At 39.0% G+C, this 288358-nt stretch overlaps 4 protein-coding genes across 4 annotated transcripts; all 4 read left to right on the forward strand.

Annotated features, from left to right (window-relative positions):
• Nucleotides 1–47461: 47461 nt before the first annotated feature.
• Nucleotides 47462–96038, forward strand: LOC310643882 (zinc metalloproteinase-disintegrin-like NaMP; the record flags this gene model as incomplete). The annotated part of the gene is made up of 25 exons (XM_083368544.1): nucleotides 47462–47513; nucleotides 53658–53770; nucleotides 55039–55115; nucleotides 56957–57035; nucleotides 61604–61680; nucleotides 63125–63320; nucleotides 64335–64397; nucleotides 68383–68454; nucleotides 69415–69584; nucleotides 70822–70906; nucleotides 71598–71728; nucleotides 73576–73753; nucleotides 76056–76145; nucleotides 77285–77480; nucleotides 78818–78920; nucleotides 82365–82521; nucleotides 83512–83592; nucleotides 85899–85977; nucleotides 87711–87816; nucleotides 88122–88218; nucleotides 88845–88904; nucleotides 89683–89730; nucleotides 92790–92858; nucleotides 94437–94514; nucleotides 95551–96038. The coding sequence occupies 25 exons, from the start codon at nucleotides 47462–47464 to the stop codon at nucleotides 95569–95571; spliced, it is 2478 nt and encodes an 825-aa protein (XP_083224670.1). The 3' UTR covers nucleotides 95572–96038.
• Nucleotides 96039–118874: 22836 nt separating this feature from the next.
• Nucleotides 118875–196893, forward strand: LOC310643883 (zinc metalloproteinase-disintegrin-like protein H3; the record flags this gene model as incomplete). Its single annotated transcript, XM_083368545.1, is given in 18 exon segments — nucleotides 118875–118963; nucleotides 118965–119029; nucleotides 169467–169573; nucleotides 171022–171092; nucleotides 174937–175015; nucleotides 178136–178212; nucleotides 180258–180453; nucleotides 182101–182163; nucleotides 182820–182891; nucleotides 183864–184033; nucleotides 185450–185534; nucleotides 186652–186782; nucleotides 188783–188960; nucleotides 189975–190064; nucleotides 191124–191319; nucleotides 193681–193783; nucleotides 195868–196000; nucleotides 196565–196893. Coding segments are annotated over 18 exon segments (1950 nt in total). The 3' UTR covers nucleotides 196610–196893.
• LOC310643889 (zinc metalloproteinase-disintegrin-like NaMP) lies at nucleotides 119144–154505 on the forward strand. Its single transcript, XM_083368554.1, has 16 exons — nucleotides 119144–119773; nucleotides 120515–120591; nucleotides 123007–123085; nucleotides 124893–124969; nucleotides 126932–127130; nucleotides 128516–128578; nucleotides 130809–130880; nucleotides 131835–132004; nucleotides 133897–133981; nucleotides 135653–135783; nucleotides 136994–137171; nucleotides 138489–138578; nucleotides 139430–139625; nucleotides 140977–141079; nucleotides 143405–143534; nucleotides 154387–154505. Exons 2-16 carry the CDS (start codon nucleotides 120533–120535, stop codon nucleotides 154456–154458), a joined length of 1704 nt encoding a protein of 567 aa, XP_083224680.1. The 5' UTR covers nucleotides 119144–119773; nucleotides 120515–120532; the 3' UTR covers nucleotides 154459–154505.
• Nucleotides 196894–210575: 13682 nt separating the features above from the next.
• Nucleotides 210576–244842, forward strand: LOC310643884 (zinc metalloproteinase-disintegrin-like HF3; the record flags this gene model as incomplete). The annotated part of the gene is given in 18 exon segments (XM_083368546.1): nucleotides 210576–210664; nucleotides 210666–210730; nucleotides 212756–212862; nucleotides 214103–214173; nucleotides 215985–216063; nucleotides 216979–217055; nucleotides 219880–220075; nucleotides 222216–222278; nucleotides 222961–223032; nucleotides 223574–223743; nucleotides 225510–225594; nucleotides 227699–227829; nucleotides 229468–229645; nucleotides 230671–230760; nucleotides 231821–232013; nucleotides 235640–235742; nucleotides 243433–243550; nucleotides 244386–244842. Coding segments are annotated over 18 exon segments (1932 nt in total). The 3' UTR covers nucleotides 244431–244842.
• Nucleotides 244843–288358: the final 43516 nt, after the last annotated feature.

Raw genomic sequence — 288358 nt, forward strand, 5'->3', positions numbered from 1 at the left:
AGCTTGCTCATGCAAATCCCTTCTCAATGCATCTTCCGATTTAGGAGAACCAATTGTCATTGTCCGGGAAAGAGGAGGGGAGAAAAAAAAGCTTTTCTAAAAGCTGAATTAGTCAGTCCATAGATAACTTCCTCTTCACTGCTGACGGAAAGGAAACATGCTGGGTTTTAATATAATAACAGTGGTATGGATGGTGACTGCCAGAACCAACTTTTCTGCACTTGAGTAGGACAAAAAAGAAAAAAAAAAGAAAGAAGACTCTAATCAGCAAAAAACTCATTTCCACTTGTTCAGGCCAATGACTAAGGCTGACACAACACTGTTGATACAGTAAAAATCAGAGAAAATAGTCTGACTGGGAATGTAAAACAAATTACGTGTGAATACACATTACAATGAATCTCTGATATTCTCCCCAACAGATTCCACTTCAGTACAGATATAGGAGCATCTTCATTCCAAAAACTGAATGAAAAACATTTCTTGATATAATATTTAGGTGAAGGGGAGAGGACAGGAGAGGAGAGGAGAGGAGAAATTTCATCAAGCAATTTTGAAAAGCCTATATTGGGTAAATCTAAAGAACAAGGAACAACATCAAAATTTTTGCTAGACCTTTACGTTGAAAACTATAGACTTCATCTGGAGTTATAGCAAAAAAAGAGTAGCTTTTTTTTAAAAAAGCAACAAAATCCAGGCGACTAAAATAGTGCTCTTGTAACACAGACATTAAAACACAGAGTATTATTCCATGCAATACATCCTTAATAAAGTCAATCAAAGTTATTCTCTAATTAGCAAAGGCACAGACCCTCCCCATTTGCTCGACTCAATCAATGAAACCAACCTACACATTTTATTATCATTTGGGAAGGATCACCTAGTCCACTGTGGCTTATCAGAGAAAGACGGAGTCTTGACTGACCCCAGTGGCATCAGAAGCAGAGTTAAAAGATGAAAGTAATCCACAGTTAAAGGAAACAAGAAAAACCAAAAACAAAACCCTGAAGACTGGAAGTGAAGAATGTAACCAAAATGAACTGGTGTTCAGTATCTGGAGCAAATGACTAAAAGGGTAAGGAGAGGATCTGTTTAGCATCTTTGCTAAGAGTTTGCTTGGACTGGGGAAGGAGCAGCATATAACGGATATATAAAGCAGTGAGAAAAGGCTGGGCCTACTTTTAGGCAGGGTGAACGGGGCATCTTAATGCTAGGGGTTATGAAGTAGAGTAGGAGAAATGTATCAAGTGGGCTACTTTGCACCTGCCTAACTATAATAGTTAGGGATGCGGTGGCTCAGTGGGTTAGGATGCTGAGCTTGTCGATCAGAAGGTCGGCAGTTTGGCGGGTCGAATCCCGAGTGCCGCATAACAGAGTGAGCGCCTGTTACTCGTCCCAGCTTCTGCCAACCTAGCAGTTCGAAAGCACGTAAAAATGCAAGTAGAAAAATAGGGACCACTACAGTGGGAAGGTAACAGCGTTCCATGTGCCTTTGGCGTCTAGTCATGCCGGCCACATGACCATGGAGACGTCCTCGGACAAGCGCTGGCTCTTTGGCTTTGAAACGGAAGTGAGCACCGGCCCCTAGAGTTGGAAACGACTAGCACGCATGTGCGGGGGAACCTTTACCTTTACCTTTCACTATAATAGTTATGTCTTGCATTATGAAATATCCTACATCTTTAATTATTTTTTGGGAGCTGCTTGGAATCACCATGAGTTGTGCGGCCATCTAAATTTTCTTAATAAATAAATAGGAGCCCTAGTGGCTCAAATGTTTTAGAAGGCAGTATTGCAGGCAAACTCTGCCCTCAGCCTGGAGTTTGATCTTGACCAATTCAAGGTTGATTCTGCTTTCCATCCTTCCGAGGTTGGTAAAACGAGGACCAGGATTGTTGAGGGCAATATGCTGACATTGTCAACTGCCCAGAGAGTGCTATTAAAGCACTATGGGACGGTATATAAGTCTAAGTGCTATTGCCATTGCTAAGTGCTATTGCTAAATACATCTCACCCTTCCTTCATGGAAGTTTTCATGTTTAACTGACAATTTGGGGCCACAACACTTGTCAGTGCTCTTAGGGCAAGACATGAAGTTGTACATTATTGAAAGTGTGTATGAACTGGATATATTTTTTCCTGTTGGTGACGTTTCTAAGAAAAGGCAGGTCCTCCGTGGTGAATTGTCATCCCTATGCCTGAGGTCTGCTTTTAATTAATGAGGACTTTTGGGCTGCATAGAGAAGTTTTGCCATGGAGCCCATTCAAAGCTTTCAAAGTAAGCCATAAAATTTAGTGGCATTTATAATGTTTTAATCTCCGTGCGCATAGCAGGGGGGCCCAAACTAAAGGGAAAATGTTGCTCTTTGCACAATGCAAGAATGTGGAGGGGAGATGGGGACAGAGAAGGAATGGGATTCATTTTCTCTTCAGCACAGTAGAGAGGTTATCCTGAAGCAGGTTTGATCTCTTTTCATATTCTGGGTGGACTGGAGCCCTTAAGGAGGGTGAAAATAAATATATAAATCTTACCTCAGTCAAAAACTGGTGAACTGAAGTGGAAATCTCTCTGTGGGCTGAATTATACAGTTACTGGGTTGAGACATAATGTTAAACCATCTTGTGAATTGTTTTGATTTGTGTGTGTGTGTGTGTGATGTGCAAAGCGGGCGGGGATGGTGGTAAAACATCTTTTTCAGAAAGATCAGCCTTTTCACCAAGCCTCTAAGCAAGGCAGAGATATTCGAGACCAAAGCAGCTTTAAAAGAAGAGGGACCACAGATTAAGATTGAGTCAAAGAAGAAAACATCGCTTTGCTCGCACTCTAAATCAGAAGTGTGCAACCTTGGCAACTTAAGACTCATGGACCTCAACTCCAGCCAGCATGAGTATAAGTCCACATGTCTTAAAATTCCCCAGGTTGGACACTTCTGCTTGTTCAACCATGCTGAAATTAAAACATAAGTGGCTTAGAGAGGCTTCTCCATAGTGTAGCCAGTTTATTAAAGACATTAATGCATTTAACCTAAGTGGCTTCTGTTACTACAATAGTAGATTGTGCGTGTGTGTGTGTGTGTGTGCGTGCACACATGTGCATGCACACATGCCTGTGTATGTGTATTTGTGTGAGCAGTGGGAACAAACTTGCTGGAAGAGGAGATGGCAAATATTAGTGTTAGGAAACAAATTATTTTTGATTCATTGAGAAGAAAGTCCTTGAACCTTTCCAGTAGATACCTGTCAGCCACAATCATTTTTACAGCTTCTAATGCTGGGAGATGAGAAATAGTGAGATGAAGTAATCCTTAACCTACTCCTTACCTCTTACTTCCATGGCCTGCCTGAACAACACACAAAGATGTAATGTGGTTTGTCTGGTTATAACTTAACCATGGTGATTCGTAAAACCATGGTTTATGGTTGAGAGCAAGGATGGGCAAGGAGGAGCCTCAGAGCTCCATGGGGACCAAGTTTCCTTTTTGGGGTGTAGGAAGCACCTTTGACTAGGATGGGTGAAAATAGACATTGCTTTCATCCATCTTTGGATAGGAAACAGACGAAACCTCTAGCAGAAGCCCCAGTAGATTATTAAACATAGTTTTTAAAAGGTATGGGCTATTTATGGGTTGGGTCTTCAGTTGCTCTGATCAAACTCAGGTAGAGTTTGCCTATTCTCCATGTCCAGGCCAAGAGGCTATGTTGAGATTCCTTTTGTCAGTTAGGTCAAGAGGAGGGAGGGGAGTACCCAGAAATAGACCTGGACTTCAGAGTGAACTCTGTTAATATTTCAGTGGGCAGTGAAAACTATTCTTTTCTCATGAATCCTCAGGAAGCATCTGTTTGGGGGTGGTAGAGCAGCATGATGCCTTAACTACGATATTTGAAATGTTTCTGTAGATATAATGCCATCAGGAGTCCATAGAGTACATCACAAATAAACAAAATATCAGCCTAAAGAGCACTTTGTAGAGCTCTGCCAACATTCAATGGAAACCCTTGTCCACCAAACATTGCCTGGCTTAATATAGTGTGGACAATTTATTAATTCTCTGTAAGAAATTAAGACAGCTGCTCTTGGACAGAAGTGCTCAGTACCAACTGCAACACCAGAGTGGGTCTCTGTGTCATTTTGTTTAAAAGGGGAATGAATGTCTCTGCTGGGATTCCCTCCTCACTGTAATTTGAGTGTTCATTTATGATTGGAATTTGAGCTGTGGTGCTGGAGAAGGCTCCTGAGTGTCCCTTGGATAGCAGAGGTGACCAACAAGCAAGTACTGGAGGACATAACACCAAACATGTCATTGGAACAAAAAAATAAATCACAAAACTGAGTCTCACTTATTTTGGCCATGTCATCTGGGGGAATTCACTGGAGAAATCAATTATGTATGGAATAGTTAGCAGTAAAAGGAATCCAGGGCAACAAAGAACATGATGGCTGGACACCATCAAAGCTGACACCAGCCAGAGCATAGAAAAATTCAAAAAGTAGTGCAAGTTCGGAAGATGTGGACAGATGTGGTCCTTAGAATTGCCAAGAGTCAGATATGACTGAATGGAAAACATATCATCATCATCATCACCACCACCATCGTCGTCGTCGTCATCATCATCATCATCATCATCATAATCAATGATTGGATTCATCCCCTGGTATTACCTAGATGTTTGACTTTTAATCTCCATCAGCCCCAGCTGCATTGCTGAGGGCAAAGGATCATGGAAGCATTGGACCAGAATATCTCTAGAAGACAACTGATTACCTACCATTCATCTAAATTGTATCACTTATGGATAATATTAACATAGGATAAAAATAGAACAGGAAGAGCTTCTAAGCCAAGTGCACTTATGTACCTTTGCTAGGTTAAGCTCTTTATGGAAAAATGTAAAAAATGCAAAAGAGTTTAAGAAATTCTTCAAAATACAGCCAAAGTATTTTGGCTATTTTGGAAATAACAAGAACATTTTTATTTTTCCCCATGCATTTGTTTTCCAAGTCTATTCAGGTACCTTTAGGATGCCTACCATAAGGACAATATTTTTGTAAACCACTGCATTTAAATTGTGCCTTAAGAACTCAATAACCCCCAATTTATCAACCACATCAAGTCCTTTATCTGCTTCACTGCTTAATAAAGCTAATAAGTGGCTTTCTCACTATTGGTAGTTTCTATTTTTAGATTCCTAGAGTTATTTTTAGCTTCATTAAAATACCACTGGGTTGTCAAATAGGAAATAAACTTTAGGCCTGACAATCACAAATGCTCCTATTGGGTTATGAATTAACTCTTTGTTTTCATTTTTTTAAAAAAATAAACATGTTTTTGAACCTGCAATCCTGCATGTATTTATCCAGGAATTAGTTCAGTTTAACTTGATGAAGGACTTATTTCTAAATGGACATTTGTAAGATTGTGCCATGAATATCTTGTAATATATTTAATTTCTTTTAACTTTTGTATTGTTGTTTTTATTGTTGTTAGCTGCCCTGAGTCCTTCGGGAGATAGGGCGGCATATAAGTCCCAAAAATAAAATAAATAAATAAAATAAATATATAAATATGCCACAGAGGGGAATTATAATGGGGTGCTTATCTTATATGATTAAATTGACCAACCATAAAGCTTCATCATATCACCTTGTCTGAGGTTATGAAAAACCTGTTGAGCATGGTTATTACCCAAAGAAATTCTTTTTTTCCCCTATTTTCTTTCTACTAACCACTCAATAAAAGTCTCAGGGATGAACAAGTTGAAAATCAAATTTATCACTTCCTCCTCTCTCAGGGCCAAAGGAACAAGAACAATCTTTATAAGCTCTCTCAGATGGTTCATAATGTTCCATTTGGAGTCCAAGCTGTGTGGCTGCACGTCCCTTTACAAGATCCATTGATAAATTATTGAGAGTATATCGTAAAAGTGTCAAACAGGATAGGTTTATGAGACTAAGGAGCATAGGGTTAAAAGAAGTTATGTACAAAAATAAATGTTTGGAGTAAATAGGCTGTCCACTTATATGAGTTGCTATGTTCAGGATGTTTTAAGCCCCTGAGGAGTGAATGGTATTTCTAAAGCTGACACTACACCCAATTTAACTGTTTCAGCAATATCAGGGTGAAACATAATTGTTTAAAAAAATCTTCCCATTTAGCGTCCTTTTCGCCGCAGCATCTCTTGAAAAATGTTTGCTAATTCATTTACATTGTCACTAAATACAAAAAAAAAGTTGAGACTCTAGAAAGAGTGCAGAGAAGAGCAACACAGATGATTAGGGGTCTGGAGGTTAAAGCATACGATGTGTGATTGAGGGGACATACTGTTATAAGTGATATATTTAGTACCTGAAATTCTGCTATTTTGGGTAGACACAAGAAATCTGTAACAAATATTAATTTGAGGAACCTCAGTTTAAGTTCATCCAGTATCGCTATCTCACACTGTATAAGCAATGGCAAGAGAATTTAGGAATTAGGATTTCTCTTTGAATATTTATTCTATTGTGGGTGGGGGAAACCCCCCCCCAAAGATGGTTACTCATTTCACCTAAAACTTCTATCACCTTCCAGAAAGTAACCATGTCAATTTCTTTCAACAAAATAAGGTCTTGTGGCACCATAAAAAAAAAAGATTATTGCATAAACTTCCATGAATCACCTCATCAGCTGTATTGTAAAAGTTATAAACCAAAATTTCCTTTATGAGTAAAGCTCAGATAAGTCCATCTAAATAGCGAGAGTCATGGGACAGTATTGAAGTAAGAAAACGACAATCAATGAACCAATGAATGAACAAACAAACGAACAAATCATCCAACCAGATAGCCAGCCAGCCAGCCAGCCAACCAATCATTTTGCTCAACTTAAAGTATAAATGTAACGGTAAAGGAGGTTGTTTCCTTGCCTTCTTAGCCAACCCTCCCTTGCTAAACTCCTTTCATTTGTATGTTGGTCCATTTTTGACATTTGAAAAGGACAACATATTCCAGAGTCAAAGAAAATAAAGTGGAAAACTTTCTGAAAATTCCAAGGAGCCAGGCCAGTTATTGCTTTCCACTGTGGGCATATAGAGAGACCATGGAAACCTCTTATAGATGGCAAGATGCCCATAATGAACAATATAATTCTTGTTGTCAAGAAAGATATTTGACTTACTCTTTCTTGCTACTGTCTTTTATGGGATTTATTTGAAGAGTTCTACCATGTTCCATTTCCTTTCTCTAGACTAAACATCACCTAGTTGTTCAGTTTTCCTTCCAGGATGACTTTCCATACTCTAATTGTCTATAGGAGATGATCAGGAGTGGAGTGGCGTGGAGTGAATCACGTCATCCCGTTTAGAGTTGCTACGCTGCCACAAGAGACCTAAGTCCGCCGCCTGTGAATTCCATTGACTCTTACTTAGCTCCAATTTGCCTTGACTGTTAGTAGATCAGATTCCTGTATGCAGTATAGAGAGCATGTAATGAATTCATAATACATCTGAACTCTATCCTGACTCTTGCGTTCTTGTGCCTGACATTGTCTCTCCTGCACTTCTCAGATCTATTCCAGTTTGCCATCCATCTCTTCTTCTTTCTCTTCTTCCCAAATACTAAGATTGCTATATATATATATTAAAAGCCCTATGAGAGCCTATCCCATATTTCTGACTTTCATGCACGAATAGTTCTATGAAGTCTGTGCAAACCAGTTTTGAGGACAATTTTTCCATTTGTTAAATAGATTATGCTTCTATTTTCCAAAGGCATATATGTCATTTATTCGTCCACTAAAGAGACTACAGTTCTAATGACCTCAATCCCTCATATATTCACAGGCATTTGTTCTTTCTGCTACCTAAGCCATAACTTTCAGCTCAGCCATCTACACATGCTTTCAATCTGAACTTTTCAACATTTTCCAAAGCTCCCAACACTTAACCGCAAAAATGTTACATTTATTTTTCCTTTATTCCCGGCTTAATCCGCCCAATCTGATTTTATATCTTAGAATTCCTCACTCATTTCTACATTGTGCCTCCCTCTCACAAAATACTTCACTAGGCCAGTAATAATCCTAGAAAAATGAATTGGGCTAATTCCAGTGGAATTAGCAACAACCTTGGCTGTTCTTTAATGAAATAACTGGGAAGGAGTAAAAACAATTCGCAAAATCTACATGCCTTTTTTCTTCCACAGTCTGCTCTCATTTCAAAACAACAAACCTTATTAAAGGATTTCATGCTGCATTTCTAATTGTAGCTATTGCGTAAGGAGGAGGAGGAGGAGGAGGAGGAGGAGGAGGAGGAGGAGGAGGAGGAGGAGGAGGAGGAATGCACAAGAGGACCAGTTTAATGTAGTGGTTAAGGCACTAGGCTAGAAAATGGGAGACCATGACTTCTAGTCCCATTTTAGCCGTGCAAACCAACTGGCTGATTTTGGGTCATTTAGCTTAACTCACCTTACAAGGTTGTTATTATGGGGAAAATAGGAGGAAGAGGATGTGTTGGATATGTTTGCTGCCTTGAGTTATTTGTAAAAATAATAAATCAGGATATAAACAAATAAATAAAATTATGGGCTCCAAGTATATCACAAGCCCAATAATTCTACAGAATAGTCCAGTATTTTATGAAAGGAGGTTAGGATGATAGGAATGGTTTAGTAAAATGGTCCAGCTATTGTGTAGCATAGATAGGGCCTTCAGTGAAGTCTTCGATGACTGTAAAGTGATGCTACAACTTGTCTGAGATGAATTTGTTGCATGGCAGAGAGATATCGTCAATGCTATACATTATATTTCAAATATGAAAAGGAAGCAGAAACCCTAAAGATGCTGAGGATCTTGCTATTTTTTTTCTCACTGGCTGTTTTAGTCTAGATTTTTGGAATGCTAACATACGCAGGTTCGAGCTATTGTTCATTCCTATATACCCGATCTAGAATATATTTTTCAAAAAGGAAAGTTGCAGTTTTTTCCACCCCCCTATTCAGTAATTTTCTGAAGAAAGCAAAGATGGGGAGATATTTTACCATCTCACAACTCTGTTCACTGTGTGGACCAGGGGTGTCAAACTCAATTTCATTGAGGGCCGCATCAGCATTGCGGTTGCCCTCAGGGAGGCGGGTGGGTGTGGCCTATGTGGGCGTGGCCTACTGGGTGGGCGTGGCTAGAGTGCGTATGGCCTACTGGGTGGGCGTGGCCAGCTCTACATCATTCGCATCAAGGGGGCCTATGGGGGCCTGGGCAGGATTGGGACAGATCTGAGAGTCTCTGGGCCAGGGCCAAGGCAGTGGGGGCCGTTCCCTCACTGTTTCCAGGATGGCTTCGTGGGCCGCATGAAACCACTTCGCGGGCCGGATCCGGCCCCCGGGCCTTGTGTTTGACATGTCTGGTCTGGACGGTTCAGTTTTCTCAGTTTCATAATCCCTTCTAATCTCCCACCTGATTTTCCTAGCCTATGATACTTTGCTTTGGCTCTCAAGTAAAACTGATTGCCCTGCAATTTTTAAGTGCCTCAAATTTTGGAGTACATGGAATCAGCAAAGGCCCAGAATGCTTGTCATAAATGCAATCAGGGTAAAGGAGAAGAGAGTTTTGAGTTAAAAATAGTTCAAGAGGATGGGTACTTAGGATGTGTTCTTTAAGAGAGGCAAGCATCACTGATTCCTTGATGGGATGTTCATCCTTACTGTAACGTAACCGAATAACAGAGTTGGAAGGGACCTTTTAGTCCAGACCTTTGCTCAAGGAGGAGACCCTGTACAATTCAGGACCAACGGCGTCCGATCTCTTCTTAAAAACACCCCCAGCTTCTGTAGGCAAGCCGTTCCACTGGTGAATTGTTCTCACAGTCAGGAATTTTCTCCTTAGTTCTAGATTGCTTCTCTCCTTGATTGGTTTCCATCTGTTGCTTCTCTTCTTGCATTCAGATGCTTTGGAGAATAGGTCATCCCCCTCTTCTTTGTACAGGTGAATGACATTGCAGCTGCTATCCTGTCCCACAGGTCCCCAAACGTGGGGAACCTGTGACTCTTCATATATTGCATTTATTTATTTATTTAATGTATTTATTTATCCCCTTCAGTGATGTCTATGTTGACCTCTGGTGTCTGTCTGGACTTTTCCCTGCGGTGATGTTGGCAACAGTTTTGGAAGTGGCTTGCCACTGCTTCCTTTACTAACCAAACTGGTACATTGTGAAATTACACTTCTCACATTCCTGAATAGCACGGCCAGTGGTGAAGGATCCTGGGATTACAGTTCAGAATCAGAAATAGTCTCTCTCTCTCTCTCTCTCTCTCTCTCTCTCTCTCTCTCTCTCTCTCTCTCTCTCTCTCTCTCTCTCTCTCTCTTCCATAGAAATGCAAGAATGATTTAAGAATGAACATGAGCAGAGTTTGATAAAGCAAGCTGCTTGATGTCTTTCTCCACAATAGCCTTTTAAAAAACTTTGTATCCCAACACACAGCACCCAAACCACACCACACTGCACAGCCAACTAATACACAAAAACTAGCCCTACCACACACAAAAGGGATGTCAGAAATGACAGCCAGAATTCTCCAACCCCTAGGAATAGCAATAGCCCCAAACCCACAGCCCCACTCCACCAGGAATTTCCAAAACCAAAGACAAGATACAGAAGGATGAGAGAAGCAATGTAATCTACAAAATCAACTGTAATCATTGCAACCAATTTTATGTGGAAGAAACATCACATCAATTAGAAACTAGGATCCATCACCATCGGCTGGCAATCAAATGCCATGGTCCCAAATCCTTAATCTCTACCCACACTGACACAACACAGCACCAGTTCTATTGTAGCAATACAAAAATCAGAGGCCATGCTACCACCCGCGTGTGTGACATGAGTTCATTGAAGCCTGGCACTCCACAAGCAATTCCATCCACAGACACACTGACCTACAACCAGCCTACGAAACCCTCAGAATCCAAATCAACCATACAGCCAACCAGAGAGAGCGCCAACCTTCAACCAACCCACACAAGCCCCTCCCCTCACCAGCAGGTCACCTCCCAATGACCCTGACCTCAGGTAACCTCCCCATCACAAGACTCACTGATGACTCACATCTGACCCATCACAGGACCCATTACAGACCCTCGCTTGACACACCTACACCTGAAGTCCTTACAAACAGAGGAACACTGACATTCCCTAAACTCTGCTGAAGATGTTACCTGGCGAAACCTTTTGAAACCAACCCACAAGCTTGGAGAACGAACCTTCACCCTCATTGAAATTAAACATTTTAGTGGCTTCTTTATCCAGTTTCCACATCAGTTGACTTACATCGGCATATCTTAAGCCATCGTTTTTGAAGCTGGCTTGACTTCTCTAACTACTGTCAAAATTAAGTGCCACAGGAGTCTGTTAAAGTCAATTCAAACCAGAAGTGTTCTTCTTGAGCCTACAGGATTGCATGGGACCCCAAAGACTCTTCAGAAATTGCCACTAAATTATAACTTAAGCCAACCTTAGTTTTTGTTCTATCACCACCTACTTCCTTGTCCTGGTGGTTGATATTTGAAGCCCTTGATATATTGCTTAAAGGCTCAATGAGGCACTTGACCGTGGAGAACTATGCATCTCTGATTGAAGCAGGGAAATGTGGAGGAGGAAGTTTGAAGGACATTATCAGCTCAGGCAGGGTGAAGTTCACTCTCATAACATAAAAGCAGCCTTTGCTATATTGATGTATTCCAGATGTGCAGGGACAACAACACCATCCACTATTCCCCATCAGTATGGACTGGAAATGCTGGAAAATGTAATCTGAGCCTATATGGATGGCACCATGTTTGGGATTGAAGAAGTCCAAATGAAAATTGAGACCCAATGCAGGCCAGATATGGCGACCGGTTACCAATTAAGTAATTCACGCTCCTTTATTTAACTAGGATTCGTCTGCACCCATCTTGTTGCAGGCTTTTAAAATACTTTCCTGGTGGCAATGCAGCATTCCTCATTTCATATGGAGCGATGTGTCGACATTTCTATTTTGCATTAAAAAAAAAAAGAATAGCAACATATGTTGCTGTCATCTTTTACAAATACTGCCGCCTCCTGCCTTTTCCAGTCTTCCAATTGTACAAACAACTTTCTGACACATGGTAGATAAATCCTAACAGGATAAAGGAGAGATACCACCAGCTGTTGAGTCATCTGGATTTGGGATAGTCACCATCATCCATATCCTCCTCCGGCGTATCAGGAATGAGCAGATGGATGTTTAATTGGTGGCAGTTCCTTTTAGACCGTTTCAATTCATACATTTTAGCTCAAAAGGAAACAACTAACATCGAACTGAACTGCTACACTGAACTGAGAAGAAGGGGCCGATAAACAGCATTGAGTTCTCACTTTTTTGATTTTGTTTTCTAGATCTAATCACCCCCTCCCATTGCAGAGGGGCTCAGGGGGATTAATGGCATTGGAAATGGTTTCAGCTCTGGCAGTTCAAGCCCCAGCTCTGTGGGACAGGGTGAGCTCCAGTCATTCGCCTCATGTTCTATGTGAGTAGATCGATAGGTACCACTTTGGTGGGGAGACAAGCTGGTGTTCTGTGCAGGCAGTCAGATTCCTGCTGGTTCTGAACCTTCCCGGTTGCAGTTCTTGTTTGTGAGGCAGCTCCAGGAAGGGAGAGGGGCTTGGGTGATGCTGCAGGAATTGCTGCTTGTCTTCTTCTCTGGTGCAAAGTCAGCTCGCCCTCCTGTGACGCACTTTGGGAAGCCTCCAAGCGTGTCCTATAACAGAGCTGGTACCTTGGCAAGTCAAAGTACTGTTCTGCAATAGCCTTGTGGTCTCCTGGCTCCTGTAACAACAACAACAATAATAAATAACCCCCATAGCCTTCGCTTCTTGATGTCTCACAGGAAATTCAGCACCATTTTCTCTTTTTTTTGGAATTGTCTAAAAAAAGGAAAAAAAATGTTAAATGTGGGCCCTCTTCAAGAAAAACTGCTTTTGTGGTATAGTCAAACTATAAAGTCATGGAACATTGGCCCCAAAGATTGTTAGGTGAAGTTCAGTAAACTCTAGCACTGTAGGTCTGTCCTTGGATATTTTTGTCCTTCCTTGAGACCTTTTTTTTTAAATAGTTGCAGAGTGCATTATTGCCAAAATTTGTTCCTAGGGCAAGCAGACGCAATTTTAAACCATTAGCAGAGCTCCCTTTGGAGGTTGCCCCCAAGGGAGATGGGTGGTTAAGAAAATAGGAAATTAGAAATAAATCAATCAATAAATAAATCTTGAAAAAAAGAAGGAAGCAATGAAATACTGTATCTGGAGCGTTATCATACGAGAGGCATTTAACTTATTAACCTGAATTATTTTCAAATGGCAGTGAAATAAAGTTCAGTTTCCATTTTTGTCCTGGCCTTATCCTTGCCTTCGTGCTGAGTTAATGGCTTAGCACACACCCCTGAAAGACCAAATATGGCCTTTGACTAGAGGGAAAAGATTTATCCTTCTTGGTCTTAAATTTTCAACTCAGCTACTGCTTAAGTGAACATATTTAACATATGAGAAGAACATGACAGAAAAGAACTAAACATATACACATGCAAGAGTCACTCATGTCGATTGCACACCTTAAGCTACACATGCTCCCCCGGTGGTGCTAAATGGGTGACAATGAACACATGCAGCTGTGGTGTCCTCTTGGGCCTCAAGATCATGACAAACAGAAGTGTATGCAATCAAATAGCCCATAAGAGAAATGGGAGCATTTTATGCCATTTTTTTATGGAGTTGTGGGAGGCAGAAGAGTTATCCATGGCAAGGACCTACTCTCACTCCTGAAGGCAAAGTGCTATGAGGTCTTCCATAGCCAGATGGTTTTATCATTGTTTTCCTCTGCATGTAAAAATAAGCATGGCAAGGAAAGGGCAAGACACATGCTCGTAAGAGGGACATTCAGTGAGGATGGTCTCCAGCACAAGTCTGAAAGCTCAGAAGAATAAATCTCTGACCCAGATTGGATCCTGCAAGAATAGGGATGTCAACCATTGATTGGTCAGAGAAAGAACTATTTGGCTCAGTGAGAACCTAGCAATGAGGACAATTACTATGAAATGCAAACATGATGTGGACAACTAAGAGAGTAAAGATCTAGATCACGGGTCTTCAAACTTGGTTGTGGACTTCAACTCCCAGAATTCTTCAGCCAGTTGAAGTCCACAAGTCATAAAAGGACCAAGTTTGAAGACCCCTGATCTAGATGTAAAATAATTGACAGCATACAATCACTGCTGTAATTAAGCCCATCCACCTCACTACTGGTTCTCCTCTTCTTTCCTTTTACCTTTCCCAGCGTTATAGATTTCTCCAGAGAACTAGGTCTTCTATTTTCCAAAGCATCAGAAGTCAAGCCAAGAATCAACGGATGGAAACTAACCAAGGAGAGAAGCAACCTAGAAATTTCCTAATGATGAGAACAATTAACCAGTGGAATGCCTTGCCTTCAGAAGTTGTGGGTGCCCAATCACTTGAGGCTTTTAAGAAGAGACTGGACAGCCACTTGTCCAAAATTGTATAGGGTCTCCTGCTTGAGTCTACTTGGACTAGAAGACCTCCAAAGTCCTTCCAACTTTGTTATTCTATGTTCTGTGTTCAGTTGGAAGAGCCTTGGTGGAGCAGTGGGCTAATGCCTCCTTAAGTAACACCAGCTGCCTGCAATTAGTGCAGGTTCGCATCCCACCAGGCTCAAGGTTGACTCAGCCTTCCATCCTTCCGAGGTAGGTAAAATGAGGACCCAGATTGTTGGGGGCAATTAAGCTGACTTTGTAATAATGCCGCTTGGGGTGTGTGTGAAAGCCCCAATAAGCAGGCATATACATAGAATGAAGGCTACTGCTAAGCTTGTAAGCCGCCCTGAGTCTTCAGAGAAGGGCAGGATATAAATAGAATTAAAATAAAATAAAATAAAATAAAATAAAATAAAATAAAAAAATGACTAGACACCAAAGGCGCATGGAACAGTGTTACCTTCCCACTGTAGTGGTTCCTATTTTTCTACTTGCATTTTTACGTGCTTTCGAACTGCTAGGTTGGCAGAAGCTGGGACGAGTAACAGGCGCTCACTCTGTCACGCGGCACTCGGGATTCGACCCGCCAAACTGCCGACCTTCTGATCGACAAGCTTTTCACTGTGTTCCTTGACTTTCCTTACTGCCAAAGTACATTAGAGTGGAGGCTTTTTTATTTTCTTTGTAACAGCTTCCTGATGATCAGATGAAGAGGTAGGTGTCCTCAGTTTTACGGGGAAAGGGTTGCAACGGATTGCTTGCATTACAGCCTCCTGACTTTTTACCAGTCTAGGATAAATATCTTCGATGTGGCTTATTAACGAGACTAGCTAGTTGACTGGGCCCTTAGCATGTTTATTGTGGAGCTAAGGAACATGTAGGATGGTGGGTTTAAAAAAGCAGCCTTCCCTCAGTTTTGCACGTGGACAAATGAGGCTTAATCTTTTGACTAAGATTTAAATTCTTGACTGGAAAAAGGTGTACAAGGGAAGGAAAGGAGGGCAAGTAGAAAAGTGCCGATGACCTTTAAAATTGGGAAAAATCGTAAGCAGGGAAACGGAACAGCATATGAACTCCCAACAGAGGGGAAAGGAATTTATATAGATTTAAAAGAAAGAAAACGTGGGGACATTTTCACTTGGAATGCCTTTTGCATGCTATTCTCTCCCTTTGTTCTTCAGAGCTGTTATGAATTATATATTGTAAATATGCTTCTTGTTCTTACGTGTGATGTGTGTGTGTGTGTGTGTGTGTGTGTGTGTTCTTTGTTTTCCTATGGCTGATCAAATAATTGTGTGAAATAGGGGTTTGTTTTGTTGTTTTTAAATGCCAGTCCTCCATTTGTATTCATAAATGCTATTAATGAGTGTGATGGGAAGAATGCTTTCCACTCACGTGGCATCTTCCATTTCAAACACATTTTATGGAGAAAAGTTGGTCTCACCCGAGAAAGTGAGAAATGTTGCTAGAAGGGCAGAGATATTTTCAGAGTTGTGATTTTACCTTCAATGTATTTGTGTGTGTGTATGTGTGTTGTAATAGTATTAGTGGTAGTAGTAGTAATAATAGTAGTGTACTAGTAGTAAGACTTCCCATCACTGGGAAATCAACTGTTTTGTGTGTGTGTGTGTGTGTGTGCTTATTTAATTTATCCATTTGCGAAAAGACAAAGCTATCTGCTAATTTGAAAATGATTCAATGTGCATTTAATGGCATAGATTCATGATGTATTATTACTTTTTAAAATTCTTTTTGATATAGATTTAGACATTTGTTTGATATTTTGATTAATACGTAACTTATACAGTTTTGGCTTTTTCTGCTTTTGTTTTGTTTTGGTTAACATGGTGCTTACATTGTTTTGCAGTTTTTCATATTTTGGGTGGGTTCTCCCCCCCATTTCTTTCTATAAAACTTGTTAAGATAAAGAAACAGACTTTTTAAAAGCCAGCTGTGTGTACTTCTTGTGGAGACAGTCTTCTTGAATTCTGGGGAATGGGTACCGGTGTAATTTTAAAATACTGCACTAAACTTGCGATGACTTCCACTGATAAATCCAGAGGAAGGGGAGACTCTTCAGTTACTTTTCAAGGCTCACATTCCTTTTACAGATAACAGTAACAATGCCATTCAAAAGTCCCATGGAAATAATTCTAATGTCAGGTTTTCTTTGAGATTTAACAGAAGCTATGGAGATTGCACTCCATGGGAGATAGGATTGTACAATCAAACTAGGCTCTCACTTACAGTTCTTGGCTGCCTCATACCAAGAACAAGTGCACAAATAGCGCAATTCGTTGATAGGCATTTCATGGCAATCTCTCTTTGCTCTTGGAAATAGATCTTGAGAAGAAACCCTCTCTCCATAAAGTGAATTAAAAAATAATAAGGGAAAGAAAAAAAAAACCCTGCACATATATAAACCGGCTTGCATCCAAAAGTACACTGAACGGGAAGGTTTTAGCAACTTAAAGAAGATTCTAAATGTCTTCTGAATGTGGTGATTATTTGACACTGGGGTTGGTGGTATTTAGGGGTGCCAGGGGGAGAGATCAAAAGCAATCAAGGTGCCATGTGCAATATGTGTAAAAAGGAGTAAGGCTTCAATTGTGCAGCTGCAACTATCATTTTGCCTTTTTTCTGTTAAGGGATGACATGCCTGGTGGGCAACAGTTATGGATCCTGCTTTCTATAGATGTATCCAGTGGTGGGATTCAGCCAATTCGCACCACTTCGGCAGAACCGGTAGCTAATTTTTTGTTGCCCAGGCCCAGAATGGACTTCCAGAAGCGGCATGCCCACAGAGAATTGGTTGTTCCCATATTTGAATCCCACCACTGGATGCATCTCTCAAAAAGTTGCTATGAATTATGGGTAGTCCTCGACTTATGACCACAACTGAGGCCAACATTCCTGTTGCTAAGTGAAACATTTATTAAATGAGCTTTGCTCCCTTTTACGACCTTTCTTGTCCCATTCGTTAACTGAATCACTGCACTTGTTAAATTAGTAACACGGTTGTTCAATGAATCTGGCTTCCCCATTGACTTTGCTTGTCAGAAGGTCACCAAAGTGGATCATGTGATCCCGGGACGCTGCAACGGTCAGAAATGTGAGTTGGTTACCCAGCGTCTGAATTTGGATCATGTGACCAGTGGGAGGCTGCAAAGGTCATAAGGGTGAAGAATGGTCACGTCAGTTTTTTCAATGCTGTTGTAACTTCGAATGGTGACTAAATGAACTGTTGTAAGTCAAGGACTGCCTGTACTTTTGTAATGTCAGCAAGCATAAGGAAAGTTGCCTTTGAAGCAGGATGGAACAAACGATTGGTGTTATTGGCGTACTTGTATGATATTCATTCAGCCGTCTCCTAGCTCTGATTCCCCAGCTTCCCAAATTCCTAGCCAGCATCCTAGCTTGGAAAGAATAGAATACAGTTGCAAGAAAAAGTATGTGAACCCTTTGGGATTATGTGGTTTTTTGCATGAATTGGCCATAAAATGCGCTCTAAACGTCACGTAAGTCACAACAATAGAAAAACACAGTCTGCTTAAAATAATACTACACAAACATTAGCTGTTGTCATGTTTTAATTGACGATAAGATGGAAACATTCACAGTGCAGGGTGGAAAAAGTATGTGAACCTTTGGACTTAGTAACTGGTTGACCCTCCTTTGGCAGCAATAACCTCAACCAAACGTTTCCTGTAGTTGCAGATCAGACCTGCACAACGATCTGGAGTAATTTTGGACCACTCCTCTGCACAAAACTGTTTCAGTGTAGCAATATTCTTGGGATGTCTGGTATGAATCGCTCTCTTAAGGTCATGCCACAGCATTTCAATCGGGTTGAGGTCAGGACTCTGACTGGGCCACTCCAGAAGGCATATTCTGTTCTGTTGAAGCCACTGTTTTGTTGAATTACTTGTATGCTTTGTGTCATTGTCCTGTTGCATCACCCATCCTCTGCAGAGCTTCAGTTGGTGGACAGATGGTCGTACATTTTCCTGCAAAATGTCCTGATAAACTCTGGAATTCATTTTCCCATCAATGACAACAATCCGTCCAGGCCCTGTGGCAGCAAAGCAGCCCCAAACCATGATGCTCCCTCCGCCATGTTTTACAGTGGGGATGAGGTTTTGATGTTGGTGTGCTGTGCCTTTTTTTCTCCACACATAGTGTTGTGTGTTTTTCCCAAACAACTCAATTTTGGTTTCAACTGTCCACAGTATATTTTGCCAGTAGTGCTGTGGAACATCCAGGTGCTCTTTTGCAAACTTTAAACATGGACAGATAAAACCAAAATTGAGTTATTTGGGAAAAACACACAACACTATGTGTGGAGTAAAAAAGGCACAGCACACCAACATCAAAACCTCATCCCCACTGTAAAACATGGCGGAGGGAGCATCATGGTTTGGGGCTGCTTTGCTGCCTCAGGGCCTGGACGGATTGTTATCATTGATGGGAAAATGAATTCCAGAGTTTATCAGGACATTTTGCAGGAAAATGTACGACCATCTGTCCGCCAACTGAAGCTCCGCAGAGGATGGGTGATGCAACAGGACAATGACCCAAGGCATACAAGTAATTCAACAAAACAGTGGCTTCAACAGAACAGAATATGCCTTCTGGAGTGGCCCAGTCAGAGTCCTGACCTCAACCCGATTGAAATGCTGTGGCATGACCTTAAGAGAGCGATTCACACCAGACATCCCAAGAATATTGCTACACTGAAACAGTTTTGTGCAGAGGAGTGGTCCAAAATTACTCCAGATCGTTGTGCAGGTCTGATCTGCAACTACAGGAAACATTTGGTTGAGGTTATTGCTGCCAAAGAAGGGTCAACCAGTTATTAAGTCCAAAGGGTCACATACTTTTTCCACCCTTCACTGTGAATGTTTCCATCTTGTCTTCAATTAAAACATGACAACAGCTAATGTTTGTGTAGTATTATTTTAAGCAGACTGTGTTTTTCTATTGTTGTGACTTACGTGACGTTTAGAGTGCATTTTATGGCCAATTCATGCAAAAAACCACATAATCCCAAAGGGTTCACATACTTTTTCTTGCAACTGTAGAATAGAATAGAATAGAATAGAATAGAATAGAATAGAATAGAATAGAATAGAATAGAATAGAATAGAATAGAATAGAATAGAATAGTTGGAAAGGACCTTGGGGGTCTACTAGTCCAACCCCCTGCTCAGGTATAATGGTATAAGCCTAACCCATTTCGGACAAATGGTTGTACAATCTCTTCTTAAAAACTTCCAGCGTTGGAGCATTCACAACTTCTGGAGGCAATTTGGGAACTTAATCCCAACAAATCTTGCAGACTCCAGGTTGCTGGAAATGGCACTCAGTGCTTTGATGTATTTGAACCAACCATATGCCTGCATATTTTTACATCACAATGTAAAAAATTACATTACGAGGGTGGATTGCTCTTTCTATTTTATTTTATTTTTCCCAGGGAAGCACTGGGGAAAATACTGCACTCTCTGATGCAGTAGCACAAGTGCCACACCTAGCCGTGATTTACCTGCAGATGAGAATTCTGCATCTGGGGAATTTAACGAATTAGCCCCCCCTCCCTTATACAATTTCTTCATATAGAATCAATGTGACTTCTAAGAAGGGACCTGAATAATGCATACAGTGCCCTCCTGTGGTGAATATTTTTTTTTCTTTTCCACAAATAATAATTCTTTCCTAGAATACTCTGCTTTGTATCTTTGTCCAAAGTGCTTTGTGGATCTGATCTAAGCTTCCTGTGGATATTCAGAGTGATATATCTTAAGAGAACCCCTCCAAATGAAGAACAGGTTGACAATCTGGTCCTGTGTGGATACCAAAAAGCCTTAGAAGTTACAGGATGTTTGTAGATTGGTGGGGAGAGGCTATTGTATGAGACAGGAAGATAAAAGAAGCACTTAGAAGGTTTCAAGAGTGTCCCACAACCACCTTGCCACTATCTGGCCAAATTTGAAGTGCAGGACTGTACCTTTTCTGTGATCAGTAAGGTCAATCTAGATATTCTGTTGTAATGATGTCTAGACAGATGTCACAAATCAAACATTATTTCAATATAGGGAGAATTGGGCAATACATAAATAAATAAATAAATAAATAAATAAATAAATAAATAAATAAATAAATAAATAAATAAATAAATGGATATTGAACACATTGTCTTTTTTTTTGCTGCTGTTGTTATAAAAAAAAATTGGCAGCCCAAGTACTGTGTGACGGGGTGAGTTTCTGTCCTCTTCCCGGCTCCTGCCAACCTAGCAGTTCAAAAGCAGGCAAATGTGAGTAGATAAATAGGTACTACTTCAGTGGGAAGGCAACAGCATTCCGTGATGTCATGCTGGCCACATAATCATAGAAATGTCTTCAGACAGTGCTGGTTCGACGGCCTTGGAACAGAGATAACCAGTGCCCCCTATAGACTGCAACAACTAGCTGAGTAAAATCCGCAGGGACTCCCTTGCCTTTCTTGATTAAACCCAGATACATCCAGGAGAGAAATCAAAATCATAGCCAAGCAGTATAAAGAACATAACAAGCAAAGCTCAAGGAAGTATTAATAAAATCAGAATATGTGCGAATATACTCACTCTCTCTGAATTCTTTATTATTATTACTTCAATAGCAGTGTCTGTAAACTAACAATGGTCCTCCATGAAAAGACATCCGTTGTTGGTCCTTGCACTATCTGGAGACAATGGAAGCTTTAAGGAAGCACCAGGACACTCTATCCATCCATCCATCCATCCATCCATCCATCCATCCATCCATAGAGGTGGTGAAGTCAAACAGATGAATAGAAAGTCAGAGGAAAATGAAGTCCTGGAGGAACAAGTCGAAAACCATGGGATCTTCCAGTGATTTGGGTGAGGAAGAATGGAAGTGACAATATGACTCTTCCATGGAACCGGGAAGGTAAAATATCATAGCAAAGTTTTAAAGTTTGTTGTTGTTGTTGTTAGTTGCAAAGTCGTGTCCGACCCATCGCGACCCCATGGACAACGTTCCTCCAGGCCTTCCTGTCCTCTACCAACTTAAAGTTTACAGAGGTAAAAAACAAACCAACCATAAATTATTGTAATGAGTAGACTTCCTAGCGTAGGGCTCAGTTAAGTTTAAAAGTATTTTGTTCTCAACAAGTGTCAAAATAATTCTGAGGTAGGTGGCTGGCTGGCTGGCTGGCTGATTTATTTACTTACTTACTTACTTACTTATTTATTTATTTATTTATTTATTTATTTATTTATTTATTTATTTATTTATTTATTTATTTATTTATTTATTTATTTATTTATTTATTTATATCGCTTTCTTTCCCTCTCCATGAATCTCCCCTCTCTAGTTTTATTTTACATGGATAACAGAAGAGAAGGACAATAAGTAGTGATACTAGAGAAAAAAAAGGGGGGGACAGATAAGAAGTGAAATAAACCAGAAAACCGTTGAAAGATAGAGAGAAACATGGAAAAAAAGTTGATACCCATTAAAACAAATGGATGACGGTATTCAGCTCTTAAATAACAAGGTATTATTTTTTAAGAAGCCAACCTATTCTCCAAAGAACCTGAGGGCCGGACAAGAAGCAACAGATGGAAATTAATCAAGGAGAGAAGCAGCCTTGAACTAAGGAGGAATTTCCTGACAGTGAGAACAATTAATCAGTGGAGCAAATTGCCTTCGGAAGTTGTAGGTGCTCCAACACGGGAGGCTCTTAAGAAGAGACTGGAAGAGCCATTTGTCCAGAATGGTTTAGGTTTCCTGCTTGAGCAAGGGGGTTGGACTAGAAGACCTCTAAGATCTCTTCCAATTCCGCTATTCTGTATTCTGCATTCTCGCTGTGCTCAATTTCTCTCTCCACGATAGCTTTGTGTAAAAAGAACCAAACCTTGTAATTTGAAACCTAGCAACTGAAAGCAAGCTCTCTCCATATCCGAGAAATGATTCGTTTTCCTCATGCAATTCAATTAGTCACCACTGGGTGGCAGGAAAACATAACAGAAATACAGAGGCAGGTTTCTTTTGGTTTTGGTTTCGTTTTGTTCATGCTGGGTGATCTTATTGTACAAGATGCTTTGGAAGTAATACAGTAAGTACACCTTTGGAAGTCAAGACGTCAGAGATCGATTGTGACCTGAGTTTTTGACTGTTTAGGAGAGATTTAAATGCAAAATGGGTGCGCATGAGCCTGCTGCAGTATTCTTGTCACATGTGATCACGAGTATCCAAAACTTTTCATGTGCATGGAATTGAAGGACATAATTTTATAGGGTGGTTTTTTTTTTGAGGAGCAAAAGATTTAAGAAGCAAAGATAAATCCTGATGTTTTGTAGAGGATTAAGTTTCCTTTCAATTCTTCATGCTTCGTAAACTATCTCTCTTATCTCTTTCCCTAGTTTTAGCATATGCTTGCTCCCAAGTTTGATGCACAATACTCAGGGAAGTCAGGACGGTGTTAATAGTTCTACATTATGTTAGTTTTACAGACACACAGTCTGAGGTCACCTTGGTGGCTTCATCTGAGTGACCTTAAGCTAGGTCACCTCTTAAACAAAAGGGGTTTTCCAGTTCTACTTCTCTAGTCTACATTAATCACTACAGTGGACTGACATTTCCCATCTGTGCAGCTGACGGCAAGGCACCTCGGCTAGGAATCTGTGGAGGTTTTCTTCTAACTAGTCCCAATGGGGAAGGATTTGCAGAAAGACAGAGTACAGAGATGAGGATGAAACGAATAGGTGCAGAACAAAAGCAAATCTTTAGGGAGATTCCTAAGTGTACGCAGTGCATCTAGGAAGGAAAGGAAGAAAGATGGGAAGGGGTGGCAATTACTGTGTAGTATGAGTTGGCAAATTGTTCTTTGGGAATTAGATGACAGAGAGAGGGAAGTGGCGGGGGAGGGGGGGAGGAAGAGAGATCAACAGATAGATAGATGGACAGACAGACAGACAGATAGATGACAGAGTTTTTTTTTTCTTTTTGTAAACTGCCCAGTCGCCAAGGAGTCAGGCCACACTGAAATAAAAAATAAACCTCAGTCCAAGCATATCCCCAGTGCAAGGTGTATTGGTAACGTGTGTCACATTACCAAACTGAGCCAAATGAGTATTTGTTGCACATTTGTGGCTGAAACTTAACTGGTCTCAAGGCAACTCAACTCAGCCGAATAGCTCACACTTTTGCCAACTTCTCACCAACTGCAAATAAGAACTGAACCAAAATATTTCATGGTTTGCCTCCTTCGCACCAAACCTTGTTACTCATTGTTCATTTTTCTTGACATGCCTACAACATCACAAGATGGTTTTGGCATTTGTTTTGGTATCTTTCCCCCACTATCACAGTATGTGTATTAGTATTATTATTTTCATTCTGTTTAATAAAAAGCAAAGGCAACGTTGGGTGTGAATGCTTTAAACAGAATACAAATCCCAGCTTGGTCTAATCCAGAATGGAAAATGCTATAGTCTTGCCGTCGCCAACTCTAGCAGTGTTTCTGTTTCTGTGGTTGAATTTTGGCATCTCAATAGCCTCCTCCTCTTCTTCTCCTCTCCTCTTCCCCTCCTCTCCTCAATTCCTTCCCTTTCCTTTCCTTCCTTTCCTTTCCTTTCTCCTCCCTTCCCTTCCCTTTCCCTTTCCCTTTCCCTTCCCTTTCTCTTCCTTTCCTTCCTTCCCCTTCCTTTCCTTTCCTTTCCTTTCCTTTCTTTCCTTTCCTTTCCTTTCCTTTCCCTTTCCTTTCCTTTCCTTTCTTTCCTTTCCTTTCCTTTCCTTTCCTTTCCTTTCCTTTCCTTTCCTTTCCTTTCCTTTCCTTTCCTTTCCTTTCCTTTCCTTTCCTTTCTTTCCTTTCCTTTCCTTTCCTTTCCTTTCCTTTCCTTTCCTTCTTTCTCTATTTCCTTTCCTTTCCTTTCCTTTCCTTTCCTTTCCTTTCCTTTCCTTTCCTTTCCTTTCCTTTCCTTTCCTTTCCTTTCTCCCTTCCCTTCCCTTCCCTTTCCCTTTCCCTTTTCCCTTCCCTTTCTCTTTCCTTTCCTTTCCTTTCCTTTCTTCTTCCTTTCCTTTCCTTTCCTTTCCTTTCCTTTCCTTTCCTTTCCTTTCTCCCTTCCCTTCCCTTCCCTTTCCCTTTTCCCTTTCCCTTTCCCTTCCCTTTCTCTTTCCTTTCCTTCCCTTCCCCTTCCTTTCCTTTCCTTTCCTTTCCTTTCCTTTCCTTTCCTTTCCTTTCCTTTCCTTTCCTTTCTTTCCTTTCCTTTCCTTTCCTTTCCTTTCCTTTCCTTTCCTTTCCTTTCCTTTCCTTTCCTTTCCTTTCCTTTCCTTTCCTTTCCTTTCCTTTCTTTCCTTTCCTTTCCTTTCCTTCTTTCTCTATTTCCTTTCCTTTCCTTTCCTTTCCTTTCCTTTCCTTTCCTTTCGCTTTCCTTTCCTTTCTCCCTTCCCTTCCCTTTCCCTTTCCCTTTCCCTTTCCCTTTCCCCTTCCCTTTCTCTTTCCTTTCCTTCCCTTCCCCTTCCTTTCCTTTCCTTTCCTTTCCTTTCCTTTCCTTTCCTTTCCTTTCTTCCTTCCTTTCCTTTCCTTTCCTTTCCTTTCCTTTCCTTTCCTTTCCTTTCCTTTCCTTTCCTTTCCTTCTTTCTCTATTTCCTTTCCTTTCCTTTCCTTTCCTTTCCTTTCCTTTCCTTTCCTTTCCTTTCCTTTCCTTTCCTTTCCCTTTCCTTTCCTTTCCTTTCCTTTCCTTTCCTTTCCTTTCCTTTCCTTTCCTTTCCTTTCCTTTCCTTTCCTTTCCTTTCCTTTCCAACTGTCTTAGCTGAATTGGCTGAGATTCATAACTCTGGTTTCTCTCAGAATGAAGAAAGAGGTGGCAAAAGAAAGGGGAAGATTAATTAAGCACAGTATAGGCGTACAACTTTGCGTAAAATGCTACTTACCATTATTTCTAAGTCATAATAATCTGACTGTTCCTCCCTCCTCCCCTCCAGAAAAAAACCTGAAAAACAGGATAATAAAAGAAAATGCAGCTATTTCCACCTGGGAAGCAGATTTACCACCGAGTCGATCACATTTATTTAACTTAGCCTGTAAGGCATTTATTTCAGGCACGAACCTGTTTAAGAATGTCCTGTGTTTGTAACCATTTTGTTTATTATGCAAAGTTGTTTTATAGGTTATTCACAGGTGTTGCCCATCCTAGCATTCAAATATCTGTGCCTACACTGCTGTTACGCTTGCGATGTTTATTTACGGATCCCCCTTTTTAATTTTTAACTGGCCTTTGAAATCAGAGGCAGAGGTATCCCAGTTCTCATTTTCTTCTCTCTCCCTCTGAGATGACTGGCAGAGGTTGCTGAAATCTAGTGGGAAGAGGCCAAAGTTTGGCAGTGCTTTTTATTTTACTTATTTTTTTTTTTAAAAAAATAAGGAAGCGGGAAGCCAAATCCTCTTCTAACTTTTATGCGCTGATTAGATTCAATTTTCCACAATCTTCTGGGAATGAAATGTTTGGTGATGTCATTTCTGATGGCTCCCTGCTAGCCCAGCAATTGCTTTGAAAGTGGAAAACAAAAACATTTAATGTTAGGTGTCTCTCTTTTATGTATGTCATTCACGGGAAACATACTGGAACAAGAGACGGACTGTTCTCAAGTCTTTGGAATGAATCAATGAGGAAGGTAGAACTTCAGAGAGCTTCTTCCTTCTTCCTGAACTTCTCTCTCTTTTGTCAGTTGGTTCTCCTCTTCTGTAGGTGTTTTGGAAATATCTTTTCCCATCAAGAAAACAATTGGGACAATTGCCCCAGATTTCTCATCCTATGGGAATGGGGACTAGCCTCCTAACCTCAGAAACACGGTGTGAACATGCTCAGATTACCTTTTTCATAGGGCAGGCCCTCGTAATATTGCCTTCATCTTACTCCCAGCTCATAGCTTAAAGTTGCCCTCTGCTCATCTGGGTTTCTCCTCTTCTCCTGATACAATTTTTACTGTAGGTACAATTGACTATACTTGATCAAAAATCTGGTTTCCAATGTGATTAAGGGTAGGATCTGCCCAGCTTCTGTTGGGCTCTTCAGGTTGCTGAGTTAATGAACGTCTCCTCCAGATGTTAGGAGTTGTTATGCTCCTCTCCATGCCACTATATAAGCCGATGAGGACTTTCTGAAGGGCTTGTGGTAACTGACCTGAGCTCCATATGAATGTGGATTTAATTAGGTTTTGAGAGGGTTCTAGATTAGGGTTTCTCAACCTTAGCAACTAAGATGTGTGAACTTCAGCTTCCAAAATGAACCAAACTATGATGAATATTAGTTTGAGACTCCACCTTTATTTTGTTTGTTCAATGTTCTTTACCCTGATTTTCCAGGATGTAACTGATTTCTGAGACCTACTTTTGCCTTAGCCAATGCACGCAAAAGTACTGGTAGAGTTAGCAAACCTGGGCAGCTTAATTTTTAAAAAAATAATAATGAATGAATGAACTGATAAGATTAGATTATGTTTAACAAGGAGTGAAACAAGCCTTATTGTTAGCTGTCACATGTATTATTGCAAAATAGTGGAAATGTAAAATGGATCTCTCAGTGGTATTTAAAGATGTGGGAAATAGGTTTGGTTGAAAAATAGATGCAATGTCAATGCAAAATTCTACAATAAAGAATAAGCCTACTCAACTCTGCCACCTTTAATGGCTACCTTAGAAATGTTTTTCATAATAGATTACCTTCCTTTGTGCAAATGTTATTTCTGGACAAAATATTGAATACCGGATGATTAAAATGTTTGCATTACCCTTTAGTTCAAAGAGGGAGAGGGAGGAGTGAGGGAGTGGGGGAGAGAGAGGGAAGGAGAGGGAGGGAGAGGGAGAGAGGGAGAAAGAGAGGGAAGGAGACAGAAGGAGTGAGTGAGGGAGGGAGGGAGAGAGGGAAAGAGAGGGAGGGAGAGGAAAGGAGTGGGAGAGAGGGAGTGAGAGAGAGAGAGGGAGAGAGAGGGAAGGAGAGGGAGTGAGAAGGAGAGGGACGGAGAGAGGGAAAGAGAGGGATAGAGATATGAAGTTTGGTTTAGTAGTTACAATGCTGAATTAGGAGTGGGAAAACCTATTGCTTTGGGCCAACCATTTCATTTCAGCTTTAGACTGAGAAATAAAAAAATGCCTTACTACCTTCTTGGATCAGAATGGTGGGTTAAGATCTATAACCTTAAATACATATACAAATTCATATACATTCTTAAGTTTTCCTTTTTTATTTTCCCCACCAATGCTTTTCTCTCTCTTTATATTGGTTTAATTTCCTTTTCAAAACTGTATTCTTGTAGTTTGCTTGATTGGATTTTACATCATTAAGTATTGGTTTACATTGATTTAGTAGAATTCTTTCAAAATGTAATTTTCTTTTTAATTTTTCCCAAGTAAAATTAGTGCACAAGATCAGTCAACCTCAGAGTAGATGTACTGCATATCAGTAAGCGTACGGGACTAGGTGCATGAGACTATTGCTGGCTTTACCAGCTGAGAATGATGGGAGTTGTAGATGGAAGCTTATACAAGCTACAACCAGAAAGAGTTGGCATCATATTGTATATGAAAAAAGGTGGGTTAGAGTATCAGAGGAAGACTGGGAAAATCCCATTTAAATCTGCAATTTGTCCTGAAGTATCTGGATGACATCAGATCAACCCTCAGGGTATCTTCCAGGGCTGTTTGGAAAAGAGAAAGAAATGATTTCAGTTCTTTGGTGATGAACTTGTACATGCAGATGTTTGTTCAGTGGCACACCTTTGTGATACTATGTTGTAATCAAGATTTTATAAATTAAAACATTGGCTCAGGGTTTGGTTACAATCAGGAAAACAAGCAACGTTTGCATTTGATGGTGTATATTTTATCTAATGAGGTTGGATCAAACATGGAATCTGGTAGGTACCTCTGAAAATAAGACCCAATCAGGAATTAACCCCTAGCATGATTTTTCAGAATGCTCGTAATATAAGCCCCATCCCCAAAACAAGCCCCAGTTAAGATCGTCAGCGAGATGGACCATGTTTCGCCAAAAATAAGACCTAACTGAAAATAAGCCCTAATATGTGTTTTGGAGCAAAAATTAATATAAGACCCAGTCTTATTTTTGGGGAAACATGGTATCTAAGCCAAACCATAATCTTTAGCTATAGGAGGACATTTATCCTTCTTCAATTCAGCACCCATTCAGTTCACTTCAATTCACATTTTAATTCACACGTTCAATTCACCTTCATCCTGCTTCAAATCACTTCAGTGATATCTGAGGGAGATGCAAGAGCATCGGATTTGGGCTAGTGGCTCAGTGGGTTAGGATGCTGAGCTTGTTGATCAGAAGGTCGGCAGTTTGGCGGGTCGAATCCCGAGTGCCATGTAACAGAGTGAGCACCTGTTACTCATCCCAGCTTCTGCCAAGCTAGCAGTTCGAAAGCACATAAAAATGCAAGTAGAAAAATAGAATCGGAAACGACTCTACTTTTTACGGTGGGAAGGTGACAGCGTTCTGTGCGCCTTTGGCGTCTAGTCATGCCGGCCACATGACCATGGAGACGTCCTCGGACAAGCGCTGGCTCTTCAGCTTTGAAACGGAGATGAGCACCGGCCCCTAGAGTTGGAAACAGCTAGCACGTATGTGTGGGGGAACCTTTACCTTTACCTTTTTGCTCATATGGTGAAAGGTTATTGAAACTAGAATAATAGAATATCAGAGTGGGAAGGGACCTTGGAGGTCTTCTAGTTCAAGCTCCTGCTCAAGCAGGAGACCCTATACCATTCCAGACAAATGACTGTCCAGTCTCATCTTTAAAAACTCCAGTGATGGAGCAGCTACAACTTCTGAGATCAGTTCTCTCCTTGATCAATTTCCATCTATTGCTTCTTGTCCTGCCTTCAGATGCTTTGGAAAATATGTTGACTCCCTCTTCTTTGTGCAAACACCTGAGATATTGGAAGGCTGCTATCATGTCACCCCTCGTCTTTATTTTCATTAAACTAGACATAACCAATTCCTGAAACTGTTCTTCATATGGCCTCCAGCCTCCTGATCATGTTGGTTGCTCTTTTCTGGACTGTTTCCAGAGCCTCTACATCTTTTTCATAATATGGTGACCAAACCTGGATGCAGTATTTATACACACAGAAACACACAAACCTCAAATTTGAATAAATGTCCTGTTTCCATTTACAGAGGCTTTGTAGTTATTTACTCGCTAACCCTATTGATAGTAAACCACAACAGACCCTCCAAATATTTTTTTTTTGTAAGTTGAACCAAATATAATGTTGCTTTGAAATAAGGTGTATTATTTCTCAACAAGATATGCTGTTGAATGAAGAATTGTGAGTATGCCTGGTGGGCTTGATCAGTTTTGTGAAATGGGTTTCTGCTCTATTGTGATGTGATTTTTCCCCCCTTGTATAATTGTCCATGCCACTACTTTTTCCTCTGTTCTGCTTTTGATCCATTCTTTGGTACTGACCTGATAAGACCTGTCTTTAGTTGTACCTTCTAACCATGCTCTAATAAACAAAGCTTCAGTGCTGTGAGCTTTACCTACAATAGCTTTTCCTAAAATAGAAGTCATAAGAAATGTTCTAGCACCACAAACGTTGCCTCAGAAGAAAAAAAAAAGAAAGAGGAAAGAGAAGACAAGACAAGGTGATCACTCTTGGGTCTTGAGGATGGAAATTGGAGAACCTGAAATAGGTGATTTTTCTCACAATAGCCTGCTTTGTTATTTCAGAACATCTTGTTCTTTTGATGTTATTGCTTTGTTCCTTCAAGAACATGGAGAGCCCTTTTCAACAGCTCCTGTTCAGAGCAAATTGCACACCCCAGAACCAAGCAATCATTGTCACGGAAATAGTTACTTACAATTTTGTAACCTGATGAACTTGAAAGAATGTTCTGTTGTCTCCGTCATGCTTTCTAAAAGTGTGAGGCCAAATTTGACAAATGAATGGCAGTCTTTAAGGTTATATTCTAATGCTGTTTATCAGCAGTCATTTCATGTCCAGATTCTTATGTCAACTTACAGGGAGTCCTCGACTTAACAACCATTTGTTTAGTGACCGTTCAAAGTTACAACAGCATGGACAAAAGTGACTTAGGACTGGTTTACACACTTGCAGCATCCCATGGTCACATGATCAAAATTTGGGCGCTTGGTAATTTGCATGTATTTATGATATTGTGGTCACCATTTCATCATTTGTACCTTTCCCAGCCAACTTCCGACAAGAAAACTCAATGGCGGAAACCAGATTCAAATTACATTAGCAGTAAATTGAATCACAACATTCAGAATATTACAGATTTCAGCATATAAATGTGCTCTGTAATCGCATTGAAAAACTTTAGAACAGGGCTTTTCAACCTTTTCACCCATTGTACCACTTTTAGGATATGGCAACATCTGAGTACCACCAGTCGCCTAGCAAGGTGTCAAAAATTTGATGACAAAAAAAAAGAAAAAAAGAAAAAAAGTGATGAACTACAGGTAGTCCTCAACTTACAAAAGTTCGCTTAGTGACTGTTCAAAGTTACAATGGCACTGAAAAAAGTGCCCCCCCAAGCCACAGCTGAGCAAGACACCTGCCCGCCCCCCCAGCGGTGCTCTTCCTCCTGTCCAAGGTTTTCATTGCTGTGAGCATTTCTGTTGAGGATTGTCAGTGGGCGTGGTATGTGTGTGTGTTTGTTTTTATTCCCCTCCCTCTGCTGGGTGGTTGCAGCAGAGTTTGGTCACTTCACATGACCCTGGGACAGTGTGACCATCATAAATATGAATCAGTTGCCCAGCATCTAAATGTAAATCACAAGATCCTGGGTTTTCTGCAACATTCCAGCTGATCAGCGCTTCTTCTGGGCTCAGCAGACATGCCAGAATCAGCACCGAGCTCTAGCTGGAGCCTGGCTCTTCCACTGAGCCCTGACAGCCCCAAAGATGCGCCAATCAGCTAGAAAGTGGCGCTGATCCTGGTGCTTCCGCTAAGCCCTGACAGCTGTGCAGCTCCAGCTATCTCTCAGGCTTGTGTGGTGCTGCCACCTGTTCAGCTCATTCCCCTCCCCTGCTACCACTTTTCTTGGATGGTTGTGTACCACTGGCCAGGTGCCAATGTACCACGGGTGGTACCCGTACCACTGGTTGAAAAGTCGTGCTCTAGAATAGGGGTCTTCAGACTTAGCCCTTTTATGACTTGTGAACTTTAACTCCCAGAATTTCTCACCTTAGCAACTTTAAGATATGTGGACTTCTGTGGGAACGGCCAGAATTTGGCCTCCCAAGAATTTGGTCTCTCAGCCTTCAGCTTTTCCAAACCCCCTTAAGGGCCTCCACGTGAGTTACAGTGAATGAGCAAACTCTCCTGACTCACAGGCAGGCTGGCATGTGGGAGGTTTGGGAAACACTATGATAGAGCTTTCACATATATCTTTTAGTATTTTGTTTTTGTATGATCTCATAGGCACCTGAGAAGTTCTTACTATGTATCCAATTGTCTATGTACCCTATGTTGTTTGAGATTGATGGAGCTTTTTGTAATGTTGGAGGTGAATAAAAGTTCAGCGGGCAGTGCTCAGGAGGTTTTTTGGTGAGACGAGGCTGCCTGGCTGGTTCAGAGCATCTCTATCGACCCGGGTCTAAATTCTTTTCCCTTCTGACTTCAACTCCCAGAATCCCCCAGGCAGCATTCTGAGTTGAGTTGCTGAAAATGTGAAACACTCCATAGAGGATACGTGGTAGAGTTCACATTTAGGGAACAGTTAAGATTACAATTGTTTAAAAACATTAATCCTTGAAAGATCAAAACAATATATTCCTTTATGTGCTCTCCGTGCACTGAATGTACTCTAATATGTTTATGTAATGAATGTTTTTCTGGGATTATAGTATTTGCAGATCAGCTTTAATTCTCCTGCCTTTCTATTCATAATGATATTTAGAAGATCAGTTAGGAGAAGCATTGTACAAATAATGGGCAAGATTGGATAAACTAGTAATTGGTGACAGAGTTAGAATTTCATGGCACCATCCATATTCTCTATTTCCCTGTGCCTCTCTTTTATCTATTTCTCCTTTGTTTCTAATAGCCTTATTTAATTCTTCCTATTTGGGGAGAAAACAATTCTATTAATTAATTGTTCTCACTATCAGAAAACTTCTCCTTACTTCTAGCTTGGATCTCTCTTTAATAAATTAATCTCCTCTTCTCTGTGGTAGCCCCTCAAGGACTAGAATAGAGTTATCATGTCCATCTAATCCTTCTCTTTGATCGACTAGACATACATACTGTAGTTCCCCTAACCTTTCCCTCCCCCCCCAAAAAGAGTTGTACCAATTCATAGAAGTCATGGAGATCAAACCTGTTTCTTTTTCGAAACCCATTTCTTTTGAAATGAACCCTTTGGTGTCGCAATGGCTCAGTGAGCTTGTCGATCAGAAGGTCGGCAGTTTGGTGGGTCAAATCCCACTCTGAGCACCTGTTTCTCATCCCAGCTTCTGCCAACCTAGCAGTTCGAAAGCACGTAAAAATGCAAGTAGAAAAATAGGGACCACTACGGTGGGAAGGTGTTCCGTGCACCTTTGGCGTCTAGTCATGCTGGCCACATGACCACGGAGACATCCTCGGACAAGCGCTGGCTCTTTGGCTTTGAAACGGAGATGAGCACCGGCCCCTAGAGTCAGAAACGACTAGCACGCATGTGCGGGGGAACCTTTACCTTTACTTTTTTTACACGGTACTCAGGAACATTCATTTCTGAACATGGTGATTGTTTACCTCCCACTCTTCCCTCTCATTTTAAAAGTCTCTAGACAATCCTCATTTACAGCAGTGGATCAAAAGACAACATCAGAAGGAGAGAACACCTCTTAGCTCTTTTGCCCTATCAATGGCAAAGTATAGAAAATACTTTGCACAGTACATTTCATTCGTGTCAAGTACCTGCAATAATAACCATTCCCTCTGAGGTTTAGATTTTCTCATGACAGGGATTAGGCAATCATACACCCTGATAACTACTGTAAAGGAAACTCTTTTAAGAAAATGAAATGAAAACCTTTACTGATATTTTATTGATGTCCTCTACACAAGGTATAGATTTTTTTCACTCTGGCATTTGATGACATCTTAAACTCTTATGTACTCCAGCTGTTCTGTTCAAAAATAATAATTCTAAACTTCACAAGATCACCAAAGCTCATCGCAAAATTTGAGTATTCATAATTATGCTTTCACTAGATACTAGTGACCTTCAGATTTAAGCATTTATTTTTTATAAAGTATATATACTTTGATTGGAACTGTGAGTTCATGGGCATTATTCTGACTCTTGGAACCTGCAAGCATCCTGTTGCCAACAATTGTCAGAAGAACACACTCAAGCAAAGTTCCATCCAGATGTGTTGGATGGTTGGTATTTATGAAAGCTGCAGCTCTAGAAGTGTTGTAATCTAACACATCAGAATTAGGTAGGGGAAAGTCAGTTTAGCTCCTATCACAGAGTAAATACTTCCATCTAGATTGTCAAGGGGATGATCAGTTGAAAACTAGTCAAGTTTTTGTTGCCAAATATTGATTGCTTTTTGCCTTAGGTGGAGCTAGGAAAAACAACAACAGGAAAGAACAGAATAAAAACTAATTTTAAAGGTAAAGGTAAAGGTTCCCCTGCACATGCGTGCTAGTCGTTTCCGACTCTAGGGGCCAGTGCTCATCTCTGTTTCAAAGCCGAAGAGCCAACGCTTATGTCTCTGTGGTCATGTGGCCGGCATGACTAGACGCCAAAGGCGCACAGAATGCTGTTACCTTCCCACTGTAGTGGTCCCTATTTTTCTACTTGCATTTTTACGTGCTTTTGAACTGCTAGGTTGGCAGAAGAAAAACTAATTTAATTCTGCCCAAATTCAGTCAATTAATTAAATGCAATTCATAGAGTTATCGACACTTTTATTAATTTATAAAATGCAGTTTGGTAGTAGCTCTTGGAAATACAGGTCAAACTGAAGGTCATTAGTGGCTACATCTGGCCCTGGGAGAAAGATGGTTGTGCAACTGAGCCAACAATTCAGGAGAATTAGCTTTGTGAAATGGCTTCTCTGCCAAGCTCATTTAAAAAAAAAAAGATTGCTTCCTTGACATTCTTACAATAGTTTCTGTTGAGTTCAACAGAACTTACTTCTGAGTGAAAATATGCCCAGAATCAACATATTAGGAATGGAAGCTATCATGACCAACATCCTATTTCCTTCAGGAATATGTTTTAACCCTTGTCGTATCCCCCAAAGTCATGGAAACCTCTTCTGCAATTGGCTGTGCTTTGCCAGGCTTACGTACGTACAGCTGGATTTCTTTTGACAATTGGTTTCATGCCTTGGTGAGCTCATTTTACAAGACAGACTCAGCAGTTTTATCTTAGCCATTGAAGTTTGAAAGTCTTCCCAGCCAAAGAAGATGAGTAGGAGAACAGCATATAAATAAAGGAGAGGCTTCATAAAATGTCTATATCAGCATAGAATTGAATAGAATAGAGCTGGAAGGGACCTTGGAGGTCTTCTAATCCAGCCCCCTGCTCAAGCAGCAGAGCCTATAGTACAGACATGTCAAACACAAGGCCCGGGGCCCGGATTCAGCCCGCGAAGTGGTTTCATGTGGCCCGCGAAACCATCCTAGAAACAGTGAGGGGACGGCCCCCACTGCCTTGGTCCTGGCCCAGAGACTCTCCTTCTGCCAGAGACCCTCAGATCTGTCCCACTCCTGCCCGGGCCCCCATAGGCACCCTTGATGCGAACGATGTAGAGCTGGCCATGCCCACCCAGTAGGCCATACACACTCTAGCCACGCCCACCCAGGCCACGCCCACCCGGCCCCCTGAGGGCAACCGCAATGCTGATGCAGCCCTCAGTGAAATTGAGTTTGACACCCCTGCTATAGTACTATCTCAGACAATTAACTGTCCAGTCTCTTCTTAAAAACCTCCAGTGATGGAGCGGCCACGATTTCTGAAGGCGAAGCTGTTCCATTGGTTAATTGTCCTCACTGTCAGGAAGTTTCTCCTTAATTCCAGGTCTCTCTCTCTCTCTCTTTTTTTTTTAAATAAGATTTTATTAATTTTTCCCTTACATACAATAATTTTTCAACCAATGTGCTGTTTGAGTTTAAATACGCTAATACATATTTAATTCCTAATCCTTTATTCTTTCCTCTAACCATTGATAAAGTAAGTCCCAAGTTTTATAGTATTCTGTTTCTTCTTTTTCTTTCAAGTCAATCTGTCTATCTCTGTGCATTCCAGTGTTTTTTTAATTATTTCTTAATCTGGTGGTATTCCTTCATTTTTTCAATATTGCGCAAGTATTATTCTTGCCACTGTTGCGACATGTAAAATCAAATATAGGCTTTGTCTGTTAATCTTTTCTGGCATTATACCTAATAGAAAAAGTTCAGGCTTAAAATTTACATATTCTCCCAACATCTTTTCTAACCAAGTATGTATCTTTTTCCAATAATTCTTTGCTTTATCACATGCCCACCAAACATAATACGTGCCTGAGTTATGTTTACATTTCCAACATCTATCTGACATATTTTTAAACATTTTTGCTAATCTTGCTGGTGGCAAGTGCCATCTATAAAACATTTTATGTAAATTTTCTTTAAAAGTAGTTGACATTGTCAATTTATAATTTCTTTCCCATAAGTTTTGCCATTTTTCTAATTCTATATTATATCCAAAAATTTTCGCCCATCTTATCATTGTTTCTTTAACTTGTTCACTTTCCATTTCCAAAATTAATAAAAAGTATACATTTTCTTAGTTTCTCATCTGAAGTTAATAAAGTCTTATCAAATGCCATTTGTTCTTTATAAAATCCATACAGTTTAATGTCTTTTTCATATCTAGTTTGTGTTTGTAAATGGGCCCACCATGACAAGTTGATACCCTGATTTTCCAGTTCTTGTTTAGATTTTAAATTCCCTTCAGAATTTAGAATATCTCTATATGTCCAGATTTTTCAAAGTCCACCAAATTTGGGTGTACAAATGCTTCCATAGTTGACAACCACCCTGGAATTTTCAAACATATTTCACTTTTTATTTTCCCCCCACACTATTAACAATGCATTTCTTATGTAGTGATTTTGGAAATACTTATGAATTTTATTTTTACCATACCACCCAGGTCTCTCTTTCTCTCTGGTGCTTTGGAGAATAATTTGACACCCTCTTCTTTGTGGCTCAGTGGGTTAGGACGCTGAGCTTGTCGATCAGAAGGTCGGCAGTTTGGCAGGTCGAATCCCGAGTGCCGCGTAACAGAGTGAGCGCCTGTTACTCGTCCCAGCTTCTGCCAACCTAGCAGTTTGAAAGCACGTAAAAATGCAAGTAGAAAAATAGGGACCACTACGGTGGGAAGGTAACAGCATTCCGTGCGCCTTTGGCGTCTAGTCATGCCGGCCACAAGACCACGGAGACGTCCTCGGACAAACGCTGGCTCCTTGGCTATGAAATGGAGATGAGCACCGGCCCCTAGAGTCGGAAACGACTAGCACGCATGTGCGGGGGAACCTTTACCTTTACCTTACCTCTTTGTGGCAGCCTCTCAAATACTGGAATGCTTGTTCACCTTTTTTTTGTAATTTCCATTTGAATCCTCTTGGTACTCAAAAGAAACCACCAGAAGGTCTGCAAAATGAGAATTTTTATAAGATGTTTTGACTGACATCTTATTATCACCAGCCCTTTCAAACTGCAGAGAACATATATCAAATAACTCCAGAACCTACCTATATAAGCTATATTATCAAAAACATTTATGGAGGCCCCACATTTTCTTCACCTTAAAGCTTACCACGTTGTTAAGAATGAGGTTGATACTTTCAAGGCAATCTGACTCAGGAGGAGGGGAAATTGGTTTTCCTTCACTCCTTTCCGCTCCAAATGGTAAAATACATTCCACTTGTATCCATGCGTCACTTTTGAAGATGAAAAGAAGTAAAATGCAAGGAAGAGATATGTGCTTTTAAAAAACATTTTGCAACTAAACTTTGCAGGTGGTAGCTTCAACTGAACAAGTGAGTTACTCTTATTGACTAATCTGGTGTTGCTTCAAGAGGAAATATTAGTCAGTCTGAAGAGAAGAAAGGAGAGAGAGAGAGAGAGAGAGAGAGAGAGAGAGAGAGAGAGAGAGAGAGAGAGAGAGAGAATGAGAATGAGAATTGGTACTGAAATGTTTGAAAAAAATAACCAAGCTCAGAAAGTACCAAGGACCTCATGGTATTGATAAGCATTAACTGCTTAAAAACAGCAGTGATATCAGCAGTGTTTTACAACAACAAAGTCTGCATTTTCAAGAGTAGCCTTAATAATAATTGGTTACCAAAAGATTTAAGCATAATAATTCTTTCACAGTTGTTCTGCTTGGTCTCTTACCATGATTTGATTCAAAGAATCAGACTAAAAGAGATTAATGCCAAGGAAAAGGTAAGAAGGAACCATTTCTCCCCCTGAATCTGTTTCTTTATTTCTTTTCATGTCTCTGCTTGTTTTTGTTGTTGTATTTTCTAAAGGATCATACTATGTCTTATGCAATATTAGAATTAGATGCAGTTAAGGATGCAGAGTTTTCACCTGCACATATAAAAAAAAGATAAGGCTTTGTGACCATCACCTTGACACTCTTGTTCTAACTCTCCCTGCAGATGCCCACCGGAGCTTGTCAATGGTGGTTAGCATTGGGGCAGAGTTTCCTTAGTAAAAGGAATAGCAAATGGAGTAACAAAAACCTAGTTTGGTTGAGAAACCAGGAGACTGTATGAGAGTCAACTGGGTGACTTTGGGCCAGCTATTCTCAGCCCAAATGAACTCATAGAGCTGTTGTTGGGGAAAATAGGAGGAGGTAAGAGTATTATGTTCACCACCTTGACATATTTATAAAAATAATAAAGGCAGCGGGGAAAAAATCTAAACAAAAACCAGAAATCAAGCACAAAGCATTTGGCTGCATACCATAAAGGTCTATAATTCTATTATGGGAACTGCACATTGTCAACAATGCTGATATTCAGGGGTCTCCATTTAAGACTAGTCATGGCTCTAGAGACTTTAATCTGGCCCCTTTGATGCCTAGTTTCCAAGACAATTAAGACTTTAATCATAGTGCCACTACTCTATAAGTGTATTTGCAATGGTTGCCGCCAGTTATGGAATGTTGTGGTTTGGGATGGAGCCACTTCTTCTCAAGTATAGTAAAACCTCATCATCCTGTCCAGGTGGGAACTCACAAAAGCCTTTGGCTTTTTTTTTACTGATGGCTTGTAAGTGACAAATGAAGGCTTGTTTTCCATTCTTGTTCATTGGGGGTGTGACTCAGGAGGGCTTGCAGTCAGCAGCTGGCAATGTGTGTGCCCACACAAAACTTTACAATTTTCCTTGACCTCAAGTGAAGTTTCTATGCGCTGGTGAGTGGGAAGAAAGGGATATTAGCTTTCTGGAGAAAATACTTCTCTGATCTTCCTTACTCAGCTTTTTTTTAAGGCTAAGTTGCAAAAAGGAAGAATTGTTCAAGCATGTTTTGAAACATTTGCAAATCTGCTGAGGTCTATCCTAGACTTTCCAATAGATTTTAAAAAAAATATTTTACTTTGGTATCCTTTTTTGGGGGTCAATAAGCTATAGGTTAGGGCACGGGTGTCAAACTTGCCACATCATGTGATCTGTCACGACGTATTGTGACTTTGTTTAGCACTACCGGAGCTGCAACCAGCCCATGGGCCGGCAGTTTGATACCTCTGGGTCAGGGTGTTAGTTTGGGCTCAGGATACCTATGTTTAAATCTCTAGTTACCATGCACCTCACTGTGTGACTTTGGACTTTTCTGAGCCCAGGCTAACTCACATGATTGGCGTTGTGTGGATACAATGAGAAGTGATGTCATGTATACCCTCTTGAACACCATGGAGAAAAGGTGGGAGATTAATGTACAAAAATGCTAGAGATTCCTGATTATAGCTCTTATGCAACAATTTTCTTAGATTATATTGATGGGTTTTCTGTTTATGTTTCTTCTCCTTGAACAAGACAATATCATTTGACATAGATCCTAATAAACCTTAGCTTATAACAACAGATAATAGACCAGCAAATAAAGCACAAGAGTACAGTTAAGATAAAAGGAAAAAAAAATATTTTCTAAAATATCTAAAAAGGATTAGAATTAAGACTACATTGTTCTATGCTGACTATAGAACAGTACTTGATGGTGAAGGAAATAAAATCAGATTGATTCAGTAATAACAATTTGAGATAAATCAGAATGACCAGGATATTTGGTAAAGGATGAGAATAATAATTGTGAACACTTGCACAGAGAGAGCAATGAAGAATAATGGGTTCTATTGATTCAATTATTACTCCACTGCAAAGACACAGTCTTTGTTGAAAGAAGAAGAAGAGGAGGAGGAATAGGAATAGGAATAGGAAGAAGAAGAAGAAGGAGGAGGAGGAGGAGGAGGAGGAGGAGGAGGAGGAGGAGGAGGAGGAGGCTGTTGGGAGGGCCTTGAATCTAGCTAAGGATAAGCTCCTTCTGAATTTTGGGATTGTTATCTCAGTGGGATATCTGGCTAGTTCAGGGGTCAGCAACCTGAAACAGTGAAAGAGCCACTCGGAACCGGTTCCCTCACAAAAGGATAAACTGGGAGCCACAAAAAATGCACGTACATGCGCACATGCGCAGAACAGGGTTTGACTGAAGAGTGGAGCCAAGGCGAGATATGCACCTACCCTGCATATTTGAATTGATTGGTTGAACTTTTTTAGTCCCACTTTTTTTTTGGACTGCACATAGCAGAAGACTGGGAGCTGCAGGAGATGGCTGAAAGAGCCGCATGCGGCTCCGGAGCCGCGGGTTGCAGACCTGTGGGCTAGTTGGAGAAAATATAGACTAGTTCAAGGAGGTGCTTCTGAATAAAACTGCTTCTACCTTTATTTGCTTCCAGCTCTAAAACAATGGCACATTGTTTGAGATCAGCCAGTGCACATTCTCAGCCCTTCAAGGTGATGGCCAGCCATGCAAAGCCATAAAGTTGCAATTTAGCATGTGTTGCCTGGCTCCAGGAACACTGAAAGTTTTCAAGTGTAATTAAAGGGGCCAAGCCAACTGGAGAAATCAAAGTCTGGATTGTAAAGAGTCATATTTTCACTAGCCTAACCTCCAGCTAATTAAGTTAAAACAGGACCTTCAAATAGTTGACACAGTGATTTCATTAACCATCAGCATCAATGGTGTCACAAAAAGCTTTTCTGCAACAGACAATAGTCACCTGAAATAAATAATAGTTATACTGGAAGACTTGAGCGGGGAATCTTCAGTGTGGTTCCCTTCAAGTCACATTGAAGATGGCTCGAGGCAACCTACATCCAAAGGTCTTTATATAGATTGTAACTATGTTGGAGACCAAAGTAACATTCAGATTTGCCAGTTCCATTTATCTTTAGGCACCGTTGTGCAGAATTTAGCAGCAGGGTTAGCTCCACAACTAAGATCTTTGATGCACCCAATATGTTCTTCTTTGCAATACATAAAAAACTTTTAAGTTCAGTGACCACTAAGGCATGGGGCAATGAACAGCTGAGGATTCTGCCAGTAGCAGTTCACAACATGAGCTAATTTCCACTGTTTTGCATTACCAAATTTTTTTAGTTCCCAAAAAAAGACAGTAGCTGAGGCAACCAGGAGAATGTTAGCAAGCTTTCCTATTAAGGAAGAAAGACAGAAAACTTAATCAGAAATATACATATTGAAAATGTGGTAAAGATAGAAGAGAGGAAGGAAGTTGAACATAGTGTTTAGCATCACTCAGTCGTAACAAGTTGTCTGATTGGGCACTTGACAACATGCGTGGTTGTGAAATGAGGACATATTTCCAAATACTGAGCAAAGCCAAGGGAACAGGAGAGGGGAAATTGAAATCCTTTTTGAAGTTGCACTAAGCAGCTTGGTTTCTCTTTTTCCTTTTCAGCGTCATCTTAGCCAAAACTAATTTATTATGTTTGTTGCACAGTCAGCCAGATATTTAGGCTGGATTTGGCAGTTTCATCCATCTATGGAGTCCTTCCCAAGGACCTGGAATAGGCAGATGTTGATGTTTGATGGTGTTAGAGATGTCATTTCAGGATATGAGCTGTTTCACGTAAAGCTGCTTTTTACTGTTGAATTGACCATGTCAACAGCTTCCAGAGTACTTGGTCAGTTGGGATACAGAATGGGAAATCATTAATCCAATGTACTCCAGGAATGCCTTGATGCACCAAAGGTTCATCATACTTTTATTTTTTGTACATTGATGACTCTGTGGCTAATCAATCAATCAATCAATCAATCAGAATAGAGCCGAAAGGGACATTGGAGGTCTTCTAGTCCAACCCCCTGCTCAAGCAGGAGACTCTAACCATTTAAGACAAGTGGCTGTCAGTCAAAACTCCAGTGATGGAGCACCCACAAAGTCTGAAGGTAAACCTTTCCAACCGTCCCAAGGTTAATTGTCCCAACCGTCAGAAAATTTCTCCTTAGTTCTAGGTTGGTTCTCTCCTTAGTTTCCATCTGTTGCTTCTTATCCTGCCTTCAGTTGCTTTGGAGAATAGGTTGACCCCCTCTTCTTTGTGGCAGCCCCTCAAATACTGGAACATTGCTAACATGTCACCCCTCGTCCTTCTTTTCTCTAGACTAGCGATATCTAACTACTACAACTGTTCTTCATATGTTTTTGACTGCAGGCCTTTCATTATCATGGTTGCTCTTCTCTGTACTTTTTTCCAAAGTCTCAACATCTTTTTCATAAATGTGGTGACCAAAACTGGATGCAGTTTTGCATCTGTGTGTATGTGCAATCTGGGTGCAGATTACATAAGGAGGAAGTGTCTAAACAGAACGTAAAAGTTTGCAGCAAGAAAATATGTTTGAGACATTTGGACAAATTCAGAAGGTCTAAGGCTGAAAGGTAGGAGACCGTTGGTTTCTAGTCTAGAGAAAGTCATGAAGCACCTTTTACCTACTTTTTAAACCAGTCAAGAGATTAATGAAGTATTTGTGAACTTAAAAGTGCAAAAGGAAATAAAACCTAGAACTTCTGCTCTGAAGTATTGAAACTATGATATTTTAGCATTATGAAGAACAGACGACTAAGGCATCATTCTTGCCTACAGCGAAGATCCTAATCTCGTGAAACCATTTCAGATACTCTTCTGTCAAGCCAAGTCTTTTTCTAAACAAGAATCTGGAGATCTGTGATAGCTGAAAAACTAAAAAATCTGATCATCTAACTAACCTGTCGCAATCCCCTTGCTGCTTTCGTAGAAATTTACTTGGCTTTAAGTAAACTCTTGCAGCATTCTAAGAACAGGTAGAAATAGCATTTCCCAGAGATAGTAAATATTTTGGCTACGTCTATGGGCTTTTCATCAATGAAATAGTTGCTGCCTTTGAAATTTGATTTAAGTGATGCGGCAGCTCAATAATTTATGAAAATTTCCATTAACCTGACAACTATGATAAAAAAGCTTTTTAAAAAAAACTGATAAAGAAAAGAGATCAAACAATAAGACAGGACATCAAAAAGACAAGAATGATCTCTATGTGTTCAGATTTTCCTGCTTATGTAGTAGGGATATATAATAGAGAATCAGGAATATTTATTGAGAAGTGAGATATTGGGGAAAAACAATTATCATCACTTGTAACAATACAAGTGTCTTTATTCATTATTCTTTGCATTCTTTTCTCATATAATTTGTTTTCCATATCAACGACAATTTCTGTGGTCCTTCCCTGAAGTGGTTCTAATTTCTTCACTTTCTCCTTGAAAGGTAGAGACTAGGGCTGGACACTATGTCACACGTGAGGTCTGAATAATACAAGACTAAATTTAAACTTCTTGGAATTGGGAAATTATGTCTCCAGTAATATACCCCAAAGCATAGTGAGTCTTCTGTACTATACTGAGATCAACCTCACTGCAATCAGCAAGGGCTTGAGCTGTCCCTAACCAAGAACAAACCAGATCCACTGGTCCTTCATTTTCTCTGCCCCGGTTTGCACTTGGATCACTGAAAGGCAGAGAGAAAATTCAAAATAGAACAACAAAAAATACAGGCTGAAGACAAGTGAGTGCAAGTATATTCCACATCATGCAAAGATACAAGGAAGGAATACAACTTCATTTTTGGCATTTGCCTCCTTCCAATTGTTGGGTTATTCCAGTGAAAGTGTAAAAATTAGTGAAAGCGGACTCTAAAAGGGGATCTGGTCATACCTCTTCCAGCTAATACATTTCATTAAAGGGTAACCTATCATGAACTTCATCAAATGCACAGCGTAGCTAGACTGATGCAGCATTTAAATTGGGGGGTGGGTGGTTATGCAAATGCAAGTTACATGTAAAACAGGTTACCAATACCTTAGCACTTAATGGATTAAGACTCCATTGTGGCTATTGAAACCTTCTGTTACTGATAAAGCACTTTTAACATGGAATTTACATCTGTAAATTTGCATCTGTCTTATGTATTTCATGATAACATGTCCTGTAAGCTGACAATCAATGTTTCCTCCTGCAGCCCACAGTTAATAATATATGCTTTCTGCAGAAGGTGAGACTAAAACTCAGTCTCCCAGTTTCTAGGCTGGCACCTTAAATCAGTACAGAAAACTAGCTCTCTGACTCTTAAAGCAGTGATACTTTTTTGCCATGCTCAAGGGAAAGTCCAAATAATATTGGGCTGCTTTAATGAATACTGAAGACATATTGCACCTCGCAAGTTCCAGAATAATGTTTGAAGTATACATAGCCCTCTTGCTGTAAATAAAGATTGCAGGGTTGTTTTTTTTCCATTTCCATTTGTTTTTAATTAAAAGTGTCTATATAAAATGGTAAATGTCAAGGGATCTATGGACACCTGCTGCACACGTACACCACATTGCTTAATCCACAAACTAGAGAATGACCATGAGTATTTAAGGAGATGACTAGTCTGAGCAATAAAAATACCAGTTTTGTCTACAAACTCCTCAACTTGTTACACTCAATAGCAGAGGATTCGGGTCTGACCGCTATTGGAAATTGCATCATTTGGAGAATATTATATGACCCTATTGGTTAATTCTTTTTTGCATTGACAATTGGGGAGGCTACAATTATGCAGATTGAGTAGAGGTGTCAGTGAATAAATTGTATTGGGAATATTCATGGTTTCTGGTATCATCAGTGCCCGACCTTCGCTCCTTCCGACGCGATCTGAAGACCTACTTGTTCGAACAAGCCGGCCTGGCCTGATGGGTGATGGGTTTGGATTTTAATATTGTTTTAGTGCATTTTAACCTATTGTTGTTAGTTCTGGGCACCTTGTTTAATCTTTTTTTATATTTGTATCCTTGTATTTTTATATGTTTGCCCTGTTCACCGCCCTGAGTCCTTCGGGAGAAGGGCGGTATACAAATAAAATTATTATTATTATTATTATTATTATTATTATTATTATTATTATTATTATTATTATTATTATTATTATTATTATCTTTACATTTTAAACAGTATTGGAGTTCTTGGGACAGTTTGTTAATTAAGAACTGAAAATATAGGGAAATAAAACAAGGACAGTGAAACAGTTCTAATGAATAAAAATAGAATCATAACCCCCCCCCCCAATAAAAGGTTCTGCAGGAGAGAAAAAATAATGATGATTTTACCAAATGAGGCAGCATATGGAAGAAGCGAACAGATGGGGAATCCTAGTGTCTTGCATTCCCCTGAATCTGCAAGAAGAGAAGGAGAAAAATAATAACTTGGATTGAGCTAAAGAAAGAATTGGAAACAAATTTAGATAAGGGAGGGAGTTGAAAGCATGTGTTAGGTATAAGTGTCAAAAGATTATTTTTCATGTGTTGTGCTGAACAACTAAAAATAATTTACAGAGAGTGGGCTTATGAAGCAGTTATTCTCAGTCAATAAACTGTCATATAGTCATTGACCAAATCATAAAAAAAGAAAAAAAGAGAAATATTCTAGCTGTAGCAAATAAAAATTGAATAAAACTGAATATTATAATTAATAAACAGTGCTGTCAAAATACAGTATATTTTACAAGCAATGAAGCAAAATGTAGCCACATTCAGAGAAAAAAACACAGAGATCAGACAATAATAATTTAGACAGAATTAATCTGACTTGCCTGGAAATGAATAATAATTATTAGTTTGGACAAATATGTGATGATCTAGAGGTTTCCTTGTCTACCAACATAATAATAATCTTTCCTTCAGAAGTAAAATAAAGAACTACAGAAAGACAAATTAATGGAGGTGAGTGAGGTTGTTCAGTTGAGTAGCAGCTATGAGGAATGACCTCAATCATGGAATATTGCATTTTTTAATCTCTTCATTCTTTGATCATTCTAAAACAGAACCATGTTCTCACTTCAAGAAAGCTCCATGGATAAGCCATTTCTAAGAAGGCAATGGATGGAAACGTTTTTCCTCCTCTTTTTTTTTTTGCTATTATGAATAAATAATTTAAAGTTTCTAGATCAAGGCCAGCATCAAACTGAGATAAGAAAAGCATTAAAGGCAGGTGTACACTTGCAGAGGCATGCATATATTGTGACACTGGAGAAAGGTTAAAATCAGCATTAAGATGTGGCCTGAGGCTACTTTTACAGCTCTTCTCCTAGACAGGATTGCAATTTTAAGTAGTTTGGTGCCATTGCAAGAGAGGATCGTTAATGATGGCGAGGCCAGAAATTCCGAAAGAAAACAAGATGGCCACCAAAGAGGTTTTCAAAGGCTCACATACCTTCTTGTTTCTAAATGAAGAGAAGATTCTTTTCCCTTTGTCCTCTTGGAATGAAGCTGCTGTTTCTACTGTAGCTTCTCTTTTCCCCCAAAATTGCCAAACAAACTAATCAAAAGTACATCTTTTTCCCCCCACTTCATTCACCAAAGAGTTCTACTTTTCCTTTAACAGGAGGGTGGATAGTGCCTTTCCCCCCCACACTCGTCTTTATTGTGCCTTTATAGATTTCTATCCCAGGTAGAGACAAAAGGAGAGATTATAAGGGGAAAAGTGGGTCCTCTTAAGGCAATTGAAATGATTCAAAACCCTTTGAGTGCATATTACTGCAGCTGACATTTGGACAACCAACATATAAATCTCTCTCTCTTTTTTTTGTTTCAGAAAATGGAGAGGCTCGTGGAGGTATTACACTAAGAGAATAACAAAAGGTCTTGGGTTTTCTACAAACCGAAAGATCTATTATGGCATAAAGTAGTGAAGGCAGGGGTCCCTTTGGCTGATACACTGAGATGGATTCAGTCTTTCTCACAATAGCATCATTTTTCAGAGGCGACGTGTCAGCTCACTATGCTGATTAGCAACTACCGGTATCACTAAATCCTAGCCACATTGGAAGGATGCTCGATTGTTCAAAAAGTGCCTCTTACTCACAAAATACTACAAAACCCAGCTCACTGCTGTTTTCTCCTTGGCATTTAAAACCCCTTGCACATGAGGACCCAAATCTAGTTGTATTAGTATGCCAGACAGGGAGAGCTCTGCTGTGACCACTTAATCCTCGCCTTCGGGGATCTGCCTTTGAGGGATGTCCTGAAAGAAACCTTCCAGCTATCACTGTTGGAGTGACATGCGCTAAGCCAGCTGGAAACCTGCCATCTAGTAGTACTGTTGCAAGTCTGAAGTTGTGCAACACCTTTAGCAAACACTTCCTCATGTAAAGGCATGAGTAAAGCTGAAGCACTCATTACTTGCTTCTCACAGTCAACAGGAGAACAGGTCAGGCTGGCAACCCCTTGCTTGAAAGTGGAAAGAGATTCCTTGTCCTCCAGCCAAATCCAGGATCCAGAATGATCCAAGCTCTGTTGGTTACTATCTGTTTAGCAATCTTTCCGTATCAAGGTAAGATTTTTTTCCCCCATCAGTTTCATTTTTCAGATTCTTACTGCTAAAAAGACCCGACAGGTTTCTATGGTTTTTCTTTTGATGATTAACAAGCGCTTGCTCTAAACTAACCAAAAGAATGCTCTCAAAGGTCTCGTTTGTGCTAAAATTACATAGAGGGTGGTTTTTTTTTGTATTTGCTTAAATGTTGTTAAACAGGAAACGGATCCTAAGAAAGAAAAATCCTAAGATCCTAAGAAAGAATGCACGTTCAAGTTAGAGGGAAAGTTTTCCAATCATATGAGTAAAAACAGATTAGAAGACTGAAGAGGACGGAGAGTTTGTTGGAAGAAAATTTCAGGAAGCAAAACGTTAAAGGACAAATACATAATTTTCTTCCAATAGACATCCTGTAATTAAGCTTGCAATAATGTTCAGCCAAAGAAAAGCTAAAGTTATTGTTGTCATCTTCAGAGAATGTTCAAACTGTGCTCAAACGAATGTGGCACTACTTACTTTTCTCCGTACAAGATCTTCAGATTTCTGCCAGGTGGCAGCACAGAAATGCAGATTTTATTTTCCAGTTAGCGCAGGTGAATTTTCTTTAAAATCCATGTTAACTATGACCTTAAACACTTTCCCTTTCATATGAGACTTCTGAGAAAATTTATTTAGTATGGTATGGAAAGCTGTATTCATGAAACATGCTTAATTAGTTTGGTGGAAGTCCTGTCAAGGGTATTACTAATGGGATATACTCAATTATAACCTTGGTTATATAGTTTTGGGGTTTAGTATAGAGTATCTCTAGTTGGTAAATTTAAATAGGGCTCAGTGTAGCATGCTGGTTTAAGGTTGTGGCATGAACTACTTTCAAGGCAGGATTCAGAGTGGAGTACAGTATGAAGATCTACTTTGGTCACACTTGTTTTTGATCTGTGGTAAGCCTTGGATGTGGGTAGTGCATTCATCCTGATTCCCTTGATCTCTCAGCAGCCTTTGATACTATCAACCATGGTATCAAAGGCTGCCGAGGGGGTTAGAAGTGGGAGGCACCACTTTAGGAACATAGAGTCTTTCCATCTTTGGTTCCGCATGGAATAGTGCACTTCATTCAGAATTGATGAACGATCTGGATGTTATTTTGGATTTATAGCTCCTACTCAAAGAGCAGGTGACAGCTGTAGCCAGAGGGGCCTTTGCACAATTGCATTTTTTATACTAGTTTTGTCCATTCCTGAGCTGGAAGGCCCTGCTTGTGTTTACTCACGTCTTAGTCACTTCCTGATTGGACTACTGCAAAACGTACTTCATGGGGCATATGTAGTCCTTGAAGACTATCTAAGCTTCAAAAACGGTACCTCTAGTCCACTCTATGCTTCTTCCATTTGTGCGCCTTTCCTATGCAAGATAGTGTTAGTCAGGAAGGAGAAAACATAGTGTCTTTCTTGTAAGTAGAGGCAGAGACCGGTTGTTTTTAGATATCTGAAGGGATTGGGGAACTGGATCAGAATTCACTGTATAATATGCATACTTGGGCCTGATCAACCAGAATCAGCACTGTGGCATGGAAGGAGATGCCTTTAACTTTCTCCCACCTCTTTCTCCAACCCTGCTATTTGCAGTAAAGCATGTGTGCTTAACTGGAGTTTGGGATACTACCTTACCTGTTCATCTTCCAAACTCAATTCCTCACATGCTACCTCTCTCCCCCGCATCTCATAATAATAATAATAATAATAATAATAATAATAATAATAATAATAATAATAATAATAATAATGATAATGATGATGATGATGATGATGATGATGATGATGATGATGATGATGATGATGTTGGAAGGGATCTTGGAGGTCATGTAGTCCAACCCCCTGCTCAGGCAGGAAACCCTATACCATTTCAGACAAGTGGCTTTTCAATCTCTTCTTAAAAACTTCCAGTATCGGAGCATTCACCACTTCTGGAGACAGGTTGCTCCACTGGTGAATTGTTCTAACTGTAAAGAAGTTTCTCCTTAGTTCTAGGTTGCTTCTCTTCTTGACTAGTTTCCATCTGTTGCTTCTTGTCCTGCTTTCAGGTGCTTTGGAGAATAGCTTGACTCCCTCTTCTTTGTGGCAGCCCCTGAGATACTGGAACACTGCTATCATGTCACCCCTCCCCCTTCTCTTTGTTAAACTACACACAGGGAAGGAGACGATTCCACACAGGGAAGGAGACACTGTGTTATTTCAGGCCAAATCATTCTTTGTGTGAACCCCATTTGAAGTTAGCTCACAGGTTCCCCACATCAGTCCATTTTCTTATGAAAAGTTAAACATGACTTCATGCTTTCAAAAGCATTCCAGAATTGAGAATTTTGTTTCTACCACTCCCTCTAATGAGGTAACTGAATGTTTGCTTGCCAGTGGGAAGAATAAAAGAGATTAGTGTGCCAAACCTTAAAATATGATTAGAAGTTCTAATCTTTAACCTTAAATTTAAAGTTTAACTTAAATGCAATCCAGTTTTTGGATTGGTCATATCCACTTTTTGGAGTACACACCAGGCATGGTACCTAAAGATCAAATATGGCCCTTGGTGGGGGGAGGGGAATGTACACCTCTATTGTGGGGATTGTTATACACTCTTGACCACCATCTTCACCATGTTTTGATTATGTTCCACTTGTTTGTGTTCTTCTGAAAGGGTCATACCAGAGACAATGGCATCCTTTGAGTTATTTCCACCATTCATAGCTTACTATGTAGGATCCATACTATGGGTATAGTTTATCCTGTTCCTTTGCTGTTAAGCATTCCTATGTAATGACCTGTAATGTGGACCTATTTACTCCCTAATTACTTTACTATTATTCAAGCTCAAGTGTAAGTTGTCTGCACAGTTTTTTTTAAACTCTCTGAATTACTCACCACTACTAATGTTTCATAGCTTCAGGCTGGCATTAGGGCTTAGCTACCTAAGCCTTAGGTGTTATAAATATACAGGTGGTTTTCAAAGAAGCAAGCAGCTGAGGGACCTTTTACCTGTAAGGCATGTTCCCTCATGACCTGTGCGAAAAGAACAGCCCTTGTGAAACTGTCCTTATTGAAGGGATGATTCCAGATTAACATAGTTCTTCAGACATATGTGTATTAATTTCAGGGGGCTTTTGGGAGGGATCAGATCTAACAAAATACCAACCATCCTCTTTTTCTGCATCCTGCTGTGTGAGGAGGAAGGCAAGATGGAAGAAGAACATCAGAGAAGGAAAATGACTTAATGGCCCTTCTTGCTTTTTGCTTTGTCCCTGTCCAATACTGGTACATTTATATTTTTTTCTATTTTATTTTATTTTGATTCCATTTATATCCCGCCCTTCTCCGAAGACTCAGGGCGGCTTACAAGCTTAGCAGTAGCCTTCATTCTATGTATATGCCTGCTTATTAGGGCTTTCATACACCCCCCAAGTGGCATTATTACAAAGTCAGCTTATTGCCCCCAACAATCTGGGTCCTCATTTTACCTACCTCGGAAGGATGGAAGGCTGAGTCAACCTTGAGCCTGGTGGGACTCGAACCTGCACTAATGGCAGGCAGCTGGTATTACTTAAGGAGGCATTAGCCCACTGCTCCACCAAGGCTCTTTTTTTTGTAACGTGTGGGAACAACTGCTTTAAACTTAATGTAAACCACTTTAAACTTGACTGTAAAAAAAATTGTAACAGAATTGTTGAAGTCTGGAATATCTTACCTGATTCAGTTGTTTCAATTACTAACTGTCACAGTTTTAATTCCAAATTAACTTCTGTGGACTTCATTCCATATTAAAGAGGTTTCTAAGGGAGCATGCCTAACTGCACGAATATGCCTATTGTCCCTGTCACACTTTTGTTCTTTCATGTTGTTCATTGGAATTTATAATTTTTGTTTTATAAATATATAAAATAAAATAAATTGTGTTTGTGGGAGAAAAGCCTCCAACATAACATCTCCCTGTCCACAAAATGCTTTTTTGGCAAATTATCTACAACAGGTTATGACATGACACTCTGAGTTATTGCAGATAATCAGTATAATACAGTAGATAAAGGTTAGTCAAGGGTTTGGGAAGGCCATATATGTACGTATAGAATTATTCTGAATCAGAAACCAGGAACTGGAGCATTTTGTTTCTCTGCTCAGATACTCATTTCCTTTAGGATTAGGGAAATATCCCTAGTTGTAGAGACATATTCTAATCTTTGTTGGCATCCCACTCATCTTCTGATGAACATTACAAAAGGGACTTTCGGAATGGATTTGTCAGCTCATCTCAGAGTCTAAGCCAGAAAAGAGGGCTGTAGAAATGTTGAACTACTAGACTCCAAAGCACAAATGCACATAAGAATTCTGTTTCAGGTGTAGGTGATTCATAATTCCCTCTCGAACCGATTCATCCTTGGCTTTATGTTCTTGATTAATACGCTTACACTCATTCACAGCCCAACCCTCACCCATACCTTTGAGACTCTGACTATTTAGTTTTCAAGCTGAAGGCAGGCAGTTTTCTAGTTTCTGGTGGAAGAGCAGTTCCTACAGTGGCCTCAGGCCCTGGGAACATCTACATTTTACTTACAACAGGGACAATGATGAATGGAATGAAAGAAAGCTGGTTAGGTATTTTTTTCTTTAGTAGTACAGTCTTTAATTGCTGTCCAAAAGCACCGTGAGAGAATGCATTTATTCAAAATACATAGCAATGAAAATAATATTAGCCCTCTGAGGTACTCCAGGCAACAAACAGAGCCATGAATATTAGTTCTCTGTAAAGTTACATTAACAGCGTCTTGCAAGACTGACATTATTTCTTCCCTCTTAGCTTTTACTCTCCGGATAACCAGGGATGATCCCCTTCTGAAATGCTTCCCACGTTCTCCTTCCTTCTGTCGGCTAAGATACTTTTCACATGCCTGTTGATCAGTCTGTGGCTCTTCCTGCTGCCTCCTAAGTCATTCCCACTTATCATTACAAATAATGATACTCAACTGATTCAGATGGTTGCTCAAACACAATTAAGACTCAGGAGCCCTGATTTTTTTTTTTTAAAAAAGCAAGGAAAAATGGGGTTGCTCTGACCAGGAGGCAAACTTCCAAAATTAGAACAATAATTGATGGAGAACAATATGGTAAAGAAGAAAGGGATGTGGAATTGCAGCTTTTTCTATGCTTTAAGCAGGAGAGAATAGTAACCTTTTTTGCCAGTAGGGCAAGCAATTGTCCCTCTTCCATGTTTCTGGGAGCATCAGGTGCAAACGGGCAGGTACATAAAAGTATGAGGAAGATGTAAACTTCTGGCTGGGGCTACCTTTGGTATCTGAGAAGATACATTGCCAAGGCCAAATGCTTAGATTTCAGTCACTCTCTGTTAAATAGCAGGTTCTTTGGCACAGGAATGAAGACACAAAGCTGAATACAAGGTAACTCATAGTTTATTCCATGCGGAAACTGCACTGGGGAAATGGCTGCAACTAGCCGCAATATATAGTCTAGCCCCTAGGTGGCAGCCAATAGGTTTGAATCAACCATGGCCACCTGGAGACAGGCAATTGCAGCACAGGAGACTTGTAGTCTGGGTTGCTGGAGAGCCGTTAGCTGCTCCAGCAACCCATGTGGTATTCCTGAAGAGCCCACTACATAACACTCTCTACCTTAAGAAATTTTCCCCCTCTCCCTCTCCCTCTCCAATTTTGCATTGAAGCAGACAATGAAGACTGCCTCACTTCTGTAGGTGTTTGGATATTAAGTCCCCCCCCCCCACGGGGTGGCTATTCATATTTTACTTTCTTGCCTGGCTTTCACTTGCAGTTACAATTACAATTATTGTTGCCCTTTTTTATAATGTGTCTGGGGTTAATTAGATGTTTACAACACGATAGAAAGACTAGATGCAAAAGTAAATAAATCAATTACTTTGCTAGTCTCCCAGTTGCAATCTCGACTGTAGGAGAAACAATCCTGAGTTGAATCAGCTTCTGGTAATTACGTGGTGATGGTCATGTAGTTGCTTGGCTACAGGATGGAAGTGGTTTTCCCACTACTTTCATTCTTCATCCGTAACTGAATAGAAAATTCAGTGTTGTAGATGTGAAAAAAGGTAGAATAACACACCAAAGTGAAATTTGTTTTTTTTTTCTTTGTGAAGGTTGCTCTACAAAGGAGTCCTGGAAGCCTAAGGATTATGTAGTAGTCTATCCACAAAAAGTCCATGCGTTGCACAAAAGAGACGCAGGTGAAGCTCAGAAGCCTGACCAAAAGGTAAGAAAAAGTTTTGCTCTTCATCAACTTATTTACTGATGAATCTGACCTTGAGTTTGCTCAAGATTCATGTGAACCAGAGTTAAAACTGTATTGCTTTCAAAGTTTTGCAATTAGTTTCTTAAGGCAAAGGTCTCAACTATTTCTATTGTTCATTTGTAAAGTTTAGGTTGTTCTGCTTTATAAAGGAGGGTGGTTATACAGTCACATATTTTTTTATAGACACTTGCAAGTAAAGGATAATTTCCTCTTTTTTAGACAGATATACCATAAATCTCATAAGACTGTAAGCTTCCAAAGGTCTGTTTCACTTTGTTTAAAAATCTGTCAAAAGTTGCAGAAATCAGAGAAAAGTCCTTGCACGCTTATATCAAGATTTATATTTGACGTGGTTTGAATGAAACTTACACAGCCCTAATATTTCATGGGAGTGAAAAATCCTATTGTGCAGGAACATTAACTCTGCATAACTACTTGTATCCTTTTTGCTGCCATCTAATGCTTATTTGGATTTTTGCATTGCAATCTACACAACTGCTTGGATTATTATTTATTTATTATTAAACAAATTCATATGGCCGCCCAATTCAACACAATTGGGGAGATTCCAGGCAACTTACAACATTCAAAGTTCACAGTATTAATAGGTTATTATAGCTAATACAGGTACTGTTAATGCTTTGAGGGATCTCTTCTTCCTTTTTATGGTCTTGGATCATCTTTCATAAAAGCTGATTGGTAGCTGTGACAACGGTGAACCAAGAAATATGAAAATAGCAATAGCAGTAACAATAGCACTTAGACTTATATACAGCCTCATAGTGCTTTGCAAAATGCCATCCTTTCTGGCTTCCCAGAATGCATCAATTTGAAATATAAAAATTGTATTTGTAGGTGAAAATGGTACAGTGAGCAGAGGTCAGGTTTAAGACTGAAGACCAGATTCAAGTCAACACTCAGCCATGGAAAGATTTATGGAATGATTTTTGAGTAGTCACTCTGTCCCAACCCAATCTTATTCACCAAGATGTTGAATTGGAGAAGAAAGTCTTGAACTTCTGGAAAAAGCTTAAGAAGATCTTATAGTGGCTTTCAAGTACAAAATGAAACAATCCAAATCTAATAAATGAATTGGCTGGAACTTTCCATTTGAAAGTTGTTGAGGTGTTGAGTTGTTAAGAATGCACACATTTTATTTGCCTATTTTTTTTTTTAAAAAAGCATACTCAGCTGTTACTTCTCTAAACACTGAACCCTTTGCATTTCAGACTAAGTATGACGATACCATGCAGTATGAATTTAAAGTGAATGGAGAACCAGTGGTCCTTCACCTAGAAAAAAATAAGTAAGTTAACTCAGAAGTTCTCTTATCTTTATTAAGACAATGTGAAAAATATATATTCTTGGATCCAGTCCAGGAGAAATTAAAATTGTATTGCTTTGTTTGGGAAATTAAAACTAAATTAAATGAGTTAATTTAGTTAAATTAAGTATTATTGTAAAGAAGAAGGGGATATGGTTAGTAAACATGCTAATTATGTCTTACCCAGGAATTGAAAATTTATTTTTTCCTGCTTTCTATGGTACAGTGCTGGACTATAACAATTCTAGGTAAAGTTGAACCATTCATGGCTCATAAACGTCTGTCCCTTGAATTACCTAAGTTAGTTATAAAATATTGCAGAGATTTAAAAAAATGATTGCTTCCACATTTATGCTGTTCCACAGACACCCTATCAATCTATATAACTTTTCCTAAGAGTTCCACATAGCTGCTCAACTTACATTAGAGGTTACATGTTGAAGCATGAAAGGCATGAAGTGTCATGTCTTATTAAGATGGCTTGAAACGGGGACATGACCTAAAACCCCCAGATTTCAACACACCTTTTTGTTGTTGTTAAGAATGCCATTTCGTTCTTCTCAGTGGTTCTCCATTTGAACTGTAAATCAAGATATTAATAAAGATAATAAATGGATTTGCCACCTGGCTTATATCTGTATAATAACTAACCAGCGGAACAGGTTTTGGATCTTTCACTGACTCGTCTAGCCAGGCCTTAGCATTTTTATTAGCAGCTTTGTTTCAATAGGGGGGATAAACATGGTCTGAAAGTATTTCTACCATGTAAATAAACTACTTCTACTGCTAAAAGAAGGCGTGCTGTTTTCATTGCCTTAAATCCAGTAAATGTCACATCAAAGTTGAAATCAGTATAGCAGCCACTGCACTGTAATACATGGGAACAGTTTAGAATCTCTGCAGTCCTGATGTAATTTAATATTAACATTAAGACCCAGATTCATCTTGAATGCTTTGGGAATGATTTCCTGCTTTTGATTTTAGAATACATTTTTCTATTCATCATATTATAAGTGCCCTCTAAATGTACACGAATCTTATTATTAAGGATGAACTGTAAAGAAACTGCCCTATGTGGGTGTCACTTTATCTTATACTGTTGAGACATTTCATGTTAAATTAGATGATATCTGTTTTAGAAATGGTTGTGCTACCCTTTCCCATTGTCTAAATATGAAGGATGTGTAGAAAGTCAAGGGTAGCATCTGGATGATCTTGTTTGGGCTTGAAGAAAACCAGGGCTAAAGATGGGAGACCAGTAAGAAATGCCCAGTGTATGTCTATATTAGAAAAATGGAAGGCAATGCCAAGAAAAGTACATGAATGTCTCTGCATAGCCAGCAGGAGGAAAAAGTAACTCCACTGTGTTGATTTAGAAGTTCAAGAGAGATGCTTCTGAATGAAGGTTCCAAGTATTCCTTCCCTTGAGGTGGCTTCATGAAGCAATATGAACTCCTTTAATCTTGAATAAAAAGAGATAAATTGCTCTCCTTTGCACACCTAGCAGCTTCATCTGGTTGTTGCATTGGCCAGAAGAGTCAAAGAAGAGGCAATACAAAATGTCTTCTCTTGATCAATCATGCCCCTCTGAGCCTTGATGAAGAGAATTGCACAGCTTCTTTGGTGCAAATCTCTTTGCTAAGGTGAATCCAGGATGCTCTGCAATCCTCTTAAATAACCATCCTCATTAGATTGAAATACCTGCTCCTTCCCTTTGATACCAAACAATAACCTTAAAATGCCATTACAGGATAGTTGTAGACTTATTATGCAATTATTTCTGTTCCCAAGGCTAAATAATGTCTTCTTTGTATTGTTTCCAGGGGACTTTTTTCAAAAGATTACAGCGAGACTCATTATTCTCCTGATGGCAAAGAAATTACAACAAGCCCTCAGGTTGAGGTAATATCCAGAGGATCTTACTTTTATAAAATTAACTGAGAATATTTGTGCACAACATTCCAAATACCAGATCAGGCTATTCAAACAAGAAGGGCTGTATATGCTTGAATTGTTTTATATTGAGCATGTTGTGTATAAGGATGTGTGGCATGTTAATACCCAGCCTGTTTTACTTATTGAATTAATAGGGCAATATTTCAATCAACCAGTTCTTTCCTATTGATTAAAAGCAGCAAACAACCAAAATAAGTTTTTTTAAAAAAGATATTAGGTTTATATGATCTACTTTGCTTTTTAAACCCGATTACACTGATAAATGCAAAACCATTTGTTTGGAACACCAAAAGTAAGAGGAATTCACTTTGCTTCTACAGAATACAGAAATGCATTCTATGTTCCTCACACCTTCTACAATATCACAGCACCAACATGCTTTCTTAGGTCCATGGCCATCTCCCTCCAAATTGATCAAAAAGTGCATCCTCTGCCTCCAAAAATTGCCTACTCCTGGATTAGCATCTTCAAAATTCATACAAACTATTCCTACTTAACGTATAATAGAAATCTGCTGATTTTGGTGCCTACATGGGTTCCCCTTCCAGAAGATGCTAGGAACCAAATTCAACGCTAGCTGGAGTCTTCCAGGTTATATAGGAATCTTTAGTGTAGTGTTAGTATTGTGTATTTATATCTCTGATGTGTTTCTCAAAGCTTTCGTTGTGTGGGCTCAAGGAAATAACTGTGCAATTGATATCATAAGTAAAGAGTGGCATAGTGATAAGAATACAGTACTGCAGGCTACTTCTGCTGACTGATAGTAGCCAGCAGTTCGGCAATTCGATTCTCACTGGCTCAGGATTGACTCAACCTTCCATCTTTCTAAGGTTGATAAAATGAGGACCCAGATTGTTGGGAGTGATATGTTGACTCTGTCAACTGCTTAGAGAGGGCTGCAAAGCACTGTGAAGCCATATATAAATTCTAAGTGCTGATGCTGTTGCTAAATGTGGAATTTTTTTCCCTACATTATGATAAGATTTCAGAACATAGGACAATGAGCAAGTGTGAAAGTTTATTCAGCAAATCCTGTGGTGCAGCACTAGAGTTGATCTCCAAGAAGACAAAAATGGAGGAGAAAAGGGCTTGGAACCCAAAGAGCACATTTTATATTCCTTTGTTGATTGTCTGCCCATAAGTTCTTCGCTTTTTTCATCAATGGGGTTCCTCCTGCAGTGATATTCTGTACTTCCAAATAGCCAAGGGTTATTATTTGTAAAATACATTTGTTTAAAATTCAATGTCTTTTGGCATTTGTGTACTGCATGTGATTATTTGTCTCTGTTATAGACGTTCACTTCCTTAAATTCAGAACAGTTCAAAGCCAGTTCTATTTGAGGACCAGCATTGGCAGTTCATAATCTCACTTGCAATCAGCACAGGTTTTGGTACACCTTAATTTCAATCTCTGTGGGAGGACTTTGATCTATTTTGGGGACTGGGTGGCTTTGTGCTTGCTGAGAGATCTTAGCTTTGGAATTTTATCACAGGGACACAGGTGTTGCTGTCTGTACTTCAAGACAAACCTTACCGATGACCCCCCCCCACACACACACACCTCAATTTTACTAATCAATTAAAGAGATGTGTTGCTACAACTCCCAGAATTTTCCAGATGGTATTCCCTCAAGCATTCTTTGAGATTTTCTACAGAAAAAAGTCATTAGGTCATAATACAAATTATGTCTATGTTAACTAAAACAATATGAGGAAGTTATTGCTTTGCAGACAATTCCAGATTTCCTTTGGTCTGTGAAAACCCGTAATTTAATTAAAAAGATAACAGAACTGTGCCATGTTCCTCTTTCTTTTTTGTTTCTGTCTGAAGGAGTTTTTCCCACACTCCTCTTCGACACGCTCAAAGAATTTTCTATTTTTATCCCTTTTTCCTGATAATATCTATTTCACACAAGGCACTTCTATTATAGAATTCTAGAGACCTTTTGAAGGATATGGCAAAAATCAGTTAAATGTCACAAGACTGGTGATTATGCAGCAAGATGTGAATTTAAAATGCTAGAAACATAAGCTAAAGACCTTCATTTAAGTTAAAAAAAGGAAACACATATTTTGGGTCCTAAACAGTGGTGGGATTCAGCCACTGGCAGAACTGGTAGCTATTTTTTTGTTGCCCAGGCCCAGAACGGACTTCTGGAAGCAGCATCCACACAGAAAACCGGTTGTTCACATATTTGAATCCCACCACTGGTCCTTATATATATATATATATATATAAAAGCAAGAGTCCCTCCTTATAGCTGACTTTAGGCATTGGTGCTCATCTCTTTTTTTTTCTTTAAACCACTGAGCCAGTGCTGTCCGAAGACATTTCTACAGTTATATGGCCAACAAGACATCACACCACAGTGCAAAATATGCAGTGAAACACGCAATGCTATTATCTTCCCACGAAAGTGGTACCTATTTATCTACTCACATTTGCTAGAGAGAGGCTACAGAGACCCTACTGGTGGAGGGTTTCTCCAGTTCTAACTGATCCCACATTGCTGGTAATGGCCTGATATTGTCCTCATTCAGAAAAAACTCTTCCCTTTTCTTCACGTGGTAGAGTCTGGTGAGTAACTGCTTTCTCTCTTGCAAAATAATGCAAGAGACAGTGGTTTTGTAAAGGAAGCCTCTTCTTAGAGTTAGTTATCAATTTCCAAATGATGTTCCAGATCTGGGTAGTGTGAAGGTGTATCTTGCTTTGGTTTTTGGTGTTGGAGAGACCCTGGAAATAATGCTGTTTCTCAGGGTATTTATGCCTATGGTACATACATAACACATTCCTAGGTAAAGACTGAATGTGCTTGTCTTGCTCTTTGGAATAGAATGACTTATGGGCAACTTTTTTTTGTAGCATCATCTAGCAAAGTGAAAAGAAAAATATTTTAACACCCTCCTCCCTTTCCACCTTGTCAACCAAGGCCTGATAAAAGAAGATAAGCATAGAATTTTGAATTAGACAACAGGGCGATGCAGCAAAATCCAAGTAGTGACTCTTTTTTTATTCTTTCTGTCAATTAAGCAATAATTTTTCAGTGTCTGCTTTTTATTTTTAGCCACTGTCCAAAACGCTAAGTCAGCCAGTGATTTTTCCAGCATGTACTGTACACCAACTAAGAAAAAAAAAATCAGAACTGCTGTTGAGTCAAATCATGAGAAAGATCATCTGGGAGAACTTCTTTGGCTCAGGAGAAATTATTGAATAGGATAAATGAGATCTTAATGACCAATTTAGATGATTTGAAAATTGCCACATTGGTGGATCAATTGTATACAAATTGTACACTAAGGACCACCAATCTAAAATTTTATTTCCCTTTAGTTGTTTTTCATGCATTTGTCTCTCTCACTCTCATTTGGATGCCCAAGTATTTTACATAGCCACTTATAGCCTCCTCATTAGTAAACTTAAAAGCTATCTTTAAATAACATTTTTAACATGTTTTTAATGGGAACATTTTTGAGATTTTTTTGATGGCCTCAGTACAGAAAAAAACATTTCCCCATCTAGGAATGATGGCGTCAGAGTGCATGAAATCTGGAGGATCACACATTCCCCAGTTCTGCAATAGTAATAGTACAGAATGAGAAACATTCTGATGATGAGTTTAAAAAGTAGATGTAATTTATTTATTCATTCAATTTCTATACCTGCTCATTTCAATCAATGACTTTGGGCAACTTTCAAAAATCAAGATAGCAGCCATAATGGTGCCATCAAAGCTCTGCATGTTTTTTGTCTGTATTGCAATGGTGTCAGCAAGTTTTCTTTATTGACAATACCTATGGATATCCTTGGATTCATGTTATGTTCTCCCATATAAATTCTGTTGAAAAGTTCAATAATTCAGGAGCACACATGTGCATTGTGACTTATTTTTAGAGAGACTTGTGTTTCTACTGTGCTCACTCTGAAACAATCAATCACTTTGATTACCACAATGGATGAACAGCTGCAAATGTTGATGAAGTTAGCAGAGATGGCTAAATTGACTGCTTTGATTAAAGAAAAAAATAAACACACAATTACTTTTGTTTCTACTTGGAAATCGCTTCTGGACTTTGTGCTTGAGGTGGAAAAAAGTAAAACTTTGATTTTGGGTTTTACCAATTAGTTAGGTTTGTTGATATAGAAATAGTTAGTTTATACTATTAAGTAAAAGTGAAAAGTTGAGGTCTGATGCTATTATTTTATTTTACTGCATCAAAGGGAATCAGAAATCAATGCCTTTTCTTTCTCCCCCTCCTTTCCCTAAACTTTTTCCTTCCCTTCCCCTTCCCCTACTTTTCTACTCTTTTCTTTTGTATTTTTGTATTTTATATTATAAACTAATCAAAAAAGAAACAATCAATAGTAGACAGGTTTTGTATTCCCCAAATCAAAATATTCTGGAATATTTTCTGTCTTACTCATTACTTCATTTATATGGTAGAATACATTGGAACCATATTCCTGTGTAACAAATCACAGTCTAATCCAGTCTAGTCTTCTTGCTTCCATTCAGGATCACTGCTATTATAATGGTCACATCCAGAATGATACCGACTCAGTTGCAAGCATCAGTGCGTGCCATGGTTTGAAGTAAGACACTGTTTTATCATTCGTTTATTTTATTAAGAATAAGCATATTATTACTGTTCTTGAAACTGTTATAGTTAAAAAGTAGAACTGTTCTTGAAGCTGTCATAGTTAAAAAGTAGAGCATAAGTTTCTTATGCAAATTACTTGGGTTCACTTCTAAACTTCTGCAGAATTAAGAAAGATTTTGGTTGGATACCTAGAAGTTAGCCAGCAGAGACAGTAGGGAGCTAAATCAGTTCTGTCTAAAGGAGCTTCAAGGGCCATGTTCCCTTTGTATATAGGAGGCGATGTTACAGGAAAAGAAGATAAGTAGGTTTCAGATTGTGCACTTTGCTAGGAAGCGTACAGGAAGAGGCAAGCAGACTTTCAGTTCTACCAGAAACAACTTCTTGAGCCATTCTGCACACTTTTTCTAACCAGCTGGATATCTTAGCCGTATAAAGATTCCAAATTTAGAAGGGCCAGATTATCATTAGCCAGATTCAATGTCCTCCTGACAGCCGTTACTGAAGGAAGGCACCAAAAGTTCCCCTTTGAACAGAGACTGTGTACATGTGGTGGAGGAATAATTGAAGTGATATAATAAGTTGTTCTGTATTGCAGGTGTTGTCCAGGCATTTACTAAGTATCCTGATGGTTCTGATTTTTATCTTAAGCTGTTATTATCAGATCAATCTAATTTCATTACCTTGACCACAGCCAAGTCCTTTCCTACAGTTTGTATAGCACACCATAGTGTTTCCTCTCAGATATTTTAGAACAATTATATTTTTTCCCCTTTCCCCCCCCTAATTAATTGTGACTTTCATGTTTTATGTGTTGGTCTATGAGCAACAAAAGATTGATTTGATGGAATGAGTTGACAGTAGGGAAATATATAAGATATACAATACTTCACCCCTACGAAATAAAGTTTTACACAAAAACGGAATCTTTCCAACGTGTTTAGTCTTAGATTTTCGTAGCTAAAAACTTTTGTTACTTTTTAAAAAATAATCTAGGGATTATACTATATTGGAATCCATGACAAACTAACTCAGCACAAGTATCATATATATAATTCATCATTGTACTGAGAATATGCAGTACAGCTTAGCTGTGTTTTTGAGAAGTAGAGAGAAAGTGATATGTAAGCTGAGGAAAGACAATAAAAGGCTCAGTTTAAGGGATTCATAAAGATAGGTGAAGTTGACTTTGTTAGTTAAACCTGGTTATTCACTATGGAATCCTTTTTGATCTCTGAGCTTAATTGTTTTGTCGCAGATGTTTCATTAGCCAGCTAGGTGACATCTAATGCACTGATGGATGTTACTGGTTGAGTAATGAAATGTTTGCAGGAAAACAATCAAGTTGAGGGAGCACCAAGGACCCCCACACTTCAACCCTGAGGCCCAAATATTCTCATCTATTGGCCTACCACCTCTAATCTACGATTGTTTTACAGAGGATATTTCAAGAATCAGGGTGAGAAGTACCTCATTGAACCCTTGAAGCTTTCCGACAGCGAAGCCCATGCACTCTTCAAATATGAAAGTCTGGAAAAAGCGGACCAGACCCCAAAAATCTGTGGGGTAACCAACACTACTTGGGAATCAGAGGAGCCCATGAAAAAGACTTCTCGGACAAGCATGAGTGCTGAAGTAAGTCTCATACTTATATATACCTCATGTATATAACATGGTTTGAGAACAGGGATTCATTTACTTGTTTCTAAAATGTAAAGTAAGAGAGAAGTTCTCTGGGATGGCTAACAGGATTCAGATGAGAGGATCCCCTATTTCTAAAATTCTATTCCAGCCACACTGTGGAAGGAAATATGGAAACTCGCTGAACAGAAAATACATATTTCAGGTTTATGCCATTTTCTATGGTCACGCAAACTCAATTTGGAGATGTGGCTCAAAAATAGATTTAACTGAATCTCCAAATCATCTGAACTTTCTGAATCAGTTTAGAAAGTTTAATTAAATTATCAATTTGAAGCTTCTTTATGCATGCATAGGGGACTTGGGATGGGGGAGAAACTGGTTTGAAATAACAGAATAACAGAGTTCGAAGGGACCTTAGTGGTCATCTAGTCTAACCCCCTGCTCAGGCAGGAAACCCTATACCATTTCAGACAAATGGTTGTCCAACCTCTTCTTAATAACCTCCAGTGTTGGAGCATTTGTAACTTCTGGAGGCAGGTTGTTCCATTGATTAATTGTTCTAACTGTCAGTTCTAGATTGCTTTCCATCCATTGCTTCTTGTCCTGCCTTCAGATCCTTTGGAGAATAATTTAATAAATTAATAAACATTAAATCCAAGTGGTCTGCAGAGCCTAACAAGACCACTACATAATCTGGATTCAATTCTCCAATTTAATTTGAATCGTCAAGTTGGATTGAAGCAATGACAGAATCAAAACTGACAAAGTGAATCTGCTCACCCATTGCATAATGTACTTCTTCCTGATAAATATCTCAGCACATTCTAAAGTGCTAAAGTTTTAACAAGCTCTCTCCCTATAAATGTTTTCTTTGAAGAGGCAATATTTCTGAAAGTTCATGTACTTTGTCCAGGGAATATAACAAGATTATCTGATGACCCAACATTTCTGTTGATTGCAGGAAGCAACATGTCTAAACAATATTTTGCTTAATGTTTTGTTTAGAAAAAGGAATACTTGAAGACCAAAAAACATGTGGAGCTTTTCATAGCTGCAGACAACAGAATGGTAAGTATCCTGGATATCACGTTTTTTTTTCTGCATTGAGCACAAATTTTTGTTTTTGTCTTTTTTAATGTGGGCATTTTTGAAGGCATTACCAAACACAACATTCTAACTATGTTTTTATCCTAAAATGTGCGTTAAAGTATATATATATACTTTAAGAGGAACAGACAGCACTACTTAACCTAAAAAATGACACCAGCATAATCATTCTGCCAGCAGACAAAGGCAACGCCACGGTGGTAATGAACTCATCTGACTACCATACCAAATTATCCAACCTACTCCGAGACTCCACATACAAACTCCTCAAGACAGATCCCACCACCTACCTGGAAAAAACCACAAAATCAAAAAGAAAAGCCACCCCCATCAGTGAAGAGATCCAGAAAACAATCATTCCCAGAGAAAAATCATCCAGATGTCCTAAGCTCTATGGTCTGCCCAAGATACACAAAGAAGGAACCCCACTCAGACCCATAGTCAGCTCCATAGGCTCACCTCTACAAAATCTAGCCAAATTTCTTGCCAAACAACTACAGCCTTATGCAAATTCCATCACCTCACACGTACAAAACTCATTCCAATTCATAGAGATCATAAGTAAACTAAACTTACAGCCCTGGGACCTACTTGTGAGCTTCGATGTTGTATCCCTCTTCACCCAAGTGCCTATCAAAGAAGCCTTGACAGCTATCCTAAATAAATACAACCCCCCAAAACACATCCTAGATCTGACCAACCACTGCCTATCTAACACATACTTCATCTACAATGGACAAAGATACAAACAAATGGAAGGAGCACCCATGGGATCACCCCTCTCACCTGTCATCGCAAACCTCTACATGGAACACTTTGAAACCCTCGCTCTAGAAAAATCCAACCACAAACCCAAACTCTGGCTCAGATACATAGATGACACCTTCGTAATCTGGCCACACGGCAAAGAAAAACTGGATGACTTCCTCATACACCTCAATAGCCTACACCCCAAAATACAATTCACCATGGAAACAGAAGCTAACAATCAACTTCCCTTCCTTGATGTCTTAGTCTACAAGAAATCCAACGGCTCCCTAGGACACACTATCTACCATAAAAAAACACACACAAACCGCTATCTGAACGCACTCTCACACCACCACCCAGCACAGATCAACTCCGTAGCCAAGACACTCATCTCCAGAACAAAACACCTAGCTGACGAACAACACCTAAAAACCGAACTACACACTCTCACTAATGTACTAACAGCCAATGGATTCCAAAGAAACACGATTACCAACTTAATCCGAAGAGAGACACCCACAAAAACCCAAGACAGAGAACAAGAAAATGGCAAAGCCCTCCTCCCATACTTAAAAGGGACCACAGACAGAATCAGCAAGGTCCTCCAAAAACACAACATCAAAACAGCATTCTACACAGACAGAAAAATATCCACCATCCTAAGAAACCCCAAGGACATAATTGGGTTAGAAAACCAAGGAGTATACGAAATCCCATGCACCACCTGCCCCACCACATACATCGGACAAACCAACAGAAGAATAAGTGCACGCATTGAAGAGCACAAAAACTCACTCAGAAAAGGAGAACAAACTTCATCCCTGGTCCAACACTTTGAAGCCACGGGACATGAAATTGATTTTAAAAAAACCAAAACTATCGCCAAAATTGAACATTTCAACAACAGAATAATCAGAGAAGCCATTGAGATAGAAAAACGCCCCCACAGCATGAATAAACGAGATGATACCTCTCGTCTACCAGCCATTTGGAAACCCGCCTTGATTGACAGACGAAGCCCAACCACCAAGAATGATACCAGACCCAAACTCATGATAACATCACATGACATCACCACCACACAACCATTCAAAAAGCAAATCCGAACCCACAACGATAAAGACACACAACCACAAAACAGAAACCTAACTACAGCTGCAACAGCTGCAACATCAGCTACTTTAAACCCCTCCAAACCACACAATAAACAAACTGACACCCACTATAAAAACATGGCACCACCACAAACACGAAGCCGAACAAAAGCAGCACAACTCACCAGCTCAGGTCTGGAGCTGGCAGCTGAGACCAGCCCATCCACTCAGAACACACCCCCACCCAATCAGAACACACCCACCATTCAAAACACACTCCCACCCAATCAGAACACACTTGGTCCCCTACCCAATCAGAGCACACCTCCACAGAACACACCCCCTCTGGCAGTTTAAAAAAGAGGAACAAACAGCCACATGCTTCTCCCAGAAGAAGGAAGCAGAAGCCTGATGATGACGGATGGGATTCCGTCGAAACGTTGCGCCTACACCTTTAATTCTACGCGGGGAAAAACCCGAAAAACCAAGGATCCATATATATATATATATATATATATATGTGTGTGTGTGTGTGTGTGTGTGTGTGTGTGTGTGTGTGTGTGTGTGTGTGATTGGACCCAGCTCCTATTTACAAAGTTAAGGCACATTTGAAATATAATTATTCTCTGATTTGTACTAAGCTGTTCCTGGACCTTATCTAAATTTTAATGATAGTTTATCTAGAAATGCCAAGAACAGGAAGCTGAAGTTAGTTAACATGGAGAACATAAATAAAGTTTTTAAGTAGAGAAAAGAGACAAAGAGAATCATATCTCTCTTCTACCTGGGCAATCTAGTTTTCCAAAATCCAGAGCAAAATTCATGAGGAGAATTTTAAATTGGTGGGTAGCCTATCTGGATGTATTGCTTTCTCCTATTCTCTCATTTATTTCAAAACTTTTACATTCAAGTTGGTTTTTAATTGTACTGAAATAGTAATTGATGCTTTTGCATCCATTCCTCCCAGAATATTTTTTTCATTTATACTTTTGCTTGATATAATTTTTGAAAATAAGTTTCCCTAACAGAAAATATTTTACTTAATTTATTTTTTTTAACAAATATTTTATTAATTTTCTATTTTTACAATCAAGTAATAGACAATGTGTTGACTGGGTCAGTTACTAATTCAGTGGTACATATAAGCTTCCTCAATCCAACATTACACCATCCAATACATCCTATCTTCTTCCGGTAAAAGACATGTTCACATACTAAGGAAATACAATTCTTATTGTTTTTAATAATTATACAGTTGAATATAATATTTCACTTTATTTTTATGGGCATACTGTATGCATTTGAAATTGATTTCCTTGTTATATGTGTCTGTGCATGTATGAATTTCAATTTATAACCAAATTTTAGTAAATAAATTGATTCAAGAAGTCAAAATTATACACTGTTAATGTTCCTACTATCACTCAAATTAAGTCTACCACCAGTAGCTCGAATAAAAACTAACCTCTGGCTAATAGACAAGTAAGATCCACATTTGACTTAGCCAACCTCATTTGTAGCAATGCAGCATTTGCAGTAAAATAACTCTTGGTGGTATTTGAAGTCTCTGAATATATGCACATTCCCCCCCCCCCCCCCAGTAAAATAAAACTATGTTTATGAACTCAGTAAATTCTCAGATACCAGTCTGAGTTTCCCCTTTTAATACTATTGCAAAAGGGAACATCTTATGCAAATTCTTTTCAGGGAAATTGATCTAGGGCTGGTAGTATTTAAATTCAGTTTGTAGTGAGGAATGCGTGTCTCTCACTTCTCTGAACAAGGAAATGTAGTGTCCACTTTAGGGAAGGTTTTCAAATTTTCTCCAACCAAGAGGAAAGGCCAATAGTGATGCTGAGAAATGAATACTCTTAATATATTAATGTAGATTCAAAGGTAGGGCTATAAAAATCAGCACAAAAGAATTCATTGGAGTGCTTAGATATAGAATTGTTATTTTTGTCTGAATCAACAATTGCAATGTGTGTGTGTGTGTTTTAAAAAGTCTCTCTCTTTCCCTGACATATTCTTTCTCTGACTTTCCTTCAATCCCTCCATTCTAAAATTATGGTCTCTTCTTAACCTTTTTGTCTTTTCTGTAGTTCAGGAAGTACAGCCGCAACATCACTGCTGTAAAGATGAAAATATTTGATATAGTCAATTACATAAATATGGTAAGAGGACTTGGCAAAAGTTAATTCGCTTTTTAGATTTAAACCTCTCCCTCCCCCAACCCAGATTTTCACTGTGTTTATACAACAAAATTAGTCAGGTAACAAGACCTAGGAAATGGACTTCTACAAGAATGCTAGCTTTTGTGGCTTCAAGTGCAGCAAAGCTGGATCATTTGGTAAGCTTGTGATCCAGCATGCAAGCACATCTAAGAAAATGGGCTGGTTCAGTAACTAGGTGAATAAGCATGTTATATGAATACAGGCACTGTGTTGGGAGGATACAAGTCTAAAACTGTTGCAAGAATTCAATCAGTGCCACATCTCTGTAGCTGGATTCTTTCAGGGCTGTGGTTAATCTTTTGAACTTGGAGATTAGAAAGAAATGGACCGAGTAAGCCTATTCCAAACTCGACTGATTATAAACATGATTCCTGAGAAGAAGGCAGGAAAGAGGAACCCAGTTTGATTTGGATTGTGGCACTTAGGAGGAGATCCCACTCATATCGTACTGCTTCTGTCCTATTAGCCTGGTTGACTTTCTTCCCTGTTGATGATGGCTTAGAATCAGATAACAGGAACATCAGTGGGTGAAATCTCCCTTTAGTTCTCCTCCTCTTCTGTTCTTGATGAAAGAGAATAACCATCTGGTTCTTTTTTAGCATTTCTTTTTCCTGCTTAATAAATTATTCTTATTCCCCGTGTAGAATCCTTGGTGCTGGCTGAGCTTGGTGGTTTCCTTGCAGACATTTTGTTACCTGCATAAACATCTGCAAGCAAACCACCAAGTTCAGAGAGCACAAAGGACCCCACAATTCAAGTCCTTATTATAGAGATTTTCTTCTATTGATCCCAAAATCTATTCCATTTCACCTGCCCGTAGAGACCAATGTCAGTTGCCTTTTAGTCTTGAAATGTTTCTCAAGGTTTGAGTTTCTGATTGATGCCGTGTCCACCACACAGGTTTACAAACCTTTGAATGTTTACATAGCATTGATTGGCTTAGAAATTTGGTCTGATGAAGATAAGATTGAGGTCAACCCATCAGCAGGTGTCACTTTGAACCAGTTTTCAACATGGAGAGAATCAATTTTGCTGAAGCGCAAAAGGAATGATAATGCTCAGTTGCTCACGTATGTCTCATCATGGGGAAAGGGAATGGGGGTGGTCGGGAGTGGAGGATTTGGGGAAGGTTAGTACTTGCACAGAACCTCCAGTCTATGCTGCATTCTTTAAACCATGCATGAACTATGTTTCTGGATCAAAGCCAACCATTTTTTTTGTAGATGAGAGCTGGTTTTGAGAAGTCCTTGAATGATTGCAGGTCAAAGTTTGGTTTCATTTCACCTGGATTTAAAATTGAAACTCCTATTCTATTATGGTTTGGCTATACTTAACACATGCATTTTTAATCTGATTAAATGATGATTTGATTCCTAGTCTGCACCAAATAAATGAACACTGGCATTATACAACAGATAAACAAGGATCAAGTAAAATAATAAAATAACTAATCTTGAGTAACACGTGTTTAGCAGGTTGTATAAATCTGTCATCTAGATCAGCGTTTCCCAACCTTAGGAACTTGAAGATGCGTGGACTTCAACTCCCAGAATTCCCCAGCCAGCTATGCTGGCTGGGGAATTCTGGGAGTTGAAGTCCACGCATCTTCAAGTTCCTAAGGTTGGGAAACGCTGATCTAGATCTTAAGGCGATCTGGTTATAGAGGCAGTGTGAGTTCAGCCTATATATTGTCATACAATTTTATAAGTGAAAAATTGCCAAATTTATCGGATTATATCTTTTATATGTTGGACCAGCAACAATTGTGTTGTGAGCAATCCTACAGGATATGTGCATAACGAATGGGTCTTATAAAATATATTAGAGGCTAGATGGAAGGCATATGAAAGTAAAAAGGGAGAGTATAAAAAATAGAAAAATTCCATTTTATTTTCCCCACAGATGTTGATTTGATTTGTTCCTCAGCTCACCTAGTCTTTAATAACACCATGGCTAAACTGATAGGAGAAATCAAATTATTAAAGAAATCTGAAATTTGGGGTTTTTACAGTACATGGGCTGGATTCACACAACATGCTAAACTGTCTCCCCATCTTAATGAAGGCTAACACCAGCCAAGCTTAGTATGTAGTGGAAATGCATCCTGAATACGTTTAACAGGCCTGCTTAGTTAAATGGCTTGTGTGAGTAGAGTCTAAAATGAATTCTAACACCCTGAAAACTGGAAGGAACTGAGGATGGGATTGGGGGTTTGCAAAAAGCCTAAGGGGTTACGTATGCCCCAAGGCTACAGAGAGCGCTCCTGTCTTCTACAAATCTTTACCCCCCCCTTCTTCTTTCTTATAGGGGTATTAACTTCAGTGGAGCAACCGTAGGACTGGCTTTTGTTGGTACCATGTGCAGTTCTTCGTTTTCTTCAGGAGTTGTTCAGGTTAGTAGAAAAGCTACCTGTTACTTGTTTGTGGTCAGTGAAAACACTTAACGCGGGAATAGCTTTATTACCAATAAAGACTATACTTACATTTGATCCACATCGTTTTCCTCCATCTTTACTTATGAATTTGACATCTCCAAACTGTAATTGCCAGGCTCAAGTTCGTAAATTGGGGACTACCTGATGTAATCCTTTAGCTTAAGGTTTCAGATAAACAATATACTTTCTTAGTACTTTTCCATGTTAAAAACCAATTTAAAAAAAATCTGTTGCCTATAAGTAGCCCAGTCTGGAGAAAGGTTCTTACTGCCTCCACTCTCTTTGAAGCTAGCTTTCTATTTACATCTCATTTTTTAACATGGACAAATAACTAATTCTTTTAATTAATTAAAAATAATAAATAATAAAAGGCAGCTTTGTGCTCCAGTGAGATAACGATGGAGGAAAGTTTCATCTCTAAGCTACTAAAAGGAAAACTTTTGGTACACCTTGCTGCTTTAAAGAAAGAAGCTACTTTTTGCAGGAAATCCTATCTCAGCTCTGCAAATTCTTATTTCCTTTTTCTAACTCTTTGATTTTTCATTAGAAAGTGCTGGAGCAAAGGTTTCAGCTCAGTGCTAGTAATAATTGAATTCACTTTTGGTTGCTTGGCGGATTAACAATAGACAAAGTGTTCTCTTGTTTTCAGGATCATAGCAATAACCCCATTGCTATTGGGGCAACAATGGCCCACGAGATGGGTCATAATTTTGGCATGAATCATGACAAAGATTTCTGTATTTGCAAGGATGAATCATGCATTATGATTGCCCAGCAAAGGTAAGGGCTCAGGAAAACTTTTAATGTCTTTCAAATCAAGCTATTTTCAAACAGTTGCAATTAACAATAGTGTAAAGAAATAGCATAGGAAGCATAGCCCAAGAAACCAAATATTAATATCTACGATGGATAAAAGAGGAAACCAAGCTAGACTTTAAAGACTTTCCTAAAGTGGGAAGCAGAATGGGGAAAAAGTTATTCTGAACCAGGCAGCAGCAGGAAGAAAAAGATAAATTAGCATCCTTGGGGTTTTTATACCTTGCCCCTTCATCAAGGTAGAAGATAGGTTACATCTCTGTCATATATTGCAGCCTGCTGAAATCAGCAGGTAATAACCAACTTGCAACAATTTGTTTAGCAACCATTTGAAGTTACAATGGCACTGAAAAAAGTGACTCACGACTGCACCAGCAACCATTGCAGCCTCCTCTCAGTGACCTGATCAAAATTTGGGGGCATGGCAACCAGCCTGCATTTATGATGGTTGCAGCATCCTGGGTTCCTGTGATTACCATTTCCTGACCTTCCCAGCTGTCTTCTGATAAGTCAGCGGAGGAATCCTGATTTCTTAATGACAGTGTGGTTCACTTAAAAACTGCCTTGTTTACCAGTGGAAATTCTGATCCCAATTGTGGTCGTACATTGAGGAAAACCTGTATTTTATTCCTAGTCCTTGTTTAGGCTCTACTTCACCAAGAAGGAAAAGAAAAAGGGAAAGGAAAAGGGGGAATGGAATGGAACAGAGTGGAGTGGAGTGGAGTGGAGAGGAGAGGAGAGGAGAGGAGAGAAGAGTTTTCAGGAATGGTCTATATTGCAAAACATCCAATTACCTTTTGTGTAAGATTTCTGTTGTCTCAGTGAACATGCCACCTATTGTCAAATTTCTGGTTTCTTCTGTCAAAGCCCTAGGACTTTGTGGCCTCATATTTGATGCAATGGCAATGAGTTCAGGAAGTATTGGCAATGCTATGTAACCTTTCCTGTCCTTACGGAAGGATTTCTGTGCGTCATGATTACTTTTTAATACTTCAAAACCACTTTCTGGTATTTTGTGCGGAAGGACTTGTTTAGAGAACAACTTTGCTCAATAAGCTCCACCTAATGGGTCTGGTGCAACTTTGACCTTGAGAGAAGGCCATGCGGCCTCTTTAATGGATACCAGCAGATGATCTTTGTGTTCTTGCTTTCACCCTCTTCCTTGAGGGCCCATGATTATATTCCTAATGATTTGCAATATTCCTAATGATTTGTAATAGGAAGGTGCTTGGGAGGACTTCCATCTTTGCATCCCTTTCAGTATGCACTTTCAGAACCTAGTGGCAAGTTGCTGATGTTATGACCTTTTCAACAAAAGAAGTCCAATAAGTATATTAATGCTCCCTTTGCCTTAAAAGATTCACATGTTATAAAAAGTACAAGCCTTTTTTCTCCGAAAAGAAAAAGAGGGTGAAGATCCCACTGTTTTCCCTTCAGTTATATTAATGCTCCCTCTTCTTTATCACATCAGCAACATCACTGTATTATTTCCAGGGTCCCCCAGAGAGGCTGACTAAAAACGAAAATGAAAGGCAGCCCACTCAAACACAAGAGGTTGCTTAAGCAACTAACAACACATGGAGTTCTTATTGCAAATTCATTTTGTTAAAAAAAAAACCCAGTGGAATTAAAACTAAGGGGGCATAATCTGGGAGTAAGATCAAGGGGTACAAAGAGTTGTTAGCTTTAAAGAAAAATCACTCCATTTGTTCATTAGCCATTTTTTTCTATCTTACATGTTTTTGCAATGAATTCTGTTCCTGGTCCAAATATGGATGATGTCATGATCTTATATTGGTTCACTTTTACAGCTACAAACCTCCCCGGGAGTTCAGTTCTTGTAGTTTCCAGGATTATGAGAAGTATATCATGAGTGAAACCCCACAATGCATTATCAACAGACCCTTGAAAAAAGATATACTTACACCTCCAGTTTGTGGGAATGACTTTGTGGAGGAGGGAGAAGAATGTGACTGTGGCTCTCCAAAGGTATGCTTTTTTAATTATTAACAATGATGTTTCCACGAAGTTTCTCAAAAATAGGAAGCCTTGCAAAATCATCTGTTTTTCTAGCTAGTATGAGCCATCCAACAGGTTAGTTTGTGAATGACATAGGTTTCTGTCCTTTATGAACATGCATGCATGCATGCAGTGGTTTCTTGGATTTGGGAAATCACTTGTAGAGGAATGGAGAACTGATATCCTGCTTACATTTTAGCAAGACAACACATTTTTAAAAATGGATGATTTATCACTCCAAGAAAATCCTTCACTATTGAAAACCCCTACTTTGTTGACATGGACACATTACTTTATTAACATGGCCACATTATTTGTCTCCACTATTTTCTTGAGCTGCTTCCTCCCAGAATGTGATCTTCAATCTCTGCTTTCAACATGTAGTCCTAACTGGGGTATCTCAATGTTCTGTTTAGGCCAGGTACTCTTCAACATCTTTATAAATGATCTAGATGAGGAGATAGAAGAGAAACTCATTAGATTTGCAAATGACAAGGAATAGCCAACAGTTTAGAAGATAGGCTCAAGAACTAGAAGGATCTAGACAGACCTGGATCCTACCCAACAAAATGTAGTTCAGTGGCACAAAAAGTAAGGTTTACACTTGGGCAAGGTACCTGTCTCAACAGCAATAACTTTGAGAAGGATCTAGGAGTCCTAATGGACAACCACCTAAGTATTAGCCAGCACTGTGCTGCAGGTGCCAAAAAAACCAATGCAGTCCTATGCTGCATTAACAGAGGAATAGTATCAAGATCATGTGAGGTATTAGTACCACTATATACTGGCATGGTAACACCATACTTGGAATACTGCATCCAGTTCTGATCAGCACAATGCAAAAAATGTGCTGAGACTCTAGAAAGTGTGCAGAAAAGAGCAACAAAGATGATAAGAGGTCAAGAGGCTAAAACATATGATGAACAGTTGTAGGAGCTGGATATGTCTAGTCTAAGGAAGAGAAGGACTAGGGTGACATGATAGTGTTCCTACAATATTTAAGAGGCTGTCACAAAGAAAAGGGGAACAACTATTCTCCAAAGCACTTGAGGGCAAGACAAGAAGTAATGGATGGAAACTTATCAAATAGAGATCCAACCTAGAATTTCCTGACCATGTGAACAATTAATCAGTGCAGTGATTTGTGTTTAGAAGTTGTGGGTGCTCCATCACTGGAGGTTCTTTAGAAAAGATTAGACAGCCATTTGTCTGGAATGGCACAGGGTCTCCTCCTTAGGCAGTGGGTTGGACTAAAACAGACATGTCAAACACAAGGCCCGGGGGCTGGATCCAGCCCGCGAAGTGGTTTCATGTGGCCCGCAAAGCCATCCTGGAAACAGTGAGGGAACGGCCCCCACTGCCTTGGCCCTGGCCCAGAGACCCTCCTCCTGCCAGAGACCCCCAGATCGGTCCCACTCCTGCCCAGGCCCCCATAGGCACCCTTGATGCCAATGATGTAGAGCTGGCCACGCCCACCCAGTAGGCCATATGCACTCTAGCCATGCCCACCCAGTAGGCCACGCCCACACTGGCCACACCCACCCGGCCCTCTGAGGGCAACTGCAATGCTGATGCGGCCCTCAATAAAATTAAGTTTGACACCCCTGGACTAAAAGATCTAGTAATTTTACACACCAACAATAATTTAGTAAAATGTTCTCCTTAGATTGTTAAATGGAATCAATAGTAATTGTGTAATGGTCTGTGACAATGTCCTTGAGAGACCCAAGGAGGGCGAACAGACTAGGTAGTCATTAGATAAGAAGTAGCTTAGCCTGTAGAAGCAATGGGGCATGGCAAACATCTCAAGAGGGACACCTCCCACCTATTTTCTTGGACTATAAAGATGAGAGGGGAGAAATGTACTTTTCAGGCTTGAAAGATTCAATTATTGTAACCTTACAATGCAGGTAGTGTTAATATTCATGGTTGCTGCTTCTTCTCGAAGTAGCTGAGTAGAAAATCACGAGTAGAAAATTCCTCAGATTAAGCAAGAGGCTGCAGGCTATGTGACCTTCACAATTAGGAGATGAGGATGTTTTTTATTTGTTTTATTCTTTTCACACCAGAAATATCAGATAATGTTTCTTTTAGATATGCCTTCATCTGTTTGTAATAACAAACGCTCAGATGGTCACATTCATGTGGTAGCATGAATCCATAAGAGGGAGCAGAATATCAGTTTATTTGGTAGTTCTCCTCTTCAAAAGAGACCAGTTAAAAGAGACCAGCAGAAAAGCTCAGAATGTCGTTTGATATGTTTGGTTTTCAGGAATGTAAAAATGAGTGCTGCGATGCTACAACCTGTAAACTGAAACCTGGGGCAAAGTGTGGACATGGGGAATGTTGCGAGGAATGCCAGGTAAGTCTTGTTTATTTTTTAACACCAGGAGAGATTTTACCCTGCTCCTTCCTAGTCACATGAAAATGTGATATTTCCTGCTGCTTATTGTGATCAAAAACCTTTTAACCCTATTCCCATCCCTTCTTCCAGTTTATTGAATCCTTATGAACATACCCATAGGGAGGACAATTTAACAACATTTCAGCCTTGTCTCAGTCTAAAGTATACCTGCTGTTTCATTTGGATTCACTTCTGTGAAAATAATATATATATATTTCTTTGACTGAGTTTGCATGGAAACCCAATTTAAAAGAGTTTAACTCCAAAAAGGGGTTGAAACACAGTACTGCAGCGTTGTGGGGGGAGCCCAAAGGAGCATGCAGGCATGGTGTTGATTGGTGGTATGAAATTTTTCCCTTATTCCTTTATCAACTAACTGAACAGGGTTTAATTATTTTTGCCTCCTTAAATATTTTTATAATTTTTAAAGGTTTTTAATTTTAAAATTTGAACTCTAGCATTTTAATTTGTATGTAGTATTTGATATTTTAATTTTTAGGGTCTTTCTTTGACAGAGATGGGCAGTTTGCTAAATAAATAAATAAATAAATAAATAAATAAATAAATAAATAAATACATACATACATACATACATACATACATACATACATACATACAATGTTTGATGCCTGGTTCCTGGTTTTTTTTTTTAATTCTAACTGACCATCTGATAATGCTATGACATTACTAAGGACCATTTTTGGCACTTATTTTTTTTTCTCTGAGACTTTTGGGGTGCAGAAAACCTCTAGAAATCAAATTACTTTCTTTCCCACCAGTAAGTTCTCCGACTACTCCCCAAAACTCTAAATTCAGTTATTTTAGTAGCACAAGTTCTTTGTTCCTTCTGTACAGTTGACTCTGTAATGAACATTTTCAACAGAGGGATCCAAAACATCTTGATATTTCCATACTTCCATCACAAGCCAAGACTCACAGCAACAGAAAGCGGGCACATTTTTTTTCCCCATCACATGCCTCGCTTGGTAATCCTTATGTCGTGGAGGCTGTGAAATGTGTTGTGAATCATGGTTTGGCTCTTTGATCTCTGCTCTTAAAGAGTGATAGCTGGGAATATTTTTCATTCTCACCCACAGCTTAAGAAAGCAGGAGCAGTGTGTCGGGTAGCAAAACATGACTGTGACTTGCCCGAACTGTGCACTGGCCAGTCTGCTCAGTGTCCTTTGGATCGCTTCCGTGTGAATGGACACCCATGCCAAAATAACCAAGGTTACTGCTACATGGGGAAGTGTCCCACCTTGGCAAACCAATGTATTGATCTCTGGGGGCCAGGTAAGTCAACCTTAGGGTTTCACAATTGTGGTATTATAAAAGACTAAGACAGTCATTGCATTAATCAAAGGTATTTTTTCTTTTTTATCCATAGTAAATCATCATTTCATTTCTGTTCTATTTGTGCTTTGTGCAAATGGAATAATTTTTCAAGATGAAATTCTTTCTTTGGTGGCTTTAGAGCCCAGCCCTCCAGATCTTTTGGTTTAAAGCTCCAAACATCCTTGGAGAACCTGGCCAATGGTTAAAGATGATAGCAATTGTAGACCAGAAATCTGAAAAAGACTGCCTTTGGGAAGGATGCATTTCCAAATTGCACAAAGATCTCTCTCTGTCTGTGTCTGTCTCTGTCTCTGTCTGTGTCTGTCTCTGTCTCTGCCTGTCTCTCTCTCTCTGTGCATGCACACCATAGATAGATTATTTTCTATATTATAGCAACAGCTGAAAACTATTCTCCAATATTCCTTGTGTGAAATCAACTGGTATTATGAAACAAGCCAATACTACCGGAGAATCACAAACAATAACATCAAGAACCTGTCATATGTTTAGAGTTTTATCCATCTAGTTTTGTTCTTCTATAAGTTAATTAGGGTCACTGACTGACCCATCTCTTTTCACTGTTCTCAATCAGAGATAATGGAGATTGAAAATGGGATTGTCTGCTAAGAATATTCGAACCCTGAGATTAAAATTTTCTTTACATATGGCATAATACTTAAATAAACAGGGGTTGAGGGATGTGATTCTTGTCACTCGCTCATAGAACAAAGTTGGAAGGGACCTTGGAGGTTTTGTAGTCTCTTTTTGTGATTCTGGGCAAGTGGTTGTCCAATCTCTTCTTGAAATCCTCTAGTGATTGAGCGCCCACAAACCTTTGGAGGCAAGCTGTTCCATGATTAATTCTTCTCACGTCTCACTGTCCTTAATTCTGGGTTGCTTCTCTCTTTGTCTTGCCCTCTATGACAGCCCCTCAAATATTGAAAGATTGCTATCATGTCACCCCTAATTCTTCATAGTTCCCGTAGCCATTTATTGTACAATTTAGCCTCCAGACCCGTGATCATCTTTGTTGCTCTTCTCTGCACTCTTTCTAGGGTTTCAGCAACTTTCTTCTATCACGTTGACCAAAACTGGTTGTAGTATTGTATGAGATAGTGAATACTTCATGCATAATGAGGATTAGATAAGGGATGGCTTACAAAATATTGGGTCATAAATAAGCGAACATTAACTAAATTATTTGGAACTCCTCTGAGATGTCTTAAGCCATTCTTTATCCTGCTGGCATGTTACACACTCAGGTGTTTGTGTTTCTTCCTCACTCCCTCTTATAGGTGGAAAAGTGGCTGCAGATTCCTGTTTTACAATCAACGAGAAAGGGGTTTATTACGGCCACTGCAGAAAAGCAAGTGGCACATATATTCCATGTAAACCAAAGTAAGCAGTCTAAATTATTTCCTGCTGTGATGGTGATATCCTGTAAAGGTAATATAAGAAATATTTTCAGGTCCACATCTGTGGGAACCTGATTCTATCATTTCACTGAAACAACAGAAATATGAGTCAATTTCTGAATGGCTTATTTTTCCTGTGTTTTCCATCTTGGGTTACAAGATGGAGCAAAAGTGGGGTATAAAAGGAGACCACGAGAAAGTGCCCTTTGAAAGATTGTGTGACAAAGGGCAGGAAGTCCTCAACTTGCAATCAATCACAGTTGTAACACTGAAAGTGACTTACAACCGGTCCTAGCATCCCTATAGTCATGTGATCAAAACTCAGGTAACCAACATGTATTTATGAGGCTTGCAGTGTGCTGAGGTCACATGATCACCATTTTCCGTCTTCCCAGCCAGCTTCCAATAAGCAAAGTCAATGGGGAAAGTTGGGTTTGCATGACAACTCTGTGATTCACTTATCAACCATGGCAGAAAGGTTATAAAATTGAGTTTAACTCACTTAACAACTGCTTTGTTTAGCAATGGAAATTCTGGTCTCAGCTGTTGTCATAAGTCATGGACTACTGCACAATCAACCTTTCTCTCTGGGCTGACACCACCCAGAGAGACAACAGTAGTTTGTTTCAATCTTATTGAATAAGTCCTGGTTGGCTGAGTTTAGGAATTGCATTTAGTTATAAACCATTTTTTATTTATTTATTTATTTATTTATTTATTTATTTATTTATTTATTTATTTATTTATTTATTTATTTATTTATTATATTTTTATACCGCCCTTCTCCCGAAGGACTCAGGGCGGTATACAGGGCAATAAATATAAAAAACAGAATACAAAAGTTAAAAAACAATTAAATATAATGCCCAAATTTAAAATTTAAAACAATAATTAAAAACATATTAAAACCCCAACCCTAACCCATCAGACCAGGTCAGATTGCTCAAATAAATACATTTTTAGATCGTGCCGGAAGGAGCGAAGGTCGGGGGCCATCCGGAGCTCAACCGGCAAGCGGTTCCACAGGTCTGGCGCACCCACAGAGAATGCCCTCCCCCTGGGGGCCACCAATCGGCATTCTTTGATCGGAGGCACCCTGAGGAGGCCCTCTGTGGGAGCGCACTGGACGGAGGGAAGTTGACGGCGTCCGCAGGTGTTTAGTTTAGTTTAGTTTTATTTAATTTGTATACCGCCCTTCTCCTTGGTAGGGACTCAGGGCGGTTCACAGGGCATATATAAAAAAGACAATACAAAAATTAAAAAAGATTAAACCCATGCCCAGTTAAAAACAGTAATACAAATCTAAAACGACAAATTAAAACCCATAATCCCCCGTCAGGCCAGACCAGCCATTTCAAATAGGTGGGTCTTCAGGCCTCGACAGAAAGTTCGGAGGTCTGATGCCATCCGGAGCTCCACCGGTAGTTGGTTCCATAATGCCGGAGCGCCCACAGAGAAGGCCCTCCCCCTGGGGGCCACCAGTCGGCATTCCTTGACTGGCGGCACCCTGAGGAGGCCCTCTCTGTGGGAACGCACAGGGCGGAGGGGAGTTGATGCCGGCAGCAGGTGGTCCCTGAGGTATCCCGGACCCATGCCATGTAAGGACTTAAAGATCGTAACCAGAACCTTGAACCTCACCCGAAAGACAACTGGTAACCAATGCAGCTCGCGGAGCAAAGGTGTAACATGGGAGTACCGGGAAACTCTCAAGACAACTCTCGCGGCCGCATTCTGTACCAGTTGGAGCCTCCGAGTGGTCTTCAAGGGAAGCCCCATGTAGAGAGCATTACAGTAGTCAAGGCGAGAGGTCACAAGCGCATGAGTGACCGTACACAGGGCATCCCGGTTCAGATAGGGTCGCAACTGGCGCACCAGGCGAACCTGGGCGAAAGCCCCCCTAGTCACGGCCACTATATGATCTTCCAGGGTGAGCCGTGAATCTAGGAGGACACCCAGGTTGCGAGCCCTATCCACGGGGGGTAAGAGCTCACCCCCCATAGAAAGAGGTGGAACATTTTGAATGTCCCGGGATGCCGGAATGTACAGCCACTCAGTCTTGTCAGGGTTGAGTTGAAGTCTGTTCCTCCCCATCCAGACCCGAACCGCCTCCAGGCAACGGGACATCACAGCGAGGGCATCACTGGGGTGGTTTGGGGTTGAAATAAAAAGTTGGGTATCATCGGCATATTGATGATACCCAACTCCAAAACCACGAATGATCTCACCCAGCGGTTTCATATAGATGTTGAACAGGAGGGGCGAGAGGACCGACCCCTGAGGAACTCCACAAGCGAGAGTCCTAGGGGTCGACCTCTGCCCCCCTGTTGCCGTAGGTAATCCGGACCCATGCCATGTAGGGCTTTGTAAGTCATTACCAACACCTTAAATTTAGAAACCACAATGGCTAGATCTGCACCACAAGTTGAATCCAAATCAAACAATAAGCCACAGTTTCTTTTAGTGACATGTGTAAACCGGATCCTGCCTTTTAGACAGTTTACACTCTGTACCCTTTTTTCCCCCTACTAAAACAAGGGCAGTACTTATTTAAATCTTTTATTTATTTTTCTTATTTTTGAAATGGAATAATGGCCATTTTTCAGGGCAATCTCTCTCTCTAATATTTAACGCTGCTTCCCCAACCTTTAGATTTCAACTCACATGAGAGAATTATGGGAATGTTAGGCTAGAGGTTGGAAAAAATTAATCCTTCTGAATCTGCTTTAGAAGTTTTCCAGGTAGATAACAGATACTGTACATGCCCTGTCCGAAGAAAAGAATTCTGCCTCAAACTATTTTCACCCTCAAAAATAAGGAAACCACATGAACTAGTTAGAAATACAGAAACTGTTTTTCTATTCCCCTCCCCCCCAAAAAACCTTTAAAACACTTCTTGAGATTTTTTTTAAGGTAAAGGTAAAGGTTCCCCTGCACATGCGTGCTGGTCGTTTCCAACTCTAGGGGCCGGTGCTCATCTCCGTTTAAAAGCCGAAGAGCCAGCGCTTGTCCGAGGATGTCTCCGTGGTCATGTGGCCGGCATGACTAGATGCCAGAGACGCACAGAACGCTGTTACCTTCCCACCATAGTGGTCCCTATTTTTCTACTTGCATTTTTACGTGCTTTCGAACTGCTAGGTTGGCAGAAGCTGGGACGAGTAACTCACTCTGTTATGTGGCACTCGGGATTCGACCCGCCAAACTGCCGACCTTCTGATCGACAAGCTCAGCGTCCTAACCCACTGAGCCACCGTGTTCACTTTTTTTTTAGTTATCTCTTAAATCCAACCAAGTTCATTTTGAGGCTGAGGAAACTTCAGGTCATCCAGGTGTAATTTAAAATAAGGTTAATTCAAGAATGATTGATCTTTGCAAATGAGCAAAGGATCCATTCTTGTTAATTAGAAGGAAGTGACTGTTTCTTTTTCAGGGATCTAAAATGTGGCAAGTTATACTGCATAGGTGGTTCAAAAATGCCCTCAGCCGGAAGCCTGGTGACATTTGAATCATGCAAAGGCAGCTTTCCGAGAGGAGATGCAAAAGATGTTGGAATGGTTGATCATGGAACAAAATGTGGAGAAGGAATGGTTAGTAAAAGATTGCTTCTCATCTGTGGGCTGTAAGGGGTAATCAGTAAAAATAATTTCGCAATGGATCTTGCTGAAAGATGGTTTAGATTTTCTATACTACAGTGAATCTATGTAAAAGGAAAAAAAATCCATCTAGCCTTGTTTTTGTTTTATTATTTTGTTTTTCCTTCAAACAACAACCACAACAAATCATCAATAGCAATAGCACTTAGACTTATATATCGCCCCACAGTGCTTCAAGCATTCTCTGGGCAGTTTAGAATGTCAGCACATAGCACCCAACAATCTGGCTCCTCATCTTACTGACCATGGAAGGATGGAAGATTGAGTCAACCTTGAGGCCCATCAGGATTGAACTCCAGGCTGTGGGCAGAGTTAGCCCATAGTACTGCATTCTAATCCCCGTGCCAGCAGGGTTCCTCAGCCTGGCTTTGTCAGAGTGTTATGCTTCTCCCTTGCAGCACTTTCTGGACAGACTGTCAAAGAGACAGTCCTTTCTCTTCACTTGTAGATATTTCCACAGGGAAGATGGAACAGAGATGAGAAAAATCAGGACAGAGCTGGTTGTGACCTAAAGCAAGGGTCCCCAACCCCCAGCCTGTGGACCAGTACTGGGCTGCAGCATGCTAGCAACCGGTCTGCACAAACAAGCAAAGCCCCATCCACAGGATGCAGGCAACATACAAAACCATGCACTCTCCGATCCATGGAAAAACCTCTCTCCATGTAACCGGTCCCTGGTGCCCAAAAGGTTGGGGACCTCTGACCTAAAGGACATCAGTTCAATGAAGCCACTTAGAAGTGCCGAAGCAATCCCAAAGCTTATCTTAAAGGATCAGGAATCACTTCCCCCTGTATTTTTTACACAATATAGAACTTGGAATAAGTTTACTGAATATCCTGGTTTTGTTCTAGAGATTGACAGAGTTTAGTTGTGTAGGAAACTGCTGTCTTACTCTGTGGATAATCTCATTTTTTGACTTTCAGGTCTGCAACAACGGGCAGTGTATTGAGATAGAAGCAGCTTACAGATCGACCAACTGTTCACTCAAATGCACAGGACACTCTGTAAGTATTTTGTATTATGTACTCTGGCTGAAGTATTCTCCCTGCTCTTTAGTAGGCTTTAAGACTGTTCTGCTTAGGGATTGGCCTATAGAAAGCTTACAGGTAATGCTCGACTTAGAACAGTTCATTGAGTAACTGTTCAAAGCTACACTGGGATTTTTAAAGAGTGACTTATGACCGTTTACCACACTTACGACTGTGGTAGCATCCCTGTGGTCACGCGATCAGACTTCAGACGCTTGGCAACTGACTCATGTTTATGACCATTGCTGTGTCCCAGGGGTCACATGATCCCCTTCTGAGACCACCTGACAAAGTCAACGAGGAAGCCAGATTCACTTAACCATGTTACTAACTTAACAATTTCAGTGATTCACTTAACAACCATGGCAAGAAAGAAAAGTTGTAATAGAGGGCAAAACTCATTTAACAAGCATTTCACTTAACAACAGAAATATTGGGCTGAATTGTGATCATAAGTTGAGGTCTACCTGTACTCTTATCCAGCACATATATTTGGCGATTTCACTTTTTCTTTCACAGTATTCTCTGCTCCTCTTTGTTCTTCTGGTTTTCTCCAGTGTGGTTTCTTTGTTTCACTGGTTCCTTTAATCACACCCTACTGTCCATCAGTCTGGGTTTTCTATCTAGAACAATGCAGATGTTGCTCCCTGAAAATAAGCCATGCTATTTTTTATATATTGGCATACATTTGAAGCATCTGCAAATAATTCACTAGAGTGTATTTGTAAATGTTCTTATGATGATGTTGACATCTGTGTCTAAATATTTTTGTTATACTAAAAAGAAAATGAGTATTATTATGATTGTTATAGATTAGGTAAAACTTTTAACTGTATGTGTATATGCATAATTTACATAATTTCCTTTTTACTCTTTTCTTTTTTCTGTGGTATTGTTCTCTTTTTCCTTTGTTCTGTTTTTATTAAACAAATAAAGACCACCCATTTACCCCCCCAAAAGTGCTTTCCAGAATCCTTGATGCTAAAAAAATATTGCAGTTTTTTTCTGTAAATTTTAATAGAACTTAGAAAGAGATGATCCTCTGTCATAAGTTGGAATAGTCAAATACCAATAAATCAAATGAGAATGTCCCCTCTCTTATGGCCTTTGAGGTATCACAAAGATCTGGCACTTTCAGAAGGTTTTTGAGGACTAAAGGTAGAGCCAACCAACACCAAAATTATTTGTTTATTGTATTGAATTATATTGTTCTACCTCATCATTTTTGAATTAACATAATTGGGAACATTTATGTTAATTCAACTTCCCAGCATCAACTTCCCATCATCCTGTGCACTCCCACAGGGAGGGCCTTCTCAGGCTACTGCCGGTTAAGAAATGCCAGCAGGTTATTCCCAGGGGAAGGGCGTTCTCTGTGGGCACGCCGGCCCTATGGAGCCAACTTCCCAATGAACTCAGGACTGCCCCTGACCTTCGCTCATTTCGCCGGGACTTGAAAACCTGGTTCTTCGAGCTGTCTGGCCCAGACTGAGGGGTTTTAATTTAATTTAATTCAATTGGGTTTTAGTTTAACTTCAGGGACTGTGATTTAATTAATAGTTTTAACTGATTTTAATTTTGTATGTTATGTATTTTAATTTTCCCTGTAAACCACCCTGAGTCCTACGGGAATAGGGCGGTATATAAATTTAAATAATAAATAAATAAATTGGGCTATTTTAATTTTGGTACACTTTGATAGAGTCTGATTGGAATGGGGGAGTAAGCAAACTATAGATGGATGGATGGGTGGATGGATGGAAGGAAGGAAGGAAGGAAGGAAGGAAGGAAGGAAGGAAGGAAGGAAGGAAGGCTAGTAAACAGAGGTCTATTTGCTCTAAGTTAATATTTTCCTGATGGCTTTGAGCATCACAGGAAATCTCAAAGCTTGATTTCGTTCTTTTCATCCTGCTGTCCTGTAGAAGTTCTTTGTCCAAAGTTCTCCTAATTTCAAAAAAGAAACACTTTGTCCACACTGGGCTGTTGTTAGACTTAGTCTAATAACTCAGTTGACCCCCAAATTCAAGAATAGTGACTTGGCTGTTTAGATGGCCTTTGAGACTAAACAGTCCCAACAGCTTTGGTAGAAACCCTTAATTTCTTTTTCTGTGTGGGATGTTTTAAATGGATTTCCATTCTTTTGTCTGCCTAATTTGGATGAGTTTTATGTTTCAATACTTTCCAGTTTCTTCGGACTTCATAAAAATGCAAGGGAAATGTTGACTGCTTGTTTTTCCTTGTATTTGTTTCGAAGATTAATACTGCTCTCTTGGCTATCCTAGGTGTGTGACCATGAACTTCAGTGCCAGTGCAAAGAAGGATCAGCACCACCTCACTGTGATGACCCAACAGGAAATAATTGTGAGTTAATACAGGGGGGTACTTGTCTTTACCCCCCCCTCCCAAGAACCTAATTAGATAGGTTCCGGGGACCTAAAAAGATTTTTGTGTGTGGATTGTCCTAATAACATTTGGTACTCCACCTGCAAATGCTAATTCTAGACAATTTGGAAATCTTTCTTTTTCTCAGTAGATTTCATAGAAAATGTACCACAGTATGATGTCTTCGTAAGAAAGCAGGAAATGATGGATGGTACTCTGTTTAGCTGCTCAGAAGTAGGGTATGGTTTTAAAAAAGGGAAATTGGTTGCTGCAAGAGTGTAATTGAAGCTTGGCCCACTTTCACATCGATTCAAATGGGTGGAGCTTCAATTTTACCATCATAACCACCAATATATATTTTTGACCATGACCATGACATCAAAACAAAACAAACAAATAAATAAATCCCTCTAATGTAGCCTTCTTCAACCTTTCTGGCTCTGTGGACCAGCAGCAGCAGCCGCCAATGGGGGTGGGGAGAGGGGATGGTTTTGTGCACGAGCCCACTGCTTGTGCAAATGGAGCTTTGTGTGCTTGCCTACTACATGAGTGGCCTGGTTCCCAACAAGCCAAGGCCTGGTACCAGCCCACAGAATGGTGGTTGGGGACCCCTGCTCTAATGGATATCCCTCTTCTCCCATCTCCTGAATATTTTTTATTGTGGATAAAATATATATGGAGAGAATCCATCTGATCATAAAATTTTAAGTTTCTATTTATTATTTTTTATGAAGATTAGTGATATGTCATTATGAACTTTCCATAAATGATAAATTCCTTTGTGAGTTATTCCATTTTATTATAAAAATAATTGTAATGGTCATTTCTGTACCAAAACCAATTCCCTATTATTCCTTTTTCTGATTTTCATAATTACCTAAGTAATTTTCATTAATTCCATATTGTAAGTTATAAAGGATCATCTTTAAATGACGTAGCCTCAGTTCATACAGTAGAAACCATCCACATTAATTTAGGACTAACTAATTGCATGGGAAAGGGGATTTATTTTAATTTTAGATAGGTTAAATAATCCAGATTTGAATTAGCATTTGATATCTCAGTTTTTGTATTATTATCTAGCACTGGGTATCGTTAACTATCAGCAAACTATACTTTAATTGGAAATTTTATTTTTAATCTCACTGTGCACATGAAATTAAGAGAGAAAGGGAAAAATAAGTTTAAGTCTATTTACAATTTATTTAACTATGGATAGCAAGATTATGATTAATTTAAAGCTACCTAATAGTGAAAGTCCAAGTATACTGTATATTTAACAGATGATAGTTTGCTTTCTTAATTATCCTGATACATCCATTTACATGACTATCTTGGAAGTAAGTTGGACCTTCCTTGAACCAGTTATTAACCAATATGGGAACTGTAGTCCCAACATATCTAAAGGTAATGGAGTAGGGTTAGACTGTGTTAGTCTTAAAGGATGATCACTAGTTAAAGTAATTCATGAAATGACATTTATATTCCTTGTCTTCCTAGGTTAAATTTCATGTCCAGAGTTGATTCTGAGCTGGGTGGCACCTAAATTGAATAAATAAATACTTTCTAGCCAATTCTCAACAGGGGCTCTTATTGCATGGTTAAGAAATGCCAGAGCTTGGAGCAATATAATTTTCAATTGATTCTCTCTATGTTTGTTTCATCAACATAACTTTAAATCTCTTCATAGCCTTTTCTCTTTATCTCTTTAGATATCATCATCACTGTTGTGGTTGTGGTAATAATTTTAGTAGTCACGGCCATCATCCTTGCAGTTCTCTTCGGCTGCTACATTTTAAAGAAGAAACAAAATGACAGGTGAAGATTTTCTCAGCCAGGTTTCTTTTAAGTGGGGGTGGGGTGGGAATTACTAGGCGAGCTGAGTGCCAGAAAACAGTAGTGGTGGGTTCTCCTGACTTAATTGAGAGGATGAACGTATACTGACTTGGAAAAAGCTGTAGAAAGTGGATATTCGGTTCAGGAAATTTTGCACTGAAGTTACTGAAAGAACTGGATTATACTATATATATACAAAACAAGTTCTAGGATATTGATGTTGACTTTGGTGTTGGGTATAGTTCAGAATCCTATCCTGATTATAATAGTCTATTTTTTTATGGCAGCATTCACAAAAGTGCCACTGCAGCCACAAATCCATCTTTCTCTGGTCCAGATCAGAAGAGGAAACAACATCTTAGTCCAGTGTCCAATGATTCAGAGGTGAGAGGTCAAATGGGCTGCCTGAGCAGAATAAAACCCTGAAATACAAACCATTTTATAAAATGTTTTATCCATGGGCTTCATAACAGGGCATAAGAACAATGGTTCCCCAGTGGCAGTTTAAGGAATTGGGGTGGGTTTAGAGGCTCTTCACCCCATGCTCAATGCCTACAGCAAGAAATGAGAGGTTGAAACTGTGCTAAACTGGTCAAAGGCCAAAACAGTGTAGTGAAAAGAATATGGGAGCTTTTCATAAACACAGAGACAAACTATTTGCATTTTTTTTATTTCTTATAGACAGGGGAAATGTTGTCATTGTTGCTGTGATTGTAAGATAAGGTCAATCAACCAATTATAGTTTAAGATGCAACACAACTCTTTGTTGTTTTCAAAAACAAGAATAACACAATTGCTATAAATACTGAACTATCATTTGCAAAATAAACTCAATAAAATGTGTTTGCAAAGAAAGCAAGCCACAAAATAATTAAGGTTAACCTTAAGAGAATTCTGTACGTGTGTGGAAGTGCACCTAGTAGGCTTCTAACTCATATGTCTAAGTGTTTGAAGATCTTGGCTTTAAAAATGTTTTAGGTATACTCAAACAGTTTGTTTCTTCCTTTCAGATAAATTCTAGATTTCTCCTCCCAATTTCATCCCAAGCAAATACACCAGAGGTCCATGTTGTAAGTAGAATTTAATGGAATAATTCTTGCATATGAGTCTAAAGCAGTCTTTATTTAACGCACGAAATAAATACATTTCACAAAGCAAATAAAATATGGTGTGTATTGTGCACTGGTGTGAATAAATGTATACATTATCCTGAGTCAAATAAGTTTTATTTTGTTTCATATTAGCATGATCTGTGGATCACATTATTGTGGCTTATCAATCATGGTTTATGGTTTAATGCAAACTAAGCATCGTGGCTCATACAATATATTATGATTAGAACAAATCATAGCTTTTTGTGATATGTGAATATAGTTACTTGACAAATGGGAAGGATTTTAAATATGGAAAAAATTCTTTGTAATTTATTAATGTTAATTTGATTGCAATACCCATTGGACTCAACATACTTCTTTATGAGCAAATATAGAGAGAATGTAATTGTACTTTAGAAAAATAGATATGCATGTAAGAAAAAGTTTTTCAAACTTGGCAACTTTAAGATATGTGGATAGTTCCAAGAATTCAAGCCAAGATGATCTAGAATGTTGCAAATGAAAAAAACAAATTATCTACAGACTTTTAAACTTGATTGTTGAAAAATCCACACTATTATTCTGAAACAGAGTAAGTGATGGTTTAAATTATTATTTGCTTTCTACACTCTAAATCCCTGTATGGAGTAGGGATAATCTGATTCTGTAAGAAGGGAGTTCTACAAAATTAGGGAGTTCACACAGGCTTTTAGAAATTCAATTGATTCACCTGAAACTATTTCATTATTGACAGAAAGTCCCAGATGAACCAATAAGGCACACATATGAAAATTCCAGAATGGTAAGTTTCTGAATGGATGTTCGTTTGATCTAACAACTTCAGAATACTGGTAGTCATTGCCTCTGATTCTACTTCCCTGACAATTCCGTCCCCCCTTTTTTTGGAGTGTCATGCCTCATTCTGTATAGCCTATAGAAAAGTGAAAATCATACTGCTAAGCTTGTAAGCCGCCCTGAGTCTTCGGAGAAGGGCGGGATATAAATGGAATTTAAATAAATAAATAAATAAATAAATAAATAAATAAATAAATAAATAAGGGATGAGCATTTTTGAAGACAAGAAATCAACTATTCTTCATCTACAAACACTAACATGGAGTATTCTGGATGGGGAAGAACAGGCTCCAGCTCAACCCGGCCAAGACCGAGTGGCTCTACATGTCGGCATCTCATGTTGTCCAAGATTTACCATCTTTGGTTATGGGGGGAGAGGTGTTGCCTCCCATTGATAGGGCACGCAACTTAGGCGTCCTCCTGGATGCACGAATCGACTTAGATCATCATATAGGAGCCGTGGCCAGGGGGGGCATTTGCCCAGGTTCGCCTGGTGCGCCAGTTGCGCCCCTATCTGGACCGAGATGCCTTACGTACAGTCACTCATGCACTCGTTACCTCCCGTATAGATTACTGTAACGCTCTCTACATGGGGCTGCCCTTGAAGACCACCAGGAGGCTTCAGCTGGTGCAGAATGCGGCCGCGCGGGTTGTGATGGGAGCATCCCGATACTCCCATATTACACCCCTCCTGTGTGAGCTGCATTGGTTACCAGTTGTCCTCCAGGTGAGGTTCAAGGTGCTGGTTCTTACCTATAAAGCCCTACATGGCTTAGGTCCGGGATACTTACAGGACCGTCTGCTGCCAGGAATGACTTCCCTCTGCCCTGTGCGCTCACACAGAGAGGGTCTCCTCAGGGTGCCGTCGGCTAGACAGTGTCGGCTGGCGACCCCCAGGGGGAGGGCCTTCTCTGTTGGGGCACCTGCCCTTTGGAATCAGCTCCCCCGAGAACTTCGGATGGCCCCAGATCTCCGGTCCTTTCATCGCGACCTAAAGACATACCTTTTCCAACTGGCTGACCTGGACTGAGGATGGGTTTTTTTAATATTGTTTTAATTTTATTGGGTTTAGTAATTAATTATGGGGCTTTGTAATTTAGTTCTTTTTTAATATTTGTATTACTGTTTTTTTAAATAGCTGTTTTATTGTTGTGAGCCGCCCTGAGTCCTTCAGGAGATAGGGCGGCATATAAGTCCTATAAATAAATAAATTAATTAATAAATAAATTCTGCTTAAATTTCCCAAACATGACTTTAGGAAGCAAATCTAGACAAAGTAAAGAAACAGCATTGGATATGTGAAACTGTCCATTAATATAATATTAATGGACTATAGTGCACAGTGCATTTCCAGCAGAAGTCTTTTCATAAACTGGTAACAAATGAATTGGAGATGCAAGTTATTGTCAATTATCCAATAACGTTCTAATTCTGTTCTTAATTAGGCAGATTTTAAGAAAATAACCAACGACAAGTCAATCATAATAAGTGAAGTACCGTATATCAATACCCAAAGGGATATATGTAGCCAGAGGGCATTTAGGTGATTTCATGGCAGATAATGCATCCCTTGAGCAGTTTTTGTTACAATGCTGCTAGTGATAAATAGAATAGGACAATCCAGTGGCTAAAATACTTTAAGGCACTCCTAGGTTGTATTAATAAAAACATTGGCGCTACATAAAAGACAATGGAATTCAAGAGGGGTTGGACTTAGACTGCCTATGGGAATGTAAGGACTCCAGGCTGGTTTCTCTCTTGACTCCACCTCCAGGCTGTGACTCTCCTTTTCCTACAGCTGCCTCCTTGACACGGCCTCAAGTGTCAAGCCCCTCCCTCCTATCCTTCAAGATCACTCCTTATGACCTCTGCAGAGCTATAGAATCCTACTAGATAAAGTTTCCTGAGAACCAGCCAGATTCTTATATACATTCACTTCTTCTAGTTGAGGAAAGGATTTTTTTTTATGGCAAAGGACACTGAACTCCCATTGGTGCCTCTATATGGAAGGCATGCTAACATCCTCATACCTTGCCCTTGTGACTCCAACATAGGGGTATCTTGTAAGAGAGCTACCAGGATGATAGGCCTGGAATCTCTGTCCTTTGGAAAGAGGAAGGGACTGGGAAAGTGGAGATGTTTGGTTTGTGACAGAATGTAAAGAATTCAGTGCCAGACATCGACAAAGATTTACAAATATCTAAAGCGCTCTCATGTACTAGAGAGAATAGTCCTGTCCTCTGTTGAAAATAATTTGAACATGCCCTGGAGAATTGAAATGCCAAGGAAGAAAAGTGAGGCTGAATATTAGAGAAGAATCTGATTAGAACAGTGGCAACTCCCCATTATGGATATTTTTCAACTAGGGTTGGATAGCCATAGGCCAGTCTGTCATCCCTCATAGGCAAAATAGGCAGGAAAGAAAGACTAACTTATTCTAATTTATTGTAAGGCTACATTAGCAAAATCTTACCATTCTAAAAGTACAAACTTCCCACCATCACTTTAACTACCTTATCAGTTAAGGCGAGTCCTTCCTAAGTGTCTTCCTTCTTCCTCTAAGATACTGGGGGTGGGGCTACTTCCTCTCTTGTCTGTTTGCTTCTTAGGCAGCATCTCTTCCTCTTATCTCCCAAAGTCATCCTCATGTACCACAACACACTCCATATACTGTATATTCTATTCTATATTCACATTTCATAGAGTCTACGATCTTGTGATATTGAACATATTTGTTGAGGATTTATATCTGAATTTTCTGTTAGAGCTTTCTTCTAGGAAGCATGGAAATTGTTTGGTTTGTGAAAATGCTGAGGCTTTTGAGTTCACACAACTTCACATTTGATGGAGAAAGGGAATAAAGGTTAATTAATTTTTGTTGCAGACAGATGACTCAAATTGTAAGCCTGACAGGAAATGCGATCTCCAATAGATCACTTCTTAAAATGCATCTGGACTACTGTGTGTAAAGGCAACTAAAAAAAACTTCATTTTTTTTCATTTCAGCCCATTGTGAAACCAAATATTCCTCCACCTCCTGTTCCAACAGCAAAATCCACCATAACTCCAGCTATGGTATGTCGGCTTCCTAATCATCACTCTTTCAACATATTTTGCTCCTTTATAGCAGGATGGAAGGGTGAAGCTTTGTGATAATAATTCCTTCTAGCCAGTGTGAAATTTTCACTTTTCCAGACTGCCGGATGGAAAATAAGGCAAAGAATTGTACTAGGAGGAAAAAAAATCAACTGGTGTTTTTTTTTAATGGTCCCAACCCTCCAGGGATTCTGCCTATCCATATAGTAGCTTAAACTGCTAGTTGAATACAGGCATTAATTCAGTCCTTTCTTCCTAATGCCGAGAAAGGACATAAAGCCTTTGGAATGTTGCATATCAGGTCTAGGTCTGATGCTTTTGTAAAGGGAGGTTGAATTGCCATTTGTATATTGAGTTGCATTATGGTCTTATTCTTGAATATCCATCTACTTAGGATAGTAACTGTAGGAAAAGAAGAGGCAGAGCTGGGGTGGGGGAGTTAAATGAATTTAATGTCAGGCACAAAGAAACAGGGTCACTCATAAAGTTAGAGCATAGAAGTTTTATTCAAAACTATAAACAAGAATCTAGTCAACTAATGGTCAACATTAAATTGGCACTAGATAAGGGTCAACAGAATTCAAGGGGGGGATCTTGTGACAATGCAGGGACTCTAAACTGATAAAGCATTTAACTTCACTCTCCAATTCTGCCTGTTCTTCTGTACAGTGACAGTGATAGTATTCCCATGCAAACTTTGTTCAAACTCCAATTTTAATGGGAAAAGGTTTGAACACGTTTCTTTATTAAAATATTTCCTTCCTCTGTATATGAACTTAAGGGGTCAAAATAAATTCACTTTCAAGATTTTTATCCTTAAAAGTTCCTTTTTCAAAGAAACAACTTCCCATAAAAAAACCGAAGTCCTCCAATCTTAGTGCAAAAATTGTAACCCTTCATCATGAATTGCCTTTCAAGCTGTGAATTCCACTCTTTATAATCAGCTAAGTTATTTAAACACATATCTCTGAAGATCTTGGGTTACAAAGTTTCTTGCAGATAAATTATTCAAGAGTGGTGCCAGAACATGGGCATTAGGCAGAAGCTGGCTCATTTCTTGAAATGTTATATATCACAATAACATCTGTACTCCTTGATGCTGTTCTTTTTTTACAACCAAACCAAGTTTTAGATCAGGATTGTACCAAGGGTTAACTAGAGATTAAAAATGGCCTTCCATAATCAATGTTGCAGCTGCCAAATTCTATTCAGAATGTCCCAGAGCAAAATGCCCTCTTTCATTTGGTACTTAAGGTCTCACCCATTAAAGTTCCAAATCCAACCCCACAAAATGATCCTTTACCAGTTCAATTTTCAAATATGACCCTCAACTTTTCATACAGATCCTGGTGTGGGCAAGTGTAAAGTCAGTGACCAAGAGAAATTCAATGGAAGCATTTCTTTGTAACTTATTTGTTTACTGGTTAGAGCTATAAACTACTGGATCAACCAAGGATTCTTGGCTGTTTGCAAATGGCAGTTTAGCAATAATATACTCAACATATAGTAAATGACTGGTTAATATTTAACAGGAATAATCTGACATTTCTCTTATAGATAAAAAGAATAAATCCAGCTCCTCCTTCTCACCTGAAGTCTAAGCCAGCTCCTCCTCCTCCTCCACCTCCACCCCAGGTAAGAGGCAGGTACTCTGTGAAAATACAAAAATGATAAAGATGTTAAAACTTAAAGAGTTATGACTTTTTAATTGGTAGAGGTAGGAAGATTGAGAGGCTGTACTTTGTTCTCATGTGACAAGATTACATTTGGGCAGAAAAGTGCCTTTATTGGAAATGGCAACATATGATCTTCGATTCACGGATCATTAACAAGAATAGTACAAAGGGTATTGTGACATCTAAGCTAACATTTCCAAGGCCAAATCATTTAGTTCAGAGAAACTGTCTTGCTGGGATGAAGAAGTTATCTGTGGACAAGTGGAACTAAATCTACTAGTTCTTTGTTTGGCGGTTAATTCCTAAAATAAAGCATTCTGGAGACTTGGATGGATGGGTGCATATTGGCTCTGTTGGATATAACTTCTCCCACTGATTCCCCCCCCAAAAAAAAGCATGGTCATCAACTTGATTAATCTGAAGCTATCACTATCAATAAACATACAGTACATTTTTTCAGAAAAAAATCAAAACAACAAAAGAAAAGCTATTGTTATTTTGGATGTGGAAAATTTATCTTCCTTACCTGTTTATTGTGGTGCAGTAGCTAAGTGGTTAAGATGCTGGGCTTGTTGGCTGGAAAGTTGGCCACCCAGTTTCAAGACCCAAGTGCCACATGATGGGGTGAGCTCTCATCCTTGCCTACCTCCCGCCAATCTAGCAATTTGAAAGCATGTAAATGCGAGTAGAAAAATAGGTACCACTTCGGTGGGAAGGTAACATCATTCCATGTACCTCAGCATACAGTCATGCTGGCCACATGACCGCAGAAGTGACTTTGGATTACACTGGCTCAATGGCCTTGAAACAGAGACGAGCACTGCCCCCTATAGTTGAACTAGTGGCGTAAAATTTGCAGGACTCCTACCTGTTTATTGCTTCCTTCCCTATTCCACTTTGGTTTGCTTTCCACTTTTAGGATTGATGGCTTGAATCAATTTATAATGCTTTGCTTTCAATCAATTATTTCAACATCTGTTTGCTTTTTTTTGCAGGCACTGAAACCCACTAAGTAATCTCAGGGTATGAAACAAAACAAGAATCAGAAATAATACTGATTCTCTGATTTCAAAGAAAACCTTTTCCATTTTCTTGGTTCCCATATCTGCAAAGGAAAACTGAATGGCGAGTTCTTTCCACAAGTCTAATGCTTACTCTGCAGAGTGGAATGTTGTGTTAACTTTGGGGACAGCATCACCTGCAGTAAGGATTATATCTTTGGATATCAAATGGGGAGATCCTACTAGAGTTGGGAATGATTTTTGTGAATTGTGAACTGAGCCAAAAGATGCATAGAAGCAAATGATGCATCCATTGGATTTAAACCCCCGTCATTGCCAACTGTGGACAAAATCAAAACTAAAGAAAGGGGTTTTTTGATGCTTCATGCAAGTGGAAACAGAAACTGCCCTGCCTAGTGAATTAATCACTATATTCTCTTGGAGTACAAAATGACTGATTCTTGCACGATGCCACCAGATTATTTGACACGAGCAAAGGCTGATCTCTTTGAACTTTCTCTCTACCTGTGCGAACAAGAAGCAAAGATGAGACTTAGGAAGTCTAGTGCCTATTGTTTATTGCTCAAGGACTTTTCAAGGTACAATTTTATTAGCTCTGCCAACTTTTTTCACTAGACTCTGCTCATATTCCCTAAGGCCACATTTGACCTTTGGCTTGATTTCAAAAGCCATTGGCAAGTGAGCCTTACAGGCTTCTAGTAGAGATATTTAACCCTTTTGGGTGTTATTTGAGAGAAAAGGAATAGATTTTTTTTTAAAAAAAATATACAGGAGAGATAAAGAAGTGGAGGTCCTGGTGCCTTTTGCCTCTGGTCAGCCTTTACCAATTTACCTAGGACATGTGCAGAAGAGCCATCAAGATAGTGGCTCTGATCATGCAATTGAAGCCCACCCACCCCCTTTTTTACATAACTGCATTAAAAGAGGCAGGGCATTTATAGCATGGCTGCAGCTTTCATCTGGACTTTTTGACACCCCTTCCCATGGATACCCCTGAGTATAATTCTAAAGGACCAGCTGTAATCTGCCATAGGCTTTCATGCTGTCAAAAGCTTCTTCCACTGATTCTTGCAGATCAACCTTCTCATAAGAGCCTTGGTGGAGCAGTGGGCTGATGCCTCCTTAAGTAACACCAGCTGCCTGCTATTAGTGCAGGTTCGAGTCCCACCAGGCTCAAGGTTGACTCAGCCTTCCATCCTTCCGAGGTAGGTAAAATGAGGACCCAGATTGTTGGGAGCAATAAGCTGACTTTGTAAAATGCCGCTGGGGGGGGGGGGAATGAAAGCCCTAATAAGCAGGCATATACATAGAATGAAGGCTATTGCTAAGCACATTGATTTGTGCTTAAATTGTAAGCCGCCCTGAGTCTTCGGAGAAGGGCGGGATATAAATGGGATTAAAATAAAAAAAATAAAAAAAATAAAGGGAAAGATTAATGAACCATCTGCAGAAAAAAAAAACCAAGCTCAGAGAACACCAATAATTAAACATTGAGCTGCATATATTCTTGATTATTTAAAATCTGAAGAGCTGATAACTCTAAATAATAGGAATTCATTATTAGCATTGAATAGGCTAAGATCCCTTGGAGCTAATTTTAAGTACTTCCTTTTTGTTACATTACAATACAAAAACATTTAAATGTTTAGACCTTTCAAGGATAACATTTTCATTAAGCAGCCAAATTGTTCCTGGGTTAAAATGATAAGAAAGGTTGGGAGGCAGGATTTCATAAAGCAATAACAATGTTGTTTTTTTAATGTGCTACTGTTTGAAAAGGTCAGTTGTGAGACTAAGGAAGATATTGGGATAAGTGCAATAGGAGCCAATAGATTTAAAGGTATTTGGGAAAAAAAAGGTCAAGGAACAGAACCAGAAGTACATAATTTTCTTGATTTTTTTTTTTTTGTATTTTTAGTTGTTTTAAATAAGACCACTTCTGAAATCCTCCATTTCTAAATTTCTTTCTGAGTTTGTAAGCTTTTGAATGATCGATCCTGTGTGTAATTTTCCATTGTATTTTTATGTGGAAGAGGAAGTGGCACTGTTTGCTCAGTTTTCACTCCATTCACGTTTCTTCCCTCTCCCTTCTTCATTTTGCACATGAAAAAAACACTGTAAAAAAACAACCAAACTTGATACACTTTTCCACATCCACATGATTTTATATGATTTTTTTTTAAAAAAAGAATTGTCTTAAAAGATTTCAACTTTTCACATGTTCTCATACATGAATGCCAACACTTTGCATGCTCTGATCTGAAATTCTGAATTATTTCATTGTCAGACACTGACATCTTGTGGAGTTTGGCACACTTGGCTGCTTTAATAGAATTAAACATATTGCTTTTTAATTTTAGGTTTCTATGTGTGCCTAAATACATGCAGGAAACCTCAAGTCCAATTTGGGTGTCAAGTATAAATAGAGGATATTCATTTCTGTTAGGAGTGAGGGAGCATATATACTGTCCAGGTGACAGTTATCACCAACCCGTGTAACACCTCTTCTCCGTGAGCTGCATTGGCTTCCGGTTGCCCTCCGGGTGAGATTCAAGGTGCTGGTAATGACCTATAAAGCCCTAAATGGCTTGGGTCCGGACTCTCTAAGGGAACACCTGCTGCCGGCATCATCTTCCCATCGTCCTGTGCGCCCCCACAGGGAGGGCCTTCTCAGGGTACCGCCGGTTAATGAATGCCGGCGGGTTATTTCCTGGGGAAGGGCGTTCTCTGTGGGTGCGCCTGCCCTATGGAACCAACTACCCACAGAACTTAGGACTGCCCCCGACCTTCGCTCATTTCGCCGGGACCTGAAAACTTGGCTCTTCGATCTGTTTGGTCCAGACTGTGGGGTTGTTAATTTAACTGGGTTTTAGATTTACTCTTGGGGCTTGAATTTAATTTAATTGTTTTATTTGTTTTTAATTTTTTGTATTCATGGTTTTAACTGCCCTGTAAACCGCCCTGAGTCCTATGGGAATAGGGCGGTATACAAATCCAATAAAATAAATAAATAAATAAATAAATAAATAAATAAATAAATAAATAAATAAATAAATAAATAAATCCTCCCTCAAGTATGATTGCTAGATTAGAAGAGGAAGGGGTATTTGCATTGGCTTGAATTTAAATACAGGGTAGTCCTCAATTTACAATGGCAACTGGGACCAAACTTTTCATCACTGAGTGATGTGGTTGTAAAGCAAGGGTGTACAAGAAGCGCTGGTTGGGAAGGGAATTCCAAGGACCTGTCATAACCACCATTCAGAATCACTGTAATTTCAAATAGCTGAGCAAATGGTTGTAAATCGAGGACTACTGCAGACTTATCCAGTCTATTGGGATTAGAAGATTAGTATACATTGTACATGCTTGTCATCTTCAGAACTGAGAATCTTTAGTGGGGAAAAGCAGGGTGTTGGCGAAAAAGAATGCTTGCAGGTAAAAAAGTAGGATTCTAATTCTCTTCTCGGCCTCTGTGATTTTTCTACAGTTTCTCCTCCAGGCAGTTAGAAGCAAATGACAAAGTGCTAGTCTGGTCAAAATCTCAAGTTAAATGCAGATCAACTTAATTTTTCATTGAAATCTGCCTTGCAATTTCCTAACTGTTTGACCACTGTAAATAAAGATGTTCTTCTGTTTTCTTTTCAGAATGCTTGTGGGGTTTTCCCAAACTTTCCTGGTTTTTTTTTAAAAAAATGTTTAGCTTATTTTATTGTTGTCATGGGCATTGGGGATTTCTCTTAAACCTTTCTCTTACATATCTTCCCATCCCAATCTGGAAAACTCAAGGAGTTCTTTCCTTGAGGTCTCTGCTAGAAATTAATGGAAACATAGAAAGCCAAGGAGGCTGTGAAGTTCTGGATCTGTCCTTGTACAATGAGATACAGGACATATTTCCTCATCCCTTTGGCAGTTGTAACTAAATCACTGTAAGACCACATTCTACCTCTCTCAGCAAAATTTTGCAGAATATATTCTCATTTGCCATCTTAAAGGACTGGTAGAATGAAATTTGGGGAAATGTTTATCCATGGCATTAGATAAAATATTGACATGCCTAGTCTTTTGCTCGATAGAATTCAGTGGAGCCGGTGCTGGGTGAGGTCTTGTGCCTGAGATAAATAAATTTTCCATTGATTGTATGTTCCCTTTCCCTCCTCCCAATGCCAACCTGTGCAATTATTTTTGTTTCCTTTGCACAAATACTTCTACATCTAGTTAAATTGTGATTTAAAATATTATGTTATTATCTGTAAAATATGTATTTGGAATAATATCTCTATTTAAAATGTTCTTATATAAAAATTTGCTTATAAAAATAAATATGACCGTGTCTTTCTTGTTAAGATGCAGATATTTGTGATCCGTTCCCTTTGGTGGATTTATGACCCTCCGTTACTAACAAGAACCAGGCCATCCTGGAACCAGATTTTCCAAGGCTCATCTTAGTTACGGTTACAAGAATCTCCACAGTCTCTTAGTTACAGGGTAGCTCAGGGTTCCCAAAGTGTCTTCATTGTTATGGTTCCCTTTGTTTCCTCTCCACAACACCCTGCCTCTGTTGCAGTGCTACATTTCCTTCATACAGGAGCAATACACTTATTAGTTTTCTGGTAAAAGGTGATCAAAAGTGGTCAACTCCTGGACACAACTCTACAGCTTTCATGGGAGGAGTCTGGAAGTGCTATTTTCCTGGACTCCTTCTTCTGAAATGGTTCTTGCAATAACCTCCTTTCATCAGGAAAACCCTTTGAGTGCTTCTCAATTACCCAAGGTTGTGGAAAAATATAGATACCCTTTGAAGATAAAAAAAAGGCAGGCTAATAAGAAAAAAATTGGAGGAATTTAATTTTAGCAGCAAAACTAAGAGCTCCATTTGGCTTGGGCATTTAATCAATTGGTGCCTTCACGATGGATGGTGTAGTCGTAACACACAAATATCTGCAGGAAAATGGGAATATCTCTTCTGTGACACCTTTAACAGGGATTCCGATGTAAGTTCAGATGTGATTCCCTCTCATAATGATTTCCTGGATTGGGAGGTTAGGGCACTACCTTTATTCTGCGCAGAACAAAAGCTATCAAAATACTATCACAAAACCAAAGTTTTAATGTTTGCCTAATGTAGTGTGGGGAGGCCAGGAGCCCTGGAGCTTTGGCTGAAGTGGGGAAAGCTCGGAGGGGGTGGGGTGGATTCTGTCAGGTTTTGGCGGGAAGACTTTTCAGGAGAGAGCTGAGGGAAGAAAAGGCAGGAAACAGGAGACACAGGGATTCTGTCAGGTTTTTTTTGTTTTTTACTTTTATTGTTTTATCAAATACAAAGAAAAACAAAAAAATAGGAAATTAAGGGAAGAAAAAAGAGAGGGGGAAAGAAAATGTGTGGTACAAGGAAAGATAAAAAAAGCTGTTGATTTCTGACTCTTTAGCACAGTAAAACAAAAAACAAAAAAGAAAACAATAGAATAGAGAGGGCCAGAGATCTCTTCAAGAAAATTGAAGGGAACGTTTCATGCAAAAATGGGCATGATAAAGGACCAAAATGGCAGGGACCTAACAGAGGCAGAAGAGATTAAGAAGAGGTGGCAAAAATACACAGAAGAACTATACAAGAATGAGCTTAACATCCCTGATAATCACAATGAGGTGGTCACTGACCTCGAGCCAGACATCCTAGAATGTGAAGTTTATTTATTTATTTATTTATGAAGTGAAGTGGGCCTTAGGAAAGCTGAGCAACAACAAAGCTAGTGGAGGTGACAGTATTCCAGCTGAGCTATTCAAAATCTTAAAAAGACGATGCAGTAAAAGTGCTACACTCAATTTGCCAGCAAATTTGGAAAACTCAACAGTGGCCACAGGACTGGAAAAGATCAGTTTACATTCCAATTCCAAAGAAAGGCAGTGCCAAAGAATGTTCAAACTATCGTACCATTACACTCATTTCACATGCTAGTAAAGTTATGCTTAAAATCCTACAAGCTAGACTCCAGCAGTATTGTGGATCGAGAACTACCAGAAGTACAGGCAGGATTTCAAAGAGGCAGAGAAACTAGAGATCAAATTGCCAACATACGCTGGAGAAAGCTAGGGAGTTCCAGAAAAACATCTACTTCTGCTTCATTGACTATGCTAAAGCATTTGATTGTGTGGATCACAACAAACTGTGGCAAGTTCTTAAAGAGATGGGAGTACCAGACCATCTTATTTGTCTCTTGAGAAACCTATATGCGGGTCAAGAAGCAACAGTGAGAACTGGACACGGAACCACTGATTGGTTCAAAATTGGGAAAGGACTCCGGCAAGGCTGTATACTGTCACCCTGCCTATTTAACTTATATGCAGAGCACATCATGAGAAAGGCAGGGCTAGATGAATCAAAAGTTGGAATTAAGATTACCGGGAGAAATATCAACAACCTAAGCTATGCAGATGATACCACTCTAATGGTAGAAAGTGAAGAGGAACTAAAGAGCCTCTTGTTGTGGGTGAAGGAGAGTGCAAAAGCTGGGTTGAAACTTAACATTAAGAAAACCAAGATCATGGCATCTGGCCCTCTCAATTCCTGGCAAATAGATGGGGAAGAAATGGAGGTAGTGACAGATTTTATTTTCCTGGGCTCCAAGATTACCGCAGATGGGGACTGCAGCCAAGAAATTAAAAGACACTTGCTCCTGGGGAGGAAAGCCATGGCAAGTCTAGACTGCACACTAAAAAGCAGAGACATCATCCTGCCAACAAAAGTGCATATAGTCAAGGCTATGGTCTTCCCAGTTGTAATGTATGGCAGTGAAAGTTGGACCATAAAAAGGCTGAGCACCAAAGAATTGAGGCCTTTGAACTATGGTGCTGGAGAAGACTCCTATGAGTCCCTTGGACTGCAAGGTGATCAAACCAGTCAGTCCTAGAGGAGATCAACCCTGACTGCTCTTTAGAAGGCCAGATCCTGAAGCTAAAACTCAAATACTTTGGCCACCTAATGAGAAGGAAGGACTCACTGGAGAAGAGCCTAATGCTGGGAAAGATTGAGGGCAATAGAAGAAGGGGACGACAGAGAATGAGGTGGCAGGATGGAGTCACTGAAGTAGTAGGCGTGAGCTTAAATGGACTCCAGAAGATGGTAGAGGACAGGAAGGCCCGGAGGAACGTTGTCCATGGGGTCGCAATGGGTCAGACACTACTTTGCAACTAACAACAACAACAACAAACAACAACAACAACATCATTACAGCTTCAACTGTTTATTTTTACACATTAGTATATACAGTGACTAGCCATTTCTATAACAACGAATGTATCTAATCAGCTTAAACGAAGTCAATGTTTCATTTTTCTTTTTATAGACAAGGTTAGAAATTGAGGAGTTAGACTTTTTAGTTAAAACAGCCCTGGAGTTTCAGCTGAGGGAGGAAGAGGTGGAAAAAGTGGAGGTGAGCTGACCAAGGTGAGTGGGCAAGACAGTGATTAGAGGGGCACCAGACACCCCAGTGGACAGTTGAGGTGACCTGAGTTGAGCTATCACTGGGATATCTTGACTCCAGAAGCTGTGGGTGCTCCATCTCTGGAGGTTTTCAAGAAAAGACTGGACATTTATTTGTCCAGTTATAAAGTCTCCTGCCTTGGCAGAGGATTGGACTAAAAGATCTCCAAGGTCCTTTCCAGTCCTATGATTCTATTAAAATCCTAAATTGCTAACTCCAAATTCCCTAATTTCAGATTCCTACATTTTCAATTTTTAAATAAGCTATTTGTTTAAGTAAGATTTCTACTGTACCTAAAAACTCAGAGGGCATTAAAAGACATCAGTTAAAGATTTAGATTTTTAAAAAGTGAACTGTATAGATATATATTTTTAAAAAAGATGTTTATATGTGGAACAATGGTGACATCTACTGTTCATGAGTTTCAACTGCATCCTTAAACACAATAACGCACTATTTGCTTTCCATATGTCAGTAACAACGTTTGAAAGTTATTCCCTCATATTTGGCAAGACGATTTTGTGAACAATAGAGCTAAATGAAGCCTGACAGATATGTGGATTTTGGCAATGTAAAGACAGTAAACATTGGATTTCTGGTGCCAGCTTCTTTTACAGACTTTGTACTGATGACATGCTGGATAAAGAAGCATGAGATAGCAGATACCAAGAGGAAGAGAGAGGAAGCCTTGGTGGAGAAGTGGGCTAATGCCTCCTTAAGTAACACCAGCTGCCTGCAATTAGTGCAGGTTCAAGTCCCACCAGGCTCAAGGTTGACTCAGCCTTCCATCCTTCCGAGGTAGGTAAAATGAGGACCCAGATTGTTGGGGGCCATAAGCTGACTTTGTAATAATGCCGCTTGGGCCCCCCCGAAAGCCCTAATAAGCAGGCATATACATAGAATGAAGGCTATTGCTAAGCACATTGATTTGTGCTTCTTAGGTTGTAAGCCGCCCTGAGTCTTCAGAGAAGGGCGCGATATAAATGGGATTAAAATTAAAAAAATCATGGGGTGGAGTCGCTGATTTAAATTTTCCAAATTACAGTGAATCTACGTAGAAGAAAAGTAGGCATCTAGTTTTCTTTTCAGTTTGTTATTTTGTTACAACAAATGTGTTCGATGTCCAAGGCTCTTTCTTTCTTCTAAGAACAAAATGCCTGGCCTTCTCAGAGCATTGTGCTTCTCCCTTGCAGCACTTTCTGGACAGACTGTGAAGAGAAATTCCTTTCTCTTATCTCCATAGGGAAGGTGGAAGAGAAATGAGATCAGGGCAAAGATAGTTCTGACCTAAAGTTCATTGACCTAAAGTTCAAAGAAGCTATTCAGAAGTGCTGAAACAATCCCAAGGCATATCCAAAACAATCAGAAATTACTTCTCCCTGTATTTTTATACAATATAAAACCTGAAAAAAGTTTATTGAATGTCTTGGTTTTTTTACAGGGAACAACAGAGTTTAGTTGTGTAGTAAAATGCTGTCTTACTCTATTGATAATCTTAAACTTTGACTTTCAGGTATGTAACTACGGGCAGTGTGTTAACATAGAGACACCCTACTGATAATCCATTGGTTTCTTTGAAATTTGATTTTGGAAATCCTCCTTCCAGAAGTCTCGGTCTCCCTCAAGCCAAAGGAGACCCATCCCTCTTCATCCTAATCATCAATCATTCTTAGCTTCCAGATGACATCTAAAATCTGCAATATTTCTTCTTGATATTTAATCTGACTCTCTTTTGCTGTAATTAAACCTTTTTTCTGGCCACAAATCTCCATGAGCATGTCCAACACCAAAGGCATATTTAATTCCATTTAATTCCATTTATATCCCACCCTTCTCTGAAGACTCAGGGCGGCTTACAAGCTTAGCAGTAGCCTTCATTCTATGCATATGCCTGCTTATTAGGGCTTTCACACACCCCCAAGAGGCATTATTACAAAGTCAGCTTAATTGCCCCCAATAATCTGGGTCCTCATTTTACCTACCTCAGAAGGATGGAAGGCTGAGTCAACCTTGAGCCTGGTGGGATGCGAACCTGCACTAATTGCAGGCAGCTGGTGTTACTTAAGGAGGCATTAGCCCACTGCTCCACCAAGGCTCTGTTTACTGTGAATTGCCATTTTATCTTTTTCCAATTGCAAAGCATGTTTTAATTAAACAAGCTCTGCGTTTTGAGCCAGTGTATTCAAAGGCAAGGCTTCCTGTTCCACAATTTTGTGCTGATTCCAAGATATAACTGTTTTAATCAATAAACAATTCCAATACTGCATTTTATAAAGGTTGATCTTTCAAATTTGGTCTTCTGAAATAAACCACGTCAAGAATTTGCATACAGGTGGTAAATCATCAGTTGAATTATCTGCTGGCATTATAAAGAGGCTGGATTTAGCTTATTCAATCACCTAAAAAATTCAAAAGGCTGATAGCATTTTGTTGACATTCTGTCTCAGAAGGAGCCACATAAGTCATCCACATATGGCAACATAGTGCTATTTGTTTTTGGTGGGGGGGGCACCTTACTAGATCAGAACCTAGAGCTCCACCAAATATGGTTGAACTATTTTCTAATCCTTGGGATAACACAGTAAAATACAGCTGAGTTTTCTGTATATGTTCATTGTCAAACCACTGAAAAGCAAACAAACTCTGGCTATCTGCTTGAAGGGGGATACTTAAGAAGGCTTCCTTTAAGTCTAATACAATAAACTAAGCAAAACCAAGGTGAAATCAAAGAAATCAAAGTATAAGGATTTGGCCTATAGAGTGAATTGTCACTGTGAGTTAATTAATAATTTTTAAGTCTGGAACAAGATGAAAAGACTCACCAAGTTTCTTTTTTCATTCTATGTTTTTTATTTTATTCAAAGGAAATTAAAATACAAAACTCTCTCCCCCCAAAAAAAAATAATAATCCAGAAAAGGACAAGAAACAAAAGAAAACACAAAACAATGAAGACATTTAAAAAGTGTATCAAAAAGAAAAAAAGAAAAAACCCAACACATATTATTACCCCTAATTATGATTATGACATTACTACACTATTGGTTCCCATCCCTTGTGAAACAGCCTCCCTTCCCAAATATTTATTTGCAAATATTGACCTGTCTTCTATGTACTATGTAATATTAATGACAAAATAGAGAAGAAGAAGAAGAAGAAGAAGAAGAAGAAGAAGAAGAAGAAGAAGAAGAAGAAGAAGAAGAAGAAGAAGAAGAAGAAGAGGAGGAGGAGGAGGAGGAGGAGGAGGAGGAGGAGGAGGAGGAGGAGGAGGAGGAGGAGGAGGAGGAGGAGGCAACATTAAAGTTTCAACTTTAATCTCCGTTAACAAACTGTTAACAAACTGCTATTATAATCTGTGGAAAGTTTGCCACGGCTTCTTATCTATCCCAAATAGATTTCTTAAGACCATCTATTTTCAATTGTTATCTAATTAAATATAATAGATTCAGTCTTCACTGTAGGTCTGTCTTCCCAACAAAGTTCAAACAGAAGTGATTTCCAGTTAGGTGTAATAAATCCATTCTCTAATCTTCCTCAGTCTTTGCATGAAAACAGAATTTGTCACTTTCCCATTCAGTCAAACTCCTAATATTATAAGGACAGGTGTACTTAAATATCAAAGAGACACGTGGGCTCAGCTCGGTTAGTTCTCCTGCTGTGAGGATATCTCTTTGGTCTGCAACTTTCAGATCGGAGACTTTTTGTGTATTTTCATTCAAAACTACATACCTCTGGCATATTTTCCACAGCTATTATCATCTTATCAATCTTTTTTTTTAAAAAAAAAGCTTTCATAAAGCAATGCCTAAAAATAAAGACACAAAGGAAACAGACAAAATAAAGACAAAAAGAAAAACACCAAAATTTATCCTTGAGCCAATGAGGATTCCAGTCAAATTGATGGAGAAAACTACAAGTCCCTCCCTTCTTCCCTCCCTCCCTCCCTCCCTCTCCCTCCCTCCCTCCCTCCCTCCCTCCCTCCCTCCCTCCCTCCTTCCTTCCTTCCTTCCTTCCTTCCTTCCTTCCTTCCTTCCTTCCTTCCTTCCTTCCTTCCTTCCTTCCTTCCTTCCTTTCTTTCTTTCTTTCTTTCTTTCTTTCTTTCTTTCTTTCTTTCTTTCTTTCTTTCTTTCTTTCTTTCTTGTGGAAGGGACCTTGGAGGTCTTCTAGCCCCTTCCCCTTCCCCTACACCATTTCAGACAAGTGGCTGTCCAAACTCTTCTTAAAAACTTCCAATGATAGAACACCCACAGTTTCTCAGACAAGCTGTTCCACTGGTTAATTATTGTCACTGTTAGGAAATTTCTCCTTAATTCCAGGTTGCTTCTGTACTTGATTAGTTTCTATCCATTGTTTCTTGTCCTGCCCACTGGTGCTTTGGAAAATAAATTGACACTCTCCTCTTTTGGGCAGCACCTTAAATACTGGAATACTGCTATCATGTTACTCATAGTCCTTCTTTTCTTTCAACTAGCCGAATGCAAATCCTGCAACAGTTCTTCAGTCACGGATTGTATCAGCTTTTCTGGCTTTCTCAAATTATTAAATTAAATACTAAATTCCCAAATTAACCATTAGCTTTCCCAAGTCAAAATCTCATTCTATTACTCCATGGATTCATGGATTCATAATCCATGGACTATATCATATTCAATATCAGACAAGATTCCAAGGTGATCTGGTAGAACTTTGTTCTTGATTTATTGATGTCACATTGTTGATGGCACATTTTTTTCTCCTTGGGATGCTTTGTAAAAGCTTGCATATACTGACAGAAATTGTTACCTTGCAACATATTTATCCATATCAGCCCACAACTGTGCATTCTTAGTATGCAAAGGACATACATTGCTTGCTGCTTGACAGTTTCTCCCAGGCTGCTTTATATAATGTCTCTCTTGCATCCCAGGGACTGCTTTTGCAATCAAAGGCAAGAATGTGAGGAACAGTGATAGGACCATTTATATGCTTAAACAAAACTGGCATATCAATACATTATAACTGACACTAAAGCCAGAAAACAATTCCATAGATATGTATGAACTCAGTGATCTAAGGTCACAAAGGGAGGATACCATAGGTTGGGACAAGGATTGATCCACTTATAATGGCTAGTGGAGAAAAAAGTCATCTATATTTTGAAAGAATTTCTCTATGTCTCTCCTGCTCTGAGAACCAGATTCCTTTGATCCTACACTGGTCCAGGTACAATGGGAGCCTGTTGCACCCTGCAATGAGGCATTGATCCAGAGAAAACCCTCAATGTTCCTTAGAGTTAAAATAGATCAATCTGAACTCTAGCCTTTGATTGTTCTTCAATCTGCAGTGTATGTCATTTCTTTAGTTTCCTGGATCTCTTTAAAACAAGGTTTTTCTCAATGGGTCAGAGGGTTATTGCAAATATAGCATGTTGAATTATATAATTTATTAGATAGGAACAGGAGTGGACAACTCGTATCCCAAGGCTATATATGGTCCCTGGACCTCCCTTTTATACAGTTTCTGGAACACCACATATTGTGCTGCTGAAAATTCAGCAGCACATTTTCTTACCATCTTAATGGGGAACCACGTGATCCCTGGAGTATAATTCTTTAAAAAGGCTAAAAAAACTCTCTCTTCTGCTGTAAATCATATATCTGAATCTATATTTGAACTGAAAAAGCCATTACCCCTATGTTCACATAGTTTACTAATTGTCAGGCTCATGAAACCAGGAGACAGGATGGTTTATTCCACACAATCTATTTATAAGAATTTGATCTACTAACGGTCAATACAGATTGGCACCAGGTAAGAGCAAATGGACTTCAAGGGGAGGCTGTACTCAGGTTTCTCTGCAGCTAAGCCTTTCTCAACTCTTCTTTTAATACTGGAATTACTTCAATGGAGGACATAATAAAAATAAAGAAATCATAAATTCTTATGTGTTTCTTAGCATTACAGCATGCTTCTCCAAATAGCCAGATATCAGGGATGCTTTAGTCTGGATTTATATAAAAGGTAAAGGTTCCCCTGCCACATGCGTGCTAGTCGTTTCCAACTCTAGGGGGCGGTGCTCATCTCCGTTTCAAAGCCGAAGAGCCAGTGCTTGTCCAAGGACGTCTCCGTGGTCATGTGGCCGGCATGACTGGACGCCAAAGGCGCACGGAACGCTGTTACCTTCCCACCGTAGTGGTCCCTATTTTTCTACTTGCATTTTTATGTGCTTTCGAACTGCTAGGTTGGCAGAAGCTGGGACGAGTAACAGGCGCTCACTCTGTTATGCGGCACTCGGGATTCGACCCGCCAAACTGCCAACCTTCTGATCGGCAAGCTCAGTGTCTTAACCCACTGAGCCACTGTGTCCCTTTTTGGATTTATATAGTGAACTCCAATTACTTAAATTTGCATTTTGCTTTCCTGAGCATTTTTACTGATGACTTCCACTTGTGAGACTGCCTTTTTCCAATTGCTTCTTACAAAGTGGTCCCATGCATTAAGCAATGCCACCTATTCATATTAAAGCCACTCTATTAGTTGCTACAAGATGCAGTTGAAAGTGTCAGAGCATTTTAAACCCCCTTTTATAGTAAAGCCGGCGAGCCTACAGCCAATCCCCGGCTGCGGATTCTCCCGCCATTTACGTTCCCAGCCAATTGCATTCGCCGCGTGTGGAGTTGTCAAATCTCAGCTGTCAGTGATAGCCGCGTGTGGAGCTGTCAGCTGTCAAAGAGAACTGTCAGACTTGCATTTGCCAACAGCAACTGTCAAATGTGCTTTTAACTAACATATATTACAATCTCCATCTATGCAAAAGTCATATTAGCATAGACTTTAGTTTCTTTCTTCTCATCTCTCCACCAAACTTGAGAAGTAGCAATGATAAGTCTTCCTCCAGCTTCCCAATTATCCCTTGAATATCATGGGTTTCTTATTGCCATTGCCACTCAGAAACTGGTGATGTATTCTCAGTTATGCCATTAATCAGCTGGATAGCAAAAATCAAATTACCTGATTGCTTTCCATTCATGGTAGAAAAAATGTCACGACTGGTTTCCTATTGATTAGCTGATCCTACAAGTCTTAGTTTGGTAAATTGCTGTCCCTAAACCACTCAAATTTTGCAGGAAATATATATATATATATGAATTACACCCATAAGCAGGTTGGCAGCCAGTGAAGCTCATGTTACAGAGGTGTTACATGTTCCACCAAGGGGTCTCAAAAAGAGTTGGTGTCACTGCCTGTGAACCAACTGTAGCTTCCAAATAGTCTTCAAGGTGTTACATGTGCCACCCAAAGACTCTCCAAAACTATTGATGCCACTACATTCTGGACCAAGTGTAGCTTCCAAAAGTCTTCTACTTGCTAATTCGAAAGATAAGAAGGATGCCCATGAATTTACAATTCAAAGCAAAGATCATACTTTTTTTAAAAAAAATCTGAAATCTGAAGATCTATCTGAAGAACACTAACTTTTGAAATAAAAATTATTGAAATAAAAACACTAGTATCTTGAAATGAGTTTGGTGATGCTGTAAAGTTTAGGATTATTGTTTTGTTTTTTTTGAACAGAAGCTGTGACATTAGATAAGACTGTAAGATGACATCCAATGCCACAGTTGAAAATCTCTCACCTTGTGTAGAGGTCAGCAATGCAATATCAATAAGGGTTTTAGTGTCCTCATTTTGTCAAATAGTTTCCTTTGCAGTAATGTTAGGGTATATGTTTTTTTTATTATTATTTCCTAATCCCTGCCATGAGAAAGTCTAAATGTCAGAGTGTATATTTATTGTTAAAATTTCTTGACACGGATGTGATTTATGTGCTAGATTTTTTTTTACTTGTTTTTCAAGGATTAGGACCATCTGCTTCACTGGAACTCTTAATTCTTTCAAAGCTACTGATGAGATCAAGAGATCATTATGACAAACAGAATGGAGATTTGATGTGTGATGCCATAATAAGGAAGGTCAGTGAAATGCCATCACAAGGCATGTGAAAGTTTGGTACATGCAAAATGGAGAGTGTCAGGTAAAGCAACATGGAGAAGGCCATTCACAAGGCTGAAGAGCTAAAAGCTGCTCTCTTCTTCCTACACTGTCATTTGAGCCAGTGCTGTAAATGAAGGTTGTCTTCTCTCTTAAAATAAATGGGCAGCATGGGAGGTAGACAACCTCAAAGTTCAGAAATGGATGTTTCTGAGACAGTAACACAAAAAATTGCCAAACACCAATGCATTTTATTTCAAAGGAAATAGATTTTGAAGAAATAGGTCTGAAAACAGTATTTTCACATTTCTTGAGTATCACTCTTTGCATACCTCTTAGGAACAAAAGGATATACACAATTAAGAACATATACCGGATTGGACCTCTGGCCCATATAATACAGCATTCTTATTATAATCAACCAACTGCACAAGAAACCCTTTGGTCTCCTGGCAGACAGCTTTCAGACGTAGTCCTTCTGCTAACAGCCTTGGAAATCCATGACATCCATGAATTAGTCCAACTCTTTTCTGGGGAAAAAAGGGGGGTTGGAAGCTCTGTGTGTCTATCCTATTGAAGAGAAGGGTTAAGGGAGACATGATAATTGTCTTCCAGTATCACAGAGCAGAAGGGAGATCCAATCTAGAAATAGGACAGTAAAGGTAAAGGTAAAGGTTCCCCCGCACATGCGTGCTAGTCATTTCTGACTCTAGGGGTCGGTGCTCATCTCCGTTTCAAAGCCGAAGAGCCAGCGCTTGTCCGAGGATGTCTCCATGGTCATGTGGCCGGCATGACTAGATGCCAAAGGGGCACGGAACGCTGTTACCTTCCCACCGTAGTGGTCCCTATTTTTCTACTTGCATTTTTATGTGCTTTCGAACTGCTAGGTTGGCAGAAGCTGGGACGCTTAACAGGCGCTCACTCTGTTACGCGGCACTCGGGATTCGACCCGCCAAACTGCCGACCTTCTGATCGACAAGCTCAGCGTCCTAACCCACTGAGCCACCGCGTCCCTTAGAAATAGGACAGTAAGAACAATTAATTAATAGAATAGAATTGTCTGTGCTGCATCTCTGGAGACTTTCAAAAATAGATTGGACAGTCATTTGACAGTCTCCTGCTTTGAGCAGGAGGTTGGACTAGCTGACTTCCAAGGTCCCTTCAGCCTTATGATTCTATGTTCTATGAAGCCAGTCAAGCTAGTAGTCAGTGCCACCTCTCATAGTGGCAAATTCAAAAATGAATTATATATTCTGTAAAAAAAAACACCTGTTTTTTCTGTTTTAATTCTTCCAGGTTGGAATTTTATTGGGCAACTCTTCTTCTGTGAATGAATGAATGAACCTTTATTGTCAAAGTACAACCATGTATACATTGAGATTGGCTGAGCCTCCCTTCGTGCCCCCTCCCCCAACTCACAGTGACAACAAACCCTCCATCTTATTACACCATGTGAGCTAATTGCACAACACACCGGCCTCGCAAGTCAATCATACATAAAGTTTATAAAATTATTTCCGATGGTAGGAGATATACCAGGGTGTGAATCGTCCCTGAGAATTTTCCTCACTCTTCCAAGGCACCAAGCCCTGGCGATGTCATCCAGTGGTGTCAGGGGACAGCCCACAATGTCTTGTGCTGTGCTCACCACCCTCTGCAATACTTTCCTATCTGTGGCTGTCAGACCAGATTACCAAACCACAATACAGTACGAGAGGACGCTCTCTATAGTAGACCAGTAAAAGAGGGTCATTAGCCATTGTTCTACCCTGTTCTTCTGCAAGACCCTGAGGAAGTGGAGTCTCTGTTGGGCCTTTCTGGCCACCTGAGTTGTGTTAGCTTTCCAGGTAAGATCTTCACAGAGGTAGACTCCCAGAAATTTAAAGGACGAAACTCTCTCTACACAGTCCTCCCCGATGTAAAGTGGGGCAGGTTCCTCCTTTTTTCTCCAGAAGTCTAACACCATCTCTTTCGTCTTGCCGATGTTTAGGTGCAAGTTGCTGTTGAAACACCATATGGATAGTTTTTGTACCTCCCCCCATATTCAGTCTCATCCCCTCCTGTAATAAGACCCACTACGTTGGTATCATCTGCAAACTTAATTATCGCAGTAGATGGGTCGGATAATACACACTCATAAACGTACAATGAGTACAGGTAGGGGCTAAGCATGCAGCCCTGTGGAGAGCCAGTGCAAAGCTTCAGGGGGGTGGATAAAACAGACCCGACCTTCACTGTTTGTAACCAGTCCCTGAAAAAGTCTTGAATCCAATCGCAGATGGAGGGGGAAATTTTCAAGTCAGTCAGCTTCTCAATGAGAGTGCTCAGCAAAATGGTGTTGAAAGCCGAGCTGTAATCAACAAAAAGCATCCTGACATAGCTTCCAGGTTTCTCAAGATGGCTTGCTACAGAGTGTAGAGCAGTAGCTATGGCATCGTCTGTCGATCTGTTCCCCCTGTAGGCAAATTGATGTTTATCAAAGTCCAGTGGGAGGCATGTCCTAGGATGTTGGAGAACCAATCTTTCGAAGCATTTCATGACTACAGACATTAATGCAACAGGTCTGTAGTCGTTCAGGCACTCAACTGCAGTTTTCTTTGGGACTGGGACAGTGGTAGCTGCTTTCAAGCACGATGGTACACATGCCGTTTGCAAGGAGATGTTAAAGATCCTTGTCAGGACCCCTGCTAATTGGTCGGCACAGTTCTTAACCACTATCCCCAGCACCCCCATCTGGGCCTGCAGCTTTTCTGGGATTCACAGCCTTCAATACAGTTCTCACTTGGTCTTCAGATAGGGTGAGTTGCTGAGAATCAGAAGGCCGGCCAGCAGAGGCTACGGGATCTGGTCTTTTTACCTCATAGCGAGCAAAGAAGATATCCAGCTCCTCTGCCAATGAGGCATCAGTATTAACCGTGTTCCTCGTACTGCCCTTATAGTTGGTTAAGTGCTGCAGTCCCTGCCACACTTGCTTCGGATTGTTGTCTGCTAGGTGGTTCTCCACCTTGTGTTTATATTGTTGTTTCGCCATCCTAATGCCTCTTCTGAGATTTGCCCTGGCCTCTCTGTATGTGTCCCCTGCCTTAAAAGAAGAATCCCAGGCTCTCAGGAGTGTTCGTACCTCTGCAGGGTTTGCAATTCCCGTAAACTCTAATGCACTTTTCTGTTGTCACACTATCAGTGCATGTTTTAATATAAGAGAGTATGGCATCCATGTATACATTCAGGTCTTGACCTTCGAATACACTCCAGTCAGTGGTTTCAAAGCAGTCCTGCAATTGACTGAGAGCACCCACTGGCCAGGTTCTGACCCTTTTCATGACTGCCTGAGTTCTTTTCCTGAGAGGGACATACTTTGGGCACAACAGGAGTGAAAGATGGTCGGATGTACCCAGGTGGGGGAGAGGGAATGCTTCTAAATAACCTCTCCAAATTCCTCACCCTGTTTATGGGCAAAAATCCTTAATGAGATGCCTCAATAGGTAAGGGAAATTCTCAGGTTTTTTTTATGAATTAGACTTAGAATTAGACCTCCAAGGTCTCTTTCAACAGTATAATTCTATATTCTATTATTGATCTGAGTTATTTGCTCCTGACAATAGGTCTATAATTATATAATGGGAATGGAACACTGTGGACAATGCTGATATTCAGAGGTCTCCAGGGACAGGTCATGGTTCCAAAGACTTTAATCTGGCCCCTCTTTCTTTGATGCCTATTTCCAAGAAAATTAAGACTTTAATCATAGTGCAACAATGCTATAAGTGTATTAAATATGACTGCTGCCAGTTATGGAATATTTACATGAATATTTAAATGGCAAGGAGCCACTTCTTCTCAAGTACAGTAAAGTATCATCCTCTTGTCCAGGTGGGAACTCACAGAAGCTTTTACCTTTTTACTGACAGCTTGTAAGTGACAATTGAAGCCTTGTTTTCCCTTCTTGTCTGTTGGTGCTGTGACTCAGGAGGGCTTTTGGTCAGCAACCTGCAAAGTCGGTACCCACATAAACACTGAGTCCAAGATACCCATGTTTAAGTCTCCAGTAACCTTGCACCTCACTGGCTGACTTTGGACAATTACTTTTCTCAGCCTAGCCTAACTCACAAAATTGGGACTGTGCATAGAAAATGAGAGGTGATCCATATATACAGTACCACCTTAAGGTCCCTGGAGAAAAGGTGGTAGATAAATATAATAATAGAGATTCTCAATTTCAGCAATTTTCTTAATTATATTGATGATTTGTCTATGTTTCTTGTCTTTGACCAAGACAATATCATTTGATTTAGTTCCTAATAATTACTAGCCTAAGACAAAGGACCAGGAAATAAAAGATAAAAGTCACAAGTAAGTAAGGACAAAAAGGAAAAGTATCCTGCTCAAAAATAAATAAAGGGAACACTTAAACAACACAATGTACTGTATTTAATAGTAGGATGTCTTATCTTGTCTTCCCTTTATTTTTTTGAGCAGTATATAATTAAATAAAATATTAAATTCTATGGTGTACTGTACAAACTTCAGTATATAGAATAGTAGTTGGCTGTGGTCAAGGAAATAAAATCAGACTGATCTGATAATAACATCTTGAGCTAAAACAAATCAGAATGACCAGGATATTTAATAAATAATAGAAATACAGTGGATATAAAAAGTCTAAACATGCCTATTAAAATGCCAGATTTTTCAGATGTAAAAAAAAATCAATCCAAGGTAAATCATTTCAGATTTTTCCCCACTTTTAATATCACATATAAACTGTACAATTTACTATTTGAAAAACAATTTAATTTTGTACATTTTAACTCCTATACCATGTGGTGATATATATATTATTTATGCATTGTTTTTCATTTCCTCTGATGAAAACTAGAATTTGTTCTTTTCTCTTTAAAAATGGTAATAACAGAATTTCTGCTGTTTGGGAGACTAAAAATATGCAGATTAAATAGAGGTGTCAGTGAGTGAGTTGCATCAGGAACATTGTTTCTTACACTTTAAACTACCCTTCTCTGGACAGTTTGCAAGTTAAAAAGTGAAAATATAGGAAAATAAAACAAGGGCAGTAAAACAGAAAAGGGTATGTAGCACAAATCTTCAGGTATCTGAAATCGGAAAATGGAATTAAGCCTGCATTGGGTAATGAGTCTTCCTTTTTTCCCCTTTCTATATCTTTTCTCTCTCCCCCAAACTTTACTCTTTATTTTAGAAGATTGCAAAATATGAACAGAGCACCAGAACACACAATACTTTCACACAGCCCTTGCACACCAAATGCAAGATAGATTTCTCCTTTGAAAGTATTTCTAAGATAAATTTCCTTTCACACATTTGAATAAAAAACAGATAGAAAAAAAGTCTCAGCAATTTCTTTGACTAACACTAATGAATTCCCCTCACAGAAGTTACATACATAAGTTTTCTTTTCATAGTGGAATAGAAGAAAAAATAGATAATGATGATTTTAGCAAATGAGGCAGCATACGGAGGAAGAGAACAGATGGGGAATCCTAACGTTTAGCATTTCCCAGAATCTGGAAGAGGAGATGGGGAAAAAATTATTAGGACTTAGTTAAAGAAAGAATTGGAAATAAACTTAGAAATAGGAATGTGTCAGATATAAGTGTCAGTAATATATTTTCCACATATTGTGGTGAACACCTAAAAAAAATTACACAGAGAATTGTCTTACGGAGTAATTATCTTATAATTATTATTAGTCAGTCGATAAACTTTCTTACAGTAACTGAGCAATACATAAAAAATAAAAATATTCTAGATATGGCAAATAAAATGTTAATTAGATTAAATATTATAATCATTAAATGGATGCAATCAAAGAACATATTTTATAAGCAGTACAGTAAAATGGGGCCACATTCATATAAAAGAAAATACATTGGTCAGACAATAATAATTTAGAAAGAAATAATCTGAGTCTCCTGGAAATGAACAACAATTATTACAAGGGACATCTATGTGATGATCTAGATGTTGCCTTGTCTACTGACTTCTGAATGATGATCTGTTCTTCAGAAGTAATTATCTTATAATTATTATTAGTCAGTCGATAAGCTTTCTTACAGTAACTGAGCAATACATAAAAAATAAAAATATTCCAGATATGGCAAATAAAATGTTAATTAGATTAAATATTATAATCATTAAATGGATGCAATCAAAGAACATATTTTATAAGCAGTACAGTAAAATGGGGCCACATTCATATAAAAGAAAATACATTGGTCAGACAATAATAATTTAGAAAGAAATAATCTGAGTCTCCTGGAAATGAACAACAATTATTACAAGGGACATCTATGTGATGATCTAGATGTTGCCTTGTCTACTGACTTCTGAATGATGATCTGTTCTTCAGAAGTAATATATATATATATATATATATATATATATATATATATATATATATATATATATATATATATATATATATATATATAGAGAGAGAGAGAGAGAGAGAGAGAGAGAGAGAGAGAGAGAGAGAGAGAGAGAAATTAATGGAGGTGAGTGAGGTTGTTCAGCTGAGTAGCAGCTATGAGGAATGACCTCAATCATGGAATATTGCATTTTTTTAATCTCCTCATTCTTTGATCATTCTAAAACAAAGCCAAGTTCTCATATCAACAAAGGTCACTGGATAAGTCATTATTAAGAAGGCAATGAGTGGGAAAGCTTTTCCTCATTTTTCCTATTATGATAGAAGAATTAAGAGATTCTAGATCAGACTTGCATCAAATTAAGATTTTTTTTAAAAAAACCAAAACCTTAAAAGCAGGCATATATTTGCAGAGGCATGCATGTATAGTAATACTGGTTTATCATTTATCCTCCCCCCCAAACAGAAAGGTTAAATTCAGCGCAAGATGTGGCTTGAAGCTTCTTTTTTATCTCTTCTCCTAACAGTTTTTGCAATTTTAATTAGGCAGGACTGCTGGTGATGGTAAGGGCAGTTTTGAAAGAAAACAAATTGGCCACCAGAGATGGTTTCAAAGGCTTACATACCTTCTTGTTTCTAAATGAAGAGAACGTTTTTCCCCCTTTGTCTGTGCTCCATCTTATAGTTCCCATTCAAAAGCCCTTAGATTAAAGAATGTATTCTTGGATGCCTTCTAATTCAACATCCTGTCCAAGCAGGAGACCTTATATCATTTTGGAGGGAATGGCTATCCAATCTCTTCTTAAAAACCTCCAATGCTGTAGCAGCTACAGACACTGATGGCAAGCCATTCTGATGATTATTCTCACTTTGAATGCATGTAATGGCAGCTGAAATTTGCACCACCGACACATAAATCTTATGTTACAGAAAATGGAGGGGCTTGTGGAAGTGTTTTACAAAGGTTCCCAGGGTCTCTTAAAAACTGACTGATCTATTATGGTATAAAGGTTTTATATTCCTGTAATGAAATCAGAGTTCCTTTGACATGGATTTGGTCCTTCCCACAATAACATCATTTTTCAATACATTTTTCATTCAGCTTCTTGATTAGCAACCAGCACTAAATGCTAGCAATATTGAAAGGATGCTAGATTGTTCAAAAAGTGCCTCTTACTGACTTATTACAAAAAGTATGTCTCCTTGGCATTTAAAATCTCATGCACAAGAGCACCTAAATTTAATTGTACTAACACGCAGGCCAGGGAGAGATCTGCTGTGACCAATTAATCTCCTCCTTTGGGCTTTTGCTTTGGGGGATGCCTTCAAAGAACCCTTCCAGATATCACAGTTGATATTAAGCCAGCTGGAAACCTGCCCTCCAGTAATATTGTTACAACTTAGAATTGTGCAAATCCTTTAGCAAATACCTTCTCATATAAGGGCATGAATGAAGCTGAAGGACACATTCCTTGCCTCTCATAGTCAACAGGTGAAGAGCTCAGGTTGGCTTGAAAGCAGAAAGAGATTGCCTGTCAAATCCAGCCTCCAAAATGATAGAAGTTCTTTTAATATCTATATGCTTAGCAGTTTTTCCATATCAAGGTAAGATGTTCTCTTTGGCTTCCTTGTTCAAATCTTACTGCTAAAAGACTATTGCACCCGACAGATTGCTATATTTTATTGTTGCACTTTTTTTACAATGAGGGATTAATTAGATGTTCACAACATGATAGAAAGTCTGGATTAAAACGTAAATAAATAAATCTCTTTGTCAGTCTCCCAATTGTAATATTTATTGAAGGACAAGGAATCCTGAATTGAATCAGCTTCTGATAATTATGTGGTGATAGTCATGTAGTTAGCTTGGTTTGCATAACAAGCTATGTCTGCCTAAGTTTGATTTATTGAATTATGTGAATCAGACTACAGTATTGTGATTTAAAGTTTCTCTTGTTATCCTTATCACTCAGTGCACAAACATGCACTGGTTGAGATTTATTTATTTATTTTTTTGATTATTCAAGCTTCAAAATCTTTCTTTTGCACCTGCCAAAACTGTATTTCTGTGATGTGTTCCACTAGAAAAAGATTCCATTCTTCATCACTGAATAACAAATTGTTTTGTAGATGTGAAAATGGTAGAATAACAGAAAAGTGACCCTTTCTTTCTTTCTTTCTTTCTTTCTTTCTTTCTTTCTTTCTTTCTTTCTTTCTTTCTTTCTTTCTTTCTTTCATGAAGGGAGCTGTACAATCCTGAAATCCAGGAAGGGTAAAGATTATGAAATAGTGTATCCACAAAAAGTCCCTGCATTGTCCAAAGGAGGAGTTCAGTGGCATGAGCAAAAGGTAAGATTTTTTTTCTTCATTTCATCAACTTATATATTGATGAATCTGAAAGTAAGAAAGTAAGAATTAAACTGCTACTTTCAAAATTTTGCTAAGAACAAGTTTACATGAACTTCCCACTGTTTTTATTGTCCAGCCCTTAGAGACCTTAAAACTTTAAATATCTGCATAGATAGGTTAATATAGAGAGCTGCAAATAAATATGTCATAAGATAAGTCTCATAAAACTGTACAATTCCAAAAGTCAATTTCACAATTTATATGGCTGTCCAGTTCACACATAATTGAGGAGACTTGGAACATTAATATTTCCTAATGTTAATAGGTTACTATAACTAATAAAGTCTTGGGAAATGCCCAGTCATAAAGGGAGGAGGTATCAATTAGGGAAATAGTCTTGCATCTTTGTAGAGTTGCAAAAGATCCAGGACTTACACATCCCATGGAATCTAATCTGTCTGTTCCAAGAGAAGGCAAGCACTCTATGGAGATTCCTGTAATCTAAGCAGAATACAATAAAGTAGTTTTAACTGCACACATATGAATCTGGTCACTTGCACCTGACATAAAGTTATTATTTAATTTAAGAAGATTTTACAGTGCCTTTCAAGCACCAGATAAAATACTCCACATCTGATAAAGGAATTGGCTATGGCTTTTCATTCGAAACAGGTCTGGACTTGTTAAGAGGGAACACATTTTAAAAAAACAACAATAAACACTAAACTCTTTGTATTTCAGACCAAGTATGAAGATACCATGAAATATGAATTTAAAGTAAATGGAGAGCCAGTGGTCCTTCACCTAGAAAAAAACAAGTATGTTAGCTCAGAAGTTCTCTTAACTTTACTAGGACAGTGTGGAAAATGTATATTCTTGGGCATAATTCTACAAAAATAATAATTGTATTGCTTTGTTTGGGAAATTTAAATTACTTTATGGGTGATGTAGATATAGTCAGTGAACATGTTAATTATGTCATAGTTGAGAACTGAGATTTTTTTAATTCCTGCTTTCAATGCCACTCTGTTTGACCCTGACAATTCTAAATAAAGTTGAACAACGAAAGGCCCATAAATTTTTATCCTTTGATTTACAAGGTTACGTATGAAATATTACAAATATTTAAAGATGGTTGCTTATACATTCATGCTGCTCCACAAACACCCCATCAATCTGTATACTGTTTCCCAAGAGCTCGATATTGCTGCTCAATTTATATCAGAGTTTACATGTTGAAGCATGAAAGGCATGAAACATCATGCACTCATAAGGCCGGAAAGGGGTAACCTAAACCTAAACAAACTTGACCTAAACAGGCCCAGATTTCAACACATCTTGTTTTTTTTGTTAAGAATGTTATGTCAGTCTTCTCAATGGTGCACCATTTGGACTGTAAATTAAGATTTTGATAAAAGCAATAATAAATAGATTTGCCACCTGGCTTATATCTGCATAATAACTAACCATTGGAACAAGCTTTTGGTCCTTCACTGATTCATCTAGCCAGGGTCTTAGCATTTTTATTAACCACTGTTTCAATATGAGAAATAGAAATGGACTGAGATTATTTTTTAGCAGAACAGAATAACGGAGTTGGAAGGGACCTTGAAAATCTTCTAGTCCAACCCTCTGGTTAAGCAGGAGATCCAGTGGTGGGATTCAGCCAGTTTGGACCAGTTCAGCAGAACAAATAGCTAATTTTTGGTTGCCCAGGCCCAGAATGGACTTCCGGAAGTGGCATCCACACAGAGAACCGGTTGTTCACATATTTGAATCCCACCATTGAGGAGACCCTATACCATTCTGGTAAATTGGCTGTTCAATCTCCTCTTAAAAACCTCCAGTGATGGAGCAACCTCAGCTTCTAGAAGCAAGCCATTCCACTGATTGTTCTCTTTTAGTTCTAGTTGGATTTCTCACATGTAAATAAACTACTAATACCCCTAAGAGAAAGTGTGTCATTTTCATTGCCCTAAAACCAGTTAATGTCACTTCATGGTTGAAAATAATGTGGCAGCCACTGTATTTTATGCAATTGAACAATAACTTTAAGAACCTGATACATAGTGGGAATGACTTCCTGGCTTCCTGGTATTTTTGTATTGACCATGCTATATTTATTTTATTTATTTATTTTATTTTATTTTAATCCCATTTATATCCCGCCCTTCTCCGAAGACTCAGGGCGGCTTACAAGCTTAGCAGTAGCCTTCATTCTATGTATATGCCTGCTTATTAGGGCTTTCACACACACCCCCAAGCGGCATTATTACAAAGTCAGCTTAATTGCCCCCAACAATCTGGGTCCTCATTTTACCTACCTGGGAAGGATGGAAGGCTGAGTCAACCTTGAGCCTGGTGGGATGCGAACCTGCACTGATTGCAGGCAGCTGGTGTTACTTAAGGAGGCATTAGCCCACTGCTCCACCAAGGCTCTAATGTGCCCTCTAAATATATATTGCCTTTAATATTAAGTAAAAGATACAAAGAAACTGCCCTATGTGTGTTTGTGTGTATGTGCTACTTTATCTTATATTATTGTTAAATTAGATGATGTGTACCTTAAAAATTCTAGTGCTCCACTTTTCTAGCTTTTAAATATAAAGGCTTTGTAGAACTTCAAGGATAGCATCTGGATGACCATGTTTGGACTTGGAAGAAAAGCAGGACTAGAAGTGGGAGACTAGCAAGGAATACCAGGGCTATGCCTAGTCTGGAAACAAAGGAGGCAATGCCAAGAGAACAGCATGAATGTAACACCAGGAGTAGAAAGAGACCCAGTATTATTGTTTTGGAACTTCAGGATAGTTGCTTCTAAATGAAGGTTCAAGACATCTTTTCCCTTGAGGTTGCTTCACAAAACAAAAGGATAACTACATTGCTCTCCTTTGTAGACTTAGCAGCTTCATCCGATTGTTGCATATATCAGAAGAATCAAACAAAAGACAATACAAAATGTCTTTTTCCTAGTAAATCTTGCCACTTTTGAGCCTTGATGAAGAGAACTGCATAGCTTCCTTGGTGAAAATCTCTTTGCTAATGTGAATCCAGGATGTTCTGTCTTCCTCTTAAAAGGCCATCCTCATGAGATTGAAATACCTGTTCCTTTCCTTTGATATGAAGCAAAATCCTTAAAATGCCATTAAACAATAGTTGTAGACTTATTATGCAATCATCTCTGTTCCAATTTAATTCCTGGCTAAATAATGTCTTCTTTGCATTCTTTCCAGAGGACTTTTTTCAAAAGATTACAGCGAGACTCATTATTCCCCTGATGGCAAAGAAATTACAACAAGCCCTCAGGTTGAGGTAATATCCAGAGCACCTTACTTTTATAAAATTAACTGAGAATATTTGTGCACCACATTCCAAATATGCATATACCAGACCAGGCTATTCAAACAAGAAGGACTTTATATGCATTGTCTTATATTGAGCATGTACTGTATAAGGATGTATGGGATTGTTAAAACTTATCTGTTCCACTTATTGAATTAATAGGGCAATATTTCAATTGACTAGTTATTTCCTACTGAGTAAAAGCAAACATTTGGGGGAGTGATTCCCACAAATAGGTTTATTATTAGAACATCAGGTTTATAGGATCTACTTTGCTTTTTAAACCAGATTACTGTGATACCTGCAAAATCATTTGTTTGGAACACCAAAAATGAGAAGAATTCACTTTGCTCCTACAGAATACAGAAATCCATTCTATGTTCTCCGTAGTTAAATGGATCAGAACCTGTTACAATGCCACAGAACTAACATGCTTCCTTAGGCCCTTGGCCCCCTCCCCACAAAGTGATGTAAAAGTGCATCCTCTGTCTCCAAAAATTGCCTACTCCTGGATTAGCATCTTCAAAGGTCATACAAGCTACTCCTACTTAATGTGTAACAGAAATCTGCTGATTTTGGTGTCTACATGGGTCCTGCTTCAAGAAGATCTAGGGACCAAATTCAATACCAGTTGGAGTCTTACAGGTTATATAGGCATCTTATATCTGTGATATGTTTCTCAAAGCTTTCATTGTGTGGGCTCAAGGAAATAATGATTGTTAAAGGTAAAGGTAAAGTTTCCCCCGCACATGCATGCTAGTCGTTTCCGACTCTAGGGGCCGGTGCTCATTTCCGTTTCAAAGCCAAAGAGCCAGCGCTTGTCCAAGGACGTCTCCGTGGTCATGTGGCTGGGATGACTAGATGCCAAAGGCGCACGGAACACTGTTTTACCTTCCCACCGGAGTGGCCCCTATTTTTCTACTTGCATTTTTACGTGCTTTCGAACTGCTAGGTTGGCAGAAGCTGGGATGAGTAACAGGCGCTCACTCTGCTACGCAGCACTCGGGATTCGACCCGCCAGACTGCCGACCTTCTGATCAACAAGCTCAGTGTCATAACCCACTGAGCCACCGCATTTGTTAATGATTAGTAAATGTGGATTTTTTTCCTATTTTATAATAAGATTTCAGAACATAGGACAGTCAGCAAGTCTAAGACTTTATTCAGCAAATTCTGTGTTGCAGTACTAGAGTTGACCTCCAAGAAGACCAGGTTGTTAGAGAAAAAAACTTCTCAAGATTGTTTTTTTTTTTCCAAAAAGGCAACTGGACTGTTTCTTCCTTGAGGAAGAAGAACAAAATGTTTCATTTCTCATCCAAGAAACTTCATCAGTTGTGATGATAAATGCAATGTTTTGTTCTTTGGGAGAAAAGCAATCCAGTTGACTTTTGGAAAAAAAAAACACAGCACTTTTGAGACAGCTATGACCTGGGTGACTGAGAATCTCCACAGACAAGAAAAGAGCTTGTAACTTCAACAGAACATTTTATTTTTTTAATGTCGATTGTCTTCCCAAAATTTCTCAGCTTTGTGCCATCAATTGGGCTCCCCCCACAGTGCGACTTACTTTTATAGAGACTTGTGTTTATCCTATGTTCATTTTCAACAATCAATACTAAGCAGAGTTTCTGTCCCCCTCAATCAAAACATTCTGGAGTAGTTGCTGTCTTACTCATTATTTCACTGATGCGGTGGAATACATTGGATCTATACTTCTGCTCAACAAAACACACCACAAATAATATTTAACCAGTGTTGCCTTCTTGCCTCCGTACAGGATCACTGCTATTATCACGGACAGATCCAGAGTGATAGTGACTCAGTTGCAATCGTCAGTGCATGTGATGGCCTGAAGTAAGAGTGCCTTATCATTTCTTTATTTTATTAAAAGTGAAAATATTATCACTGCTTTTTTAGTTGTTGTAGTTAAAGTATAGACAATAATTTTCTTTCATTCAAATTACTTGGGTTTGATCCAAGACATCTGCAGATTTTATTTGAAATCAAGAAAAACTGCCTCTTAAGAGACTGCTGCTTAAGTTTAGGGAGCTAAACTGCTGCTTAGGTTTAGGGAGCTAAACCAGGTCTCTCTCTAGAGGAGCTTCAAAGCCCATGTCCCCTTTGTATATAGGAGGTGATGTTACAGGAAAAGAAGATAAGCAGGTTTCAGATTGTGCACCTTGCTAGGAAGTGTACAGGAAGAGACAGGCAGATTTTCAGTTCCACCAGAAACAACTTCTTGAGCCATTCTGCTCACTTTTTCTTACCAACTAGATTTCTTAGCCATATAAAGATTCCAAATTTAGAAGGACCAGATTATCATTAGTCAGATTCAATGTCCTCCTGACAGCCGTTACTAAAAGAAGACACCAAAAGATCCCCTTTGAACAGAGACTGTATCCATGTGGTAGAGAAATAATTGAAATGATGGAAGGTAACATAACTTAAATGCTGAAGTATAACAACAGAATAACAGGGCGACAGAATAACAGGATTGGAAGGAACTTGAGGTCTTCTGGTCCAATTTCCTTCTCAAGTAAGAGACCCTGTACTATTCTGGACAAATGTCTGTCCAATCTCATTTTAAAAGCCTCCCGTGATGGAGCACCCACAATTTCCTAAGGCAAACCATTCCACTGGTTAATTGCTCTCACTTTCATGAAAAAAAAATTCTTAGTTCTAGGTTTAACCTCTTTTTGATGTTTCCATTCATTACTTGTCTTGCCCTCAGATGCTTTGGGGTATATGTTGTCCCCCTCTTTTTTTTTACAGCCCCTTAAATATTGGAAAACCTATCATGTCAGTCTTAGTCCTTCTCTTCATTAGTACCCAGTTCATGCAATCATCTATCATATGTTTCAGCCTCCAAGTCCCTGTAATTCTGAACTGTTATTCACTCCATTGCCTTCTCTATGCAGTTGCTTGTCAAGAATTAATGTTTCCAATCTTTATTAAATATCCTGGTGATTCTGATTCTTGTTATTATCAGATCAATCTGATATTATTTCCTTGATTACAGCCAAATACTGTTCTATAGTTTGTACAGTACATCACAGCATATCCTCTAATACTTTTTAAAATATTTTAGAACAATTATATTTTTCCTTTTTTATCCTAATTGTGTGACTTTTGTGTATTATCTGTTGGTCTATGACCAAATAAAGACTGATTGATTAACTGTATAAGAGGATTCTGTCTGTCTGTCTGTCTATCACTATCTATCTGTCTATCTATCTATCTATCTATATCTATCTATCTATCTATCTATCTATCTATCTATCTATCTATCTATCTATCTATCTATCTATCTATCTATCTATCTATCTGCCATAAAGTATTTCACTCTTATAACAATAAAGTTTTATTGTCTTTCAAACAAGTTTAGCCTTACACTTCCATAGTTAGAAACTTTCTCCGTTTTTCAAGCCCTTGGAAATATAGAGCATTGGATTCCATGCCAAACTAGCTTCATATAAATATTGTACAGATATTCCATGTTTGTCCTGAGAATGTGTAACCTCTTGTATATCTTATTGTATCTTTGGGAAGCATGAGAAAGTGATATGAGCGCTGAGGAAAGAAAATTAAAATTTCAGTGAGTTTTAAGGAGGGATTCAAAACTGTTGACTTGATTAGTTAAAAATTGGTTATCCATCGAGGGGTCTTCGGTGCTCTCTGAAAATAGTTGTTTTCTTGCAGACATTTCATTACCCAACCAGCTAACATCATCAGTACAGTTCAGACCAAATATTCTCTTCTATTAATTATCCATCTCTGATTACCCTTTTCAAAAAGTGCCTATAATTGTTTTTACAGTGGGTATTTCAAGCATCAAGGTGAGATGTACCTTATTGAACCCTTGAAGCTTTCTGGCAGTGAAGCACACGCAGTCTTTAAATATGAAAGTCTGGAAAAAGAGGATGAGACCCCCAAAATCTGTGGAGTAACCCACTCTACTTGGAAAGCAGATGAGCCCATCAAAAAGACCACTAAGAGATTTGTTACTCCTGAAGAAGTAAGACTCATATTAAACCCTCAAGTACATAACATGGTTTGAGAATAGGGTTACATTTATTTGTTTCTAAATGGTAAAGTAAAAGAGAAATTCTCTTGGATTGCTTAGAAAAAAATCATAGAAGATGAACCCCCCATTTCTAAAATTCTATTTCAGCATACTGTACAAGAAAATGTGGAAGCTCACTGAACAGAAAATACATATTCCAGCTTTATATAGTTTTCAATGGTCACACAAACTGAGATTTGATTCAAATTGGTTTCAATTAAATCACCAAATCATCTCAACTTTCTGAATTAGTCTAGAAAATTTAATCAAATGATCAACACCTCTTTTATGCATGCATAGGGGACTTGAGATAGAGGGAGAAACTGGTTTAAAATATTAAATCAAAGTGTTTTGAGATGTCTAATAAACATAATCATGACTCAATTTCCCATTTTGATTTGAATCACTAAGTTGGACTGAAGCAAGGTTTGAATCAAAACTTATCAACTGAATCTGGTCACATATGACCCTCATACTCCCAATGTTTCCCTCCATTACTGGAGGCAGAAAAATTCAAAGATAAAACATTACATCCAAAAGCACAGTTCCTTCTTTCCTTTTGATGACAGAGGTTGAAACTGGCTGAAACATATATAGAAGTTCAAAACCTCACCTTCTTTTGTTAAAATATGGTAGACTTAAACAGGAGTTCTTATTACAATGGAATAACAAAATGCAGATGTAGACACCAAACCCTGCTGCTCGCTCACTAGCTTAATTTTTGTATTCAGTGCTTCTGGCCATTGGACATTCTTTATCCGCAGCAAGCTGTGGTTATATGTAGTGTTTTTAAGTGGTACGTTATTCTATTGTCACTATTTGAATGTTCTAGTCTCAATGTGAGGTCATAGTCATTTCATTCAAACTGGATCTTGTGCAGCAGAGTTAAGAAAATGGCTGTCAAAAAATAAGGAGAGAAATTGCACTCTGGAATTGGCAATCTTGGGCCCAACATTGGAGCCCTCTGATCTCTTGTGTAGTATGAATCAGTGCTTTTTTTGTAAAAGAAAAAGGTGCCGGAACTCACACATGTCATACAACCCGCCTTGCCTACCCTACAAGGTTCCATCCAAAAAAGGTGCCGGAACTCCGTTCTGAGCATTCTATGAGAAAAAAAGCCCTGGTATGAATACATGTTGACATGTACTCTAGGCATTAAAGTTTTAACAAGCTCTCTCTCTATAAATATCTTCTTCAAAAACCAATATTTCTGAAACTTCAAGGACATTGACCAGGGAGTATAACAAGCAGTTTTCTAATTATCTGATGACTCAGTATGCCTGTTGGCCACAGGGAGCAACATGTCTAAACAGTCTTTTGTTTACTGTTCTGTTTAGGAAAAAGAACTCTTGGCAATCCCAAAATACATTGAGCTTTATGTGGTTGTGGACAATTTAATGGTAGGTATCTTGGATATCATTCCATTTTCTTTCTGCATTGAGCACAACATTTTGTTTCTGTCTTTTTTTTTAATGTGGACATTTTTGAAGACATTACCAAACGTAACATTCTAGCTGGATTGTATCTTAACATGTACATTAAAATATACTGTGATAATTTTTAGGATATTGAACTCAACCAATACTTACAATGTGAAGAGACATTTGAAATTTAACTATAATCTAATTTGCACATTTAAATGGACTCCAGAAGATGGTAGAGGACAGGAAGGCCTGGAGGAATGTTGTCCATAGGGTCGCGATGGGTCGGACACGACTTCGCAGCTAACAACAACAACAACAATTTGCACATTAGTTCTTCCTGGACTCTATCTAAATTTTAATTATACTTTATGAAGAAATGCCAAGATCAGAAAGTTGAATATGGAGAACATAAATGAAATTTTGAAATCGACAAAAGAGTAAAAGAGAACCATCACTCATTTCTTGTACTTGGTCAATGTAGCATTCTAAAACCCAGAGCAAAATTCATGAGGAATTTATCAGTGGATGGGGAAACCCGGATACTTTGCTTTCTCTTATTTTCTCATTTACCGTATTTCAAAATAAAATTTCAAAATACTTTTTAATTGTGTTGAAATAATATTATAACTGTTAATGTTCATATGATGACTCAGATTAAATATATTTCTCCACTACCACTAGTACAAATAGAAACCAATCTTTGGCTAATAGAGAAGTAATATCCACATTTGACTTAGCCAATCTTATTTGCAGCAATGCAGCATTTACAGTAAAGTAACTCTTTTGACGTCTCTGAATATGTGCACATTTTTCTCTGCAAAATAAAACTGTGTTCATGAGCTCAAAAGGAGCCCATGAACTCTCAAACATCAGTACCATTTAGTACTATTGCAAAATGGAACATTTTATGCAAACTCTTTTCAGGGAAATTGATTTCAGGCTGATGTCATTTGAATTCAGGTTCTTCCTCCAAAGCAGCGTGACCATTCTGTTTTTGTTATTTATTACAAAAATGTAAACTCCTTTTTGTGCTATAAGACATCTTTCTCTGTGAAAGTATAAACTGAAATTTTGTGAATTCAGTGATTTTCTATGAAAGCACACAGAGTGTGCAAATGTGCCAATACTCCTTTATGTGTTACAAATTCAGCTTAACGGTGCTCCTTCTTCTGAATACTGCTTAGTTAGGGCTATGATTTCAAAACATTTCTTTCTTTGCACTGAGTGGAGAAAGTTGGCTGAAAAGATAACTTACAAAAACATTGTTTTCTTGGGAAATATTATATGGGAATGACTTTGGGAAACAGGGAGATTCACAGACTAAGCAATGGTCAGATAAGAGGTAGCTGAGCACCTAGAAGGGAGTAGCATGGAAAACATATCAGAAGGGACCCTCCATAGTTTCTAGGACTGTAAAGGGGGGGGAGTGAAGGGGAGAGATTTCAGGATTTTCAGGGTTTAGTTAATATAAAGGTTTCCCTCTACAGCTGTCTGACTCTAGGGCAAGGGGCTCATCTCCATTTCTTGGCTGGGGGAGCCAGTGTTGTCTGAAGACCTTTTCCATGGTCATGTGGCCAGAATGTGGCCAAAGGCACACATAACACTGTTATCTTCCCACCAAAGTGGTACCTATTAATCTACTCACATTTGCATGCTTAAGAACTGCTAGGTGAGGAGGGGGTGGGGCAAGAAGGGGAGCTCAACCCATTGCGCAACACTTGGGTCTCCAACTTGGGCTGTCAGCTCTCTAGCTAACAACCTCCTGTCTTTGTTGAACTGTAGTCCCCTCCCTATTAAAGTAAACTTACTATAACCATCCAGAACTGGTGTTGCTGGGTGTGCTTCTTGTCTGGACTATTTTAAAGGTTGACACCCAGGATTCACATTGAATTTATTTTATCCCAGGTTTTGTGGGTTTCTTTGAAACATTCCTGAACTATTTTTTATCCAAGTTGACAACACATGAAGAATAAGATGTGTAGTGAAGAATGCTTATCTTACACTTCTCTAAACATGGAACTATGGCATTCAATTTAGGAAAGCATTTCAGTAGGCTGACCAAAATTTTCTCCAACCAGGAGGAGAGCTGTCTGACTCAGCAGATTCCCTGATTTTTTAAGTCTCTTCCTCTCCCTGACCTGCTCTTTTTCTCTCTCTTTCAATCCCTCCTAATTTTTTTAATTATTTTTTTTTGTCTTTTCTGTAGTTCAGGAAGTACAGCGGCAACACCACTGGAATAAGGGAAAGAATATTTGATATAATTAACTATGTAAATAAGGTAGGAGGATATGGCAAAACCTATTTCACTTTTTGAATTTAAACATCTCCCTAGCTCAACTCAGATTTTCTCTGTGTTTACACAACAAACTTAATCAGGTAAAGAGACTTAGGAGATGAATTTCTGTAAGAATTCAACTTTTCTGGATTTGACTACAGCAAAGCTGGGTCATTTGGCCACCTTGTGATTCAGCATATAAGGCCATCCCCCCAAAAAATGGGTTAGTTGAATAACTAGGTTAATAAGCCTCTTATGAAAATATAGCCACTATGTTGGGAGGATGCAAGGCCAAATCTGTTGCAAGTGTTCAACCAGTGCTACATCTCTGTAGCTGGATTCTTTCAGGGCTTTGGTTAATCTTCTGAACTTGAAAGTTAGAAAGAGGTGGACAGAGTAAGCCTATTCCAAACAAACTGACTAAAAATATGATGCCTGAGCATAAGGGAGGAGAGAGGAACCAGAATGAGTTGGACTGTGGCACTTGGGAGGAGATCCACTCATATTGTACTGCTTCTGTCCTATTAGCCTTGTTGACCATCTTCTGTTGATGATCAGTTAGAATCAGGGAGACAACAGGAACATTAGTAGATGAAGTCACCCTTTAGTCATCCTATTTTCTTGATTAAATAGAATAATCATCTGGTTCTTACTTATCATTTTATTTATTTCTTCTGCTTAATAAATGATTAGTATTTCTCAAAATGGGGAGTTTTTGGTGCTGCCTGAGCTTGGTTGTTTCCTTGCAGATATTTTATTACTTGACTAAAAATCTGCAAGCAAACCACCATCTCAGAGAGCACCAAGAACTCCACAGTTCAACCCTGGGCTACAGAGGTTCTCTTCTATTGATTCCTAAATCTATTCCAGGCCAATGTCATTTGCCTATTAGTCTTGAAATGAGTCTCAGGTTTATTTGTGTTTGAGTTTCTGACTGATTCCATATCCACTCCACAGTTTTACAAAGCTTTCAATATTCACATAACACTGATTGGCTCAGAAATTTGGTCTGATAAAAATAAGATTGCGATCAATGGATCATCGGAACCCGTCGTGAGGTCCTTTGCAGCATGGAGAGAGTCAGTTCTGCTGAAGCGCAAAAGGAATGATAATGCTCAGTTACTCACGTATGTCTCATTGTGGGGAAAGAAAGTGGGGTCAGCTGGGAGTGGAGGATCATGGGAATGTTACTGTTTGCTCAGAGCATCCACTCTGTCTTGCATGTTATAAACCATGTGTGAACTCTGTTTGTGGTTCAAAGGAAACCATTTTTTCCTTAGATTACAGCTACTTTTGAGAAGTCGTTGAATGAATGCAGGAAAAAACTCAGCTTCATTTCATTTCACCTGGTTTTGAAATTGAAATGCAAATGATTATCTTGCCATAAATTTCCTAATTTTCCTCTTCTATCAATTAAACATTCTCTTTTGGCAACAACTTTAGTGTAGGTCTTGATGTCAAAACTTTAGAAGACAAAGGGAGTTGCCAGAGGCTTCTGATTGGGGGTTTCTGCTTTGGCAGTTGCAGTAATGACTTTTTGACAAATTTGGATTGATGTTCTAAGAAGGTAGAGCACAGCAGGCTCTGACAGCTTCCCATGTTTAATATTTACCAGTAACAAACTGATTTTCAGGTTTTCCTGTTTATGGAAGCATCATTTTCTCCAAAAGGTCTCAGAATTAAACTTTAAGTTTAATAATGAAGACTGCCAAGTCAATTGATATTCCAAAAGAATTATGCACGTAATTTATGTGAAATTTTCAAATAAATTAGTAGAACTATCCACTTATTTACTTATAAGTTGCAAAACAGGTAAAACAGATATCAAACATACAGTATTTTCTTTTACCCCATATCTCATGGTATCTTCTCATTAGTTTGTTCCTGTGCTTTGGCTGCACTCACCAAGAATAAAGTAAAATAATAAAATATCTATTCTTGAATAATACCTATGCTTAGCAGGCTGTGTGAATTCATCTCTTAGAACTTGATGTTTATAGGAGCAGAGTGAGCTCAGCCTATACTTTATAAAATTTATGAGTGGGAAATTGGCAGTTTTATTGGCTTATATCTATAGAATAGAATAGAATAGAATAGAATAGAATAGAATAGAATAGAATAGAATAGAATAGAATAGAATAGAATAGAATAGAATAGAAGTTGGAAGGGACCATGGAGGTCTTATAGTCCAGCCCCCTGCTCATGCAGGAGAACTTATACCATTTCAGACAAGTGACTGTCCAGTCTCTTCTTACAAATCTCCAGTGATGAAATGCCCACGATTTCTGAAGGCAACCTGTTCCACTGGTTAATTGTCCTCAGTGTTAGGAAGTTTTTCCTTAATTCCAGGTTGCTTCTCTCTTTGATCAGTTTCCAAACATTGTTTCTTGTCCTGCCTCCTGGTGGTTTGAACAATAATTTGACCCCCTTTTATTTGGGACAGCCCCTCAAATACTGGAATATTGGACAAATAACAATTGTGAGCAATCCTATAGGGTCTGTGTATAACAAATGCATGAAATATGTTAGGGCTAGATGGAGGGCAGATCAAAGGGAAAGAGAGAGCATAAAGGATACAAAAAATCCATTTTATTTTTCCCACAGCTATTGATTTGGCTTGTCACTCAACCAGCTTTTCCAGTTTCAACTAGTCTCTAATAACACCAGAGTTAAATTAATAGAGGACATCTAATTATTAAAGAAACCTGAATTTGGGGTTGTAAATTAATTTAACAGACTGGCACGCAACATGCTAATCCCTCTCCCCAGCCTAAGTCTAATACCAGCCAAACTTAGTATGTGGTGAAAATGCATCCTGAAAATGCATGCTTACAGATCAGGTTAATTAAATGGCTTATGTGGATAGAGTCTAAATTGAACGATGACATTCTGAATACTGGCAAGAACTGAGGTCGGGCAAGGGGTTGCAAGAAGCCATGGAGATTCTTGTATGTCTCAAGTTTTCAGATTTTGCTTCCATCTTCTATAAATTGTATCCCCCTCATTTGTTTTCTTACAGGGGTATTCACTTCAATGGTGGAACCTTGGGAGTAGCCTTCATAAGTGGAATGTGTAATTCTCTTCTATCTGCAGGTGTGATTCAGGTTGGTAGAAAGGAGAAGTGTTACCTGTTTGTAGTCAGTGAAAACTTATATACAGTCATCACTTTATTACAAATAAAGACTCTTCTAATTTTTAATCCACATCATTTTCATCCATATCTATTTATGAATTCATTTATTTATGAATTTATGAATCCAGGTCTTTCCTCAATTGATGGCATTTTGGCACAATGCATTCTGGACATGTCATAGAACAAGATAGTTTTAATGCTTTGACGTACGTATGTAGCAGAAGATGAAAATACAATTCTTTGTATTGTAAACCTAATGACAAACATGAATCATCCTTCTTTCATTCCAAGAAATTTAGGATCTAGATTTATATGGCTGAAATAATATACAGTGAGAAAATGAGAGAATACTAAATCTGCTTTTAAGAAAACTTCCAATATTTGAAGAACCTATAAGAAAACCACATTAGTTAAGAAGATGCTAATGATTTGCTTAGAAACTTGGCTTTGTTCACTTAGAATAGAGTGGAGCCACATAGAATTTATAAAGTTTTGTTCCTTAACAAGCAGAGTTAGGATCCTGACAGTATGGGGTAACCCTAAGCTTGTTTGCTTAAGAATGTCATTTTTATTCAGAAGGACCAACTCACTTGTAAATCTGTTCAGCATTTCATCCTTCAATACTCTGAAAATGCTAGCTTGTAGCAAAGCCACTGAGTAGTTTTTGGACCGAAGTTGCCTGTAAGTTTTAGTAACTAAAGAAATGCAGACAGACAGATGGATGCAGAGGTTTTGATTATCTTCTGTGCTGTAGATTCAGGGCTTTAAAGTTTTTTTCTGAATGCAAGTATTTGTGTATGTTCAGGAGACATGGTGCTCACACATGCATTCAGAAGAACTTGAAGAATGTTGAGATGGTACAACTAGTCCTCAAGTTACATTTGGTCACTTAGCAACTGTTCAAAGTTACTATGGACCCCCCCTGGTTTTGAAGTTCTGACATAATATGACTACATTTTGAGCCCTTGGCAATCAGCCTAAATTTAAGGCCATTTCCAATGCCCTGGGATCCTGTGACTGTAATTTAGGAGTTTTGCCAGAAATGGGTATTTACTTCTGGTTTCAGAGAAAAACCAGCCCAAAGAAAACAAACAACAACAGTGTTCTCTTAATGACCATTTGCTTTAAGACCACTGTGTTTGCTTAATGACCACTATAAAAAAGTGATAAATGACATGACTCACTATACATCCATCTAAAGCTATCACCTTAATTGCCAGGCTCAGTTATGGTCATACATTGAGGACTACCTATATAATCCTTAGCAATTTTCTTAGCTATTCTCTGTGTTAAAACCAATAAATAATAAGAAATCCTGTTGCCTATGAAAAAAGTAGTACAGTCTGGAGAAAGGATCTTACCCCTTCCACTTCTTTTGAGGATAATCTTCTATTTACATTTCATTATTTAACCCAGAAAAATACTAATAGGAAGACACTTTATTATCAAAGTATTCGAAGGAGTCAATTGTGGAGGAAATTTCCATCTCTAAGGTTAGAAACCATCAAACTTTGAAGAAACCATTGCTTTCTGCAAGAAATCCAATCTCAGCCCTGTAAATTATTAATCTCTTTTTCTAACTGGGTTCACTTCTGGTTTCTTGGTGGACTAACTGTAGACAAAATGTTCTCTTTTCCCCCAGGATAACAGCATCTATGCAATTATCACTGCAGCTATAATGACCCATGAGATGGGTCATAATCTTGGCATGGATCATGACCAAGATTCCTGTACTTGCAGGGATGGCCCATGCATTATGAAGGCTGCAATAAAGTAAGGATTCAGAAAAGCTTTTAATGCCTTTCAAATCAAATTACATTTAAATGATTGCAATTAAACACTAAATTAAGTATGCTGAGAGCTTAAAATATGAAACTGTCAGAGTTACAAAACAGTAGGGTTTGGTCAAATGTGTGTCAATTTTCAGTATGTCATTAAAATGTGTTGTATATAAAAAGATAGAACTGCTCTCAACAATTGACTAGCCATCATTTAGTAGCTTCCTCCAAAACAGAATAGTTTAAAGAAATGGCATAGGAAGCATAACCCAAGAAACCAAATATTAATAACTGTGATGTTGTTATTAAAGAGGAAGCCAAGTTAGATGTTAAAGACTGTCCTAAAGTGGGAGCCAGAATAGGAAAAAATAAGATGTTCTGTCTCTCTCATATATTGCAGTCTGCTGAAATCAACAGGTAGCAATATTTATTTTTATTTTTATTCCATTTATATCCCGCCCTTCTCCAAAGACTCAGGGCAGCTTACAAGCTTAGCAGTAGCCTTCATTCTATGTATATGCCTGCTTATTAGGGCTTTCACACACACACCCCAAGCAGCATTATTACAAAGTCAGCTTAATTGCCCCCAACAGCTGGTCCTCAACTTACAATCATTTGTTTAGCAACCATTCAAAGTTACAGTGGGATAGAAAGACATTATTGATCCTCTCATTTACAACTGATGCAGCATCCACTCATTTAAGACTCAGAATTCAGGCACTTGGCAACCAATATGTATTTATGATGGTTGCAGCATCTTAGGTTTATGTGGTCACCATTTGTTGGAAGAAGGAGAAAGAGGAAGGGAAGGAAATACTGTAGTTTATTGCCAAAGTATTTATGTTCATGATATTAGATATGATATTAGAGCAGAATTCCAATAAGTATATTAACTCTCCCTTTGTCTGAAAGCATTTATTTGTTATAAAAAGTTCAACCTCTCCAAAAAGAAGAAAAAGAAACAATTCCACTGTTTTCCCTTTAATTGAATTATTGCCACCTCTTCTTCATCCCATCAGCAACATCATTGTATAATTTCAAGTCTCCTTTTCCACAGAGAGGCTGACTAAAATGAAAACGAAAGGCAGCCCATTAGACATGGAGTTTTCATTGCAATTCATTTTGTTAAATGAGCATAGATCAATGACATCTGTTCTGGTCCAAATTAGATGATGTCACAATCTTATATTGGTTCATCTTTACAGCCTTCTACCGCCCCAGGAGTTCAGCTCTTGCAGTTTATGGTATTATAAGAATTTTATCATGACTGAAGCTTCACAATGCATTTTCAATGAACCCTTAACAACAGATAATCTTACAAATGCAGTTTGTGGGAATGGCTTTGTGGAACAGGGAGAAGAATGTGACTGTGGCTCTCCAGAGGTAAGGGTTTTATTTTTTTTAAAAAAAATCAAGGCTGATTTCAGGAACTATGTCAAAAATGAGAATCCTTGCAAAATCATCTAGCTTTCTTAATGGTTTGAGCCATCCAAGAGGTTGGTTTGGGAATGGCATAGGTATGTGACCTTTATGTACATACATGTATGCATGGTGTTCTTGGATTTGGGAAATCAGTTGTACACAAATGGAGAACTGATATCTCATTTTGGGAAAATGGGTGTTTTACCATTCCAATAATATCTTTCCCTACTGAAAACCCCTACTTTGTTGACATGGCCACATTAAGAATGAAGTCAAATATGTGTGTCCTAGGATAATGTTGCAGGATCCAATCTGGGTCAATCTCCAGGACCAGAGGTTTAGTTTTCTGACCTTTCAGACTTGTGCTGGAGCCCATCATCAGGGAATTTCTTTATGAACAGAATGTGTGTGAGAGAAGTTGTGTGAGAGAAGTTCCTTGAGGATGGGCTCCAGCACAAGTCTGAAAGCTTGAAAAACTAAATCTCCGGTCCTGGTGACTGACCCAGATTGGATCCTGCAGCATGGACACATTACCTATCCCACTATTTTCTTGAGCTGCTTTAACTCATAACTTAAAGATCTTCAACCTCTGTTCTGCTCCCTAATAGTAATTTTTCATACAAACACTAATTTATTGAAGTATTCTCCTTAGATTTTTAAATGGAGTCAATACACATGTAATTGTTTCTGCTAATGTGCTTGAGAGATAAAGGAAAGAGAAACAGGCTACTTAATGCTCACATAAATAGTAGCTTAGCCTACAGAAGCAATGGGGTATGACAAACATATCAAGAGGAAAACCTCTCACCCATCTTTCCATAACGATGAAGGGAGAAATGTATTTTCAGCCAAGAAAGATTCTGTTATCATAACCTTACAATAAAGGTAGTTTAATATTCATGATTGGTGCTTCTTCTCTGGCCTACCTCAAAGGCTGGAAACCTGAGTAGAAAATTGCTCAGAATAAGCAAAAAATTTGGAATGCAGGTTATGTGAACTTCACAGTTTGGAGGGGAGGATATTTTTATTTGTTCATTTTATTCTTTTCACAAAGGAAATATCAGATGTTTTGTGTAGATACGGCATCATCTATTTGAAAAAAGAAACAAACAAACATTCAGGCTGCTATTAGTCATATTCATGTTCTAATGAACCCATAAGAGGGGACACATGGCAGAAATATCCTCGTCCTTGGCAGTTTCCCTCTTCAAAATAGACCAATTAAAAAAGAGCAGGCAGAAAAACCTATGACATAATTTGATACATTGTGGTTTTCAGATATGTAAAAACGAGTGCTGCGAAGCTGCAACTTGTAAACTGAAACCTGGGGCTGAGTGCGCAGATGGGGGTTGTTGTGACAAATGCCAGGTAAGACTTGTTTACTTTGAACACTAGGAGGGATTTTATCCTGCTCCTTACTACAGTAGTAATATGAAAATGTAGTATCTTTTGGTTGTTTAATGTGATCAAAAACATTTTAACCCTGTTCTCATTCCTTCCTCCAGTTTACCTGACCCTTATGAACACGGGGAGGACAGTTTAACAAAATTTCAGCATTGTCTCAGACTAAAATGCATTTTTTTTTTTGGCATGTTAAGTCATGTCTATGAAAATAATACATATCCTTCTTAGACTTAGTTTGCATCGAAAACCAATATAATAAGGATGGGCAATGTCTGGGATTGGTGACGCTAACTCAGCTTCCTGATTTCTGGAAGGTTATAATAAATAAATAAATAATAAACTTTTTGAGCAGAGAGGCTGAAAACCTTTGGTTATTTCCATACTTCCATCATAAGCCAAAATTCACAGGAACAGAAAACAGTCATGGGTTTTCAGCACGTGAGAGAACATGCTATGAATGCTTCTTCCCATGTAAGGAAATAAAAATATACCACGCAAAAGTTCAGCAAATAACATTTCACTGCTCTTTCATAAGGACCAAATTGATTTTCATTGATATTCATGGTCAGCCAACATGTAGAACTTGTGGTTTAGGAATTGAGCTTCTCATGGCAATCATTTTCTCATAGCAAATAAGAGAAGCTGGCATGACACACAATGTCTTAATTTGTGGAATCCATTTGTAACATTGAAGAGATACCTTGCTTGGTAATCCTCATGACAGATGAAGAAAAGGCTTTGAAATGTGTTGTGAATCATAGTTTGACTCTTTGATCTCTGCTGCTAAAGAGTGATAGCTTTATTCTCACCCTTAGTTTAAGACAGCAGGAGAACTATGCCGGGCAGCAAAGGATGACTGTGACTTGCCTGAACTCTGCACTGGCCTATCTGCTGAGTGTCCCATGAATTACTTCCATAACGATGGACATCCATGCCAAAACAACTTGGGTTACTGCTTCAGGGGGACATGTCCCACTTTGACCAACCAATGTATTGCTCTCTTTGGGCCAGGTAAGGCAATCTTAGGGTTTCAGAATAGTGCTGTTATAAAAGACAGTTGTTGCAATTGATCAAAGGTATTTTTTCCCTTGGTATCCATAGCAAATCATCATTTTATTTCTGTTATATTTGTGTGTGGGTCATGATGGCATAATTTTTTCAAGATGAAGTTCTTTCTTTGGAAGCTTCATAGCTCAGTCCTCCAGATCAGTTCATCTTTTGTTTTAAAGCTCCAGGCATCCATAGAGAACATGGCCAATGGTCAAAGATGATGGCAGTTGTAGACCAGAAATCTGGAAAGTTGGACTTTGGGAGAAGGTGATTTTGTGGGTTGTGGATACATTTCCAAAGTGGACAAAGATCTGAGAAAATACATGTGTGAACTGTATGTGTGTATGCCATTTATAGGCTATGTTGTATATTACAGCAACAGTTCAAAATTATTGTCCAATTTTTTTTGTCTTAAATCAATGGATATTGTGAAGTAAGCCAATACTACTGGAAAAGTACAAAGAATAACATGAAGAACCTGTCACGAGCTTAGAGTTTTCTCCATTTAGCTTTGTTCTTCTAAGAATTAATTAGGGTCAGTGACTGACTCATCGCCTTCCACCTTTCTCAAGCAGAGATAATGGAGGTTGAATATGGGACTGTTTGCTAAAAGTATTCAAACCCTAAGATTGAATTTTTCTTCAAATTTGGCATAGTAATTAAAGAAACAGATGTTAAAGATGTGATTCTTGTCACTGATCACTCATGACTTTAATGGCAGACTATCCCAAAATGTTATCCATGATTTTATGTTCAAAAAGGAACATAAGTTATTGAAAACAAGTTCCTTCTTTTCATATAAAGGATATATTTTTCTGGGAAACAGGAAACGGAGATTTTTCTTGATTGTACATGAGTGATGCAGTAATGATTTGTATATAGAATATCTCCAATACAATTTTGGGGTCCCTAATGAAAAGGAAGGGACGCGGTGGCTTAGCGGGTTAGGACGCTGAGCTTGTCGATCAGAAGGTCGGCAGTTTGGCGGGTTGAATCCTGAGTGCCACATAACAGAGTGAGCGCCTGTTACTCATCCCAGCTTCTGCCAACCTAGCAGTTCGAAAGCACGTAAAAAATGCAAGTAGAAAAATAGGGACCACTACGGTGGGAAGGTAACAGCGTTCCGTGCGCCTTTGGCGTCTAGTCATGCCGGCCACATGACCATGGAGACGTCCTCGGACAAGCGCTGGCTCTTCGGCTTTGAAACCTTTACCTTTACCTTTAATGAAAAGGATCAGGTGGCATGTGGTGATTTGGAATCCTGCTGGCATGTTACACACTCATGTATTTGTTCCTCACTCTCCTCTTACAGAGGCAAAAGAGGCTCCAGATGAATGTTTTCTGAGTAACCAGAAAGGGAACGATTATGGCTACTGCAGAAAGGAAAACAATACAAACATTCCATGTGAACCAAAGTAAGCACTCTAAATTATTTCCCGCTATGATGATGACATCATTTAAGGATAATATAAGAAATGTTTTCAGGTGGGAATCTGATTCTATCACCTGGCTAAAGCAACAGAAGTGTGAGCCAATTTCTGAACGGCTAATTTCCCTTTGTTTTCCATCTTGGGTTACAAAGAAACATCACTACTAAGTGTCTTACAACTGGTCCTTGCACTTACACGGTTGCAGCATCCCTATAGTCATGTGATCAAAATTCAGATACATGTTAATCAACATGCGTTTACGAGGGATGCAGTGAGCTGAGATCACATGATGATACTTCCCTGCCAGCTTCCAACAAGCAAAGTCAAGGGGGAAGTCAGATTTGCTTAAGAACCATGTGATTCAGTTAACTGTTGTAGTGAGTTACTAAACCACCATGGCAGAAACGTCATAAAACCAGGTGCAACTCAATTAACAATAGCCTTGCTTAGCAATGCAAATTCTAGATCCTGTTATAGTGACTGTAGAATCGTGTGGTCTCACAAATGAAGGATGCTCAGCTTGGTGTGCAGTGAGTCTTTATTGTAGTCAGGATTCGCTCTAACACAAGGGGTTACCTGGCATACCTTTATACCTGCCCAGGTGAATGCCAACCAATAGATTCAAACCTGGGCTTCCCGCCAGTGCAGGTAGCCAATAGATTTAAACCCTGGCTTCCCGCCAGGACTGGCTATAGCCCGGGGCTGTCAAACTTGTTTAAACCAGGCTTTCCCGCCAAATGCGGTTATAGGCTGGAGCTGTCCAGCCGCGCGCCTCCTGCTGAGCTGACAGCCTGTGTATGCTGGGACTGCATACACTACAGTGACAACCTCAAATTGGGGTGGCAAGGTGTTGAGGCAGAAGGAACAGCAGAGAAGGCACTCCTCCTGGACATGAGCCAGCTGGAATAATTGGGCTGACAGGACTTGCAGGATGCTTCTACCAGCATGAGTGGGATGGGCCAATCCCAGTGGATGAGGTCAAGTAACCTGGACCCATATGGCATGAAGGGCTTTAGAGGTGATCACCAACACCTTGAATTGCAACACCCAGAAGCAGACGGGCAACCAATGCAGCTCACAGAGCAGTGGTATTATCGGGGACATTTTTGGGGGGTCAATAAACGAAAGGCCGCAGCTAGTGAATCTCCTAGCCATGACTGTCTCCTGCTCCAGGAGAACCCCTAAGTTGTAGACTGGATCTGTCTGGGGCAGAGCAACCCCATTCAGAGTTAAAGATGAAAAGTCCTGGATCCTGGAGCCCCAAAGTACTCAGTGCCCTTTAGTCTTGCCAGGGTTCAGTTGAAACAAGGCCACAGAGTGGCACTCTGAGGACACAAGAAGAACAGAGAAATACTTATGTTTCACCACACTTTCCACCATGAGGTAGGCCTCCATAGTGGTTCTAAGTCATGATCGGTCAGAGTCATCCCTTCTCTTCCTCTACAGTAGAGGCTCTCTAGGAATCTCTTGGCCCTTTTCAGAACTCGTAGCTCCTCCGTGAACCACAAGGAGGGTCAGGAACAATGGGAGGCAGAATATGGAGCCACAAGAATATGTATATGTATTGCACTTAGTCATAATCCATGACTTAGAAACCACAATGGTGAGATGTGCACCATTGAACCCAATACAAACAATAAGCTGTAGTACCTTTTCATGAAGTGTGTAAATTCACTCTGCCTCTAGCTCTTACACAAACACACAGAACCCTGTGCCATTTTTTTCCTACTTAAAGAAGAGCAGTCCTTATTTTATATATCCCAATTTCAATCTTAATTATTTTTCTCTCTCATAATTGTATTAAATTGAAATGGAGTAATAGCCATCTTTCAGGACAATTTCTCTCTCTAATGTTTAGAGCAATTGCCCTAAACCTTTAGTTTTCAACTCACCTGACACTCCCATCATTCACTAGTCACAGATTATTGGAAATTTAGGCTAGAGATCTGAAAAAATCAAGCATCCTAAATCTGCTTTAGGAGTTTTCCACGTGGATAATAGATATGTTACTACTCTGATGATAAGAATCCTGACTCAAACTATCTTCACCTTCATAAACAGGGAAACCATGCGAGTTAGTTGGAGATACAGAAACTGTGTTTCTCTAATTCCCCCAAAACCTTGAAAAACTTTGTGAGGTTTTTCATTTACCTGTTAAAGGCAAACCAGTTCATTTTGAGGCTGAGCAAGCTTCTGATTTGCCATCTCTCTTTTTTATTTTTTAACATAAATATTTGCGAATGAGCAAAGAAACAGACATCTTCATAATCCACTTTGTTAATTAGAAGAAATTGACTGTTTCTTTTTCAGGGATGTTAAATGTGGCAGGTTATACTGCATAGATGATTCGACTGAAGACAATTCATGCAAATTCCACTTTTCAAAAGAACAAGCAGATGTTGGAATGGTTGAACCTGGAACAAAATGTGGAGAAAGAATGGTTAGTAAAAGATTAGCTCTTATCTGTCTGTTGGAAGATCTGATTCCAATGGGTGATCACTGGAATAACTTTGCAATGGATCTTGCTGAAAGCTGGTTTAGATTTTCTTTGTTTGTTTGGTTCTGTTTTTATTTTTAAATACAAAACTTCAAAAATTTTAAGAAAACAATGAAGAAAAAACAGAAAACAAGACATTGAAAAAAAAATCCTAACACATTTACACATGTTATCCCCCCTAGTCGAATATTAATATATTACTGCAATATTATTTTCTCACCTCTTGAGAAACAATCTCCAGAATTTTTTGAACTACTAAAATTATTTACAAATTATTAACTTGTCATCTATATACTATATTAATGACAAAACAATTAACAAGAATAACAATAATGAAACAAGCAAAATTAAAGTTTGCTAGCAAACTGCTATTCTGATCAATGTGTAGAAAATTTACCACAGCAACTTATCTATCCCAAATCATCCCAGGAATTAACAGTAATTTGTCCTTGATCAAATATTCACTTTTTTTTTTCTTAATACCATACCTTATCAATCATTGTCTGGTTAAAAATAATAAATGCAATGTCCAAAGTTAGTCTATTTTCCCCCCAAAGCACAGTTTTTTATTATTTTATTTATTTATTTTAATTCCATTTATATCCCGCCCTTCTCCAAAGACTCAGGGCGGCTTACAAGCTTAGCAGTAGCCTTCATTCTATGTATATGCCTGCTTATTAGGGCTTTTTCACACACACCCCCAGCGGCATTATTACAAAGTCAGCTTATTGCCCCCAACAATCTGGGTCCTCATTTTACCTACCTGGGAAGGATGGAAGGCTGAGTCAACCTTGAGCCTGGCGGGATGCGAACCTGCACTAATTGCAGGCAGCTGGTGTTACTTAAGGAGGCATTAGCCCACTGCTGCTCTATTATTATTATTATTATTATTATTATTATTATTATTATTATTATTATTATTATTATTATTATTATTATTATTATTATATTATATTATTATTAATAATAATTTTATTTATATTTATTTTTTATTTTAATTCCATTTATATCCCGCCCTTCTCCAAAGACTCAGGGCGGCTTACAAGCTTAGCAGTAGCCTTCATTCTATGTATATGCCTGCTTATTAGGGCTTTCACACACTCCAGCGGCATTAAGTATGATAAATTCATTTTCCCAATCACTTTCAATTCTCCTAGGGAAAAAAAAAACAATTTATCACTTTTCCACTCGGTCAGATTCCCACTATTGTAAAAATATATATATATATGCATTGTTAACTTCAGGGAACCACCTGCAATCAACTCAGTTCTAGGTCTGTACAGTCCATATTTATTTCGAACATTTTTGCTGCTTTCAAATCACATTCCTTTTGTGAATCTAATTTATCCAGAGCTACATGTATGTGGATATTTTCTGCAGCCATTATCATTTCATCAAAATATAAGAAATAGTTTTCAACTAGGTATTGTGTGTTGCAAAATGGTCTTTCTTCACATATCAGCCACAATTGCTTGTTTGCAATCTAATACATTGTTACTTGGTGTAACATAGCAATGATGGATAAGAGACTACAAGAAACAAAGAATGTTGAAATAAAGCAAAAAAAAAAAATAGATAAAGAAACAGGGAACATATTTTCTGGATATTTCCATCCAAAGTTAAATATTTTTTTTTAAAAAAAGCTTCAAATATTTTGCAAATTTATCAACTGCGAAAAGCTGTGGTGAGAGACCAATATAGATTTAAATTGAATGAAATCACTTTTATTATCCAAGAAGACATCAGATTTCCTTTATGGAAAAGAAGAAGAAAAATATTAAAAACAACAACATAAATCAAAGGGAAAATGGAGAAAGAATAGATAAAATAAATCAATATTCAGTTAGCTGGTCAAGTTTTAAAAGTAAAAGTGAAGTAAAACAAAAGATTCAAAAAGTAAAATTAAAACCCAGGCATGCTTAAGAAAACAAACTACCGAGAGGAAGATGGATGACCAGTGACTTTCTGTTCACTCTTTAAGACTCCCCTTTGCAGGATCCATGGCCATCCAAAAGCTGTCTTGGGTCATTCCTTAGTGCTCCCATTCAAATCCAGGGAGCAGCACTGCCAAATAACCAGCTTTGGCAGCAAAACCAGCAGATCAATAAAAAGAAAAATCTCTACCATCCAGTAACACTCTCGGGGAGGCATTGCTGCTTTAGATTTTCCATATTACCCTGAATCTATGTAGAAGAAAAAGTAAGCATCTAGCCTTTTTGTTTTGTTATTTTGTTTTTCCTTCAAAAAACAGTCATAACAAATGAGTTGAATGTCCAGGGCTGTTTATTTCTTCTAAAAACAAAATGCCTCACCTTCTCACCCTGTTTCCCCTGATGATGTGGACAGGATCATGGGGAGACTGAGCTCCACCACCTGTTTGTTGGATCCGTGCCCCTCCTGGCTAGCTTATGCGGCTCGGGAGGGAACACGAGGCTGGTTCCATGCAGTAATAACTGCTTCTTTGAAGGAGGGTGTCTTCCCTGCCGCCTTGAAGGAGGCGGTGGTGAGACCCCTCCTCAAGAAGCCTGCTTTGGACCCGGCTGTTTTAAACAACTATCGTCCAGTCTCCAACCTTCGCTTCCTGGCGAAGGTTGTTGAGAGTGTGGTGGCGCATCAGCTCCCTCTGTTCCTGGAGGAAACTGATTATCTGGACCCGTACCAATCGGGCTTCAGGCCTGGACACAGCACGGAGACGGCATTGGTCGCGCTGGTGAATGATCTCTGGAGGGCTAGGGACAGGGGTTGCTCCTCTGTCCTGGTCCTATTAGACCTCTCAGCGGCTTTCGATACCATCGACCATGGTATCCTGCTGCGGCGTCTCAGGGGGCTGGGAGTGGGAGGCACCGTTTTACGGTGGTTCTCCTCCTACCTCCGGGGCCGCTCGCAGTCGGTGTTGACAGGAGGGCAGAGATCCGCCCCGAGGTCTCTCATTTGTGGAGTCCCTCAGGGGTCGGTTCTCTCGCCCCTCCTGTTCAACATCTACATGAAGCCGCTGGGCGAGATCATTCGTGGTTTTGGGGTGGGGTATCACCAGTACGCTGATGATACCCAACTTTTTCTTTCCACCCCGAACCAACCCAGTGATGCCCTCTCCGTGATGTCCCGGTGCCTGGAGGCGGTTCAGGTCTGGATGGGGAGAAACAGGCTTCGTCTCAATCCCGCCAAGACTGAGTGGCTGTGCATATCGGCGTCTCGGGTTAACCAAGTTATTCCACCTCTAACGATGGGGGGTGAGGTGTTACCCCCCGTTGATAGGGCTCGCAACTTGGGCGTCCTCCTGGATTCACGGCTCAATTTTGAAGATCACATAGGAGCCGTGACCAGGGGGGCTTTTGCACAGGTTCGCCTGGTGCACCAGTTGCGCCCCTATCTGGACCGAGACGCCCTACGCACAGTCACTCATGCGCTTGTGACCTCCCGTCTGGACTACTGCAACGCTCTCTACATGGGGCTGCCCTTGAAGACCACTCGGAGGCTTCAACTGGTGCAGAATGCGGCCGCGCGAGTTGTAATGGGGGTTTCCCGATACTCCCATGTAACACCTCTACTCCGCGAGCTGCATTGGCTTCCGGTTGCCCTCCGGGTGAAATTCAAGGTGCTGGTTATCACCTATAAAGCCCTACATGGCCTGGGTCCGGGTTATTTGAGGGAACACCTGCTGCCGGCATCAAATGCCCTTCGCCCAGTGCGCTCCCACAGGGAGGGTCTGCTCAGGGTTCCGCCGGTGAGAGATTGCCGGCGGGTGACACCCAGGGATAGGGCCTTCTCGGTGGGAGCGCCTGCCCTCTGGAACCAGCTGCCGGTAGAGCTGAGGACTGCTCCTGACCTCCGATCATTCCGCCGGGGCCTGAAGACCTGGCTCTTTGAGCTCTCGGGCCCAGGCTGAGGAGAAAATTTTAACTGGGGTTTTAATCTACAGGGTGAATTTAATGCTTTTTTAATTGGTTTTAACTTTTGTATGTTTCGATTTTAATTCCCTGTAAACCGCCCTGAGTCCTCAGGGAAAGGGCGGTATACAAATGCAAATATTATTATTATTATTATTATTCTCAGAAAATGGTGCTTCTCCTTGCAGCACTTTCTGGATGGTCCTTTCCAGTGCTTTTTTTGTAAAAGAAAAAGGTGCCGGAACTCACACATGTCATGCAACCCGCCTTGCCTACCCTATAAGGTTCCATCCCAAAAAGGTGCCGGGACCCCGTTCTGAGCGTTCTATGAGGAAAAAAGCCCCTGGTCCTTTCTCTTAACATGTAGGTATCCCTGTAAGGAAGATGGAAGAGAGATGATACAGGTCACCAGTTCAATGAAGCCATTTAGAAGTGCTGAAGCAATTCTAAACCTTTTCTTAATAGATCAGGAATCACTTCTTCCTGTCTTTTTACACCATATGAAACCTGAAAGAAGCTTATTGAATATCTTGGGCTAATTCTAGGCAATGACAGATTTTAGTTGTGTAGGAAAGTGCTGCCTTACTCTATTGATAATCTTTGACATTGACTTTCAGGTCTGTGGCTTCGGGCACTGTATTGACATAGAAATAGCCTTTGGATGAATCACTAGCTTCTCTCAAATTTGATGTTGGTGATCCTCCTTCCAGAAGGCTTGGCTTCCTTCAAGCCCCAAAAGACCCATCTTTCTTCATCGTACTAGTAAATCATTCTTAACTTCTAGATGGCATCTAAAATCTGCAATATTTCTTCTCCAAGTTTAATCTGACTAACTTTTTGCTGTAATTAATTTTTTTTCCCAGCCACAAAGCTCCACGGTATATGTGCTGCCAAGAAAAAATATTGGCTATTTTACTTTTGCCAATTGCAAAAGATGTTTTAATGGAAGAAGTTTTACTTTTGGAGCTGGCATATTCAAAGGCAATGCATTCTGTTCCAAAATTTACACTGTGATAATCAAAGATGTAGCTGCTTCCATCAATAAACAAATTTAATTCTGCATTTAGTAAAGGTTGATTTTCAAATTTGGTCCTCTGGAATAAACCACATCAAGAATTTACATGCAATCATGAGGTAAATCATCAGGTGAATTATCAACTGACATTAAAGAGGTTGGATTTTGCTCATTCAGTCAGCCAGAAAATTCAAAACACTGATAGTGTTTTATTCACGTTCTGTTTCAGAAGGAATCTCTAACAATACATCATATACATATGGCAATACAGAATGATTTGTTACTGGTTAGGCGGTGGGTGGGTCCATCTGAATACATTAGAGCCAAGAGCTTTACCAAAAATGGTTGAACTATTTTCAAATCCTTGCGGTAACAAACTCCAGTTACTTGTACTGTATGTGTTCAAGTGATAGAATCAAGATCAGGTGAAGTGTTAATACCACTTTATAATCCCTTGGTAAATCCACAGTTAGAATACCGAATCCAGTTTTGGTCACCATGATGTAAAAACACTCTTTCTAGAGTAGAAAGAGTGCATAGAAAAACAACAAAGATGAGTAGGGGAATGGAGGCTAAAACATATAAAGAACAGTTGCTGAAATTGGCTATGTCTAATTTAATGAAGAGAAGGACTAGGGGTGACATGATAGCAGTGTTCCCATATCTCAGGGGTTGCCATAAAGAAGAGGGAGTCAACCTATTCTCCAAAGCACCTGAAGAAGCAATGGATGGAAATTAATCAAGGAGAGAAACAACCTAGAACTAAGGAGAAATTTCCTGACAGTGAGAACAATTAATCAATGGAACAGCTTCCTCCAGAAGTGGTGAATGCTCCCACACTGGAAGTTTTTGGGAAGAGATTGGACAACCATTTGTCAGAAATGGTATAAGGTTTCTTGCCTGAGCAGGGGGTTGGACTAGAAGACCTCCAAGGTCCCTTCCAACTCTCTTATTCTGTTATTCAGTGTCAAACCGCTGGAAAGCAAGCAATCTCTGGCTGTCTGCTTGAAGAGGAATACAGAAACGGGTGTCCTTTAAGTGCAATATAATAAACCACGCAAAAGCAGGTGAAATCAACAACATCACAGTATAAGGATTTGGCACTGTATGGTGAATTGTCACTGAGTAAAATGATAATTCTCAAATCCAGATGAAAAGAAACATTACATTTCTTAACTGGCAGAATTAAACTATTCAAAGAAGTTTTCCCTTTCTTCAAAAGATCATACTGTAGGAAATGGTTCATGATTGGCCTCAGTCCTGCTCTAGCTTTCCCAGAAAAAGCATACTGTTCAATTTGCACAGGTTCCTCTCCTGGTTTCAGGGCAATTTCCACAGGAGGAATATATTTAACTCATCCTGGATTGCCTGAAGCCCAGACCCTTGGATGGGGAGGGGCAAAAGGACAACCAGAATTTACCCCACAAAGAACCAAAGTAAAACATAACTAAGACCCTTACACTACTATAACATATTGCCTCCCTCATGTCACACTTCAAACTTCATTTAAACTAATTATGAATCTATGTCCACGTCTCCTTGCACACATACTGTATACATTAATTATGAAAGCTTTAACCTAGCAGTACAAAATCCTCAGACATTCTGGCACCCAAAGCAATCAATAAGTAAAGTTATTTTTTTTTAAAAAAATAATCCATTGCCTGTGGGAATCATATTTTCAGGAAAGTTAAGCATTAGAAATCTTTTTATGAATTTAAATCTCATATTATTAATGGGTTTAAACCAGGCTCCGGACTATCTGTCTGATTGCAAAGTTTACAGGATGAAGCTCAGAAATTAAGAAAGATGGGTGAACAACCTACAGCAGAAAAATCTAAATGATAATTCTCCAGACTGGATGAGAAAATTATCTAAATAAATATAATTTCAAACTGCATTCAAAACCTGCGATCTGAACTAGCTACCTCATCTGTAGGAGCAAAGCTTCTCAGATTTTCACTAGTTTTGTCAGAGCATGAATTCCCATAAGTGCATAACAAGCTTCCACCATACTACACAGTCATACAGATTTTTTGTGTATTTAGGCAAGAAAAACCAAATGCTGATGTATAGCATAAGGGGGACCTGGCTCAATAGTAATAACTGCAAGAGGTATCTTGGAGTCCTAGTGGACAATTACTTAAATATGAGCAAGCAGGAAAATGAAGTAAATATTGCATGCAAACCAAAGTAAGTGGTCTGAATTATTTCCTGCTATGAGGATGGTGTCATTTAAGGATAATAAAAAATGGTTTCAGCTCCACATCTGTGGGACCATGGTTCTGCCACCCAGCTAAAACAACAGAAGTGTGTGCCAATTTCTGAATGGCTAATTTTCCTTTGTTTTCCATCTTGGGTTACAAGCTGAAGCAAAAGTGGGGTATGAAATGAGTGCCATGAGGATAGAAGTGCCTTTTAAAAGATTGTATGAGAAAGAACATTTGTTTAACGACTTCAGAATTACAATACTGAAAGAAGAGAGTTACAATTGGTCCTTGTCCTTACAGGTTTCTCAGAATAGTCACATGATCAAAACTCAGGGATTTGGCAACCAACTTACCTTTACAAGGGCTGCAGTGTCCTGAGGTCATATGATCACCATTTGTGACCTTCCCAGACAGCTTCCAACAAGCAAAGTCAATGGGGGAAGTTGGATTTGCTTAACAACCGTGTGATTCACTTAACAATTTTAGTGAGTTACTTAGCAACCATGGCAAAAAAAAGACATCAAATCAGATGCAACTCACTTAATAACAACCTTGCTTACCAATGGATATTCTAGACCCAGTTATGGTCATAAGTCAAGGACTACCACTACCACAACTTTTCTCTCTGGGTTGACATCACCCATGTTGTTTAACTCATATTATTGAAGAAAACCTGGTTGGTGAGATTATGAATTTCACTTAGTCATAAACCATGAATTAGAAACCACAGTGGCTAAATTTGCACCACATGTTGAACGCAAACCAACAATAAGCCACATTATCTCTTATTGATGTGTATAAACCCAAACTCTGCCTCTACCTCTTACACAAACACAGAGAACCCTGTGCCATTTTTTTTTCTATTAGAACAAGGGCATTCCTTATTTTATACACCATTATTTAAATCTTAATTCTCTCTTTTATTTATTAAATTGAAATAGAATAATAGGCATTTTTTCAGGACAATTTCCCTCTCTCTTGTTTAGCACAGCTGCCTTGACCTTAAATTTAACTCACATCATCCCCCCACCATTCAGTAGTCACAGATTATGGAAAATTTAGGTTAGAGATCTGGAAAAAAAATCAAGCCTCCTAAATCTGCTTTAGGAGTTTTCCAGGTAGATAATAGATGTGTTATCTGCTCTGAAGATAAGAATCCTGACTCAAATAATTTTCATTTCCCCAAAAACAGGGAAATCATGTGAGCTAGTTGGAGATACAGAAATTATGCTTCTCGATCCCCCCCTCCCCCAAACCTTGAAACATCTTGTGAGATTTTTCAGTTACCTGTTAAAGGCAACTCAGTTCACTTTAAGGCTGGGCAAACTTCTGGTTCTCCATCTTTAAATAAAACACACAGACATAAAGTTTAACTCAAGAACAACTGACTGTTAGCAAAGCCACTCATGCCCTGGTCATCTCCCAGTTGGATTGCTTCATAAAGCTAACATTTGAGAGTATTTGGAAGGTACAACTGGTACAGAATGCAGTGGTGCTCACAGTTTTATTTATTTATTTATTTTATTTTAATTCCATTTATATCCCGCCCTTCTCCGAAGACTCAGAGCGGCTTACAAGCTTAGTTTTGGAGGTCCCTTGTGTGGCACATGTGACACCATTGTTACATGAGCTGCATAAGTTGCTGTTATGACCCAGGTGATCAAGGCGAGGCAGAGACCTCTTCAGAGTTCTTCATTGCTCTAATTAATGGTCCAACAAATGGCCCTCCAATGACTGGTAAGGCTCCACCCCATGCTACCCAAAGGCAGCCACCCTCAGTCCCCCAAACAACATACATAGCAGAGGAAGTCCACAGAGTAGGAACATGCTCACACAAGGCAAAGTCCAGGCACAAGACAAAAGAGAAGACCTTGTCCTCAAGGTAAGGGCAAGGTACAAGGCAAAAGGCATGAGTCAAAGTGGGGGGGGGGGATTGAAAGGCAACAGAAACAATTGTTCCTGACAAACACTAACTTTCCACAGCTCAATCCATTCCAGGTGTTCCTTCTGAGGAGGGGAGGGATAACCTTCTCCTGAGTAGCCTCACAGCCTTCTTCTGAGCTTGCCTACGCTCTGCTCTCTGTGTCCTTGGATTCGGTGGGGGAGGCAGATGTTCCTCATCAGAGGGGATGTGCTACCTTTTAGCACCACTGCCTGTCAGTAGCCAATCCTCTCCTGTGTCCGTGAGGGCAGGCAGCTCTCTGTCTGGTTGACCACCTCTCCCAATGCCTGAGGGGCCTGAGACAGCATTGTCCTCAGCCCCTGGTCTCTCCAAAATGCCAAGAGAGATTTGTCATCCCTGTTGGATGGTCCCTGTTCCAACTCCTCCTCTGAACATGGAGCTATGACAGTTGCCAGTTTACTTCTAGGTCCAACTCAAGGTGTTGGTCATTACTTTTAAAGCCCTCTATGATGGGGGTCCAGGATAACTGAGATACCACCTTGTCCTGTTGGGACTAACCTACCCCACTTCTTCCAGTGGAAAGGGCCTACTTGCAAATGAGCAAAGGAACAGACCTCTTTTCAATTCAATCTTGTTTATTAGAAGAACTTGACTCTTTCTTTTTCAGGGATATATCATGTGGCAGGTTATTCTGCACAGGTGGTACATATTGGCCTTCAACTGGAAACCTGTTCACATATGATTCATGCAAAGGCAGCTTTTCAAAATATGATGCAGAGGATGGAATGGTTGATAATGGAACAAAATGTGGCGAAGGAATGGTTAGTAAAAGATTAGCTCTAAACTATGTACTCAAAGGGACGCGGTGGCTCAGTGGGTTAGGACGCTGAGCTTGTCGATCAGAAGGTCGGCAGTTTGGCGGGTCGAATCTCGAGTGCCGCATAACAGAGTGAGCACCTGTTACTCGTCCCAGCTTCTGCCAACCTAGCAGTTCAAAAGCATGTAAAAATGCAAGTAGAAAAATAGGGACCCCTATGGTGGGAAGGTAACAGCGTTCCGTGCGCCTTTGGCGTCTAGTCATGCTGGCCACATGACCACGGAGATGTCCTCAGACAAGCGCTGGCTCTTCGGCTTTGAAACGGAGATGAGCACCGGCCCCTAGAGTCGGAAACGACTAGCACGCATGTGCGGGGGAACCTTTACCTTTACCTTTATGTACTCTAAAGTAAGATTCCAAAGGGTCATCAGTAAAATGATTTTGTAATGGATCTTGCTGAAAACCAGTTTAGATTTTCCACATTACAATGACTCTGTGGAGAAGGTTCATCTAGCTGCCTTTTTCTTTTGCTGTTTTTTTCTTCAAACAACAACCACAACAAAATGAGGTGGATGTCCAGGGCTGTTTCTTTTTTCCAAGAACAAAATGCCTGGCCTTCTCAGAGCCTTGTGCTTCTCTCTCACAGCATCTTCTGGATAGACTGTCAAGAGTCAGTCCTTTCTCTAGACTTCTAGGTGTCTCCATAGGGAAGGTAGAAGAGAGAAATGAGAAAAACAGGGCAGAGCTGGTTGTGACCTAAAAATGAAGCCACTCAGAAATGCTGAAGCAACCCCAAAGTTTATCTTAAAGGATCAGGAATCACTTCCCCCTGTCTTTTTATACAATGCAGAACAAGAAAAAGGTTTATTGAATATCTTGGTTTTCTTCTAGGGAATGACAGAATTTAATTGTACAAGAAACTGTGGTCTTAATCTATTGATAATCTTTTACTTTGACTTACAGGTCTGCAATAAGGGGCAGTGTGTTGATGTGAAGACAATGTACGCATCAGCCATTAGCTTCTCTCAAATTTGATTTTCGAGATCCACCTTCCAGAGAGTTTGACTTCCCTTGAACCCAAATAGACCATCCTTATTCATCACCCAAGTCAATCACTCTTAGATTCCAGATGGCATCTAAAATTTTCAAAATTACTCCATATTTATTCTGACTACCTTTTTCCAGCCACAAAGCTCCACGGGCACATACAACACTAAGAGCATATTTGTTGTCAAGAAAAATATTGGGCATTTTACTTTTTGCCTATTGCAGAGCATGTTTTAATGCAACAAGGTCCGCTTTTTGAGCTGGCAGATTCAAAGTCAATGCTTCCTGTCCCAAAATTTCACTCTGGCTTTCCTAGATGTAGCTGCTTCACTCAAACTATTTGTGATTCTGCATTTTGTAAAGGCTGATTTTTCAAATCACGTCTGCTGGAGTAAGAGCTTGCATGCAATTATGATGGAAATCATTAGGTGAATTATCTATTGGCATTAAAGCGGCTGGATTTAGCTTATTCAGTTACCTAGAAAATTCAAATTCTGTCTCAGACGGAGCCCCTAACAATAAATTATCCACATATAGCAACACAGAGCTATTTGTTCTTGGTTGGGGGATCCATCTAAAAATGGCTGGGCTATTTTCAAGTCTTTGGGGTAATTCAATCCAGTATAGCTAAGTTCCCTGTACATATTCATTGTCAGACCATTGAAAAGCAAATAACTCCTCACTATCCACTTGAAGGGGAATAGAGAAGAAGCCATCCTTTAAGTCCAGTACAGTAAACCATGCAAAAGCAAGTGAAATCAAAGACATCAAAGTGCAAGGATTTGAAGGGTGAATTGTCACTGTAAATGTACAAATAATTCTCAAGTCCACTACAAAATCCTCAGACAGTCTGGCACCAAAACCAATCTATGAGTAGTGTTCTTTTTTTTTTAAAAAAGAATCAATTGCTGTGGGAATCATATTTTCAGGAAAGCAAAGCCTTAGAAAGATTTAATGTAATCTGACGTAATTCATAGACTTTAACTGTGTTCCAGAATGTTATCACATTCAAATTGACTGGCACTGATGGTTGACACGGGTTGCTGCTAGCATCATCGTCATGGTCATCATCATCATCATCATCATTATCATCATCATCATCATCGTACCTTCCTTTCTCAAGGACCCTAATAGATTTTTTTGAAAAAAAACAACAGTGGCTTGAAATAATTAATCATTTTGTATGGAAAAGAGAAGGGTTTTTTTAGATTACTGATAAAATGAGTTATGGTGCAGAATAAACAGTAAAATATAGGAGATAAAATGGGATGGAGAAAATCCTCAACAACTCGAGTTAGCATGTTGACTGGGGAATTCTGGGAGCTGAAGTCTACACAGCTTAAACTTGCTGAGGTTGAAAAACACTGTAGAAGGGTCAGCCTCCCATGGCATAACCTGTATGGTGAACATTATATTTGGCTTTACCACTTAGAGCAGGAGGACTGCAACGTGGACTGAAAACTTTGTTCCTTTATATTTACGTTTTACTCCATTTATTTTCCTAAACCTACTTTGAATGGGAAAATAAGACCCGATTTATTCTTTTTAGAATAATGCAATGCTGTTATATTCTGAAATCTGCAATATTCTGAATGTTGTGATTCAGTTCACTGCTAGAGGAATTAGTTATCAAAAAGCATACATAACAAACAAATGATCACCCTATTATACATTTGTATACTTTGGGTGAAAGTCTGCTCAACGCTACTTTATATTAGGGAAAATAATCTATAAATTGTCAATGATTGGAGTGGGAAGAGAGAATATAAAAAAGTATACAAAATAAGATTACTAGGAGAAAGTCTGTAGGAAAATGTACATAATGTGGAATTAAAAATACAATGTGATTTGGGAATAAACTGAAAGAAATGTAAACCAGGAAAAGCAAGAGTTTCGGTCATAAGAATTTAGGGAAAGAAAAGTCTAACTTCCCCCTTTTATTGTACCCTTTAATATGATTGTTGTTTATAGTCTATTACAGAGCACATCCATGAATGCCAACTAGCCGTCAGAAGACAGGATGAAAACTCCTTAACTGCGCAACACATGGACGGGCTGAACCATAGTTTAAACTGGGAGAGTGTGAGCATCCTAGATCACGCCAAGTTGAAAAATACTTCCATATTCCTGGAATTGTGGTACTGAAACAAATCAGCCATCATCAGGAGCAAAGAGATACACATCATCTACACATCCTTGAAAAGAGACAAATCAAAATTCCAAAAATGAAACAAAAAAGTACAAAATATTTACTCACCAGCAATCAACTACCAAATCAGCAAACACCAACACCAACCATCAAGTAGTAAACAATACCCCAATCAAGGAACTTATCAAAGAGCTACAAAGAAGACTCCCATCCACACCAATTTGGAAAGCATCTTGTCTAAAAATAGAGATCAAATCCCATTCACTTCCATCATTGACGATATTTCCTAGTTTGGTAATGAAATGTCTGCAAGACAAAAGGACCCCAAAGTATTCATGAGCAACAGTTGCTTAAAAACAGCAGTAGTATTAGCACTGTAATACAACAGCTTTACAGTAGCAAAAGCCTGTATCCTAAAAAAAACAAAAACCCTTAATAACAATAATAATAAATCATTGCCAAAAGGGTAAGCATAATAATTCTTTAACAGTTGTTTTGCCTTGTGTCGTTTGCCAGCATCTGATTGAAAGGAACAGACAAAATGAGATTAAAGGAGATTAATGCCAAGGATAAATGTAGAAAGGAACCATTTTATTCCCTGATCTGTTTCTTTATATCTTTGTTTTCTCTGCTTGTTTTGATTTTATCTTCCAAAGCTGTAAAGTGACACATGGTGCTTATGCAACATTAGAATCAGTGGCAGTCAAGGATGCACATATTTCTTTCTTTCTTTCTTTTTCTTCAAATTTTATTGATTTTCTAATATTACATTCACATATTTGAAAAGCAATGTGGCGGCTGGGTTGTAGTAATTCAATTACATGCAAATATTATTAATACAGATTTCAAATTAGTACCATAAACATTTCCTCTCTTTTTCCCTTCATATATACTGTCTATTTGTAGATTTATAACACGTTTTATTCTATCAATCACACAGAAAATAACTTTTCTTACATATATCAATAGTTTTTAGTTTATATACTAGTTGTTTTAGCATACTATCTTTTAGACAATCAATGACCTAATACATTTTTCCAGTTTTAATTTCCACTAAGATTTAAATTCAATGTTTGATATTTATCATTCCTAAGATTTTTAATATACTCCCAATTCCTGTATCGCAGGGGTGTCAAACTCAATTTTATTGAGGGCCGCATCAGCATTGCGGTTGCCCTCCGGGGGCCGGGTGGGTATGGCCAGGGTGGGCGTGGCCTACTGGGTGGGCGTGGCTAGAGTGCGTATGGCCTACTGGGTGGGCATGGCCAGCTCTACATCGTTTGCAACAAGGGTGCCTATGGGGGCCTGGGCAGGAGTGGGACAGATCTGAGGGTCTCTGGCAGAAGGAGGGTCTCTGGGCCAGGGCCAAGGCAGTGGGGGCCATTCCCTCACTGTTTCCAGGATGGCTTCGCAGGCCACATGAAACCACTTCGTAGGCCGGATCCGGCCCCCGGGCCTTGTGTTTGACATGTCTGCTGTATCACTATTCTTCACAAGATCTAATATTCAAAATACATATCTTATCTATTTAACCTCTCACCCTCTCTATCAACAAAGTAGTAATACAATATGATATCCTTCCTTTCTGCTAGTTTTTGATTTTTTAAGTAGTAATCAAAATTTCTTTTTATTTCAGTATTTAATGCTTTTTTAAAAATCCCATTTATATCCCGCCGTTCTCCGGAGACTCAGGGTGGCTTACAATCTAAGAAGCACAAATCAATGTGCTTAGCAATAGCAATTCTATGTATATGCCTGCTTATTAGGGCTTTTGCCCCCCCCAGCGGCATTTTTACAAAGTCAGCTTATTGCCCCAAACAATCTGGGTCCTCATTTTACCTACCTCGGAAGGATGGAAGGCTGAGTCAACCTTGAGCCTGGTGGGATGCGAACCTGCACTAATTGCAGGCAGCTGGTGTTACTTAAGGAGGCATTAGCCCACTGCTCCACCAAGGCTTCCTCTCTCTTCCTCTTGGTATCTGCTATCTCATGCTTAAACTAATAATTTTTATTCTTGATGTTCCATATAGACCTGTTTATTACTTTCATCAATAAGTTTTTAGCTTATCTAGGGCTTTTAAATCTCATATTCTTAGAAGTGCTTTATTGTGTGTCTGGAAAAAGTATTATTATAAGTTAAATTATAAAATACCGATTTGGGGAATTCCTGGACACGCGATAGAGGGCGTATCTATGGGAGTGAGTATGGATATGGTTTCTTATAAGGAACTACTTAGATTGCAAGGGAATGATTGGCAACTTAAACCAGCAGAGGAGTTAAAACAAGAAAACATAAGTTACTCTTGGTTTCAATATACCCAATTGAAAGCTAGGTGGAAGTCAGATCAAAAGGTTGGCATCACAACTACAGATCAAAATTTAGTAAAGCAAATTAGAGATTCAAATTGTGCACATATAAAGAGGATATATAATGCTTTAATTGAATTGGATTCGGAAACGGAACTGGTTAAAGACTGCATGATAAAGTGGGCACAAAATATTCAGGAACCAATTTCGTTGGACACCTGGGAGATAATTTGGGTCAGAAATATTAAATTTACCCAGGCTCAAAATTTAAGAGAAAATTTTTATAAAATGTTTTATAGATGGCATCTGGATCCCAAGAAGCTGTCCAACATGTATCCTAATCTACAGTCTAAATGTTGGAGGTGTGGTAGTTTAGAAGCTACTTATTTTCACATGTGGTGGACTTGTAGAAATATAAAAGCTTTTTGGATTAAAATTTGGTGGAACATTCAAAAGATTTTTAAGAGAAAGATAAAGTTTTCCCCGCAATTGTTTTTATTGGGCATTGTTGTAGATTGTGATGTTAAAGAAACTAACTTGATGTTGAACATGATAACGGCAGCACGGTTACTGGTGGGACAATATTGGAAGAAGGATAGTTTGCCCACTGTAGAAGAATGGGTGTTTAAAGTTTCGAATCTTGCAGAAATGTCTAAGATTTCTGCTTATCTAAAGGATCATTCACAGGAAAGATATATTTCAGTTTGGAGGAGATGGATAAATTATATTCAAAACAAATATGGGACTAAAAAGTATCATTTAGCTTATGAGTAGATTTTAGTGGGATATTGTTATTGGCACGTTGTTTGTAGTTATGTTAAAAGAGAGTTAAAGCGCATCATGAATTTGGTTAATTGTATATTATGCATAATTTTTATTTAGAATATGATTATTGTAACTATAATCCTGTATTTAGCTCTGGGAAGTGGGGGGGGGAAGTGGGTGGGTTTGGGGTGGGAGGGATTTGGGGATATATTGTAAAATTTTGTTTTTGTAAAACTCTTTAATAAAAAAAATAAGTTTTTAGCTTATCTACTTCGTACTCACCTTTACATGACCTTTATGCACAAATCAATATTCAAATTTAGCTATTAGTATTTATACTACTGTTTTAATGACCAATTTTTTTTCTTTATCTCAATTCATAACAATGTCTTATATTCAACATGCACATCTTATCTAATTAAGTATATTCTGTTTTAGATGTTGATAAGATGGTCAAAACTCCATTCTTCTTCAGTCTTATTCTAGCTTTTTTCCTTTGCCAAGTCATCTTCCAAGTCCTTGTTTTTGGGTCATCAAACCAATCTTCTTGTAATGTTATATATATTATTTGATGTTGGCAAAACCATCCCGTCACCATTTTTTTGAGAGGACTTGTAGATCTGGTGGGTCGCCTCTTTATTCTTCTGTATTGACATGGTTGTTTTGAACTGTTTATCTTCTCTTCCAACTGTTCTTTTTCTGGATCCTCCAATTCCTTCTGATTTGTATAGGAAACCTTTTCCTTTTTCCAAGTTGTCGCTGTCTTTTGTAGATTTTCAAATGCCAATATGTGTTGAGCAGTTAATTCTTCTGTCGTCGTATTTGAATGTTTCATTTTTTTATTGTATTTTGTATAGTTGTGGTCAAAGTTTAGGCTTTCATATCTAGGCTTTCTTTTTGTTCCTTCCCATAGCCTCTTAATTTTTCATTGGCTGTGATGAGAGTTTGAATTATTGTTTTCAACACAGAGAGAATTTGTTGATTTTTCTCCATAAGAAGACTTTGTTCCTGATCTTCTTCCATATTAGTATTTTAGACTACAGGCTTTACAGTTAAGCAATCCAAAAGAAAGGGAAAGGTTTTTTTTCTGGGTAAGGAAAACGGAGCCTTTCACAGCTGTTGTTTCAAAATTTTCAAGGTTATATGTCTTATCTATTTCCCTGGGCTGTCAGCCAAGCCCCTGAAAAATAACAGATTAAAATACCAACCATGACCACACGGTGTCGCCTCTACCTTTTTAAACTTCCCTTTGAGTCACAAAGTTATTTTAATATTTTCAGGTTGTTTTTTTTTCTTATTTATAAGGGAAAACCCAGATTTTCAACAGAAATGGATAATTAAAAAATTGCTCCTCAAATTTCTTCTGGTTGATATAAAAAGTCTTTTCCATTTTCAGTGTTGTCAGTCCCTTTTCTGGATATTCCATTGACTGTATTTGTTGGTGAATTGAGTCCTCTGTCTTGGTATTTGATTGTTCCACTTCTTCTGTTACCTTCTGCATTGTTAGTTCTTTAGTTGTAGTCGGAATTTGGGTTTGTATATCTAAGCTGACATCTTGTTCTTACCTGTAACATCTTATTTCATCACAAGCTGAAAGAATAGTTTCATGTATTGCTTTCAACACGGAAATAATATTTTCCTGGTCCTTATCCATCTCTTTCATGTATTTATAAATAGTCTTTATAGTAGGAGTTGTTTGTCAAGCAAGATTTTATAGTACAAGATATTTCATCATCTCATATAGTAACCAATATTCCTCAAATAAAAGAGATAGGAAGGCAATTCCCCACATATAACTCTGAAAGTCAGTAAAGGTTTATATTCGCAGTTCAAGTAGGCCAGTTACAGCTGTTCTCTTACAGCTGAGTTTCTCACAGGTGGTGCCAAGGTCAGAAGAGTCTTATCTAAGGTCTGGGCTTCAAGCCAATTCTCTTTTAGGAAATAAGTTGTAATACCAAACATCGCCACACGATGTCACCGATGCCATTTAAAGTTTTTTTAAATCCAAAATTTTTATAATCGTTTTTCCAATTTTATTTCTTTCTTTTTTTTGTAGATAAAAGCAAAAGTCTCCAATAAAAATAGGAAAAATTTTGGTCCCCAAGTTTCAGGAACATATAAATCCAATTAGATTAAAAATATTCTTTTAGTGCTTTAACTCCCCTGGATAGTCAGTCGCCGGTATTCTTAGAAAGTGGGATAGAAATTCCCTTCCCTCTCTCCTCACAGGGGGAACGATACTTCAGGCAGCTTTTACAGGAAAAGAAAATACTTAGGGTAAAGAGAAGATCGGATCTCACCCAGGTTCATCCACATTGCTTTCGAAGTGCTTGATGGCGAGTTTGACTTCGGCTGTCTGCAGCCTAGTGAGGGGACATATTACCATGGCTGGTCTTTCCTCCACTGGTTTGGAGGGCTGCCCCAGATCGAGTGGAAAGCCTGCCACCCTGCCATGATCAAGCAGGGGTCCCCTCCCTGATTGTTGCCCCTACAGGGTGACGTTTGACCCTTTTCAGAGTCCCTCAGTGGTGTGAAACTAAACGCGAAAGACTGAGCTTGCCTTCAGCGTCCGCAGCAGCTGTGATGGCAAACCGGAAGCAGGTAGTTCTCAATGGAACTACATCACATGGCAGGAGGTATGCAGTGGGGTATCTCAAAATTCTGGCATCTTCATAAGTGATCTAGATGAATGAATAGAAGGGGAACTCATCAAATTTGCAGGCAACTCCAAGCTGGAGGGAATAGCCAAAACTTTAGAAGATTAGTTCAAGATTCAGAATGACTGTGAAAGACTTGAACACTGGGCCCTGTCCAACAAAATGTAATGCTTTGGTCAGAATAAGGGCTTATACATTGGCAAGAAAATGCACCAAATGCACAGATATAGACTGGGTGGTACCTGACTCAACAGTAGCAACTGTGATTGAGATCTAGGTGTTCTAGTATTTATTTTTTATTTATTTTTATTTTTATTACATTTATATCCCGCCCTTCTCTGAAGACTCAGGGCGGCTTACAATCTAAAGCACAAATCAATGTGCTTAGCAATAGCCTTCATTCTATGTATATGCCTGCTTATTAGGGCTTTCACACACACCCCAAGCGGCATTATTACAAAGTCAGCTTAATTGCCCCCAACAATCTGGGTCCTCATTTTACCTACCTCGGAAGGATGGAAGGCTGAGTCAACCTTGAGCCTGGTGGGACTCGAACCTGCACTAATTGCAGGCAGCTGGTGTTACTTAAGGAGGCATTAGCCCACTGCTCCACCAAGGCTTAAGTATGAGTGAGCAGTGTGCTGCAACTGCCAAAAAGACTAATGTAGTCTTATTATGCATCAACAGAGGGATCGTTTCAAGAAATGATAATATTGCTTTATACTGCCCTGGTGAAACCACAATTGAAATAGTATCTACAGTTCTGGTCAAAAAGTGTTGAGAGAAGACAAGATGAGAAGAGAACAGAAGAGAAGAGTAACAAAGATGATAAGGGAGTCTGGAGGCTAAATCAAATGATGAAAGAAGAGGGAACTGGGTATGTCCTTTTCTAACAAAGAGAAGAACTAAGGGTGATATGACAGCCTGTCACAAAGAAGAAGAGGTCAATTTATTCTTCCAAGCAGCTGAAGGCAGGACAAATGTAACAGGTGGAAGATCATTAAAAAAAAGATTCAATCTAGAACTAAGGAAACATTTCCTGACAGTGAGAACAATCGAACCGTTTGCCTCTCAAAATTGTGGGTGCTCCATTACCGAAGGTTTTGAAGAAAAGATTGGACAGCCATTTGTCTATAATGGTTTAGGGCGTGACGTTATGCAACATATTTTTGTTTTTTCTGTTGCTGGCAATGGGGTGGGTGTGTGGGTGCGGGCTGGCCATTTGACACCCTTGGTATAGGGTGTCCTGCCACAGTCAGAGCTTTTGAAATTATAGATAAGATAACCTTTATTGCCATTTTTTTTTACTGTGGGCACAATGGCACACATCAAAAATGAAATTTTTGTGGAGAATGCTGATATTCAGAGGTCTCCAGGGACAGATTTAAATCTGGCCCTTCTTTCTTTATTGCCTACTTTCCAAGTAAAATAAGACTTTAATCCCAGTGCAACAATGCTATAAGTGTATTTGAAATGGCTACTGCCAGTTATGGAATATTGTGCCTTGCCAAGGAGCCGCGTCTTCTCCTTTACAGTAAACATCATCCTCTTATCCAGATGAAAACATCTTACTGACAGCTCATGAATGACAAAGGAAACTTTCTTGTCTTCCCTTTTCGATTGACATTGTGACTCAGGAGGGCTTTCAGCCTGCAAACTCTGTGCCTACACAAATATTTTAAGTTTTTCTTCCCTTACAAAAATGTTTCTATCAACTGATGAGTGGGGTGAAACGGATATTAACTTCCTGGAGAGAATACTTCTCTGAGGTTCTCTGCCTAACTTTTTTTTTAAGGTTAAGTTGCAAAAGGGAAGAATGATCCAAGCATGCTTTGAATCATTTGCAAATCTACCAAGGTCTATCCTACAATTTCCAATGGAATTTTAATGTTTAATTTACTTTTGAATCCTTTTCAGTGTGATATAAATGTAGATGTTGGATTGGATTCAGGATAGCTATGTTTAGGTCTTCAGTTACCATGCATCTCACTGGATGACTTTGGACAATTATTTTTCTTAGCCCAGATTAACTCCCAAGATTGGTGCTGTGAAGGTAAAATGAGAAGTGATGTCACTTCAGCTCCATGGAGGAAATGAGGGAGATTAATGTAAGAGAATAAAATAGATTCTTGAATATAGCTCTTATGCAGCAATTTTCTTAGATTACATTGATGAGTTTTCTCTTTATATTTCTTTTCTTTCACCAAGATAATTTGATTTAGTTCCTAATAACTCCTAGATTATGAAAAAAGATAATAATAGACAAGCAAATACAACACAACAACCACAGGTAAAAAGGAATAAAAAGGAAAAAATATAATTGTTCTAAAATATTTAAAAAGGATTAGAGTAAATATGGCATTCTGTACAAATTATAACAGAGTACTTGGCTATGGTCAAGATTATAAAATAAGATTGATCCAATGATTATAATAACATCTTGAAATGAACCAAATCAGAATGACCAGATTATTTAGTAAATAATAGAAATAATTCTTGACAAGCACCTGCACAGAGAAGACATTAGAGAATAACACGTTCCATCGATTCAAAATTTTTCTACCACTTGGACAGTGTCTGTGTTCGAAAGGGATTTTTTTGTATCCTCCTTCAGGAATTGCTGTTGGGAGGGAGTTGAATTGTGCTAGGGATAAGGTCCTTCTGAATTTTGGAATACTTGTGTGACTGAGATATCTAACCAGTTGGAGAATATGTGCAGAGGAGCTCAAAAAGGGATTTCTGAGAATTTATTTATTTATTAAGAAAATGTATATGGGTGCCCACTCATTCTCCACGAGTAGAGCTGGAGACTCTGCTTACAGCTCTAAATCAATGGCCCACTGTCTGAGATCAGCTGCCAGTCCCTGTTCATGGCCCATCATGATGATGGCTTGTCAAGAAACCCATAAAGCTGCAATGTGGGATGTATTGCATGGCTCCAGGAGCACTAAAACCTATCAATCACAATTAAAGAGGCCTGTCAAGCACACATAACCAAGAGCATTTGTTGCACTCAAAGCAAGAGAATAATTTATGATTGCTACCTCTAATACAAGGACATAAAGAGGTTCACCTCTTAATATAACTGAAAAGAGAAACAGATAATTGAGATGTACTGAAGCTTCCTCTTGTAAAGAAAGGCATGCAAGATAGAGAAAGGCATGCAAGAGGCAACTTCAACCTAGACAAGAACTGCTACATCAGCCAAGAGGGCTGAAGGGTTCTTGAAGCTGAAAATTTGGCAATAAGTCCTTATGAATTTTGTAGAGGGGATGGAAATCCTAAGACCTCCAGATGCTATTAAATTAAAATACATTGACCACGCTGCTTAGGGCTGTTGAGAGATGCCCAGTTGATTGGCAATTAGTCTAAAATAGTCTAAGGGGCTATTAGTAAAGATAATTCAAAAGATTCTTAAGGAAAAATTCTTATGCATAGAGTACATATATCTGTACAAATGTTCACCCAGTGGAATAAAATTCAGGTAGAAAAAAAAACAAAAAAAATAATTGGACTAAGCTAGTGAATTTCTGAGGAAAAGTTGCTGTATAGGTTTTGTTTTCATACTGGAGGTAGTCATGATCTCTCCTTCAAAAGTAAAATATATAGCTACAGAGCGACAAATTAATGGAGGAGAGTAAGTTTGTTCAGTTGAGTAGCAGCTATGAGGAATGACCTCAGTCATGGCATATTGTATTTTTTAATCTCTTCATTCTTTGATCACTTTAAAACAGAACCATGTTCTCATTTCAAGAAAGCTCATTGGGTAACTCATTTTTAAGATGATGGAAAGGAAAAAGCTTTTTTCTATTATGAAAGAAGAATGTAGAAATTTTAGATCGAACTCAGCATCCAACTGAGATGAGAAAAGCATTAAAATCAGGTATACATTTGCTGAATGTATACTGGTTTATCATTTATCCTCCCCTTGAACAGAGAGGTTAAATTCAGCATAAGATATGGCTTCAGGCTACTTTTATAGCTCTTCCCCTAACAGGCTTTGCAATTTTAATTAGTCTGGAGTTATTTCAAGGGAGGACGGCAAGGGCAGAAGTTCTGAAAGAAAACAAGATGGCCACCAAAGAGAGTTTCAAAGGCTCACATACCTCCTTGTTTCTCAATGAAGAGCAGGTTCTTTTGCCTTTGCGCTCTTGGAATGAAGCTGCTGTTTCTACTGTGGACTTCCCCCCCCCCAAAAAAAAATTGCCAAACAGACTAATCAAAAGTAGATTTTCCTCTTTTCTGTTTCATTCACCAAAGATTTCTGCTTTGCCTTTAACAGGAGGGTGGGTAGTGCCCCTTTTTCCACCCTCATCTTTATTGTGCCTTTATACATTTCTATCCCAGGTGGAGACAAAAGGAGAGATTATAAGGGAACACTGGGTCCTCTTAAGGCATTTGCAATGATTCCCTCTGCTCTGTGATTCATCCCAGAGTTCCTCTTCAAATGGCCTTTATAGCATAAAAGGGATCATGGAGATCTTCTAGTCCAGCCCCCTGCTCAAACTGGAGATCCTGTACCATTCCAGGAAAAAGGGTTGTCCAAATTCTTCTGAAAAACTTTCCATGCTGAAAGCAAGCCATTCCACTAATTGATTGTCCTCATTTTGAATGCATATTATTGCAGCTGATATTTGCATCAACATATAAATCCCCTATTTCAGAAAATGGAGGGGCTTTTGAAGGAATTATATGAAGAGATAATAAAGGTTCTTGAGTTCTCTACAAAGTGAGAATCTATTATGGCACAGAGGATTTTTTCCCCTGTAGTGAAATCAGGGATCCCTTAGGCAAATGCATTGGCATGGATTCAGTCAATGCTAGCAATATTGAAAGGATACTAGTTTGCTCCAAAAGTGCCTCTTACTCACAAAATACTGTAAAAACCAACTCTTGGCATTTAAGACCCCATGCACCAGAGGCCCCAAATTTAGTTGCATTAACACGTGAGCCAGGGATTGCTCTGCTGTGACCAATTAATCACCTCCTTTGGGCTTTTGCTTTGAGGGATGCCTTGAACGAACCCTCCCAGCTGTCATTTTTGGAGTGACATGCGCTAAGCCAGCTGGAAAAAGGCCCTCCAGTAATATTGTTACAACTCAGAATTTGTGCAAATCTTTTATCAAACACCTTCTCATATAAGGTCATGAATGAATTTGAAGGACTCTTTCCTTGCTTCTAATTGTCAAATGAGGAAGAGCTCCTGTTGGCTTGAAAGCAGCAAGAGATTGCCAGCCAAATCCAGCCTCCAAAATGATGCAAGTTCTCTTAGTAACTATAAGCTTAGCAGTTTTTCCATATCAAGGTAAGATGTTCTCTTTGGTTCCCTTGTTCAGTTTCTTACTGCTAAAAAACTATTGCATCCAACAGATTGTTATGTTGTTGGTTTTGTTTTGGGTTTGATTTTTGACAATTAGTCAAAATTTGCTCCACTTCAGTTTCTACAGATTTAGCAAAAGAATGCTCTCAAGGATCACATTTGTTCTAAAGTGACTTAAATGGTTTCTTGGTATTTGCTTAAACTTTGTCAAGACACGAGCAGATCCTAAGAGAGAAAAGTCCTAAGATTGTACATTATTCAGCCAAACAGAAGCTAGTGCTATCATTGTTACAGAGAATCTTCAAACTGTACTCTAGATAACATGACACTAACTTTTCTCAATGCAAGATTCTTTATTATCTTAAATTATTTCTTCCCTTCTTTCATTTTACTCTGCAGAAAACCAGGGAGGTCCCTTCCTTCTGTGGGCTGAGATACTTTTTAGATGCCAGTTGACCAGTCTATGGCTCGTCTTCCTGCCTCCCAAATCATTCCCACATATCATTGCAAACAATGACCCTCAATTGATTCAGAAGTTGCCAAACACAATTAAGGGTCAGAGGCTCACTTCAGTAGCCCTGTTTGTTTGTTTAAAAAAATAGCAAGGAAAGATGGGGATGCCCTTACCAGGAGTAATTTATGGAGAACAATATAGGAAACAAGAAAGGGAAATTGCTGCTTATTCTCTGCTCTAAGCAAGAGAGGAATAGTAAGCTTGCTTGCTAGTAGGTGGAGTTGAACCCTTCCCATGTTTCTGGGAGCATCAGGTACAAATGGGTAGGTACATAAATAGGTATGAGGAAGATGTATTCTTCTGTCCGGGGCTGCCATTAGTCTGAGAAGACACGTTTCCCGGGCCAAATACTGGTCTCTGTCTGTCTGTCTGTCTCTCTCTCTCCCCCCCTCTCTCTGTCTGTCTCTGTCGCTCTGTTGCTCTGTCTCTGTCTCAATTCTTTAGGTGTTTGGCTAGCAGTTTCTTTCCCATACCCCGTGGTTATTGATAGTTGAATTTATTGTTTTGTTTCCACTTGCAACTATAAGCGCAACCTTACCCCTCCCTTCCATTAATCTGCTAACAAATCTTCCTCTCAGTTCTGATTGTACATCCAAGAGTACTTGCAGGTGTCAGACTGCCACATTTACAAAATAAGTTAAGGAACAAATATCAGGTGACCATTCAATGTCCATATGGGGACCAACTCTAAATTTTTCAGCTATTAGTCTAATTTTGAAATCACTGAATTATATACATGTTGTTAGGTGCCCCAGTGATAATTATGATGCTGCGGACTCTCCATAGATTCTTTTGAAAGTGAAAGAAATGAAAGTCAGCAAAACTATTAGGATGGCAGTGAAGTAGCATTTCAACTGAAAGGAATTCCTAATAAGCTGCTTTTGCATAGAAATTTAAGTTTGCTTAGCTTTTTGACTAATGGACATGCTAAACCATAATGCAGTATGGTTTACTGAATTGTGTGAATCAAATTATTGTGATTTACAATTCCTGGTGTTATCACTCAGTTTACAAACTTGCACATTATTTATTTCTGATTATTCAAGCTCTGAAATGTTTCTTTTGCACCTGTCCAAAGCAATGTCTCCAGTTAGACTTCCAGCTCTCAAACATCATTCAGCAAATTGCATTCCCAGAGAAAAATCTGGATTTCTGTGCTGTGTTTCACTAGCAAAAGATTCCATTCTTCACTGATAACTGAATAACAAATTGTGTTGTGGATGTGAAAATGGTAGAATAAGATCCCAAAGTAAACAAAACCTCATTTTCTTTTTCCTTATGAAGGGAGCTCTATAATCCTGGAATCTGGGAATGTTAATGATTATGAAGTAGTGTATCCACAAAAAGTCACTGCAATGCCCAAAGGAGCAGTTAAGCAGCCTGAGCAAAAGGTAAGAAAAAGAACTTTCTTTCAACAACAAATTACTTCTTGTCAGCTCACAGAAATGTTGATATTCCTTTGCTGCCATCTAATGGTTATCTGGATTTTGCATTGCAATCTATTTCCACCTTGAATTATTTACTTATTTATTTATTAAACTAATTCATATGGCTGCCCAATTCACACAAAACTGAGGAGACTCCTGGCAACTTACAAACAGAATTTCCTAATATTTATAGGTTATTATAACTAATAAAGTTTTGGGACACACCCAGCCGTACAGTGAGGAGGGATCAAGAAGAGAATTAGCCTTGAGTCATTTCATAGCTGTAACAGATCCAGGACAGACATCCTCTCCCCCCCCACAGTAAATTCCATTAAAGTTTCTCTATCTGTTCTGAAGAGAAGGGAAGCAGTCTAGGGAGATTCCTGTATTATAGGCAGAATACAGTAAAGTACTTAATTTAAACTGTGCATGTCTACATGCATCACTTTGAAATGTAAAAGATGTGTTTCTAGGGCAGACATGTCAAACACAAGGCCCGGGGGCTGGATCCGGCCCGCGAAGTGGTTTCATGTGGCCCACGAAGCCATCCTGGAAACAGTGAGGGAATGGCCCCCACTGCCTTGGCCCTGGCCCAGAGACCCTCCTTTCACCAGAGACCCTCAGATCTGTCCCACTCCTGTCAAGGCCCCCATAGGCACCCTTGATGCGAACGATGTAGAGCTGGCCATGCTCACCCAGTAGGCCATACGCACTCTAGCCATGCCCACCCAGTAGGCCACGCCCCCCCTGGCCATACCCACCCAGCCCCCTGAGGGCAACCACAATGCTGGTGCGGCCCTCAATGAAATTGAGTTTGACACCCCTGTTCTAGGGGAAGATGGTATAGGGCTTACAGCTCAAGATTAGTTCTAAGAATCAGATTCAAGTCCATCACTGGATGACTTCTGAGTCAGTCTATCTGTCCCAGCTCAACCTCATTCACCAAGATATTCAGTTAGAGAATGACATCTTGAAGATCTTGAAGGAAACTAATCAAGCAGAGAAGCAACCTAGAACTAAGGAGAAACTTCCTGACAGTTAGAACAACTAACCAGTGGAACAACCTGCTTCCAGAAGCTGTGAAGGCTCCAACACTGGACCTTTTTAAGAAGAGACAGGACAGCCATTTGTCTGAAATGGTATAGGGTTACCTGCCTGAGCAGGGAGTTGGACTGGATGACCTCCAAGGTCCCTTCCAACTTTATTATTATTATTATACGTTATGCAGGAAACTTAATTTAAGATCTTACATTTCAAATAACTGGATGAAATACTCTAAATCTAATGAATAATTTGGCTATGGCAAATTATTTATTAGATTTAAATTGATACAGATGTAGAGTTGTTAACAGTGTACACATATTATTTGCCTATTTTTTAAAAAAGTAAAGCCTGAACTCTTTGCTTTTCAGTATGAAGACGCCATGCAATATGAATTTAAAGTGAAAGGAGAGCCAGTGGTCCTTCTCCTAGAAAAAAATAAGTATGTTAACTCAGACTATTTCTTTTTTTTTATTGAAAAGTTTTAAAATGCATTTTTAGAAAAAAACATCCTCCCCCCCACTTCCCCTCACTCCCCCTCCCCCCCTTGACTTCCCAGATCTGAATACAGGGTATTAACTTAACCCACCTAAGCTAAAATATGCTAACTAACTATTAAAAACACTGTAAGTTGTATCGCACTTTAACTCCTCTTAAACATACCTAAAAAACCAAATAATAGTGAATAACTAAGAATACACCATGTAATACTAATACTTATTCATATGCTAAATGAAACTTTTTAGTCCCATATTTATTCTGAATATAATCGATCCATCTTCTCCATTCCACAATATATCTCTGCTGCTATTGTTCTTTCAAATATGCTGAAATCTTTGCCATTTCCGCCAGGTTTGAAACTTTCAAAGTCCACTCTTCTATAGTAGGCAGTTCCTCCTTCTTCCAATATTGCGCTACTAAAAGTCTTGCTGCCGTAATTAAATTCAACATCAATTTAGTATCTATGACAGTACAATCTGTAATAATACCCAACAGAAATAACTGTGGAGAAAACCTTATCTTTTTCTTAAATATCTTCTGCATTTTCCACCAAATTTTGATCCAAAAAGCTTTAACTTTTTTGCAAGTCCACCATATATGATAATAAGTTGCATCATCACAACCACACCTCCAGCATTTAGGCTGATAATTTGGATACATACTTGCTAATTTTTTAGGATCTAAATGCCATCTATAAAACATTTTATAAAAATTCTCTCTTAAATTTTGAGCCTGTGTGAATTTTACATTTCTAACCCATATCTTTTCCCAGGTATCCATTGTTATAACCTCCTGAAAATTCTGGGCCCATTTTATCATACAAACTTTAACAAGCTCCGTTTCTGAGTCTATTTCTATCAATGCATTATATATCCTTCTTATATGTGCTTGACCTTGATCTCTAATTTGTTTTACCAAATTTTCATCAGTTATCGAAATACCAACTTTCTGATCTTCCTTCCATCTAGCTTGTAACTGTCCATACTGGAACCAAGTTTGTACTATTTTTTCTTCTTTTAAAATATTATATGGCTTTAATTGCCATACATTCCTTTCCATCCTAAGAATTTCTTTATATGTAGTCACATCGTGTTTAAATCCCACATTTATATTTTCTATTGCATGTTTAGGTATTGGCCAAATTGGTATTTTATAATTTAACTTATATCGATATTTTTTTCCAAACTCGCAACAGAGCATACCTTAATATATGTGTCTTAAAAACATGCCAACCAAATAATAAATCACAACCCTCAATATTCAATAATCTCCCTTGTGTTAAATTAAACCAATCACTAATTGATGATAAAGCAGCAGCCTCATAATATAATTATTACTATTTCTTAACTTTACTTGGACAATGTGGAAAAGGTATATTCCTGGACATAATCTAAGAGAAATAATAATTGCATTCCTTTGTTTGGAAATTAAAACTAAATTAAATGTTACTGTATAGGAAAAGTGGATATAGATATCGAGTATGTTAATTATATCTTACCTCAGAACTGAGAATTTTTTTATTTCTGCTCTCCTATCGGACACTGCTGGACCATAACAATTTTAGACAAAGTTGAACCATTCAAGGCTCATAACCTGCTATCACTTGCATTAACTAGGTTAGTTGTGAAATATTGCAGAGATTTAAAAATTTCTTTTTGCTGCTTCACAGAAACTCTGTCAATCTGAATAAAGTATCCTACGAGACCTGCATAACTGCTAAACATACATCAGAATTTATATGTTAAAGCATGAAAGGCAGGAAATGTCATCTCCTATTAAGGCCCAAAAGGGGATATGACCTAAATAAGCCCACATTTCACTAGCCTTTTTTTAAAGAATGCCATATCAGTCTTCTCAGAGCATTCCATTTGAACTGTAAATCAACATATGAATTAAAATATTATGCAAATGTAAGCCACAGAAATGGAATGAAGCTATTTTTCAGCACAAGAGACATCCATAGTTGGAAGGGAACATGGAGGTCTTCTAGTTCACCCCACTGATCAAGCAGGAGACTATACCATTCCATGGCTGTCCAATCATTCCTTGAAAACCTCCGGTGATGAAACACACACAACTTCCAAAGGCAATCCATTCCACCTATTAGTTGTTCTCATTGTCAGAACATTTCTCTTAGTTCTAGGTTGGATTTCTCACAAGTAAACAAACCACGAACACCACTAAAATCCTGTAAATGCCATATCACAGTTTAAATAAGTATGGCAGCCACTACACTGTAAACACTCTAAATTGCCTGCTGCAAGTTTAATAATAATAATAATAATAATAATAATAATAATAATAATAATAATAATAATAATAATAATAATAATAATAATTTGGAAGGGACCTTGGAGGTCATCTAGTCCAACCCCCTGCTCAGGCAGGAAACCCTATACCATTTCAGACAAATGGCTGGCCAGTTTCTTCTTAAAAACTTCCAGTGTTGGAGCATTCACCACCTCTGGAGGCAGGTTGTTCCACTGATTAATTGTTCTAACTGTCAGGAAATTTCTCCTAGGTTGCTTCTCTCTTTCACTAGTTTCCATCTGTTGCTTCTTCTCGTGCTTTCAGGTGCTTTGGAGAATAGCTTGACTCCCTCTTCTTTGTGGCAGCCCCTGAGATATTGGAACACTGCTATCATGTCACCCCTCACCCTTCTCTTCGTTAAACTACAGATACCCAATTCCAGCAACCATTCCCTATATGTTTTAGCCTCCAGTCCCCCAATCATCTTTGTTGCTCTTCTCTGTACTCTTTCTAGAGTCTCAACATGTTTTTTACATCGTGGTGACCAAAACTGGATGCAATATTCCAGGTGTGGCCTTACCAAGGCATTGTAAAGTGGTATTAGTACCTCACGTGATCTTGATTCTATCCCTCTGTTAATGCAGCCTAGCACTGTGTTGGCTTTTTTGGCAGCTGCAGCACACTGCTGGCTCATATTTAAGTGATTGTCCACTAGGACTCCGAGATCTCTCTCACAGTTACTACTATTGAGCAAGGTACCACCTATACTATACCTGTGCATTTGATTTTTCCTGCCTAAATGTAGAACCTTACTTTTTTCACAATTGAATTTCATTTTGTTAAATAGTGCCCAGTGTTCGAGTCTGTCCAGATCCTCCTGTATTTTAAGCCTATCTTCTGGAGTATTGGCTATTCCTGCCAGCTTGGTGTCGTCTGCAAATTTGATGAGTTCCCCATCTATCCCCTCATCCAAATTGTTGATGAAGATGTTGAAGAGCTGCACAGACCTCTTCTAGAATTTCCTCTTGTCTTTCCGAGTTAACTCCTTGGTCTGTCAGTGAGCAAGAATTGACTTTGTAGGGAAGCATATTATCATTTGATGTATATTTAACATATGTTCTACCTTTACTTACCAATTATATAATATTAGTATGCAATCCACATGGCGAGGTTTGGGGAAACTTACAATATAAAAAATATATTTTTAAAATCATAAGATTAAAACATCACCTGGCCCGCACTGCCTCCGCTGCTCGCATTGCGCAGCCCTGCCGTATAGAGTGGGCTCTGCTGCTCCCACAGCACCAGCCACGCCAACTCCGGCCCCAGGAAGGGGACCCTGCCACCAACACCCTTCACACCTGTGACTGCAGCAGCACCGCCCCCCCACCCCCTGCCTCCTGCGCCCGCCAAGATGAGAGTTCCGGCACCTTTTTTTTTTTTTTGAAAAAAAGGACTGTGTAAACTTATTATAAAATTATCTCAGTCCTACTTATTTCCTGACATAGATATTCTCTTCTTTCCATTCTTTCCAGAGATCTTTTTTCAGAAGATTACAGTGAGACTCATTATTCCCCAGATGGCAGAGAAATTACAACAAACCCTCCGGTTGAGGTAGGGTCTCACTTTTAAGAGTCTTGCTTTTAAGAAGTAAATTGAAATGAATGTTTGTGCACAATATTACAAATATACAAGAAGGAGACCAGGGTACTCAAACAAGAAGGGCTCTATATGTATGAAGTATCTTATATTGATATGTTCTTATAAGGATGTATGAATTGTTAAACCCAGTTTATTTTACTCATTGAATTGCCATGGCAATATTCAATCATCCAGTTCTTTCCAACATTTTGGGAAGTGAGTTTCACAAATAGATTTATTATGAGAACATCATGTTTAGAAGATCTACATGTTCATTTTTAAACTGGATTACAGTGATACATGCAAAATCCTTTGTTTGTAGTACCAAAACTCCTATACAGAAAACCATTTAATATTAATCTAAATGTACATCCTCTGTCTCCAAAATTATCTACTTCTGGCTTAGCATCTTCAAAGGTCATACAAATTGCTCCTATTTAGTGTGTAACAGAAATCTCTTGATTTTAATAATAAACCATTATTGTCAAAGTACAACATGTGTACATTGAGATTAGCTGAGCCTCCCCCCGTGCTCTCACCCCCCAACACACAGTGACAACATACCCTCCATCCTACCACACCATGTGAACCAACTACACCACACACCGGCCTCCCAAGTCAATTCTGCATAAGTTCACAGAGATTATGTCCCATTTAAAGTCTAACAGCCCACGGATAAAAGCTATTTTTCAGCCTGTTGGTACGGCTGGCTATATTTCCTATATCTCCTACCGGATGGTAGGACAGTAAATGATCTCTGGCGGGCTTGGGACAGGGGTTGCTCCTCTGTCCTAGTCCTATTAGACCTCTCAGCGGCTTTTGATACCATCGACCATGGTAACTTACTGCGGCGTCTTCGGGGGTTGGGAGTGGGAGGCACCGTTTTACGGTGGTTCTCCTCCTACCTCCTGGGACATTCGCAGTTGGTGTTGGCAGGAGAGCAGAGGTCGGCCTCGAGGCCTCTTGTTTGTGGAGTGCCTCAGGGGTCGGTCCTCTCGCCTCTCCTGTTCAACATCTATATGAAGCTGCTGGGTGAGATCATTCGTGGTTTTGGGGTTGGGTATCTCCACCCCAAACCAACCCAGTGATGCCCTCTCTGTGATGTCCCGTTGCCTGGAGGCGGTCCGGGTCTGGATGGGGAGGAACAGGCTTCGGCTCAACCCTGACAAGACTGAGTGGCTGTGTGTGCCGGCGTCTCGGGAAATTCAGAATATTCCACCGTTAATTATGGGGGGTGAGATATTACCCCCCCCGTAGATAGGGCTCGTAACTTGGGTGTCCTCCTAGATTCACAGCTCTCCTTGGATGATCATATAGGAGCTGTGACTAGGGGGGCCTTCGCTCAGGTTCGCCTGGTGCGTCAGTTGCGGCCCTATCTAGACCGGGATGCCTTGCGCACAGTCACTCATGCACTCGTGACCTCCCGTTTGGACTACTGCAATGCTCTCTACATGGGGCTGCCCTTGAGGACTACTCGGAGGCTCCAGCTGGTGCAGAATGCGGCCGCGCGAGTGGTGGTGGGAGTTTCTCAATACTCCCATGTAACACCTCTACTCCGTGAGCTGCATTGGCTTCCGGTTGTCCTCCGGGTATGATTCAAGGTATTGGTTATGACCTATAAAGCCCTAAATGGCATGGGTCCGGGTTACTTATGGGAACATCTGCTGCTGGCATCAACTTCCCTTCGTCCAGTGCGCTCCCACAGAGAGGGCCTCCTTAGGGTGCCGTCAGTGAAAGAGTGTCGACTGGTGGCCCCCAGGGGGAGGGCGTTTTCTGTGGGTGTGCCAGACCTGTGGAAGCGTTTACCGGTGGAGCTCCGGACGGCTCCCGACCTTCGCTCCTTCCGACGTGACCTAAAAACATATTTATTTGAACAAGCCGGCCTGGTCTGACGGGTTTTGTAATTTGTTAAATTGGGCTATTGTATTTAATATTTTTTTAAAATTTTTATATATTGTATTTTATTGTATTACCCTGTACACTGCCCTGAGTCCTTCGGGAGAAGGGCGGTATAAAAATTAAATTAAATAAATAAATAAAATAAAGAGATACCGTCCAGGGTGTGAGTCATCCCTGAGAATCTTCCTCACTCTTCCAAGGTAATGAGCCCTGGTGATGTCATCCAGTGGTGTCAGGGAACAGCCCACAATGTATTGTGCTGTGCTCACCACCCTCTGTAATGCTTTTCTGTCCGCAGCTGTCAGACCAGCATACCAAACCACAATACCATACGAGAGGACGCTCTCTATAGTAGACCGGTAAAAGAGGGTCATTAGCCGTTGTTCTACCCTGTTTTTCCGCAAGACCCTAAGAAAGTGAAGCCTCTGTTGGGCCGTTCTAGCCACCTGGGTTGTGTTAACTTTCCAGGTCAGATCTTCACAGAGGTAGACTCCCAGAAATTTAAAGGAGGAAACTCTCTCTACACAGTCCTCCCCGATGTAAAGTGGGACAGGTTCCTCCTTTTTTCTCCGGAAGTCTAACACCATGTCTTTCGTCTTGCCAATGTTTAGGTGCAAGTTGTTGTTACTACACCATATGTTTTTGTACCTCCGCCCTATATGCTGTCTCATCCCCACCTGTAATAAGACCCACCACCATTTTAATGTGTACATGGATCCTGCTTCCAGATAATGTTAGGAATTATATCTCTCTGTATATTTCTGAAACTTTCCTTGTTTGATCTCAAGGAAATAATAATTATTTTTTTATCATTAGTAAATGTGGAATTTTTCTTACATTATGGTAAGATTTCAGAATGTAGGACAAACATCAAGTCTGAAAGTTTCTTCAGCAAGTCCTGTGGTTCAGCACTACAGTGGACCTCCAAGAGAACATTTTATATTTGTGTGTTGGTTGCCTGCCCAAAAGTTCTTACCTTTGTGCCATCAGTGGGACTGCCCATGCAGTGTGACTTGTTTTATGGAGACTTGCATTTATCCTATGTTCATTTTGCAACAATCAATATTAAGTAGGTCTTCTGTCTCCCTGAATCAATATTTTCTATATAACTGTTGTCTTAATATTTCATTGATGTGGTAGAATACTTTGGAACAAACAGGTTTTAACCAGTGTAGTCCTGTTGCCTCCCTACAGGATCACTGCTACTATCATGGACGCATCCAGAATGATGCTGACTCATCAGCAAGCATCAGTGCTTGCAATGGTTTGAAGTAAGATGGTCTCTAACCTTTTATTTATTTTATTAAGAATAATATACTGCTCTTGGAGTTCTCACAGTTAAAATGAAGGACATCCTCAGTTTTTCATGGAAATTAGTTGGGTGTCATCCAAGACCTGCAGAATTAAGACAGGCTTTGGTTGAATACCAAGAAGAGCTGCTGCCAGCCAGTAGAGACACTGGGGAGCTAAATCAAATCTGTCTAAAGGAGCTTCCAAGCCCTGGTCTCCTTTCCATATAGGAGGTGATGTTACAGGTAGAGAAGATAAATAGGTTTCAGACTGCATACCTTGCTAGAAAGTGTGCAGGAAGAGGCAAGCAGACTTTTCAGTTCTACACAGAAAGACTTTCTTGAGCCACTCTGCACACTTTCTCCAGCCAACTAGACATCTTAGCCACATAAAGATCCCAAAATTCAGAAGGTCCCTATCAATAGTCAGAATCAACGTGCTCTCAACATCTGTTACTGAAGGAAGTCACACTTTTTTGTGACAGCCCATTTAATATTGAAAGACTATCATGTCATGTCTGCTCCTTCTTGTCATTGGACTGAATGTACCCATTTTCTGCAACCATTCATCATATGTTTCAACCTCCAGCTCCTTGTTAGACTATATTGTTATTCTTCATTGTTACTCATGTTATTCTGCATTGCCCTCTTTATGAAGATGCTTGCCAATAATTCTTATTTCCATTCTTTATTAAATATCCTGGTCATCCTTTCATCTTAAATTGCTATCAGATCAATCTGATTTTATTTCCTTGACCACAGCCAAATACTGTTCTACAGTTTGTAAAGTAAATTGCAGTATTTCCTCAAATTCTTTTTAGATATTTTAGGGACAGTTATATTTTTCCTTTTTTATCATAATTAGTTTTGATTCTTGAGCTTTATCAGTAATACACACACACATATGTGTGTGTGTGTATGTGTGTGTGTGTTAAATGTTTGTTAAGTATTTAGAATGCACTTGCTTGGTCCCAGACACAGGACAAATCTTATTTCCTGTTTCAGCCTAGCCCAAGGCCATCTACAGGCAGTAGCCAAAGCAGTGGCAGCTCATATTTGTGTAAATTTTTTGGCTTGCTAACAAAGAATAAAGGGATCATTTCAAACTTATTTGTTCTCATCAGTCAGCCATACCCTTCTGAGATTCGATCATATCAATCATATCAGTCTCCTTGGGCTAGTCTGAAACAGGAAATAGGATTTGTCCCATGTCTGGGACCAAGCAAGTGCATTCTAAATACTTAACAAACATTTAACACATATCTCCCTTGGTTCTCAGCTAACAAAGAGAGAGAGAGAGAGCCTGTAGCCTAGGTGTTAAAACAACTGCTTAAGACACAGTCGGCCCAGGTTGGAATCTCAGAAGGGTATGGCTGACTGATGAGAACAAATAAGTTTGAAAAGATCATATCGGTCTCCCTTTATTCTTTGTTACCAAACCAAAAAAAATTACACAAATATGAGCTGCCACTACTGTGGCTACTGCCTGTAAGATGGCCTTGGGCTAGGCCGAAACAGGAAATAAGATTTGTCCCGTGTCTGGGACTAAGCAAGTGTATTCTGAATGCTTAACAATCATTTTATATATATATTTCACCCTTAGGAAATAACATTTTACAGAAAAAACAGAATCTTTCAAATAACATTTGTATAGATAGAAACTTTATTTTTTAATACCCTAGGGAATATACAATATTGGATTCCATGCCAAACAAATACTATACAAATATTTTGTGGTTGTATTGAGTGTGGGAAATCTTTTATATCTTTCTGATCATAACTGCATCTTTGAGATGTATGAGAAAGCGATACAAGTGCTGAGGAAAGAAAATAAAAACATTCAGTGAATTTTAAGAAGGGATTCAAAAACATGAAAAATGTTGACTTGGTTAGTTAAAAATGAGTCTCAGAGCTGAGTTTCATTACCCAAGTAGGTAACATCATCAGTGCAGTTTATCTCTGAACTAACAATATTTTCTTCTCTTGCTTCTCCATCTCTGATCACCCTTTTGCACATTGTTTTACAGAGGACATTTCACGCTTCAAGGGGAGACGTACTTAATTGAACCCCTGAAGCTTCCTGACAGTGAAGCCCATGCAGTCTACAAATATGAAAATGTAGAAAAAGAGGATGAAGCCCCCAAAACGTGTGGGGTAATCCAGACTAATTGGGAATCAGATGAGCTCATCAAAAAGGCCTCTCAGTTAAATCTTACTCCTGAAGTAAGTCCAATAGTAAACATGGTTTGACTACAGGGATTCATTTACTTGTTTCTAAAATGTAAAGTGTGTGCTAGTCGTTTCCAAGTCTAGGGGCTGGTGCTCATCTCTGTTTCAAAGCCGAAGAGCCAGTGCTTGTCTGAGGACGTCTCCGTGGTCATGTGGCCGGCATGACTAGACACCAAAGGCGCACGGAACGCTGGTACCTTCCCACCATAGTGATCCCTATTTTTCTACTTGCATTTTTATGTGCTTTTGAACTGCTAGGTTGGCAGAAGCTGGGATGAGTAACAGGTGCTAATTCTATTACACGGCACTCAGGATTCAACCCGCCAAACTGCCAACCTTCTGATCGGCAAGCTCAGCATCCTAACCCACTGAGCCACCCTTGCGTCCCTTTTAATGACTGAATAAAGAGTGACAAATTGAATCTGGTCACAATTGACCTTCATACTCCCAATATTTTCCTCCTTTACTGGAGGGAAAAAAAATAGAAAACAAAATGTTGCATCCAAAGTAACAGTTCCTTCCTTCCTTTTGGTGGAAAAAGATGAAATTGCCTGATATATATCTAGAAGTTCAAAATCTCAACTTTTTTTATTAAAATGTTAAAATTGACATGGAACAACAGTTGTTGTTACAATGGAATACCAAAACAGAAGTTCAGTTGCCAAACTTGATTGCAAATTTTTGTTTGCCTTTTTTTGCCTTCAAACTGGATCTTGTGCAGCGGAGTTAAGAAAGTGGCTGTCAGAGAGCAAGGAGAGAAATTACATTCTAGAATTGGCAATTTGGCCTTGTAGTTCTGTATGCTGAAAAAACATGAGAACACTTTCATAGGGAAAAAAGCAAGTAATGCACACTCACACATTCAGGTCTTAGCATAAGTGTACTTCCTAAGCAAACTGGGTACTCTAGTGGTGGAACCCAACAGTGGAATGCAGGACGGAGGGTCTCCTTCCCAGGGAAATAAGAGGCAGATCAGCAATGAGTCCTTGGATTCCAGAAAGAAGCCCAGAAGGGATCCTCCCTAAAGCCTTCACAGGGTGTATCTCATGGTTACACAGAGTGTGCTTTAGTCTGGTAAGATTCCTGTCTATAGGAGAAAGTCATTGAAGGATCATTTTGACAGCCTGAAAAACAGGTCAAAGAGAGCAATTTACTCATGACCATTTTTGTTTCTTCTTGACAATCCATTGCATAATGTACTTTCCCCCAAAAACTTTGTCAGCACTTCCTCTAAGTCAGTATTCCCCAACCTTTCAAGCTTTGTGGACAGGTGGGGAGAGGGGATGGTTCCACGTGAGCAGCAGGGTCATGCGTGCATCCAACTCTATTTGTGCAAGCAGTGGGCACACGCACCCAATCATGCAAACGGAGCACACCCACCCATGCTTGCTCGCTGGTCATGCAAGTGGAGATGTAGGCACTCACCTGCCACTTCCATGGCCCAGTTCTGAAGGGCTCAAGGCCCAGGGCTAAAATTTTAATAAGCTGTCTCCCTATAAATGTCTTCTTGAAAGAACCAATATTTCTGAAAGTTCAAGTATTTTGACCAGAGAGTAAAACAAGCACTGATGATGACAAACATTCTTGTTGGCTGCTGGGAGCAATATGTCTAAACAGACTTTTCTTAATTGTTCTCTTTAGCAACAAAGATACTTGAATTCCCCAAAATACATTAAGGTTGTCATAGTTGCGGACTACATAATGGTAAGTATCCTGGATGTCTCTCCATTTTTTTCTGCATTGAGCACAGCATTTTGTTTCTGCCTTTTTAAATGTGGGCATTTTTGAAGACATTAACAAACATCCTAACTGGCTTTCTCTTAAAATATGCTTTATCATAAACTTTGATATTTTTTGTTATTGGACCCAACCAATATTTACAAAGTTAAGAGTCATTTGTAAATATACTCTAATTTGCACATTTGGTATTTCTGGATACCATCTAAATTTATTTTTGTCCCACACTGGTTAAACAGTTCTGTAGGTTTCTTTGAAACATTCCTGCAATGTTTGTTTGTTCAAGTTGACAACACATGAAGATAAAGATGTACAGTGAAGAATGTTTATCTCACACATCTCTGAACATGGAAATATAGCATCCAATTTAGGAAAGCATTTCGGTAGACTCACCAAAATTTTCTCCAACCAGGAAAAAAAGCCCATGTATGCTGCTGAAAAGTTAATAATATATTAATGGGACAAATGTTGATTAAAAAATCAGCACAAAAGAATTCTTTAGCCTGTTTGTATAAAAATTATAATTACATCAGCAAACTCAATTATTCTTTCACTGATATGTTATTTCTCTACCTTCTTCCTATAATTATGATCTCATCTTAACATTTTTGTCTTTTCTGTAGTTCTTGAAATATGGCCGCAGTTTAATTACTATAAGAACAAGAATATATGAAATTGTCAACCTTTTAAATGTGGTAAGAGGACATGGCAAATATTATTTCACTTATTGAATTTAAAACCTCTCTCAGCCCCAGTCAAGATTTTCACTGTGTTCACACAACACACTTAACCAGGTAAAGAGAGAGAGTATATGGATTTCTACAAGAATGTTAACTTTTGTGGCTCTGAGTGAGACAAAACTACGTCATTTGGCCAGCTGTTGATCCAGCATGTGAGGCCATCCCAGAAAATGGGTTAATTCAGTAACTAGGTTAATAAGTCTCTTATGGGAATACAGTCACTGTGTTGGGAGGATGTAAATCCAAAAATGTTGCAAGAACTCAACCAGAACTGAATTAACCACAGAATTAACCACAGGGCTGTGGTTAATGGTTCTGAGCTTGGAGATTAGAAAGAAATGGACACAGTCAGCCTATTCCCAGCTCAGTTGATTATGAAACTGATCCCTGAGAAGAAACTCGGAGAGAGAAACTCAACTTGACTTGGATTGTGGTACTTAGGAGGAGATACACTCATATTACAGTCTCCTATTAGCCTTGTTTACATTTTCACTGCTGATGATCAGTTAGAAACAGGGAGAGAACAGGAAGATCGTTGAGTCAACTCTCCTTTGAGTCCTCCTACTCTTCTGTTCCTGATTACAGAGAATAATCATGTGCTTCTTTCTATCCTTTTATTTATTTCTCCTGCTTAATACATTATTATTGTTCCCCAATATATAGAGTCTTTAGTGCTGTCTGAGCTTGGTAGTTTCCTTGCCGATATTTCATTATCTGACTAAACAACTTACTTAGTAAAGAAAGCAGCAAACTCACAGAGCACCAAGGACTTCAACCTTGAGCTCCAGAGAGTTCTCTTCTATTAATGCCTAGATCTATTTTTTTCACCTGCCCGTAGAGGCCAATGTCAGCTGCTTTTTAATCTTGAATGTTTCTCAAGGTTTACTTGTATTTGAGTTTCTGATTGATGCCATGTCCACTTGACAGATTTACAGAGGTCTGAATATTTATATAGCACTGGTTGGCCTAGAAATTTGGAACAATGGAGATAAGATTAACGTGCTCCCAGAAGCGAAAGTTACTTTGGACTTATTTGGAAAATGGAGAGAGACAGATTTGCTGAATCGCAGAAAGCATGATAATGCTCAGTTACTCACGTACGTCTCATTGTTGGGAAAGGGAATGGGGGCTGCTAGGAATGGAGGGTTATGGCGAGGTTAGTGCTTGCACAGAGCTTCCGCTATATGCTATATGCTTTAAACCATGTGTGAACTATGTTTCTGGGTCAAAGTCAACCACTTATTTTGTAGATGAGATCTGGTTTTGAGAAGTCCTTGAATGATTGCAGGTGAAAAAACTCAGCTTGATTTCATTTCACCTGGATTTAAAATTGAAACTTGCATGATTATCCTGCTGTAGACTTACACATCAATTTTTAATTCAATTAAATAATGTTTTGGTTCCCTTTCTGCACCAAGTAAATGAACACTTGCATTATACAACAGATAAACCAAGAATAAAGTAAAATAATACAATATCCAATCTATATATAGTGCTTAGCAATATATGCATATACATATACATTTGTGTTTGTCTCTCTGTTTGTGTGGTGTGTGGTGTGAATGTTCGACTCTAATGGGTTCAGCTCTGTTTCACAGCTGTCCAAAGCTGTTTCACAGCTGTCCAATGTTTCACATTGTCCAAAGATGGTCATGTGGCCAGCATGATCAAATGTCAAAAGCACATGGAATACCTTTCCCCCAAAATGGTACCTATTTATCTACTTACATTTCTGTGCTTTTGAACTGCTAGGTTGGCAGGAGATGGAGCAAGTAATGGGAACTCACTGCATCAGGCAGAACTTAGGTCTCAAAGTGTCTACCTTCTAGTCAACAAGCCCACTGTCTTAACTGCTCAGTTCCACACCCCATCAGCCTGTATATTGGAAAACAATTTCATGAGTGGGAAACTGACATGTTTATTCTCTTATATCTATAAGATATTCCTCAAATAACAATTGTGTTGTGAGCAATCTTACAGGATATGTGCATAACAAGAAGGTCTTATGAAATATGGAAGGTGCTAGATGGAGGGCAGATCTAAGTGCAAGGGAGAATGATAAAAATACAAAAAAAATCCATTTCATTTTCCCACATAAGTTGATTTGACTCGTCATCCAGTCACCTTTTCCAATAGCATCTAGTCTTCAATAACCTTACTGCTAAATTGATAGACATTTATTAAATATGTATTTGGATTTTCATAGTTAATGGAATTAAATTGACCCAAATGGGCTGGATTCAAACAACATGCTAACCCCTTTCCCCAACCTAATTCATGCTAACACCAGCCAAACTCACCATATAGTGAAAATGCACTCTGAATATTTTTAACAGATCTATTTAGTTAAATGGCTTCTGAGAGTAGAGCCTAAAATGAATTTTAACATTCTGAAAACTGGTCTTAAATGAAGATGGGATGAGGGGTTTGCAAAAAGCCATAGTTATGTATGCCCCTACATAATGTGCTTCTATCTTCTATACATTTTATCCCCCTCCTCTTCTTTCTTATAGGGGCATTAACTTTAATGGACCAACTGCAGGACTTGGTTACTTGGGCAGTATGTGCGACCCACAATATTCTGCAGCAATTGTTCAGGTTAATATTAAAAAAAAGATACCTGTTATCTATTTGTACTGAAGTGAAAACTTATGTACAGGCATAACTTCTTTATAAATAAAGTCTCTTCTTATTTTCGATCCATTTCATTTCCAGACTTATTTATGGATTTTACATCCCCAGATCCTGCCTCAACTGATGGCATTTTGGCACAATGCATTCTAGACATGTTGTAGAACAGGCTTTTTGTATGCAGTAAGCCATATGTCAAAGACGACAATATATTATAATGTTTCTGGATCAGGAGGAGTCAAACTGTGCTCTGACTGGCAAATGAGCAGGTCAAATCATGTCACAATACTTCCAAATAATAATTCTGAACAATATTCTTAGCAATCCTAATGACAAACATGAATCACCCTACTTTCATTCCAAGAAATGTAGTGTCTAGATTGCATGTGACTGAATTAAAGTACATTGCGAAAATGAGAGAATACTAAATCTACTTAAAAAAGAAAAAAAAAACTCCAGTATTTTAAGATCCTGCAAGAAAACTATTAGTTAACATGATACTAAGCATCTATTGAGAAACAGTAAAGTTAGCTTTTTGTTCATGTAGGAAGAATGGAGACACATGGCAATAAACAAAACTTCTACAACAAAACTCATAAACTTTTCTTTCTTAATAAGCAGAGTTAGGATCCTGGTAGTACAAGATAATCCTGTTTCCTCAAGAAGGCCATTTTATTCAGAAAAAAACAACTCATCCTTAAGTCTGTTTAGAATGGGTACCTTCAATATTCTGAAAATACTAGCTTGTAGCAAAAGACACTGAGTAGTTTTTGGAGTAAAGTTGCCTGTAAGTTTTAGAAAGTAAATAAATGCAGACAGCAAATGGATGCATAACTTTTGATCTTCTCCTGTGCTGTAGCTTTTAGGCTTTAAAGTTTCCTTCTAGATGTATTTGTGTATGTTCTGGAGTCTTGGTGGGCACACATACATTCGGAAGAGATAGAGGAATCCTGAGATGGTATCCTCAACTTAAAATTGGTCACTTAGTCACCAGTTTTAGCCACTTGGTGCTAATAATAATAATTGGATTCACTTTCAGTTTCTTGGTGAACTAACAATAAACAAAATATTCTCTTATCTTCAGGATCATAACAAAGTAAATTTTTTGGTTGCATTGGCAATGGCCCATGAGATGGGTCATAATCTGGGCATGGATCATGACGGAATTCAGTGTACTTGCGGAGCTAAATCATGCATTATGTCTGGGACACTAAGGTAAGGATTGAGGAAAACTTTTAATGCCTTTCCAATCAAGTTATTTTAAAATTAATTGGTTGCAATTAATTGTTAAATTAAATATGCTGAGAATTTACAAAAATGAAAGGGTCAGGGAGTTACAAAAAAAGAGGGTTTGGGTCATTTGTGTGTCACTTTCCATGTGTAGTTAAAATGTGTCATATTTAAAAAGGTAGAAATGTTCTCAGCAATCGAATAACCATCATTCAGTAGCTTCCTCCCAAACCCCAGAGTTTAAAGGAACAGCGTAGGAAGCACAGCCAAAGAAACCAAATATTAATATCTCTGATGGATAAAAGAGGAAACTAAGTTAGACGTTGAAGACTTTCCTAAACTGGGAAGCAGAATGGGAGAAAAAATTATTCTGAACCAGGCAACAGCAGGAAGAAAAAGATAAATTAGCATCCTTGGGGTTTTCCTGCCTTGCCCCTTTATCAAGGTAGAAGATATGTTACATCTCTGTCATATATTGCAGTCTTCTGAAATCAACAGGTAGCAATTTACAGGAAGTCATTGACTTACAACTACTTCTTAAGCAACCATTCACAGTTACAATGGACCTAAGAACAGTGACTTACGACCGTTCCTCACAATTACAGCCATCCCAGCCTCCCTTCAGTCACAGAATCAAAATTTGGGCATTTGGCAACACCCTCGTGTATTTATGACACTTGCATAAATAGTTGTGACTTTCCCAGCTGTCTTCCCATATGCAATGCCAGTGGAGCAAGCTGGGTCCCTTAATGACTGTGTGATTCACTTAACAAAGTGGCAAAACTGGTTGTAAAACTGAGCACGACTCACTTAACAACTGGCTTCCTTGGAAGTGGAAATTCTGGTCCCAGTTGTGACAGCAAGTCAAGGACTACCAATGTTTTCTTCTGGGTGCAAGTTTAGGCCTTACTTTATCAAGAAGGAAAAAGAAAAGGAAAAAGGAAGCAAAATCTTCTCAGAAATTGTCTTTTGCAAAACTCTCCATAACTTTTGTGTAAGAGTTTTGTGTAGGCTCAGTGAGCATCCCACCTTTGGATCAATTTCTGGTTTCTTCTGCTAAAGTCCGAGGACTTCCTTGCCTCCTATTTCGTGCAATGGCAAAGAGGCCAGAAAATATGGAGACTGTCATGTAGCCTTTCCTGTCTTTCCTAAAGGATTTCCAGGCATCATGATTACTGTTTAATACTTCTAGACGCTTTGTAATGTTTTGTACAGAAGAGTTTGCTTAGAAAACAATTTTGCTCAATTAACCCCACCAAAGGGATCTGGTGCAACTTTGACTTTGGAAGAAGACCATATAGTCTGTTTAATGACCACCATCCAATTCTCTTTGTGTTCTTGTTTCCACCTCCTAACTTGAGGGACAATAATTATATTCCTAATGATTTGAATTAACATTAGGAAGGTGCTTTGCTGGGCTTAGGATGCTGTGTTTGCATCTATTTAAGTATTCAGCTTCAGAGGTCAGTTGCTGATATTATCACCTTTTCAACAAAAGAAATCAACAACAAATACTTTAAGGCCAATAAAGAGTTAGCATACTTAGCTCTCTCTTCATTGTTATAAAAGGTCCTATCCCTCCAAAAGAAGAAAATTAAAACTGGATCAAAATTCCACAGTTTTCCCTTCAATTATATTATTTTCCTTCCACAGAGAGGCTGACTAAAAATGAAAATAAAAGGCACCCCACTCAGACACAAGACGCAGCTCGATCAACTAATATCACATGGAGTTCTCATTGCAAATGTATTTTGTTAAAAAAGAAAGGAAAGTTAGTGGAATTAAAACTGAAGGAGGATAACCTGGGACTAAGATCAAGGGGTACAAATCATTTCTCTTAGCTATTTTGTTAGCTTTAGAGGAAAAAACCCCACTGCATTTCTTCATTAGCCATCCCTTTTCCATCTTACATGTTTTTGCAATGAATTTTGTTCCTAGTCCAAATATGGATGATGTCATGGTCTTATTTTGGTTCATCTCTACAGCTGTGAAGGTTCCATTCGGTTCAGTGATTGTAGTCGGGAGGAACATCGGAAGTATCTTATTAATAAAATGCCTCAATGCATTCTCAACAAACCCTTGAAAACAGATATTGTTTCACCTGCAGTTTGCGGAAATTACTTGGTGGAGCTAGGAGAAGATTGTGACTGTGGCTCTCCTAGAGTAAGTTCTTTTTTTTTTTTCAATCAACAAGGATCATTTGAAGAATTTTCTCAAAAATGGGATTCCTCGAAAAATCATCTGGCTTTCTAAGTGGTTTGAGCCATCCAAGAGGTTAGTTTGTGAATGGCATAGGTTTGTGCCCTTTATGTACATGCATGTATGAAGTGGTTTCTTGGATTTGGTTAAACAGTTGTAGAGGAATGGGGAAGACAGCATTTTTTTTAAAAAAAATGGGTGATTTACCACTTCACGAAAATCCTTCCCTCCTGAAAACCCCTATTTTGTTGACATGGCCACATTATCTTGTCCCATTATTTTCTTGAGCTGCTCCCTCCCATATCTGATCATCTTTAATCTACGCTCTGATCCTAATAATATTTTTATAAGAACAGTAATATAGTGTTTTTATGTTGTTAAATACATCTGTAATGGTCTGTGAGAATGTCCTTAAGAGACAAAAGAAGGAGGAAACATCCAGTCAATGGTCATATAAGAAGTAGATTAGCCTGCAGAAGCAATGGGGCATGGCAAACATCTCAAGAGGGACACCTCCCACCCATTCTCTTGGTCCGTAAAGATGAGGTGGTAGAAATGGACTTTCATTATTGAAAGATTCTGCTACTGTAACCTTACAATCATGGTAGTGTTCATGCTCATGGTTGTTGCTTCTTCTCTGGACTACCTCAAAGGCTGGCACGATGAGTAGAAAATCCCTCATGAATAAGAAAGGAATGGGGCTGTAGGTTATGTGGGCTTCACAATTAGGAGATGAGGATATTTTTATTTGTTTTATTCTTTTCACTTAGGAAATATCAGATAAGGCCCTTTCCTAGATATATGCCATTATACGTTTGCAATAACAAACAGTTTGTTCATTTGCTAGCATGAACCCATAAGAGGGAACACATTGCAGAAATGTCTTTTTCCTTGGCAGTTTTCCTCTTCAAAATAGATCAATTAAAAAAGACCAGTCAGTAAATTCTATGACATCGTTTGATATGTTTTGGTTTTCAGGATTGTCAAAATCCGTGCTGCAATGCTGCAACATGTAAACTTACACCAGGGTCACAATGTGCAGATGGAGAGTGTTGCGACCAATGCAAAGTAAGACTTGATTATTTTTAACACCAGGAGAAATTTTACCTTGCTCCATACTGGCCATATAGAAATTTAATATCTCTTTGGATTTTTACTATGATCAAAACATTTTATCCTTATTTCTATCCCTTCTTCCAGTTTATTTGACCCTTATGAACATACCCATAGGGAGGATAATTTAACAAAATTTCAGCCTTGTCTCAATCTCAAATGCACTCTTTCAACATGTTAAATCATGTCTGTGAAAATAATATATTTTTTCTTTGACTGAGATTGCATGGAAACTAAGTTTAAATAAGGGTGGGCAATGTTTGAGATTGCTGCCCTAACTCAGCTACCTACTTACTGGAAGGTTCTAAGAGGTCCCTGGTAATGCTGTGACATTTTTCTCTCTGAGCCTTTTAGGATGGAAGTAGGTGCAGGAGACTTCTAGAAGTAAAATGGCCTCCTCCTCCTCTTAAGTTCTCTTCCTGCTCTCTAAGGCTGTAAATTCAGGTGTTTTGGTGGCACATTCTGGAGATAATGCAGGACCATGAAAAGAGAGGTGCAGGTTCTCATTCCTTCTTTCTATGTGGGATCCCAGTTGACTCTGTAATGAACTTTTTGAGCAGAGTGGCCCAAAACATTTTGTTATTACCATATTTCCATCACAAGTCTAGATTCAGAGCAAGAGAAGGGAGCCACGTGTTTTTCAGCACGTGACAGAAAATTCTATGAATGCTTCTTCCTATGTAAAGAAATAAAAATATATCATGAGAAGTTCAGCAATTCACTTTTTGCTGCTTTTTCACAGCAGCCCAAATGATTTTCACTTTATGGTCAGCCAAAATGTAGAACTTGTGTTTTAGGAATTGAGCCTTTCATTGCAATCATTTCCCCATAGCAAATAATACAGACTGGGACTTCTAGGCACCACACAATTCTTATAGGGCAGGGATGCCTTGCTTGTTGATCCTGAAGACAGATGAAGGGGAGGTTTTGAAATGTGTTGTGAATCATGGTTTGACTCTTTGATCTCTGCTGCTGAAGAGTGATAGCTGGAGTATTTTTTATTCTCGCCCACAGTTTGGGAGAGCAGGAACAGTATGCCGGCCAGCAAACGGTGAATGTGACGTGTCTGATGTCTGCACTGGCCAATCTGCTGAGTGTCCCACAGATCAGTTCCAAAGGAATGGACATCCATGCCAAAACAACAATGGTTACTGCTACAATGGGACATGCCCCATCTTGGGAAAGCAATGTATTTCTCTCTTTGGGGCAAGTAAGTCAACTTTAGCATTTCAGAAAACTGGTGTTATAAAGGATTAAGATAGTCATTGCCATTAATGAAATATATTTTCTCCTTTTTTATCCATAGTAAATCATCATTACATTTCTGTTCTGTAACAGAGTTGGAAGGAGCCTTGGAGGTCTTCTAGTCCACCTCCCTGCTTAAGCAGGAAGCCATATAACATTTCCAATCTCTTCTTTAAAAAATCTCCAGTGTTGGAGCACCCACAACTTCTGAAGGTCTTTTCCAGAAGGAATATTTTTTTAAGATTAAAGCCTCCATTCTTTGTATGCTTTAGAGCCCAGAGTTGTACTTTGGGGGAAGGACGTTTTTGTGGGTTGTTCATACTTTCCCAAATTGGAGGAAGATCTGAGCCAATCTCAATGAGTGATAATGTAAATTGAACATGGGACTGTGCGCTAAGAGTATTCAACCCTGCGACTGAAATTTTCCTTACATTTGGCATAATAATTGAAGAAACAGATGTTGGGGGATGTGATTCTTATCACTTATCACTCATCATTTTAATGCCAGACTATTACAAAATTTTCAGCATGGCTTTATATTGAAAAAGAAAAGTGAAATAAGTTCCTCTTTTTCACATAGGGTAGATAGTTTTCAGCTAACGGGGAGATTTCTCTTTGCCATATATAGGTGATGCACTAAATAATTGATCTCTAATTAAAAGATTCAGAATTAACAGAATAACAGAACAACAGAGTTGTAAGGAGTCTTTGATGTCTTCTAGTCCAACCTCCTGTTCAAGCAGTAGACCCTATACCATTTCCAATCTCTTCTTAAAAACCTCCAATGTTGGAGCACCCCAACCTCTGAAGGCAAGCCATTCCATTGATTAACTGTTCTCTCAGGAAATTTCTCCCTGTTTCTAGGTTGGTTCTCTCCTTGATTAGTTTCCATCCATTGGTAATGCTCTCCCTTCAGGTCCTTTGGAGAATCAGTTGGCATCCTCTTTTTTTGTGGCAGCACCTTAGATATTGGAACACTGTTATGTCACTCCAAGTCTTTCTTTTCATTAAACTAGAGGTACCCAATTTGTGCAACTGTTCTTCATATGTTTTAGCCTCCAGTCCTCTAATTATATTTGCTGCTTTTCTCTGCATTAGTTTTCATATTGTGGCAAACAAACTGTAGACAATATTCCAAAGCATTATAAAGTGGTACTAACAGTTCGTGTGATCTTGATTGTATTCCTCTGTTAGTGTAGCCTAATTGTAGTGTAAAACAACTTGTCACTATTGGAAAAGTGTAGCCTAGCATTGTGTTGGCTTCTTTGGCGGCTGTAACACACTGCTGGCTCATATCTAAGTGATTGTCCACTAGGACTCCAAGATCCCTCTCAAAGTTACAACTATTGAGCCAGGTATCACCTCTTCTATACCTGTGCATTTGCTTGTTCTTTCCTAAATGTAGATTTCTTTTTTTTTACTTTTTCACTACTGAATTTAATTTTGTTAGATTGGACTCAATGCTTAAAAGATCCTTCTGGATTGTAAGCCTATCATGTGGAGTGATGGCTATTCCTACCAGTATGCTGTTCTCTTCAAATTTGATGAGTTCCCCTTCCACCCTCTTATGTAAATTGTTTATGAAGGGTCAGGTGGCATGTGATGTTGATGTTGATGTTCAAACAAAGAGAATCATTATTTTGATCAGGTAAATAGCCTGAAATGAGGTAACACTCCAAAGAATAGTAATAGCTCAATCCTTTGCAAGTAATCAAACTGTATTCAAAGAGGCTTGTGCCCAGGAACTGACAGGTCTTAAATCAAGAATGACACATGATGGTTATTCCAAGCAGAATTCTTTCTTGTTTCATTCCTATAGTCAAAATCTTGCCAGACTACTATCTGCATCTACAATACACTCTGTAAACTATTAGGGAGGAGATGTCTTCACCCTCTTTCTCTCACACATGATCTCCAGGCAGAGTTGCCTCTTACTCCTCAGGATTTCATCCCCTCCCTTCTGGGAATCCATTTCTTCACTGCATTCCAGCACAGGAATGTATCCATGATAAAGCTGAAGTTTAAAAATGCCAGACACAGAGGAAGAAATCTGGATTCAGATTCCCCTACAGCCATTGATTTACCGCATGGTCTCCTGCACGTTGTATTATAGTGGCTTCAGCTTTGTGTCCATCAAATGGAATAAGCAAGTTTAGTGTAACACTGTGATAGTGAAAGCTTCATAATGAGGATTAGATAAATAAGTAAGCAAGTCAATATTAACTAAATTATATGGAACTCCTCTGAAATCTCTTAATCCATTCTTTATCTTGCTGGCATCTTACGCATTCATGTATTTGTCTTGGTTCCTCACTCTCTCTTGCAGGTGCAACTGTGGCTCAAGATGCATGTTTTCAGTTTAATCGTCTGGGCAATGAATATGGCTACTGCAGAAAGGAAAATGGTAGAAAGATTCCATGTGCACCACAGTAAGCAATCTAAATTATTTCCTGCTACGATGATGATATAATATAAGGATAATAAGAAATATTTTATGGTCCACATCTGTGGGAATATGACTCTCTCGCCTGACTAATATAATTGAAATATGAGACAATTTCTGAATGGCTAATTTTCTTTGTTTTCCATCTTGGGTTACAAGATGGAGCAAAAATGGGGTGTAAAAAGAGTGCCAGGAGGATAGAAGTGCCTTTTAAAAGGTTGTGTGGGAAAGGACAGATAGTCCTTGACTAATAACCTTTCATTTACTAACCTCAAAGAAATGACTTATAGGTGATTCTTCCACTTCCAACTGTCATGGCATCCTGTAGTCATGTGATCAAAATTCAGGTTCCTGTATTTATGAGGGCCTCAGTTTCCTGAGGTCACATGATCACCATTTTCCATCTTCCCAGCCAGCTTCCAACAAGCAAAGTCAATGGGAGAGGTTGGATTTGCTTAACAACCGTGTGATTCACTTAACGGTTCACCTCATCGCCATGGGAAAAAGATTGTAAAACTGGCAAGGGAAATTCTGGACACAGTTGTGGTTGTAAGTCAAGGACTATACTATTATCACCCTTTCTTATTGGGCTGACATCACCCAGCTTATTCAACTTGCATATTACTGAATAAACCTTGGTTGGCTGAGTTTATGAATTGAATTTAGTCATAAATCATGATTTAGAAGCCACAAGGGCTAATTTGGCTCCACATGTTGAACCCAAACTAAACGATAAGCCACATTATCTTTTAGTGGTATGTGTAAATCCAGACTCTGCTCTTAGGCAAACACACAGACCCCTGTGCCATCGTTTTCTGCTAAAGGAAGGGAAGTTCTTATTTTATGTATCCTTAGTTAAATCATAAATATTTTTTCTTCCAACTTTTTTTTAAAAAAGAAATAGAATAATATCCATGGGGGGGCACTTTCCCTCTTCAACATTTAGTGTAGCTGCCCAACCTTTAGATTTCAACTTCCTGTCATCCACTGATCAGAGATTTGGGGAATTCTAGGCTAGAATCTGGAAAAAAACTAAATCTCCTAATTCTGCTGTAGGCATTTTCCAGTTGGATAATAGATGCATTCCTTGCTCTTAAGTTGAGAATCCTGACTCAAACTATCTTCACCCCCCAAAACAGGGAAATCACAGTGAACTAGTTGGAGATACCGGAACTGTGTTTCTTTATTTTGGTTCAAACCTTGAAACACCTTGTAAGATTTTTCAGGTACATGTTAAAGGCAACTCAGTTCATATTGAGGCTGAACAAACCTCTGTTTCTCCATCTCTAATTAAAAAAACACACATAAAGGATAATATAAGATCAACTGTCTGTTACCACAGTGACGTGTTCTGGTCACCTCCCAGTTGGATTACTGCATAGGGCTACCCTTGAAGAGTATTTGGAAAGTGCAACTGGTACGGAACACAGTGGTGCTGATAGTTCTGGAGGCCTCTTACATGTGACACCACTGTTATATGATGAACAGGTGGTCAGTTTGGTTCCAGGTCAATTCAAGGAGTTGGCCATTACCTTTAAAGCCGTTTATGACATGGGTCCAGGAAACTGGTGGAACTGTTGGGATTAACCTGATCCAATCCTTTTAGTGGAAAATGTTGAATTTATATCCTGTCAGTCAAAGGCTTTTGGTTTGTGAGGTGCAGGAGAAAAGCCTATTCAGCTGTCCCCCCCACCCCACCCCCCGTAATATTCTCCTGTCAGAGGTGAGGTCTGTCCCCAGAGTTCTGGCCCCCAGGAACAACCTTCAAACAAGGCTCTGCTGCTTCATTGGAGGGGTCAGCATGGGCATGTTACATTAGGGATGGCTGATGGAATACTGAATATTTTCATCCCCAGGCTGCCCACCATGTTTCTTAATTTTTACCTTTTATTCTAATTTTAATTGTTTGTTGCACATTCTATCTTTTTGTTATATCGTAAGTCACCCCAAAGTCATTGTACTAGTGAGATGGGGACATGGGAAATAAATGAATGAATGAATATTTGCAAATAAGCAAAGGAACAAACCTCATTCTTATTAATTAGTAAGAATTGACTGTTTCCTTTTCAGAGATGTAAAATGTGGCAGGTTATACTGCTTCGATAATTTACCTCAACACAAGAATCCTTGCCAAATCTACTATACTCCCAGAGATGAAAATAAGGGAATGGTTGATCCTGGAACAAAATGTGGAGATGGAATGGTTAGTAAAAGATTACCTCTAATCTGTATGCTCTAAAGTCTGATTCCAAGGGGTGATCACTAATTTTTTTTTGCAATCGATCACTGCTGAAAGCTGGTCTAGAGTTTCCAAGCTACAGTGAATCTACATAGAAGAACAAGTATCCAACTATCCTTATTTTGGTTGTTGTTACTTTGTTTTTTCTTCAAACAACAACCACAACAAATGAGGGGATGTCCAGGGCTTCTTTCTTTCTTGCAAGAACAAAACGCCTGGCCTTCTCAGAGCTTTGTGGTTCTCTCTTGCAGCATCTTCTGGACAGATTGTCAAGAGTCAGTCCTTTCTCTAAACTTCTAGGTGTCTCCATAGGGAAGGTGGAAGAGAGAAATGAGAAAATCAGGGCAGAGCTGATTGTGACCTAACAATGAAGCCACTTAGAAATGCTGAAGCAACCCCAAAGCTTACATTAAATGAGCAGGAATCACTTCCCCTTGATTTTTATACAATAATGAACCTGAAAGAAGTTTGGGTTAGTTTGGAAAGTGCTGTCTTACACCATTGATAATCTCTTACTTTGACTTTCAGGTGTGCAGCAACGGGCAGTGTGTTGATGTGAATACAGCCTATTAATCAACCTCTGGCTTCTCCCAGATTTGATTTTGGAGATCCTCCTTCCAGAAGGTTCAGCTTCCCTCTAGTCCAAAGCGATCCATCTGCCTGCATCCTACTAGTAAATCAATTTTAGCTTCCAGATGGCATCTAAATTCTGCAATATTTCTTCTCCATATTTAATCTCTTTACCTTTTGCTGTACTCAAACCTTTTTCCTGCCACAAAGCTCCGTGGGTGTGTACAACACCAAAGGCTTATTTGCTGTCAAAATAAATAAATAAATAAAATGACCATTTTACCGTTTGCCAATTGCAAAGCACATTTAATTCAACAAGTTCTGCCTTTTGAGCTGGTGTATTTGAAGTCAACGCTTCCTCTCCCACAATTTCACACTGGCTTTCCAAGGTGTAGCTGCTTCAATCAATAAACTATTCTGCATTTTGTAAAGGGTCATTTTTCAAATCTGGTTTGCTGGAATAAACTGCATCAAGACATTGCATGCAATCCTGAGGTAAACCATCAGGTGAATTATCTACTGGCATTAAAGGAACTTATTCACAGTCATCCAGAAAATTCAAAAGATAGTATTTTGTTTCAGAAGGAGCCCCTAACAATAAATAAATCCACATATTGCAAGGCAGTTCCAAATGTGTTTTTAAAAGGCAGAAGGACCTTCTTTTATCCTTGAAAATCTTTCACTTCTCAGCCAAGTGAAGAACTGAAGAAGCTTCCTGGATAAGAAGGAAAACATTTTCCTTAAAAAAAATATTCATTTTCATTTGTCAACAAGAATAAAATAAAATCAGAGAAACAGAAAAATGAACATCCAACACTAAGAATGAAGAAAAATAAAAAAATAAAATGTTTTTATGGGCTTTTTCTGCCATCTTGCTGCCCTCTGGCATCATGGTGCGCATGAATGTTCTGGCAGATGCTCTTAAAAGCATCAACAATGAAGAGAAATGTGGCAAGGATCAAGTTCTCATCAGGTTGTGCTCCAAAGTAATTGTCCGGTTCTTAACTGTGATGATGAAACACAGCTACATAGGTGAATTTGAGATCATTGATGACCACAGAGCTGGAAAAATTGTTGTGAATATTAAGGAATTTGTTGTGCAGAGATCTCCTTGTGCTACCAAAGAGTTGCACAGACAAGGAAGGGTATTGAGAGCAGTAAGAGTCACATAAGACTACACTGAGTTGTAAAAGCAAAAAGTAGTTTACTTTAAGGTGGTGTAAATACAAAAATGCACAGTCAAAAATAAACAGTCCAAGTAGCAATCCAAAATACAAAGTCTTCCTACTGGTCCAGAGGTCAATACACAATTCAGGTTTATAACAGTAACAGCGCAAAAACAGTAATAGTAGAGAGCAGTGAATTCAGAGAGAGAGAGTAGCTACGTTACTAGCTTCCTCTTATGGCCATGAGAACACTTACACACCCATTGGCCAATTAACATCTTAAAGACATAACATCATGGTTAATATATTTTCAACCCAACATTGTAGGCTAACACCATATGCCTAACAGTGAATCTCACAGGCAGGCTTAACAAGTGCAGTGTGATCAGTACCAGATTCGATGTCAGCTGAAAGACTTGGAAAGTGGCAGAACAACTTGCTGCCTTCACATCAGTTTGGGTACATTGTCCTGACCATGTCAGCTGGCGTCTTGGATCACGAGGAAGCAAGACGAAAGCACACAGCAGGGAAAATCATGGGTTTCTTTTTGTAAACTTGTAAAAAAAAGCAGACAAATTAATTGTTTTTATGGATACAAAAAAGGTGGGGGGACCTAACGGTTGAATATATCTAACATCACAGGATTCAATCTGGGTGGGTCATCAGGACCGGAGGTATCATCTTCCAAGCTTCCAGTCTCATGCTGGAGCCCATCCTCAGTCCGTCTCTGTGTCCAGCATGAGTCCGAAAGGTCACGAAACAAAACCGGTCCTGCTGACTGACTCAGATTGGATCTTGCAACATTACCCAGGACACGTATGTTCTCCTTCATTCATGTCTGACATGGAACAAAAAGAGCCCACCCAGGCTGGATGCTGAAACATTGAAAAAACCTGTAGGTTCTCCTTCTCTTACGTAACGGGTCTACAAATAGCTATAAGCTTTCCCAACCTTATTTGACAAAACTACTATATTAAAAAAAATAATCCAGTTGAGAGAATCCATCTATAGTTGTATTCAACAGGTAGAAAGTCCACCAACGGCTTCCAGTCTCTTACAAACCTTCTAGTCCATTGTCTGATCAAAGCAGTTGGTTTTGCCATCTCTGCTAGTTCAGACAAGTTCAAGATCCATTCTTCCACAGTCAGCACAGGGCTAAGCAAGTACAATCCTCGCAGCAGTCATCATATAAAGTGATAACGTCCCAAATTGTTTTTCAATTGGTATGTCCCTAATACCTAAAAAAACTTTAGATTTAAAATCTCTGTCTTAAATATTAAGAAAAAAACAACAACCAAGAAAGTCCAGTTGCCTTTTGATCACCACTTTTGGGCCAGCCGTGACCTGGATGATTGAGAATCTCCACAGAGAGTGAGGACCACTAATTGGTGCGATGGCTTGACCCTGGGAGCTGTGGCTGCTCCATCACTGGAGCTTTTCAAGGCATTTCTTTGTCCAGAATGGTATAAGATCTCCCACCTTGGACAGAGGGTTGGATTAGAAGACCTCCAAGATCCCTTCCAGACCTGTGATTCTATGACAATTCTAAATGCTGAGTGGTAGTAAAGATTCTTTTATTGTATTTCATTTCATTTTATTATTTTATTTTATTTTATTATTTTATGTTATTATATTAATTAACTTTATTATTTTAGTTTTTACGAGCTGCCCATTTTGTCCAGCAACAATTCTAGGAAGCTTATAAACTCCTACTCTGCAGGGAAAAAGCTCCTCAAATAGAGCTACAGATGGAGAGGAGGGCAATGCTAAGTACACAAGGAAAGATGGGGGTCTTTCCCAATCCAACAGCCACCTCCAGAATGGTGAACCCCATTGGGGGTCCGAGCCCAGTTGGCAGATCCAGGTTCTCAGCCCTTATGGAAGGCCAAACAAGAGGGGAGAGACCTGACCTCTGGTTGGACAACATCCCAAAGGGCAGGAACGGCGGGCCAGAAAAGTCTCTTCTCTAGACAGCATGAGAGAAAATTTTCCTGGATTGACGGGGGTGCGCAGCATGCCCTGTCTGCATCCATGGATGGGGTGGGCCAATCCCATTGATCTGAGATGATTCATTTATTATTCCTTTTCTCTTGTAGCTCAAGTCAGAGCACAGGAGGAGGCTGGTCCTGCTCACTTTAGATCTCTACAATAACTACCATTTGAGATAGGTTGGGCTAAGAGAGCAACCAGCTAACAGTGATCCACAGTTGAGGATAAGCTGAGAGTTGAATCACCCCAATCCAAACTCAACAACAGAGACTGATCTCCTGTTCACAAGTGTATCTTTCTTCAGTTCTGTGAATGAAAATTAATAGCTGAAGCTGTGGGGTTGTGCAGGGGGGCAGAACATACAATTATAACTGATCGGTTGAAGAGTGCTGCCTCCTGCATGAAGGAATCTGCACTGTGATTGGTTGCTGTGGGTATGGAGGGGGAGAGGGAGTTGCCCTTTTTTCCAATGCAATTCTTTGAACTAAGCGTATTAGGAAAAGTAGATCAGAAAATAAATTCATTAGATGCTCATGTATATGTATAGAAATTTAGCCATGATATTTTCATTTGTCTATTACATTTATACGTCACCTTTCACCTCAAATTCATATTTCATGAAATAAGTTTACAAAAGCTATCACTACTGCAACAACTGTTCATAACTCTGGCAATAATGGACTATCCTTTGTCTTCTATATGAAGAGGAAGAATGAGATATTAGAAAACAAGGAAGAAATAGATAAGAGAGAGAGGGGGGAGGGGAATTTGGATGCCCCCATGAAATTTTAGCTTTTGTCCCTATTCCTATTTTATCCAGTCTTGCCCATTATTTGTGCAGTGCTTCTCCTAATTGATTCTCAAATTATCATTAGGAACAAAAAGGTAGGAGAACAGGACTCCACCCAGTATGGGACTCTGCCCAGTATGGGACTCTGCCCAGTATGGGACTCTGCCCAGTATGGGACTCTGCCCAGTATGGTGCTCTGAACTAGCAGCACATTTGTTTATACTGCTAGACAAATGGCTGGTTTGATAGCTACAGAGCAGGTCTCTGTAGCTATTTTATTCCTAGATTAGAAAGTGAGCAACATGGAATCACCCTGAAGCTTCTGGGATGGATGGTTTTCCTTGGCTAGGGATGGGTGGGGTGGATATTTAACAAATTTCTTCTCCCAATCAAGGAACTTCCAACTCAGAGAAAAAGCTAATAGTAAAAACAACCTAATCAAGAGATTACAAAGAAACTTCCCAGTGACCCAAACAATAAAGCCACTTGTATATAAATAGAGAACAAATCCCATTCCCTTCTAGCATTGAAGATATTACCTAGTTTGGTATTGACATGTCCGCAAGACAAAAGGACCTCAAAGTATTCATGAGGAACAGTTGCTAAAAACAGCAGTAATATCAGCACTTGAATACAATAGCTTACAGTAACAAAGCCTGCATCCTAAAAAAACATAACCTGAATAACAGTAATAATAAATGATTGCCAAAAAGTTGTGTAATAATTCTTTGACAGTTATTTTGCCTTGTGTCTTGTCAGCATCTGATTGGAAGAAAGAGACATAATGAGATTAAAGGAGATTTAAAGGAGATTAATGCCAAGGAGAATGGAGGAACCATTTTATTACCTGATCTGTTTCTTTATATATATATATTTGTTTTCTCTGCTTGTTTGATTTTATTTTCCAAAGGGTCATATGGGGCTTATGCAACATTAGAGTTAGCGGCAGTCAAGAATGCACATATTTGACCTGCCAATATGAAAGAGAGGGGGCTTTGTGGCCCCATCTTGACACTTTTTTTATTAACCCTCCCTGCAGATGCCCATAGCTGCAGTCAAAACTCATGAAAATCACTGGATATTGTTAGTGGTGGTTCTAATTGGGGGAGAGATTCATTAGCAAAAGGAAAAAGAAATGGAGTCATAAAGAGCCAGTTTGGTGTAGTGGTTAAGATGCAGGTCTAGAACCCAGGAGACTTTGAGCCTTTCTTAGGGATGAAAGCCAACTGGGTAGCTTTGGGGTTCTTTCTTAGCCCAACTGATTTCATAGGGTTCTTGTTGGGGAAAATAGGACTAGGAAAGAATATTAGACATGTGCACTACCTTGACTTATTTATAAAATAAATAATAAATATGGAGAGAAAATATAAATAAAAACCAGAAATCAAGAACAAAACATTTGGCCATATATCATATAGATATAGGAGAAGAAGAGACAAAGCTGGAGGATGAAGTTAAATGTGACATCAGTTTGAAGTCATTCCATTGCCACAGGAGACCCAGTTGCAGCCATTGATGAATTCCATTGACTCTTATCTAGTGCCAATTCAGCACTGACAATTAGCTGACTAGATTCTTGTGTATAGTGGCATGAGTAAACCCTTCTGTGCCTTCAATTCAATGGCTTTGTTTGATTAATTGTACCTGCATTGTGTTTTATCCCAATGTGACGTGGTCACTCTCTGCCAAAGTTCCTCAAGTTCAATATCCTCTATCATTATATCTCTGTTAGTAAGAATTAAGGTGTCCTAGTAGAACCACCACTTTTTTCAGCTGCCAAAAAGGCTAATGTAGAGAAGGGAAGGGAAGGGAAGGGAAGGGAAGGGAAGGGAAGGGAAGGGAGGAGAGGAGAGGAGAGTAGAAAAGAAAAGAAAAGAAAAGAAAAGAAAAGAGAGGAGAGAAGAGAAGAGAAGAGAAGAGAAGAGAAGAGAAGAGAAGAGAAGAGAAGAGAAGAGAAGAGAAGAGAAGAGAAGAGAAGAGAAGAGAAGATGATAAGTTGGTTTGGCAGCTAAATCATATAATGAGAGAAGAGGGAACTGCGTATATCCTGTCTAACAAAGAGAAGGACCAGGGGTGATATGACAGCAGCCTCCCAGTACTTGAGGGCCTGTCACAAAGAAGGGGTCAATTTATTCTTCCAAGCAGCTGAAGGCAGGACGAGAAGTAACAAGTAGAAGAAGAGATTCAATCCAGAACTAAAGAGAAATTTCCTGACAGTGAGAACAATTAATCAGTGGAACAATTTGCCTCTGGAAGTAGTGGGTTTGCTACAGGTTTTTTTTATATCGTTTTATATTTACACACACACACACACACACACACACACAAAGTTTTATTAGTTTATTGTATATGAAAGAAAGAAAATACAAAAGTAAATAGCGGGAAAGATAGGGAAGGGAAAGGGGGAAGAAAGGCACTGACTTCTGACTTTCTTTGATGAAGTAAAATAAAATAAAAATAAAAATAAAATAAAATATCAACATCAAACCTCAACTTTTTACTTTTACAAAATAGTGTAAACTAGCCATTTTGATAACAAATCTATCAAATTGATAAAGCCCCAAATCAAAATTTCATTTTTTTCCATCTGAAGGACAAAGTCCAGAAGCGGTTCCCACATAGCAATAAAAGTATTCATATTCCTTTCTTTAATCACTACAGTCAATCTAGTCATCTCTGCTAGCTCCATCAGGTTTTGCAACCATTCCTCCCTTGTGGGAATCGATGTGGTCTTCCATCTCTCAGCGTAGAGTGAGGTTGCTGCTGCCAACTTATATAACATCAAAGTTCCCTGTTTTTTCCCCTAGGAAAAAATTCCATTAGTCCAAAAAGAGAAGTCTCTGGTTTTCTTTCCATATTTACTATAAGAATTTTCTGTATCAACACATGAATCCTACTCCAATAGTTTCTTGTTTTATCACATGTCCACCATAAACGGTAAAAGTCCCCTCTTGACATTTACATTTCCAACATTCATTTCAAATGCCTTTATACATTTTCAATAACTTATCTGGTGTTAAATATCAATGGTACATCATCTTGTAAACATTTTCTACTGCATTTTCTACTGCAACGCTCTCTACATGGGGCTGCCCCCGACCTTCGCTCATTTCGCCAGGACTTGAAAACCTGGTTCATCGAGCTGTTTGGCCCAGACTGAGGGGTTTTAATTTAATTTAATTCAATCGGGTTTTAGTTTAACTTCAGGGACTGTGATTTAATTAATAGTTTTTACTTGATTTTAATTTTGTATATTATGTATTTTAATTTTCCCTGTAAACCAACCTGAGTCCTACGGGAATAGGGCGGTATATAAATTTAAATAATAAATAAATAAATAAATAAAATCAGCATTGATGTTTTCTGCTTGTGTATTCTAAAACCAGTGAAGGACCCAAACTCATTTAGTTTCCTCATCAAATATTCTATTTTATGTTTTGGGTCTTGCAGAAATATCACCAAATAACCAGCAAATGCCCTCAGTTTATAAAATTCCTTCTTAACGTTTATACCATTATTTTCCCATCTTGCCTAATATCTCTGTTCAGAACTTCCAACAGCAGGATAAATAGCAGTGGAGACAACAGACATCCTTGTCTTGTACCCTTTCAAATTTCACAAGAATTATTTAGATCATCATTAATAACAATTTTTACTTGTGATGTGTAAACAGCTTTGATTCCTTGAATAAAATTCCCACTAAAATCCCCTCATAACTTCCATACTACCCTTCCAGAGAGTTGTTAGGTATGTCCCTTCGCCTAGATTATTATCAAAATAGTCATGTAATTTCTTTTGTTACAGTCCTTTCCAATTGTCTCCATGAGTGTAGTAGCATTAAATTGTCCATCATTTCAAAGAAATACTTTTCTTATGCTGAGATGGGGTTTTCAAGAAGAGATTGGACAGCCATTTGTCTCTAACGGTATAGGGTCTCCTGCCTGGGCAAAGCTAGGAAGAGAAGACCTCCACGGTCTCTTCCAACCCTCTTGTTCTATATTCTATGATTGCTCTTGGTTATCTGCAACTGACACTAGGTCTGTAATTGTACAATGGGAGCTGCACAATGTGGATAGTGCTGATATTCAGAGGTCTCCAGGGACAGATCATGGATCCAAATCTGGCCCTTCTTTCTTTGATGCCTACTTTCCAAGAAAAATAAGACATCAATCCCAGTGCAACAATGCTATAAGTGTATTTGAAATGGCTGCTGCCAGTTATGGAATATTGTGCCTTGCCAAGGAGCCACGTCTTCTCGCTTACAGTAAACATCATCCTCTTATCCAGATGAAAACATCTTACTGACAGGTCATGAATGACAAAGGAAACTTTCTTGTCTTCCCTTTTCGATTGACGTTGTGACTCAGGAAGGCTTTCAGCCTGCAAAGTCTTTTGCCCACACAAATATTTTCAGTTTTTCCTGGCTTGTAAAGAAGTCCCCTCTTGACATTTACATTTCCAACATTCATTTCAAATGCCTTTATACATTTTCGATAACTTATCTGGTTTTAAATATCAATGGTACATCATCTTGTACATCATCATTTTCTTTTAAATTATAATTTAATGTCAATTTTAATCTTTTATTTCACATATGCTCCCATTCTTCAAGCATTACATTATACCCAAAATTCCTTGCCCACTGAATCATACGTTTTACTTGTTCATTTTCCAGATTTAAATTCAATAACATCTTATAAACTTTAGCAATAATAGGTTCATCACTACCATATAGTAGGATTTCCAATTCATTTTTAACAACACTAAACCCATTTTTATTTTTTGCCTAGATTAAATCTTCCTTTCAATTGCATATATGTGAACCAATGGCAGACATGACCTTCTGATTCTAGCTCCTCCTTGGATTTGAGGGTACGCTCCCCCAGATTAAAAGATATTATTTCACCATAGATCCACCAATTGGGCCTCATCAACATCTCTTTTCTGAAAAAAGGCTTCTTGTTGGCTTCTTGTTTTCTGAAAAAAGGCTTCTTGTTTCAATTATAAAAAGATGGGGTTTTCAAGAAGAGATTGGACAGCCATTTGTCTCTAACGGTATAGGGTCTCCTGCCCTGGGCAGAGCTTGGGAGAGAAGACCTCCAAGGTCTCTTTCAACCCCATCATTCCATGTTCTATGACTGCTCTTGGTTTTCTACAACTGACAATAGGTCTGTAAATATATTGTGGGAGCTACAAAATGTGGCTAATGCTGATTATCAGAGGTCTCCAGGGACAGGTCTGGCCCTTAAATCTGGCCCTTCTTTCTTTATTGCCTACTTTCCAAGAAAAATAAGACTTTAATCCCAGTGCAACAATGCTATAAGTGTATTTGAAATGGCTGCTGCCAGTTATGGAATATTGTGCCTTGCCAAGGAGCCACGTCTTCTCGTTTACAGTAAACATCATCCTCTTATCCAGATGAAAACATCTTACTGACAGCTCATGAATGACAAAGGAAACTTTCTTGTCTTCCCTTTTCCATTGACGTTGTGACTCAGGAAGGCTTTCAGCCTGCAAAGTCTTTTGCCCACACAAATATTTTCAGTTTTTCCTGGCTTGTAAAGAAGTCTCTATCAACTGATGAAGGGGGTGAAACGGATATTAACTTCCTGGAGAAAATACTTCTCTGAGGTCCCCTGCCTGACTTTTTTTTAAAGGTTAAGTTGCAAAGAGGAAGAATGATCCAAGCATGCTTAGAATCATTTCTAATCCACTGAGATCTGTCCTAGGCTTTCCAATGAATTTTAACATTTATTTTACATTTGAATCTTTTTCAAGGGCTGGTGTGATATAAATTTAGATGTTGGATTGGACTCCGCATAGCCATGTTTAGGTCTCCAGTTACCATGCATCTCACTGGATGACTTGGACAATTATTACTCTTAGCCCAGACTAATTCCCAAGATTGGTGCTTTCAGGATAAAATGAGAACTGATGTCACTTGAGCTACATGGAGGAAATGAGGGAATGAGGGAGGCTAATGTAAGTAATTAATAAAATTAAAATTAAGAGAATAAAAGAGATTCTTGAATATAGCTCTTATGCAGAAATTTTCTTAGATTACATTGATGAGTTTTCTCTTTATGTTTCTTCTCTTTGATCAAGGTAATATAATTTGATTGAGTTCCTAATAACTCCTAGATTATGGCAATAGATAATAAGAGACCAGCAAATACAATACAAAAATCAAAGGAAAATAGGATAAAAAGGGAAAATATAATTGTTCTAAAATATCTAAAAAGGATTAGAGTAAATATGGCATGCTGTGCAAATTATAAGAGAGTACTTGGCTATGATCAAGGATAGAAAGTAAGATTGATCCAGTAATTACAATGACATCTTTAAATAAACCAAATCAGAATGACCAGATTATTTAGTAAAGAATAGAAATAATTCTTGGCAAGCACGTGCATAGAGAGAACATTAGAGAATAACATGTTCCACCAATTTAATAATTCCTCTACCACATGGACAGAAGGGGATTTTTTGGTATCCTCCTTCAGGAATTGCTGTTGGGAGGGCATTGAATTGTGCTAGGGATAAGGTCCTTCTGAATTTTGTGAAACCTGTGTGACTCCAGGAGCACTAAAACCTGTCAATCACAATTAAAGAGGATTGTCAAGCACACATAACCAAGAGCAAATGTTGCACTCAAAGTAGGAGAAGAATTTATGATTGCTACCTCTAATCCAAGGACCTGAAGAGGTTCACCTCTTAATATAACTGAAAAGAACAAACAGATCATTGAGATGTACTGAAGCTTCTTCTTCTAAAGAACGGCATGCATGATAGAGTATGGGAATCCAAGAGGCAACTTCAACCTAGACAAGAACTGCTACATCAGCAAAGAGGAATGAAGGCTTCTTGAAACTCAAAAATTGGCAATAAGTCCTTAAGAATTTTGCAGAGGGGATGGAAACCCTAAGACCTCCAGATGCTATTAAATTAAAACATAGCTATATTGACCACACTGCTTAGGGCTGTTGAGAGATGCCCACTTGCCCATTTCTAAGGTGATAAAAGGGAAAGCTTTTCCTCCTTTTTTCTATTATGAGAGAAGACTTTAGAAATTTTAGATCAGACTCAGCATCAAACTTAGATAAGAAAAGCATTAAAAGCAGGTATACATTTGCTAAAGCACGCATACATTGTAATACTGGTTTGTCATTTATTCTTCCCTTGAACAGAAAGGTTAAATTCAGCATAAGATGTGGCTTGGTGCTAATTTTATAGCTCTATTCCTTATATGCTTTGCAACTTAAATTAGTCTGGAGTTATTTCAAGGGAGGACGGCTGGTGATGGTAAGGGCAGAAGTTCTGAAAGAAAACAAGTTGGCCACCAAAGAGGTTTTCAAAGGCTCACATACCTTCTTGTTTCTAAACGAAGAGAAGATTCTTTTCTCTTTGTCCTCTTGGAATGAAGCTGCTGTTTCTTTCCCTCAAAATTGCCAAACAGACTAATCAAAAGTAGATTTTCCTCTTTTCATTTTCATTCACCAAAGATTTCTGCTTTGCCTTTAATAGGAGGGTGGATAGTGCCCCTTTTTCCACCCTCGCCTTTATTGTGCCTTTATAGATTTATATCCCAGGTGGAGACAAAAGGAGAGATTATAAGGGAAAAGTGGGTCCTCTTTTTAAAAAAAATTGTTAGTTTTTATAGGGTTAAAGAGGGGAGTAAGAGGGTGGGAATTTGGGACAGGGTACAGGAGAGGTTGGGGGTGAGGTTTGGGTTTTTCCCCAATAACATTTAATATTTGGCAAACAGCATATTGTCTGGGTAAATATACATATAAATGAAAGTAGTAAAGCTAATAATTAATAACAATGATAAGTAAAATAGATTATCATAAACAATGCTAAGTTTTCAATGTATAATATTTTTCTTACTCAAATAAATTCAAAATTGCATATCACATTACTTTCTCTCTAACTCACTTATCTAGCCACTGTTAGAATTTTTTCCAAGTTTTATAGTAACCTGAATGTTCTTTCTCTTTAATCTCTAAAGTTAATCTATCCATTTCTGCACAATCCAATATTTTCTTGGTTAATACTTCTTCAGTCGGTCACTTTTCATTTTTCCAATATTGGGCATACATAATTCTCACTGCTGTCAATATATGTAACATTAAGTATCTGCTCTCCTTGTCATAGTTTGGACCTATCATTCCTAAGAAAAACAATTCTGGTTTAATTTCTATTTGTTTTTTAATCATCTTCTCCAACGATAAATGTATCTTAAGCCAAAAGCTTTTTGCTTTAGGACATGACCACCAGATATGGTAATAAGTACTTGGTCTTTGGTTACATTTCCAACAGACATTTGAAGTATTTTTAAACATTTTGGCTAGTCTCACTGGTGTCATGTGCCATCTATAAAGCATTTTATACAAATTTTCTTTATATGGTACAGCTTTGGTTAATCTAATATTTCTGTCCCATTTTTCCATTCTTCAAGCTCTATAGTATGTCCAATGTTTTTTGCCCATATTATCATTGTTTCTCTAACTTGTTCCTCCTCCATCTTTAAGTTAAGCAGTAATCTATAAAGTTTTTAAATCAGCTTTTCATCTGTTTTTAGCAATGTAAGATCAAGTTCTGTCTGTTCCTTGTAGAGCCCCATTGTTTTCATGACTTTTTCATATCTTTATTGGATTTGTAGGTATGGCCACCATGATAGGTAAATACCTTGTTGTTGTAAGTCTTGTCTAGATTTCAATCTTCTTTCATTGTCCAGTAAGTCTTTATGTGTTACAAGTTTATCATAGTTAATTAAGTTTGGGTAAGCAAAGGCTTCCATTGTTAAAAGCCATTCAGGTATCTTAATATAATTTTTTCCTTTTATTTTTTCCCATTCTAAGAGAAGTGCATTTCTTATAGCATGGTTCTGGAAATATCTATTTGCTTTATTCTTCCCATACCACAGAAAGGCATGCCAGCCAATCTGCAGTTCATGCCTCTCTAGGTATAGTAATCTTTTGTGTCTAAGTGTTATCCATCCTTTAATCCTTTAATTAAAATAGTTGCTTGGTAATAGAACTTCCAGTCTGGGAGTCCAAATCCTCCATTTTCTCTAATGTTCTGTAGCAATTTCACTTTAATTCGTGTTTTTTTCCCTTGCCAAATAAAGTTCAATATTATGGTATTCAGTTCATCAAAGAAGGCTTTTTCTAATTTTACAGGAATAGTTTGAAATAAAAAAGGTATTTTCGGTAAGATATTCATTTTAATTGTAGCTATTCTCCCCATTATTGACAGTTGGAGATTTTTTCCACTGGAAAAGTGGTTCCTCTTAAGGCAATTGAAATGTGATTCATCTCAAAGTTCCTCTTCAAATGGTCTTTATAGGATAACAGGGATCATGGAGATCTTCCAGTCTATCCTTCTGCTCAAACAGGAGATCCTATTCCAGGCAAAGGGTTGTCCAATTTCTTATGAAAAACTTCCCATGTTGGAACACCTACAACTTCTGAAAGCAAGCCACTCCACTGATTAATTGTCCTCACTCTGAATGCATGTTAGTGCAGCTGACATTTGCAGCAACATATAAATCCTGTTTCAGAAAAGGGAGGGGCTTTTGAAGGAAATATATGAAGATATAACAAAAATTCTTGAGTTCTCTACAAAGTAAGAATCTATTATGGCACAGAGGATCAGGGATACCGGAAAATGAATTGACATGGATTCAGTCAATGCTAGCAATATTGAAAGGATGCTAGATTGCTCCAAAAGTGCCTCTTACTCACAAAATACTTTAAAAACCAACTCTTGACATTTAAGACCCCATGCACCAGAGACCCCAAATTTACTTATATTAACATGTGAGCCAGGGATTGCTCTGCTGTGACTAATTGATCAACTCCTTTGGGCTTTTGCTTTGGGGATGCCTTGAACGAACCCTTTCAGCTGTCATTTTTGGAGTGACATGCGCTAAGCCACCTGGAAAATGGCCCTCCAGTAATATTGTTACAACTCAGAATTTGTGCAAATCTTTTAGCAAACACCTTCTCATATAAGGTCATGAATGAAGCTGAAGGACTCATTCCTTGCTTCTCATAGTCAAAGGGAGAAGAGCTCAGGTTGGCTGGAAAGCAGGAAGAGATTGCCAGCCAAATCCAGCCTCCAAAATGATCCAACTTCTCTTGGTAATTATTTGCTTAGCAGTTTTTCCATATCAAGGTAAGATGTTCTCTTTGGTTCGCTTGTTCAGAATCTTACTGCTAAAAGACTATTACATCCAACAGATTACTGTGTTTTTTGCATTTGTTTTGGGTTTTATTTCTGACAATTAACCAAAATTTGTTCCACTTCAATTTCTACAGATTTAGCAAAAGAATGCTCTCAAGAATCACATTTGTTCTAAAGTTACATAAATAGTTACTTGGTATTTGTTTAAATTTTGTCAAGCCACAAGCAAATCCTAAGAATGAAAAGTCCTAAGGTCTTCATGAGAAAAGCATGTTCTAGTTGGAGAGAAAGTTTTCCAATGATGTGAGTTTTATAAAAAGGATTAGAAGACTGAAGAGGACGGAGAAACTGAGTTTGACAAGAAAATGTCAGAAAACAAAATGTTAAAGAAAAATAAAGTGTTTTTGGTTTCAATTTTCTTTCAGTGGGTCAATTAGACATCTTGTAATTAAGCTTGCATAATATTTAGCCAGATAAAAGCTAGTTCTATTGTTGTTACAGAGAATCTTCAAACTGTACTCAAGATAATATGACACTTTTTTTGTATTTTATCTTTTAACTTTTTATTGTGGTGAGCCACACTGAGTCCTCAGGGAGAAGGGCGGCATATAAATTTAATAAATCTTAAACCTTAAACCTTCTGAAATTCCTCCCAAGTTCTCCTTCCTTCTGTGGGCTGAAATACTTTTTACATGCCAATTGACCAGTCTATGGCTCTTCTCCCTGTCTCCTGAGTCATTCCCACATATCATTACTAACAATGACACTCAATTGATTCAGAAGTTGCCAAAAACAATTAGCGGTCAGAGGCTCACTTCAGTAGCCCTGTTTGTTTATTTGTTTAAACAGCAAGGAAAGATGGGGATGCCTTTACAGGAGTAATTTATGGAGAACAATGTAGGAAAGTAGAAAGGGAGATGGAAGGGAAATTGCTGCTTTTCCTGTGCTCTAAGAAAGAAGAGGAATAGTAAGCTTGCTTGCTAGCAGGTGGAGTTGAACCCTTGCTATGATTCTGGGAGCATCAGGTTCAAATGGGTAGGTACATAAATAGGTATGAAGAAGATGTATAATTCTGTCTGGGGCTGCCATCAGTCTGAGAAGACACGTTTCCAGGGCCAAATGTTTGTTTCTCTCTGTCTGTGTCTGTGTCTCTGTCGTAATTCTTTAGGCGTTTGGCTAGGAGTTTCTTTCCTATACCCTGTGGTTATTGATATTTGATTTTATTTTTTTCTACTTGAAACTATAAGCACAACTTTATCCCCTTCCTTCCTTTAATCTACTAACAAATCTTGGCCTCAGTTGCAATTGTGCATCCAAGTGTACCTGCAGGTGTCAGACTGCCACATTTGCAAAATAAGTCAAGGAGCAAATACCAGGTGACCATGCAATGTCCATCTGGGACCAACTCTATTTTTTCCAGCTATTAGTCTAATTCTGAAACCACTGAATTATTTACATGTTGTTAGATGCCCCTTTGATAATTAGGATGCTGTGGGCTGTCCATAGATTCTTTTAAAAATGAAAGAAAGGAAAGTCTGCAAAACTATTAGGATGGCAGTGAAATAGCAGTTCAACTGAAGGGAATTCCTAATAAGTTGCATTTGCATAAGTTTGCCTAGCTTTTTGACTAATGGATATGCTAACCATAATACAGTAGGTTTACTGAATTATGTGAATCAGATTATTGTGATTTACAGTTTCTCATCTTAGCCTTATCGCTCACTGCACAAACCTGCACTTTGGTTGAGATTGATTTATATATTTTCCTGATTATTCAAGCTCCAACATGTTTCCTTTGCACCTGCCCAAAGCAATGTCTCCAGTTAGACTTTCAGCTCCCAAACATCATTCAGCAAATTGTATTTCCAGAGAAAATCTGGACATCTGTGCTGTGTCCCACTAGAAAAAGGTTCCATTCTTCACTGATAACTGAATAACAAATTGTGTTGTGGATGTGAAAATGGTAGAATAACATCCCAAAGTAAACAAAACCTTCTTTTCTGTTTCCTTACGAAGGGAGCTCTATAATCCTGGAATCTGGGAACGTTAATGATTATGAAGTAGTGTATCCACAAAAAGTCACTGCAATGCCCAAAGGAGCAGTTAAGCAGCCTGAGCAAAAGGTAAGAAAAAGGTCTTTGTTTCATCGACCAATTATTTCTTGTCAGTCCACAGAAATGTTGATATTCCTTTGCTGCCATCTAATGATTATCTGGATTTTGCATTGCAATTTACGTTTCTGATTGAATTATTTATTTATTTAAAGTGAATTGAACAAATTTATATGGCCTTCTAATTCACACAAAATTGAAGAGACTCATGGCAAACAGAATTTCCTAATATTGATAGGTTATTATAACTAATAAAGTTTTGGGAGATAACCAGCCGTACAGTGAGGAAGGATGAAGTAGAGGATTAGCCTTGAGTCATTTCATAGCTGCAACAGATCCAGGACTGACATCCTTCCCCCAAATCCAGGAAATTCCATTAAAGTTTCTCTATCTGTTCTGAAGAGAAGGGAAGCAGTCTAGGGAGATTTAATTTAATTTAATTTAATTATGGGACTTATATGCCGCCCTATCTCCCGAAGGACTCAGGGCGGCTAACAACAATAAAAAAAGCAATAAAAACAATGAATACAAATATTAAAAGAAATTAAATTTTACAAAGCCCCACTAAAACCAGTAAAAATTAAAAACATGAGTAAAACCCCCAACGTCAGTCCAGGTCGGCCAGTTGGAAAAGGTATGTCTTTAGCTCGCGATGAAAGGACCGGAGATCTGGGGCCATCCAAAGTTCTTGGGGGAGCTGTTTCCAAAGGGCAGGTGCCCCAACAGAGAAGGCCCTCCCCTTGGGGGTCGCCAGCTCTCTGTGTGAGCGCACAGGGCGATGGGAAGTCGTTCCTGGCAGCAGACGGTCCTGCAAATATCCCGGACCTAAGCCATGTATTATAGGCAGAATCCAGTAAAGTACTTAATTTAAACTATGCATGTCTACATGCATCAGTTTGAAATATAAAAACATGTGTTTCTAGGTGAAGATGGTATAGTGGTTACAGCTCAAGATTATTTCTAAGAACCAGATTCAAGTCCATCACTGGATGACTTTTGAGTCAGTCTCTCTGTCCCAGCTCAACCTCATTCACCAAGATGTTCAAACAGAGAATGAGATCTTGAACTTATGCAGGAAAGTTAATTTAATTTCAAACCACCAGATGAAATATTCTAAATCTAATAAATAATTTGGCTATGGGAAAATATTCATTAGATTGAAATTGATACAGGTGTAGAGTTGTTAAGAGGGCACGTATTTTACCTGTCTAATTTTTTTTAAGATGTAAAGCCTGAACTCTTTGCTTTTCAGTATGAAGACACCATGCAATATGAATTTAAAGTGAATGGAGAGCCAGTGGTCCTTCACCTGGAAAAAAATAAGTATGTTAACTCAGACTTTTTCTTAACGTTGCTTGTACAAGGCGGAAAATGTATATTCCTGGACACAATCTAAGAGAAATAATAATTTCATTCCATTTTTTGTAAATTAAAATAAATGTTACTTTGTAGGAAAAGTAGATATAGATAGTGAGTATGTTAATTTTTATTCCTTCTCTCCTATGGTACAGTGCTGGACCATAACAATTTTAGTCAAAGTTGAACCATTCAAGGCTCATAACCTTCTATCACTTGAATTAACAAGGTTAATAATGAAATATTGCAAAGATTTTAAAATGTTTGCTTATGCTCCTTCACACACACTCCGTCAATCTGAATAATGTTTCCTACGAGACCTGCATAGCTGTTAAACGTACGTCAGAATTTATATGTTAAAGCATGAAAAGCAGAAAATGTCATCTCCTATCAAGGCCCGAAAGGGGATATGACCTAAATAATCCCAGATTTCACTAGCCTTTTTTTAAAGAATGCCATGTGAATCTTCTCATAGCATTCCATTTGAACTATAAATCAAGATAGGAATAATGATATTATGCAAATATGAGCCACAAAAATGGAAGGAAACTATTTTCCAGCACAAAAGACAAACATGGTTGGAAGGGACCTTGGAGGCCTTCTAGTCCACCCCGCTGTTCAAGCAGAAGACTATATCATTCCATGGCTGTCCAATCGTTCCTTCAAAACCTCCAGTAATGAAACACCCACAACTTCCGAAGGCAAGCCATTCCACCGATTAATTGTTCTCATTCTCAGGAAATTTCTCTTAGTTCTAGGTTGGATTTCTCACAAGTAAATAAACCACAAGCACCACTAAAAGAAAGACTGTCATTTTCATTACCCCAAATCCTGTAAATGCCATATCACAGTATAAATTAGTATAGCAGCCCCTACACTGTTTTAATGTCTCTGCAGACTGGTGCAGTTTAATACTGAGATACATAGTTGGTGCATTGGGAATGACTGCCTGGCTTTGATTATAGAATGTATTTTGGTTTTGACCATTCTATATGTGCCTCTAAATGTATATTGCCTTTATTATTAAGTCTAAGCTATAAAAAATTAGCCCTATACATGAGTATCTGTGTGTCACTTTATCCTATTCCACTGGAGATATTCCATGCTAAATTCTAATGTGTGCTTTAAAACTTCTAGAGTCCCCTTTGGTTTTGTTTAAATATGAAGGCTATACAGAAATTAAAGGGTAGCATCTGGATGGTCTTGTTTTGCATGGAAGCAAAGCAGGGCTAGAGAGGGAAGACCAGCAAGGAATATATAGATTGGAAAAATAGAAGGCAATGACAAGTTTATTGATGTGAGTTCAGGAGTGGAATGTGACTCCATAAACTGCTTTAAACCTTCAAGAGAGAATCTTCTGTATGAAAGTTCAAGGCATCCATTTCCTTGAGGTTGATTCATTTTACTCTTTAGTAAATAGAACTATAGTGCTCTCCTTTATAGACGAAGCAGTTTCATCAGATTCTTGCCCAGACCAGAAGAATAAAAGGAAATCTTAATAAAATAAATGTCTTCTGGTCAATCATTCTCCTCTGAACCTTATTGAAGAGAATTGCAGAGCTTCTGTGGTGTTCTTTGGTGTTCTTCAGGTGAATCTGGTATACACTGCCCTCCTCTTTAATACCCATTCTCGTGGGATTGAAATACGTGCTCCATTCCTTTGATACCAAACAAGATACTTAAAATGCCACTATACAGTAGTTGTAAACTTATTATAAAATTATCTCAGTTCTACTTAATTCCTGACATAGATATTCTCTTCTTTCCATTCTTTCCAGATATCTTTTTTCAGAAGATTACAGCGAGACTCATTATTCCCCAGATGGCAGAGAAATTACAACAAACCCTCCAGTTGAGGTAGGGTCTCACTTTTAAGAGTCTTCTTTTTAGGAAGTAAATTGAAACAAATGTTTATGCACAATATTACAAATATACAAGAAGGAGACCAGGCTACTCAAACAAGACCTATATATGTATGAAGTATCTTATATTGATATGTTCTTATAAGGATGTATGGATTGTTAAACCCAGTTTATTTTACTCATTCAATTGCCATGGCAATATTCAATCATCCAGTTCTTTCCAACATTTTGGGGAGTGAGTTTCACAAATAGATTTATTATGAGAACATCATGTTTAGAAGATCTACATTTTCATTTTTAAACTGGATTACAGTGATACATGCAAAATCCTTTGTTTGTAATACCAAAACTCCTATACAGAAATCCATTTAATATTAATCTAAATGTACATCCTCTGTCTCCAAAAAATATCTACTTCTGGATAATGCTAGGAATTATATCTGTCTCTTTATTTTGAAACTGTCCTTGTGTGAGCTCAAGGAAATAATGATTATCTGGTATCATTAGTAATTGTGGAATTTTTCATACATTACGGTAAGATTTCAGAATGTATGACAAACATCAAGTCTGAAAGTTTATTCAGCAAATCCTGTGGTTCAGGACTAGAGCAGATCTCCAAGAAAACTTTTTATATTTGTATGTTGGTTGTCTGCCCAAAATTTATCAGCTTTGTGCCATCAGTGGGACTCCCCCTACAATGTGACTTGATTTATGGAGATTTGCATTTGTACTATGGTCATTTTGCAACAATCAATATTAAGCAGGTCTTCTGTCCCCCTGAATTTTTTTCTGAAAAACTTCTGTCTTAATATTTTATTGATGTTCTGGAATACATTGGAACTGTACTTCTGCTCATCAAATCACACTATAAACAAGCTTTAACCAGTGTAGTCCTCTTGCCTCCCTATAGGATCACTGCTACTATCATGGACGCATCCAGAATGATGCTGACTCAACTGCAAGCATCAGTGCTTGCAATGGTTTGAAGTAAGATAGTCTCTAATATTTATTTATTGTATTAAGAATAATATACTGCTCTTGGAGTTGTCACAGTTAAAATGAAGGACATCCTCAGTTTTTCATGGAAATTAGTTGGGTGTCATCCAAGATTTCTGCAGCATTAAGAAAGACTTTGGTTGAATACCAAGAAGAGCTGCTGCCAGCCAATAGAGACACTGGGGAGCTAAATCAGATCTGTCTAAAAGAGCTTCCAAGCCCCGGTCTCCTTTCCATATAGGAGGTGATGTTACAGGTAGAGAAGATTAGTAGGTTTCAGATTGCATACCTTGCTAGAAAGTGTACAGGAAGAGACAAGAAGGCTTTTCAGTTCTACCCAGAAACACTTAATTGGGCCACTCTGCACACCTTTTCCAGCCAACTAGACATCTTAGCCACATAAAGATCCCAAAATTCACAAGGTCCCTATCAATAGTCAGAATCAACATCCTCTCAACATCTGTTACTGAAGGAAGACACTGAAAGATCCCCTTTGAACAGAGACTGTGTCCATGCAATGGAGGAATAAATGAAAAGATGGAATATAAAAGAAAAACAACAGAATAATAAAGTAAATCAGTATGACAGAATAGCAGCTTTGGAAGGGACCTTGGAGGTCTTCTAGTCCAACCTCCTGCTCAACTAGGAGACCTATATCAATCTAGACAAATGGCTGTCAATCTCTTCTTAAAAAGCAGTAGTGATGAAATACCCACAACATCTGAATATATACTTTTCCACTGGTTAATTGTTCCAATTGTCAGAAACATTCTCCTTACTTCTAAGTTGGTTTTCTCCTTGATTACTTTCCATCCATTGCTTCTTCTTCTGCCATCAGGTGATTTGGAGAATAGGTTGTCCCACACTTTTTTGTGACAGACCCTTAAATATCGAAAGACTATCATGTCATCTCTGCTCCTACTTGTGGTTAGCCTGAATGTACCCAGTTCCTGCAATCATTCATTATATATTTTAGCCTCCAGCTCCTTGTTAGTCTGTGTTGTTAGTCATGTTATTCTGCATTGAACTCTCTGTGAAGATGTTTGCCAAGAATTCTTTTTAAAAATATATAATTTATTGATTTTTTTTCACTCAATAATAGATGAACAGTGTGTTGTCTGGGGTACATTTGTAAATGAAACATTAACAATTAATTTCTATAATCCATATTCCACATATTAATTTTAGTTGATTTCTTCTTTCCCCAAAATAACCTCTTTTGCAAGCATTGGGTTAATACAATTCTTATTATTTTGAAAAATAAAAATTGAATATATAAGTTTTTTCCAATATTCCTTAGAATAATAATCATATTACTATAGTATTTCTTTTCTATTCAATCATTCTGATTGCCTCATCCTAAATCCTGTTACAATCCTTATTTTAGTCTATTTCTCCCACCAAATTCTAAATATTCTTGCTGGTGAATATTTTCTCAAAAATTAATTACATTTATATTTACAAATTTAACTCTATTTTTTCTATCTAAGCCATCTCACACTTTTACATTTCTTAAGAACTAGGCAAAACAATGAAAAGAGAAAAAAGAAAAAGGAAAATGGAAAATGGAAAAAGAGAAAGGAAAACAAGAGTAAAGAAACATAAGAAATAACATATTATTTAAAATATCTATCCCTAAATTAATATATTTATTTCCTTAATTTCTTTTTCTTTATAACCATAATTAAGAATATATTTAATCTTTAATCTTTAAACTTTCCATTCAATACATCTATCATCTAATCCTTTAACTCTTACTGAAAATTTTTTAAAAAATGTTTTTCTTAGATTCAGTCACACTTAAGTATCTAAAACATTTCCTTTATTTAAATCATTTCAACTTTTCTATATTACTCATAGCAAGAAAAAGAACACAAAAGAGAAAAAAACATTCATCCCTCTTAAAATAATATATTCCATTTTTTTTCTTTTTCTTTAACAAATGTTTCTTTTTTAAATATTCTCTCTGATAGGATATAAAGTATTTCACCCTTATGAGATAAAGTTGTACACAAAAACAGAATCTTTCAAATAGCTTTAGTCTTGCATTTGTATAGATAGAAATTTTATCAACGTGAAGATAGTTGAATGTTAGAAAAAGATTGTTATTTGTAATTTTTTTTGAGGGGGGAAAACAAACTGAAATAAATATAGTGACAGGATCTATGATAAGGCAAGTAAAACGATATATAGGATTATTGAGATTATATATTTAACTGTTGTTAAACAAACAAAATTGCTTCAATTTGATGTATTGCAAGGAATGATATGTTAGGGATAGAGGAAATCAAATGAAATTAACAGATGGAATATAGATTATAGAAATTAATTGTTAAGGATTGTTTTATAAATGTCACCCAGACAACATTCTGTTTTATAATGATTTATGGTATGTTAAAGAAGAAACAATTCTTATAAAATATACAAAAAAAAAGAAATTTTATTTTTTATCATCCAAAGAAATATACAATATTGGATTCCATGCCAAAGTATCTTCAAACAAATACTGTATGGATATTTCATGGTTGCATTGAGTGTGTGAAATCTCTTATATCTTTCTGATCATAGCTGTATCTTTGAGAAGTATGAGAAAGCGATTTGAGTGCTGAGGAAAGAAAATAAAAAAAATCATTGAATTTTAAGAAGGGATTCAAAAACATGAGGAATGTTGACTTGGTTAGTTAAAAATGGGTCTCAGAGCTGAGTTTCATTACCCAACTAGCCAACATCATCAGTGCAGTTTATCTCTGAACTAACAATATTCTCTTCTCTTGCTTCTCCATCTCTGATCACCCTTTTCCACATTGTTTTACAGAGGACATTTCAAGCTTCGAGGCGAGACGTACTTTATTGAACCCTTGAAGATTCCCAACAGTGAAGCCCATGCAGTCTACAAATATGAAAACATAGAAAAAGAGGAAGAGGGCCCCAAAATGTGTGGGGTAACCCAGACTAATTGGAAATCAGATGAGCCCATCAAAAAGGCCTCTCAGTTAGTTGCTACTTCTGAAGTAAGTCTCATTGTAAACATAGTTTGAGATCACATATTCATTTCCTTGTTTCTAAAATATAAAGTAAGAGAGAAATTCTTTTGGGGAGGGGGTGATTAGATAGAATTCAAAAGGGAAGAGCCCCCATTTCTATATTTTTATTGTAGCCATGGCATAAAAAAAAACAATGGAAACTTGAGGAACAGAAAATACATGTTCCAGTCTTATAGCATTTTCTTTGATCATACAAACTTAGTTTGCAGATTTGAATCAAAATGGATTTAAATGAGTTTCTAAATCATCTCCACTTTCTAAGTCAATTTTGAAAAGCAATTAAATTATCAATGTGGATGCCTCTTTTTTGCATGCAGAGAGGAATTGGGATGGGGGAGAAACTGGTTTGAAATATTTCATGGTTTTGAGATGTCTGATAAGGCCATTACATAATCTTGACTCCATTTTCCAATTTTATTTGAATCATCAAGTTGGATTGACAATGACTGAATAAAAAGTGACAAATTGAATCTGGTCACAATTGACCCTCATTTTCCCAATATTTTCCTCCTTTACTGATGGGACAAAAGTTAGAAAACAAACGATGCATCCAGAGTGACAGTTCCTTCCTTCCTTTTGGTGGCAAAAGATGAAACTGCCTGATACATATCTAGAAGTTCAAAATCTCATATATTTTTTTATTAAAATGTGTTTCTGGAAATTCAAGAATCTTTAGCCACAGCAAGTTCTGGTTTTATACATTATGTTTAATTGGTCGTTAGTTGGTCCTCTGTGTTGAACGTTCTTGTCTCAAAGTCAGGTCATGATCACTTTATTCAAACTGGATCATGTGCAGCGGAGTTAAGAAAGTGGCTGTCAGAGAGAAAGGAGAGAAATTGCATTCTAGATTTAGCAATTTGGCCTTGTAGCTCTGTATGCTGAAAAAACACGAGAACGCTTTCCTAGGGAAAGAAGCAAGTAATGCACATTCACACAATCAGCTCTTAGCAAGAGTGCATTTCCTGAGCAACCTGGGTACTCTAGTGGTGGAATCTCCCAGTGGAATCCAGGACAGAGGGTCTCCTTCCCAGGGAAATAAGAGGCAGATCAGCAATGAGTCCTTGGATTGCAGAAAGAAGCCCGGAAGGGATCCTCCCTAAAGCCCTCTCAGAGTGTATCTCATGGTTACACAGAGTGTGCTTTAGTCTGGCAAGATTCCCCTCTATACAAGAACAGCAATAAAGAAACTACTCTGAGCATTTAACCATGTTTTCTTGTTCCTTGTGCCTGAGAAGTCTGAAGCAATATTTCAGTAATCACTTTAAAATTACATCACTGAAAAGGCACAATTCTTTGGCCATTAAGAGTGAGTTCAGTGGGTCAAAATGTCTGATTGCCTCCCCTTACCTTTCCTTTGATGCATAGTGTGATATGATTGCAGGCCAGGTATAATTGGTTCCATAGCATGACCACATCACCGTGTTTCTCACGTGATTGGTTGGGATCCTTTTTTTGAGAAAGGGAAGGAAAGGAGAGAAAGTCATTGAAGCATCATTTTGACAGGGTGAAAAACTAGTCAAAGAGAGCAATTTCCTCATGTGGTTGTTCTTATTCCCATTAAATTCTTTTCAGAATTAGGTATTCATATATACCTTTATCTTTAAATGTAGGCATCATAAATTCCAAAAACAGATTAATTGGAAAAAAGTGCCACACCTTATTAATACAAAGAAAGTGAATTTTTTGTGTTTGACAATCCATAGCATAATGTACTTTTTCCTCAGAACTTTGTCAGCACTTTCTCTAACTCAGAATTCTCCAACCTTTCCATCTTTGTAAACAGGTGGGGGGAGGGGATGGTTCCACGCACCCACTCATGCAAATGGAGCCCACCCACCCATGCTTGCTCGCTGTTCATGCAAGTGGAGATGCAGGCGCTCACCTGCCACTTCCACGGCCCAGTTCCAAAGGGCTCAAGGCCCAGGGCTAAAATTTTAACAAGCTGTCTCCCTATGTCTTCTTGAAAGAACCAATATTTCTGAAAGTTCAAGTATTTTGACCAGAGAGTAAAACAAGCACTTTTCCTATTATCTGATGATGACCAACATTCTTGTTGGCTGCTGGGAGCAACATGTCTAAACAAACTTTTCTTTATTGTTCTGTTTAGCAACAAAGATACAATGACCGCTTCAGATACGTTAAGCTTGTCATAGTTGTGGACCACAGCATGGTAAGTATCCTGGATATCTTTCCATTTTCTTTCTGCATTGAGCACAGAATTTTGTTTCTGCCTTTTTTGATGTGGGCATTTTTGAAGAGATTAATAAACATCTTAACTAGCTTTATCTTAAAAGGTGCTTTATCATAAACTTTGATATTTTTTGTTATTGGACCCAACTAATATTTACAAAGTTAAGAGCCATTCATAAATATACTCTAATTTGCACATTTGTTATTCCTGGATACCATCTAAATTTATTTTTATCCCACACTGGTTAAACAGTTCTGTAGGTTTGTTGGAAACATTCCTGCACTCTTTGTTTGTCCAAGCTGACAACACACAAAGGAAAAGATATACTGTATAGTGAGGAATGTTTATTTCACACCTCTCTGAACGTGGAAATATAGCATCCAATTTAGGAAAGCATTTCAGGAGGCTGACCAAAATTTTCTCTAACCAGGAAAAAAGCCCTTGTATGCTGCTGAAAAGTTAAAAACCTTAATATATTAATGGGACAAATGTAGATTAAAAAATCAGCACAAAAGAATTCTTTGGACTGCTTGGATAAAAATTATTATTACATCAACAAATTCAGATTTGATCCTTTCACTGATATGTTCTTTCTCTCCCTCCTTCTTTCCCTTCTTCCTATAATTATCATCTCGTCTTAACTTTTTTATCTTTTCTGTAGGTCACAAAATACAATAGTGATTTAACTGTTATAAGAACAAAAATATATCAACGTGTCAACATTTTAAATGAGGTAAGAGGACATGGGAAATATTATTTCACTTGTTGATTTTAAACTTCTTTCAGCAGCAGCCCAGATTTTCACCCTGTTAACACAACACACTTAACCAGGTAAAGAGAGAGAGAAGATGGGTTTCTACAAGAATGCTATGATTTGTGGCTTTGAGTGTGGCAAAACTAGGTCATTTGGCCAGCTGGTAATCCAGCATGTGAAGCCATCCCAGAAAATGGGTTAATTCAGTAACTAGGTTAATAAGCCTCTTATGGGAATAAAGTCACTGTGTTGGGAGGATGCAAGTCCAAAAGTGTTGCAAGAATTCAATCAGAACTATGTCTGTACCTGGATTCTTCCAGGCTGTGGTTAATGGTTCTGAACTGGGAGATCAGAAAGAGATGGTCAGAGTCAGCCTACTCCAAGCTCAGTTGATTATGAAATGGATCCCAGAGAAGAAATCTGCTTACAAAAGCCAATATCAATTCGTTTTTAAACTTGAAATGTTTCTCAAAGTTTACTTGTGTTTGAGTTTCTGATTGATGCCATGTCCACCTGACAGATGTACTTACCTTTGAATATTCGTGTACCCCTGGTTGGCGTAGAAATTTGGGACCACAGAGATTTGATTAAGGTGACATCATCAGGAGATGATACTTTGGACTCATTTGGAGAATGGAGAGAGAGAGATTTGCTGAGTCGCAAAAGACATGATAATGCTCAGTTACTCACGTACGTCTCATTGTGGGGAAAGGGAGTGGGGGTGGCTGGGAGTGGAGGGTTATGGGGAGGTTAGTGCTTGCACAAAGCACTTTTTTGTAGATGAGAGCTGGTTCTGAGAAGTCCTTGAATGATTGCAGGTGAAAAACTCAGCTTGATTTTATTTCACCTGCATTTAAAATTGAAACTTATATGATTATCCTGCTTTAATTTTGCTCTAATTACACATGCATTTTTAAGTCAATTCAATAATGTTTTGGTTCCCATTCTGCACAAACTAAATGAACACTTGCATTATACAACAGATAAACCAAGAATAAAGTAAAATAATAAAATATCCAATCTATATATAGTGCTTAGCAACATATACATATACATGTGTGTGTGTGTGTTTGTGTTTGTGTGTGTATGTTTCCCTGCCAGTCATATCCAACTCTAGGGGTTTGTGCTCAGCTCTGTTTCACAGCTGGAGAGCGAGCATTGTCCAAAGATGCTTCCGTGATCATGTGGCCAGCATGATCAAATGCCAAAAGCACATGGAATGATATTACCTTCCCCAAAATGGTACATATTTATCTACTTATGTTCGTGTGCTTTTGAACTGCTAGTTTGACAGGAGCTGGAGCAAGTAACGGAAGCTCACTGCATCAGGCAGATCTTAGGTCTCAAGCTATCCACCTTCCAGCCAACAAGCCCACTGTCTTAAGTGTTCATTTCCACAACCCATCAGCCTATATATTGTCGTACAATTTCATGATTGAGTAATTTACATGTTTATTCTCTTATATCTATAAGATATTGCACAAATAACAATTATGTTGTGAGCAATCCTACAGGATGCTTGCATAACAAGTAGGTCTTATGAAATAGGGGCTAGATAGAAGGCAGATCTAAGTGCAAGGGAAAATATTAAAAAATACAAAACAATCCATTTTATTTTTCCCACAGATGTTGATTTGGCTTGCCACCCAATCACTTTTCCCAAAACCATCTAGTCTTTTTTAACCACACAGCTAAATTGATAAACAAAACCTATTAAATAAATATGTTTTTTGATGGGATTGCACAGTTAATGGAATTAATTTATCCCAAATGGACTGAAAACGGGACAGAGGATGTTTGGAGATCTGCCACCTTTGTCCATGTTTGAGGAAGCCAGCAGCCCTGGAAATGGGGCAGAGGAGGTTTGGAGAGCTGCGCATGCACCTTTCCAAACCTCCTCTGCCAGTTTGGAGATCTGCCAGCTTCCTCAAACATGGATGAAGCCGGTAGCCCTGGTTTGGAAAGCTGCTGCGGCCAGTTTGCAGACCTGCCTCCTTCACAGGAAGGCGGCAGCTCTGCAAACGGGCCGCAGCAGCTTTCCAAATGGGTGGCACCACTGCGCGTTCGGAGAGGTACGCGCAAATTGCTGCCCATTTGGAGAAGTGCACGCGCACCAGGCGACTGGGAGCCACAAGAGACAGCTTAAAGAGCCTCATGAGGCTCCGGAGCCACGGGTTGCCGACCTGTGTGCTAACCCCTCTCCCCAACCTCATTCATGCTAACACCAGCCAAACTCACCAGATAGTGAAAATGCATCCTGAATATTTTTAACAGACCTGCTTAGTTAAATGGGTTCTGAGAGTAGAGCCTAAAATGAATTTTAACATTCTGAAAACTGGTAGTAATTGAGGACGGGTTTAGGGATTTGCAGAAAGCCATAGTTACATATGTCTTAAGACTACATAACGTGCTTCTATCTTCTATCAATTTTATCCCTCTCCCCTTCTTTCTTATAGGGCCATTGATTTTGATGGATCAGTTATAGGATTGGCTCCCCTGTCCAGCATGTGCCAGCCAAAACATTCTGTAGCAATTGTTGAGGTAGGTATAAAAATAAAATGATACCTGTTATCTATTTGTACTCAAAGAAAACGTACATACAGGCAAAACCTCTTTACAAATAAAGCCTCTTCTTGTTTTTGATCCACATCATTTCCATCCATATTTATTTCTGGATTTCACATCTCCAGGTCCTGCCTCAACTTATGCTATTTTGGCACAATGCATTCTAGAACAAGCTATTTGTATGCAAAGAGCTATATGTCAAAGACGACAATATATTATATGTTTCTGGATCAGGAAGAGTCAAACTGTGCTCTGACTGGCAAATGAGCAGGTCAAATCATGTTACAATACTTCCAAATAATGCTTCTGAACAATATTCTTAGCAATCTTAATGACAAACATGAATCGCCTCACATACATTCCAAGAAATTTAGTGTCTAGATTGCATATGACTGAATTCTAGTACATTGAAAAAATGAAAGAATACTAAATCTACTTAAAAAGGAAAAACTCCAGTATTTTAAGAAACACATATTAGTTAAAGTGATGCTATGCATTTATTGAGAAACAGTAAACTTAGCTTTTTGTTCACCTAGAACAGGGCTTTTCAACCGGTGGTATGTGTACCACTGGTGGTACATGAGCCCCTGGCTGATGGTACCGAGCCCAGCTTAGCTACTTATAGTGGGGGAGGGAACAAGTCAAAACGGAGTCACACAGACCTGAAGATCAGCTGGAGCTGCAAAGCTTGCCAGTATCCCCAGGATCTGTGGCAACATGGTAATTGCAGCTTCCGGTGCACCCGGAAGAGAAAAAAGGAGGGTGGAGAGAAGAAAAGGTATAAAAGGGTCAGACCGGCCTGTTTTCAAGGAACAGCGAGCAGAGCAGCCAGTGAGGAAGGGTGAGTGAGCAAGTGGAGCATTTGGGGGGAGAAGGACTAGCAAGCCAATGGCTCCTGCCCAGCTCGCTTGGGGAAAACATACTGCTTGCTAAGTGAAGCCCCAGGATCAGTGCCAGGTAGCTCGCTGATCCTGGGGCTTCACTGAGCAAGCAACCTCTTTACTGCAAGGAAGTGAGCCGGGCTGGATCAGCATTTCTGAGCGTGACTTCTGAGCGCGGCTCAGCTGATCCCGGGCTCCTGCCTGGCTCACTTGCTTGTGGAAAAGAGACTGCTTGCTAAGTGAGCCAGGCGAGATCAGCTGAGCCACGTTCAGAAGTATGAATCAGTTGCCAAGCATCCGAATGTAAATCACATGACCCTGGGGATGCTGCAACAGTCATAAGTGTGAAAAATGGTCATAGGTCACTTTTTCAGTGCCATTGTAACTTCAAACAGTCACTAAGCTAATAGTTGTAAGTTGAAGAGTACTTGTACTTTATCTTTTTTTTCCCTTTTTTTGGAGGGGGTCAAGTTTTTGACACCTTGCTAGGTGACGTGGTACTCGGATATTGGCTTATCCTAAAAGTGGTACAATGGGTGAAAAGGTTGAAAAACCCTGACATAGAAACAATGGATAGTCATGGTAATAAACAAAACTTATACAACAAAAGTTTTGTTTCTTAATAAGCAGAGTTAGGATCCTGGTAGTAGTAGGTATTCATAAGTCTGCTTGCTCAAGAAGGTTATTTTATTCAGAAAGAGCAGCTCATTCTTAAGTCTGTTTAGGATGGCTACCTTCAATATTCCTAAAATTTTAGCTTGTAGCAAAGGACACTGAGTCAGGGGTGTCAAACTCAATTTCACTGAGGGCCGCATCAGCATTGCAGTTGCCCTCGAGGGGGCACTTGGGTGTGGCCAGGGTGGGCATGGCCTACTGGGTGGGCATGGCTGGAGTGTGTATGGTTAAGTTTTAGTAATTGAATAAATGCAGACAGCAAATGATTGCATAACTTTTGATCTTCTCCTGTGCTGTAGCTTCTGGGCTTTAAAGTTTCCTTCTAAATGTATTTGTGTATGTTCTGGAGTCTTGGTGGGCACACATACTTTCAGAAGAACTAGAGGAATCCTGAGATGGTATCCTCAACTTAAAATTGGTCAGTTGGTCACCAGTTTTAGCCACTTAGCGCTAATAATAATAATTGGATTCACTTTCAGTTTCTTGGTGGAATAACAATAAACAAAGTATTCTCTTTTCTTCAGGATTATAGCCAAATAGATCGTGTGGTTGCAGCTATAATGACCCATGAGATGGGTCATAACCTGGGCATGGGACATGATGGAAATCAGTGTGACTGTGGTGCTAATTCATGCATTATGGCTCCCCGTTTAAGGTAAGCACTGAGGAAAAGTTTTAATGCCTTTCCAATCAAGTTATTTTTAAATGGTTGCAATTAATTGTTAAATTAAATATACTGAGAACTTACAAAAATGAAATGATCAGGGAGTTACAAACAAAGAGAGTTTGGGTCATTTCTGTGACATTTATCATGTCTAATTAAAATGTGCTAATTTAAAAAGGTAGAAATGTTCTCAGCAATTGAATAACCATCCTTCAGTAGTTTCCTCCAAAACCCCAGAGTTTGAAGAAACAGCATAGGAAGCAAAGCCAAGGAAACCAAATATTAATATCTCTGATGGATAAAAAGGAAATCAAGTAAGACATTAAAGTCTTTCCTAAAGTGGGAAGCAGAATGGGAAAAAATATTATTCTGAATCTGGCAACACCAGGAAGAAAAAGATAAATTAGCATCCTTGGGGATTTCCTGCCTCACCCTTTCATCAAGGTAGAATATGTGACATCTCTGCCATATATTGCAGTCTTCTGAAATCAACAGGTAGCAACGTGCAGGAAGTCATTGACTTACAACCATTTGTTTAGCAACTGTTCAAAGTTACAATGGCCCTGATAACAGTGACTTATGACCGGTCCTCGCAATTACAGCTATTGAAGCCTCCCTTCAGTCACAGAATCAAAATTTGGGCATTTGGCGACACCCTTGTGTATTTATGACACTTGAAGCATCCTGCATTCATGGGATCCGCATTTGTGACTTTCCCAACTGTCTTCCCATATGCAAAGCCAGTGGAGCAAGCTGGGTCCCTTAATGACTGTGTGATTCACTTAACAAAGTGGCAAAACTGGTTGTAAAACTGAGCACGACTCACTTAACAACTGGTTTCCTGAGCAATGGAAATTCTGGTCCCAGTTGTGACAGTTGCTTAATTAACCCCACCAAAGGGGTGTGGTGCAACTTTGATCTTGGAAGAAGACCATATTGTCTGTTTAATGACCACCATCCAATTCTCTTTGTGTTCTTGTTTCCACCTCCTAACTTGAGGGACAATAATTATATTCCTAATGATTTGAATTAACATTAGGAAGGTGCTTTGCTGGGCTTAGGATGCCATGTTTGCATCTATTTAAGTATTTAGATTCAGAGGTCAGTGTCAAGTTGCTGATATTATCACCTTTTCAACAAAAGAAATCAACGACAAATACTTTAAGGCCAATAAAGAGTTAGCATACTTAGCTCTCTCTTCATTGTTATAAACGGTCCTATCCCTCCAAAAGAAGAAAATTAAAACTGGATCAAAATTCCACAGTTTTCCCTTCAATTATATTATTGTCCTTCCACAGAGAGGCTGACTAAAAATGAAAATAAAAGGCACCCCACTCAGACACAAGACGCAGCTCGATCAACTAATATCACATGGATTTCTCATTGCAAATGTATTTTGTTAAAAAAGAAAGGAAAGTTAGTGGAATTAAAACTGAGAGAGCATAATATGGGAGTAAGATCAAGGGGTACAACGGGTTGTCTTAGCTATTTTGGTAGCTTTAGAGGAAAAATACACACTATATTTCTTCCTTAGCCATCCCTTTTCCATCTCATATGCTTTTGCAATGAATTCTGTTCCTAGTTCAAATATGAATGATGTCATGGTCTTATTTTGGTTCATCTCTACAGCGATCCACCTGCCATATATTTCAGCAATTGTAGTTGGGACTATTATCAGAAGTTTCTAACTAATGATAAACCAGACTGCACTCTCATCAGACCCTCGAGAACAGATATTGTTTCACCTCCAATTTGTGGAAATGAACTTTTGGAGAACGGAGAAGAATGCGACTGTGGCTCTCCTTCAGTAAGTCTTTTTTTTAATTAACAAGAACATGCAGAATTTTCTCAAAAATGGGAATCCTTGAAAAATCATGTAGCTTTCTAAGTGGTTTGAGCCATCCAAGAGGTTAGTTTGTGAATGGCATAGGTTTGTGTCCTTTATGTACATCCAAGTATGAAGTGGTTTCTTGGATTTGGTTAAACAGTTGTAATGGAAAGGAGAACTGGTACCTCACTACCATTTGGGAAGATGGCGTATTTTTTAAAATGGGTGATTGACCACTCCAAAAAAATTCCTTCCCTCCTGAAAACCCCTATTTTGTTGACATGGCCACATTATCTCTCCCATTATTTTCTTGAGCTGCTTTCTCCCATAACTGATGACCTTCAACCTATGCTCTGGTCCCAATAATATTTTTATAAGAAAAGTAATTTAGTGTTCTTTTTATATTGTTAAAGACACCTGTAAAGGTCTGTGAGAATGTCCTTAAGAGACAAAAGAAGGAGGAAACATCCAGTCAATGGTTATATAATAAGATTAGCCTGCAGAAGCAATGGGGCATGGCAAACATCTCAAGAGGGACACCTCCCACCCATTCTCTTGGTCCGTAAAGATGAGGTGGTAGAAATGGACTTTCATTACTGAAAGATTCTGCTACTGTAACTTTACAATCAAGGTAGTGTTCATATTCATGGTTGTTGCTTCTTCTCTGGACTACCTGAAAGGCTGGCATGATGAGTAGAAAATCCCTCATGAATAAGAAAGGAATGGGGCTGTCGGTTTTGTGGGCTTCACAATTAGGAGATGAGGATATTTTTATTTGTTTTATTCTTTTCACATAGGAAATATCAGATAAGGCTCTTTCACAGAGATATGCCATTATATGTTTGCAATAACAAACAGTTTCTTCATTTGCTAGCATGAACCCATAAGAGGGAACACATTGCAGAAATGTCTTTTTCATTGGCAGCTTCCCTCTTTAAAATAGACCAATAAAAAAAATCAGTCAGAAAATTCTATGATATCATGTGATATGTTTTGGTTTTCAGAATTGTCAAAATCCGTGCTGTGATGCTGCATCGTGTAAACTACACTCATGGGTAGAGTGTGAATCTGGAGAGTGTTGTGAGCAATGCAGAGTAAGGCTTGTTTATTTTTAACACCAGTAGAGATTTTACCCTGCTCCATTCTAGCCATATAGAAATGTAATATCTCTTGGCTGTGTACTATGATCAAAACATTTTAACCTTCTTTCTATCCCTTCTTCCAATTTATTTGAATCTTATGAAGATATCCTTAGGGAGGATAATTTAATAACATTTCAGTCTTGTCTCAATCTCAAATACACTCTTTCAGCATGTTAAATCATGTCTGTGAAAATAATATATTTTTTCTTTGACTGAGATTGCATGGAAACTAAGTTTAAACAAGGGTGGGCAATGTTTGAGATTGGTGCCCCAATTCAGCTTCTTGACTTTCTGGAAGGTTCTAAGAGGTCCCTAGTAATGCTGTGACATTTTTCTCTCTGAGACTTTTAGGATGGAAATTGGTGCAGGAGACTTCTGGGAGTAAAGTTGCCTTTTTTCCCCCTTATGTTCTCTACCTGCTCTGTAAAGCTCTAAATTTAGATGGTTTGGTTGCACATTCTGGAGATGCTGCAGGACCATGAAAAGAGAGGTGCAGGTTCCTCATTCCTTTTTTCTATGTGAGATCCCAGTTGAGTCTGTAATGAACTTTTGAGCAGAGTGGCCCCGAACATTTGTTATTGCCATATTTCCATCACAAGCCTAGTTTCACAGCAAGAGAAGGGAATCACATTTCTTTCAGCACATGACAGAAAATTCTATGAATGCTTCTTTCTATGTAAAGAAATAGAAATATATCAGGATAAGTTCAGCAATTAACTTTTTGCTGGTTTTTCATGGCAGCTCAATTGATTTTCACTTTACAGTCAGCGAACATGTAGAACTTGTATTTCAGGAATTGAGCCTTTCATTGCAATCATTTCCCCATAGCAAATAAGACAGACTGGGACTTCTAGGCACCACACACAATTCTTATAGGGCAGGGATGCCTTGCTTGGTGATCCTCAAGACAGATGAAGAGGAGGTTTTGAAATGTGTTGTGAATCATGGTTTGACTCTTTGATCTCTGCTGCTGAAGAGTGATAGCTGGAGTATTTTTGATTCTCACCCACAGTTTAAGAGAGCAGGAACAGAATGCCGGAGAGCAAGTGAGTGTGACCTGCCTGAATACTGCACTGGCCAATCTGCTGAGTGTCCCACAGATCACTTCGATAGGAATGGAAAACCATGCAAAAACAACAATGGTTACTGCTACAATGGGAAATGCCCCACAATGCATAACCAATGTTATGCTCTCTTTGGTCCAAGTAAGTCAACTTTAGCATTTCAGAATAGTAGTGTTATAAAAGATTAAGACAGTCATTGCCATTAATGAAAAATATTTTTCTTCTTTGTATCCATAGTAAATCATCATTACATTTCTGTTCTGTAGCACAGCTGGAAGGAGCCTTGGAGGTCTTCTAGTCCACCTCCCTGCTTAAGCAGGAAGCCTTATATCATTTCCAATCTCTTATTTAAAAAAATCACCCGTGTTGGAGCACACACAACTTCTGAAGGTCTTGTCCAGGTGGAATAATTTTTCAAGAACAAGTTCTTTCTTTGAAGGCTTTAGAGCCCAGCCCTCCAGATCTTTGGGTTTAAAGCTCCAGTCATCCCTAGAGAACTCGGCCAAAGGTCAAAGATGATGGCAGTTGCAGACCAGAAATCTGGAAAGACGGACTTTGGGGGAAGGATGCTTTTGTGGGTTGTGGATACATTCCCAAATTGGAGAAAGATCTGAGAGAATCTCAATGAGAGATAATGTAAATTGATTATGGGACTGTGTGCTAAGATTATTCAAACCCCGAGATTGAAAGTTTCTTTGCATTTGGCATAATAACTGAATTGACAGATGTTGGGGATGTGATTCTTGTCACTGATCACTCCTGACTTTCAGACGATTCACAGAATTTTCAGAATGGTTTTATGTTGAAAAAGGCAACTGAAAATAAGTTCCCTTTTTCATATAAAGTAGATAGTTTTCAGTAAAGAGGGAGATTTATTTTGGCCATAGATCAGTGGAGCAGTGAGGATTTGCATGTAGAAAGCCCAAATACAGGTTTCCGGTCAGTCATTAAAAGAGTCAGAATTAACAGAATAACTCAGTTGGAAGGAGCGTTGCACATCTTCTAGCAGCTGAACCCCCTCCTCAAGGAGGAAACTGTATACCATTTCCAATCTCTTCTTTAAAACTTCCAGTGTTGGAGCACCCTAACTTCCAAAGGCAAGCCATTCCATTGATTAATTGTTCCAATATGAAATTTCTCCTTGTTTTTAGGTTGGTTCTCTCCTTGATTAGTTTCCATCCATTGGTCTTGTTCTCCTTTCAGGTGTTTGGAGAATAACTTGACCCCCTCATCTTTGTGGCAGTCCATCAAATATTGGAACACTGCTGTCATATCACCTAGAGACTTTCTTTTCATTAAATGAAATCCAATTTGTGCCACTGTTCTTTCTGTGTTTTAGCCTCTAACTCCCTAATCATAGTTGCTGTTTTTGTCTGTGTTCTTTCTAGAATTTCAACATCCTTTTTATATCGTGGCAAACAAAACTGGAATGATACATTCCAAGTGTGGTGTTACCAAAACATTATAAAGTGGTAATAACACTTCACATGATCTTGATTTTATCCCTCTGTTAATATAACCTAGGACTGTGTCAGTGGTGGGATTCAAATATGTGAACAACCGGTTCTCTGTGTGGATGTTGGTTCCGGAAGTTCATTCTGGCCCTGGGCAACAAAAAATTAGCTACCAGTTCTGCCGAACTGGTGCGAACTGGCTGAATCCCACCACAGGACTGTGTCGGCTTTCTGGCAGTTGCCGCACATTGATGGTGCCTATTTAAGTGGTTGTCCACTAGGACTTCAAGATCATACTTATAGCATTGAGCCAGGTATCACCTATTCTGTACTTGTGATTTGATTTTACTTGCCCTGTGTACAGTCACTCATGCGCTCGTGACCTCTTGTCTGGACTACTGCAATGCTCTCTACATGGGGCTTCCCTTGAAGACCACTCGGAGGCTCCGGCTAGTACAGAATGCAGCCGCGAGAGTTGTCTTGGGAGTTTCCCGGTACTCCCATGTTACACCTTTGCTCCGCGAGCTGCATTGGCTGCCAGTTGTCTTCCGGGTGAGGTTCAAGGTTTTGGTAATGGTTTTTAAAGCCCTACATGGCATGGGTCCGGAGTACCTCAGGGACCGCCTGCTGCCGGCGTCAACTTCCCTCCGCCCTGTGCGTTCCCACAGAGAGGGCCTCCTCAGGGTGCCACCGGTTAGAGAATGTCGGCTGGTGGCCCCCAGGGGGAGGGCCTTCTCTGTGGGCGCCCCGGCTTTATGGAATCAGCTGCCGGTTGGGCTCCTGATGCCATCTGACCTTCGTTCCTTCCGACGCAACTTGAAGACCTACCTATTTGAACAAGCCGGCCTGACCTGATGGGGGATGTGCTGGGGTTTTATTGGGGATTTTTTTTTTACATTTTTCTACTGTTTTTAGTTTGGGCTCATATTTAATTATCTTTTAATTTTTGTAATTTGTATTTTTATATATGCCCTGTTCACCGCCCTGAGTCCTTCAGGAGAAGGGCGGTATACAAATATAATAAACTAAACTAAACTAAACTAAACTAAATATAGATTTATTTATTTTTTTACTTTTTTCACCATTGAATTTATTTTGTTAGATAGTGTCAACTGTTGAAGTCTCTCGAGATCCTCCTGGATCCTAAGCCAACTTCTGGAGGGATGGCTATTCCCGCCACCTTGGAGTTGTCTGTAAATTTGATGAGTTGCCCTTCTATCCCCTTGTCTATATTGTTTATGACAGGTCAGATGGCATGTGATGGTAATTGGGAATCCAAATTGCAAATCAGAATATTGTTTCACTTGCATGATCAACCCATCAATTGGATTAATAAATAAATGGAGACTTGCTGGATTATTTCCATTGCTTTGAAAATGGAAACTCTCAGTTTAAACAAAGAAATCTTTATTTTGGTCACTTAAATAGCATGAAATGATTTAACATTCCAAATAATGGAAATAGTTCTATCTTTTGCAAGTAATCCAGCTATATTCAGAAAGGCTTATGCCCAGGAATTAACAGGCCTCAAACCAAGAATGACACATGATGGTTCTTCCAAGCTGAGTTCTTTCTTTTTTCACTGCTGTAGACAAAATCTTGCTGGACTAAGGACTTTACTACCTGCACCTACAATACACTCTATGGATAATTAGTGAGGAGCTGTCTTCACCCTCTTTCTCTCACATATAATATTGGGGCTGAACTGCCTCTTGTTCATATGGACTGCACCCCCTCCCAACTGGGGATCCCCCTCCTCACTGCATTCCAGCACAGGAATGTATCTACAATAGTGTTAAACTTGGGAAATGGAGAATCAGCACACAGAGGAATGAAGCTGCGCTCAGATTCCCCTCCAGCCATTGATTTACTGTGGGGTCTTCTGCAACTTGCATAAAGTGGCTTCAGCTTTTGTGTCCATAAAATGAAATGAGCAAGTTTAGTGTAGCACTGTATCAGATAGAGGATGATTCGGTCATAATGAGGATTAGATAAATAATGGATTACAAAACACTAGATAAGCAAATAATATCTCCTCTGAGATTTCTTAAGCCAGTGGTTCCCAACCTTTTCTATACCCTGCACTCCTAGAACACTTCTGATATATTCTCGTACCCCTTACAAAAGTTCAAAATAATGGCAAAGAATTATGTATATACACTATAATTTTGAAAAGCCAAGTTTTTGCACGCCCTGGAATATCATCTTGCACCCCCAGGGGTTGCAAACACCGCTGGTTGGGAACCCCTGTCTGAAGCCATTCTTTACCCTGCTGGCATGACACACACTCAGGTTCCTCACTTCCTCTTGCAGATGCAGCTGTGGCTCCAGATGGATGCTTTGAGGCGAACAAGAAAGGCCAATCTTATTTCTACTGCAGAAAGGAAAATGATGTACCGATACCCTGTGCACCAGAGTAAGCAATCTAAATTATTTCCTGCTATGATGATGATATAAAATAAGGATAATATAAGAAATATTTTTATGTCCACATCTGTTGGAACTTGATTCTATCATCTGGCTAAAACACAGAAATGTGAGTCAATTTCAGAATGGCTAATTTTCCTTTTAAAACAAAAAAAAACTTTTTATTAATGTTTCAGTATTATACTTATATCTTTGAAAAGCAATGTGGTGTCTGAGTTACAATAATTCCATTACATACAAATATTATTAATAGAAATCTCCAACTATTGCAGTCAATATTTCCTCTCTTTTTTCCCTTAATACATATCGTCTCTTGTTTAAATTAGTAATTATTTTATCTATCAGCTACTTAATAATTTAATATGTCTTATTTATTTTGACATTCCATCTTTTGGACCATTAATAACCTTACAAATTTTCCCAGCTTTAATTTTGCATTGATATTGAAATTAAACAACAAGCCTTGGTGGAGCAGTGGGCTAATGCCTCCTTAAGTAACACCAGCTGCCTGCAATTAGTGCAGGTTCGCATCCCACCAGGCTCAAGGTTGACTCAGCCTTCCATCCTTCTGAGGTAGGTAAAATGAGGACCCAGATTGTTGGGGGCAATAAGCTGACTTTGTAAAAATGCCACTGGGGGGCCCCCCGAAAGCCCTAATAATCAGGCATATACATAGAATGAAGGCTATTGCTAAGCACATTGGTTTGTGCTTAAATTGTAAGCAGCCCTGAGTCTTCGGAGAAGGGCGGGATATAAATGGGATTAAAATAAAATAAAAATAAATAAATAAACCTTTAATATTTTTCATTTCTAAATTTTTAAATGACCCCAAATCCCTTTGTCAAAATTCCCCCATCTAATATTGTGCATACATATCTTATCTATCTCAATTATATCAACAGATTATTAATATGATATGATATGCTTGTATTCATTATAATTTCCAAATATTATAGATTCACTAGCAAAAATTTCTACCATTTCAGCATTCTTCCTTTTGTCCACTTTCTCATATTTAAGCAATTTGAATAATTTACACAAATAATGAGCTGTCATAAGTTGTGACTATATCCTGTGGATAGCCTTGAGTTAGGCCAAACAGGAAAGAAAGTTAATTAGCAAGGTGTATTCAAAAGACTTGACAAATATTTCACACACACACACACACACACACACACACACACACACAATATATATATATATATATATATATATATATATATATATATATATATATATATATATATATATATATATATATATATATATATATATATATATATATATATATATATATATATATATATATATATGTTTTCTGAGGTTTTCGCGGGTGCCTGTATGTGGATCCTTGGTTTTTCGGGTTTTTCCCCGCGTAGAACTAAAGGTGTAGGCGCAACGTTTCGACGGAATCCCATCCGTCATCATCAGGCTGGTGGCTTTAGCTTCCTTCTTCTGGGAGAAGCATGTGGCATGCTTCTCCCAGAAGAAGGAAGCTAAAGCCACCAGCCTGATGATGACGGATGGGTTTCCGTCGAAACGTTATGCCTAGACCTTTAGTTCTACGCGGGGAAAAACCCGAAAAACCAAGGATCCATATATATATATATATATATATATATATATATATATATATATATAACCTTTATCTTATCTTCATACACAACTCAATATTTCAATTTAACTGTTAACTGTTGATATTTATGCATCTAAGTTTTAATTAGCCAATGTTTTTCTTTATCTTCACATCATAACAATATCTCGTATTCAAAATATGGGACTTGTCTACTTAAGTATATTCCATTTCAAACCTCCTAAATATATCCCCACACCATTCTTCTTCAGTCTTATTCTGGCTTTTTTCCTTTGCCAAATCATCTTCCATGTCCTTTCTGCAGGGTCCTGAAAGAATTCTTGTATTGTTGTATATATTATGTCATATTGAGATGACCATCCAGTCACCATTTTTGAAAGGCTGAGAGGTCTGGCAGGACTACCAGATCGTCTCTTTATTTTCTCCTCTTGAAGTAGTTGTCCTGAACTGTTTATCTTTCCTTCCATCTGTTTCTCTTCTTGATCTTCAAATTCCTTCTGATTTATATAGCAGGTTATTTCCTCCATCCAAATTATTAGATTTTTCCCCCCTGAATTTTCTATTGTCTGTACTTGTTAGGCATTTAGGTCTTCTGTGATAATATTTAATTGTTCAGTTTTTTCTGTTGTATTCTTTATAGATAGGTTTTTAGTTATAGTCAAAGTTTGAGTTTTCATATCTAAGACACTTTCTGATTTCCCCCTGAAAGCTCTTATTTCATCACCAGCTGTAAGAATAGTTTGCTAAGTTTGGTAAGTTTGGTAAGCTATTTTCAATATAGCAGAAATTTGTTTTTGCATTTCTTCCATAGAAAAGGTCTGTTCCTGATCTTACAGAGCGATGAGTTGAATTGAAAGCTTTTACAGTTTTTTACCCCAGTAAATAAAAAACAGAGCTAAAACTCACAGCTGGTGTTCAAGGTCACATAAATCTTATCTCATTTTCTGAACTGTCAGCCAAGTCTCTTTTCTTTAAGAATAATAAATTACAATTTCAGGTTTAGCCAGAAGATGTCACTCTGCAGTTTAAGGAATTCCTTTAAATCTCAAAGTTTTTTTGTTAAAAAAAACAAAAACTGGAACTCACACACATCATACAACGCACCTTGCCAGCCCTACAATGTACCATCCAAAAAAGGTGCCAGAACTCCATTCTGGGCATTCTGTGACAAAAAGAGCCCTGGTTATTTCAATCCTTTTGGGTTTTTTCTTCTATTTTAAGAGGAACAACCCAGACTTTCAAATAAAAATAGAAGGTAAAAAGTAGATAATCAAAGATCTTTTAATCCCCAAGCTTTAGGAAATAAAGTTCCAATTGGGATCCAATTATTTTTTCAACTTTTTCAAAAAGGCTCTCCTGTATATTCAATTGCAGCTGTTTCTAGAGGGAGGGCTAAAATCCCTCTTCCCTCTTCACAGGGGGAAAAGTACTTTAGCAGCTTGAATAGGTACAAAAAAGCAGTTAGGATTTAAGAGAGGTAGATCTCATCCAGTCCTTTCCACACTGCTTTGAAGTCCCCAGATGGTGAGTGTGACTATGGCTGTCTACAGCCTAGGGACGAGCCATATTTCTATGGCCAGTTCTTTCATCCATCGATTTGGAGGGATTGCCAGCTCCAACGGGAGAGTTTCTGCTCTCCCACGATCCAGCGAGAGCCCCTCCTGACTGGTCGCCTGTTTGGGGCAACTTTCGGCCCTTTTCAGGGCCCCCCAGTGATCCAAAACTGAACAGGGGGGAGAGAGCAAGTCTCCCAGCCATCCATGGCAGAGGTCTTTGAATGGCTAATTTTCCTTTGTTTTCCATCTTGGGTTACAAGGTGGAACAACAGCTGGGTGTAAAAGGTGTGTCATGAGGATAGAAGTGTCTTTTAAAAGATTGTGCCAGAAGGGAGAGGTACTCCTTGACTTCATTTAATGACTTCAATAAATGATGCACAAATAGTCCTTGCACTTACAACTGTTGCAGCATTCCTATAGTCATGTGACCAAAATTTGGGTGCTTGGCGACCAACATATATTTATGAGGGCTGCAGTTTCCCAAGATTACATGATCACCATTTCTGACCTTCCCAGCCAGATTCTAATAAATCAAAGTCAATGGGGGAAGTCAGATTTGCTTATGCCAAAGACGCTTTTTCATGAAGCAACTGGACTTCCTTGTTTTTCTTTGAAGATGTTTTGCTTCTCATCCAAGAAGCTGGATGGTGGGGAATGGGAAGATTTATACTCCTGCAGACAGCTGATCATTTGCATTCTTTTAGTGAGTTGTTAATGCTACCTGGAGGCTTATCTGTGTCTTCAGGGTCACCTGCGTGGTGCAAATGGAACTGTTGAAAGGTTTATGTTGTAAACTTGAGATAGATGAGGTCAGATCCCTCCCCTTCTGTTGAGAGAGGGGTGTTCAATCTTGACATAGATGGCCTCTTTGACCAGCAGTCCTCTCTGTCCAAAATGTGGACATTGCTGTCTTTGAAAGAGTGGCCTTTGTCTTTAAAGTCAAATGCACTGCTTAATCTTGTCCTGATACATTTGTTCTCCTATTTTGTGCCTTATGTATATGAAGTTGTTGTTTCTCTTCCCCAATGTACAGATCTGCAAATGGCTCACTGCATTGTAGTGCATATACCCCATTGCCCAGTTTGTGTCTGGGTGTTTTATCCTTGGAATGGACAAGCTTCTGCCTTAGTGTATTCTTCAATTTGAAGTGTGCAAACATATTTTGTTGGCTGAAGATCCTCCTGAGCTTTTCTGATATTCCTGCAACGTATGGAATGACTACATTGCTTCGTTTGTTTTTTCATCTGTTACAGAGGAGCTCCTGCTAGGTCTTCTTTGAGATTTGATGAAGGCCCACTTGGGATAGCCACACGTTCTGACAGCTTCCTTGATGTGTTTAATTTCTTTTTCTTTTCCCTCTTTGCAACTGGGCAGGTCTTCAGCCCTGTGGTTTTGTGCTCCATTGGGTGGTGTGAATCAAAATATAAATATTGAGCTGTGTGAGTAGGTTTTCTGTAAATTTCGCTGTTACGGCTTTTCTCTTCTTTAATGTATACAGCTCAGTCTAGGAAAGCTAGACTATTTCCCTTGTGAAGGAGTTTGGAGCTTTGGTTTCTACCTCTTTCATGTAGAGATTGGCCACAATGGGGGACACAGGTGAGTCCACGGTGCAGCCGTGTTTTTGTCTGCAGAAACCTTCACTATATTGAAAATAGATAGTGATCAGGCAGAGGTCCACCATTCAGTTTTATTTTCTAAATCTTGCTGGGGAAGTTGTGCGAATTATTTATGTGATAAGTGGTGTTACCAACTAGAAGAGTTAACAAGGTAGATATTTTGCAATGTTGTAGATGAACCAGTTGATGCTGCTAATAATCGTTCCGAGTGGTGTTCCTTTGTGGATTTTGGGGAGTCCATATATGCATAGCATGCCTTCCCCAGGATAAAGATGGTAGCATTATGGCTTGTCAATGGCATTATCCATTAGTAATTGTTGCAAGAAATCAATGACCTTTTTCTTGTAACTGCTGCTGGGATCTCTCTTCAGCGTCTCGTATGGGCGGTGTCCTTCAGAAGACTGTTCACCTTGGCCTTGTAGTCATCTGTATTCAGGATGACTGTGCATCTTCTTTTATCAAATGGCAAGATGGTGATGTTTGGGTCTCTTCCTATGGATGTCACTGCTCTCCTTTCTTGAAATGTGAGGTTGGAAGGGGGTGTTTTGGCACTGGTGAGGGCTTCAGATACCTTCATCCTTAATTGTTCTGCCTCTGGTCTGCCAGTTTATTGTTCCTGATGGCTGACTCTGTGACTGGGAAGAGATATACAACTAGTAGATGTTCTGGTGTTACTGCAAAATTCAGTCCTTTGGCTACAAGATTATTTTCTGTTTGGGTAAGCAATCTGTCAGACAGATTTTTCACCCATTGGGCAGTTTTCTGAGACATCTCAATGTCTCAGTGGGTTGGCTCGTCTGTTTTGTGTGTTTATTCCTGTCAAAGCTGCAGGGTGGGAAATTTGCCTTTTTGTCACTCTTTGCTCTTGTTGTGTTGTGCTAGTTGTGCTTTCTTTGTAAATTAAATGACCTTTTCTAATACTTTTGTTGGTAGAAGAGATTTCAGCTCTTGGAATTTGTGTTCCACTCTTTCTTTCAAAACCTCAATTGTAAAATTAGTCTCTCTTATTCTTTCATTTAGAAGTTGGAGCTGTGTTTTCTGCAGGATGTTTTCTGCCCTGTGTCCCTTCACTGTTGAACACAGGTGCAGGCTGTTGGGGATGAGTCTGTGTTGTCTGCATCCCAAACTCCCTGCCATCGAGTCAGAGTTGAAGAAGCTTCTTGGATGAGAAGCAAAACATTTTCAAGAAAAAGCAAGGAAGTCCAGTTGCTTTGTGAAAAAGCATCTTTGGGATAACTATGGCCTGGATGCCTGAGAATCTCCATAGACATTCAGATTTGCTTAACAACTGTGTGATTTATTTAAGAATTGTAGTGATTCACTTAACAACCATGGCAAAAAGGTCATAAAATTGAGTGCAGCTCACTTACCAACAGCCTTGTTTAGAAATGGAAATTCTTCAGCCAAGTGTGGTCATAAGTCAAGGACTATGCTATAATCAGCCTTTCTCTTTGGGAGGACATTACCCTGCATATTACTGAGTAAACCCTGCTTGGCTGAGTTTAGGAATTGCACTTAGTTATAAACCATGGTTTAGAAACCACAATAGCTAAATTTGCACCACATCTTGAACCCAAACTAAACAATGAGCCACATTATCTTTTAGTGATGTATGTAAATCCAAACTCTGCTTGTAGCTCTTACACAAACACACAGACCCTGTTCTACTGTTTCCCATTAAAACAAGGGAAGTTCAATCTTCATTCCTCTTTACTCTCATATTTTTATTAAATTGAAATGGAATAATAGCCATTTTTCTTGGCAATATCCCTCTCCAATGTTTAGTGTAGTTGTCCCAATCTTCAGATTTTAAGTCCCATCATCCCCTGTCATCCACTGATCAGAGATTATGAGAACTTTAAGCCAGAGATATGGAAAAACCAAGCCTCCTAAGATCTACTTTAGGAGTTTTCAAGCTGGATAACAAGTGCATTCCTTCCTCTTAAGATAAGAATTCTGACTCAATCATCTTCACCCTCAAAAACAGGGAAATCACAGTGAGCCAGTTGGAGATACAGGAACTGTGTTCTCTATTTTGCCCCAAATCTTGAAACACCTTGTGAGATTTTCAGTTATGTGTTAGGAGCAACTAGTTCCTACTGAGTCTGAGCAAATGTCTGGTTCTCCATCTCTAATTACACACGCGCACACACACACACACACACACACACAAATCAAGATTGTTGGCACAGTCACTCATTCCCTTTTCCCAGCTGGATTACTGCATAGCGATAACCCTTGAAGAGCTTTTGGAGGCCACAACTGGTACAGAAGGCAATGACGCTGAGAGTCCGGGAGGCCCTGGTGTGGCACATGTGACACCATTGTTACACAAGCTGCACAGGTTGCCAGTTGCTCCTGGAAAATTCAAGGAGTTGGTCATGACCTTCAAAGTCCCTTATGCCATGGGTCCAGGGTATCAGTGGAGCTGCCTCACCTTTTGGGGACTAACCTGCCCCAGTGTTTCCATGGAAAGGGCCTGTTTTGGATTCTGTCAAAGACTTTTTGCTCGTGAGGTGCAGGAGAAAAGCCTTTTCTGCTGTGGATACCCCCCCCCCGGCAATATTTTCTTGTTAGAGGTAAGGTCTACCCCAGAATTCTGGCCTCCCGGAACAGCCTATAAACCTGGCTCTACTTGGGTCCCCAGCATGGGCCTGCTACGTTGGGGTGGGCTGACTGGGTAGAGAAGGTAATCTCACCCCCAGACTGCCCTTCATCTTGGTTTTTAATTTTTAACTTTTATTCTAATTATAATTGATTTTAGCAATTTCTAATGTTTTATTGTATTGTAAGTCACCCAAGATATGAGGGCATGGGAAACAAACAAACAAACTGCTTACAAATAAGCAAAGGAACCAGCCTCTCATTACTCCATTCTTGTTAATTAGCATGAATTCACTATTTCCTTTTCAGGGATATAAAGTGTGGCAGGTTATTCTGCGAACGTGTTAAAAATGTGTGCAAATACGATTATTCAGAAGACCCAGATTATGGAATGGTTGATCATGGAACAAAATGTGGAGATGGAAAGGTTAGTAAATGTTTACCTCTAATCTGTGTCCTCTAAAGTCTGATTCCATGAGGTGATCGCTAAAATAATTTTGCAATCGATCAATGCTGAAAGCTGGTCTAGATTTTTCACACTAAAGTGAATCTAAGTAGAAAAAAAGTATCCATCTAACCTTCTTTTGGTTATTGTTATTTTGTTTTTCCTTCAAACAACAGCCACCACAAATGAGGTCAATGTCCAGGGCTGTTTCTTTCTTCCAGGAACAAAAAATCTGGCCTTCTCAGAGCCTTGTGCTTCTCCCTCACAGCATCTTCTGGACAGACTGTCAAGAGTCAGTCCTTTCTCTAAACTTCTAGGCATCTCCATTGTGTAGTGGGTCTGACGCAAGGAAGAGACGCCAGCCGGAGTACGGGTTCAGCTCTTTATTGGAGGGGGGGTAGTGTGCTGGGGAATGAGGGTTACCTGGCCTCCGTAAATACCTAGCCAGGTAAGCTGAGAGCCAATGGGGTTAGCCCTAGGTTTCCCGCCGAAACTGGGTTTCCCACCGAAACCGTTCAGGACAACGCCCCCTGGTGGTTGTTGCTATGCAGGTGCCTGCATACATAACAATCTCCATAGGGAAGGTGGAAGAGAAAAATGAGAAAATCAGGGCAGAGATCTAACAATGTGACCTAAGAATGAAGCCACTTAGAAATCCTGAAGCAAACACAAAGCTGACCTGAAAGGATCAGGAATCACTTCCCCTTGATTTTTTTAACCTGAAAGAAGTTGGGGTTAGTTCTAAGGAATGACAGTGTTTAGTTGCGTAGGAAACTGCTGTCTTACTCCACTGATAATCTCTTACTTTGACTTTCAGGTCTGCAGCAACAGGCACTGTGTTGATGTGACTACAGCCTACTAATCAACCACTGGCTTCTCACCGGTTTGATTTTGGAGATCCATCTTCCAGAAGGTTCAGCTGCCCTCTAGTCCAAAGAGACCCATCTGCCTGCATCCTACTAGTAAATCACCCTTAGCTTCCAGATGGCATCCAAATTCTGCAATATTTCTTCTCCATATTTAATCTGTTTACCTTTTGCTATTATCAAACCTTTTTCCCACCACACAGCTCCATGGGAATCTACAACACCAATGGCTTATTTGCTGTCAAGAAAAAAATGGCCATTTTACCGTTTGCCAATTGCAAAGCCCATTTAATGCAACAAGTTCTGCCTTTGGAGCTGGTGTATTTAAAGTCAATGTTTCCTCTCCCAAAATTTCATGCTGGCTTTCCCAGATGTAGCTGCTTCTATCAATAAACTATCCTCATTCTGCATTGTGTAAAGACTCATTATTCAAATCTGATTTGCTGGAGTAAACTGCATCAAGACCTTGCATGCAATCCTGAGGTAAACAATCAGGTGAATTATCTACTGGTATTAAAGAAACCTATTCACAGTCATCCAGAAAATTCAAAAGAATGTATTTTGTTTCAGAAGGAGCCTCTAACAATAAATCATCCACATATTACAACACAGTTCCAAAGGGGCTTTTCATAAGGCACAAGGACCTTCTTGGTTTTATTTCCTTGAAAATCTTTCACTTCTCATCCAAGTTAAGAACTGAAGAAGCTTCTTGGCTAAGAAGCAAAACATTTTTTAAAAAAGATATTTATTTTCATTTGTCAACAAGAATAAAATAAAAAGAGAGAAACAGAAGAATGAACATCCAACACTAAGAATAAAGCAAAATATGTCTGTACAAAAAAAAGCTGGGGGGACCTAACAGTTGAATATATCTAACATTGCATTATTCAATCTGGGTCAGTCATCAGGACCAGAAGCTTCGTCTTCCAAGCTTCCAGTCTCATGCTGGAGCCCATCCTCAGAGCCCGTCTCTGTGTCCAGCATGAGTCTGAAAGGTCAGGAAACAAAAACTGGTCCTGCTGACTGACCCAGATTGGATCCTGCAACATTATCCTGGGACACGTATGTTCTCCTTCATTCATGTCTGACATGGAACGAAAAAAGCCCACCCTGGCTGGATGCTGAAACATTGAAAAAAACCACAGTTTCTCCTTGTCTTACGTAACGGGTCTACGAATAGTTATAAGCTTTCCCAACCTTATTTGACAAAACTACTATATTAAACAAAAAAATAATCCAGATGAGAGAATCCATCTATTGTTGTATTCAACAGGCAGAAAGTCCACCAACGGCTTCCAGTCTCTTATAAACCTTCTAGTCCATTGTGTGATGAAAGCAGTTGGTTTTGCCATCTCTGCTAGTTCAGACAAGTTCAAGATCCATTCTTCCACAGTCAGCACAGGGCTTAGCAAGTACAATCCTCGCAGCAGTCATCATATAAAGTGATAACGTCCCAAATTGTTTTTCAATTGGTATGTCCCTAATACCTAAAAAAACCTTTAGATTTAATATCTCTGTCTTAAATATTAAGAAAAAAACAACAACCAAGAAAGTCCAGTTGCCTTTTGATCACCACTTATGGGCCAGCCATGACCTGGATGATTGAGAATCTCCACAGAGAGTGAGGACCACTAATTGGTGCGATGGCTTGACCCCGGAAGCTGTGGCTGCTCCATCACTGGAGCTTTTCAAGGCATTTGTTTGTCCAGAGTGGTATAAGATCTCCCGCCTTGGCCAGATGGTTGGACTAGAAGACCTCCAAGATCCCTTCCAGACCTATGATTCTGCGACAGTTCTAAATGCTGACTGCCAATAAAGATTCTCTGGATTCAAAAAGGTGGAAATTCCCTGACTGAAGATTTCTACTCTGTGTGAGTCTCAATTGCACCCTTAAACACATTCTAATCTAGATATTTATTTTTCTATCTGCATATAGTAATTCTGGCCAAGAATTTCTTCAGCTGTGAATCAGACATGAACAACGCCGCCTAGAGTCAGACACAACTGGCAGGGGAAACATTTACATTTTTTTAATGCATTGGTAAGATTGTTTGATAGTTCTTCATCTCACATTTGGCTAGAAGATTTTGGGAACAATACAACTAAATGAAGCTCACTAATTATGTGGATTTTGCCAATGTAAAGAGAGTAAACTTTGCAATTTTTTGCCAGACGTACTTTTATGCACATTGTTCTGATGACAGGCAGGATAAGATGGAAGAAAATAGGAAGCAGTGGCATTTCCAGTATCTAGTATCTTTGAATCAGAAAGAGTAATGCTATGTGGGAAAGACCTTGGGACTACAAAGATTCCCACCGACACCAATAAGGAAAGCCGCTTGTATATAAATAGAGAGCAAATCCCATTCCACTATTGATGATATTACCTAGTTTGGTAATGAAATGTGTGCAAGACAAAAGGACCCCACAGTATTCATGAGCAACAGTTGCTTAAAAACAGCAGTAGTATCGGCACTGTAATACAATTGTTTTACAATAGCAAATCCCAAATCCTAAAAAGATTAACCTTAATAACACAAATAATATCTGATTGCCAAAAGGTTATGCATAATCATTCTTGGACAGTTGTTTTGCCTTGTGTCTTGCCAGCATCTGATTGAAAGTGTCAGACAAAATGAGATTAAAGAAGATTAAAAGGAGATCAGGGGTATGTAGAAAGGAACCATTTTATTCCCTGATTTATTTTTCTGTTTTTCTCTGCTTGTTTTGATTTTATCTTCCAAAGCTGTAAAGTGACATATGGGGCTTTTGCAATGCTAGAATTAATGGCAGTCAAAGATGCACACATTTCTCCTGCCAATATGAAAGAGAGAGGGCTTTGTGGCCACCATCTTGGCACTTTTTTTATTAACCCTCCCTGCAGATGCCCATAACTACAGTCAAAACTCATGAAAATCACTGGATATTGTTAGTGGTGGTTCTAATTGGGGGAGAGATTCATTAGCAAAATAAATAACAAATGGAGTCATAAAAGGCCAGTTTGGTGTAGTGGTTAAGATGCTGTTCTAGAAAAGAGGAGACTTTGAGCCTTTCTTAGGGATGAAAGACAACTGGGTAACTTTGGGTTTCTTTATTAGCCCAACTGATCTCATAGGGTTCTTGTTAGTGAAAATAGAACTAGGAAAGAATATTAGGCATGTGCACAACCTTGACTTATTTATAAAAAATAATAAATATGGGGATAATAACATCCAGAAATGAAGAACAAAACATTTGGCCATGTATCATATAGATATAGGAAAGCAACAGACAAAGTTGGAGGGTGGAGTTAAATGTGACATCAGTTTGGAGTCATTGCATTGCCACAAGAGACCCACTATCAGCCCTCCATGAATTCCACTGACCCTTATCTAGTGCCAATTCAGCACTGACTGTTAGTTGACTAGATTCTTGTGTATAGTGGCAAACATATACCCTTCTGTGCCTTGACTTCAAAGGCTTTGTTTAATTACTTGTTTCTGCATTGTGATGAATTCCAACATGACATGATCACTCTCTGCCCAAGTTCCTCAACTTCAATTCCCTCTAATAATTCCTTATTTCTTTCTTTGAAAAATGACTAAATCACTGGATAAGGGAAACAGTGTGGACATAGTTTTACTAGACTTCAACATGACATTTGACAAAGTAGACCACAGCCTACTCTTTGTAAAATTGAACAATTTGGAATAATCAGTACCACCACCAGAAGGATTCACAACTGACTGACCAAACACACTCAGCAGAAGTTCTACACCTGCCAAAAAGGCTACTGTAGGGAAGGGAAGGGAAGGGAAGGGAAGGGAAGGGAAGGGAAGGGAAGGGAAGAGGAAGAGGAAGAGGAAGAGAAGAGAAGAGAAGAGAAGAGAAGAGAAGAGAAGAGAAGAGAAGAGAAGAGAAGAGAAGAGAAGAGAAGAGAAGAAAAGAGAAGAGACCACACCACAAGTAACTGTGCCAGCCATACCTTAATCCATGGTCTTCTAGTTCCAGTAACCTCTTATTCTGAAGGTTCACCCATTCTTTTAGCCAAACCAAACAACAAGTGTCAAAGTTCAATTTCAGGTAAACCCAAACCCCGTATTTCCTTGCAATAATTCATATCTGGTTCTCGGGTTTTTCCCTTGCCATATAAATTTTGAAATAAACCTCTGCCATTGTTTAAACAGAATGTCAGTTGCCAGTATAGGAAATGTTTGAAACAGGAAAAGCATCTTTGACAAAACATTCATCCTGATTACAGAAATTCCACCCAATAATGATAAAAGCAATTTATCCCATCTTAGTACATCTTTTTTAATACCATTCCAGAGAGGCACATAATTATTTTTGAACAATTTTGTGTCTGAGTTTGTTAACATACCCCCCAAATATTTCACCTTTTTCTCAAACTTAAAACCAAACTTTTCAGTCAGTATATCACCATCCTGTGAGGTCATAATTTTAATCAACATTGATGTTTTCTGCTTGTTTATTTTAAAACCAGCCAAAGACCCAAACTCATTTATTTTCCTCATCAAATATTCTATAGTATGTTTTGGGTCTTACAGAAATATCACCAAATCATCAGCAAAGGCCCTCAGTTTATAAAATTCCTTCTTAACATTTATACCTTTTACTTTCCCATCTTGCCTAATATCTCTATTCAAAACTTCCAACAGCAGGATAACAGCAGTGGAGACAATGGACATCCTTGTCTTGTACCCTTTTGAATTTCACATAAATTAGTTAGATCGTGTTTAATAACAACTTTTGCTTGTTGTAATCTATAAACAACTTTGACACCTTGAATAAAATTCCCACTAAAATCCATTTCTTGCAGAACTTTAAACAATTTAAGTTGTCAAAGGCCTTCTCAACATCTAAGAATATTAAAGCTGCCTGTTGTTCATTATGATGTTGTAAATATTCAATAATATTCAAAACCCTACTCACATTATTCCTTAACTGTCTTTTTGGCAGAAAGCTAGATTTATCATCAAGAATATATACCTATAAAACTTTGTTTAGTCTTTCTGAGAAAATCTCAGCAAATAGTTTATAATCCTCATTTAATAATGAGATTGGTCTGTAGTTCTGTATCATCATAGCATCTGTAATGTATTGGGCCTAGTTTTACTTGAGCTGTACCTCATGGGTTTTGAATGCTTTGAGATTGCTTAAGCAGGGAGTTGGGTAGTGGTTGCTGGCTCCTCAGACAGACCATCTCCAGGACCGCCATTGGTTGGCTCTAGGGCAGCAATAGGTTCCTTTAAATCTATTGGATGCTACCTAGTGGCCAGAGTATAAATAGCTGTGTAAAAGCTGTGGTTAACCGTTCAGTTCCTGCATTCAATAAAGCATGAACTCTCTTGCCTCGTCTTCTGTGTGCTGCAAAGAACCCAGTACACAACAGCATCCGGACCCTCCTTTGGAAGTAACACAATATTAGCTTCTGTCCAAGTTGGGGGTATCTTTCCCCCTTTCAATATAACATTCATTACATTCTTTAATGGCTGCAGAAGTTCATCTTCAAAACATTTATAATATTGACTTGTAAGTCCATCTGGCCCTGGGCCTTTCCCTAATTTTATTTATCTTATAGCCTCTGAAATTTCAAAGGTAGTTATTGGGTCATTCATAAATTGTCTCTGAGTTTGTGAAAATTTTGGCAAGTTTTGTCTTAGCCATTATTCATCTATTTTTAACCAATCTATCTCCTGCTTCTTATAAAATTAGAATAAAAATTGTGAAAATAATTTTTAATCCATTCGTTATCAGTTATTATTTTGTTACCTTAGCAATTTTTTGCAATCATTCTCTTTTCCCCTCTCCTGTCTTAACCTATATGCCAATCACCTCCCTGGTTTATTTGGAAACCCGAAATGTCTTTGTATCACATAACATAATTTTCTTTCTATTTCTTGGATTGTTAACACACACAGTTCTTGGCATAATAAATCAATTTGAGGTAAAATTTTACATTCCATAGGTGACTTTTTCAATTCAATTTCTTTTTGTCTGATTGCATCAAATATCTTTTGGGTCTTTTCTAGAGATTTTTTTTTATTTTCTAGCTGATTATATTGTATAAAATAACCCCTTGTAACTGCATTACTACCCTTACAGACAGTTGTTAGGTCTGTCCCTTTGCCTAGATTATTATCAAAACAGTAATCTATTTTTTGGATGGTCTCCTTTTGAAAAATAGATGCATTTACTCTCCATCTATAACTCAAACTCTTTTTTCTAAGTACCAAAACAACTGGATTATAGTCAGAAAAAGATTTAGATAGGATATCAACTTTCAAAATTCTATTTGCTATGTTTTTAAAGGTCCACATCATGTCAATCCTTGAAAAAGATTTGTGCCTTTCTGAAAAAAAAAATGTATATTCTCTTGCAGAGCCATTTTTATGCCTCCATGAGTCTACTAGCATTAAACTGTACATCATTTCAAAGAATGTCTTTAGTAATTTACCCTGGGAGGGTTTGATCCCCTTAATAGATGTTCTATCCCAAACTGGAAAAGGCACACCATTCCAATCCCCCAACATAAGCCAATTTTCATATGAAAAAGATGAGTGTTGATCCATAAGATACTCAAAGAAATTGCTTTTTCCCTCATTTGACACATAAAGACCAATCACTATTGATTTTCATCCATTAAATTCAATTTCCACCATTACAAATCTACCATATTCATCGGATCAAAGTAGCCTAGCTTTAAATTGGGGTTTTTCATATATATAAAAAACCACTCCATTAATCTTTTTTAGCCAAGCAGATATAATTTCCTCCCCATGTCTTTTTATTTGTGAAATATTTCTGGTCTTGTTTTTAATATGTGTTTCTTGAAGACAGATTATATCAGCATAAAGTTTTCTCAAATAGTGAAATACTTTTTTATGCTAAGATGGGGTTTTCGAGAAGAGATTGGACAGCCATTTGTCTCTAACGGTATAGGGTCTCCTGCCCTGGGCATAGCTTGGGAGAGAAGACCTCCAAGGTCTCTTTCAACCCCATCGTTCCATGTTCTATGACTGCTCTTGGTTTTCTACAACTGACAATAGGTCTGTAAATATATTGTGGGAGCTACAAAATGTGGCTAATGCTGATTATCAGAGGTCTCCAGGGACAGGTCTGGCCCTTAAATCTGGCCCTTTATTGCCTACTTTCCAAGAAAAATAAGACTTTAATCCCAGTGCAACAATGCTATAAGTGTATTTGAAATGGCTGCTGCCAGTTATGGAATATTGTGCCTTGCCAAGGAGCCGCATCTTCTCGTTTACAGTAAACATCATCCTCTTATCCAGATGAAAACATCTTACTGACAGCTCATGAATGACAAAGGAAACTTTCTTGTCTTTCCTATTCCATTGACATTGTGACTCAGGAGGGCTTTCAGCCTGCAAAGTCTGTGCCCACACAAATATTTTCAGTTTTTCCTGGCTTGTAAAGAAGTCTCTATCAACTGATGAAGGGGGTGAAATGGATATTAACTTCCTGGAGAAAATACTTCTCTGAGGTTCCCTGCCTGACTTTTTTTTTAAAGGTTAAGTTGCAAAAATGAAGAATGATCCAAGCATGCTTAGAATCATTTCTAATCTACTGAGATCTGTCCTAGACTTTCCAATGAATTTTAACATTTATTTTACATTTGAATCTTTTTCAAGGGCTGGTGTGATATAAATTTAGATGTTGGATTGGACTCCGCATAGCCATGTTTAGGTCTCCAGTTACCATGCATCTCACTGGATGACTTTGGACAATGATTACTCTTAGCCCAGACTAATTCCCAAGATTGGTGCTTTCAGGATAAAATGAGAAGTGATGTCACTTGAGCTACATGGAGGAAATGAGGGAGATTAAGAGAATAAAAGAGATTCTTGACTATAGCTCTTATGCAGAAATTTTCTTAGATTACATTGATGAGTTTTCTCTTTATGTTTCTTCTCTTTGATCAAGGTAATATAATTTGATTGAGTTCCTAATAACTCCCAGATTATGACAATAGATAATAATAGACCAGCAAATACAACACAAAAATCAAAGGAAAATAGCATAAAAAGGGAAAATATAATTGTTCTAAAATATCTAAAAAGGATTAGAGTAAATATGGCATTCTGTGCAAATTATAAGAGAGTACTTGGCTATGATCAAGGATAGAAAGTAAGATTGATCCAGTAATTACAATGACATCTTTAAATAAACCAAATCAGAATGACCAGATTATTTAGTAAAGAATAGAAATAATTCTTGGCAAGGACGTGCATAGAGAGAACATTAGAGAATAACATGTTCCACCAATTTAATAATTCCTCTACCACATGGACAGAAGGGGATTTTTTTGTATCCTCCTTCAGGAATTGCTGTTGGGAGGGCATTGAATTGTGCTAGGGATAAGGTCCTTCTGAATTTTGTGAAACTTGTGTGACTCCAGGAGCACTAAAACCTGTCAATCACAATTAAAGAGGACTGTCCAGCACACATAACCAAGAGCATTTGTTGCACTCAAAGTAGGAGAAGAATTTATCAATGCTACCTCTAATCCAAGGACCTGAAGAGGTTCACCTCTTAATATAACTGAAAAGAACAAACAGATCATTGAGATGTACTGAAGCTTCTTCTTCTAAAGAACGGCATGCATGATAGAGTATGGGAATCCAAGAGGCAACTTCAACCTAGACAAGAACTGCTACATGAGCAAAGAGGAATGAAGGCTTCTTGAAGCTCAAAAATTGGCAATAAGTCCTTATGAATTTTGCAGAGGGGATGGAAACCCTAAGACCTCCAGATGCTATTAAATTAAAACATAGCTATATTGACCACACTGCTTAGGGCTGTTGAGAGATGCCCACTTGCCCATTTCTAAGGTGATAAAAGGGGAAGCTTTTCCTCCTTTTTTCTATTATGAGAGAAGACTTTAGAAATTTTAGATCAGACTCAGCATCAAACTGAGATAAGAAAAGCATTAAAAGCAGGTATACATTTGCTGAAGCACTCATACATTGTAATACTGGTTTGTCATTTATTCTTCCCTTGAACAGAAAAGTTAAATTCAGCATAAGATGTGGCTTGGTGCTAATTTTATAGCTCTATTCCTAATATGCTTTGCAACTTAAATTAGTCTGGAGTTATTTCAAGGGAGGACGGCTGGCGATGGTAAGGGCAGAAGTTCTGAAAGAAAACAAGTTGGCCACCAAAGAGGTTTTCAAAGGCTCACATACCTTCTTGTTTCTAAACAAAGAGAAGATTCTTTTCTCTTTGTCCTCTTGGAATGAAGCTGCTGTTTCTTCCCCCCAAAATTGCCAAACAGACTAATCAAAAGTAGATTTTCCTCTTTTTGTTTCATTCATCAAATATTTCTGCTTTGCCTTTAAAAGGAGGGTGGACAGTGCCCCTTTTTCCACCCTCGTCTTTATTGTGCCTTTATAGATTTCTATCCCAGGTGGAGAGTTTTTGGGGGAGGTTTAGCTGCCATCTTTTTACTTTCACTTGTGACGCACTTTCACTTTAAGTTTATAAAGTCCATTAAGCTAGAGAGCAAGAATAAAAGTCCTCTTCACCTTATTCTCCTGTACCGCTCTGCCTGCTCTTTTTATTCCATGGTCTTTCCTTCTGGCAGGGGTGGTCGCAAACGCCTGGCTCCGCTCCAAAAATCACGGAGCAGAGACGCTGAACAGCAGGGAGCAACCCAGGCTACGGGGGAGTTCAATCCTTCAGCCGCCCAAGCTTTAAGCTCAGGCGGCCCCGGAGAATTCAACCCCTACCTGGGGCCTCTCCCCCTCCTCTTCTCCCGAGGAGGGGGCTTCAAATTCACCCGAACAGCTGATCGGCGCTGTTTCGGGTGAAAACAACACAGCTGAGCCGTGGGCAGCCCGAAAAGGCTGTCTCCGGCGCCGCGCCGCCACCGGAAGTCCTACATGCATCACTTTGAAATATAAAAAAATGTGTTTCTAGATGAAGATGGTATAGTGGTTACAGCTCAAGATTATTTCTAAGAACCAGATTCAAGTCCATCACTGGATGACTTTTTTTTTTATTTTTTTTTATTGAAAAGTTTTATAAAATACAATTTTCCTTTAAAAAAACCCCCCTTCCCCCTCCCTCCTCCCCTCCCTACCTCCCCCCTATCTCCCCCCCTCCCCCTCCCCCTCCTCCCTCCCCTACCTCCCCCCCTCCACTTCCCCTCCTCCCCCCCTCCCCCCCCCCGACTTCCCAGAGCAAAATACAAGGTATATATCTAAAAGGCAATCATAAACAATCATATACTAACAATTATAAACTCTAAAATCCATCACTCTCTAGCTTGTATATAGTAAACCAATCCTTAATAATACTAAATATATAAAAAAAACTAAAATAAAAGAGAACTAGTCATCCATCACTGGATGACTTTTGAGTCAGTCTCTCTGTCCCAGCTCAACCTCATTCACCAAGATGTTCAAACAGAGAATGAGATCTTGAACTTATGCAGGAAAGTTAATTTAATTTCAAACCACCAGATGAAATATTCTAAATCTAATAAATAATTTGGCTATGGGAAAATATTCATTAGATTGAAATTGATACAGGTGTAGAGTTGTTAAGAGGGCACGTAGTTTACCTGCCTAATTTTTTTAAAGATATAAAGCCTGAACTCTTTGCTTTTCAGTATGAAGACACCATGCAATATGAATTTAAAGTGAATGGAGAGCCAGTGATCCTTCACATGGAAAAAAATAAGTATGTTAACTCAGACTTTTTCTTAACTTTGCTTGTACAAGGTGGAAAATTTATATTCCTGGACACAATCTAAGAGAAATAATAATTTCATTCCTTTGTTTGTAAATTAAAATAAATGTTACTTTGTAGGAAAAGTAGATATAGATAATGAGAATGTTAATTTTCATTCCTTCTCTCCTGTGGTACAGTGCTGGACCATAACAATTTTAGTCAAAGTTGAACCATTCAAGGCTCATAACCTTCTATCACGGTTAATAATGAAATATTGCAAAGATTTTAAAATGTTTGCTTATGCTCCTTCACACACACTCCGTCAAACTGAATAATTTTTCCTACGAGACCTGCATAGCTGTTAAACGTACATCAGAATTTATATGTTAAAGCATGAAAAGCAGAAAATGTCATCTCCTATCAAGGCCCGAAAGGAGATATGACCTAAATAATCCCAGATTTCACTAGCCTTTTTTAAAAAGAATGCCATGTGAGACTTCTCATAGGGTTCCATTTGAACTATAGATAGGAATAATGATATTATGCAAATATGAGCCACAAAGATGGAAGGAAACTATTTTCCAGCACAAAAGACAATCATAGTTGGAAGGGACCTTGAAGGCCTTCTAGTCCACCCGCTGCTCAAGCAGAAGACTATATCATTCCATGGCTGTCCAATCGTTCCTTCAAAACCTCCAGTAATGAAACACCCACAACTTCCGAAGGCAAGCCATTCCACCGATTAATTGTTCTCATTCTCAGGAAATTTCTCTTAGTTCTAGGTTGGATTTCTCACAAGTAAATAAACCACAAGCACCACTAAAAGAAAGACTGTCATTTTCATTACCCCAAATCCTGTAAATGCCATATCACAGTATAAATTAGTATAGCAGCCCCTACACTGTTTTAATGTCTCTGCAGACTGGTGCAGTTTAATACTGAGACACATAGTTGGTGCATTGGGAATGACTGCCTGGCTTGGATTATAGAATGTATTTTGGTTTTGATCATTCTATATGTGCCTCCAAATGTATATTGCCTTTATTATTAAGTATAAGCTATGAAGAATTAGCCCTATACATGAGTATCTGTGTGTCACTTTGTCTTATTCCACTGGAGACATTTCATGTTAAATTCTAATGTGTGCTTTAGAAGCTCTAGAGTCCCCTTTGGTTTTGTTTAAATATGAAGGCTATACAGAAATTCAAGGGTAGCATCTGGATGGTCTTGTTTTGCATGGAAGCCAAGCAGGACTAGAGAGGGAAGACCAGCAAGGAATATATACATTGGAAAAATAGAAGGCAATGACAAGTTTATTGATGTGAGATCAGGAGTGGAATGTGACTCCATATACTGGTTTAAACCTTCAAGAGAGAATCTTCTGTATGAAAGTTCAAGGCATCCATTTCCTTGAGGTTGATTCATTTTACTCTTTAGTAAATAGAACTATAGTGCTTTCCTTTATAGATGAAGCGGTTTCATCAGATTCTTGCCTAGACCAGAAGAATAAAAGGAAATCTTAATAAAAAAAATGTCTTCTGGTCAATCATTCTCCTCTGAGCCTTATTGAAGAGAATTGCACAGCTTCTGTGGTGTTCTTTGGTGTTCTTCAGGTGAATCTGGTATACACTGCCCTCCTCTTTAATACCCATTCTCATGGGATTGAAATACGTGCTCCATTCCTTTGATACCAAACAAGATACTTAAAATGCCACTATACAGTAGTTGTAAACTTATTATAAAATTATCTCAGTTCTACTTAATTCCTGACATAGATATTCTCTTCTTTCTATTCTTTCCAGATATCTTTTTTCAGAAGATTACAGTGAGACTCATTATTCCCCAGATGGCAGAGAAATTACAACAAACCCTCCAGTTGAGGTAGGGTCTCACTTTTAAGAGTCTTCTTTTTAGGAAGTAAATTGAAACAAATGTTTATGCACAATATTACAAATATACAAGAAGGAGACCAGGCTACTCAAACAAGAAGAGCTATATATGTATGAAGCATCTTATATTGATATGTTCTTATAAGGATGTATGGATTGTTAAACCCAGTTTATTTTACTCATTGAATTGCCATGGCAATATTTCAATCATCCAGTTCTTTCCAACATTTTGGGGAGTGAGTTTCACAAATAGATTTATTATGAGAACATCATATTTAGAAGATCTACATTTTCATTTTTAAACTGGATTACAGTGATACATGCAAAATCCTTTGTTTGTAATACCAAAACTCCTATACAGAAATCCATTTAATATTAATCTAAATGTACATCCTCTGTCTCCAAAAAATATCTACTTCTGGATAATGCTAGGAATTATATCTGTCTCTTTATTTTGAAACTGTCCTTGTGTGAGCTCAAGGAAATAATGATTATCTGGTATCATTAGTAATTGTGGAATTTTTCATACATTACGGTAAGATTTCAGAATGTATGACAAACATCAAGTCTGAAAGATTATTCAGCAAATCCTGTGGTTCAGGACTAGAGCAGATCTCCAAGAAAACTTTTTATATTTGCATGTTGGTTGTCTGCCCAAAATTTCTCAGCTTTGTGCCATCAGTGGGACTCCCCCTACAATGTGACTTGATTTATGGAGATTTGCATTTGTACTATGGTCATTTTGCAACAATCAATATTAAGCAGGTCTTCTGTCCCCCTGAATTTTTTTCTGAAAAACTTCTGTCTTAATATTTTATTGATGTTCTGGAATACATTGGAACTGTACTTCTGCTCATCAAATCACACTATAAACAAGCTTTAACCAGTGTAGTCCTCTTGCCTCCCTATAGGATCACTGCTACTATCATGGACGCATCCAGAATGATGCTGACTCAACTGCAAGCATCAGTGCTTGCAATGGTTTGAAGTAAGATAGTCTCTAATATTTATTTATTGTATTAAGAATAATATACTGCTCTTGGAGTTGTCACAGTTAAAATGAAGGACATCCTCAGTTTTTCATGGAAATTAGTTGGGTGTCATCCAAGATTTCTGCAGCATTAAGAAAGACTTTGGTTGAATACCAAGAAGAGCTGCTGCCAGCCAGTAGAGACACTGGGGAGCTAAATCAAATCTGTCTAAAGGAGCTTCCAAGCCCCAGTCTCCTTTCCATATAGGAGGTGATGTTACAGGTAGGGAAGATTAGTAGGTTTCAGATTGCATACCTTGCTAGAAAGTGTACAGGAAGGGGCAATAAGGCTTTTCAGTTCTACCCAGAAACACTTAATTGGGCCACTCTGCACACCTTCTCCAGCCAACTAGACATCTTAGCCACATAAAGATCTCAAAATTCACAAGGTCCCTATCAATAGTCAGAATCAACATCCTCTCAACAACTGTTACTGAAGGAAGACACTGAAAGATCCCCTTTGAACAGAGACTGTGTCCATGCAGTGGAGGAATAAACGAAAAGATGGAATATAAAAGAAAAACAACAGAATAATAAAGGAAAAGCAGTATGACAGAATAATAGCATTGGAAGGGACCTTGGAGGTCTTCTAGTCCAACCTCCTGCTCAGCTAGGAGACCTATATCAATTTAGACAAATGGCTGTCAATCTCTTCTTAAAAAGCAGTAGTGATGGAATACCCACAACATCTGAATATATACTTTTCCACTGGTTAATTGTTCCAATTGTCAGAAAAATTCTCCTTACTTCTAAGTTGGTTCTCTCCTTGATTACTTTCCATCCATTGCTTCTTCTTCTGCCATCAGGTGATTTGGAGAATAGGTTGTCCCACACTTTTTTGTGACAGCCCATTAAATATGAAAGACTATCATGTCATCTCTGCTCCTACTTGTGGTTAGCCTGAATGTACCCAGTTCCTGCAATCATTCATTATATATTTTAGCCTCCAGCTCCTTGTTAGTCTGTGTTGTTAGTCATGTTATTCTGCATTGAACTCTCTGTGAAGATGTCTGCCAAGAATTCTTTTTAAAAATATATAATTTATTGATTTTTTTCACTCAATAATAGATGAACAGTGTGTTGTCTGGGGTACATTTGTAAATGAAACATTAACAATTAATTTCTATAATCCATATTCCTCATATTAATTTAGTTGATTTCTTCTTTCCCCAAAATAACCTCTTTTGCAAGCATTGGGTTAATACAATTCTTATTATTTTGAAAAATAACAATTGAATATATAAGTTTTTCCAATATTCCTAAAAATAATAATCATATTACTATAATATTTCTTTTCTATTCAATCATTCTGATTGCCTCATCATAAATCCTGTTACAATCCTTATTTTACTCTATTTCTCCCACCAAATTCTAAATATTCTTGCTGGTGAAGGTTTTCTCAAAAATTAATTACAATTATATTTACAAATTTAACTTTATTTTTTCCATATAAGCCATCTCACACTTTTACATTTCTTAAGAACTAGGCAAAACAATGAAAAGAGAAAAAAGAAAAAGGAAAATGGAAAATGGAAAAAGAGAAAGGAAAACAAGAGTAAAGAAACATAAGAAATAACATACTATTTAAAATATCTATCCCTAAATTAATATATTTATTTCCTTAATTTCTTATTCTTTTTAACCATAATTAAGAATATTTTTAATCTTTAATCTTTAAACATTCCATTCAATACATCTATCATCTAATCCTTTAACTCTTACTAAAAAATTTTTAAAAAATGTTTTTCTTAGATTCAGTCACACCTAAGGATCTAAAACATTTCCTTTTTTAAAATCATTTCAACTTCTCAGCAAGAAAAAGAACACAAAAGAGAAAAAAACATTCATCCCTCTTAAAATAATATATTCCAATTTTTTTCTTTTTCTTTAACCATATTTAAACAAATGTTTCTTTTTTAAATATTCTCTCTGATAGGATATAAAGTATTTCACCCTTATGAGATAAAGTTGTACACAAAAACAGAATCTTTCAAATAGCTTTAGTCTTGCATTTGTATAGATAGAAATTTTATCAACGTGAAGATAGTTGAATGTTAGAAAAAGATTGCTATTTGTATTTTTTTTTGAGGGGGGAAAACAAACTGAAATAAATATAGTGACAGGATCTATGATAAGGCAAGTAAAACGATATATAGGATTATTGAGATTATATATTTAACTGTTGTTAAACAAACAAAATTGCTTCAATTTGATGTATTGCAAGGAATGATATGTTAGGGATAGAGGAAATCAAATGAAATTAACAGATGGAATATAGATTATAGAAATTAATTGTTAAGGATTGTTTTATAAATGTCACCCAGACAACATTCTGTTTTATAATGATTTATGGTATGTTAAAGAAAAAACAATTCTAATAAAATATATACAAAAAAAAGAAATTTTATTTTTTATCATCCTAGGAAATATACAATATTGGATTCCATGCCAAAGTATCTCCAAACAAATACTGTAGGGATATTTCACGGTTGCATTGAGTGTGTGAAATCTCTTATATCTTTCTGATCATAGCTGTATCTTTGAGAAGTATGAGAAAGCGATTTGAGTGCTGAGGAAAGAAAATAAAAAAATATCATTGAATTTTAAGAAGGGATTCAAAAACATGAGGAATGGTGACTTGGTTAGTTAAAAATGGGTCTCAGAGCTGAGTTTCATTACCCAACTAGCCAACATCATCAGTGCAGTTTATCTCTCAACTAACAATATTCTCTTCTCTTGCTTCTCCATCTCTGATCACCCTTTTCCACATTGTTTTACAGAGGACATTTCCAGCTTCAAGGGGAGACGTACTTTATTGAACCCTTGAAGATTTCCGACAGTGAAGCCCATGCAGTCTACAAATATGAAAACATAGAAAAAGAGGATGAGGCCCCCAAAATGTGTGGGGTAACCCAGACTAATTGGGAATCAGATGAGCCCATCAAAAAGGCCTCTCAGTTAGTTGCTACTTCTGAAGTAAGTCTCATAGTAAACATAGTTTGAGACCAGATATTCATTTACTTGTTTAGAAAATATAAAGGGAGAAATTCTTTTGGGGAGGGGTAATAGATAGAATTCAAAAGGGAGGAGCCCCCATTTCTATATTTTTATTGTAGCCATGGCATAAAACAGACATGTCAAACACAAGGCCCGGGGGCCAGATCCGGCCCGCGAAATGGTTTCGTGTGGCCCGCGAAGCCATCCTGGAAACAGCGAGGGAACGGCCCCCACTGCCTTGGCCCTGGCCCAGAGACCCTCCTCCTGCCAGAGACACTCAGATCTGTCCCACTCCTGCCCAGGCCCCCATAGGCACCCTTGATGCGAACGATGTCGAGCTGGCCACGCCCACCCAGTAGGCCATACACACTCTAGCCACGCCCACCCAGTAGGCCACGCCCACCCCAGCCATACCCACCCGGCCCCCTGAGGGCAACCGCAATGCTGATGAGGCCCTCAATGAAATTGAGTTTGAAATCCCTGGCATAAAAGAAACAATGGAAATTTGACGAACAGAAAATACATGTTCCAGTCTTATAGCATTTTCTTTGATCATACAAACTTAGTTTGCAGATTTGAATCAAAATGGATTTAAATGAGTTTCTAAATCATCTCCACTTTCTAAGTCAATTTTGAAAAGCAATTAAATTATCAATGTGGATGCCTCTTTTTTGCATGCAGAGAGGAATTGGGATGGGGGAGAAACTGGTTTGAAACATTTAATGGTTTTGAGATGTCTGATAAGACCGTTACATAATCTTGACTCCATTTTCCAATTTGATTTGAATCATCAAGTTGGATTGTCAATGACTGAATAAAAAGTGACGAATTGAATCTGGTCACAATTGACCCTCATTTTCCCAATATTTTCCTCCTTTACTGATGGGACAAAAGTTAGAAAACAAATGATGCATCCAAAGTGACAGTTCCTTCCTTCCTTTTGGTGGCAAAAGATGAAACTGCCTGATACATATCTAGAAGTTCAAAATCTCTTTTTTTTTAATTAAAATGTGTTTCTGGCAATTCAAGAATCTTTATCCTCAGCAGGGTATGTTTAATTGGTCGTTAATTGGTCCTCTATGTTGAATGTTCTTGTCTCAAAGTCAGGTCATGATCACTTTATTCAAACTGGATCTTGTGCAGCAGAGTTAAGAAAGTGGCTGTCAGAGAGAAAGGAGAGAAATTGCATTCTAGATTTAGCAATTTGGCCTTGTAGTTCTGTATGCTGAAAAAACACGAGAACGCTTTCCTAGGGAAAGAAGCAAGTAATGCACACTCACACATTCAGCTCTTAGCAAGAGTGCATTTCCTGAGCAACCTGGGTACTCTGGTGGTGGAATCTAACTGTGGAATGCAGGAGGGAGGGGCTCTTTCCCAGGGAAATAAGAGGCAGATCAGCAATGAGTCCTTGGATTGCAGAAAGAAGCCCGGAAGGGATCCTCCCTAAAGCCTTCACAGGGTGTATCTCATGGTTACACAGAGTGTGCTTTAGTCTGGCAAGATTCCCCTCTATAGGAGAACAGCAATAAAGAAACTACTCTGAGCAATTAACCATGGTTCCTTGTTCCTTGTGCCTGAGAACTCTGGAGGACGAGTTGAGGGATTTGCAGAAAGCCATAGTTACATATGTCCTAAGACTACATAACGTGCTTCTATCTTCTATCAATTTTATCCCTCTCCCCTTCTTTCTTACAGGGCCATTGATTTTGATGGACCAACTATAGGAAAGGCTCCCCTGTCCAGCATGTGCCAGTCAAAACATTCTGTAGCAATTGTTGAGGTAGGTATAAAAATAAAATGATACCTGTTATCTATTTGTACGCAAATGAAAATGTACATACAGGCAAAACCTCTTTACAAATAAAGCCTCTTCTTGTTTTTGATCCACATCATTTCCATCCATATTTATTTCTGGATTTCACATCTCCAGGTCCTGCCTCAACTGATGGTATTTTGGGACAATGCATTCTTGAACAAGCTATTTGTATGCAAAGAGCTATATGTCAAAGACGACAATATGTTTCTGGATCAGGAAGAGTCAAACTGTGCTCTGATTGGCAAATGAGCAGGTCAAATCATGTTACAACACTTCCAAATAATACTTCTGAACAATATTTTTAGCAATCTTAATGACAAACATGAATCACCTCACATTCATTCCAAGAAATTTAGTGTCTAGATTGCATATCACTGAATTCAAGTACATTGAAAAAATCTACTTAAAAAGGAAAAACTCCAGTATTTTAAGAAAACCATATTAGTTAAAGTGATGCTATGCATTTATTGAGAAACAGTAAACTTTGCTTTTTGTTCACCTAGAAAAGGGCTTTTCAACTGGTGGTATGCGTACCACTGGTGATACGCGAGCCCCTGGCTGGTGGTACCGAGCCCAGCCTAGCTACTTATAGTGGGGGAGGGAACAAGTCAAAACAGAGTCACACAGACCTGGAGATCAGCTGGAGCTGCAAAGCTTGCCAGTATCCCCAGGATCTGTGGCAACATGGTAATTGCAGCTTCCGGTGCACCCAGAAGAGAAAAGGAGGAGGGCGGAGAGAAGAAAAGGTATAAAAGGGGCAAACCGGCCTGTTTTCAAGGAACAGCGAGCGGAGCAGCCAGTGAGGAAGGGTGAGTGAGCAAGTGGAGCATTTGGGGGGAGAAGGACTAGCAAGCCAATGGCTCCTGCCCAGCTCGCTTGGGGAAAACATACTGCTTGCTAAGTGAAGCCCCAGGATCAGTGCCAGGTAGCTCGCTGATCCTGGGGCTTCACTGAGCAAGCAACCTCTTTACTGCAAGGAAGTGATCCGGGCTGGATCAGCATTTCTGAGCGGGACTTCTGAGCGCGGCTCAGCAGATCCCGGCTCCTGCCCGGCTCACTTGCTTGTGGAAAAGAGGCTGCTTGCTAAGTGAGCCAGGCGAGATCAGCTGAGCCGCGCTCAGAAGTATGAATCAGTTGCCAAGCATCCGAATGTAAATCACATGACCCTGGGGATGCTGCAACAGTCATAAGTGTGAAAAATGGTCATAGGTCATTGTAACTTCAAACAGTCACTAAGCGAATAGTTGTAAGTCGAGGACTACTTGTACTTTATCATTTCTTTTCCTTTTTTGGGGGGGCATCAAGTTTTTGACACCTTGCTAGGCGACTGGTGGTACTCGGATATTGTCTTATCCTAAAAGTGGTACAATGGGTGAAAAGGTTGAAAAACCCTGACATAGAAACAATGGATAGACATGGTAATAAACAAAACTTATACAACAAAACTCATAAAGTTTTGTTTCTTAATAAGCAGAGTTAGGATCCTGGTAGTAGTAGGTATTCATAAGCCTGCTTGCTCAAAAAGGTTATTTTATTCAGAAAGAGCAGCTCATTCTTAAGTCTGTTTAGGATGGCTACCTTCAATATTCTGAAAATACTAGCTTGTAGCAAAGGACACTGAGTACTTTTTCGACTGAAGTTGCCTGTAAGTTTTAGTAACTGAATAAATGCAGACAGCAAATGGATGCATAACTTTTGATCTTCTCCTGTGCTGTAGCTTCTGGGCTTTAAAGTTTCCTTCTAAATGTATTTGTGTATGTTCTGGAGTCTTGGTGAGCACACATACTTTCAGAAGAACTAGAGGAATCCTGAGATGGTATCCTCAACTTAAAATTGGTCAGTTGGTCACCAGTTTTAGCCACTTAGTGCTAATAAAAATTGGATTCACTTTCAGTTTCTTGGTGGAATAACAATAAACAAAGTATTCTCTTTTCTTCAGGATTATAGCCCAATAGATCATGCAGTTGCAGCTATAATGACCCACGAGATGGGTCATAACCTGGGCATGGAACATGATGGAAATCAGTGTGACTGTGGTGCTAATTCATGCATTATGGCTCCCCAGATAAGGTAAGCATTGAGGAAAAGTTCTAATGCTTTTCCAATCAAGTTATTTTTAAATGGTTGCAATTAATTGTTAAATTAAATATACTGAGAACTTACAAAAATGAAATGATCAGGGAGTTACAAACAGAGTTTGGGTCATTTCTGTGACATTTACCACGTCTAGTTAAAATTTTCTTTAAAAAGTCTCCAGTGTTGGAGCACACACAACTTCTGAAAGTCTTGTCCAGCTGGAATAGTTTTTCAAGAAGAAGTTCTTTCTTGGAAGGCTTTAGAGCCCAGCCCTCCAGATCTTTGGGTTTAAAGCTCCAGTCAGAGAACTCGGCCAAAGGTCAAAGATGATGGCAGTTGCAGACCAGAAATCTGGAAAGACGGACTTTGGGAGAAGGATGCTTTTGTGGGTTGTGGATACATTCCCAAATTGGACAAAGATCTGAGACAATCTCAATGAGAGATAATGTAAATTGATTATGGGACTGTGTGCTTAGGATATTCAAACCCCGAGATTGAAAATTTCTTTGCATTTGGCATAATAATTGAAGAGACAGATGTTGGTGATGTGATTCTTGTCACTGATCACTCCTGACTTTCAGACGATTCACAGAATTTTCAGAATGGTTTTATGTTGAAAAAGGACACTGAAAATAAGTTCCCTTTTCCATATAAAGTAGATAGTTTTCAGCAAAGAGGGAGATTTACCTTGGCCATAGTTCAGTGGAGCAGTGAGGATTTGCATGTAGAAAGGCCAAACACAGGTTTCCAGTCACTAATCAAGAGAGTCAGAATTAACAGAATAACTCAGTTGGAAGGAGCGTTGCACATCTTCTAGCAGCTGAACCCCCTGCTCAAGGAGGAAACTGTATACCATTTCCAATCTCTTCTTTAAAACTTCCAGTGTTGGAGCACCCCAACTTCCAAAGGCAAGCCATTCCATTGATTAATTGTTCCAATATGAAATTTCTCCTTGTTTTTAGGTTGATTCTCTCCTTGATTAGTTTCCATCCATTGGTCTTGTTCTCCTTTCAGGTGTTTGGAGAATAACTTGACCCCCTCATCTTTATGACAGTCCTTCAAATATTGGAACACTGCTGTCATATCACCTCTAGTCTTTCTTTTCATTAAATTAGACATATCCAATTTGTGCCACTGTTCTTTCTGTGTTTTAGCCTCTAACCCCCTAATCATATTTGCTGTTTTTGTCTGTGTTCTTTCTAGAATTTCAACATCCTTTTTATATTGTTGCAAACAAAACTGGAATGATATATTCCAAGTGCGGTGTTACCAAAGCATTAGAAAGTGCTAATAACACTTCACATGATCTTGATTTTATCCCTCTGTTAATATAACCTAGGACTGTGTCAGTGGTGGGATTCAAATATGTGAACAACCGGTTCTCTTTGTGGATGTTGGTTCTGGAAGTTCATTCTGGGCCTGGGGAACGAAAAATTAGCTACCGGTTCTGCCAAAGTGGTGTGAACTGGCTGAATCCCACCACTGGACTGTGTCGGCTTTCTGGCACTTGCAGCACATTGATGGTGCATATTTAAGTGGTTGTCTATTAGGACTTCAAGATCCCACTAATAGTATTAAGCCAGGTATCACCTATTCTTTACCTGTGATTTGGTTTTACTTGTATATATATTACCTCAATGCGCAATCACATCATCACCCAGCACAAATAAATTCAGTAGCCAAAACACTAATAACAAGAACCAGACGCCTTGCAGATGAAACACATATACAAACAGAACTACACACCCTGACAGACATATTGACAGCAAACAAGTTCCAAAAAAACAAAATCACCAATATGATTCAGCAGGGGACTCCGAAACAGAGAAGCATCCAAGAAGAGGAGTGGAGCAGCGGACAAGCCATCTTGCCCTACATAAAAGGAACAACTGACAAAATCAGTAAAGTACTACGCAAACATAACATCAAAACCGCATTTAACACTGACAGAAAGATATCAACCATCCTGAGAAATCCCAAAGACAAAATAGAACTGGAAAACCAGGGCATATACCAAATCCCACGCGCCTCCTGTCCAGCAACATACATCGGACAGACTAACAGAAGAATAGAGGTACGTGTAGAAGAACATAAGAACTCAGTACAGAAGAAAGATCACACATCTTCACTAGTACAACACATAAACACTACGGGACACAACATCAATTTTGAAGTTACAAAAACAATCGCCAAAATAGAACATCTCAATAGCAGAATAATCAGAGAAGCCATTGAAATAGAAAAACACCCAGACAGTATGAACAAGCGAGACGACACCTCCCGCCTACATGCCATTTGGAAACCAGCATTGATAGAGAAACGAATTTCAGCAAACAAGGATTTAAAAAACCAACAAACAACCCCAAATGCCACCAGCCCCAGCAAGACTCATCCACACCCAGAACAAAAACTCTCCCACACAGAAGACAGAACAAGTCAAGCAAAAGGGCCATCACCCAAGCAGAAGAACGCACACACGAACCTGACTGACCCATACCAGAGATACATAGCAGGTCCTCGAACTCGGAGCCAAACCAAAGCTCTGGAGGCCACTACACAGCCCACTCCTCAGGACACCAAATCACCACACTCAGGATATTACAACACAACAAAGAACCCCACCCATTCGGAACACACCCCACCCAGTCGGAGGATGGCCATGCCTCCAACCAATCAGGGGACAGCCACGCATCCACCCAATCAGAAGACAGCCACGCCTCCACTCAATCAGAAGACAACCACGCCTCCACCCAGTCGGAGGACACCCCCACCCAATCAGAAAGCAGCCACGCCTCCTCCCAGTCAGAACACAGCCCCACCGGCAGTTGGAAGGAAAGGAACAGCCAGACCACGCATTGCTCCTGGTAGCAGCAGGAGGAACACTCCGGCCTGATGATGACAGATAGGATTTCGTCGAAACGTCGCCACAACTTTCTGAAGATGAAAGGAACGCGGGAAGAAACCCGAGACTCTAGATCTGTGTTGAAGTCTCTTCTGGATCCTAAGCCTATCTTCTGGAGGGATGGCTATTCCCGCCACCTTGGTGTTGTCTGTAAATTTGATGAGTTGCCCTACTATCCCCTTGTCTATATTGTTTATGAAGGGTCAGATGGCATGTGATGGTGATTGGGAATCCAAATTTAAATCAGAATATTGTTTCACTTGCATGATCAACCCATCAGTTAGATTAATAAATAAATGGAGACTTGCTGGATTATTTCCATTGGTTTGAAAATGGAAACTCTCAGTTTAAACAAAGAAATCTTTATTTTGGTCACTTAAATAGCATGAAATAATTTAACATTCCAAATCCAGCTATATTCAGAAAGGCTTATGCCCAGGAATTGACAGGTTTCAAACCAAGGATGACACATGATGGTTTTTACAAGCTGAGTTCTTTCTTTTTTCACTGCTGTAGACAAAATCTTGCTGGCCTAAGGACTCTACTATCTGCTCCTACAATACACTCTGTGAATAATTAGGAAGTAACTGTCTTCACCCTCTTTCTCTCACATGTTACATTGGGGCTGAATTGCCTCTTGTTCATCTGGACTGCACCCCCTCCCACCAGGGAATCCCCCTCCTCACTGCATTCCAGCACAGGAATGTATCTACAATAGTGTTAAACTTGGGAAATGGAGAATCAGCACACAGAGGAATGAAGCTGCACTCAGATCCCCCTAAAGCCATTGATTTACTGCATGGTCTTCTGCAACTTGCATAAAGTGGCTTCAGCTTTTATGTCCATAAAATGAAATGAGCAAGTTTAGTGTAGCACTGTATCAGATAGAGGATGATTCAGTCATACTGAGGATTAGATAAATAATGGATTACAAAACAATAGATAAGCAAATAATATCTCCTTTGAGATTTCTTAAGCCAGTGGTTCCCAACCTTTTCTATAACCTGCACCACTAGAACACTTCTGATATACTCTCGCACCCCTTGCAAAAGTTCAAACTAATGGCAAAGAATTATGTATATACACTATAATTTTGAAAAGCCAAGTTTTTGCATGCTCTGGAATATCATCTTGCACCCCCAGGGGTTGCAAACACCGCTGGTTGGGAACCCCAGTCTGAAGCCATTCTTTACCCTGCTGGCATGATATACACTCAGGTTCCTCACTCCCTCTTGCAGATTAAACTAAGGGTCAAGATGGATGTTTTGAGTGGAACAAAATTGGTCAAGATATTTACTACTGCAGAAAGGAAAATGATGTACCGATACCATGTGCACCAGAGTAAGCAATCTAAATTATTTCTTGCTATGATGATGATATAAAATAAGGATAATATAAGAAATATTTTTATGTCCACATCTGTTGGAACTTGATTCTATCATCTGGCTAAAACAACAGAAATGTGAGTTAATTTCTGAATGGCTAATTTTCCTTCTTTTAAAAAAAACTTTTTATTAATTTTCCAGTATTATAATTATATGTCTGAAAAGCAATGTGGTGTCTGAGTTACAGTAATTCCATTACATACAAATATTATTAATACAAATCTCCAGCTATTGCAGCCAATATTTCCTCTCTTCTTTCCCTTAATACATATTGTCTCGTGTTTAAATTAGTAAATATTCTATCAGCTACTTAATAATTTTATATGTCTTATTTATTTTGACATTTCATCTTTTGTACCATCAATAACCTTACAAATTTTCCCAGCTTTAATTTTGCATTGATATTTAAATTAAACTTTTAATATTTTTCATTTCCAAATTTTTAAATGACCCCAAATCCCTTTGTCACAATTCCCCCATCTAGTATTGCACATATATATCTTATCTATCTCACTTCTATATCAACAGATTATTAATACAATATGATATTCTTGTATTCATTATAATTTCCAAATATTATAGATTCACTAGCCAAAATTTCTACCATTTCAGCATTCTTCCTTATGTCCACTTTCTCATATTTAAGCTTATAATTTTTGTTCTTATCACTACACGAAAACATGTCAATTATATTACATCAATATATATATACCGTATTTTCTGGCGTATAAGACGACTGGGCGTATAAGACTACCCCCTACATTTCCTGTTAAATTATAGGGTTTGGGCTATACTCGCCGTATAAGACTACCCCTCTTCCAACGCACACCAAATAAAAATTAAAAAACATCAGATTTGATTTTAATATGGTAATTTTAATTCAAATGCTTATGACATGCAGGTACTTAGTAGGAAAACTGTCACTTATAAACATAAGGCTGTTTGTCATCAAACATGTAAACATAAAACAGTGCAAGTGGATTAAACTTAATAATAATAATAATAATAATAATAATAATAATAATAATAATAATAGAAGAAGAAGAAGAAGAAGAAGAAGAAGAAGAAGAAGAAGAAGAAGAAGAAGAAGAAGAAGAAGAAGAAGAAGAAGAAGAAGAAGAAGTTGGAAGGGACCTTGGAGGTCATCTAGTCCAACCCCCTGCTCAGGCAGGAAACCTATATCATTTCAGACAAATGGCTGTACAGTCTCTTCTTAAAAACGTCCAGTCTTGGAGCATTCACCACTTCTGGAGGCAGGTTGTTCCACTGGTTAATTGTTCTAACTGTCAGGAAGTTTCTCCTTAGTTCTAGGTTGCTTCTCTCCTTGACTAGTTTCCATCCATTGCTTCTTGTCCTGCTTTCAGGTGCTTTGGAGAATAGCTTGGCTTCCTCTGCTTTGTGGCAGCCCCTGAGATATTGGATCACTGCTATCATGTCACCCCTCACCCTTCTCTTCGTTAAAATACACATACCCAATTCCAGCAACCGTTTCCTATTTTCCTAATTCACTTTTTCACTTTTCCTAATTCACTCGAAAGCTTTCTCTGCGCAGAGCCTTAAGTAACACCAGCTGCCTGCAATTAGTGCAGGTTCTCATCCCACCAGGCTCAAGGTTGACTCAGCCTTCCATCCTTCCGAGGTAGGTAAAATGAGCACTCAGATTGTTGGGAGCAATAAGCTGACTTTGTAATAATGCTGCTGGGGGGGGGGGTGAAAGCTCTAATAAGCAGGCATATACATAGAATGAAGGCTATTGTTAAGCACATTGGTTTGTGCTTTAAATTGTAAGCCGCCCTGAGTCTTCGGAGAAGGGCGGGATATAAATGGGATTTTTTTTAAAAAAAAGACCAAATGGGAGATCCGCTCCAGGTTTTCCAGCCAGCCCGCCCAGTTCCTGACTCAAATGTGTCCTTAGAGCTAATCAGCTGCTCTGGCTACGGCATTCTCCACCTGCCTTTCAAGTTGCTCTTGCATTCCCCACCTGCTTACAGCTGCTCTTCAACTTTAGAAGGAAAGACGCCCAGACCCCAGCCTGTAAAACTGCAGCTTCTACTCCATTTGGTCCCGCTTTCCCTGCGCAGACTAAATGGAAGATCCGCTCCAGGTTTTCCAGCCAGCCCTGTCCCTAAAGTTTCAGCAACCGGCGTATAAGACGACCCGTGACTTTTGAGAAGATTTCCATGGGTTAAAAAGTCGTCTTATACGCCGGAAACTACGGTAACCTTTATCTTATCTTTATACACAACTCAATATTTCAATTTAACTGTTGATATTTATGCATCTAAGTTTTAATTAGCCAATGTTTTTCTTTATCTTCACATCATAACAATATCTCATATTCAAAATATGGGTCTACTTAATATGGGTCTACTTGTCTACTTAAGTATATTCTATTTCAATCCTGCTAAATATATCCCCACACCATTCTTCTTCAGTCTTATTCTGGCTTTTTTCCTTTTCCAAATCATCTTCCATGTCCTTTCTGCAGGGTCCTGAAAGAATTCTTGTATTGTTGTATATATTATGTCATACTGAGATGACCATCCAGTCACCATTTTTGAAAGGGTGAGAGGTCTGGCAGGACTACCAGATCGTCTCTTTATTTTCTCCTATTGACGTAGTTGTCCTGAACTGTTTATCTTTCCTTCCATCTGTTTTTCTTCTTGATCTTCAACTCCCTTCTGATTTATATAGCAGGTTATTTCCTCCATCCAAATTATCAAATTTCCCCCCCCCTGAATTTTCTATTGTACGTACTATTTAGACAATTAGGTCTTCGGTGATAATATTTAATTTTTCACTTTTTTCTGTTGTATTCTGTATAGATAGGTTTTTAGTTATAGTCAAAGTTTGAGTTTTCATATCTAAGACGCTTTCTGATTTCCCCCCGAAAACTCTTATTTCATCACCAGCTGGAAGAATAGTTTGGTAAGTTTGGTAAGCTATTTTCAATATAGCAGAAATTTGTTTTTGCATTTCTTCCATAGAAAAGGTGTGTTCCTGATCTTCCATAGTGATGAGTTGAATTGAAAGCTTTTACAGTTTTTTACACAAGTAAATAAAAAAACAGAGCTAAAACTCTCACAGCTGATGTTCAAAGTCACATAAATCTTTTCTCATTTTCTGAACTGTCAGCCAAGTCTCTTTTCTTTAAGAATAATCAATTACAATTTCAGGTTTAGCCAGAAGATGTCACTCTGCAGTTTAAGGAATTCCTTTAAATCTCAAAGTTATTTCACATGCTTTTTTTGTTAAAAAAAAACTGGAACTCACATACATCACACAACCCACCTTGCCAGCCCTACAAGGTACCATCCAAAAAAGGTGCCAGAACTCCATTCTGGGCGTTCTATAACAAAAAGAGCCCAGGTTATTTCAATCCTTTTGGTTTTTTTCTTCTATTTTAAAAGGAAAAACCCAGACTTTCAAATAAAAATAGAAGGTAAAAAGTAGATAATCAAAGATCTTTGAATCCACAAGCTTTAGGAAATAAAGTTCCAATTGGGATCCAATTATTTTTTCAACTTTTTCAAAAAGGCTCCCCTGTATATTCAATCAAAGCTGTTTCTAGAGGGAGGGCTACAATCCCCCTTCCCTCTCCATAGGGGGGGAAAGTACATTAGCAGCTTGAATAGGTACAAAAAAGCAATTAGGAGTTAAGAGAGATAGATCTCATCCAGTCCTTTCCACACTGCTTTGAAGTCGCCTGATGGTGAGTGTGACTATGGCTGTCTGCAGCCTAGGGACGAGCGATATTTCTATGGCCAGTTCTTTCATCTATCGATTTGGAGGGATCGCCAGCTCCAATGGGAGATTTGCTGGTCTCCCACAATCCAGCGAGAGCCCCTCCTGACTGGTCGCCTGTTTGGGGCAACTTTTGGCTCTTTTCATGGTCCCCCAGTGATCCAGAACTGAACAGGGGGGAGAGAGCAAGTATCCGAGCCATCCATGGCAGAAGTCTTTGAATGGCTAATTTTCCTTTGTTTTCCATCTTGGGTTACAAGGTGGAACAACAGCTGGGTGTAAAATGTGTGTCATGAGGATAGAAGTGCCTTTTAAAAGATTGTGCCAGAAAGGAGAGGTACTCCTTGACTTACAACTATTTATTTAATGACTTCAAATAAATGATGCACAAATAGTCCTTGCACTTACAACTGTTGCAGCATTCCTATAGTCATGTGACCAAAATTTGGGTGCTTGGCAACCAACATATATTTATGAGGGCTGCAGTGTCCCAAGATTACATGATCACCATTTCTGACCTTCCCAGCCAGATTCTAAAAAATCAAAGTCAATGGGGGAAGTCAGATTTGCTTATGTCAAAGATGATTTTTCATGAAGCAACTGGACTTCCTTGTTTTTCTTTGAAGATGTTTTGCTTCTCATCCAAGAAGCTGGATGGTGGGGAATGGGAAGATTTATACTCCTGCAGACAGCTGATCATTTGTGTTCTTTTAGTGAGTTGTTAATGCTACCTGGAGGCTTATCTGTGTCTTCAGGGTCACTTGAGTGATGCAAATGGAACTGTTGAAAGGTTTATGTTGTAGACTTGAGATAGATGAGATCAGATCCCTCCCCTTCTGTTGAGAGAGGGGTGTTCAATCTTGACATAGATGGCCTCTTTGACCAGCGGTCCTCTCTGTCCAAAATGTGGACATTGCTGTCTTTGAAAGAATGGCCTTTGTCTTTAAATGCAGATGGACTGTTGAATCTTGTCCTGATACATTTGTTCTCCTATGTTGTGCCTTATGTATCTGAAGTTGTTGTTTCTTTTCCCCAATGTACAGATATGCACATGGCTCACTGCATTGTAGTGCATATACCCCATTGCCCATTTTGTGTCTGGGTGTTTTATCCTTGGGATGGACAAGCTTCTGCCTTAGTGTATTCTTCGGTTTGAAGTGTGCACACATGTTGTGTTGGCTGAAGATCCTCCTGAGCTTTTCCGATATTCCTGCAACGTATGGAATGACTACATTGCTTCGTTTATTGTTTTTTTCATCTGTTACAGAGAAACTCCTGCTAGGTCTTCTTTGAGATTTGATGAAGGCCCACTTGGGATAGCCACACGTTCTGACACCTTCCTTGATGTGTTTAATTTCTTTTTCTTTTCCCCCTTTGCAACTGGGCAGGTCTTCAGCCCTGTGGTTTTGTGCTCCATTGGGTGGTGTGAATCAAAATATAAATATTGAGCTGTGTGAGTAGGTTTCCTGTAAATTTCGCTGTTACGGCTTTTCTCTTCCTTAATGTATACAGCTCAGTCTAGGAAAGCTAGACTATTTCCCTTGTGAAGGAGTTTGGAGCTTTGGTTTCTACCTCTTTCATGTAGAGATTGGCCACAATGGGGGACACAGGTGAGTCCACGGTGCAGCCGTGTTTTTGTCTGCAGAAACCATCACTATATTGAAAATAGATAGTGCTCAGGCAGAGGTCCATCATCCAGTTTTATTTTCTAAATCTTGCTGGGGAAGTTGTGCGAATTATTTATGTGATGAGTGATGTTACCAACTAGAAGAGTTAACATTGTAGTTAGATATTTTGCAATGTTGTAGATGAACCAGTTGATGCTGCTAATAATCATTCCGAGTGGTGTTCCTTTGTGGATTTTGGGGAGTCCATATATGCATAGCATGCCTTCCCCAGGATAAAGATGGTAGCATTATGGCTTGTCAATGGCATTATCCATTAGTAATTGTTGCAAGAAATCAATGACCTTTTTCTTGTAACTGCTGCTGGGATCTCTCTTCAGAGTCTCGTATGGGCAGTGTCCTTCAGAAGACTGTTCACCTTGGCCTTGTAGTCATCTGTATTCAGGATGACTGTGCATCTTCTTTTATCAAATGGCAAGATGGTGATGTTTGGGTCTCTTCCTAGGGATGTCACTGCTCTCCTTTCTTGAAATGTGAGGTTGGAAGGGGGTGTTTTGGCACTGGTGAGGGCTGCAGATAGCTTCATCCTTAATTGTTCTGCCTCTGGTCTGCCAATTTATTGTTCCTGATGGCTGACTCTGTGACTGAGAAGAGATATACAACTGGTAGATGTTCTGGTGTTACTGCAAAATTCAGTCCCTTGGCTACAATATTATTTTCTGTTTGGGTAAGCAATCTGTGAGACAGATTTTTCACCCATTGGGCAGTTTTCTGAGACATCTCAATGTCTCAGTGGGTTGGTTTGTCTGTTTTGTGTGTTTTTTCCTGCCAGAGTTGTAGGGTGGAAAAATTGCCTTTTTGTCACTCTTTGCTCTTGTTATGCTGTGCTAGTTGTGCTTTCTTTGTAAATTCAATGACCTGATCTAATACTTCTGTTGGTAGAAGAGATTTCAGCTCTTGGAGCTAGTGTTCCACTTTTTCTTTCAAAACCTCAATTGTAAAATTAGTCTTTCTTATTCTTTCATTCAAGAAATGCAACAAAGCAAAATGGCTGTCTGAGGAAGCTTTGCAAATAGCTGAGGAAAGGAGGGAAGCAAAAGGCAAGGGAGAAAAAGAAAGATACGCCAAATTGAATGCAGAATTCCAGAGAATAGCTAGAAGAGATAAGAATGCCTTCTTAAATGAACAGTGCAAAGAAATAGAAGAAAACAATAGAATAGGGAGGACCAGAGATCTTTTCAAGAAAATTGGAGAGATGAAGGGAACGTTTAATGCAAAAATGGGCATGATAAAGGACCAAAATGGCAGGGAGCTAACAGAGGCAGAAGAGATTAAGAAGAGATGGCAAAATTACACAGAAGACCTATACAAGAATGAGCTTAACGTCCCTGATAATCACAATGAGGTGGTCGCTGACCTCGAGCCAGACATCCTAGAATGTGAAGTGAAGTGGGCCTTAGAAAAGCTGAGCAACAACAAAGCTAGTGGAGGTGACAGTATTCCAGCTGAGCTATTCAAAATCTTAAAAGACGATGCAGTAAAAGTGCTACACTCAATTTGCCAGCAAATTTGGAAAACTCAACAGTGGCCACAGGATTGGAAAAGATCAGTTTACATTTCAATTCCAAAGAAAGGCAGTGACAAAGAATGTTCAAACTATCGCACCATTGCACTCATTTCTCATGCTAGTAAAGTTATGCTTAAAATCCTACAAGCTAGACATCAGCAGTATGTGGATCGAGAACCTTGTTTAGGGTGACTCGCTCACTTCTTAATCAGGAGGTGAGGGAGGATCCCTTGCAGGGTCGTGCCGAGGAATTTAGTCAACATCTGTCGGATAAAATCGCTCGGATTCGGACCGGTTTGGACTCCAGCTGGGCAGAGTCAGGTGATCAGGACACGGGCGGTCTTGTCAATGTTATCTGGGAAGAGTTTGATTCTGTGACCCCTGATGAAGTGGACAGGATTATGGGGAGGCTGAGCTCCTCCACATGTTTGTTGGACCCGTGCCCTTCCTGGCTGGTTTATGCAGCTAGGGAGAGGACACGAGGCTGGCTCCAGGCGGTTATATCTGCTTCTTTGAGTGAGGGTTATTTCCCCACCGTCTTGAAGGAGGCGGTGGTGAGACCTCTCCTCAAGAAGCCTGCCTTGGACCCAGCTGTATTGAACAACTTTCGTCCAGTCTCCAACCTTCGCTTTCTTGCGAAGGTTGTCGAGAGTGTGGTGGCGCATCAGCTCCCTCTGGTCCTGGATGAAGGGGATTATCTGGACCCCTACCAATCGGGTTTCAGGCCCGGGTACAGCACGGAGACGGCATTGGTCGCGCTGGTGAATGATCTCTGGAGGGCTCGGGATAGGGGATATTCCTCTGTCCTAGTCCTATTAGACCTCTCGGCGGCTTTCGATACCATCGACCATGGTATCTTGCTGCGGCGTCTCAGGGGATTGGGAGTGGGAGGCACAGTTCTTCAGTGGTTCTCCTCCTATCTCCTGGGACGCACGCAGTCGGTGTTGGCAGGGGGGCAGAGATCGGCCCCTAGGTCTCTCGTTTGTGGAGTTCCTCAGGGGTCGGTTCTCTCGCCTCTCCTGTTCAACATCTATATGAAACCGCTGGGTGAGATCATTCGTGGTTTTGGAGTTGGGTATCATCAGTATGCCGATGATACCCAACTTTTCTTTTCGACCCCAAACCACCCCAGTGATGCCCTCGCTGTGATGTCCCGTTGCCTGGAGGCGGTTCGGGTCTGGATGGGGAGGAACAGACTTCAACTCAACCCTGACAAGACTGAGTGGCTGTACATTCCGGCATCCCGGGACATTCAAAATGTTCCATCTCTTTCTATGGGGGGTGAGCTCTTACCCCCCGTGGATAGGGCTCGCAACTTGGGAGTCCTCCTAGATTCACGGCTTACCCTGGAAGATCATATAGTGGCCGTGACTAGGGGGGCTTTCGCCCAGGTTCGCCTGGTGCGCCAGTTGCGGCCCTATCTGAACCGGGATGCCCTGTGTACGGTCACTCATGCGCTCGTGACCTCTCGCCTTGACTACTGTAATGCTCTCTACATGGGGCTTCCCTTGAAGACCACTCGGAGGCTCCAACTGGTACAGAATGCGGCCGCGAGAGTTGTCTTGGGAGTTTCCCGGTACTCCCATGTTACACCTTTGCTCCGCGAGCTGCATTGGTTACCAGTTGTCTTTCGGGTGAGGTTCAAGGTTTTGGTAACGATCTTTAAGTCCCTACATGGCATGGGTCCGGGATACCTCAGGGACCACCTGCTGCCGGCGTCAACTCCCCTCCGCCCTGTGCGTTCCCACAGAGAGGGCCTCCTCAGGGTGCCGCCAGTCAGGGAATGCCGACTGGTGACCCCCAGGGGGAGAGCCTTCTCTGTGGGCGCTCCGGCATTATGGAACCAACTGCCGGTGGAGCTCCGGATGGCACCAGACCTCCGAACTTTCCGTCGTGACCTGAAGACCCACCTATTCGAAATAGCTGGTCTGGCCTGACGGGGATGGGTTTTAATAGTTGTTTTAGACTTGTTCACTGTTTTTAACTGGGCATGGGTTTAATCTTTTTTAATTTTTGTATTGTCTTTTTTATATATGCCCTGTGAACCGCCCTGAGTCCCCACCAAGGAGAAGGGCGGTATATAAATTAAATAATAATAATAAAAAAAAAAACTACCAGAAGTACAGGCAGGATTTTGAAGAGGCAGAGGAACTAGAGATCAAATTGCCAACATACACTGGATCATGGAGAAAGCTAGAGAGTTCCAGAAAAACATCTACTTCTGCTTCATTGACTATGCTAAAGCCTTTGATTGTGTGGATCATAACGAACTGTGGCAAGTCCTTAAAGAGATGGGTGTACCAGACCATCTTATTTGTCTCTTGAGGAACCTATATGCGGGCCAAGAAGCAACAGTGAGAACTGGAAATGGAACCACTGATTGGTTCAAAATTGGGAAAGGAGTCCAGTAAGGCTGTATACTGTCGCCTTGCCTATTAAACTTATGCAGAGCACATCATGAGAAAGGCAGGGCTAGATGAATCAAAAGTTGGAATTAAGATTTCTGGAAGAAATATCAACAACCTAAGATATGCAGATGATACCACTCTAATGGCAGAAAGTGAAGAGGAACTGAAGCGTCTCTTGTTGCGAGTGAAGAAGGAGAGTGCAAAAGTTGGGTTGAAACTAAACATTAAGAAAACCAAGATCATGGCATCCGGCCCTCTTAATTCCTGGCAAATAGATGGGGAAGAAATGGAGCTAGTGACAGGTTTTATTTTCCTGGGCTCCAAGATCACTGCAAATGGGGACTGTAGCCAAGAAATTAAAAGACGCTTGCTCCTCGGGAGGAAAGCCATGGCAAATCTAGACAGCACACTAAAAAGCAGAGACATCACCCTGTCAACAAAAGTGCGTATAGTCAGGGCTATGGTCTTCCCAGTTGCAATGTATGGCAGTGAAAGTTGGACCATAAGAAAGGCTGAGCGCCAAAGAATTGAGGCCTTTGAACTCTGGTGCTGGAGAAGACTCCTGCGAGTCCCTTGGACTGCAAGGCGATCAAACTGGTCAGTCCTAGAGGAGATCAACCCTGACTGCTCTTTAGAAGGCCAGATCCTGAAGCTAAAACTCAAATACTTTGGCCACCTAATGAGAAGGAAGGACTCACTGGAGAAGAGCCTAATGCTGGGAAAGAGGGTAATAGAAGAAGGGGATGGAGTTACGGAAGCAGTAGGTGTGAGCTTAAATGGACTCCAGAAGATGGTAGAGGACAGGAAAGCCTGGAGGCACATTGTCCATAGGGGCGCGATGGGTCGGGCATGACTTTGCAACTAACAACAACATTCTTTCATTTAGAAGTCGGAGCAGTGTTTTCTGCAGGATGTTTTCTGCCCTGTGTCTCTTCACTGTTGAACACAGGTGCAGGCTGTTGGGGATGAGTCTGTGTTGTCTGCATCCCAAACTCCCTGCCATCGAGTCAGAGTTGAAGAAGCTTCTTGGATGAGAAGCAAAATGTTTTCAAGGAAAAACAAGGAAGTCCAGTTGCTTTGTGAAAAAGCATCTTTGGGATGGCTATGGCCTGGATGCCTGAGAATCTCCATAGACATTCAGATTTGCTTAACAACCATGTGATTTATTTAACAATTGTAGTGATTTACTTAACAACCGTGGCAAAAAGGTCATAAAATTGGAAGTAGCTCACTTACCAACAGCCTTGTTTAGAAATGGAAATTCTTCAGCCATGTGTGGTCATAAGTCAAGGACTACACTATAATCAGCCTTTCTCTTTGGGAGGACATTACCTAGCTTGTTTACGCTGCATATTACTGAATAAACCCTGCTTGGCTGAGTTTAGGAATTAGAAAACATGATTTAGAAACCACAATGGCTAAATTTGCACCACATCTTGAACCCAAACTAAACAATGAGCCACATTATCTTTTAGTGATGTATGTAAATCCAAACTCTGCTTGTAGCTCTTACACAAACACACAGATCCTGTTCTACTGTTTCCTATTAAAACAAGGGAAGTTCAATCTTCATTCCTCTTTACTCTAATATTTTTATTAAATTGAAATGGAATAGCCATTTTTCAGGGCAATCTCCCTCTCCAATTTTTAGTGCAGTTGCCCCAATCTTTAGATTTCAACTCCCATCATCCCCTGTCATCCACTGATCAGAAATTATGAGAATTTTAACCCAGAGATGTGGAAAACCCAAACCTCCTAAAATCTACGGTACTTTAGGAATTTTCCAGGTGGATAACAGATGCATTCCTTGCTCTTAAGATAAGAATCCTGACTCAACCCTTGAAGAGCATTTGGAAGCTACAACTGGTACACAAGGCAATGACGCTGAGAGTCCTGGAGGCCCCTGACATGGCATATGATATGTGACACCATTGTTACACAAGCTACACAGGTTGCAAGTGTGCTCTTGGCAAATTCAAGGAGTTGGTCATGACCTTTAAAGCCGTTTATGCCATGGGTCCAGGATATCAGTGGAACTGCTTTACCTTATTAGGACTAAACTGCCCCAGTGCTTCTGTGGAAAGGGCCTATTTCAGATTCTGTCAACCAAAGACTTTTGGGTGGAGAGGTGCAAGAGAAAAGCCTTTTCTGCTGTGTCCCCCCCTTTGGCAATATTTTCTTATCAGAGGTGAGGAATTCTGCCCCCAGAATTCTGGCTTCCTGGCAATGCCTATAAACCTGGCTCTACTTGGGTCCTCAGCATGGGCCTGCTATGCTGGGGAAAACTGACTGGGTAGAGAAGCTATTCTCACCCCCAGACTGCCCTTCATCTTGCTTTTTAATTTTTTAACTTTTATTCTAATTGTTTTTAGCAATTTCCAACTTTTTATTGTATTTTAAGTCACACAAGAGATGGGGGCAATGGAAACAAACAAGCAAACACAATGCTTGCAAATAAGCAAAGGAACCAGCCTCCATTCTTGTTAATTGTTATGAATTCACCGTTTCCTTTTCAGGGATGTAAAGTGTGGCAGGCTTTACTGTGAAATTGTTCCAAATATGTGCAAACCTGTTTATGGAGATAACGGAATGGTTGATCCTGGAACAAAATGTGGAGATAAAAAGGTTAGTAAATATTCACCTCTAATCTGTGTGCTCTAAAGACTGATTACATGGGGTGATCACTAAAATAATTTTGTAATTGATCAATGCTGAAAGCTGGTCTAGATTTTTTACACTACGGTGAATCTACATAGAAGAACAAGTATCCAACTATCCTTATTTTGGTTGTTGTTACTTTGTTTTTTCTTCAAACAACCACCACGACAAACGAGGTGGATGTCCAGGGCTGTTTCTTTCTTGCAAGAACAAAACACATGGTTCTCAGAGCCTTGTGCTTCTCCCTCGCAGCATCTTCCGGACAGACTGTCAAGAGTCAGTCCTTTCTCTAAACTTCTAGGTGTCTCCTTAGGGAAGGTGGAAGAGAGAAATGAGAAAATCAGGGCAGAGCTGATTGTGACCTAACAATGAAGCCACTTAGAAAGGCTGAAGCAATCCCAAAGCCTACATTAAACGAACAAGAATCATTTCCCCTTGATTTTTATACAATAATGAACCTGCAAGAAGTTTGGGTTAGTTTGGAAAGTGCTGTTTTATTCCATTGATCATTTCTTGCTTTGACTTTCAGGTCTGCATGAACCGGAAGTGTGTTGATGTGAATACAGCCTACTAATCAACCTCTGGTTTCTCTCAGATTTGATTTTGGAGATCCTTCTTCCAGAAAGTTTGGCTCCCCTCTAGTCCAAAGAGATCCATCTGCCTGCATCCTGCTAGTAAATCACCCTTAGCTTGCAGATGGCATTTAAATTCTGCAATATTTCTTTTCCATATTTAATCTGTTTACATTTTGTTGTAATCAAACCTTTTTCCTGCCACAAAGCTCCATGGGTATGTATAACACCAAAGGCTTATTTGCTGTCAAAATAAATAAATAAATAAAATGGCCATTTTACCGTTTGCCAATTGTAAAGCACATTGAATGCAGCAAGTTCTGCCTTTTGAGCTGGCATATTCGAAGTCAATGCTTCCTCTCTCACAATTTCACACTGGCTTTCCAAGATGTAGCTGCTTCAATCAATAAATTAACTATTCTCATTCTGCATTGTGTAAAGGGTCATTTTTCAAATCTTATTTGCTGGAGTAAACCGCATCAAGACCTTGCATGCAATCCTGAGGTAAACCATCAAGTGAATTTTCTACTGGCAGTAAAGAAACGTATTCACAATCATTCGAGAAAATTCAAAATATAGTATTTTGTCTCAGAAGGAGCCCCTAACAATAAATCATCCACATATTGCAACACAGTTCCAAAGGGGCTTTTCAAAAGGCAGAAGGACCTTCTTGGTTTTATTTCCTTGAACATCTTTCCCTTCTCATCCAAGTTAAGAACTGAAGAAGCTTCTTACAAAAGAAAAGGTGGGAGGACCTAAAAGTTGAATATATCTAACATCACAGGATTCAATCTGGGTCGGTCATAAGGACCGGAAGTATCGTCTTCCAAGCTTCCAGTCTCATGCTGGAGCCCATCCTCAGTCCGTCTCTGTGTCCAGCATGAGTCCGAAATGTCAGGAAACAAAAACCGGTCCTGCTGACTGACTCAGATTGGATCTTGCAACATTACCCAGGACACGTATGTTCTCCTTCATTCATGTCTGACATGGAACAAAAAGAGCCCACCCAGGCTGGATGCTGAAACATTGAAAAAACCTGTAGGTTCTCCTTCTCTTACGTAACAGGTCTACAAATAGCTATAAGCTTTCCCACCCTTATTTGACAAAACTACTATATTAAAAAAATATTCCAGATGAGAGAATCCATCTATTGTTGTATTCAACAGGTAGAAAGTCCACCGACGGCTTCCTTCTAGTCCATTGTCTGATCAAAGCAGTTGGTTTTGCCATCTCTGCTAGTTCAGACAAGTTCAAGATCCATTCTTCCACAGTCAGCACACGGCTTAGCAAGTACAATCCTCACAGCAGTCACCTTATAAAGTGATAACGTCCCCAATTGCTTTTTAATTGGTTTAACCCTAAAAAAACCTTCAGATTTAATATCTCTGTCTTAAATATTAAGAAAAAAACAACAACCAAGAAAGTCCAGTTGCCTTTTGATCACCACTTATGGGCCAGCCATGACCTGGATGATTGAGAATCTCCACAGAGAGTGAGGACCACTAATTGGTGCGATGGCTTGACCCCGGGAGCTGTGGCTGCTCCATCACTGGAGCTTTTCAAGGCATTTCTTTGTCCAGAATGGTATAAGGTCTCCCGTCTTGGCCAGAGGGTTGAACTAGAAGACCTACCAGACCTATGATTCTATGACAATTCTAAATGCTGAGTGGTAATAAAAATTCTTTTATTATATTTCATTTCATTTTATTATTTTATTATTTTATTTTATTTTATTATTTTATGTTATTATTTTAATTCACTTTATTATTTTAGTTTTTACGAGCTGCCCATTTTGTCCAGCAACAATTCTAGGAAGCTTATAAACTCCTACTCTGCAGGGAAAAAGCTCCTCAAATAGAGCTACAGATGGAGAGGAGGGCAATGCTAAGTACACAAGGAAAGATGGGGGTCTTTCCCAATCCAACAGCCTCCTCCAGAATGGTGAACCCCATTGGGGGTCCGAGCCCAGTTGGCAGATCCAGGTTCTCAGCCCTTATGGAAGGCCAAACAAGAGGGGAGAGACCTGACCTCTGGTTGGACAACATCCCAAAGGGCAGGAACGGCGGGCCAGAAAAGGCTCTTCTCTAGACAGCATGAGAGAAAATTTTCCTGGATTGACGGGGGTGCGCAGCATGCCCTGTCTGCATCCATGGATGGGGTGGGCCAATCCCATTGATCTGAGATGATTCATTTATTATTCCTTTTCTCTTGTAGCTCAAGTCAGAGCACAGGAGGAGGCTGGTCCTGCTCACTTTAGATCTCTACAATAACTACCATTTGAGATAGGTTGGGCTAAGAGAGCAACCAGCTAACAGTGATCCACAGTTGAGGATAAGCTGAGAGTTGAATCACCCCAATCCAAACTCAACAACAGAGACTGATCTCCTGTTCACAAGTGTATCTTTCTTCACTTCTGTGAATGAAAATTAATAGCTGGAGCTGTGGGGTTGTGCAGGGGGGCAGAACATACAATTTTAACTGATCGGTTGAAGAGTGCTGCCTCCTGCATGAAGGAATCTGCACTGTGATTGGTTGCTGTGGGTATGGAGGGGGAGGGAGTTGCCCTTTTTCCCAATGCAATTCTTTGAACTAAGCGTATTAGGAAAAGTAGATCAGAAAATAAATTCATTAGATGCTCATGTATATGTATAGAAATTTAGCCATGATATGTTCATTTGTCTATTACATTTATACCTCACCTTTCACCTCAAATTCATATTTCATGAAATAAGTTTACAAAAGTTATCACTACTGCAACAACTGTTCATAACTCCGGCAATAATGGACTATCCTTTGTCTTCTATATGAAGAGGAAGAATGAGATATTAGAAAACAAGGAAGAAATAGATAAGAGAGAGAGGGGAGAGGGGAATTTGGATGCCCCCATGAAATTTTAGCTTTTGTCCCTATTCCTATTTTATCCAGTCTTGCCCATTATTTGTGCAGTGCTTCTCCTAATTGATTCTCAAATTATCATTAGGAACAAAAAGGCAGGAGAAAAGGACTCCACCCAGTATGGGACTCTGCCCAGTATGGGACTCTGCCCAGTATGGTGCTCTGAACTAGCAGCACATTTGTTTATACTGCTAGACAAATGGCTGGTTTGATAGCTACAGAGCAGGTCTCTGTAGCTATTTTATTCCTGGATTAGAAAGTGAGCAACATGGAATCACCCTGAAGCTTCTGGGATGGATGGTTTTCCTTGGCTAGGGATGGGTGGGGTGGATATTTAACACATTTCTTCTCCCAATCAAGGAACTTCCAACTCAGAGAAAAAGCTAATAGTAAAAACAACCTAATCAAGAGATTACAAAGAAACTTCCCAGTGACCCAAACAATAAAGCCACTTGTATATAAATAGAGAGCAAATCCCATTCCCTTCTAGCATTGAAGATATTACCTAGTTTGGTATTGACATGTCCGCAAGACAAAAGGACCTCAAAGTATTCATGAGGAACAGTTGCTAAAAACAGCAGTAATATCAGCACTTGAATACAATAGCTTACAGTAACAAAGCCTGCATCCTAAAAAAAACATAACCTGAATAACAGTAATAATAAATGATTGCCAAAAAGTTGTGTAATAATTCTTTGACAGTTATTTTGCCTTGTGTCTTGTCAGCATCTGATTGGAAGAAAGAGACATAATGAGATTAAAGGAGATTTAAAGGAGATTAATGCCAAGGAGAATGGAGGAACCATTTTATTCCCTGATCTGTTTCTTTATATATATATATATTTTGTTTTCTCTGCTTGTTTGATTTTATTTTCCAAAGGGTCATATGGGGCTTATGCAACATTAGAGTTAGCAGCAGTCAAGAATGCACATATTTGACCTGCAAATATGAAAGAGAGGGGGCTTTGTGGCCCCATCTTGACACTTTTTTTATTAACCCTCCCTGCAGATGCCCATAGCTGCAGTCAAAACTCATGAAAATCACTGGATATTGTTAGTGGTGGTTCTAATTGGGGGAGAGATTCATTAGCAAAAGGAAAAAGAAATGGAGTCATAAAGAGCCAGTTTGGTGTAGTGGTTAAGATGCAGGTCTAGAACCCAGGAGACTTTGAGCCTTTCTTAGGGATGAAAGCCAACTGGGTAGCTTTGGGGTTCTTTCTTAGCCCAACTGATTTCATAGGGTTCTTGTTGGGGAAAATAGGACTAGGAAAGAATATTAGACATGTGCACTACCTTGACTTATTTATAAAATAAATAATAAATACGGAGAGAAAATATAAATAAAAACCAGAAATCAAGAACAAAACATTTGGCCATATATCATATAGATATAGGAGAAGAAGAGACAAAGCTGGAGGATGAAGTTAAATGTGACATCAGTTTGAAGTCATTCCATTGCCACAGGAGACCCAGTTGCAGCCATTGATGAATTCCATTGACTCTTATCTAGTGCCAATTCAGCACTGACAATTAGCTGACTAGATTCTTGCGTATAGTGGCAGGAGTAAACCCTTCTGTGCCTTCAATTCAATGGCTTTGTTTGATTAATTGTGCCTGCATTGTGTTTTATCCCAATGTGACGTGGTCACTCTCTGCCAAAGTTCCTCAAGTTCAATATCCTCTATCATTCTATCTCTGTTAGTAAGAATTAAGGTGTCCTAGTAGAACCACCACTTTTTTCAGCTGCCAAAAAGGCTAATGTAGAGAAGGGAAGGGAAGGGAAGGGAAGGGAAGGGAAGGGAAGGGAAGGGAACGGAGGAGAGGAGAGGAGAGGAGAGGAGAGGAGAGGAGAGGAGAGGAGAGGAGAGGAGAGGAGAGGAGAGGAGAAAAGAAAAGAAAAGAAGAGAGGAGAGGAGGAGAGGAGAGGAGAGGAGAGGAGAGGAGAGGAGAGAAGAGAAGAGAAGAGAAGAGAAGAGAAGAGAAGAGAAGAGAAGAGAAGAGAAGAGAAGAGAAGAGAAGAGAAGAGAAGAGAAGAGAAGATGATAAGTTGGTTTGGCAGCTAAATCATATAATGAAAGAAGAGGGAACGGGGTATATCCTGTCTAACAAAGAGAAGGACCAGGGGTGATATGACAGCAGCCTCCCAGTACTTGAGGGCCTGTCACAAAGAAGAAGGGGTCAATTTATTCTTCCAAGCAGCTGAAGGCAGGACGAGAAGTAACAAGTAGAAGAAGAGATTCAATCCAGAACTAAAGAGAAATTTCCTGACAGTGAGAACAATTAATCAGTGGAACAATTTGCCTCTGGAAGTAGTGGGTTTGCTACAGGTTTTCTTTTTATATCGTTTTATATTTACACACACACACACACACACACATGCACACACACAAAGTTTTATTAGTTTATTGTATATGAAAGAAAGAAAATACAAAAGTAAATAGTGGGAAAGATAGGGAAGGGAAAGGGGGAAGAAAGGCACTGACTTCTGACTTTCTTTGATGAAGTAAAATAAAATAAAATAAAAATAAAAATAAAATATCAACATCAAACCTCAACTTTTTACTTTTACAAAATAGTGTAAACTAGCCATTTTGATAACAAATCTATCAAATTGATAAAGCCCCAAATCAAAATTTCATTTTTTTCCATCTGAAGGACAAAGTCCAGAAGCGGTTCCCACATAGCAATAAAAGTATTCATATTCCTTTCTTTAATCACTACAGTCAATCTAGTCATCTCTGCTAGCTCCATCAGGTTTTGCAACCATTCCTCCCTTGTGGGAATCGATGTGGTCTTCCATCTCTCAGCGTAGAGTGAGGTTGCTTCTGCCAACTTATATAACATCAAAGTTCCCTATTTTTTCCCCTAGGTCTTTGTCCATTAGTCCAAAAAGAGAAGTCTCTGGTTTTCTTTCCATATTCACTGTAAGAATTTTCTGTATCAACACATGAATCCTACTCCAATATTTTCTTGTTTTATCACATGTCCACCATAAACGGTAAAAGTCCCCTCTTGACATTTACATTTCCAACATTCATTTCAAATGCCTTTATACATTTTCAATAACTTATCTGGTGTTAAATATCAATGGTACATCATCTTGTAAACATTTTCTTTTAAATTATAATTTAATGTCAATTTTAATCTTTTATTTCACATATGCTCCCATTCTTCAAGCATTACATTATACCCCAAATTCCTTGCCCACTGAATCATACGTTTTACTTGTTCATTTTCCAGATTTAAATTCAATAACATCTTATAAACTTTAGCAATAATAGGTTCATCACTACCATATAGTAGGATTTCCAATTCATTTTTAACAACACTAAACCCATTTTTATTTTTTGCCTAGATTAAATCTTCCTTTCAATTGCATATACTGTATGTGAACCAATGGCAGACATGACCTTCTGATTCTAGCTCCTCCTTGGATTTGAGGGTATGCTCCCCCAGATTAAAAGATATTATTTCACCATAGATCCACCAATTGGGCTTCATCAACATCTCTTTTCTGAAAAAAGGGTTCTTGTTGGGAAACCCAAAGTGGAACCTTCGTAGAAAACCTTGTTTTATATTTATTCCAAACTCTCAAAATGGCACGTCTAACAAAATGATTGCTAAAATTAACACTTTCTTTAACTTTGTCATACCACAAGTAAACA

The sequence above is a fragment of the Vipera ursinii genome (genome assembly GCF_947247035.1).
Source record: "Vipera ursinii genome assembly, chromosome: 8".
Classification (NCBI taxonomy): domain Eukaryota; kingdom Metazoa; phylum Chordata; class Lepidosauria; order Squamata; family Viperidae; genus Vipera; species Vipera ursinii.

What these genes read in the sequence shown, in the direction of transcription:
- LOC310643889 (XM_083368554.1), top strand. Translation starts at nt 120,533, where the DNA reads ATGAAATATGAATTTAAAGTAAATGGAGAGCCAGTGGTCCTTCACCTA. An exon ending in TGGTTGTGGACAATTTAATG is followed by an intron (nt 128,579 to 130,808) that starts GTAGGTATCTTG and finishes TCTTTTCTGTAG; the next exon opens with TTCAGGAAGTACAGCGGCAA. An exon ending in GATAATGCTCAGTTACTCAC is followed by an intron (nt 132,005 to 133,896) that starts GTATGTCTCATT and finishes GTTTTCTTACAG; the next exon opens with GGGTATTCACTTCAATGGTG.